Source organism: Anguilla anguilla, chromosome 13 (assembly GCF_013347855.1).
Source record: "Anguilla anguilla isolate fAngAng1 chromosome 13, fAngAng1.pri, whole genome shotgun sequence".
Taxonomy (NCBI): domain Eukaryota; kingdom Metazoa; phylum Chordata; class Actinopteri; order Anguilliformes; family Anguillidae; genus Anguilla; species Anguilla anguilla.
This window is the reverse complement of record NC_049213.1, coordinates 15,054,154-15,342,511: the sequence shown is the minus strand read 5'-3', so window position 1 is coordinate 15,342,511 and position 288,358 is coordinate 15,054,154. Positions and strand designations below refer to the sequence as shown.

Below are 288,358 nucleotides of genomic sequence, written 5' to 3'. Positions count from 1 at the left end.
CTCAAAATGCATCAGAATAGCCTTCCACCATTGCAAAAAAAATGACAACTCAATAATAGCAATATATTAGACCACTGTATATGTAATATATATTTTTGTTGCACATTGTGCCAGGGCTTGTTCTGGCAGAGGCAATCTGGTTAAGTGGCACACGTCCTGGGGTTGAGTTATGACTCAGCCCAAGGTTTAAAAGTATGCTTCTTTTCACAGTAGGAGACTGGGCCATGCACTTAGTCTGCACTGGCACGGTCTGGATTTGATCTGAGGCCGTGGGGCTCATCCAAGCACCACAACTTGTGCCTTAACTGAATGAGACACCCAGCAACACTGTGTTTAGGTTGATCTTGCTTTGGAACCTTGATGGTTAACGGTGAATGTTTTTCTTTTTGTTTGTTTACACAATGTGATCTCACTTAAAAATAAGTTGCTGGTGAAAACCAGATTTACCACATCCGTGTCCAGCTATTCTGCCTCTCACAGGTGTGACAGACATTAACAGTCTTGTGTGTTATTTAATTTTTTGGATAATATCAGTCGTATGAGATTGCAAATGGCCATAGGCACTTCGACCAAAGGTGACGTAGCCACAAGATGGCAGCCGTGTAAAAAAATCAAAGAAAAGAAAGACAAAAAAAAAATCACACAGAAAGGTCACAACGTCCAAAATAGTGGCTGAAAAACAACAACTTTTACCCATAAATGTCAGTGACCATCTACGACTTCCACCAATCTGTCTGTGGGGCAATCCCTTACCACTGTCTGGGAAAAGTTTCTGTTGCTTGCTGGGTCATACAGTTCACTAACAGTTGCACATTTTTGCTGTTGCCCGGTTTGCAGCATTCTTATTTAGCGACACTGGCCATGTGTATTTCACTATGGCAGATGGTGTAGTGTTTCTGCCTGTCTAGCTAGCAGAAGTACAACACAGGGACCTGGATTAGCTTGCTAGCTTCTCTTATTGCTCCCCTGGCTACGGCTGCCTTCTGACTGGCTTCCTTAAACAGCTATAGGAACAGGTATTTCAGGTCCAGGCAGCTTGTACAGGCGCAGCTTCGGAGTTGCTTTTGCACCTGCCGTCGCCAAACCTGATGCTTCAGCAGTGCACCTGCTGCCTTCCCCCTGTCAGGGCATCAGTCTGCACTACAGGACAGTCTGGCTCACGTGTCTAGGGTTCAACCTTCGCTTTCCTTCTGAGTAGTCACTGTAAGCACAGCTGCTGTGTTAACGTCGATGGAAGATTATATCTTGGCGCATGTAAACATCCTGTTATGCTTCTTTCTCCGCAGTGCCAAATATAGTAGAGCATTCAGCAATACAATGTTAATAATGTAATATAATTCAGTTCAAATCCAGTTAAAAGTAGTCTGCTCTTTTATTGGTCCCTTTGATTGGTTATTAGTCGCTTTTGTCCTGTTTAGGGATGACAAACTGCCGTCCTCCTGAAGTGAGGTAATACTTTCCTACAAATGAAGTCTATGAAAGTCAAACTCAGGACTATTTGTGCTCCAGGTGCCGTCTTGGAAAGCTGACCCAAGCAGGCATAATGAGGGAACAGGGAAGGTTTTCTGATTGGCCCATGTACGATCATGTGTTCACTTATTACCAGCCTGCTTGCACCTTCCTCCACATGCATTAGCATCGCTAACGGGCAAATTGACGTGAAACATTACAGGCATGTCCCGGTGAAATACAATGAAACAAAGGCATGCTTAGTTCTAACACATTATCTAGTGAAATACAATAGTTATAGTACTCTGCAGTGAAATGTTCTTGCATTTTTTATTCAGGAATGAAAATTTACAGAACAGGAACCACTATATGGTGCTACATCTGAAATGAAGCTAAATGCCTCAGCAGCACAATGGTGGAGTCCACTCGACTGAACCATTAAATGAATGAAATCTAGGCTGTTTTTAAGGTCTGAAATTATGTTTCTGGATTTCCGATATATTTTAACGTAAATTAACCGTTTCACTCGCATCATTATGCAATCTGGAAGCATTTGCAAAGCAATGTTGCTCTTTGTTGAATGTGTCCAGTGTTATAAGAATTAATCCACAGGTTTTGATGTGCTCAGACCAGCTGTCCCCATTTGAATCATTTATTTATTTAGGCTCCCTCATTTTGCGTTACTTCATTATTGCTCTGTGCTTTGAGTGTAGACTAGGGGATCCTCGGAGTTTCAGTGAGTTTATTTTGGTTCAAGGCAGTCATTTTATTCAGTATGTGATTCGTTACTAGTATTTAAATAGAGTTAGAAAAGGAACAATTCCATCCCTGGGATGTCCATCGCTACATCTGTGTTTTAGCAAAGATGGTGGGAGAATGTGCATGCACATGTACGAATCCAAGCACAGTGGAGAACGGGGGTAAATTCACAGTGTGACAAAACTGACTTATTATCGTGTCTGCATTTTCATCAAAATGTTTTTTTCACTGCCAGGGCATTCATAATCAATTATTTGAAAATTAATAAATAATAAATCACTTGTGAAATTTGTGAGCAAAATGGCTCACTTCTGATAAGGTTTGAAAAATGCAATTTATTCATATTCAAGCCACGAGAGTACCTCCTCTGCATAATCTTTTTTTACCAGAGAGAATACCTCACTGCCTGGCTCTTTCCACACACTGAACCTATGGTATTATCAAAAGTGTTTCCAATAAGACTATGGGGATGTACCCTCAATTAGGGGGGACAGCAGCCCATGCATACATACTAACAGCTGCCTTAGTGCTTTGATAAGCCCACCTCCCTTCTGCCTTCTCCAGTGCAGTGCGCGTGTGTGTGTGTGTATCTTCTCCACACTTCTGCTTTCTCCAGCTCAGTGCATGAATGTGCATGTGCGTGTGTGCACACAAGTGTGCGTGCGTGTGTGTGTTTATGTGTATGTGTGTGTGTGTATGTGTGTTTATGTGTGAGTGCACGCATGTGTGTGCGTGTGTATTTGTGTGTGTGTGCAAAACTATAAATTTTTTTTGCATTGAGAGCACAGAGGACAGATCTGGTTTAAGTAGTTAGTTGGCTAGTTTAGTAGTTAGTATGTTCATGCAGAACACAAATGTAGAACAAAAAATGAAAGAAGAAAATAATTTGACAACTATAAAACAATTCCTTTCATATGATCTCTGGCCAGTGTTGTGCTGGGTTCAGTTGAAACTACTATATGTAAAATAATAATGTACAAAATGTCTGGGCACCAGTCTGGTGTAACAATTTACAAATAAAAAAAAAACATTTGCATGAAATGTGCAGTGCCACGTTCCTGCTTAGTCAAAGGAAGTGCTTTCTGTTATTGTTAAAATGCCATTTCCGTTTACTTTACAAAAGGGCCCCCAGTGTGCAAGCCTTTTAAAATGTCAAGCTCAGCATCACATGACACGGCATCTTATATTAAAACGCCATAATTCATACAGTCTCATGAATCTCCTACACACTGTTTATGTACTTTAATGAATACGCAGTTGTTCCAGCGCATGAATATTCTACATTAAGAATGTTTACTCAATACCACGTCTTCACAGTTAGAGTGGTTCTGATGACCATGCACGATTTCTGAAAGTTCCTATCTAGCGCAATACCAGAATCTGGATAATACAAATAATATGGAGAGTTTAAATAATAACAGACTGCATTGACTTTTTACAATGTAGGGCAGCATAAGGTTTCAGTGAATAACAATGTTTTAGCAGTATTTTTATATACAATTTTTTTATCACCTCCAAACCACAACTTTCCAGCTACGTTGCAAATATACCCAGATCACACTTTGTACTTTATTCTGCAGGATATTCCGTTTGAACCCCGACAAGAACACAATGTTTTCACAACTTTGCACAATGTAGAAACGGCAATAAAAACAAACCTTTATTACCAGCAGGGCCTTGTGGGTACTCTAATAAAAGAATGTGGAAACAGCGCCGATTTAAAAATATTTCAGGCGCACGTGGGGTTAACATCTCGGGAAGGCTTTGGGGGGGTTGGGGGGGGGGGGGGGTGGGTTGGAGACTGACACAACACGAGACGTTCACCCTTCAAAATATTTGCAGAGCACCTGATTATCATCTGATAAACCCCAGCCTTATTTAGACTGGAATGTCACAGGGATTTGAATTCACGCATCCACAACATTCAAACCTGATTACAGTTACTTTATGCTCAGTAGACCCCTGGGGTTTCACCTGGCCCACCTCCGTTTGCCTCAAAGAACTTAGGCCCCAAAACGAAACAAAAAAAAGTATCGCGCACACAATTTCATTTACTGAGATGGATTGGGGGAAAAAGAAATGAAATGGGAATGGTTTAGGTGGATACCTGTACAGAACAATTACCTCTCTATTTCACCTATGGCCCAAATGGCAACTGAATTACTTGCCAAAATGGGTAACCAGCTATATTTAATATTTTGCTTCCTGTGGACACAAAATGGAATGTATAATGTACACAAACCCCCACAGCTACGGTGCAGAGTGCTTTCAATTCCCAGCTCAGGGTAGAGAGAAACATTAACAACTTACGGAGACTACTTTTGGGCGAATTTACATTCAGATGAATACATTGTAAAACACATGATGGTACTGATACGGGAACGCTACCGCTGAGAGGGATCAGACGTTTCTGGATGTTATTATATGCCTGCCTTTTTTCAGCTGAGGAAAATGTTAGGATTCATTTTTTCTGCATGCTGGGGCTTATATCCGTCAAGGTATTTGAGTAAGAGCAGTTCAGTGAGCCGCATCATTCGATGCTGAGCAACATCCAGCGGCAGCCGTTAACCCCTTTCTGGTGCACATCTGTCACATCCAACGCCACATTTTCGAATCTGAAAGCTATACTGTGCCGATAGTGGCATGCTATGAATGTTAATTAGCAAGGTATTTGACTGCTGAATTTGCTGTTTATCTCAAATAAATTTGACTGTTGTGTGAAATGTATGCAGTTTGACTGCTGAATATGGCACATTACTATGAGGCTCAAACAGAATGTTAAAAATATATATATATATTTATTGTCTTTGCTAGACTTTAATTTATGTGTTTTAATAAATGAATGTACTCTATTTCTGGTTCCTGTATATAATAAATGTAATGAAGTCCAAATACTAAGTTTCCCTGTAGTACAAGATGTCTACGTATCCTGACAGATGATATTGATGTGGAATGGACTGACTTTCCTTTAATAGATTTTAGAATGTTTTTAAATGCCGAGTCCTGGTTTTGTGACACTTGACAATTGGAAACGAAATAGTGCAAACAAATAAGAGTTTGATGACTTTGTGAAAGCCTTATTGACAGAATGCAGAACAGCTTGTCTGTGAAATAAAACAAATCCAATGTTTTCATTTCCAAAAAAGCCTTGGCTGCGTTAATGAATATCCACCATTCTCATGTCCAAATGACTAATGAAGTTATCACTGACCGCTAAAAGGAAACGTAGGTATTGTCTTTGTTACCATCTATTTTTTGTGAATGTATTTTGTGCAATCAATTAATACAAATTAAAAGCAGACTAAAGAAACATCCGCTATGTGTCTTTCAATGTAGGATATATGAATACAAAACAATATACGGTTCTTAGGGTCAGTTTTACATATGAACACATTGGGCCTGTAGACAAACATTCAAGTAAAACAGGGCAAGGATGCACCTCATACGCATTTTATGAATTAATCGCAATCTTTTTTAAATCAAATTTCATTGCTTGGTGTTAGTAATAGGTGCAAACTCCCATCCAAACTACATTAGTACACATAGCCATTCGCTTCCAAAATATCTTCTCTGAACTATTAGCCAAAGAGAAACTACAGTATATGTGTGCTAATGCATTTCTTAATTTTGGTGTACTTTTGAGAGCATCATCTATGCACAAAATTACCGTGGTCTTTTTTAGAAATGTATTCATATACTCCAAAATGGCACTGAAAAGTGTACTTTAAAATATTCATTGTGGGTGAATGGGATTCGAAACTCGGCTTCACAGAAGAGGCTCACTTTTTATTTATGCCGCGCACAGTCGGAATATGCAAACAGATGGATAGCCGGGGTCTAAATGATGACATGTTTATCCAGTGAAGACAGGGCTCTCCCTGTATTTATGGCGCTATTCGCACGGAAGCACATGCCGCGGAGAAAATTCCATCTCCCGGGTCAAAAACGAGATGGATCTTTTCTAAGGAGGGAGTTCAGAGATAAAGATGATTACGGCTTTAAACAAAGCGGACTGGGGGGGGGGGGCATTGGCCATTTTCAGATCACTTCCCCACTTAGTTTCCAGTTGGGTTTTTTTTGCTTTCCTCTGAGAGATTGCTTTCAAAAGCCCTTGGACTGAAACTGATGTTTCAGACTGAAACATGCTTTTGTACCACACTTCAGGTCCATATTCTTCAAAAGACAACCTGTATGAATTCAGGATTGGATGGCATATACTGTATATTTTTATTGTTTTAACTGAGTGCTTTACCTATTGGAGCCAGATTGCTTCATGTTTCCAAAGTTTGTTCTTTGTGTGTGTATGTGTATGTGTGTATTTACATTATGTGAAAAAGTCGCATGATACAAACAGGGAAATTTGGGTACTATTGGGGGAAATTCAACCCCTCCCCCAAAGATATGTAATGTATAACCCAATTGTTTGTGCATACATCAAGCTTTTGCAAATCCTGAATGTTTAAATAGTATGCTTATAAGAATAACATTTTTTTTCACTGCAAAATCAGCTTACAGTTCTCTTGCCCTGCTGCATAAACATAATTTTCTGTGATCATCTCCTTGTTCCTAAACTTGAAAGAAACTTGCCATCCTTACTATCATCATAATAATGAGCTGTGATATGACTCTGATGCACTGTGAAAAAGCTGAAAGCTATTCAGCAAAGATTAGTTTCACTGAATTGCACTGCTCCCATTTGTGAAATTCAGTGTCCTTTCAAACACAAAGAAAGACACAGAAGGTCAGGAAGACATTTTGTCGCTATCATGTGTGCAAAATGTATGAAGATCATCAAAATGGCTGTTGGATCATTGTAAACCAACTGCACTTCAGTTATACCAGGGGTACTGTGTGGCACAAATCACAGACCTCAATGTCACAATCCAAAGGTCTATGCAACTGTTTTGAAATGGCATTCAATTGTCTTATAAACAAAGATATATAATATATAATGACACTGAAATAGTACTAATAATAAGGTTAATGTATTTTTAATCCATATATATGTTTTCAGAAGAATAATGTATGGAATTTCTGAACTGCTAAAGGTCAACTAAATGAGGGGGATTTTAATGAATATTTTGGGGAAGTGAAACATTTAGCAGCCACTACTTGTTTTCTCTGGTTCCACTGGTTCACTTCAGTGAGTATTGGGTTCCATAAGCTTCATGAGCTTCTGTCCTCAGTGGGTTACAAACTACCCCCATATCGCAGGGTGTGGTCTCGATATTTAAACACGATGACAAACCAAAGTTGGGCAGTGTTACGACTTTAGTAATGTTTTAGCAATGTTTCAGTGTTCGTACAGGTTTCTGTTGAAGAATGGGTCTATAGTATTTTATAGCCCGTATAGATGAGACTAAAAGAACCTCTTCTGTCTGTTCTTCGGTCATGAACCAGGGCTTTGAGGTATTAATCCTTCACAGGAGTCCAAGGTGCTTTTATTAGACGTTCCATGGAGAGTTCCTGTTCCAGTTCAATTTTGAGCCCAACGGTTTCTTCTGTGTTTTGACACTTACTGTCATAGTTTTGTTGTATTTTCAGTTTGTTCCACTGTTATGTCAGTTACATAAAATGTCTTACAGGATGCCACAGGTGCAGCTTATAAAGATTCAGGTAATGACCTGCTTCCATTCAGCTTTACCATTCATTTTGATATTTCATATTGAAAGTTTATTGGAGAGAATGCAATAAACCATAATAACCGTAAGTTATTGAGCTTGGGGAGGGTTGGCTGATTTTTTGGTCAGTTCATAAACGAGAAAAACTTATGTCCCCTATTTGGTTTCAACTGACAGTTTTCCATCCACCCACACTGAAAGTTTCTTTTTCAGTTTCATGTGATTTCTCAACAACACAAATGTGTACGCTTTGAATAAAGAGACACTGCAAAAAATATCCCACTTCAAACTTAAAATGGTCGCGCTTTTGGTCCAGAAAAAAAGACATCTGATGAAATGGCGATCTTTTAAAAAACGATTGTTTCCACTGTCTTCGCTCGCAATTCTGCTGTTGTTAAATCACGGCCTTTGTCTGTAGTACCTCTCGGCTAACCACTCTGGCACGCACACCTAGCATAAGGAGCTCTGCAGTTGGAGCAGCTGCACACCCCTGTGATACAACCACCTGCATGCCAGAGGCTTTAAACGCACTGCATGCCGCACAGACACTACAGATGGAACAGCTCAGGGAAGAGGCATGTCTGTGGCCTGTGAGAAACTATTACAATGTTTACCTGAAAATTCCCCGGCTGACTTAAAATGGCCCTGGGTAGACAAAAAGCCTACAGTGTCCCACAACTGTTTTCCTGTCATAGTTAGCTTGGCATCGCTGGACATCATACCATGACCCAGATTATGCTGAGATTTTGAGATCGTTTCATGGTTAATGGTAAGTTCCATTCATGTGCCATTATTGGCAAGAGACAAATGTCTATTAATTCAACGGTACTAATTTCTTGCTCTTGCATTTTTTTTCTTGCGATTTTCAACATTGCTTTTAGTTTGAAATATCTTATAGGATCAGTCAGCAATGCTGTTGTCTCCTGGTTCAGTGATATGTTGCACTGTTCTCAACAAATATCTTGAATTGAATGTACTGCTAAATGTCACCCCTCGTGTCGGGAAGGTAAGATTTATCTTTGTCTATCACCGAGGAGATGGAACATATTAAAGGGAGGGGAAATTCAATCACAGAAAACGTTCCAAGCAACAAGCACCCAGAGACCTGTTGAATATGTTTTTCAAGAAATAGTTTGACCTTTGACTGAGCAGGGTATGTTATTATGTGTCAATGCAAAACACTGACAAATTAACTCAGCCATCTCAATGTCCCTTCATGATTGAAGTACATTATCTTTCAGCTGATACAGTATCTGTGTCCTGTCGACAATTCTAATATGAAGGGCTTCTAGACTATTCTTACCTGTGTGAGGTAGAAATCTTACAGTAAGAGCCCAGTTCCATCTTTTAAATGGTATGATCATTTTGATCTCTGTGTCTAAAACCAAGTTTCTAAGAATTTATCTTTAAGTTGGTATGGTTTGAGTACTTGGGAAAGGTACACTGAGGTGGGATATGCTCAATTAGTGGTACCTAAACACTAAACAGAAAAAAGAGCAGTTTTGCTCCTGAAATGTAAATTGGCATTCATATGTGCACGTGTCATGTGCACCTTGTATACACACTGTGTATATTAGAATATACAGGACTTGGAATGAATACTCCTTAAGTCGCCATTTGAAGGTAGAAGACACTTGTGGTAGGTAATTACATCAGCTTCACTAGCTACTTTGACAGGTATTCCCAAATTGTGTTAGATTTTCTCATTTGGTGTAACATGACCCCCAAGAAAAGAAACCAACCCATGAGCCCAAATATACCATGAGGCTTATTCTCTAACTTTAGCTAATGCTGCATATGGATTAACTGTAGTTGATAAACAGCATCCAATGAGTCATAGCTAGTGGGTACATACTCCGAGATCGCTTTCCCTGTTCTGAGCTGTGGTCGCAAGGTCTAACGTGTGATGGATACGTGGAAAGTTTGATGGTACAGGGATGACGGTAACGGCTAGTTTCAGGACACTGGGGTGGAAATGATTTGACGTTACGATTTAATGGAATGCCATACGTTTACGATCAGGAAATGAATTTCTGATAGCGATAAAGGACATTGTGATAACGATAACGAGCTGCCGTGTGCCTAATCCCGTTAAAGCACATTCCAGCGTGTGCCAATGGAAAGTAATAACTGCCAGCAGTACCACCCTGGCAGGGAGGGGACTCAATCTGCGGGATGTCTGCATACCATCATGCCCTGGGGTGCCCCCAGTCTGCCTGCATATGCCACGGGTAACCTCTTCCTGCTCACTGCCTGTGCGAGGCTAGCTGGTGGTCTGCGGAGTCATAAGAAGCAGCAGTATTTCACAGAGGGCCGCGTACTTGCCTGGGCTTTGCCAAAATGAGAGTCAGTCACGGTAATGAGCACAGACATGAACAAACTGGGTATGAGAAACCGACAGAAAAACAGGGTTAAAAAATCAGATCACAAACTGCCCGATATTTTCGCTTATTAATTGGTTTCTGTCTTTTCTGTCTATTTTCTTTTTTTGGTTTCATGTCATTGAGATTAAAACGTGAAATGGAAACCGCATGCAAAATGAAAACGGTCCAACTCAATGTGAAACTTGCTTATGTAAATCCGTCAAAACATGGGCTGAGAATAAAACCGTGTCTTTACAGCCTTTATAAAATCATTATTTTGCAGTGATGAATCCAGCAGAGGATGAGTCTCTACACAGCTGTTTCAAAATGTTCCGTTTGATTGGTTTTTTGATTGGTCCACCTTAAAATCTTAACATAGAAAATATGTTGTCTGAAAGCTTGTAACATGGGAAGAAAAAGCACATGAAATATAATAATAATAAGCATGCAGAGAATAACGACAGGATGGCCAAGCACCAGTAATGATTTGTCATCCTGAAATAAAAGAGGCTGAAACGCATACAATGAAAATTTTGATTACTCTCAATTTACCAACAGGTATGGTGTTGTAAGTATTGATCTATGATGGCATTTTTAGCTTTGTTCTTTACATTCCAAAGCTGAGCAGCATTTTCTTTTGTCTGCAGATTATCCAAACATCTGTATCCAAATACAAGGAATATGGACTGTTTAGTAGATTAATCTGACTTGACATGGCAGTTTCATGTTCATGGAAAAAGCATGACAAGCAAGGTTTTCACCAAACGGAGTTCTGAAAATTTTTGCGTGTGTCATGCCACAAGCTAGTACAATTAACAGAGGGATTTGAAAGCGTAGACTATTCTTTGAAATAATTCAGTTGAGTTTTATTCAGTGAAACCATGTATTGTCAGTTACATTCTTTACCGTGTGGAAAAACAACAGTACCACAATGTGAGACAGCATTGACATGAAATTTTGTGATTACTTGCCAATGGGAGTAGTACACACACGTGTTAATCAAGCTAAATAAATGATTGGGACCAATGACCAAATTAAAAGTGACATAAATTCCTCCTCTTTTTTGGGGCCACCAATCACTACTGCTATGTACATCTGTAGTGCTTGGCTCCTTAATTACAAAGAGGAACAGAAGAAACATATGTAACAATAATGGCAATGATGATATAATGAGCCAGGTCATATGATTACATCAGGTCAATGAAATTCAATTAATAGAGATTATGAGTTATTAGGTAAACTGGTAACTTAGAACTAGCCCGCATATGGGATCTTATGCTTTGAATGATTTTGTATTTCCTTTACAGCAAGGTCTATCTGGATTTTTTTTTTATGGCTTTTTCTTGCTCTTCATGGTTGGTTTTTCAGTTCTCTCAGTGGACTACAGTTAATTACACCAGCTACAGGTTATATTCCAACATAAATTTGTTATGAACCTTAAAAAACTCCAGTAATGCATTCACAAGTTATCAAGAATGCAGAACATTCAAACTCATCACATACTAAATAAGCTTCTTCTTTTAAAAAAGTAAAACCAGCCATTTTGAGAGCCAATTTTTCCATTTCAAAAAGAGAAAATTACCGACGCCTTTGATGTGTTTTTTCCTGGTCGTGCTTCCTATTTCCCCACTGCAGTGGTTCCAAATTTCATGCCATCTGTACAAATGCGATACCTCTTTTTAGTACAATGAACTGGAAATGGAAGTAGTGTTTCATATAATCCTCGAATCCCTCCAACTCTCACATTATATCATGCAAATTTGGTGCAGTTTTGAAGGGAATCCTTCTCCTACCACATGCATGAGCAGAGGGAAAGAACAACAATCTATTATGCATGCACTGCACCAAGCTTATGGTAATAAGGTATTAAATTAGTGCTGGACAATACTACAGCGCTACATCGTTTGTGTACAAGAGAATTTCTGAAAAGTCAGATGCAGTAAAGGGAACAGGTTCAATCCTGGAGATTGGGGTTGTGTGCGCAAGATTGGCTTTTTTAGATTACTCTCCTCATTTTTACGGAATACATTTGAGAGTCAACAACACGGTACTGGGCAATGCAAGCAATTACCGCAGTTAGGTCTGTTAAATTGATCTTCACTTTAAGTATTTGTACAAAATAGCATTGCTCCAATTAGGCCAAATAGAAAAATTTGTCCTTGTTTGTTTCAACGAATGAATCCAATTTAGCACTGTATATGGTAAATCATTTTGTCCTGTTCTTCATTTTGTGTTCCATATTGCATTTATTTTGTGGGCAGCCATAGTCATGGTGATTTTAAGAGCTACCTGTACCACTTAGAAATTTTATGTGCTGTGTCTAATAACTGATGTATGGTATCTGAGTGCTCTCATTGATTGAACATTCCGTGGCTCAAATAGTTGATTGAAATATTAATTTATTTCACAAGATTGAGATTAGTGTGAAAAATCAGGAAAATCTTTGTATTGTGTGAATCCACACATCTATTGATTGAGAGCTATGCACAGAATTTATGGAGAGGGAGACATGCGTCCAATTTTATTATTACCATAGACAGTCACAGACGTATGACCTTGAAGCAAACGTGCAAGTTAATATGAAATCACAAAATAATTATTGGAAACGGCGCATCCTTCATTTGTTTACTGCCAAAGAGCAAGACTGTTTATTTGTGATTTGAACTGATACGCCTTGGTTAATATACATTTTTATGTCAATACATTTGGATATTATGCAAAAAATTACATAAAATATGTAATTATGGTGTTAGGAGGAATATTTCATTGGAGTCAGGAGTATTTAATCAAAGGGAATTGCTGTCTGTAATGTTAACAAAAAACGAATGTGTTTTAGAATTTTTTTTTTTAAAGTGGTTTTATAAGTTAAAGGCATACATTACAAATGAGTAGATACAACGATAGGGCACACCCACTGCCTTTTGACAATATAAAAAGGAATCCTGATCCTGCCTGTGCCAACTGTTGCCAGCAAGACTGTTAGCGGCAACAGGTAGGCTGCACTCGGTAGGGCTTCCCCCCTACCTACCCAACAGTGACACCTCTGGTCGGTCAGGGACCTGCACCCTGCCTGCATGAGCTCTGCATGAACTGTTGTAGACCTACAGCTGTCTGCCTGGATCAGACAAGCAAATATTCACTCTTCTAAAGCAATGGAGAATGCTTAGGTCACAGGCTTACAAATAGAACTGGACGTTCAAAACATGAGGGGAAAAGAAATCATGACAGCAATCAGTAAGAATAACACAACAATGTACTTCTATTGTGAAATAAGCATTTTGTCATTTAATTTTTGGGAGACTTCCACAAAACAAACAGTGGACAAGTGGGCAAATTATGTTTCTTTATATTAATACATTAATTATCAAGGGTGCCAATATTTTTATATATTTAAGTTAACAGCGACTGATAAAAAAAGAATCCCTGTACATGGCCTGGGAATCAGGTCACACAGTGCTTTAAAACAAAAGGAAATTCTTTAATCCACCCAGAGAGAGATTACATACCTGCAACAACATTTGTTAGAAGATATGTTTCCTGTGGTGGATATGGAAACAATTTTTTTTTTTTAATGTGACTGTCCCCCCCCCATTTTGTTTCACATTCGAAATAAACCCTCTTCATCCAGGAGGTTTCAGTAAGTCCGCAAGGCCTCAAGGGGCACACACCGAAAGAGAGAGGCAATGAATCCTGTAGATTTACAGCAAACAGGGGAGAGAGAGAGAGAGAGAGAGAGAGAGAGAGAGGCCCAAAACAAAGTCCCTCCCTCCCTCTTGCTTTCTGAAGCTCGTTTCGTTCTGAAACCGCGAGAGGCTTCAGAGCGGCCTCTTAACTCCGCTCAGCTCCAAGGCCGGCGGAGACCAAACGGCTCCTTCCTTAGCGGCTCTCTGCCGGGGCCCGTCGCAGGACCGCTGATCAAATAATAACCTGCGCCTTTAAGAGAAGCGGCACTCTCACAGTGAGCGTGCACAGACACTCATATTAAGACCAGGGCCTTTTTTTGTTGTTTGTTCTCCACTGAAGCCTTTGATATTTTGAGAAAGCAATACAGCACATGTATTATTCAAAGTTGGATGGAAACCTATTAGAGCTGAGCTTTGTAATCTATTATTGAAGAATGAGGTAACAATCAATGAGCAGTTTATGAAATTAATTGGAGGATTACACGTCCGGGCCCTTGTAAATGTTTTTAAAACAGGACGGTCATACCGTATATCAACTGTCATCTATAGGATTCGTAAGATTCTTAGCATACTTCAGGCCCTTTGCCTGTTAATTGTGTGGAAGGGACTCACTTGGAGGTTTGTGGTGAAGGTAAATTCCAGAATGTTGTGGGATGATGGAAATTCTTTGTATTTTATCTTTTTTTACTTTATTTGTTTCCAACAATACTAATTATATATCATCTTATGTCATTGTGTAAAATCCCTCTCCTATTTAAAATTTACATACTGTACATTTTAATGTTAGAGTGAAGCTTCTATCCTCTTCTTGACCTCTTAACTCCCATCAGCTAAGATAAGATATGAGCTATGATCGGGTACATACTTGATCATCCAGTTCTAAGAAGAGAAACCAAAAAACGATTTTCTTGTCATAATAGAACTATGCTGTCCTTATCAGAAGGAGTGACATCTCATGAGTCATACTGGAAACAAACAATGCTTGCTTAGTGGCAAGCCTCAAATCATTCGAATGTGAGTAACAGACAACTGTGTGACATCGTCAGGCATGGGAAGCATGGGAAGAGAAAACGGTTTAGCTACATACGTAAATATCTCCGGTTTGTTCCAAAGAAGCCTGGTACCAGGCATACCATGCATAGCTATGTAGCCTGAGCAGAGCTATATTATTGACCTTCCATCTGGAGCGCTGGGCAGCTATGAAAATTTAATGTATAGTTTATAACAATGCTAATTAGTAAATTGTTTTGCTCAAGGGTATGTCATAATTTCTGACTATATATGCTTCTAATGATAGCATCAATATTGGTTACAGCCATGCTATATGTATAAATGAAATATTATCCATGTCTTTTGTATTAAAGTAAAAAGTCATGTGAATAATGCATGCCTATGAAAATATGCATCAAAATGACTTAAATATACTCTGAATTTTACATTACATTATAACTTCATGTAAATGGCGTACCAACTGCTATCTTTAGAAAAAATCATATTTAAGTACAATTCCAAGCCAAGGAGCATAATTCATAACATTTTATACATTTTCTGCATTAGTATGCTTTATAACACAAACTTACATTAAATTATATGAAACACATACATAGGTATGGACACACGCACACACACGCACACGCACACATGCACACACACACACAAATTACCATGAATTGAACACCGTGCTAAGCCTTACTCACCACTGCCCATCTCTGTGTTTGCTCCCATATTTTACCCGCTGAGCAGAGAGGGGCAGAGAAACTGCTGGTGCTACTAAATATTGTTAAGGAGGACAATAGCCTATGTAAGAAACAGTCACCCATATGGCATATTGCTTTACTTGAAGTGATGAGCTAAGCTGCCAAAATTCTGATTTTTACCTCTACAGTCGTAAGTTCATTTTGTGAGCATAAAGCACCGCAGACATATTTCCTGATCTTTCACTAAAAATCCTGATTTATGAAATCCCCCCCGAGCTAAATTCAGAACGGTGGTCGAATCGATCACAGCACATTTTCATCCTGGCAATTTTCCAGCGAGGAAATGTGGTATAATGTGAGCTAACAGCATGAAAAATCAATGCTGTGGCTTCATAAACTGAGTGAGAAGTTCCCCATCAGGATGCAGGTTGCAGAAGGCGAGTTGGAGAGATAAATATAGCATGAATTCAGATGGCATTCTGTTTCATTCTCTGGGAATACACTATCGCCGGTCCACAGGAATGTTTTCAGAGGCATGTGGTTTATAGAATACTCCCTCAAATAACTGAAAACACTGGAGGAGTATTTATGAGTATTAATGACCAGAGCAGCATTCGGTTTGCACATTTAACCACAAAGTACGCACTGAATTTTAGCGTGTACTTTGTTAGTGGTTAAATGTGCATATATTTAAATGCTCATTTTAAAACTTAAATATTATTTTTATTGGATATTCTTTTATGTAAAAGCTAAAACCTCATTGTAAAGCTAAAAATATTCTTTTTATTTGATTTTCCTTCATGTAAAATCTGAAACTCAAAACACTGTACCTGCTCTACTTTCGGCTGTTCTAATTTTGCATTTGATATGACTCATATGACTTGTGGGTAAAATGAGCCAAACTAAACCACTTAAATAGGGCTGCAATCTTTCACCTTAGCTTACTGGAGTGTAAAGTAACAGATTAGTGTCAAATATAAATGCATCAGAATAAAAAAATGATAATATGCACAAAGCTATTTTTCCATAGACATACGTACATGAACCAGTCTCACATTGATATATTTTTCATTCCTAAACGATCATTCGTTTATACTGTTCATGGAAAACAGGGCTTCATTATTGTTTCATTTTATAGAATGCCACCGTGTTGTTTATTTACATTGCGTATCGAAAGTGTAGAAATATCACACGTCCATGTAACAGTTGTCAGGCATTCAGAATTAAGAATTAACTGAAACCACGCTATGTGTGTATGCGTGTATGCGTGCACATGCATGTGTGTATGTGTGTGTGCATATGCATCAACCACATTTTCTTGCAATTTCACCTTCCTGTGCAAGGTTTTCTGTTAGGTGTTGCCAGCTAATAAACGCAAAAGAAAAACACAGGTTGGCCACATTACGTCTGCTGTGGGTGTGAATCTCCTTCCCACTTGATGCTAGCTGTTTATTTGATAAAGGTTTCAGCGCTACAGGAAGGTGGTGAGCAACTGCCGTTAGAGGTACGACAACCAACCTGATGCCTTGTCATCAAAATCTCTTTCTGTGCATCAAGTAGGACTTGCACACCACAGTTATGCTGCAATTTATATTATATAGGCACAACATTAAAAGATTATACTAAAAGGGATCCAGTTTATATTTGGTTTTGCTAACATTGTTATGAAAACACAAAATTATCACGCGGGGAATATACAATGTGTAACTGAAAAGTATGAAGCTTCTTTCTCAGGGTTCAGTGAAAGAAATTTCACCCATTTTCAAAGGTTGTTTCTGAACCCTCTGACATTTAAAACCTGACACCCACCTGGGCCGCAGATAGCATCTAACTCTTTATTTTCCTCTACCTCATGCATAGGACTTCCTCTGACCTTGCTCCTAATGCTCTGTACGAGGCATTGTGGTTGTGTGAGTTCCGTTAGAGAAACAGCAGCTAGTTCCTTCACCAAAGTGCATGCCTAGTGCATGCCTGACCCTAGTAACTCCTGGCGAACTTCGTCTGTTCACATCTCAGCAATCCGGTGGCCGTTAACCCCGATAAGAACATTGGCGCATACAGTACGTTACAGAACAGATTCTGAAAAATAAAGATAAAAATGAAAATAGACTTCAGCGTGAAGCCAATAAATTTAAAGCTCCTTTATATTTGACTTGCAAGATTTTTTTCCCTTCACAATTACAGTTTAGGAAGTTCGGTAATCACTGAGAGAAATCTTTTGAACTGCCATAACAAAAAGGTAATATTTGCAAAAGATTTGCATAACATTTGTGGGTAGAAGTTTTAAGGACAAATGACAATTTAACAGATCTTCATATCTATGGAATGCTGATCTACATGTGCTTTGACTCCATGGAAGCTCCTATTTCTGGTGAAATTGTTTTATTTATTTTTTCACCAACAACATTATATTCATAGCACAAACCACATGCATGAAATGCATAATAAATGGAGGAACCCATAAACTGTTGTTTGTGACACTACAGCTGACCAACAATATTGAAGGTGGGGTGAGCTTCTTGTTCCCAGTGAACCAATTAGCAACAATTGATCAGCAGTTTAGCATAATGACCAGAGCATTGGTCTAGTAACTACGAGGTCATTGGTTCCATTCCCTGGTGAGGTATTGCTGTTGAATCCTTGAGCAAGGCACTTAACTGGAACTCTTCCACTGAATTTATGTCTGAGAAATGTGAAAGAATCAAACAAAATGTAAACTGTTTGCTCAGCTGAAAAACCTATAATATAAATGTCCAAAATGTATTGCTGCACTTCAAGCTATACGTTTCCCCGTCTTATGAATTAAATCCCACTGTTTCTGACTAGAAAGGCAAATTAAGTCCTCCCTTCCGATACTCAGGATGGAAATCCAGAGTAAACCAGAGGTCGAGTTGTTTTCATTGAGAAATAAAGTATCAGAGAGATGTCTTCGGCTGACCTGCGAGTTCCCTCAACCTCGTACCACACCTGAAGAACATCATCCAGCTTGGTGCTCAGCCATTCCACCCCCACCTCAGCAGAGGACCAGTTACAGACTTTTGAGACTGTCTTCAACACACAGCCAGACAGACTGAGAATGACAACCTCAACCCATAAATCACCTGAAAGCAGAACTATTGTGTTTGAGCAAAACACATATTCTGTTTTCTAATGGTCCTCATATGTCTTTTGTGAAACTGTAAATGGTTTCTGTAAATGGTTTCTAAATAAAACTTTTGTGCAAAAAAATAAATTAAAAAATGTAATGTCGTCTTTTTATTCTAACAGATTTAGAATAAAAAGACAACAGATTTTCCCCTTTCACACCAAGTCAAATCATAAGTATAAGTAGGCTCCTAATGAATTACTATTGCTTGTTCATGTTAATTCATCATCTGGAGCCCTGTGATTGGAGGAATCCCTTGATCTTCCTCTGATCTTCCTTACTCCAGAGGGCGTAGTCATATTTAATAGCCAACACTGTTACAAATGTATGCCCTAACCACAAGCCCACTGCTTTCCATTTAACTCAGTGTTCAGTATTTTCCGGCCTTCTCTGCACCTAAACCCTTAATTATGTAACCGGATCAATAATTAAGCTCAAGGAATGCAGGTAATCGCACATTCAATATTTTGCTGTTTGCAGAAACCTTGAAAGTGCCGGATCGGAGCGCTCCGGGAAGAGAGCTACCTCTCCTGCCTCACCTGGCGATCACCTGGGGAGTCGGCCTTCTCCCTCAGAGGCGCCCGCGCAGGCGGGCTTTAAAGGGAGCCCGGGCGCCAGGCGCCGCCAGTTTAACACAGCCGTCAGTCCCGCGCAGACTTACTGCCACAAATGAATTGAATCATTAATATCATATACGATATTCCGCAGCATCAAGCAGCTACCAACCTTGACTAATTTTTATTTGCATCCAGAAGCAAAGCCGGTATCCCCGGGGGACGCGAGTGGCTTTACTTCACATCTGACTATGCTAATTACTTTTTGCATGATTAATTGCCCCAATTAGAATTAGCAGAGGAAGAAAATGATTCTTGGCAAGGTGTAAGCATTAATTAGTCGGTGAATACACGGAAACATCATTAACTTCAGGTTTTAATCTGCACAAATACAAAGAAATTAAAAAGTAATGGCAATTATTATTTTCCACGTAGGGTGTTTTTCTGTGCGCGACGGTGGAAATAATGAGGGTCGATCATTATATTAGGCTCCTCTTTCCCCCCCCCCCCTTCCCACCTCCCCCGACTCAGCACCCTTTCCAAAAAAACACGCTATTGTTTTATCCACTACGAAATGGAACAGCGATAACAAACATTTCCCCTCAGATTAATGATCTTGCCCGAACAGGATATTTAGTTTATTTATGCTGACGCATCCTGTTAGAGGCCTATGACAATGAAGTGACGATGCGCGATGCCAACTGCTGCACCAGTGCAGTGCGCTATAGCTTCTGCAACTATGACAAACCCCCCTTCCTTGAAAATGTTAGATTTACTGGCAGAGGTGTACTCCTCTAAATTCATTCTTCGGTACTTTGATTCTCCAATCAAACAGTTAAATTCCCTTCTCTCTATTTATACTCTATTTCTATTTTGCCTTCACTCTATTTATGCTCAAATACAATTAAACAAACTCAAGCATTCTAATCATGTTGTTTACTGTCACATGTCAATTTTAAGCTTCCCAAAAAATATTTTCTGGATTGCACACAGTCAGTTTTCCTTACTGCATTTTCTGCGTTTGCTACAAGAACTGCAACATGTCCTTTTAAGCACTTTCACTCCCCCTTAAACAAATGACAAACAAATTGAAAATATGAGTTTATTATGGTTTAGAATCAATTGCAATAATCATGTTTAAAATCAATTTCCGTTATTAGGCTTACCAGGGAATTCTTGTGGCTAAATGAACTGAACGCAACCTTTAAGACCCCGGCTGGTTTCGCCGAAGTCAGCACCTGGTTGTCTTGGCTGCAGTCATCGCCGATTGGAAACAGAAGAGAAAGCGCAGTCTTATGTGTGTGACATTTGGAAACTCTGCCCACCTGTCTGACCACCCGTAAACTATCGACTCATACACTGTTTCCCGCTCCCATGAGTGTGCGAGATGCGGTACGCCAACGTGCAGGAGCGCTTTCAAGCCTTTAATTAATCATCATTTCATAAAACACACCGCAAGTCAAGCAGCGCATGTTTTCCAAATAAAGTGGCATCAGTGTGCCTTTGTCCCTGCACACCGCATGTACACACAGTAGAGTCGTTATGTGTTATGCAATACAATCGCGCATTCTGCACTTACTTAGTTCCATGCGTGAGCATGCACACACACAAACACACACACACATTTTTATCTAGTTACACAACTTGAAGTGTGAAACATTACCTACATACATGGCTATCAGTCTAGTGTTAGATTACAGTCCTGGATGACATAGCTAGATAAGATGAATTGTTTGCTACCTTGTGGTGTGAAAAGATGCTGCTCCCATGCATGTTTCTTGCTTAGCAAGTTGACTTCTTGCCTTGCTATAGTGACCCAATATTAATAATATGATGAATAAACTGCTGTTTATTTGGAGTAGTGTTTTGACAACTGACACACAAGTAAGTGAGTGGTGGTCAGGAATCATACTATAGTGGTACAAAATAGTAGCATAACATGGAAGCAGGCATCAATAAAACAATCGTGTACTCACTGCTTAGCACACGTAATAACAAACAAATTTTAAAAATAAATGAACAGGTGGTTTAATAGAGATGGAAATGATGGAAGACATGAATCATGTACATATTTATCAGTCATGCTAGAGAACAAAGGAATGTCATGTTGACATGATCAGAGAGTGGGAAGAAAATTGTAAAACAAGTCAAAGTAGTTAGGTCTTACTTATTTTCCAGAGTGTATATGTTCTCAACAGTAATATAAAGGATAACATATAAAAAGTACATTTTTGGAAAATTTACCATTTAAGTGGTTCTTGTGGGTTTTTTAAGGTCCTCATTGCTTCCTAGGAGCATAACAAGGTAGTGAGTCAGGAGAACCTACAGTGTTGTATTGATCAGCCTTCTGTGGACAGAATGGCTCTTTAAACTCCTCTCACCCCAAACTGACAAGTGGGATTCATCTGGTTTCTTCTCATCTGTGGAAGTAAGTCTCCTTTTTTCCAACGGCTGAACATGATCAAAACGGAAGAATCTTTCCATTTTCCTTTTAGAACAAGTTTGAAAATAATTGCGTGAAAATGCGATGTTCTACACACCATGGACTGGAACAAGTGAATGGCTGAGTGTCTTCCAGCATTACAACTAACTCCTAAAAAGAGTATATACACAGCACAGGCCAAAAGGTATTAGGCCACCAATAGTTTTTTTCTTTCTTTTTTAAACTTTAGGTAAAGAAGAATTCAGTTAATGTATGCACATTTATCGAATAACAAACCAAAATACAAACTTTTTTCAATTTCTACCTACAATAACACACAAAGATGACTTTTACTTAAAAATGATCTTGGACAGGACTTTCCACAAAATAGCCTCTGTTGGCTTTAATTACAGTTTAATTATTGTAAGTCTATCTAATCACTCTGCAAAGTGGGAGGCAAAAGGGTGGGAGGGAGGTGAAGGGGTAATTAAATTGAGTGAAATCTAATCTACCGTACGTTTTTAAAAACCCCAGGTAGCCTAACAGCTTTAGCCTATAGTACATGTAAAGTAGGCACTAAAGTTACAAGAAATATGACAAAGCAGAAGGAGTTAGTCTTAGATGTGTAGGGCCAAGTAAACATTGTGACAAGAAGGTGATTCCAGCTGATGGGCAGTAATGTTAACAAGAGAAGACCAGGAAGATAAAGAGGCAGAAGACAAATATTTTGTGTTGTCTTGCAAGAGAAACCATTGTAAAATTGCACCACAACTACAGGAAGAACTCAATGCAACGAGAGAGAAACCAGTTCCCCAGACTACAGTGAAAGTGCAACGACGATTTGCTGGTTTAAAAGGATGTGTATCTGTAAGCCCTTGCTATACTCTGTTAAAAATAAGAAAAGACTCCAGTGGGCCAAGCACCATCAGCACTGGGCCTAAAAGACTGGGAAAAGGAAGATGCACATCCTTCAATATGAGTGATGTTTAGATTCAACAGGGCTGGCTGCAATCAAGGCTGGCTGTGTTCAATCAGCTGAATCGAATTATCAATTTGCAATAAGTGAGGAAATCAGGAGGGTGGCAAATACTTTTTCACGGCACGGTACATATAGTCAGAACATATAGGAATATGTTTCAATTAACCAAGATTCAGATGGCCATTTCAGAAAACTGCATTTTCAAGAACTGCATTGAATTCCATAGTTTAGTCTCATTTTCTCCTCAAATGTCATAATATGATGTGTTTTTTATGTGCTGCAGTGCTTCTGTATCTAGGAAGCAGAACATTTTTTAAAAAGCTATGTGAGACAAGTTTTTATTACTTGAGACCAACGGTGTTTCAACATGTAGTTCCAACTACAAATATTGGTCTTCCTCAGCCTAGGTAAGGATTACTGTTTGCCCAATCTATCTCACTATATTACACAGCAAAAGGGCAGAACCAAATATGTCCCCTTAGTCACACATGAGCTGAAGCAACAGGATTCTGGTCTCTGAAATACACAGCAGAGAAATATCAGACTATATTTAGAAGGTAAACATTGTCACTTTAATTGCAACAGCATAAATATTTGATATTCAGTAAATTAGATCTGTAGCTAAAAACATTTCTGTAAATGGAATTTTATCGGCGACTCAGTGCCATTAGCAGCTAAAGGCAGGGCTGCCTCAGGGGCTGTAATTAACTCCAGTCGAGCGGAACTAAACATTTTTGACATTTTTCCTAGTCCGGAATTAACTGTCACAGCGGAGAGAGAGAGTAACCATCTTGTCACATTGCGTTTGCGCAAAGAATCACAGGACGCCGCACGTTCTGCTTCTGAAAGTCAAGCTATCCACGCGGGAGAGGTTTCCGAATGAGCGACATGTTGGAAAGTATGACAAATACCTTTGTGTGTATGTCTGTGTTTTTTTTTTTTTTTTTTTTTTTTGGTTGCCTGTGCAGCAGGTGTGTGTGGGCAGAGAATGGGGGTGGGGGTGGCATAAAAATGGGCAGAATTAAAACCATCAATGAGAGTTTATTTTTTTGTTCAGACTCTGGGGAAAAATTCAAAAGGATGAAGATGATGTGCCACAGAAGGCATGAAGGAGCACCTTCCCAAAGAAAAAAATCCCTTTGGATCGGCGTGGATGTATCTTCAGTCTCTCAAGGCCGTTCTTCTGAAGATTGAGTAAAATAAAATAAAAAAAATAGTGAGGAAAACCTCCATAAGCAGATGTAAATCCAGATAGGTGATATATATAAATATGTACACCTGTATATAGTATAGGTATAGTTAGCTCTATAATGTTTGGGACAAATACATTTTTTCTTGATTTGGCTCTGAACTCCACAATTTCAGGTTTGCAATCAAACAATTCACATGTATTTAAAGGGTATTTTTATTTAAGAGTTTTTGTTATACATTTTAGTCTCACCATGTAGAGATTACAGGACTTTTTATACATTACATTACAGGGCACCATAATGTGGCCTCACAGATGTTTCTGATTAGTCAGGTGTGTTTAAACACTTCATTTGTACAGATATAACAGTCTTCAGCATCTAGCCTGGATTTAGGCTTTGGATTGCCTTTGGAGTCTGTAATTGGCATTTGTCAACATCAGGACAAGTGTTGTATTAATGAAAGTGAAGGAAGTCATTATGAGGCTGGGAAATAAGAAAGAAAAAAAACAGTCAGAGACATAGCCCAAACCTTAGGCTTACCAAAATCAATTGCTTGGAACATCATTAAGAAAAAAGAGAGCACTGATGAGCTCAGTACTCACAAAGGGCCTTGTAGGCTAAGGGAGACCTCTCAGTTGTTAACGAAAGAATTCTCACTAATGAAGAATAAAACCCAAAACACCTGTCCAACAGATCAGAAATAATCTTCAGGAGGCAGGTGTGGATGTGTCAGTGACTACTATGCGCATAAGACTTCATGAACAGAACTACAAAGGCTGCAGTACATGCAAACCACTAGTTAGGCATACATGGCTGCCATAGATATTTATCTCCATTGATGATGCAACTGCTGATAGTAACAGTAGAATAAATTCTAAAGTGTTGAACCAAATGCCTCTAAATTCATTGGATGGCGCTTCATCATACAGCAAGACAATGATCCCAAACATACTGCTAAAGCAAAAAGTTTTTCATTTCAAATTATTATAATTTACAAACAGAAGTGCAATCGAATGTTACAAAAGTACAACATTTCCGCACTGTGAATTCAGCCAAAATTATAGTGCCTTTTTCACTCGCAAATTAGCAGCTAGCTACAGCTATTTCAGCTACGTACAGGCTTAGTGAATGAATGTACCAGTAACTTGTATGTACGCATGCACAAAACAATTTACTGAAGTTTAAATCACGCGATAGCGTTTTATCCAATAAGAGGTCGACCAGACCTGACCAGAAGAGGATGGAAACCATTTTTGCAGAGGGCAACAGGTTTTGCAGAGGGGTCAGTGAATAGTTTGATGAGTATGAAAATGATGTGAATCTGTAGTCCATGTCCTAGCCTTACACATACCGGTTTAACAAGGCCAGATCAAAAAACAGTGCAATATCTCATGCACGGTACAGGAGACTGGCAGGTTATTGGGTGGTTGGGCATGCTGGACATGCATGCGATTTATGGCATTTTCAACAGGAAGCAGTGTCTGATTCAGACTTGGACGGAAGCATTATGTGTGGCATGTGAATTGTTATGAGTTGGAAGCTTCCAGAATTTTTCATTTACAATTTATCAGTGGGCATTGATGTAATGTAATAAAGTCTCCTTTTATCACTGCCTGTTTCATGAAGTAAGCTCCATTTTGTACAAATAAAATGTGTAACATTTTGTTCCAGAATTCTTTGGTCATGTCTGCAGAATGTAGTGCATTAACACTGCCACTGTATTACAAGATTTTACTGATGAATAGCTCATAACTACAGCAGTACTGCAGCAGTGGGAATTTGGGAAGATGCTGGAGAAAGTGGAGATGCTGGTCTGCCAGGAAATGTTTGAAGATCACAAAAATCTTAATCGGAAAAAGAAAAACATTACAAGACACTCCTAAGTGAGCTTGGTTTTAGTACCATGCAATTCCCCCAATAAAAGAAATTGGAAATCTCAATAAAGACCAATGCACTATTTTTCATTCAGGACCCTGAAGGCAAACAATGTTAATAATTTCTTGCATCATTTTGATTCCTCTTGATCTTTCCACTGAAAGATATCTCTGATTTGCATGGACTCTCTCTCTCCTGGTAAATACTAATAGAAAGCAAGAAAGCACAATGCCCTGCTTAAAGCTTCATGACATTTCTGCTTATTAAATATGCTCTGTCATTTTCCATTTAAATTCCACTTAATTCACTCTTTTCATCACATTTTACAAAGAGGTGAAACTGACATTTCCTTTGGACATAGCCCATTGCAGATAGCACTGGAGGTTACCAATAGTTCTAAAATGCATAATGCAAAATAGAAATGATGATTTACATATTAGTACAGATTGTGTTCCTCAGATTATCACCGCACTTGCAATCTTCTCAAATTTATGATAAAACATTTTTCCAATTAACCAGTCGAAATATGTTTTTTTTTTTTTGTTTTTTTTTAAATGAATGCATTAGCGTTACTTGATAGTGCATATATGTTTTCGATTAGATGAGAAAACAAATCTGGATACCCAAGCTTTTATATAATGAAACTGAAAAAAAATAAAATAATGTCAGTTAAACATTAAAATCTAGCTTTGAAACATATCTTTGAATTATTAATAGTGAAATCAAAGTGTCAAGTATCTAAAATGTGGGGAAAAAATCTAACTGCTAACTGCTAATAAATGTACAGGTAGTATATAAGTCCATGGGAACACCAGTGTGAAGTCATTAAGCATGGCACTCAATGTGTGGTCAATGAGATCTGTATGCCGTTCCATAGAACCAACCAGAGTCTTGAATTCTACAGGAGAAACAACTCTGTGAATGGGTACATTTCACTTCGAAAGATGCACTTCTGCATTAGGTAACGAGTGGCATATGTGTGAACCCAAACCATGCCAGAAATATTGTGTTCCACACCATTACGGAATTGCCTAAACCCTTCACTGCCGAAACACAGCTGCTTCGATATCTATTCAGTACCGGTATATACAATGGCTTCAATAATGTCTGTAACAGTGTGCATTTAGTAATTGAATTAAATATTATTGAAATATTTAAATAAACAAATAATGAAATAATTTATTATAAAATAAATTATATTATTTATTTTAACATTTTAAACACATTGTTTTAGTGATATGGGGAAGCCACTGATGACTTACCTAATTGCTATGTCATTCTTAAATGTGAGCTTGCAGAAGCATACAAAATCAAACTTGACTTGTGATTGGTTGACTGATGGCCATATTGAAAGTACATTATGCATTATCTGACAACAGTATTGCAAGATATCATTCCAACTTACATTTCTAATGCTCTTTTTAAATAAGTTTGATGTTACTGATACTGTTCATCGCTTTGGAAAAGACCAGATCTGTCAGACGATGTATTGTAATGTTAAATGTTCAATGTATATAAATGGTGTTTATGCTTTCATTTTTATAATATAAGACTAACATCGTCTAAAAATAAAGTGTAAAGGTCTTTAAAATCATAGACTGGACGAAAATGCATATTGCCATTGCAACACAAACACAAGTTGATCATTTGCTACTTTGTTCTCAGACGCAAGGGGATTGTTTAATAAGTACCGAAAATTACCCTGTAGAATGTGAATCTCTGGCTATAAAATAGATTTCCCTTGACATGATCAATAGCATAACACAGGTGGGTGTTAAATCACTTAAACCTTACAAGGTAAAACCTAAAGCTGAACCCCGCAAGCCAGATTTATATTTTACTCAGATATGATATGTTTGCATGTATTTCTAGGTGTTCCACCCCCCCCCCCCTTCCCAAAAAAAAAGTATTGTCTAACCCTTATATACAGATACAATCATGGCGGTTATGCAAGCAGAAAGATCCAGTAGCACAGCTGTGTGGATGTTGACGTAGATGGAATTCATTACACAGACAGACTCCTCTCAGCCATCTGGATCAAGCAGGAGGTTCACCTTTGATTAGTTTAGCCAAGATGGAGAAAAATGAGCAACGGCATAAGACTGGAAAGTTGCAAGTGCTGTAAATCGCACAGTATGGAACCGCGCGAGAAAGCATCTTGTCTGTTTTTATTTTTTCTTTGCGTCGTGCACGGCAAGGAAAGAGCGAAACACAAAGACCGCTGAAACGAAATGCGCTGCAGCCGTAACATCTCCCTCCGTGGTTCCTATTTTAAGGAAAATGCAAATGCAGTTGGCAAATGCCTGGACTAGCACAGATGCGGGAAAAGCATGTCTGCTTACTGTTTTTCACGTGTTTTAGCAGGGTAAATGCACATAGTTCAGTGTGCGAATGGACCGAGAACGCTTACGAGATATGATGTAACGAGTATAGAAAACGCAGTGAATGTACGGTATGGCTCTGGATGATCAGATCCACCACTCCCTTTTAATAACCGCTTGCAGGAGCCGTACTGCTAAAACCGTGGCGTTCGTCGCCATGACGTTCCCCACCATTTGGTGTCAAATCCTTCTCCAGGGCTGACTGCATAATTCATAGTTTCGCGCACAGCTGAGGAGGGGCTTTCATTCGGTAGGAATGCCCCGGCCTCGTTACAAAAGATCCCGTCCTTCTCGGTCGATCGGCCCCCTTGTGGTTTTTGCCTGGCGTTGCGTCGCCCGTTCCCTCCCCGGTCCTCCAGCCGTAAACCGCACCCACGCCCCTGGGAGGCCGCGAGGGCTCAATCGACCATGTGACTAAGTCCGGCGCAGCGAGACGATAATAACCCTGTGGACTGAAATCTTCCCTCCTTGGGGGTAATGCAGCCAATTACAGGCCATCCTGCGGAGGGGGCCTACACTGAGCATGCACCGGGGTCACGGACATGGGGGGGGGGGACCACTGTGACATTTTGTCCCGGACCCAGGCCCGAAGGGGGCCCAGGATATGGGGTGTAACTATTTTTAATTTGTTACAAAATATATTCCCAATATATTTTCCCAATATATTTTGTCCCGAGTTCATTGCCGCTGTTCTGAGCAACAGGAAACATTATTGGGCTGTGCACGAATATCTTTACCAGGCGCACCACTTGGGGACTATCTGCTCTTAAAATAGCTACATACTAGCCATGAAAGGTGTTCATCTATGTCTGTGAAAAGACTTTGAGAGATGCTTTTTATTTTCAAAAGGATATATATCAACTGAATAGCATCTATGACGGCAAGGTGTATTTAAAGTACGTTCTTTCAAATGGGAAAGCTATAGCACTGAGCATGTGCCAGTGGACTGGTCATAAGGACCGGTGTCATGCGTCATTTTGACATCATAAAAATAGCAGCAAGATGTGTTTCTCTCATCCTACCTGCAATTGCCTTTTAGCAAAAGAATCTTGTCCTCAATTTGTAGAATTGGATATGAGTTACAGATTAATATTCCCAAACCTCCAACTCTGGATAATTCAACAGTGAATCCACTGAAATGTGTGCTTTCTGGGGTTCATGAATATGTTAATCAAACACTGAATCAAAATGAGCGAGCACAGCAGCTGATATTAAGTAACTGCTAGCTTGACAACATAGAAACTAAGAATTTAGAAAGTAGCTACATGTATAAATTTTGACCCTTGGAGAACATGCAAGCCTGACATGGAACGCGCATGCCCAATCCAGTGGGATCTCAAAGGAGACCTACACACGTTCATAATCAGAGACAAATAAAGTCAAACTTTGAAGGTTTCCCGTACACGTCCGCAGCCCACGCATCGGAGGGAACCGCGATATTATCCATGCGGGAGTTGGCAAACCCTGCTCGGCTGTTGCGCCACATACTTTGCCTGCGATTGAAGGCGAACGAACGTCAATTATTTTCCTTTTGTGCTCCGGCTTTAAACCACGTGCGGTGCCGAGCAGATGCTTCCATATAAAGGCATGAGATTATATTAACAGCTGAATGGGCTCCCCCTTTATCAGATGAGTCCTGGCACGTAGCCTCACTTTGGCTCTCTCCTCCGAGAACTCCCATTATTTGAGTTAATCAATCACGGCGGGCACTTGAAATCGCTCAATAGGAGCGGCGCATTCGCGTTGCTTCCTCCCGTCTGTTGTCTCCTGCTTTTTTTGCACTTTGACACTTTCGGTTGTTAGAAAGCAAACTTGAGTCTTCTGAACTTGAGAGCTGGACTGTATTTCCAGGTAAAGAGTTTTTTTTTAATTTTTTAAACACTTTTTTATTTATTTTTTTTTTTTACAAATTCTCCCAACAGTATGCATTCTGGGATTCGGCATTACTGAGATTACAAATTTCATTGCAGGATTATTACTCTTTTTTTTTTCAAACATCCCCTGTTCAGGCTCTCTGGTGCCACATTTAAATGTGATTGAGCCAGAAGTATAAACCTAAAACAGCTAACATTTGAAGTAGATTATTTTCTTATTGTATACAGTACACCAGACAGCACAGTATGATCAGTCACGCGTAAATATATGAATATTCAATCACAATTGTTTTTGGTGCTGCTAGATGGGTGCAAAATGCCTTCTGCGATCACTGGATCACTTTTTCGAACACACAGAAAAACACGATGGTTCTCCACATCCTCATAAATGTACTTCTCCGTCCGTGCAGTGACCTCAGAGAAACTGAACAAGGTCAATTAGGCTTCTGCTACTTGCTTTTAACATTAAAAAAAAAAAAAAAAAAATAGGACAATAATCTTGTCTCATGCACAGAAGTTGCCGTGTGGCTGCAAAGATTGTGGGTTTCATCCAAGCGCCAACAACTCGCCTCTATTAGTGAAGCCTTTCTCCCCAGTGGCTAAAAAGTGAACTGCAACGCCTGGTTGCAAAAAGAACCTAAAACCCAGCCCACCCAATGTTAAGTCAACGGGGAAAGCCTGAAAAGGGACCAATTTTTTCTGAGGAAATATAAAGTCAATGCATTTTTTACACAAGAAATGATGGTTTAAGTAGTTAATCCCATCCCTTGTAATGTCTCCCTTGGGTTTGATTTTTTAAAAATAAATAAAAAATAAAAAAAATTCCGCCGAAATTCCCATATAAGGACATTCCCCATCCTCGCAGCCAGGCAGTGCTTCAGCAGCAGGTGCGATGCTGTGTTGTTTTATTCTGATTAGTTAGATTACATACGATCTCACCATTTTAAGTCCAAGGTCCAAAAATGTTGTGTGCTGCGTTCAACTCATGGACCGTATAAAAAATAGGGTTTAATTGTACTAACCGCTAAACCGCTATTCTAAGGATTCTTCTCTCCCATTCTTTCGGTTAGTACATTTATCTTCAGATAAACAAGACTCTATGTCAAAATGCGATTTTTGACCATTTTGGGGTTTCAGTTGATTCTCATAAAGTCTTGTCTTTTATAATTTGTATATGTTGTTGGTGAAATCAGATTTGTAAGCAGTTTTGAAGCTTCTTTAAGAAGACAAGCTAGGGGGATTTTAAAGCTTACTGTCTTGCTATCGATCTATCAGTCTAGCTAACTTGCTGTCTAGCTATCTAGAGATCTGTTATCTATCTGTCTATATAACTAGGTAGCTAGTAAGCTTGCTAGCTAGTGATCTATTTTATCTATTTTTCTGTGTAAATATCTTAACACTAAACGTATCTTGCACAATTAACTTTTTTGAAATGTTATGACAGTACGGTTCTGTGGTTACAAGGCCACACTTGTTGTCCAGACGTGGGCGTGTCTAATTACCATGTAAGGTAGTCGGGGTGGATTTTCCTGTTGTCGTGGACTCAACTCTTTCGCTCCATTGCGCTTGCGTTGGTTGCAACGGGCAATTGCTGTGCCCTAGTTTAGGCTTCATGCGCCAGTGAGCACTAACCACAGCAAATCAGTGGGTACGTCATAATCACTTCGTCCATATTTTTATATGGTCTATGGTTTCATCCACCATTTTTAACGCAACTTTTGACACTTCTCAGTCTCATATCTTGGGAGTTGTGGTATTTCACTGTTGTTGGTTACACTTGCCTGTTAATGCGTAGATCTCCGGAAACTTTGCAATGGTGCACCTAACAAGCTTGCTGCTATGGGACAGTGTCAAGATGCATGTTACTGTACAAGGACAAGCATGTATCACTAACTGTGCCCACTCGACATGGCATCAGAGGCACAGGGTCGTTTCAGCATTTGCCCATTTGCTATAACCTGATATGAGGACATGCCATTCCAAAAACAAAAACCTCAACCCAAATTAGTGAAGTCGTGTTTATGGGGTTCGCCCATTCGGTCAACAAAAATACACTTAACAGCTTCAACATTCGGAATTAGGCTGCGATGTCTGAGCTTTGAAGAAATCTATTTTCGAAGCCTGGTGTCATATTTCAATTGCCAATGGCATTCATTCTAGACAGACAGAAAGAAAAAACCGTGGCTTCACAAATCCCATTATCGCTTTCTTGAATTTTCTGTTTAATATTTTAAAAAAGCAAGTATAAGCTTGTGCATAGTCTTTATGTGTAGACCGTACCAAGCTGCATTCAACAGTCATGGAACATAAGCAGAGCCCATAGTAGTAAACACAATTACGGGTCAAAGAAAAGGCCAGAAGGCATAATATTTATTTTTTCATAATAAATAATACGAGCTAATATTAGATAGACAAACCGCTGACGCAGCTATACATTTGATTACAGCAAACTGTCTGAAGAACTTGTCTTAATCATGAAATAATCTGAGATATTGTTATAAGGTTGCTTGAAGTTTGTTTTCCAGAGCTTTAAAGAGGAGCCTGCATAAAAATGAATATCAAAAACCAATAAAAATGTTTTTAATATGCTGTGATACAGAGAACTGAATGTATGCAATTGCAAACAAAAGAATATAATAATAAGTCCAGTCCTCCATAGTCTATATTTTTTTGTTATTTGGCCTCCAAAATGACCCCTGAGACTGCTGATTACAATATCACAATTCTTCTGATGCTTATTCAGCAACGCTGTCACAGAGATGCTATTTATATAATATTTATATAATATTTCATGCAGACAGCAATGTTTCCTTCCAGCAAAAGTGCACTACTGTTGCAGTTACTTATGGGAGGTGATCAGTCCAGAGAGATAAAACTATAGTGATAAATCTCTGATGCTACATAACAAATGATAATAATAACATTAAAATGCCATTTAAATACAAACTATGATGAAGCCATTTTATCGTATAACGAGCCTATGTATCTGACCTTTTGAAACACAGCTGCCAAACACAAGTTAAAATAAGGCGGTGCTGACAGCCAGGCAGCCTTTCAATATCCACATGGTCACAAAACCACCCCTAGAGATTACCGTAGTTAAACCATGACGTGAGTGGTTTTCAGTTTGCGCTCTCCTCAACTAGATGTTTGCAAAATTACAGACCCTGCTTTGTCATGTGCCCAGCTGAGTCTGAAGGGATGAAGAAAAGATTTTGAGCGCAAAGCTTTCTCAATAAGATTCAGTCTGTCCTTGAACAAGTCCTGTTCTTTGCAATAACTGTTGCGCAATCCTTTATTTAGGTTTCATTTAAATCAGCCCACAGGAACACATCATAACAGCACAATTAGTCAGAACAAACAACAGTATTTTAAAAATACCATTCAGTAAGCGATGCTACATCCAGGAACCTTAAAAAAAAAGAATGTACGGCTAGGGTCTCTTGCTCAGCAAGCTAATTGTACCTCTTTGCTTGCCGTATGGATGGCAAGGACTCTCCTGAATAAAACCCAGAGCCATGGCACCACATTTGTATGACTGAGCCAGAAATACAAACTTAAAACAGCTAACATTTGAAGTAGATTATAATACTGTAACATACTGTAATGTTAGTGGTAGCCAGGAGGAAGGAAGGGTGGGATGGTGTGTCTGCTGTAATCTGCAACAGCCAACAGAGCAAGATATATACCAGCGACACAGTAGGTAAAGAAGAGCCTGAGACAGATTAAAAAACAGTATTAAAAAACATGTTCACCTTCTGTTGTAGAATAAAAATAAATAAATAATAAAAGCACATATGCTACACAGATGCTACTATCAGTAGTAGCTAAATAATTTGAACCAATTTCCAAGACCACAAAATTGAATCGGTTGCTCCCCCTTCTCAGAAAGCAGATGGACAGTAAGGTGCTTGTGACCTCTTCTGGAAATTTCCACGGCCATTCGGGGAAGAAAACAACGCAAGGAAATGGACAACGACAATAAGTCTGAAAATGATTGAAAATGTCCATCATTTTAACTGCATTCACCTTCAAATGGTACTGAGGTTTATCTGAATAAAGAGAGTAGTTACGCAGACCGAGCTCTCGTGGCTTGTGTAATTTAAAATTGGTTCATCCAATTTAATTGCTTAATGTTTGAGTCGCGTTCATAAAATGGAATTTAGATTAAATTAAACAAGGTCTATTTAATGTCTGTGGATAAAAACAAACCTAAAATAAAGAGAGAAAATCAAAATATAGAGCTCTTTTGAAAACAGCCTCAGTTTCAGTTCAAATAAGTCCTATCATCTCCATGACAACAGTTGTACTGGTAACATGGAAACATATTAATGTAAAACCATGGCAACGTTTTCCAATTGAATTAAGCAGCACCTGTGCACATTACAGAGGAAGATAAAAGACAAATAGCACTGGCTGTTGCTCAGTGAACAGCTGTGTCTTTCACATTTAAAATCCATGTTTATTTCCTTCAAGTGAGACATTTGAATCGGTTGATTTCTTTTTCCATCATTAAATTATGCTTTCAGGTTTTTTCAATGTAATTCAAATGCAGTATTAATTGTACCAAAAAAATAAAATCAGATCTTTTCTTATAGGCAAATAATTGTTTACTTCTTCCACCTTGAGTAAAATGTGGTTAATATTATCTATATTCCTATGCAGTAAATGGCTTTTGCACAGAGTGGGTTGTTTACCTGTTTCACCTCTTTAAAATCTGCTCCTTTTAGTCTATAATAAAAAAATATACACCCATCAGGGTCTGTAATACAGTCTTATGAACACAATAACAAACCCAGTTTGAATACAAATAATAGCATGTGCTTCTTTTGTATAGAGGCTGAACGTGTTAAATGTATGCAGGTTAGTAGATTTTCTATGAAAATATAGTTATATTCATAATAGAACACACATGAATAGCGCAATAATGGAATAACCAACGGCAAATGGGTACATAACAAATAAAATGAAAAACAGGAAGAACATGACTGCAAAACAATGCAACTGCTTTTGTCAACCAGGCAATGAAACCAAACTAAAAGGAACACAGGCAAGAGAAGTGGCTCATTTTAGCCACAGATTAGCTGTGCAGCGTGAGTGCTATTAGTACGATGATGCCATAACAGAGAGCCGCCATTTTGCCCTAGGCTGCAAACATAGGATCCCATGTTCTTGAACAGATAGTCAGCAGGCATGGATAGCAGTGGGTTCATATGATTTTTAAAATGTGTTTTCAACTGTGTGTATTAGACATCTTCTCGGACTGGTAAACCTGTACCAGCTATCTGCCCGAATAGAGCTTCTGTCATCGGACCCGATGCTGCTCTCAGCCTGATTAGTTGCATATATCACCAATTTGAGCAAAATACGATCCAGCTGAGCCTCTGAAAAGAAGCCTGCCACTGTCAAAGCACACAAAGAGGTAGGTCTTTGCTGTAATGTGCAGCATCTGTGTACATAAAAAGCGGTTACAAAAAGCAGTTATGATTTTAAGAAGGCACATTCAGAGCTATTTCCATTGTTTCTTATAGAAGCGCAGTTGGTTTCATTAGCAGAAGTGAAACCACTGAGATGGATTTAATTGCACCAGGATGTGAACCAAAACCCAATAAACTCCAAACCCTAACTAAAGATACGCAGTGTCAGACTGTTTGGAAGTTAAATAAAAAGCAATGGACTTGAGGTACATTTGTGATTTCGTGAATTTGTGCATCATGAAATCGAACACATTCAAAGTTAGGAATGAATAGGTTGAAGAGAACACCAAACTGCATATGTAATGTCTCCTATAATATCATATGTTCCTTTTCTTCAAACACGAGCTTCCAAGATGTACCTTGTAAATAGTCCCTTGAAAAAAGACTGTTTCATTCCTACTTCAGTGAAATAAAAACAAAAACACCAAAGGACACATAGGAAGAGCAAAAGGACTACACAAAGGTTGTCAGTATTCTCTGTCACAGCAGTACATTATCCTGAGAACTTAAGCTGCAGGTTAATTGCAAGCAGATCGAGTGCAACTGAAAACTTTCAATATGACAGCAGCGGGATGCCGGTTGACAGATAGCAGGAAGTGGACTAAATAAACATACTTCAATTAATTTTGTAATTAATTTGTCTGCCTGAATGTTTTCTGAAACAAAGGGAGGAATTAAACAAGAGGAAATGAAGGGATGAAAGTACACCACAATGCCAATACGCTTTCAGGTAAACTTGTCAAAGCGCCCCAAGGAGGAACGAATGCATTTGAACTTAGTGTGTCGTTTTTTTTTTTTTTTTTCAAAAGATTTATTCTATCAGACGTGTGTGCTCCTGCTGTCATGGGAACATGAAGTGCCAACCCTCGAGAGTGATCTTTTTTGATCCAAAGCCTACCCAGGCGTGGTTCAGTTTGTGGGTCTGTGGGCCTCTGGGAAGGAAAATAACTTTTGAGTACACATAGTTCTAAAAGATGCAACATTTCAATGAACCATCTTACATTTTTCTCCTGTAATAACAATTTTATGAAAATTAATAAGATGTTGATTGGATGCGTTATACTATTATGGCTTATATAACAGCAGAACGCACTACACTGGTATTTTCTATTAATTCATCTCTCATTACATTCCTCAGTTGGCAAGGAAAACGTGTGTGTGTGATTTCTGTTAAATATTCTATTTTGTGTTGTCTGCCCCTCCATAAATTTGAAACTAATTACATCAGAGCCATCTGTTAATTAAAATTGTACATTTCTATCCTCCATTCCCACAATGGATGCCTTAATATTTGTGCATACAGAAGGAAATTAGGAGGTTTGTTCTCATGATTGCTTATTGTAATGCAGACATCGATGGAATTCAAAACAGACATCTATGTATGGGCACATATACAGTATATATACATACAATGCCCTCTAAAATTATTCACACCCTTGATAAAGATGAGCAAAGATGTCTGTATAGAACAAACAATTCAGGTAATGAGCTATTGTATGCTCAAAAAATGTAATTATTTTATATTAATACTATTGCTTAAAGAACAATATATTTTTTTAATACGTAATACTTTTTCCAACAAATACATTTTACCACTGTTCACACCCCTAATAATTATTTTAAATAAAATTCAAAATTAATACATTTGCATTAACTAGCTACTCATTAACATTCATCTCAGTCTCAGGGAACTGTTATAGTGACCTCTTATAGCTTTCTATTTCCCTTCAGGAACTGCTCGCTAGCTACCAGTTCCATGTTGGCTAGGCAGCCAACACGAAAGCAAGCTAGCTACAACTACTAATCTCCCTAACATGAGTTCCCTCCCACAAATTATGTTTGTGCAGGATGTAGATGGTATAGATAAATAAAAGTTGACAGCAGACCTACCTCTGACTTGGCCCATTACCACAGTAGAATCTTAGAGATACAAACCCATTGCGAATGGGGCTCATTCAGAACTCAGAGTTCAGAATGTTCAGAACTTTGATAGTGAAGTCATATTACACAAATTTTTATTTGAATAATTTTGAATCTTCGTTGAAATGGTTACATGCATAACTCTAGCCTTATTTACTTTAAACAGACTATTAAATAATAACTACTAATCAAAAAACCATCATTGGGAACTCATAAGAAGATTTTCTTTCTATTATAACACTGCATCGTCTTCCAAACAATGCGGATATACTAGTAACTTCTCTATAGTTGTAGGCTAAGTTAATGTCATGAAGCCCATGTCTGTAAATTACAGAGGAACTAAAAGTCAGTAACCAAGGAAAGTGCTAGAAGGTTACATGGAGCGAACTGTGAATGCAAAGAAAGCTGGAGATGGTTCTTGCAATGCCATAAAAGCCACAGCATCGGCGAGGGGAAATTGTGTAGTGAGCAGCAGCCTGTGGACAGAAAGGCAGCTTCTGAAAACCCAGCTCAATTTAAATTTGCACTGTTAATTAAACTAATCTGTCAAAGTTCTTAGGAATGTATTAAAAGCATGTTGTACTGTATGCAAGATATTACAGTTATTGTCTTTTCATTATGCAATTCCTTCCGAACTGGCTGCTTTAATATAGACACAGTAAAAGAGCAAAATGTGTATTTGAATTAATTTTATTATTGGAAAGTGTGATTCGTTTCCGTTAAAAGCTCACCATTCCAAGAACGGTATTCAGGCTCTGTGTGTGTGTGTGTGTGTGTGTGTGTGTGTGTGTGTGTGTGTGTGTGTGTTATATAACATTGGCAGTTTGCATTCATTGGCCATTTAAAATGTATTACACAGGCAGAGGCTTAAGAAACATTATCTCCAAGATGTTGAAATAAAGAGTACGCCCACAAGCTACTGCTTGTCATCAGATATGCTCTTCTCATCCACTTGGTACTTGCTCGCTCCTGCAGAGGAGCATAGGGGCATATCAGAGGGGCTGCAGTGCCCTCCAAAAGTATGATAATGGTAGATTATAATTTATTTTTGCTATAGACTTAAGGAATTTGGATTTGAGATCAAAAGGTGAAGTACAATCAGCTTTCATTTCATGGTATTTGCATGTGTATGCGTTTTACCATTTTACAGAAACAGCTGTTTTTGTGTTGAGTCCCGCCATTTCCAGCTGTGCAAAATTAAGTAATTGGATTAATTTAAAAGTAAATCAAAGCAATAAACCGTAATATTTGGTTGCATGGCCCTTAAACGCAATAGCTGCATCAGGCCCATGACCCTCTGACATCACCAAATATTTGGCAACTTCTTCCCTGCAGTCACTATCAGTTGATCTTTGTTTTGGGGTTTCTGTCTCCTCTTCAGCAAGTGAAATGCATGCTTGACGGGATTTAAACCAGGTGCCTGACTTGGCTGGTCCAAAATGTTCCACTTTTCTCCCCACTGATGAATGCTATGGTTGTGCAGGCAGCGTGCTTGGAATCAATGTCTTGCTGCAGGATGAAATGTTAGCTAATGAGGTTGGAGGAAGTTCTTCGTACATAGCCAGATAAAATCTGTCTGTACACTTCCAAATTCACCCTACTGTTGCCATCCTCCATTACATCATGAATAAAGATGAATGAGCCTGTTCCACAAGCAGCCATACAGACCCAAGACATGCCACTACCTCCTCCATATTTCGCAGGTGAGGTGGCATGCTTTGGATCATGGGCTCTTCCTTCCTTTCTCCACACATTTGGCTTTCCATCACTTCGGTATTATTATCTATTTCTGTTTCATTGGTTCGTAAAACTTTGTTCCAGAACTCTTCCGGCTCTTCTCTGTATTCTTTGATTAATTCTAATCTGCCCTTTCAATTCTTGCTGCTGATGAGAGGTTTCATCTTGCAGTGTAGCCTCTGTAATTCTGCTCTCAAAGTGTTCTGCATATAGTAGCCTGTGACATTTTCACCCCTGTCCTCTGGAGATTGCTGGTGATATCACTGACTGTTGTTTTAGGGGTTTTCTTCACAGCTGTCAGTAATCAACTGCAGTTGTCTTCTTTGGATGACCTGTACCATGTCCACCAGTGGTTTCTTTTTGTTTTTTCAAGACTTTACAAACTGCTGTACTTAATATACCCAGTTCCTGTGTATCCTTCTTAATAAATTCTTCTGTTCTCTCAGCTTACAGATTTGTTGTTTTTCAGCCATAGTTAGTTATCTGTACTCCATGGTGGTGTATGACTCTGACTCCAAATACAATCTCCACAAATGAAAACAAAGGGTAAACCAAGACTAGAAACTCACTGCTCTTTTATTTGCGAACAATCCATGCAAAAGGAAACATGAGCAACAGTAAACACCTACCAGTCATCTGCTAATTTAATTTCACACAGCTGAAAATAGGGAATGTCAACACAAAAAACAGTGTCTGTGAAATGGTAAAATATATATGCATGTAAATACCATGAAATAAAAGCTGATTGTCTGTACTTTTGTCTCATATTCCCTTGATCTAAAATCAAAATTTCACTCTACCATTACCATAATTTTGGAGGACACTGTATATGCAGGTGCCGATGGAGCAAGTGGTTAGGGTACCACTGGTACAATTGTAAATTAGTACTGAAATAGGACTTTACAGGACCAGTTACATTTGAAATCACAAGGCCACATGATACAAAAATGGTTTACACTATTGCATTATTGGTGCTGGCAGCTGTTTTACTGGAACTGTGATGATTATGATGACAATCAGTATTGTTATTGCTGTCTTATTGTTGTATTGATGGCAAACATATTATTGCATACAGTTAACTGTAAAAAAAAAACTGCAAAAGTATTGGGACAGTTGTCAAATAAGTTGTCTTTCTTTTGTACTAATAACATTTTTTAAAGTATTTTCAAATCAAACATTGACTATGAGTCAAAATTCACAATGTCTGCATTTATTTCATGAGTTGTTTTAAACAGCCATTGATCTATATTACAACCAGTGACACAACTGTCCAATACATTTGCATTTAACTGTATATTTCATACTTTATAAATGTAGAGGAAGTGAGAAGCTTATAAAGCACTGGGAGGTATCCAAAAGCATCAGGCAAACAACTTCCTGTGTAACAACCTCTACACCTTGGTGCCTATAGCCACACAGGTGTATGCCAACTTTAGAATGCGCTGATTGGTAAATGTGGAAAAGAATATTGGGGAAAAAAAGAATGAAATGAGGGGACTACTGCAATATTCACGTACTAAAATGAGAAATGTGCTGAAAGGCGGGCGCCCAGGCGCCTCTTCCCTCGAAACAAGGACGACTACCCGCAGCGTGCGGCGCGTACAATATAGGTTTTCGTGTCCAAACATTTGATCGGGGGTTTGAAATCTCCGGTCTTTCTCTCGTTTATTGATTCTGTAATCCTGCACATATCTGCCTCCTGTGGTAATGTAAGAAGGCTATCAGATCAGCATTGTGGGTCTAATTAAAATCCTGCTGTGGCGGTGCATAAGCGACACAATGAATCCGGTCGACTGTCAGAGAAGGCACTATCTGTGCGAGAGGACTATTTAGGCACCCGAGCATCAGACAGGCCTATGATTAATCCGAGATGATTTCGGCGCGAATTACCTCTTAAAGAGAGACAGGTGGATTCCCGAGGAGGCTAAAATAGAGAAATGCTCAAATAAATTAATTACGGCCAGTCCCACGATGACGTTTTCAACGCAAGAGGTGGGCAAGACGAACCGCAAAAAATAAATTTGACTTCATTTTCTGTAGACCTCAAAAAAACAAAATGCATTGTTTGACATTTTAATTGGTTTTAAGTGATGCGTTTTGTCACTCGTCCTGCATCCTGCAATAATGCAACACTGGAATTGTCAACATGTTTCCACTGAAAAATAACATTCTGGGTCGTATAAATATTTATAGTAAATATAGATGTTTTCTATAAATATTTAATGTTATCTGTTACAGTAGTGCAGTCGGACAGATGACAGAATTCAGAGCCTGAACACTAGGAATGTTATGTTTGTCGTTATTGTTGCAGGAATTCCATTTTATTGCTTGATAGATGACCCTAGTATCAATCATGATTAATCATATTAAATATTTGCTTCAGAATTAAGTTGTGTTCAAAATGCTTTGCTTGCATACTCAATTACTATAATGAATTGGATCAGTATTCTTTTTTATACTTTTCCCATCTACTTCATCTACTGTATTGTATTTGAAATGGCCCCATACCTGTAAAGGATAGTATTGCAGAGCCAAAATATTTTTCCTGTAGCCATATTTTTAATTGCAGGGTTGGCGAGCGAAGGGCACATAACTATTGGCGAAGCGGATTCAAACTCATCTCCTCCCCTCCTTTCCTCCACACTCTTCTGGGTAGGAGACGAGTGGTAGTGGGGGAGCAGAGGAGAGGAGGTGATGAGTAAAAAAAGTAATGGCACGCACCCCTGGTGCCTCTCTACTGCGCCAAGGTCTCAATCCCCATAGAACAAAAACCAAGGTCAATGTGATAGCCAGGGCCACGTCTAAACTCAGATTTAATGGCAATAAATAGCTAAGCAGGTATCTGATATTATCCATATCCTAGGTATACTCATTCACTGATGCATCACTTCACCCCAGGCCCTCCCTGTAGACGACCTCACATGGGACAACACATGGGGCGATGCAGGTCCTTGATGTCTGAGGAGTTGCCTCTCCAGACCTACGGACAGTACCGACCTGCAAGGGTCTCTCCTGTAAAGCCTACCTGTGAATTAAATCGTCTTTCACGTAAGATGTTACACCAAGGTTCTGACCCGATGTGATGGTTCAAGATCCCACATGGCACTTATGGTTTGGGGAGGCTCCTTTGTGTTCTGGTTAAAATCCCAACCTGGCTTTCTCAATCAGACCGCCTACACTTCCGATCTATCAAAAGAATTGCTGTAGTGTGTTATCCAGGTGGGTGCTGTACACACTGGTGGTGATTTAGATCAATTTGACATTCTAAGCCTTAGAACAGTGTCCACGTTCCACCTTAACACAGTACTTCAAATCCTAATACTGCATGATCAATGAATACTTACACAGTATTGCTTGTGTGTTATGGCAAAATGGTCGAGGGGCACCTTAAGAACCTCAGTCTAGTCAGGAACTTATTTGCCAGTCACTGTCTATATTCACCCAATGCATTTCTCCGTTCCTGTTGGATACCCTACGAGATTAATGATTCATGGATATGACTGTTACCACCTGAGCTTCGATGGCCTCTGTGCTCCTCACAGGTCTCTCTGTGAAAATGTACAGCGCTCAGCGATGACAACGCAAGCTCTCAGGAGAAGGAGGATCTTCTCAACGGCTCCGCCACCGAGACAACGTTCGTCTGCGCAGTCGCACGCGCACGCCCGCGAGATTCCTCCGGAATGTCAAGGCTGTCCTTGCGACTTATCTGGTACACGCGCATCCCACCGCTGTAACGGTGAGGCTGTGGCAGCTATCCGAGTGTGACACACAACCAAAGGTTGCAGAAGTAACCGGAGCTTGCTCTTCCGTGGTTGTTCAGGTAGAGAGTTGCGCAGTCCCAGAATGACACCTCTGTTTCAGCTAATTTATCACCTTTAGTGTTACGACAAATTAGTTCTGCTGCCTTCTCCTCTCTGTCTCTACTGTCATAACCTAGCATTTTTTTCTTAAACCGTTCTTTTTGTAAAAACAAAGATGTTTTGTTATTTCACAATGAAATATATATCGGAAGTTGATCTTCAATTCATTTTTATCTCTGTTTGGTGCGCTAATAAAATGTCTCTGCTTACTGGAAATACACTGATGGCGGTGTGTTTTATAGCGGTGTGTCCTTAGCATTTTATTTAACAACGCTAAGGACGCGCTGGTATAAAATGGTATTGTCATCAGTGCAATTTATTGAACAGATTAGAATTTGCATAGATTGGCTACATGGAGGCATTTCTGATGGCGGACTGTTTTATTGAATGAATTACCATTTGCCATATGTGTGTAGACCCTAATATTATGTTATGGTCCATAATGTTCAAGAATTCTGTTTATGGCTGTATCATATAAACATGCTTTTCCTGTAATAACAATTTATATGTATATATATATATATATATATATATATAATTTAAACACGTGATGAAATTCACATAATAAAAGAAAATAAGATGACTGAAAAAACAGATATTTTGCTTGTATTTTAGTCCTCTGTCACCAAGGAGTCAAAAAGAGCTTCTATTTCAAGCCATGAGTCAAACAGTCATTCAATTAATTAAATTAACCGCTCAGTCATCTCAGTTAATCATTCAATTAGCGCTTAATCAGGCACATGAGTGGAATGACAGCATAATGTATATATTTACTGGCAGTTACCATGTGTCAAACTCAGTGTTGCATATCAGTCAATGTGGCAATAAATTAAAATGTTCACCAAGAACATGCAAAATAGTTTTCCATTCAGAAGGTAGGACACGTCGACTTAAAACAAGCAACCTGTTCTACAACAACAACAACAACAACAAAATATAAAAGGCTAAGAAATAAATAAACAGGCTGTTTGTAGCAGGGTCTTGAAAGAAAAACAAAGACAGCTGTAATATGTCATAACGTTAAGTAAATGTAAAAGTCCAATGCTCTATATTTTGTATTTCAATGCAACCATTGTCAATTGGTCCACATTCTCTTATTTAATAGATTGGAGCTGAAAAACCCATAAGAAGGTAAACTTCTCCAGGAAATGACAGAATTCCAAGCAACTGACAACTGCCATTTAACCTTCTGTGTTGAACTGGGAATTTTTTTCAGCTGTATCGCACAATGTTCTAGAATGTTGTAGTGCACCATTCTGTCTATGCTCTGAACTTGTTGCACCGGTATTTGAGATGACTTCGTCACCTGCTCAAGTTTAACGTGGGCTGTGTGAATTTTCTCTTCCTGACTCTCAGACCACTGGATGAGGTTAATCAGACTCTTGTCAGATTATACAATGACAGGGGGCTGTTGCATAAGGCCATTAATGTTTATGTCCCAGGCTTCTTGAATACACCAGTGTTGGGCCTAGTGTCTTCTGTCTTTTAGAGTCTTGAAGTGATGGTCCACTGTAATCTTTGTTCTGTGGTTTAAATAAAGGAGTAAGATGTGAAACATAATTCTGTGCAATACAATGAGCCTGTCAGAAATTGTTTTGCTTTGTAATCAGTCTTAACATATTTGACCTCATAATTAGTCCCTAGTTTTATGAATGGTGCATCATTTTCTGAACTCTGAATAACTGCCAAAATCCATGTCGACATGGTCTCAAGATCGATTGCTTATCTGGGTCATAATTATTATCAATAATTTCAAAAGACTTTGCCAGGCAAAAGTAAATAAAACATTTTTCCAATGTATTGCATTGTACGAGAAGAAAATGCAGGTCCCAGTTTGAGGTGAGGCTTACAGTGCGTATCCAGTAACATCGGCTCGGCACCTAAGAGCTACCTCTCTCGTTGTCTTGTTGTCTATCCCATGCAATTTCAAAAGCAGTATGCAGCCCAGACCAAATAAATCACCAAGGCTCCATTATAGAATTATTGATCTACAAACGGCGTTTTTCTTCAAATACAAAAAGGATTTAGAGATAGCCTTCAAGATGATGCACTGTTCACAACTGTATGTAGTTTCCCTTTTTTTCCTGTTCTGAGCTGGAAATTCTACATGTATAAATGAGAGGCTTGTGGGGAGGGGGAGGGGGAGGGGGTGGGTGGGGGGGGGGAGTTGCGGGGGAACTCAAGAATACGAATCAAGCAGAATAAAAGCAAAAGCCTGTAATGTGTACTGATACAGCTTACATCAAGAGCAGTGAAAGGAAGGGGGTGAAATGCAGTTCTGATAAAAAGCAATGTTTCGGTAAAATATTAATGCATATATGAAAGGCCCTTACACAAGGGCCATCAATTCTGAATTCCTACGTCAGTGCAGTCACAGTACAGCTGCTGTGGAAAATAAATAAATAAAAATCCGCTCCCTCTTATCCTCCTGTCAAATGAAGATACACATCCACCTTACTAGGGAAAATATCAATCATATCTCAGAAACGGCGCTGAAAATTGCAATTTTACATTGTGTGTTTTCTCTGAAATGTGCACAGCATACAAAAGTGTGGAGAGTGAGTGTGAGGGGAGGGGGAGAGGGGAAGAGAGAGAGTGAGAGAAAAACAGAGAGAGAGAGAGAGAGAGAGAGAAAGATAGAGCCAGAGAGAGAAAGAGAGATTTGCTGCAGGACATTTTATGCATTCCTTTGCCTACTTACAAAGGGTGTTCTGTGGAGCATTCTTCTGACTGACCACTCCGGTATTGCAGAGGCTTTTAAAGAAACTACAAATTAATGATTGGGGACAAATAATCGCACACTGTTCTGCGAGTCTCTGCCCAACCCGGGCAGAATTTCACACAATGAGTTCTTCTCTGACTGATCGGTAAAGGGAACTACTTAAAATTCATGCTATGCCTCTTTAAAACAAAGTGGCAAAGCAACATCATGTATCACAAGAATCCTTGAGAATAATCCTTGCATCGTATGCCACATATAACACTCCCGTGTAAACTGCTTTAAAGCAATCACAGTGAGTGAAATTCGTATGCATTTTACATACATACGGAGGCTTACAACAGGCTTCAAAGATGAAGTAACAAAGTGCTGTCAACGTTTTCCCAAATAATGCCTGCACACTGTCCACTGATTCAGTGACAACACAAAAGCATTGCTTTTACTTTAATAAATGAGAAATGAAACCCCATTAAGTCCCATGCAGTGCATAGCCTGTGATTGCAGCGAGTTCCTCCGCAAACTGAATCCCAAAATATGTTCCACTTCATTGTAAAATTTCCTCCATTTCCTGTGACTCACCTGCACTGTAGCAAATATTTTACAGCTGTACCTGCTCTTGTGTGAAAACATCTCTTATTGTAGAGAGAGAACAAAAGCAGGAATCTGGCACAATGTTTGGCCCCGCTGCTAAATTCCTGTTCACCTACTTCATTTACTGTGCCATTCAATGGTAGAGTGCAGTTAAAAGGGGTTACATAACCTTTGCTTATTAAAGTGTGCGGCGAGTCCTGAGTGCATTATATAACTTTACTAAAACAGGAATGATCTGTAGATCTTCATTTACTTCATTTTAGATGGTGAAATACCGCGAGTGTTCTTGCTAAAGGTCAGGGTTTTTGACTGCAAGTGTCTTTCAGAATTATTTCTGAAATCATAGGGCAAATGTAATAAGGCTTATGTGGCAGAAATAAGCTATATGCAATTTTGTATTAAGAACAAAATTGAATATTTTTGAAGTACAGAGTACCTCCCGTGGTAAATTATCAATGTGCGCCTACAGCTTTCTCTTTAGGTAACCCTAACTGGAAAGGTAGTCACCTGTCAGTTGTATGACAATAGAACAAATGTTTTTGTTCACACACAGATCCACACATAGCTTGCATTTTATCATTTTAATTGGTTATTAACAGTCTACATCTCTGAACTCCCAGCAAGTCTTGAAGTGGTCTGGGGCATGGAAATACATGGTTTGAGACACAGCTTCTAACTTGATCTCAGTAAAAATATGTCTGTACTCAGCAATATAGCTAGCTAGTTCACTTTATTTTAAGATATGCCAGCTTAAATGTTATGTAACTATAAAACAGATGTGTGCTACTGTAGCTAGCTAGGAGTTAAATGTTAAATCTGGTCAGATGGAAAATATCTACATTTGCACAAGAGGCTACATTGACAGCTATATAGCAAGCTAACTAGCTATATGAAAATATATATGAAAACATACAATGCTTGAATAAAGGCTTGCTAATTAGTATATGCTATATTCACAGTGGAATTGAACCACTTGCAGACTCATGGTCACACAGACTCCCATAGGCCTGGCTGGGGCCTTTAATTTAGTTTAGGAGCCAGCCTGCACTCCAAGCAAGCACCTTTACCAACCGAGCCACTCAGGAGCTTTAAAATGCAGCTTCAATTAGGACACAGCAAACCATCTGGCCGTTCGGTCATCTGAGAGAGGCAAAGATCAGACGGCCTTTGTTCGTGGCGGGTCTGACTGACCCGCAAGGTCATTCCTGTTCTCGTTCCCCCCCCCCCCATCGTCGTCCGCTGCTTCCGCGGAGCTTCTCCCCCTGCTGCTGGTGGAAGCCCCCGTTCTCAAGGTTAGACACGGCAAGAAGTTACCGTTCCTCTCCCCTCTCCTTTTCTGCAAGGGGCGCAATCATCCTGAGTGACTTCCCCCGATCTCGTGCTGAGCTTTACATCTGGGTTATTAGCTTTAGCAAGGTGTCTAGTGAAAGCAGGCTCGGCGTTGCTATCTGATAAGTGCCGCGCGGCTCGCGCTGGGCTCTAAGAAAATGGCAGAAGAGGGTGGGGTGGGGATGGGGTGGGGGTGGGGGTGGGGGTGGTTGGGTGGGGAGGGGGGGGAGGATTGAAGCTGGGCGCTGATCCTACCTGGATGCCACTCCCATAAAGACCATTTTCCACGGGCCTGCGCGTTATATAATGCAAATTGTTCGGATTTTGAAGTAACGCACTACAGATGATTGATACTGAAAAGGGGAAGATTTACAAGATTAGGCCGGGAGTTTTACAGATCATTTGAAGAGGTATTCGGCAGTCTCAACATAAATACACTCTGCCTCTCCAGGCCCTTTTCAGCTCTCATAGATGCCATCTCAACATTTATTTCGCTTCTCTTCAGACCTGGACATTTTAATATACTGATGGACTTGGATTACACTTCTGCTGTACATTATGATATCATAAAGATTCTATTTTATAATTTTTTTAAAATATATATATATTTTCAAGGAAGAATCCAATTAAATGGCTTGTTTTTGAAGTCCAAATTGAATCTGCCTTCAATCCAATCTGAAATATCTGTATTTAATTTAATTTAATCCGGGAGACCTCTATCTAATTTGTCTATAATACAATTCCAGATATCGCTAGCTATTTTTTATGGAATTCCAGTGAGGTTTTCAAAATTACTGCTATCATGTCAGTTCAAAGAAATTATAATGGAAAGACCTCTCACATCATCATTCTTAACAGCAACTTCAAAGGTTTTCACATCAAAAGGTTCTTAAACTCTGTGGAGCCCCTAAACAGAAAAACATACCACTATTTTAAGCATGAGGGTAACATCTGTCATACCTCTCTAAAGATACGCTTTTTATAATTCATATTTATTTTATTTTTGATTTTCATATTTTGAGCCTTGGCATAATAGTATGCTTGTGTAGTATTGTAATAGATTAAAAATGGCTTTTTAATCTATTACAATACTATACAATACTATAAAAGTTTAATGTATTACCACAGAATTCACACACACACACACACACAAGCACGGGGTATTGCTATCCTTGTGGGGACTTCCCATTGACTACATTCATTCCGTAAACCTCTAACCCTAACCCTAATCCAAACCACTACATGCCTAACCTTAACCTAATTGTAACCATAACCCTAATCCTAAATCCTAACCCTAAAACCGCCTCTTTGACCTTGTGGGGACCAGCAAAAGGTCCCCACAAAGCATAATGTTCCTCATCTTTCTATCCGTGTGGGGACATTTGGTCCCCACAAAGCTAGTATTACAAGTTCACACACACACACACACATAGTAATAACATGCAGCTTTTGGACTTAAGTCAGGTTTTTTTGCTTATAGCAGTACAGTATACTAGTCAGGAGCTGAGCTGAGCTTGCAACATAAAGGTTCTGGTTCTGATTCCCAGCCATTGTACCCTTGAGCAAGGTACTTAACCTGAATTACTTCAGTAAATGTTTTAGTGTACAAATGGACTATATGTTAAAACGTAATCCCTGAAAATCTTTCTGGTTGAGAATATCTACTAAACGGCTTAATAAAACGTAATATTTTAAAATGCATGTCTGTTTCCCAAGTTTATTTTGTGTCGTGAATACATACTGTCTGAGAGTGGTGAGAAAGTGGCTTCTAGGCCCAAACACAGCCCGTGTATTGCAGCATTTTGACATCCCAACCTGATTTGAACCTGACTCTAATAAGTACGTCAGTACAGAAAACATACCCTGGTCTGGGGCATCACCAATGTCCTGTGTAGAAAAGATGCAGTTGATGTCTGGGTCAGGTCAGTGGATGGTGCACGGTGGCAGGCTCATGCAGTGTAGCTAAAGTAGCCTACGTTGTAACATTGAAGTTTCTGCTTAACAGCTACCATAGCCATACTTATGCAGGGTATTACCCTCGGGTTCTGGTCGGGTTTTATTGGAAATTACAAGGTACTAGCTACGAAGACAACTGTCCAGAGCTTGGATGCATCCTTCAGTTTGGTACTGAATTTTGACCATGTCTACTGACTATGGCTGTCAGCCCCACAGGGCAGCATCTGATTGGCTGTGGCGTTGCTGTGGGAAGACTTCAGCAGGATCATCCACATCCCATCCAGCACCACTGATCTCCTCTGGCTAATTGCGCACCCACAATCTACCTGCATCAGCTGCGCGTGAAGCTGTACTCTTCTGTTGCGATGACCGCGCTGCTCAGCCGGTGGATTGAGGAACGAGAATTGAGGCAGCTGGCAGCCTGAAAATCAGAGGAAGGCGCATGCTTTTCTGCACTCTCCGCCATTTACACAGGATGCTACAGCAATGACAGGAGCCAGCAACTGTCAATTAAAATTGAGGTTCAAAAAACAGTGAGAAAAGGGCTGTTTAGGGACAAGCCGTAACTTCTTGAACAGAGGCCGAGTTAGCACACCAGACACCACTACCGCCTCCTGTTAAGATAGACAGCGAGCGAGAAAGAGCTTACTTGGACCAATCAGGGATATTATATTGCATGCAGCCTGAGGAGTTTACCAAAAGGCTTTAGGATCAAGATAAATGTGGAAACACACTCAGAGTGAACAGTAATGATGTGAAGTTCAAGAAAAGGCTGCACTACTGTTTTGTGGTGACTGCTCCTGAGCCCATACTCGCTGTAACTTGCATAGCTTACATTTTCACTGGAGTGTACATCTACTGAGTAATTTCAAGTAAACCCCTTGCTCATGTATACTTATCATAGCATTTCCACACATGCTCACACGTTCAAACTCTGTCTCTGCTCAATTAGACCTTTCTCCTGAACTTCCAGAGCCATGACATGGAGCAGACCCTATTGTTTTTACCCTCTCGTTGTTTCAAATGTAGATTAAATCCAGTTCTCCTTCACACATTGACCCCCTGTATATCTCCCCGTGCTCCTGAGGCCTAAAATCATTTGTTTCCTCAGTTCCAGTGTGACCGTGTAAAAGGAGGAGGGGAGAAAATCGTCCTTGGAGCGTAGTATCACAGGTTTGGTTTACATTGCGCATTGCAGATTATCTGTCATCTTTGCAGAATACGATGCTGCGTTTGTTCATAATGTGCCATTGCACATTAAATGAAGCATGGTTGATATTTATCTAGAGTGAAGGGCCATCTTTTTTGGCAGGTGTCCAGTTTACTGTGGGTAAAAAAAAAACCAAGAAAACAGACAGGAGGTTTTACACGGGTTGTGCGACCGAAGAGAACTGCCTGGGGCGGCTTTGAAACTTCTATCAAAACCAACCGTGGGCAGCTTTTGGTTTTAAGGTTGATCACTGTTCATAGGGGTAGAGGGATGGCTTGTAAATGAGAGACACCCATGCTTTTCCAAAGCTCAGTTTACAGTTGGAGTCAGGAAATGTTTGATCAGCTTGCATATTGACTGAGCAAGTCACCACAGCAGTGTGTTTCGCTTTTAATTTCACCAATAGGAGAAATTCAAAATGTAGCCAATGATTTTTGGCTCCAAAAAGGCCAAATAAATACTTGCTTTGGATGCAAATTCTTTCTTTGGTGATTCAAGTGTTAACTTTGATTTGCAATAATGTTTTTTTTTTCTTCCTTTTTTTTGTACAATCACTGTTTGTTGATCAGCACCAAGCCAACATAGACATGGATTCAAAAAACATTTGTCCTTCGAACTTTGCCTAACAGATAAATGCCTAACAAATAAATACAAACTTTGTCTTTTCTGACGGAAACAGGAAATGTAATAAAATTTTTAATGTTTATAACTCAACCTCGCCAAACAACATATGTTCATTAAAAATAAAGGGGATGCAGTCATTTATGAAGTTAAGGACGAGCGTTGATTGAATCCAGGTCATACTGTAGTACAACAGGCTCAAACCCTTTTCTCTTGGAGCTACTGGCTATCTGCATGGTGGTCTGTCTCGCTGCAGTGCCTCTCTAGCCGTTCGGTACGCACTGATGATATGGAACTGTCAATTGTGCACTGGGGTTGTGATGTGCGGTTGCCCTAAGCATGGCTGGTTGTGAGCTGGCTGTCTGATTGCATCATGACCGTAGACATAATACTGTTGACAAGAATCCACTAACATGTCTGGTGACCTTTGACTTTGACATTCATATCCTCCAGCATCACCACGGCCTCCTTGAGCCAAAATGGCCATGGCTGTTTGGCAATAAATGGGAATCATCTACTGCCGAACAGCCATGGCAATTTTGGCTCAAGAACAATTGCTGCAAAATTTCTTTAGATTTTTTTGTACTCACATGCTCAATTGCACAAACAGGAAATCATCACGATTGCATCAACCTTTTTATCTTTGTAAACAATCCTACCATATATAGTACAGTTATGGTAAAACACAAAAAAATGAGTGTGGCCACTTGGTCAGTTGATTGTTTATGAATGAAAACGACTGCAATTATTTTTTACTGATAACTGCTGTTTGAGTATATTTACATCAGGGGAAATACTGCAGTCTTACACAATTAACTAGTGAGGGAGATTTATGTTCCAGTTTTTTCATGGCAGCAGATGAAAAGAGCTAAAGTTAGCCGTTTGACTTCAGCAGCTTAGCAGAGGTGCCTCACGGAGCAACGCAGTCACTCTCCAACTTCCACTGAATTCGACAGCATTAACGTTATATTCCGTCCGTTCGTCTTTGCAGGATTCACACCAAGTTTTCGTATGCAAATAGCAAACTGTAACATCTCAAATTTTCATTAAAGAAGCACCATAACAACTTCACTGCCTTCAGTCTTTTTCCTTCGTTATAATGTATGTTGTTAATAGGCTCTAACATGGAACACAGGAAGAAAGGCAGGAAATCCTGACTCGTAACTATAAGGCTTTATGTTCTGCAAACTACTGCTATATTTACATAAAACATAAATGTCTGCATTTCACCGCAAATGCATTAGTATAAAACCCGTGGCTGTAAATATGTCCAGAGCATTAAAAAAAAATAATTTTGGACATTTAGCAGTTTTAAAAAAGAATTATTATTTACAATACTGGAATATTGTGATAAAGCTGGAGCCATAAATTAAGGATAGATGTAGGCCTGGATTCGATCAGAACATACCAAACTGTCTGTGTGAAGAAAGTAGTAAGTAACACTCAAAGTTATTTATAAGTCAATATGAATGAGTAATTGACTTAAATGATTATGTTTGCTGAGCAGTCTGTGAAGTCTTCCATACCTCCAAATGTGAGCTGTATTGGATGGAACACAGCCCAAAAAGTTTACAACCCATGAATGAAGCTAGTTATTACTTTCAAAGGAACATGGTCTGGACTCCATCAACATTTTTACAAAGCCTATGTCATAAGTCAAAGTTTGCTCCGAGTCCATATTTCAGTATTATAAGCCGAGCAATCTGTACATTTGCAATGTTTTAATACCCATTAGGATTTGTTGCACCTCAAAATAAAACACAAACTTCATGCCTACTCTGGGGAACGGAAGAGGTTATGACTCCACACATGAATGTGAAATATGTGTTCCTAAGTGAAGTCAATAAATTGTGTGGATTCACAAAGTCCACTTTCAGGGAAGAGTTCAGGGAACACTCCCAAAAACGGTAAAATAATTTTTATCCAATGTTTAGAATCTTATTTGCAAGGATCCCATTTGCTTCTTAAGAACACTACATGCTGTATCTCACTCCTGCACCTAGTTCATAATCTAACTTTATGTTGGGCGATTACACCTTGGCTACTGCTATCGGTTCTGACCCTGATGACTTCACATTGCCTAACCCAATATGTATGCGCTTATGCAAGTTGTTCTGGATAAGATCGACTGCTAAATGCCTAAGTGTAAATGTTTGCAGGTGATTTACTACCCAGTGAAGTAGGCTAAGGCAAACATTCGGCTAATCAAATTCTTATGGAGATGGCAGCACAAGGTATATGGCTCAGGAAGTTCATACAAAACCCAAAAATGGCTTTTTCATCTGAGCAGAACAAAAAAGTGAGCTAAATAATTTTCCTGAGTTGTGCAAGAGAATATTCACATCGTGAATGCAGACACACATGAGGACTCCATGTTTGCATGGTAACTGGCTAGATAGCTACCGAGACAAGTAGAAAACTGATCCAGCAGGAGGAGGGGTGTGTTTCATTTGGGTATCTTATCGAACCTTTCACCGGCATGCAATAAATACAGCCTATGACAGGTTGTTTTTCCCTTCCTGTACACCAGGTAGTAATGAAGTTAGCCAGTGCCTACTGAGCATCCGACAGGTAGACTGCTGTATCTACAACACGGTGAAGGGGATGACAGCTGGCTACTAGCGTTCTGGACGGAGTAAACACAAGAGACAATACCTATTCACCTACAATGAATATTTCCTCATTTCAAAATTATACTTCTATATTCACTTTCAGACTGTTCTGGGGGATATTCTGAGCTTTATGAGCTCTTGCTGTTGTAATTTGTTTTTATTTGTCAATTTCATTTGGCTTTTAATTATGCTGACATACGCATAAAGGAAAATGTGGAAGAGCACCACAGTGGCCAGTGGTGTTCATGCACAATTGTGAAAACAATCAGCTCGGAGGCACGCTGATGGCTTCCTCTGGTGAAATGTACTGTAAGTGCAGCTTCATATTGTTCAGCCCCTGGCAGGAAATGGGAAATGTGGTTCCCAAGCTATTACAGGAACAAAAGAAGAAACAAAAGACGAATGAACGTTAATGAGTCCGGAGCATACAGAGATTTCCTCCAGTTGAAGTGGTCCAAGGCCACTGTGAATTTCCCTGTGTGTCCGCATTTTCAGAATGTGATCAAGATTTTGAATCATACGTAACATAAAGAAAGCATATATAATAACAATAGTAGAGCCTGAAATCTAAGATCGAGACTTGCGACATGATCTAAAACTTTAGGATCTATTATTGTCTGTATTGTGTGTGTTGACTCACGAAAAGCAGGATGGCTGAATACCTCCATTTTTATTTGGCCCATATACAGTTGTGCCTCTTTTTACAGATTTTCTTTCTTTTTTTACGTTAGATTTTTTTGACCTGCTGTTCCAAATGCTTTTTTTAAAATATGCGCCCCACATCCGATTTGTTCATTTTCACTGTGGTTGCATTCTGACATGATATGCATGAACTCATTAGGTGAGATCCAATACACTTGTGCTATTTATCAATATGCAGCAATTAGAGAAGAAGCAAACCACAAGCATTTAAATCTTCCCACATTGAAATGAAGCATGGTATTTTGGCATGACAGACCTGGTTGTCGTTTCCTTGTTAAGAGTGCAGATTGTTATTTACCTGTGCCATGACAGAGGAGTGTCACTGAATGTGCATTTGAGGGTGCACAATCCAATCCAGGTGTACAGTCGAAAGACATAAGCAGACTGAATACATACCATATATAAATGTGGTAGGAACTGAAATTTAAATGAGTCAAATTCCATGCAGCTTTTTGCCATTTACACATTGAGCAGTAAAACTCTCTCACAGTCTTCCAGGCGCAAAACCGACCTCAGCTCCCTGCGACTGGTACCGCCAGCACCTGCTTTGGTAATGCCCGTTTGAAACTTGCGCTGCTCAACGTACGATCTCTGAACAATAAATCCCCCTTGATTTGTGATTTTATGAATGACAAACATATAGATTGTATTGTGTTTGTCTGAGACATGGCAACAACCTAAATAATTTTTTTCATCTGAATCAGGCAACTCCGACGGGCTACTCTCTCATTGATAAGCCCCACACTACTGGCCAAGGCGGCGGTGTTGCTGTTATTTATCATTATGATCTCAAAGCAAATGTTGTAACCATACCAACCGTCTCGTCTTTTGAATATCTTGCTTTTAAACTGTCTGGTTCTCAACCGCAACCTCTGATTGTTGTTATAATATATAAATCTTACAAGATCTCAATCGCATTCCTCTCTGTGCTCTCTTCCCGACTGACCTGTCTGTGCTATGTCTCCTAATGTACTTATTTTGGGTGATTTTAATATTTACGCCGACTTATCCGTCTGTAATTTCGCTGCTGATTTTATGTCTCTGCTCAAATATCTTGATACACAAGACAAGACACTGTGACTTTCCCACTCACAATAAAGGTCATATACTGGACCCGGTTTGTTCCCCCGGTTTGTATAACTCCATCCAATATTACCAGCTATGATCTTTTGATCTCTGACCACAAAGTTATCCTGTTTGATATTGCTGTCCCATTGCCTTTTGTATATTTTTAAATACACTTCATAAACTTCAGAAATGGGAAAAAACATAGATCCTGATGATTTTATGGTACAGATTACTGCCTATCCTATCTCTGACCCTCTCTCCACCACCACTGAAGAATTAGTCTGTCACTACAATGACCTCCTCTCTCAGTCTCTAGAGACACTGGCCCTCCTGAAAAATGTGCAGTCTCCTTCACCCACACCACACCCTGATATATATATATATATATATATATATATATATCAGCTTGATAGAAATTGCTTGAATCTCTGTTGTGCTTTTTCAGGTCTGCTCTGACCTTTCATATTTAATTTCTCATGTTTGGTAAAGGTCATTGTTGTTTTTGTTTCTTTGTATGATGCACTGGATTTGATGTGTGATTGGAAAGGCCTCAAGACTCTAATAAAGAAAAAAAATATATACTCTCGTCAAAACCATTTACTGCACAGATGATGGAGTTCGGTTTTAATGGGTTTAATGTTTTCCTCAGTATAATCCATTTATATCTCAACAACAATTTGTTGTGCTCTAAAGAAAATTACTTCAAAACATCAGTTTCATTAAACTGCCCCACTTTTAAACTTTGTTTTGAAGCTTAGGTAATGGGTGGATCTCATTTCAGTGTTTAGTTTTTTTCAGCACACAATCCTTTACCTTGATATATGGCATTTTTACCCCAATGATTTCCTACTGCAGTTCAATTGACATCCTGAGCAGATTCAAGTTTTCTTCATCTCTTGGAGAAACATACAGAAATCTGGGAGTAGTTTAGCTTTGCTGTATAGTGCATTAGTTGCGGCTCCTGTGCAATTTCTGTTTTATTTTCTGTCGGAATACTCTCCAAAATCATCTTTCACCAGATTTAACACTGTTGCTAAACAAGCAGGCAACAGCTTATTGGAGGAGAGTAAATTTCCCCAACATGCATCCATGCCAAAGCTTGTTTCCAACCGACAAGCTAAGTAGCCATGCTGACTGGTCAGAGCAACATTCTCATCATTGTATTTCATCTAGCTGAAGCTCTTGCCCAGAGCAACTTAAAATGTGTGTTTTACAATGTACACAAAGACAAGGCATATGCATTAAAATAATGAATTGTTAATATAAATGAGAGTCAGGCTGTTCCCAAGCTTGAAAGTACACTCTACCCTTCCATGGTACATTGCACATAAACAATCGCTTGGTATATACTTAAAGTTACTCTGCTGTGCATGGTGCAATGAACTTAAAATGACTTCACAATGCTAATTGTACTTCTCAACCTTCCAAGTTATGAAATATGGCATCTTCAGTCCCCAGTTCAGTTTGGTAACTGCAGTAAACTGCAGTGCTCTGTGTGTGTCTGTGTGTGTGTGTGTGTGTTGGGTTGGGAGGACATTTTATTAGAGTATTACTATATCCTTTCACTGAGGTCTATTATTTTTTAAAAAGTTTAATCAAAAAAAAAAATTAGTCAACAGCAACTATAATTGCATCCAACAGTGCACTTCTGTGTTTATGCTAAAACAAAACTCTTAATGGCAGATTGAGAACCCCACCACTTATAAAAACAACCTTGGCATAACTATTATTCCTTCGTTTTGAACCACTCCAAAATACCAACCATTATTGTACTAACCCGCTGTGTTTGTGCCTTGTGCTGTCTTTCAAATAGGGCCTGGTGAATTTTCTCATTGCCAAGTGTATCATCAAAATCAATAAACATAAATACAAAAGAGAGAGCATCGGCTAATTGAATTATTTATTTCCTTTTAAAACAAAGAAGACCTTCCAGGAGGCCTATTTAATTGAACATTCACTCAGCATAGGAACATATTCAGCTCAGTGCATACTCATTTGAGAATTTTATCCAGTGAATACGTCACTTTTATTTAACCAATATAATTTGATAGTCTGGTTTTGCACAACATAAATATTCCCTCTGTGGATAATATTTGTGTTACTGTGTTCTGTAAGCTAGCATATCTAGCATTCAATGCATTTGGTGATTCAAAAATGCCACTTGTTTTTGAAAACTGTATCAGTGCTTATGGATAATGTAAGGATGGTCCATAAAATGTGCACCCATATGTGACATAATAAAAATGCACAAAATATATTCCACATATACAACAATCAACAAATACAACAAATATTTTTATTTTTAACACAACGTCATTGTTTTGGATAAAATTCTCCAGGACTTTACAATCCGTTGAGGATAATTTTTTAAAAACTGACTATGAAATTGCATTGAACAAATTGAATTGTGGAGGGGCTGTGTTTATCTAAATTACCTCAGCCTTCTTCCTCCACGAGAGAACACAGTGGTGATTTCTGTGGTTCAAGATTTCTCTTAATTGCTCACATCAATGGGACATAATTAGCTTCGCTGGTTTTTTTCTGCAGTAAACACAGCAGTCATTATTCCGCTGCTCAGTGATACGCTCTATACCTACTTAGAAAAATAAGTCTTAAGTGCAATACCTAGGACTGTGATCTTCTATTTAAATTAAGTTATCCGGAGCCATTTAAGAGCTGTATTATTTATTTAGATTACTTGTAGATGTTTTTCATCAACTACTAATACAGTTCACCACTAAATTTTGCTAAACAATGCACGAAAATTGGTCACAGGACAGGCTAAAATGTTCTACAGCAGCCAACCATATTCTTTTTGCGTACTAGAGATGCAGCCCTGAAACTTTGCTTTTGTTCTGAACGTCCTCCTCAGTAAAAGTTGCATAAAATTGATAAAAATCTGCTGTCCTTGTCCTTCTCTTGAGTCTATTTTCAGGAAAGATAATTAACAGGCTTTATAAAATTAATTTCAATGTCAAGAGATAGAATAATCCAGATAAAGCCATTTTAAAAAGTGAAATGAATTATTTTTCTCCCCAATGAATTATCCACTGTCTGTGATGAAGCGTAATGTAATATTACTTTCCTTTTAATTTTACTGTAATTGCATTGTAAGTAAAAATCATATTGTTTCAAAGAATTTCTAGTCATCGAGATTGCTGAAGAGGGATTCATGAGTTAGCTATTAGCTTTAGTATAATAATGGAACAACTCAAACTTTTCAGAATTTTCCAGTTTTCTAAAACAAAGCCTGCTTCCGGTTGGGCCCATTACCAGGGCAACCCACCCGGGACCCATACAAATCTGCTTCTTAGGTGGCTAACTCAAAGTCTGCCTGGCTATGTGCCACCTACATCAATCCAGCCAATAAAATCAGATATATCCTACACAGAAAAAAACTGACATCACTTCAGATGAGAATGTGCTTGTCTGCACTCTGCAACTGAATTGGTGGTAGACGTTGCAGCTATCGAACGAGCCTACCTGTATGGTTTGCCGTTCCTTTTTTGAAAAAAAACGGTTTAAAGACATGCCGTTTAATGTTGCCATGGCAGCTGAACGCCAAACTAGCACAACCTCATTCTATTATATCCTTTATGGACCCAACAATACCAAGGCTCCGTTATTGCATACAGCATATTAACGGTATCTTGAGGCATAGCCACAAGTGGCTTGTGGCTTGCACGCGGTCATGAGACCGGTGTGTGCCAAGAGGTCAAGAGAGCCCTGACTAGCTACAGTACTCCATTTCCATAAATGCTGCCTGTGCTGCAGCCTCCCTTGGTCTCGTAGTCTGGTTAATGCCTGAAACATATTGTCAGTCAAGAGTGTTCTATTTCTTCATAATCATGTTCCTACTGGTGAAGAATAAGAGGCAGCAGTCGTGGAGATTCTCCACCTTAAAATTAGACCGGGCTCTGCTGATCATTGCTGCACTGCTTGATTTCTCTGTTTCAGTAAGTCTGAAATAATGGCACCTGACAATGGCATCATGCAGAGCAAGGATTGTAAAAATATAGAAGCAGCTCTCAAGAGGTAACACATTTACTACGAAATGGCATCTCGGATCTCATGTGATATAACGGCACGGATTCATTACATTACATTACGTTCATTTAGCAGAAGCTCTTATACAGAGTCAATCAACTCGGGTTGAAAAACCGGTGAAAAAATGTGGTTTGAATTGGAAAGACGCCTTTTTTTTCCACCAAACATAAGGGTGAATGTTTATTGGATCCAGCCCAATGTCATAGAAATGGCAATACATCCACTATGACAAACATTAGTTTTTTTTTTTTCCATTGGCTGTCTGACCCAGTAATCATATATCTACGGTTGGAGTTTCATTTTCACAGAGCCTCATTCCACATTGTTCAACAGACGTCAGCATAGTGGCTGGTAATGTATTATCACAAAATGGTGGCGTGTACAAAAAGAAAATGCATGAAAAAACACTGGTTCCTGAATTTGTACCTGATTTATGTACCCTACATGTAGAGAAGCTGCTTTTACAACATCAGTTTCTTGTCAGCACAATATGCAAACATGTTCCATTCATCCATCCATTATCTACACCTGCTTATTCCTGGTCAGGGTGGCAGGAAGTGCTGGAGCCTATCCCAGCATGCATTGGGCGAGAGGCAGGAATTCACCCTGGACAGTTCGTCAGTCCATCGCAGGGCACACACGTCATTATGTAAACCATTATGTTCATGCACCAAACTGTCCTCTGTGTGTTTTAATGCCTGTGCCAACGAACAATTAAATATAATACATAATATAAATATAAATAAATAAATATATAAATATAAATATAAAACGTTTTATTTCACTCTCAGTTCTAATGACATTGAAGCAAGATAAGTTGGAAACAATGTCAAAGGATAGCAATACAAAAAATCTATGTATATGATTTGATACGCTTTTGGAGTCACAGACATGGAATATAAGAAGATATGGATTTGCTTACGTCACAGCTTATCAATCAGATACAGCTGCCTGTGGTTGTGGGGGGGGGGGGGGGATTCTTTAATCTATGACAGGTGTAAGGGTTTCTGGAAGCTGGGGGTAAAATGATATGACACACAGCACAGCCATGTAGGCATTGTAATAAAAAATGCATATGCTTACTCGTGCAACACAAAGCCTCCTTCATGCCAGCCCCCTGTATAATGGATACAGAGCTGAGGGCAAACGAGCCATCCTGCAGGAGCTCAAGTGCTGGAAATCTTATGGTCTAGAAGAAAACAAAATACCATGTAATTGGATATTTTACAACATCAAACGATCCGGGGAAGTTTGTTAACATGCAGCTCAAGCTCGGAGCCTGTAGCTAACTAGAGAGCGCTCTCTCTATCTTTCTCTCTCTCTCTCTCTCTCTCTCTTTCTTAATATCTGTCTGTTTCTCTCTCACTCTCTCTCACACACACACTCTCTCTCAATTTGCTACATTTTGAAGCTTGATATGTAAAAATGTTCACTTTGGCTTCAAACAGATTACACACAGCCCCAACGAGAGCTGGAGTGCTAATCAATTAGGGAAGCTTCTTTCAGATCCGAACGAGATGAAGTCACCCAACTGCAAATGAAATGCAGCAGACTCCAGCGAAAGTGAATTCAGTGAAAGGCTGTTTTTTCTCCCTACTCATTCCTCCTTCTCTTTCTCTTTTGCATTCTTTCTTTCCACGTTCCCTGTTTTTTATTCATCTCAGCCCACCCCTCTTATTGCAGGAAAAAAAAGGATCTCTGGATGATGGGATTATGCAAGAGGGCTCTTCGCCTCTTTTGAAAAGACAAGGGCAGCGTTAGCACAATAATTTGTGAGGCGGAAGCGAAAATGCACATTTACTCGTGGAACTTGGATTTCGCACATAAACATCACCCATGTTGCTGCCTAGTTTGGCACACGTTTCACCCTCCATACACACAAACGAGTTTCCAGTGAATAAGGGCTTCCACAGACTAGAGGGAAGCTAATCCTCAAGCAAGAGCTGTGGTTCACTATGTATAAACTATACTAATTACAATAGGCATTTATTCCATGTACAGACATTTTTTTTAGCTTTTTGATAATGTTGCCTTTTTAATTTTAAGGTATTGCCAGTGAGATAATAAAAATAGACATTTCCAATTCCTGTATAAAATGAATACTAAATTTTTAATGAATATATTTGAGCATATGCTGAAGAGAAAATGCTCACTGTGCAAGTTTATTATTCTTGTGGAGGAAAATCCAATTTTGCAGAAAGTATATAACACAAACACCCACCCACACAGACATACGTGAACATGTTTTCTGTATTAGGAACCAGGACGGTCTCAAATTCATAGTTTATATTCTAAGCAGTAGGTGAATTGGGTTCAGGTTTTTGAGTAAATATGAACCATGCGGATAGGCTTTCCTTTTTTGACAATACCACAGATAAAGAAAGTGACCTATAAAATGCAATAGGTTTAAAGTGGATGTTTGCAGCAGTGGCTAATTACATATTTCAAAGGGTTCATCCAAAGGTGGTGGGAGGGTTTATGACTGACAGTTGCTTCAATGGGTGATTGTCTGAGGAGCACAAGACAACATGTTCTCATTACTGAAGGTCTGCAGCTAAGATAAGGTTAGCGCAGGTTCAAATGCAGCTGTGCAGTGCTTTCCGGCACCTTCCATGAGTCCAGAGGAGCTTTGTTACCAAAGCCATTTCTGACTGTTCATGGCAGCGATGGAATTTTTTTTTTTTTAAACACACGTTGGTCCAAAATCATGGAAAATGCTGCTTTTAAAAAAATGTTCAACAGAGGAATTTTGACCATGCCCAGACTGAATGCCGTGCATGCTCATCAAGCCATCCAGACAGTTCCATGTGTACATGTTCATGTGCATTCATTAAATTTCTCCATTTATTTTAGTAGTAATCCATAAAGATTAAGTATCCATTGTCTGTATTTGGAAGACATCCACTGCACATAATCTCCTTGGAAAGGGGTGGCTGTGACATCACTGTCTCTCAGGCATGCATTAGGATAACCCATGAAAACCGAGGGGTCAGACCCTGACCCCTGCGGAATGTCGGTCGTGACCTCAGTGTGAGTGTGGTCATGTCTGGGGCAGAATATTGCTGTTTGTCTGGAGAAAGGGCAGCCATGGAGGTACAGCCTGCCTGGTGGAGGTCCTTGTGTTGTCCTATCACTGGAGGGGGCAGTGTAACCATGGTTATTGTGTCAAATTCTGTTCTACTCTGGCCCAGGTATGACATCACGCTTATCTCATGGGAATAGCCACAGATGTTCTATGTGCGGGACATACGGAACAGAACAATGTTCATGTGTTCCCCTAATTTTATGTCTAGAACATTCCAGTTAGTAATAGGAGGTTTATCTGTGAATACATTAAATTTCATCAGTGTAAAAAATTAATGATCTGTTACATTGTTGTACTGTTTGATAAGGAACCAAACAAATACGTATTATTTTAGATATAATGTGTTTAAAAGCAGATGTTCACTACATAAACAAAAAGAATATACATAGTAAACAGAAAGAAACAGATTGTACACTGTTGGGAGTTCAAGTATAAAGAAGGCTACTGCTGCAATGCATTCAGTTGATTTAAAAAAATAATAAAAAATATTTTGTATTCTGCTGTATTTGCACTACAAGCTTACAGTTTTCCCTGAGGTCTTATGCCTTATTTCGATGTAAAAAAATATTTGTTTTCTCAATTCTTACCATAAAGGTGACTATATAGTGCCATTGTGACAATTTCACAGTTACGCAGTGGGCATTGGTAAATTGTAATCTTACTAGAAAACAGTAGGTTTTTCATTTTTAGAAAAGCCTGAAAATTATATTTACTCAAAGTACATGGGATTAAGCCTGCAACTGTGCATTAAGGGGGGAAAAAAACATGCTACAATGCATGCAGTTTATAGTGTGTGCTCTCCTCACCATCACATATAAATCATGTGGCATCTGATACAAAACATCTGTACACATATCTGCATAGAAGTTGAACATCAAACACTCTAATATAATGTTCCACTTCTGAAAGCACAGCACTTAGGAGTCAAATCTCTCCACTTTAGAGATTTATAATGTACGATTAATTTAAACCAGCCACAGTACATCACATGGAGCTTACATTTTTATGATTAAGAGCAATACTGCGAGAGAACTACAGAAGCAATAGATGGAAAATACTGATGTATGGCTAAGAGAATGCAGTTGATTGCATTTGCATGCTGACACAATTAAAAGCAACACAAATGGGTATGTTCATGATTCATCGCTTTTTCCTGTGAAAATACGCAACGCCTGACTCCCCAGGATGTGGATTTCTCTGTTGACTGTTCACGTCAATATCCGCTTCTTCAGTAGCAATTTAACTTTCAATAGGTTCAACAACACCAAGTAGAGGAAAAAATGTACAATGAAACGGGCTAAATGCTTCCATGGAAAATTAATTATTTCCGTTCATCCGAAGTTGATGAAGTTCCTACGTGTTCCTATGTGTTCTACATGCATTGATAAGCCCTATGTCAACAGAAAATCAATGTCCTCCTATTGATGAAAAGGAAGACATTACATATTACAAGACAGTAGTCGTGCTATGTAAACAGTTTGTGACCTGTATACAGTATGGAAGGGCTTCTATATTAAATGTAGGATTATTCACCACAGATAATATTCAGTAGTTCAAGTTCAAGTCTGAGTCTTGAAGTCTCAAGTCAGTTCAAATTAGCTTTAAATGTAGATTTTTTTACTGAGAGCCAGTTTCTTCCAAAATGCAATGCAAATACCACAATCACTGATCTCTCTGAGGACTTGGCTGGTAAGAGCACACAGAATTTACTAGGAGATGTCCATTGCTATCACTTGTGGGTTATGGCTATTTAAAATGCATCCACAGGAACGAAGAGGAACAATCACATACTTTCAAAACTTTTTTGTTTCAGCGTCGCTGTGCCAAAGAACTCCAAACTTTCCCCCAACAGGATTGCGGCTGATGATCTCCTAAGCAAAACAACGGTGTGGGGGTTATTCCACTCAGATGCACAGCCTTTGAAAGGAGGTGCTTAAGGAAGAATGGGAAAAATGATGGGAACAATGAGCAGAGGCCCTAGGTGCCCTGCCCAGTGGTGACCTATTCATTTGGCCTCCATTGATTACAGCTGCTGGCTCGCTGCAGCTGGGTGGATGGGGCAGGATTAGCTTGGCCCTGTTGTGTGGCTCCAGCATAATTCCCGTCACTGAAAGCTCATTGTCAGCACAGGGACTCGCAACAGGTCATGTCACAATGACTTTACTTTCTGCCCCCTCCCCCCCTTTTCTCTCTGAGAGTAGAACGACTGACGCATATACCTTCAGGTACTGCATAAAGCATATACCTTCAGGTACTGCATAAAGCATATACCTTCAGGTACTGCATAAAGAATATACCTTCAGGTACTGCATAAAGCATATACCTTCAGGTACTGCATAAAGAATATACCTTCAGGTACTGCACGAAGCATATACCTTCAGGTACTACCATGATATGACTGCTAAAAAGTGAATGGAATTATGTCATCATTTTATGCAAAGATTGATATTGCCGACTGGGGTCGGGGGGAAGGAGGGGTACCTCCAATTTTTGAGTTTACCAATCTAAAACAGCCTAGGACAGCCAGGAAACAGCGTGCCATAGCCAGTGAGCCAAAATGGGGAAAAAAGTCAACCACAAAATAATTTTTTCTTTTTATTTTAATTAATCTACCCGAAGCATGCACCCAATCCGCAGCACGCAGATAACCCTGAATCAAACTTGAACCCAATGTCATATCTGCCTTGAAAATAGCTTCCATATGTATTACTGTTATTATGATTATTATGTCTTTAAAAACAACCATTTCTCTGTGTATGCAATGTCCTTTATTGCAGAAGCAGATATGAGCTGTGAGTCTGTAGATCATTATTTGGCGTGAACTTGTCACAGGCCTCAGGCTGCCAGCAGTGGGCTGACTCACTATTTGGCAGCGGCCCCTTAAGTGCGGTGTCAGAAGGCAGATCGCGCTGCCAGTGACAGCACCACGGTCGCGGAGACGGCAAACCGCGGCGCGAGGAACCGCGTCTGAGCCGTCACTGAAAGCCGCTCTCTCTCCATCCGCACGCAGAGCTGCAAACTAGCCCGCCAGAGAGCCTCATTATACCTGCGCGGCAAAAAAATAAAATAAAATAAAATAATCATATTGCTGCGCTCAACAGATAAAGCTACTCAGCAACTCAAGGCTCCATGGCCATATTTGGCCAGTGGGACTGATAATGTTAATGGAGCAGGGACAACAAACTGAATAGGATTTGATGTTTTGTAATGTCCGGACCGGCCATTTATCACGGCAATGAGCTTAAAAAAATATGCAAACAAGCTGACTTATATTGTGCTTACTGGACTTTTAACAAAAAAACATTTTTAAAGCATGTTCTTGAGGAATTAAAACCAAAATCCTCGTCTACTGTTTAAAACGCATAGGAAGAGCCTCATCCGCAAATGTTCTCCAAGATCCCTTAAATAAACACGCGGTTAAGATTCTTAGATTAAAGCCGCTCATCTGGTTTCGGTTGAGAGTTTGGCTGGGGGATGAGGAGGAATCTAATTAAATTAAAATTGGATACAAAAGGGGGGCATGGTAACCATTCCCAGGACAACTGGTACACATAAAAGATAAACTGCAGAAGTGAACACAACTAATTCACCAGACATATTCAGCCATCACAGGATAATGACCCGAAATTAGCCTTATCCAACAGTAACAATGACTTATAAATAGTCATTTTTTTATTGGACTCTGCTGCTGTACTGCTAACACATGGATGGAGGGCTGTAGGGACTTAGAGCGAGGCTTTTCTGACCAGTTTTCACCCAGGCATGTCGATCATTTATAATAACAATATCAGTTTTAATCTATTTCTACAAATCGTGCAGTCCAGGCCAGCAAGATGGTGAATACTATCAAACCCTAGCAAATAACTGGCTGCATCATTTTAAGCTACCAGTTGGTAACAAACTGTAACTCAACAGCACAACGAACATTTCACATTTGGAGTTGAATGAACAGTCATCTGACAAGAAAAAATTATTCGGTAATTATAAAAAAGGTAAGTGTATTTTTTTCATTATAAGGCATTTTTTAAAATCAGTTTACTAATGGAGCTTGGTTTTATATATAAAAAAACTACACAAAGACTAAACAACCATTCTATTATTTTTTATTATCCTTTTTAATATTCTTTTTTTTAACCAACTGCAGTTTTTTGTAGCAGTAAAAACCAGAGTGTATTTGTTCTGCTAATTGCCAAAGAGGTTCTGTAATTAAAGGATAATAAAGCATTGGCAGTAATTAGTTTCTGTTGTTGGGCGGTAGTCCATCAATTGTTCCTCAATAATACTGATCATTAGCATGCAGCCAGTAGTTTTTTTTTTCTTCTTCTTCTTTTTTTCTTTTTTTTAGGGCAGGGAGAGAGGGATGCTGGGACAGGAGCACTACACAAGCACTACACATTCCATTCCCATGAAGCCATGGCATCCAGCCGACAGTTAACCCCGTGCTGTCCCCCACTCCCCCCGGCCACTGCGGTGGGCGATACCAGCCCGGCTCGGCGGGACCACAGAGAGACCCGCCTGTGACTTTTATTTAACAAGTTCACACTCCGGGACGACTGCGGCGTGCTGGGTAATAACCACCTCGATGGAAGCGCAGTCCTAGGGGCGACATGTCACACACACTGCGATGACAACGATAATTCGCTCCCTTCTAGAGGCCGATTTCCCCACTCCCCTCCTCCCCCTTCTAGGATGTGAGATAAACAGCGTGCTATTAGCAGAGAATAGAATAAATGCATGCTTTTCTCTCCTTCTCCACAGCCATTTTCTTTCAAGGACAACAGCTGGGGTGCGCACATCTCCTTTTTGCCCCTCCGTTTTTTTTGTGCTCACTTCACTAATGGATTAAGTTTGGGTTGCTGGAATAGCCAGGGAGACAATGTAGAAGAGCGAGAGCACGAAGGTCAGCTCGGTGGTGCGAATGTTACACGCTCCAAGGTCGCCCGGATAAAGATGATCTGGAATGTGTTTTTCTTGGTTTTGCATGAGCGACATTTTGCCATGCAGCACCCTTAATAACGTTCATGCGTGTTTCGGCAGAAGAATACATGCATAAGTATAACAGAGGAGGGAGGGAATGAAGAAAAGATACATTTTGTAAAGGAGTATAAATCACAATGACAGGTCACAGAGAGCCATGCTGTACAGAAGTATGCAATGACGTGAACAGGAAGCTTGCAGCAAAGAAAAGACAACAGCAAATACATAGCCAAATAAAATAAGACAATTAAACATTTTCATCAAACAACATTTATGGTGTAATAGCACTTTTGGATATTATATACGTAATGGAATTTTTATTAAGAGCTATTTATGCTCTTAAAAAAGGTGAGGTCAAAACATAATGGGATTTGAGCACATACGCGCAGGTGGGTTTCAATGTCACTCCCGAGTGATGGTGCCGCAGAATGACACCGGAGTGAAGGAAGATGTCTGTATTCTCAGGAAAACTTCCCTCTGTCCTTGTGTCCCATTCTCCTCTGCTCCTTCCCTTTCATGGTTCCTTGTGACGGGTTCAGAAGGAATCAAGGTAAGGAAACAAGGAAATGTTTTACATTTTTTAATGTGCTCCATGCCCCTCTGAGCTGATACGCATTTTTCCTCTGACAACTAATGTGGAAAAAAAGTAATTCTGAACATGGAGATCATAATGCTCGTCATTATGCAATAATGACCTTGATTTGTTTATTTTAACTTCAAGAAAGGAATGTTAATTTGCTTCATTGAGGGGTTTGATGAAACCTGGCTTGAGCTAAAACCTGGCTGACAAAAAAAATGGCTTCCCTTTATTTTAATAATGCTTTTGCCAGCAGTACAGTATCTGGCAAATATCTTTCACTCAGTTATCGCTGGATTGAATCAAACGCCTTCCAGGAAATTTGTTGAGGCCTTGCAGGCTTTTCATTGCGGCCTAATTTATAACCTCTTAAATTTCGTCTTTGCTATTGAGTCCCACGTCTCAAAGCCCAAGCAAGTTGAAAGGGTGCTTTGAGCATTGTTGAATGCTTTATGTGTTACTAATCCACTGGAGGCATCTTATTAAAGGGACACATGGACTATAAACTGCGGTAGGGCTTGTAAGACACCTTCTGGCACATGCCCACCATTTTGAACGAGACCTGTCAGTACAGGACTGATACACCCTGCCCTTCCACCTAAATCTGTTAACGTACCATTGGTCAATCACTCTGCCCTGTGCCTCTGAAGAAAATCTGGGGATCATCCTTACCTCTGTTTTCCTGGATTTAAGAAGAAGTTCCACTCAAGCTTGATTTAAGAGTACATGCAAACCTTACTTTTTCAATGCAAATATTTACATTATTACTAATTTTAGTTAAATTTGAACTCAGTAACCATGCTGTGAAGAAATCAACTACCTTTTACAATTAATTGGATGTCAAAGGATTAAATGAACACTTATCTGTAATCTTAATTCTGACTAAAAAAATTAATGTTAAAACTGTTTCTTTACGTTCAGTTTTACAAGTCAAAACAAAGGTCAAATGTTGATAGAATCCAGGCCAAAGTTATGGGCAAATGTTGATTGAATCCAGACCTTCTGTCTGAACACACTTGTTCTTTGGCGTCCTCTTGCTCGCTCCTCTTGGGGTAATATTTGTTAAATTCGCCTTCTTTCCGATGATATATTCCATGCAGCTGACCTCCCCTTCTCATGCTCTTCCTCTTCAGCTGATACAACGCTTTACTGCGCGGCCTTCCTGTGCTCTGTCTCTCCTCTCAGGCAGTTCCATTGCTCAGTTCCACTCCCAGGCTGATTGTTGTTGTTGCTGTTGTTGTTGTTGAGATTTGCTTCGAAACCCCTTGCTCTTGTTTACAGCTGTGCTAATCCTTCTGTTCCTCATTATCATCAATCACATCCTCCTACTCCCCCTTTACATCTGTTGACATCCGTGTCTACTTGCGAAAGCTCTTCCATTTCTCCACTCTGTTCATAGCTAGAGCTTCAGATCACAAAAAAAATGTTTGTGGTTTCGTTTGCAAAATGCGCATTTAATTTCATGGCATTGTAATACGTTGTGAAAAATAAAAACTAGTCTTTGTGTGTTAGAGACCAAAAGCGAGGTCAGGGTTCTTTGAGCCATTAACACTCCCACACAGGGGTGTCAAACTCAAGCCCTGGAGGGCTGCAGGGCCCACAGCTGTTTGCGGTTCCCTTACAGCAGCAGCAGCCAATCACAGCCTTGAGAACAGGGTGAGTGGACTCTTCGGCCAATCAACGACTTAAACGAAGCAAGGGTGCTGAAACAATGCCGGAAACCAGCAGACACCGTGGCCCTCCAGGACTGAAGTCCAGGTGTTTCTGACACCTGAGGGAAATATTTTAATCTTTATACAAAAATAATTTCTTTGAATTCCGCCATATAAGTAAACACTGGTATAGAAAGAATAGCATGTAATCATACTATTGTAATCAAAGGAAAACTGTACCTCAACATGAAAAAAGACATTTTTACAGATGATGATAAAAATACCCAGAGTGCAGCTTGATGAGTGCAATGCCCCTGCTTTATAAGATGGTGCTTCTAAAAGTTAGATAAGTTACTCCAAAGGATATAACTTGGGAAAACTCATATTTAACACAAGAACTGTAAGTTGGCTACTGTACATCCCCACTCAAGCCTGCGCTGACACTTCATTGATTTTAAATTAAATAATATACACAGTACACATGTGAATACTTGTCCGAATGTCAGCTGATTAAGCTGGGATGTCAATACGAACTTTCATTCTGGCAAATCTTGAAAAATGGCGTACACAGCCATTCCCATGTTTCCCTTGCCTCAAGCTCCCATAGTTCATTGCAAAGCCATAGTCAATGTTGTGTATAAAATGCCGGGTGAAAACCTTCATGGGAATTGTAGTACAATGCTAAATCAAAAGACAGGTTACACAGAACATGTTTACATCATTTTAAAAACTTTCAGTTTGAAGCTTATGAAAATACTGAAGCTGAACTTGGAATAGGCCTATGTCACTACCCCAGCATATACAGTTTATGTCACAACATATGCATTTAACAAAATTGGGGGAACTTATCTTTTAATATCAAATACATACATATATATATATATATATATATATGTGTGTGTGTGTGTGTGTGTGTGTGTGAACTAGGCTGCAACTGCCCAGAATATGACTACATAAATATTAAACTGCTCTACAGTACCTGACCCATGCACAATCATCTGTTATAATTGTTGCCAGGTCCCTACCCAGAACTGATGCTTAAACAAACAAGTAATAAACTGGCTGATGCAATGGTAACAATTGGTTCCTCTTTCAAAAATATTCCATTTCTCTTATCACTTTAATTCAGTGTAAGCTCGGAGAACAATCAACTAAAATGTACTATTATGATTAAAACATTGTCAGTTTAAACACAGGGGTTAATCATTAAGGTATTCCGTTTGAAATATTTGAATTCCTTTTTAAATACCTGTTTCTGAACAACAAAAATGTTCTCACACCGAACAGCTCCGTGGAGCACATTCAATTTTAAGATTCTAAGCATGCGCAATGTTTTTTCCTCGTGAAATCTAGATGATAACACATGTATGCACGGGCCACAGTGTTCCTTTACAATCATTCGCCAGATAAGGTAATGCAGGCAGTCCAATATAAGCCCAAGTGACAGGCCCACATTTCCATGTCATGTGTGCAGAGATATTACTCGTAAATGTACTAGTGTGAACCAACGAACCTTGCACGTGCAGTTCGACTTGTTGGAATGCAATCACAAATCCCTGGTTTTATTTATATCATAAAATAATCGTTCGGTTTTCACCTTAATCCCCACACTGAATCAGGTAGCCTAGTCCAAGCCCTTAAGGTGCTAGCACTTTCCATGTTTTATTTCACACAACTGCGTACACGACACAGTCGTGAATCGCACAATAACTGGAACAGTTACCAGTACGGCCAGATAGCTACCCTCCCCCTATCGTCTCCCTGTTCCTTTTATTATCGGCAGAGGTCGCATGGCATTTAGCATGGAGAGGAATAGTCGAACTATAACTCCAACTGAACGCATGGATAAACACTCCTACATGACAAAGCTGAGGACAGCAAACGCAGCGGGAAAATAGAAACAAAAACGACAAGCTTGAGAAGGCATCTAACACGAAGAAATTAAAACCTTTGTTCGATAAGAAAAACAAAGTTGATGTCTGGCTGTAGATAACTTACCAGTTTTAATGTAATACCCATCTATTGATATAAACATTCGTATGACCGAGTTTTATATTTTTTTCCATATAAAATAATCTTTCTCTTTTTTTGAAATCACAAAATTCTAACAAAATACCAGGTTAAATCAATCGAGCATCACTTCTCGAAAGCCTGTTGGCACTTAAGTTATACCACGAACGGATGTGAGGAAAGGGTGCATTGAAAAGACTCAACCCCTTTTTCTTTCTATCCCTCTGTTTCTTTTTTTGTTCGCTTAAACAATAGAGAGAGCGAGTCACAGACACTGAACCTGCTTTCATGCCGTCAGTCTCGCGGACTCTGAGATGGACGTGAGATTCTATCCGGCACCCCCTTCGAGCGTGGGTTCATGTTCATTACCAACCGATTCGAGTTGCCTGAGCTCTTTGGACTATTACCACTGCAACAAGGTAATTAGGAAAGTACTACGTTTGCTTTTGTGTTGTAGAGTTGTGTTCTCGTTGATTGCAATGTGTAATGCACCTCATCCCACAATCGCACATTTGCATGACATATTCTGCTTTTCGCATCTTAATGATGTGCTATTGGGAAAAAAAATCGTAGGCAACCAGCGGTACATTTTCTTTATTATTTTACTATTCCGAACGGGTACCTCACTTTACGTAGGAATTATCGAAACTGTATGTGTGCTCCAGTCAATACGGACGCTCGAGCAGTTTATTTATAAATTAGACTGTGTAAAATTCCAAAATAATGTAACATCTGGATGGGGCTTACACATTTAGAACATTTTCAATTACTTTGTTGCAACTTTCGCTAAGTTGTTACTACCTTTAAAACGAAAGATCCGTTTGCATGTTTAACATGACGATATGAAAAATAGCTAGCAGCGTTCATGCAGTGGGCTTTTCTGAAACATGTAGATAGACAGTGCAAGCTCTGTTACGTATCAAGTGTAGTGTCTGCGTTATTCCGAGAGAAATGGAAGTAATGTGCAAACCATGGACGTGTTTTAGTAACACGTGCATAGACTAGAGAACTTGGGGTGCAGTTTGTGTGTACATTTTTGTTTTAAGATAAAATTAAATAGAGTTTTGATGTACTATAGCTGTATAGCTGTACTCTTTGGCTGTACATGTATTAAAAAGTAGGCTACTCATTAAAATTTGTTTCTGAGTCGCTGGACGACACTGAAAGCGACCTGCCCAAAACCTGAATATAGCTTACTGTAGCCAGCATTTTGAGTGCCTTTTCATACAGCGTAATAGAAAGTAGAATGTATTACTGTAGTAGGGTTCCTGTCTTTCTTTAGCAAACCATTACCTTCGTCACTTCGATGTGCTGTCAGTTGCATTTTCTGTTTTCAGAATTAAACGGTGTGTGTTTCCAAAATGGTTTAGATTAATCTGTGTTAGGGGCATATGTTTGAATTTTCCTTCCTTGAAGTATTGCGATTTTCTTCCTCAGAGGTGAATGATTAATATTGTAGTCAAAAGTCAGACGCAATTCTGCATTTAAAAAAAACAAGTTGTCCGATTTGGACTGTCCTTCAGTGCTACTACCATTGGTCAGTCACTCATTATTGCATTAATTACGTATTATCCCTGCCAGTCTTCGTTGTTTCAAGGCTACCTAACCACATAAAAACTTACATATGGCAATGTAGCACAGCATAAGGTAAATTATTAATCAGAGCATCCGCAATACATTTACTTTAATACAAATAGGCTTTAGGGTTTAGGGTATGTCCCATACCTGCCAGCTGTAGTCCTGCTATGGTAATAGGCTACAGAGCCGAATAATAAATATGCGAATAGCTTACTGTAGGTGTAGGCTAGTGGGAATTTAAGCTTTGTGTAAATGCTCGTGCTCTGTACATTTGTTAATGTTAAAGGCCTATATATGTCTGTTCTACCATTTTAGCTCTGCATATGCACAATGACAATGTTGTGGCAACGTTTGAGAAACACTTTCTTTCTTCCATATATATATATATATATATATATATATATATATATATAATCCGTTACAGTTTGCAGGAAGGTACATTCATCCAGATTGATTTACAGTAGTCTATATTGCTTAGCTACGATGTGTTGAATGCTAATCGCGGAGCTCTGGATTTGCTCGATGGTCCCCTTAATTTTAACGGCTGTACAGTTCTGCACCTGTCGTCCGTGTTTATTTATTTATTTATTTTGCTCCAATTATGGACCGAATCCACCGATGAACCTGGAAACTCAAAGAAGCTTTGGCCAAACTTTCTATTACCTGCAGTAAAACCCTGCAAAAAAACTTTGAAGGCCGGCAATATTTGGTGAATCGCGCAATAAAATCTCAGTTTACTGTAGATGGCATCGTTTTGTTTGTTCCGTGCAGATTTCCCCTACTGGATTCGACTATTTTGCGACAGGATCACTGTAAACATAAATTACAGATCAAGTTCATTTTTATTTTCTCAGCAACATAAAAATACCTGTATTGAGAGTTCATTCTCAGAAATGAGATTAAATTCGACAGGGAGTACATTTAATTTCTTGCTTAACTAATTTGATTTATCTCGACTTAGCAAGTGCTGAAGATGATCAATGTGCGCATTTCAAATATAAATATATACAGCGCATATGGAAAAAGCTATTAACGTAGTGCAGTTCATTGCTGTTTGCACTGTACATCACTCAACAGTGCAGTCACATCAATAAACCATTTGAGTTTTATCTTCAGTGCTGATCAACAGTGACAAGTAAGATCTTTCAAGAGCCAGATGAAAGCAAAGAAAAATAATACTTATAATATTTTTGAAGTGGTCAAGAATGCATGCTACCAACATCATCAGACATGCTATGTCTGTTCATGTAACTGCACTGTGTTGCATGCAACCAGGAGCGCCTGTGGTATTTCTTAAACAATAGATTGAAATATTTTATATTTTTACTATCCTGCAGAAATGTATTTTTTGGTATTAATGTATGCCCATGTTGAAGTGAACATTACAGCTGTAAAGCCAAGCAGGCATAACCAGTGAGAATTTTAAATAATTTAAAAGAACAATAAATACAACATAACATAACGTAAGACGAGAACAGGCCGTTCGGCCCAACACTGCTCGTCTATTCCTGAACAACAAATGGAAACCTAAGAATGATAAGATAAGAATGATAAGTCTATTTGACATTTTCTTAAAGACAGTCATTAACATGGGAGTGGTCTTTGCCATATAATTTTGCTACACAATTGATTAAATGCCAAAAACTGTTTATAAATTTTACTGTCTAATTGATGCAATATAGAGCAATGCAATGCTTTGGAACTTAATTATGTATTCTAAAGCTTCATAACCCAGTAATTACAAGCTCTCAAAGTAGCTATTTTAAAAGGACTGAGCGGATGCAGTATTAATACACAGCAGAAATTGGTTTCAATGCATGGTAATACAGTAAGAATGTGCCAAAAGATTCAGATTCCTACATTTCTATACCTTTGCAATAAGCAATGTTTGCATGTCCTGCTTGGATTAGGAGCTGCTGTTTAGTTGACTCAAAATCTAAACCACTGTCCTGTAACAGGCCGTAATTTGAGTTCTGCATGTTGTAGAATAGCTCAAGCTCTTGCTGTATGTTAGGTGTCAACTCATTGGTTTAAAAACAAAGCACTTGCAACAAAACATGCACATTGAGATGTTGCTACAAATTTGGTCAAACTGAGGTTAGACCATATGCAGCCATTATTTATAAATTTGCTAAATATGGTAATAACATTTTTCATTAAGCCATGTGCTATACTTATTCAGTTATGGTACTCAATGCATTCTCTACCAGTGGAATATCTATTTGCATATGCAATGTTGAATAGCTTCAATTTAAATAGGTTACGAGGATTAAAATGTACTTTTATGTAAAGTGATGAAAAGTGCGCATTTATTGTGCTGTTTTGGGCCCAGCAGTACTGTAAAAGAAAACCTTCTGGTGACTGTTGTTTGTGATGTTGGTGAAATGTGACAACTCAGTGGTAACAGGGAGGTGGTGAAGTTATGAGTCTTTAAAATAAACAAACTGCAAGGCTGTTAGGCCACTGAATTGGAATCCATGAATTGAATATGTACCTGTATTTTTGCTTTGGGCTGACACATTCGTGTGGTTATAACAAGTAGATACAACTGCAAAGCAATAGCAAATGATAAACACCACATTCAGAGTAATTGTTAAATGTTTGGTATTAAAGCAGTACAGTTGCCTCAGACTATCTGCTATGTGCTATAAGGAGATATTTTGGGAGCTGATCTGCATAATCTTCTGAGCACAGCTCTGCAATAAAGTATCATTTTCTTCAAGATGTTCTTTTTCCTGAAACTAAACTTGAGGTTTAGCCTATATTCTACACTTGCAGTCACTAATCACATTTATATGCTTGCGCTGAAATTCTAAATGATGCGCTGAAGAGAAACATCTCTCTCCAGGAATATTTTAATATCCCAGAGAGTCGTAACATTTTAAAACAGAATGCGCTTAAGTGTAAGGCTGCTCACTGGATTTATTTAGATTTACAGCCAACGATCTCAGTAATGTTTTCAAATGCCACGGGGTAAGGACGAAGCCTTCTGAAAGCTTGTCTTATATTAGCCTAGCTCATTTATATTATCATTATCCATCGCAAGTAGATCATGTAGTGTATTAGGCACACTGACGCTTCGGACAGAGTTATCATCGTGGAGATGAAAGCCGAAGACCGACGGAGCTCTCTGCGTCTGCTCAGACAGGAAGTGGCGATGGACGCCGAGCCAAACAATGTAAACAGTGTCGACTTTGTATTTATGTTCTTAGTCCTGCCCAAATGAGATTACAGGTGTCGCCATTAAAACATGTCGGCATGTGTACAAGGAGATATCGTGGAGAGAAAAAAATAAATATTGTGCTGTTGCTTCTCAGATTGGCCGTGGAATCTGGAATATTCTTTACATGGCGGTGCTTTGCATAGTCAGGTCTATTCATGGGCAAAGAAGGGGCCGAGTTGGCTGTAGTGTATAGGTTAAATCTGGAAACAGAATTAAAAATGGCACTTTGTAAGGTACTGTAAGACAGAGGCAGCATTCGAATGGAATGACGTAATTCTGTGGATACCATTAAATAAGGAGTTTATGTGTATAGGATTAGGGAGGGAAGCCATTTAAAAGCATAAGAACACCTATTCCTAAATGTTTTACAATCTAATAAAGACGTGTTATACTGCATGTGTAAGAGGAAATATGGGTATCCTTTCAACAACACAGCAAGGAAAGCTGCAATGGACAGTAATTCAGGGCCATGTTCAATCACTCTGAAGTAGACTGATCTTAAATTTCAATATGGAATTTAAAGAAGCAGTGGAATCATTTGTTATTCATAGAATTTTGTTTTGCTTTTGCTGATTTCAGGTTTGTTGAAGGGTGTACAATAAGTAGCTATCACCCATCTGTGAAAACATTACTCATAGTCGCACACATTAGCATTAGTGTTCAGCCACTTATTGTGGGATTTTGTCTTATTGCACAAGTCTGTTATGTATCCTTCCTTCACCACCATAAGCTACTAGTTTATTCTTCTTTTCATGCCTTATTGTACCATTTATGTGACAGATTTATCTAGGCAATAAACCATATGCATCTCCTCCAACATGACAGTCCTGTCAGCCTTTTTTAAGCTGAAATGCATCAGATCAGTACATAACGTGGGTCAACCTCAATAAGAGCATCCGCGTTTTCACTTATGAGATAAAATGGCAGTGTGGATGGTTTTCTTCTAGAAAATTAAATTAACACATCTGGAAGGTTTGTTTGTGCATATAGCCCCAAAATCTTCTGTGGACCATGATGACATGCATGGTGGATGTTAGGAGGAAGAGAAAAAAAACTTGATTCTTTTCTTTAATTACTTCACTAGCTCTCTGATTTCATGTGTGCATGTTGTAAATGGCGCAAGTGAAACAACTCTCACAGGCAGGAATGATCAGCTGACCGAATCCCTCCCTCCCACGGGTCCAGTTCGCACCGCTGTTTGAGGAAACACTTTGCCATGTATGCTAGAACAAAAATGAAGGATAGCTAATTTTGCCAAGCCATTATGAACTGACGAAGTGTACTCTGGTCAACTTCCCCCCCCCCCCTCAGAAACCTGTGCCTGGTAAATTGAGCCATTTGTATTCAGTACAGAACTCAGGAAGTGGATGACGTTTCAGGCCAGTGTTAGGAATATTGCTTGTTCATGATTTCCAACACTTGTCAAAACACATTTATGCGGGTGTCTGCTTCTGATATTAATGGTAATAAATTACAGATAGTTGGCGTCCGATACGATAATGGCGATTATCCACGTTGTGACTGGGCCTGCCTTTCCACCGATTGACTGATTGATTGAAGGAGACTGCTGTTGGGGTAGACTATCTGCAACGTGGGTTGATTTTGTTCTGTTGAAAAGAAAAAAAAATGGGAAAAAATGTTCAAAATACATTTTTAAAATGCAATTACCATTAGGACCAGACAGAGTAATATTGATGTTATACAATGGTGCTGAAGATGAAAACAAAATATGTTTTTGGCAAAGTTAGATTACTTGACATATGGCTAGCTGGTGGATAGTAGATATATTAATCTGGGAACTGAATCTTTTTTTATTTGTATGTGTGAATGACTTCAATATTGAAGTGCTAAAAAAGCCCACAGCAACATCCCATGCACACATAGGTCTGGATAAACATTTGTCCTTCATTTTGGATCTCAATTATGTGCAGGTGCTACCCTCTTTTCACCGCACATGCAATTTTCAAAAATGAATTCTGGTGATCGCTGAACTCTTCGAACCGTGTTTGCGCAGAAAAAAAATGCCTGCTGCAATTTATTTTGACTCAAAGTTAAAAGGAAAATGCTAGCCAACTTCAGGTCATGGCCAACCATTATGTCTGGTGTTTGAGAATGGTTTAGAATATGACAGTATAAATATTTGAATGTCTCACAATTATTTATGTTTTAATTGACTATTTACTTTTATGTCGAAATGTTCTCAGCTTATACAGCATTTGAGCAGAAATTTGTATGCAGACATATTAACTATTAATTGTAAACAAGTAATTGTGTGTGCACCGTTTCTAGCAACATTACTGTGAAATGGAACTAAAATAATGATCTCACTACCTTCTCTATGTAGGTATGCATATACAACACATTCATAGGCAGGCATTGTGTTTTTTTCACTTCAGAACTTGCACATTTAATGAATGCTACATAGCCTTGACATCAGCAAGCTAACCTGCCTGCACGTGGTTTGCTTCTTGCACCTCGACTTACATTTCTGCACCATATTGAACATAAACGGATGCCATTCTCGCCCTGCATAAACTTTCACCCGATCTCTTTGAAGTCTCGTTTCACATCGCCGTGATGAGACAGAATTCTGTCAGTTCGACATATGCTCCCTGCATGTTTAAGCTAAAGGCCAGCTCCACTGAAAATGTGCGTTGCGGTGAAACGGAGTATTTTCTGAATGCATTTTGACTCCTGCATATCCCGGGGCTGACTTACATTGGTTTAATAAAGTAAGATGGATGAGCCGCTCCAATTTCCCATTTCCATACAAAAAGTAATTTACAGCCAAAGAACATCTTTCTCCCTCTTCAATTTATGATACTGAAAGAACCTCCAATCCTCCTGCCTCGTTTTAATTGGACATTTCATAAAATGTACATGCATAATTTTTTTATAAGGATACTTGAAAGCTTGGCTATGAATAAGCCTAAATCTCTTTCCATTTACTTTTTTTTTTGCATTTTTACTGGTATGTGTATTAACAGGGGTTGGCTCCTTAGGTGGAAGTTCTCAAATTTTCCTTTGCAAAGTTAGTATGGGCTTGCTAATATGCTGTCACGACAAAGTTAAAATATAGCCATGGTTATGTTTAAGTGGTGCAATTTGCATTTATACTTTATAGACTGGTGCAATTACCCACTGTCTATGCAATAAATGTAAAGTGAACTGCTGATAGCTACTATAGCTACTATGCACATACTTTGGTAGAGAAGACATGGCTGGCCATTTTATATGAAGAAATGTAACGGGACAGACTGGAAGAGCGTTCTTTTTTCGGATCATGTTTCCTCCTCATCAGCATCTTTGGCGGTGGCGCAGGGCCACCATGCAGTTTGACAAACCGGCTCTTGTTGTGCATCGGAAGGCTTTTGGGCTGCGGCTTCTCCGTTTTTGTCGCTCACCTTTGATTGAAATACGGTGGAAATGTGGGCGGGCACAGCTGTGGAACTGCACCCATCCCTCCCTCAAGAACAGAGAGTGCCATTTGAGCCTTTAGCGCTAACGGTTGCTACCAGAAGTCCAAACGGCACGAGTGACTGCTTTGGCGGTGCTTGAGAGAGATCCAGGACATTTTCCTGTCGTATTTTGACAGGTGATACTGATCTGTGTGCAGTACACGCCTTAGAGACGGCACCCCATGTCCATATCTACCCATTGTGTCTGGGCTCCCATTACGGTTAATTGGATTACGTCTGCTAAAGAAAATATATAGCAGTTCCATGCTTCCCCTTGCAGAGGAAAGGCCAGTCACGATGAACCTCGTCCTTTAACTTAATTAATAGATTCGCTCCCCTTATGAATTTGGTTTCGTTCTTTTCCAAAAACTAGTTCTTGATGGCATCTAATGATACTTCTGCGAAAGAATGAAGAAATCATTTGCTATTATGAAGCAGCACTTCAGTGTGCACAGTTCCTGTGAGCGGAATAAAGTTGCTCTTTCCTAAATGGAAAATAAGTTCACATTGGCAGGGATCAGGAATTAGGGTCATAAATTATGAAGCGTTACAAAAATTCAAGATGTTGGCTGGCACTGTGCTTGTAAATGTGCTGTTGCCTGTACACACACATGCTTAATTATGACAATTGTACATTCACATATTTTAATGGCTAGTGAGTTGGTGGAGTGGAACCTAATAATGCAGGGCCTGGGTAAAAACCAGAATAATCTTTGAATGTGTCGTAGTGAGCGGGGATGGAAATCGTGCTCCTAACGCATAGCAGTTTGGTCCCGTCCATGTTCCACTAGGCTAGTCTCCTGGAAATAGCATTTTGGTACGCTAACCTTTTTCAGATCTGGGACGGCTCAAATTGCAACCCGTTAGGAGAGTCATTTTCAACTCCGTTTGCGTATCGGATCATGAAGTTCGTTCTGACTGTCGATGGATCCATACTGAGCGTTGCTGGGTCTGAACTGAGGTGCACGTGGACAGGAGGCTCTCTGAGTTTAGTATGGTGTTACTTTAATATGTCATTTACATTTAAACAGGAGAGACACCGTTGAAAAGCAAAAAGTAAGTACTTAAAATATTTTATAGATAGAAAAAAATATAGATAGAAATATTGAAGTATTAGATTTTCCTTTGCAAATCATGAACTGTCGAGCTAACATGCGAGCATGAAAGAAAGGTACATGCACACTCAATATATTTCAAATCTTTCTTTAAATTGTTGTGATTCATACACACATACAGCATAACTAACCCCTGATTTCTCTGGTACGTGAGGAGTTTGGCTTCATGAAAACCGACAGTGTGCGTCAGAACGAAAGTTTATACTTTATTGTGGGCGCGTTCGCACAACGGTGAGCTGATAATGATTCAGAGTGTGGAGAGAGCAAGAAAGACAAGCTGTGGGTGCCATTTTGGAACAGCCCCGAGATAACCATAATGGGCACGGTGCATACTGATCTCAAACATGCCTTGTCCTCTTTTATGAGTCATGGTTTAATGAGCTAAGAATAATTCAGTGCATTGTGATTACTGTAAATAATGTGACCCTCATATATTATTTTGAGAACACATCTGAATGTTTTGATCTTTTAGTACTGTTGCTAACAGGTTATCCCCTCTATGAGCCTGTCAATATGAATGATGGCTCCAAACTCTACAGCTAGTGCTGTATAGCATAGATTAATATATATTTTTTTCATTCTCCATAATAATTTATGCATCAAACATGATTTATTATTATTTTTTCAACAATGACCGTTTTAAAGGGAAGTTGTCGATTGTGTTATGTTTAAGCTAAAAACAGCATTCAGTGTTTTGTAGGTTTAAACTTCAGATTAAGATCAGTGAGAAACGCCTTGGCTATCTGCCATTTCATGCATGTGCACAAACTGTTGGAACCACTTTACTGTCGTACTATTCAAGATTATTCATTTGCTTAGCCAAATAAAGTATAACACTCACCCTGAATAAATTTAAACACGTACAGTATATGCATGTTATAAATATTCACCAGGAATGAAAAAGTTAGCCAACACTTTTATCCATGTTTTTCTCTGATCTATCACTATGATGAACTTTTGAATGTGTAAATTTAATATTTACATTACTGTGGAAATGGAAAATTAGACATACAGTAAACAATTGTCAGTAAAGAGAAGATAAATGTAAAATGAAAATGCAAATCTGAAGTGCAGCTTGTTAAGGGGCGTCTACTTTTCACATTCTAGGCATATTACTGTAAATAGTGTGAATATGCTAATAATATTTTCTGACCAACTTGATGTAGATGGTGTCATAAACATTTAGGCTGACGATACTGTGTAACTCTTTACGGGAGTGTTCACTTATTTGTTAGAAATAGTTAAACCATAAAACACAGTAACAGTTAGGCAGCAGATTACTACTTTTAAATGCCTGGAGATTACACTGGGTTTTAATTTGTATATTTTTTCACTGTGTTTTTAGAAGAGTGCTTTACAAAAAAAAAATGGTACACAGTAATCAGTGCGAATGTGTGAACTGTGTGGAGTAATTAGCTCTATAGCTTGAGGCTAGCATTGCCAAGCGTGACTTAATGTGATCAACCCTCAGGTGTACAGTTGTTCCATAGATTTTACAGAGATGGAATCTGCACATCACAGCCACCGCATTTAGTCAGCTTCCTGCTTACAGAGCCATTCTTGGTCTGAAAAGCCCCTAATGGGGACGATTTGACAGAATCGGCTGTTCACATAAGGTGTACCTGAATAACACCCCCTCCCCCTTTTCCCCCAAGGGGGGTTTATCTATCATAAGCAGAAAATATACAGATAATGCATCTCAGCTACTTCCTGTTTCAACAGAACTAATGGTGTGAGGTTTGTCATGCGGTTGACGCGAACCTGTTTGATTAATTTCTTTGAACTCGTTTCCCCCAAATATCAAAAGGGATGTACCTTTTCACTGGCTCCCTCTCCTTTTGTTTGCTGCGTGACCCAGGCCTTTGGAAACAGATTGCAGTTTCAACACGGCCACGGCACGCACACAGAAAATGTTAATTAAGTGGAAATGATTGGTCCTGGGTCGACAGTGTGCGCTAGATTTTTTTTCTTTTTTTCTTTTTTTTTTACCGCGGTCATTCACAAGTGTTGCTGACAGTGGAATCTGCACAGCGTTTGTTTTTCTCCATGGAATGGACGGAGTGTGGGCACGTGATGCAGGAGGGGACATTTTTGGAAAGGGCAGAAAAGAGCCCAGGGAACATGCTAGGTGTGTTTTAACCTACACAAAATTAGTCAGGATTTCCCATTCTAATCAGATGTGTATTTCCCCATTACTTTTAAATTAAAGTTAAAGCATGAGTAATGATATGAGTAATATTCTCTTGAATAAGGGAATCTCCTGAAAACAGAAGCACACTTTTACTGTCCGCATAGACACAGACTTGCAGATATTCTTGGCTGAGAATACCAGTCACCAGTGACTGTTGGTAGTACAGTAGGCTTGATGTAAAAGCCAGCAGACTTGCGGATTGATCATATTAACCATAGCACATAGCCCTGACATTGCTGGATAAGATAGCAGATGGTACTGTTGTGCATTAGCAAGAAAGTGACAGATCCTGCTCACTGTAAGTGTAAATAAAGAAACAATCATATATTTTGTTTTAGATTTGCAGGTCTCCCTGGTTTTTCAAGGAAAGTGGGATATCTGACTACTTCTTTTCCATAGCTTTCTTTAAACAAAATATTGCCAATAAAGGGCTGTGGGAACATTGGAAAGCTTTGAACATTACTGTCAGGTTTGTATACAATATAAAGGTCATTTTATTGGAAGTGCTGTTTTAAAATCCAATGTACTAAAATTTGCGAGATCTGAGTGGCTTGCTAACCCTTTCCCCTCCTATTAATGAGACCTAACTACATGTGCCGCAAACATTTATTTATGTCTGAAGTAGCATCTCTGAAAGGTCAGATTGGTAAGTACTTGCATTTGCTCTAATGGCCTTGATTCAATCAAACGTGCCACCAAAGTCAACAAATTGTGTTTTTGCTGTACTGTATTAAGCAGTATTATTTTAAATTGTGAGTCAGAGCTAAAATCAAACGATGACTCAATCCAAGCCAAATAAAACTGAGGGGAAGTTGTGCTTGTCTGTAGACAATGTACTGCTTATCAGATGATGACCGTATATCTTCACAATAGTAAATCTCATGCTGTCTTCTCACATGCCAATAAGGAAACAACACAATCAAATAAAACAACAGATCCCAGAATCCCTGGCAATCTAGGAACGCAGGAAAAAAAGCTTTCCATTTTTAAATGAGTTGCACAAGAGAGCTCACATCTCTTTCAGACCTGATCGTAGTCATGAACGTTGTCTTCCTTTTCTGGTTCAGGAATGTAAATCATCACACATGTTTGAGCCAACAGTTTCAGGTCAATTTTTGTCACATCTAGCTTCCTTTGCTTTTACCACATCATCAGAGAATCTCTGGCTGTGCTGGTCTACCATTCTGTATCTCTAGACCTTCAAGACAAAATAGATGCTTTTTGGAGCTCCATTTTCATTGTGTATTTTCAAAAAATATCTGTCCCTGCTTTAAAACACATGCATGCACTGTACCCAGGTTATAAAACATAGCTACAGGGTTTTCTGTTTGTATGTCAGTTTTCTGAAGTAGTGATCACATTTTAATATTGGTTCTGAAATAATAACACAATAAAATTGTGCCTTTGAAAGTTTTTATTGCTTTTGCCTATTTACGTGAAAACCTGTGTGTATAGTGTTGCCAGCCCTCCCCACCTTGCAGTTGTTTATAGAAGCATTGTTTTCAAAGTTTTATACTGGAGCTTCTCTGTACCTTGTGGTTATGAATCCCAAGTAGAAAAAGTTTGCAAAGCCACGAATATGTAAAACCATTGTCGATCAGCTCACAGTGATATCTAATCTACATCTTCCCCTTAGTCTGGACTTGGAATACATTGTCCTCTGCTGGTGTTTGTGCCACTGCTAGGTCTGTCTTCATTCAGTCCCTCTAGCCTCACACTGTACGTCAGAGTCTGGTGGCGGCGTTCCTTATATACTGTAACACGTTGCTGCAGACAAGCGGGGAACAATGCTGGCGCAAAATGGCTTTATCCTCAGCGCCGAGGTGTGGGGATTGTTAGCGCGCAAAATTAATTAGCTCTATTCAGAGCCGCGCATTAATCAGTCTGGGAGAGAGAGAGAGAGAGAGAGGAGAGACCGAAATGGACAATCAAGCAATATGCGGATTGCATCTACTTTCTGATGCCACATCAGCGCTGGTGGGGATAGCCGCGTGCTAATTAGGGGCCTGGCAGAGAGAAAAATCAGAGGCTGGTGCCGGTGAGTGGGCTGTTACTTTGAATGACTGTTGGCATAATTAAGAGAAGAAGCCCGGCTCGCGGTAAATAAGAACGGGAGTCCTTGTGGGCCGCGGCTTGGACACGAACGTAGCCTGCAGCAAAATACCTCACAAACCATGCCAGGGCCCTACTGCGCCGCTTAGCCGCGGGCGCTACATTAAGTGCTCATTATATTTCGCTAATGGTTTTGCGTGCTGAGAAGTTACAAAACTACAGTTGCTGAAATTAGCATATTGTTAACGGCCTACAACATCAGGGGCTTTTTGCGTCCACGTGACCGCGCGCGAGGTACAGTAGAAGCGAGCGGCGTTTAAACACGTCTCTACTGATCACCGTTTCACTCGTGTACTGTACTGAGGCTCTGAAATTGAAATGACTGGTATAGACATAATTAGGGTCTGTTTGGCTGATGCAATAGATTAGGCCCTTTTTTCTCTGGCTGATCAAAGTGTAGTCCTGTGACATTTGTACGCTTGGCATTTTGTGATTTGCTTTGTTCGATAAGGGTAGCAGTTGGCCTAATTTCTTCTCGCAGGCATTCAACTGTACGTTTAGCCGGGCACCACACAATTTATACACATTAAGGGGAACTTGACTTGTTCCTTTGTTGTACTCGACGTTCACCCCTAATGCAGTTTCATAATTGCATGCCGTGCTCAGCTGGCACAGTTCAATTCGTTTTTTATTAACTCCTATTTTAGTTGTTTGGTTTGCAGCGTTCAGAACATTTCCTTCCCTGTTAAACCGCTTGCTTTCAAATCGCGTCAGTTGGAGCAAAAGCCACATGCCAAAATGATTGGCTGTTTCTTCCCCGCAGTTTTTCACCCAGTACAATGAATAAAAATTAGGTTCAAATGACAGGCTCTTAGAAAGAAGGGCCTTCAAATGGTTTCCAGCATCGTTTGACTATAGTTTCAGCAGCAATTCAACTGAACATTCATGTTTAACTTTAACTCAATTTAATGCATATAATTATGCTTTCGCTTCACAGGCACTGTTTGGCAAGTTTTGTGAACAGCACCGTTAATGGAAAAAATAAAAAGGTAACAATTGCCATTTAAATGAAAGTTTTGAGATAAAGTGTGAAATGAAGAGGTGAGGAGAAATATTTGAGTCATTCTTCTGGATTAAAAAATGTACTTCTCACTGTAAGGAATCGTGGTATTGATGCAGCATTTCATATAAGGTATATTTTATGGTTATACTATTAAACATTTATTTATTATTAGTATTAATTCTGCATACTACATTGCAACATTTATGGCCTGTCACTGCTTTTGACTGCCTGTCAGCCATTGGTTGTGCATAACCTCTTCCATCCGGAGAAGTTATGCATGTTCAATTAAATCCATCTCCGGTGGCCCTGTTTATAATATATGCGGGTTACCTGGACATTAACACTGCCTTCACGCAACTGAAAACAAAGGAGTGCGATGCCGTGGTGAAGTGCAGAGGTTCAAAGGTCGGTCTCAGGTTGGTGATGAAGCTTGCGAGGTCTCCACCCAGCAGAAAATGTGATGCCTCGTTCTTCTGTCTTCATTTCTGTTAGGTATGTTAGGTATAATTACCTTTCGCATTGAGCTTACATTGAATAGACCCCTTTGTGCAGATCTCAACCCCAGGGGGAGCCCCTTTTCTGACTGCCTCCTTTTGAGAACGCAGTGATGTGTCGCGACTGCTTTAAATGATACCCTTCAGGAAGAAGTGGGCTCTTCTTGGCTCTCTGAACTGCCACACGTTTGAGGTCTTGATTGGGGGATTTTGAGGGTACTTTACTCCTCCCCCCCATTTCATCTCTAATGTTCTTCAAGCGCCGTGGAAACCGGACAACGAGCCTTGCCACCAGATGTGTTCCAGCTCAGATAGTGACTTGAAAGGGGAGCATTTATTTTGTTTTGGTGCACTCGGTATGGTTCAAATCCAGACTGTGTGAAATGACGACCGATGGATCTCACCAAAGGAGGAGGGTGGGGGGGAATTAAAAACCAGCAATAATCTCTTCCTCATGTTTAGATTTAACTCTTTCATTGCTCTGGGGGGGGGTCTGGAAGCCAGGGAGATGTACACCGTTGACAGCGGGGACATTGTTTGATCGGTGGCTTATGAAACTGGATCTCTCACACTTTCAGAGAGGCACAGGAAGCAGAAGGCCAGTGCAATTCTGCATTGCCAAAGACAAGATGAAAAATCAATCCGTACTCTTATAAAATGGCAGATAGTGCCATTAATGGAACAGTGCGATTTTAAGCGCTTTTGAAGCGTAGAAATGGCTCTGTAGCGCCAAAGTAAGGGTCTGTCCTTAAATCTCTAAAGTTATGAGCTGTATAAAGACTAAGCTATTTGAAAACAAGATGACTGAGTTTTTTAAATATCACACCTATGCACATGACTTACCTTTAAATGTAAACTTGAAAATTCAAAACAAAATATCTTAAAAATAAAACAGTTTGTGGCCTGGCCTTGTAAATGTACACCGATTAGTGAACAGCGACCCATCACAGCTACAGATGAATGTCATTTTGATAAGATTTGTAGTATGAATGTTGAATATTTTTTCAAACAGTAATCTGTTAAAATGCATTCATGTTACTCTTTGCTATATTCAATATATAATGTTGGAAACACTGCAGTAGCAGTTCTAATGTATTAAATGTCATTTTTAACAATAATAATTAAGACTCCATAGCATGCATACACATTAAATCATATTCATAAGGATAATGCAAGTTAATATTTCTCTTACAAGCATCTGATCCCCATGTGAACACAGGTGAAAATGCATTGCATTGCTGCACTTTGCACATGTGATAAAGGTATATCGCTCATTTGTTTTTCAGAACAACGTGTATGCAAAACATGTATGTTGTTGAATTGTTGTGTTTGCTTTATTTTCATTTACTTTATCACTTGATATTTTGGCTGAGTCTCCTGTTGCTCACGCTCCTGTTATGTGATATTAATGTTCTGCTTCTACCCATGGGGCCTTGTACATTGTTCTGGCAATTTCCATCTAATAAATAAAATAATGACCAATAAAAGTGTAAATAATTCAATAAATAATTCAATTCAGTATATTTGATTCCATTCTCCTTCATAAACAGTCACTCATGCTGCATTTCTGAAGGACTGAAGAAGTGAAGTTAACTTCGCTAAAACAGTAATGTTGCAATGATCATGATTTTTTTTTTCTACCCTGCGAAGGACCTCAATTAAACTTTTTCAAAATAGATGTTTACTTCCGTGTTCCCTCTGAAACTCTCTGGCGGATGGTGAGGCGGGTTTGTGTCACTGAGTATAGGAAGTGGGTTTGCAGAATGCAGTTTTGAATGTTTAGTCATGCAAGTATGACCAGAGTTTGACCAGTTTTCTTATAATACATTCATAGCCACATACATGGTAACAAGAAATTTTCTGTTTAAATTCTTGGTCTGGACAGCATTTGAAACATGCGATAAAAAAGGAAAAAAAATTTTAAAAAGGAAATGAATTTCATGGAGGTTTGTTTGGCCATAATGTGGAAAGTTTGACTCGGTCTGTAAGCTGCTGATAGCGTATCTCAGCTGACTATCGGGATGATTGCAGGAACTGTATTACTGCTTTCAGCACTTTGAAGGGTGCTGCCCATATACAAGGATAAGCAATGGATTCAACATACGGTTAGTAGATTTTGTGGTTTTAGAGGACTAGGTGTAATTTTAATGATAGGGTGAAATGATACTATAAACTCTGACTGTCACTGGGGACAGACGTGTATATGTATTAGTATATGTTATTTTTTTAAACTTTAGGTAAAGAAGAATTCAATTAATTTAAGCACATTTATTGTATAGTGGGCAATATATAAACATTTTTATCCAGTTTCTACCCACAATAACACACAGTCATAGACACGACTTTCCTCAAAATAGCCTTCTTTGGCTTTAATTACCACTAAACAAACTGTTGGAAGTCTATCCAATCATTTTGCAAAGTGGGAGGTGCAGAGGTAGGTAAATCGAGTGAAATCTTATCTACTTTAAGCTTTCTTTAAAACCACAGGTAGCGTAAGTAAAATAGTTCAAAGAAATATGGCAAAGAAGGTAGCACTTTTGCCCTGTACTGCGTATGTATATATATATACATATACATACATATATTATGATGCATGACACATGATATATATATATATATATATATATATATGTATATATACATATATTACTTTATATGTATATGTTACTAATAAGATAATTTCTGACTGGAATGGCTGAACGTATCTTTGTAAATCAAGACTCAGATTCCACCAGATAACTTCAGATAGGTGATAAACAAACAGTGGCGAGAGAACGAGGGCGAGCGCCGTCGGGGGCGATGCAGCCGCCGGGTGTATTACGAGAGCCTCTGAGCCTGGACAAACACGGGCGGTTGTTTTAGCTTTCTCAGGCATGTCCTATGCAAACACGGCTAGAGATGGCGGGCTTCGGGCCTGGCTCACAGACGGCACTTCAAGCCTCCCTCGCAGTTTCTGTCCAGCAGTGTCCTCTCCGTGTTGGGGGGGGGGGGGGGTGGTTGGGCTTAAGCGAACGGTGCCCGTCTCCTCTATTAAAATGAATGAATTCTAGAAGTTTCCCCCAACAATTGCCTGTTTTGCATCAGTTCTGTGGGCCTTCGCCGGGTTTTTCGCCTAATGATACACAGAAGGAAATTAATAGCTCTTCGAATCAGACTGACAGGGGCCATTTGAGGCTGCCTACACTCCAGTTACAAGAACTGTGCCCGTAATGAACAGGAACTGAATTTACAGTAAAGAACGAATAGAAAAAAAATCCCCTCATCAGGCAAGAAAGATGTATTTTACAGTTACTTGTTTCTTGGCAATGTGTGACCGACATCACACCTATTTTGCCTTTTTCCTTTTTCTGTGTGGGTGTGTGCGCGTGGGTGTGTGCATGTGTGTGTTTGTGTGTGTGTGTGCGTGTGTGTATGCATGCATTGGGGACACTTTGCCAAATCACGATCAAGAAAATAAAAACACTTTTTGTTAATACTTTTGGACTTTTATTATTTGAATGTGGGCCATCCAAATGTTGCATTTCTGTGTTCATGATTTTTAAGGAGGTCAGCATACCTTTTTTTCAGGAGGTGAGTAAATTAGAAGTTTTATAAAATGATTTTTAAGTCGTCAGACAGGTCAAAGCAACAGTGCCTGCTTTTTGATCTTACATCTTTATTTCTTATCAGGTTCCTGTGCACGTTATCATACGTGACATAACTTCCTTGCTGATAATTGGCTTGTGGAGGTGAACACAACCCTCGTCTGATTCAGTTGTTGCAGACTCCAGGCTGTGGCTAGCGACCCTTTGCTTGTGTGGAACTTGTTAGACACAAACTTCAGTCTAAAATGTAAAGTTTGACAGGGCAGTTATGCACAAAACTCCATTAAGAGTGTGCATGGCAGTCAACATAGTAGTGGTGAAGGTGCCTACATTTAGCATATTTGCTATGACTTTTCTGTAATTCCATTACATTACGGGAATTTAGCAGACGCTCTTACCCAGAATTACTTGCACAACTTTTTAAATAGCATTTACACTGCATAAATTTATACAGCTGGACACATACTGAAGCAATGCCGGTTAAGTACTTTGCTCAAGGGTACAACGGCAGTGTCCTATAGGGAATCGAACCTGCGACCTTTAGGTTACAAGACCAACTCAGAAACCCCTCTTCCACTTAAAGATTTTAAACCAACCAGGGACTCTCTGGCTCTCTGTGTCTAAGTTAGCTTAGCCACCTCTGGTCAAGTGTCTGATCGGTGTGAGCATTTGGGCTGCATCAGCAAGCCTGGCCTACAGGAGCACGCGGGCTAATCTGAGACGGTCTGAGAAGATCGGAGTAAAACAGCAGCCATTTAAGTGCCACACTGGCGCTGCCTCTCAGTACAGGTGCCTGCCGAACGATATCACGTTTCAATTCCTCATTTCGCAATTATTGGGTGTCGTCTACCTACCGCTTCTGACCAGAGGATGATGAGCCCCGGCGAGTAATGAGTGTAGCGATAAATCTGTCTCAGCAGTGACAGCTACAAATAAGGAAAAATGATTTACGTCGAAAAAGAGTGCTTAAGTTTTATTTGTATTTTTGTTTTCAAAACCCCAACTGTGGAAAACAAACAAACAAAAAAACAAAAACAGTTCTATTGATAATTAATTCCTGAAGCAGTTGTAACCAAAGCTATCTAATGAAATAAACAGAATGGGTTATCAAAGCTGTGATTATCACTCAGTGGCTGTGTTAAAATAGAGCCTGTATATTTATTCTCTTCATTGTCTTTTCTGTGACCCTGTTTGGTATTCTTAGATTTAGCTGCACTGTACACAATATCAGATATATGCAGCTGTTTAAATGGTGTTTTAACCCCCAGGGGGATATGATGTAATTGTCTGGTAAAAGAATTACACAGGCATAAAGCATGTTTGTTCAAAAAAAACTACACTTATACACTTATACTCTCATTGTGTTGTATGGAAGATAGCTACCCTATAGCATTATACTATTACATATATAAAAAATATACAATAAGTATGGATTGTGGTTTTCGTTTCCAGTAAAGCCGCATTCATTTTAAAAAACTGCACTGCTAAAGTGCGTTTTGAAAAGAAAAGGACGCCCCAATGCATGCAGAAAATACAAGCACGCTCAGCCACGCCCGTGCACATACAGATACACAGAAGACACAAATGTGCACATACGCATACGCAAATGCTGCAGAGGGCGGGACCTGTCACCTGTAAGCACGAACCACAGGCCCTGTTTTTCACAGGACCAATGGTCACTTCTCACAGTTCCTGTGATCTAGGTACAACTGGAAAATTTACAAACACTTTTGGGCCTGCAACAGGCCAAGCTTTTCACCAAGCTTCTGAAATCAAATAGGAAAAACAGTACATTACCAATAAACAAATAAATATAATAATAATAATAATAATAATAATAATAATAAAAACACATACAGGTAATGCGTATTGCAGGTCTATGTGAAAATTAAATGCAGGAGCAGTGCAAAGACAGTTTCACATTTCTGGTATTTAATTTTTGTCTCAGGCATTGGCCTTTAACGCTCGAGGTTAATTGCTGTTTGAAAGGTCAAAGAGATACAGGTGCGTACAGTAGAGATGTGGGCGTGGGTTGAGACTAGCGATCTAGACTGAGGAATCCAGTAAATTGATGATGAAAAAACTTGGTATTAGAATGAATCTTCATAAATAGCAATAAAAAAATTCCCAAATAATTTTGTAATGACCATATTAAAGCATGAGCTCATGAGCTGCCTTTTTGTGTGGTGAGAAAAGACACCCCTCGGCCTCCAGCTTCTGAGTATCCTGCTATCGAGCAGCGAGGTGGGGAATACCCTGCTGACTGAAACCCTCAAGCAGCTTTTGCTAAATTTCGTGCCAGCACCGGCACGGTGCCGAATTCGCATCAGGTAGACTCAGGTAGAGATGGGCCGAAGAACCAATCAGAAGGGCCGCTGCGGGACGGCGACGAAGCGGAGCGTCCGACGTCGCCGCGAGGGCCACCGCAGCCTGGACAACGGTTGCCTGGCGAAATCCGAGAGGTCGAGGAGAAAGACGACACCGAGCAAATATCGGAGGGGAGCCAGAGAAATATTAAACATGCACAAAAAGGGTTAGGGGTGATTCGCGCCGCATTTGTGTGTCAAAGGTTGCTTGAGGTCTCTTGGTGTCCAGTTTCGAAGAATAACACTGAGTAATTGCACTCAATTTAAGCCGGTGACAGCGTAAAAACTGCTGGAGGGCGATGGATATTAAGCTTGTGTGTGCACAGTCCTGGAGTAGATAGGACTGCCTCTCAGTTGCCGGTCGGTACGATAGCTCGCCATACCCAGAATGCATATCGGCGGAGTGATGCATTCAACGCTTAAGGGATCTCCGTGTGATGACGAGGACGTGCTGTCATTTGGCCGAGTCCGGTTCTAACTCCCCGGTCACTCGTCCGTAGCGGAAAGCACTGGCCCCGCTGGCCTTGAGAAAGATCGGCTGTGAATGCGGCGAATGTTTTTCGCCGTTAAAGTGCGGCGCGCAGCGCTGAGTGAAATTTAACTGGACCATCAGATTGTGATGTTTTATGAACTGAGATAAAGTCGGCCTCGTCTCGGGTTACCCTGAGTTATGCGGGTATTAGAGTAATTAGAGATACTGTCGTACGGTTGGCCACATAAAGAATAACACGTTTCCCTCCACACAAGGCTGTTATTATGCCGCTGCTATTTTAGCTAGGACCTCTGACCCCTGTGAAAATAAAAGGAAATGTTTTCCTGGCCTTTAAAAAGATATCATCCTACATTTTTAATTAAATGGTCCAGTATCGAAAGATTGCAGCCGACTCGCTGATACCAGTCATACTTAATCAAAGCCCTTAGCCAGCAGTTGCTCGGCAACATGTAATGTTTAACAGCTGAATTAGATTTTGGGAAAACAAATATCTAATCAGTAAATTTTTAAATGAGTAATATTTCCCAAAATAACACAATTTTCTATGGAAAATCAGTTTGTTTATTTGCTGTTATTTCTAATCTGGTGGACAAATACAAACGGGGGGAGAAAAACATGTATTAGAAAAATACAAATAAAAAATACATTTGAGCCAAAATAATAATAATAGTTCTGAATTGACTAATGGTTTAAATGTCAATCAACTCCAATTCCTGGAAAAAGATTAGTTACAGAGCATAACATCACAATCACAAACTAAAGGTGAACAGACAGGAAAAATATTTTCAGATTTTTCATTCGGCCCAATGTTGAGCAGCTTACAAAACCACAGACAAACAGCCAAGCATACTGAAACACAGTTGCTATAGATCTGGAACAATAAGCAAATTATATCAATAAACGGAATATATTATTTGATACTGTATATTGTATGACTGTATTCATATATAGAACAGATGCAATTTCGATATAAAATGGTGACCTTTCTATCATTGTTAAGACTAATTCAGTGCAGGGGGACCATATTGTGCATCTCAGAACTAAACTGAATAATTAAGGCAATTTAAAACCCTTGAGCTTCAGAATCAACTGAGCTGGGACCTATCAAGCGCTAATTGTCTCGTATTTTTATTTGTAGTGGTACAGGGCCAAAGGGACTATCAGTTTAATGACATGGAGTTGCGGCTTGTCTTAAGCTTGCATCTGCTCTTGCATCCACTCCGCCGCGGATACAAGAGTGTTCCAGTTGTGGGTTGTAACAATATCCCCGAGCACCCGTTAATTAATGGAACGGCTCCAAGCAAGAAGACAGGATGGCACATAGTGACAGACTCTAATGTCTTATATGAAAGAGCATTCAGTAAAAACACACATATGCATATGCTGTGCGTGCATACGTCCATGCATGCCGTATGCTTCCACATAATAGGGATTGGATAAAGAACAGATTCCCATTGCTTGAAAAGAAGTACTTCATGGTGTTGTATAAACACGGAAAGTAGGTCTCGAAAATGCACCCCAGCACCTTAAATAAAGCTCAGCATCCACATGCAAATACGGGCAACCCAGTAAATTATAAACCAAGATTAAAATGACAAGCTCTCTAGAACGTCTTCTAATCCGTCAAAGGAGCATAAAACATTATTACCAGTGATGTCTCATCTCTTAAGTTACATTGGCTGCGACCCAAACCCACACTTGTCCTTTCGCTTACCTCATCTGTTCTCCCTTGCAAGCAAAGGTTCATGTCGAGCGAGTTCCTAAACCTGGCTTTAGGAAACCCCTTCTGCGTTACTGCACCCTGCTTTTCAGTCTCGAAATATTTCTAGATGAGTTATAATGGCAGTCAATATGACACCCCATAAAGGCCAAATTACATTGGGAGCATACTGTAAGCAGTGAGGTCTCAAGTTTGATAAACATGCCCGGTAATTCAGATTCGAGCCTGGGCTCAATAAACATGGCTCATTTTAGCAAATAGATGCTACGCTAGTTTCTGTCTTCATGAACGCAGTCTGACAAGTTTAAGCGAAATTCACTATAAAAATCAGTTTTTTGCCTTTCGATACTATGTGCCATGCAATTAAGCAGGTGTTCTCAGTGAAGTTGATGAAAGCAGCCATTGCTTCAAGGCGTGCTGTAAAGGTGCCTGTTTCAAGTCAACTCTGATTTATTTGGAAAATGGACATTGATAGCCAGCTTGACTGTCGATCTGATGATAATGTTGTGACACGGTCAGCCAGCATGCCTGCCAATTTTCCCTATATAGTCATTTGCATCAAATTATCATTTGCTTATCTCATTGGTCAGACTGGCAATCGCATCTGTTTGATAAAAGCATCCATTCAGCAGACAGTCCGGAGAAAAACAAGGTAGAAACCAGATTACAGAAAGAAAAAAATAAGGCAGAAATTATATATATATATATATATATATATATACATATAAATACATTTTATGAGTAAACTTTTAGATAAGGTACAGCCATCTCTTGATTGGTAGCTTCATTAATTCTTTATTACATTTCAATATTTAATTAGCTAGGTAGTTAAGTACTCTAGGCATTGACCGGTATGTCTCCTTAACCTGTACGGACTCCAGGGGCTATATAATAGGGTGAGTGCAACCATGCTGGAAAGGGCTCATTTTTGCAGCAGTGAGTAACAAAAATAAGTTCAAGCGTTTGATGTTTTGCTCACAGCTAGTTGCTCAGCAGACAGTAATTTTAGATGAGGCAAAGTGCTTACATTTAACCTCTCATGAAACTTAAATATGCACTACCGAAAGTACAAAGTACTATTGGTGCATTGTGTCATATCTTTGTTAACCGACATGTTGTTCATTTGGGTGGGTGGGTGTTTAAATGATTCTGTCAGACTGTGGGACAGCGTAACTGAAAAAATAAATAATGAATTTATTGCAATGTATCGTATGGTCAAACACTTAGGAGATGAGTTACCCTCTGTGATATTTTCTCTTTGACCTTTCAATGGAATGCGGGTCCCGGTCCATGGCTTTACTGTAATCCTGTTTTTCTATTATGGATGTGTGGTTCTGTTATAAACTGGAAGTAAGACCACAAGGTTTTGCTGTGCGGTGCTATATTGGAACCAGTGAGGTAATACAGGGGGAAAAAGAGACTTTATTCGAACGCGGTGTGTATATATAGCTGCCGTTAAACCATGCTGTAACACCAGACTAAAGCAGCTGCAACAGTTGTTTTCAGCCTTTTAAATTGATTTTTTTAAAATATATTTGACGCCTAAAAAGTGAGCCCTTTTCAGGTTTTGGGCAGAAGTCTGGGAGAATTATACAAAAAAAGTCTAGTGGCCTGGATTCATTCATTTGTCCTTAACTTTAGACTTAAAATAATTACAACCATCCGTTCTGCTTCTTCACAAACTGCCGTTAACTCGCCAAGCTGCGTTTATGTGCAGGTCGGAATTAGGGGCAAATGTTGATTGAATACAAGCCCGTGCCGTGGTCTCGACTGATCCGAAAGGGTAGGATTCCAGATGGATAGTCCTCTGTAGGAACAGAAGAGAAGTACGGTGCAGTGAAGAGATATAGGCGTGTTTGCTCAGGGCTTATTATCAAACAGGAAAACAAACTTGGCCGCTTTTAATGACGCTGTTTGCCTGCCAAAGGTAAAGACAGCTGCTCCATCTGCCGTGATGGAGGAAACTCGCCCATTTGAAGAGTAACCCTTTCCGCGCTCAATATGTCCCTCTCTTTTCGGAGGGGCGGGAACAAGGCACGGAAATTCACTCTCGTGGCAACAGGCCTCGTCATTATCTTCGAGAGATGCATTCCAGCAAGAGGTGCTCCATTTTTTCCAGTTGTCAAATGTTTCTGAAATAAATCATAATTGCATCGTAACGCAGAAATGCCTGTTGATGAGGACAGGCCTTTCGGCCCATCTCCTGCAGGGCCACCATTTTACCTTCCGTCTGTAGTGTATCCATCGCTGTGTCCGACCAAGTTTTGGACACACAAAGAGTCTCTGGTTTATAAGCTGACAAAAAACTTTCTTATAATTCAGAATTGAATTGAAAACAAAAACAGAAAGTTAAGTGCGAGACAGAATCAGTGCGCTCTACAGGGTCATAGCAGCCTAAGATCCAAGCCCAGTTCTACAGGGAAGATCAGCTCAGTAAAGGAAACTAAGACCTGGGTTTAATCAACAGTCTCTTCTTTGCAGGTAAAGACAATGCAACTGAATACATTTCTTTACAGTTAATGTTTTGCGATTCCCTAAATTCCCTAAAACTGTTTGTGAAGAAATAAAGACAGGCATTTCATGTTTGAATCCAGGCCTAAATCTTTGATGGATCTGCACTGCTGGAGAACACTAGTGTTTTGGCTGCATTGGCTGTCTCTCAAAGTTAGGCAGGTTCTGAGGGAACAAGGCCTTCAGGGAAAAAAACTAAAACATTTATACACAGTGTTTCTTAACAGAGAACCAGTGCTACTGTATAGCTGGATGGTGACATTAATTGAATGTGTTTTCCCTAGTGTGTATGGCCTATCTGCAACCTTTAATAGCATATATGATAATTTCCAAAATGATTATAGACAGAAGTGGAAATAACTGAAGAATGGAATTCATACAAGTGCTGAAAGTAGTATTTATAATATTTATACTGAAGCCAAAATGGTTTAAAAGCCTCTTAAATTTGGGGAGAAAAATATACGCAAGCGAAGCTGGACATATTCAAACATATTAGATATTGCCATTCTTTCCAATTGAGCTCTCCTGCTTTGTGCACTAATACACTTTCCTTGTACTTGTCCTGTCAAATCAGCTTTGACAGCTCCTCTCAGAAGCTATTTTTAGTGGTATTAGTCGCGAGCAGAGCAAATGGTGTTTTAATCTGAAAGGAGTGCATAAAAGCTTGTAGGAAAATGCAGAGGAAGAGTGCAGCACACAGGGACATGTCTTTTCCTCTCCCTTTGTTGCAGTTCTCTGTGCACAGTATTTTATTTTAAAATGTGCAATGGCGCAAGCTATATATATATATATATATATATATAAGGTGTGTATATACAGTATATATATATATATATATATATAAACATAAACTGACCTGGTGAAGTATACTTATTTCACAAAAATATTTCTTTATTTGCTTTAATGCTCTTGTCTGCTTTAATTCTTATTGTCTGGATTTGAAACAAACTGCAGTTTATTTGGAATTTGGCAAGCTCTGTAGTGGTTAACCCAGGGTCTAGCGGCTGTTTGTCATCATGGGCCTATTGCTATACATTTAACATAAAGCCTCTTTGTAGCAATGCACCCTCTGTTCCGATCAGATTCATCCTTATGCTTTAATCCAGCATCCCTCTGTTAAATCATGATATCAAAAGGCTTCAGTACAGCAAGCCATGCCGTACTCTATTTCTTGGTTAATCTTATAGCTCACATAGTCCACAGAAGGACTGCACACTAATACACAATACGTGTAATGTTCTAATAATTTACTGTATACACCGTTTTCATGTGTTTTACATAATGAAGTCCACATATCATCCTAATAAATGCTGGCTTACTTCAATCATTAAATGGGCCTTGTAAGAGCATAATGGTGGTATAGCCTCAGAGGGCTGTGCTATCAAATGGTTTTCTGGGGGAATGGGGAGATGGCATGCTAATGTTAACATTTAAAGTGCGTGTAAATTAGCCTGGATTCCATGTCAAGGAACGGCTAATTAGCGAGGCTTGAAAACATTACCCCGTAAGCCCGAAGGTTAGCTTATCGTCTCGGCCATTCTTTTTCTACAGTCAAATCTGGCAGCCCGCAATTCAGGTGATATCCACTGTTTGTCTGCTGTTTTACATTAGAATGTAACTGGTTATGATAAAGCTGTGATTAATTAAATTAATCATGATGCATTCTGTACATTCTCATAAACTAATCCTTTAACCAAGATGTTATACCATATAATTTTTATACAGAGCAATCAATCGCAGAACGAGCTCATATTCCAATATCCAACTGCAGCAATTATACTCAGTTGGTATTGACAGACTAATTGAATGAATTCGGGTAACTTGTAATACTGTGTTTTTAATAGTGGCTTAACAGGGGTCTCAATAAGGAGGCGATATCAGCATCTTGCAGCAAGAGGACCATGAAATGAATCTTGCTATCAAAGAGCTTGCCAGCATATGCTCAGTGTGATGGTGAAGATCATACAGATATTTTGTTTATTTTGCAAAATGTATGTACTTGTTCTGCACCTGCCTCCTGTGTACCTTTTAAAATATTTAAACCAGGGTACACCTCCACACATCGTTTATTTCCAGAAGTACTTTTCACAATGAAGTTCATGTTTACACATTCGGATTGTATACTCCTGAGGATTACACAGTTTGAAAAGCTGGAGAATTCCATCTGTATGCACTATTATCTTTCATTGTCCACGGTGGTGACATATGGTTTCCAGGGAGAATCCATCTCCTTTTTTAACTGTTGATTCAGAGGATGTGGTCTTTGTGTACCTTTTTATTGCTCTAGTCCGGACTATGTGAAAGAACTCGGTGAAGACGGGTTCTCAAATTCTTCTGAAATGAATCAAAACAAACCTTGGCCATATCATGACACACCCAAACAGCAGAGTGATATTGTAATACATGCGGTTTGCAGCCCGAGAAAGGGAAAAATATAAGTCAAGCAAAGGTTGTAACAGTAATGAGATGAATCACATGACTTTTTCTTTTTTTTTTTTTTTTAGCAGGCCTCAGTATATGCAGTCTAATGCTGTTGACTGTGTGGAGGGCTGTTTTATTTTCGTTCCTCCTGGGACTTTGTGGTACGTTTTGACTTTGGAACACATGCAAGCTACTCTTTCATATTTAGGTTTAGTTTCTTTGAAGTTTTCCCCATATCAGCCTAGTTCACACATGAGAGAAATCATCGTCGATTCATGTATTTACTTTTATATTGTGCATAACGAAAACTTGGATTCGTATTTTGGAGCGGAGAGATGAGGTGTCATTCTTTTTGTGGATCCACTAATGAGCTTTGAGGGAGAACTCTGCTAAGGCATTCCATGCAGAACTCTTACTGTAGCCCAGAAAATTGTTGCTGATTTTCTGCTTAGCTCTAAGGAACCATTATTGACTTGTCAGGTCAAGTCCATTATAATTATAGCTCGTTTGTTTTTTTGGTGGAATAAATTTTGTGCCTAATTATCTTGCTTCTTTCTCTCTTTTTTTGCTTTGCTTTTAAAACAAATATGTTGCTTGCACGCAAATCTCTTCTCTGCTGTTTGCATCGGTAGAATGCAGCTGACATAATGTCAGAACACCATGATCAATTCATGCTTTCCGGCCCTGAAACCTACTCTCCTGGGGACCAGGAAACCGTAGATTACGCGATACGGGGGTTTGTGTTCTTCAGTGAGCCTAGTTTGACAGGTTGAAGTGCTTTGCTTAGACCACCGTTAATGGTTTGGACCAGATTTCACGGAAGCACGATGAGAAACCATGTTGGATTTGTCTCTCGGAGCCCGTGCTGACTGCAGGAGAAGGACTGACCGGCGGGTCAAAGAATTTAATAAAAGTTTATCTGGGGAGAGCGGGCGGCAGCCATGTTTGCGATCGCGCTTGGCCATGACGCAGCAGGTCTCCTGGAGAAGACCTGACCCATTCTGTACAAATTACTCAGGCTTCCTCCTCAGTGTTGAATTTTACCGAACTTGTATAGTAATGAACCAGTATCATTAACACACTGGCAATTTGCATTTAAAAGATACAAACAGACATTTGTCACAAACTTGCTTATGGCACTTTTAGGTGAATGAATTGTGTGCTAATTGGGGATTATCAGTTAATAGGGCAGGGGGTTTACATGGGGAATAGAACTCCCGTAAATGGCCTTATGAGGCTGTTTTGCATAATAGGATACTGGTTGAAATTGCAGAACTAAACGGGTGTGACAATGTTTCCACAGCCACTCTAACTGTCAGAGATTTATTGAGTTATTAAAGTAATCTGCTGTGATTAAAAATGCAAATTTCCTCCAAATCATTTGTGAGTTTACATGCTTTTTATTCAAACCGATTTAATTACAGAGAAAATGAAACAAGGACCCGTGATTGAATGTTTTCCGCCCATTGCTGCACGTTAATGAATTTAAATTCACTCTAGCTAGTCAGGGAATGTAATTAGATTATTCTTTTCAAAGAAATCTAAAGCACAATTTATATATTTAAAAAAATCTAGATGAAAGCCGATTGGGAGAAAAAAAAAGACTGTTTTTTTGTTTTCAGACCGCTTCGGTCACAGAAATCCTTTTAAAATGAAAAGCATATTAATCTTTCCTGGCTTCGACGCCGGCGTCTCTTTCAGTACCGTGTCATTACCGCTCTCCCGCGCGTTCCTGCGCGATGAAAAGCTTTATTTATCTCGGTAATGTCAGGGCGGGAGGTGGAAGGGGCGTGCAGTCAGAATCCGCCGTATCGCCGTGATTGCTTCTGTTGCTCGACCAAATCGGAGTAGGCTTCTAGAAACAATTTTGCGCGACGGTATTAAAACGGATAATCGAGTGACTCTCCTCGGTGCCGGGCTCGCTCAATCATCCTCGGAGGAACCGCACTCGTCCGTTAAGTGACTGTTTAGGGTTTTCGAATACATCTTAAGAAAAGGTCCTGTAACTCATACATTAATCATAAGCATGTTACAGTTTCAGACCAACGTATAACATGCAATAAGGAGCAGCATCTTGAATCGCTGTTAATAGCTGAAAATAGCGGTTAATATAACTTACCTTAACCCTTGGCGAAGGGTTTTTAAAAAAAATTCTAATTCTTGTATTTAAATAATCCAAAGCTCTGTCCAATGGTTTTGGATTTGTGTATGTACCAATTCAAAGCGGTCTTTTTATCAATTTATACATTTATTTTGTGCGCCTCATTGTTTTATTATTTTTTACCTTGATGGTGTGTGTTTCTCTACTTTGACCTTTAATATTTAACCCCTTGCGTTCATCTCATGCTGGGTTGTAATGGCAGCATGTAGCTAAGTAGCGGCGCGTTTCGACCAGTTCGGTCTTCCTCGATTAGCCGCTCCTTGTTTCTGTATGGCTAGAGGGAAAACCTAGTGTCATAGGTGTGGTTTGCACATTGTACAGTCCCCCCCCCATGTGATATATCTGGATGGAAAAAGTGCACGGCGATGAGAAAAATGGTTGAGCAAAAACGCGGCCATTTTCTTTTCCCGGCAGCTGGCTCCCTAGCCTCGCAGAGACAATTTAACTTTGAATCTGGATTTGCTTTGCTCTCTTGCCATCGTTTCCCACTTTACTGGCGAGAAAACCCCCAGCATTTAAGCAATGACATTGATGTAAACACAGTTGCAAGGCGGTGCCCGACTTATCACTCGATCTTGTTTTTAACACATCATCCTGCAATCTACTTGAGATTCTGGTACCGCTGCCTCGGAAAATCTCTGCAGATTAAGAGGAGGCTTCTGTGATTTTGATCAAATCCAGCAGTTCCCATGTAGAGGTCAAATGAAATCTCCATTTTTATTTATTTATTTCTTTTATTTTTTATTTTTTCCACAGAGGATCGGTTATCTTGTGTGTAGTGCCTACTGCTCTAGTCTCAGTCAGCCAAACAGGTTTTTTTCTTTCTCGGTATCGAACATACGCAGCCATTTTTCAGAGCCTGGAGCGTTTCAAGCCGTCCTAGACATAACAGGCCCTTGTCAGATCTAGGCATGTGCCCTAAATGGGTCACTCAGGACCATATCTCCATGCCTGGACAATGACCCCACTGTTCACCACGATATTAAATCGCACCAGGTGGTTTCCCCGCAAAGTAATGTGCAAGTAAACAGAGGCCTCGCACAAACGCCAATTTTTCGAGCGGGGCCTTCTAATTGTTTTTCTTAGCATTACGTCGGAATTGCTTTTAAACGGGGGTTAGCGACGGCCAAATGCGCTGATGGAACATGCAAAAATAGTTGTCTGGGTGCAGTTAAGGCAGGTCAAATTTTGCACCCTCATCCGCGGCGGTAAATCGGCCCGAAACGGACATCCCGCTGGGTGAGGAAGTCGAGTCGCGCGGTTTATTTGCTCAACGCTGGGACACAATCGAGATGCTGCTTGCATTTTTATTGCTTTATTGACATATTGACAGGATTTATGGTCCTTATTATTTATGACTTTGGACTTTGTAATCCATTTCATCTTGGTGGGCGCACACTCTCTCTCTCTCTCTCACACTCTTTCTCTCTCTCTCTCTCTCTCTCTCTCTCTCTCTCTTTCTCTCTCTCACATGAGTGATGTCTGAGATAAGTTACCCCCTTTACTCAAAAAGCACTAAGAGATCACTTTAAACTTTGAACTAAGTCACTTTGAACGTCCACACTGTGATACTGTTAATCGCTCTCATTTTTCTGTTTTCATTCTTTTTTTTTTTCATAAATTGTTTTTAAAACCCAAGAAACCGCAGCTGATGCGAAATGTATTACAGTATCTGCACAGCATGTGCGAATTGACAGAAGAGAAGCCAATCAAAATTATGATTTATTTCTTGATCACAGGTTGGCTGTCCAAGCGGTGAAGCTCAGAGCCTCCGTAACCCAGATGACTCTATATGCCTTTATCACATGGTGCATAACTCTATATGCCTTTATCACATGGTGCCTTTTATCACATGGGTGGCTGCAATCCCCAGCCCATTAGCACAGAGCAACACCACAGACAGAAGTGGGAGATGGGAGGAGCTAGTTTGCAGCAGCAATTCAGGAGGAAAGAGGGGTGAATCCAAGCAAGAAAACAAAATGGCAGTAATTATTTGATGAGCGCTGTGCGACGAGTTAGCATTGGATTCACCAGCAACGCATTGAAGAAACTATGAAATCGGCGTTGCATGCATCACGTTTTCTAATTATTCTCAGCTGAACATCAGTCAGTGATACAGTGTGTCAATCAATGTCCTTGTCTTCTCGCGCTTAATCTGTGATTTTGCTTATTTTTTCGGCAAGATGAAGTCATTTTATATCGTGTAATATATGAAGATTGCTCGCAACGCACGTTCAACATAGGTTCACAGTTTGTTTACTGAGAATTTTCTTGAAAGTCATCATATCGAGCAAAATCCTTAAATCAGCCTCTAGATGAAAGAGTGGAAAAAGAAGATTGATTCACTGAGAGCAGCTACAATTAATGGTCAGCAACTTGCGAGCCTTACTTTGATCCAACACTCAGCTGGCTATTGTGTGCTCCATTTATGTACCATTATTGCCTTTAGTGTAAGGAATGCATTGATCGCAAATGCTTTTCCATCTGAGTATACTGTATGGATTTAGCATACATTATTTTTGAGAATGCTTTACAGAGTAATGCCGCAGCCATTTCTATAACTGTGATTTATTACTTCGGTTTGAACCCGCTGTTTTCTGTTTGTGGCTGGCTTACGTCTTCCCAGTTAATACAGCTCCTCACACGCTTTATCAGATGTATACCTTTATTTTTCTGCCTCAATTTCCCCGGAGAAAGAAAATAGCCGCAGTGTGCATCCGATTTGTGTACATTTCAGCCGGAAGGAGCGGGGAGGGTACTATCGATTGCGGCTTGTTTTTCAACCTTTTTCCAGTCATCGCGTTGATCTGAATGCAAGTGACAGGAAGGCTGAAATGAGTATTATTCCGCATACAGCATGTGGCCTCATTTTGAATCTCCCTGGGAAAAAAAAAACAAACAAAAAAAACCAAAACAACGGGCCCTGTTTTGCAGTCGCTGGTCACGGTACAGTGGAAATTGAGTCTGGCACACCTAACTTTGCCACCGCTGCAAGTCGCCGCTGGAGTTTGGCAATTGTGCCTTTACTGCCAAAATACAGCCCTGTGATACTGTGGCATTTACTGAATGCACCTTGCTATGAGGCCGCTGCTTAGTCCCGGTTCGGAGGTCAAGAAAATATTTTGAAGAGTGAGATTTTTCTCCTTTTCACGCCTCTCCGTTTCAAAACAGGGCTCGGTCAGACCCAGGGCACCAGGCAAAGACACCGCATTCGTCATTATCAACTCCTCAGCGCCGCACCCTGCTAGCATTTTGGACTGCATTTCCCAAGACCCCCCTCTACCGGCGGCGTTCTGCAGGTGACCGAGAGAGCGGGGAAGTATGAAAACCTCCGGGCTCTGAAGTGCTCCGCCCGCCAAAGATCGCACGGTCGCCGGGTCCGCTTTTATGTCCTGCGCTTGACCTCGTTTAAACTGCTTTGACCCGGAACCGAATCGCTACGAACCGGACCGTCCGCCTCTCTCGAACTGCGCCTCAGCAGTTAACAGGTTATACTGTACCCGTTTTGGTCTGTGAATTGCAAGACATTTTCTTTCCCCCTGAGCAAATTGTGTGTATGATTATCTACGGCGAGATTAACTAAACGTTACCGTGCCCGCAGACGCACGGCGCGTTTCACCAGCTGTGATTCTCGCAGACCGCAGGCGTGCTCGCGTGTCAGTCTGGCATTGCGCCGATTGCAGCCGACACTGCATTAGCAGCTAGGTTAGCGCGTCTCAGCGAAACTCGGTCTGAGGGAAAACGGCTTCATTAGCGTTGGATGTGTTGTTTGCCGCGTCGGTCAGGCGCGGGGACGCCAGGAGCGAAGCGTTAATGCTGACTTGCGCCCCAGATGCGGCCTTTTCGTTTCACCCCCAAGACTCCCAGCCAAGCGAACGATGAGTGAGGTCAGCAAATTGCCGAATGTAGAGCAGGGCGCTAACGAGCAGGTCTGTGTAAGGCCGTTGTCTGCAGGCGTGGAGTATTTGACCCGGAGAGATCTGTACTGTACTCAACATGATAAAGCGCCCTAAAAAGAATATGTAACATGATTTATTAAGGTTTACTAAGCTGCTGTTCCCAAATATATATTCCTCTTCACCTTTCTTCTGTGAAAGAGTTAACTATGTAAACGGAGGGCTTTTTCTTGACGCGGATTCTGTGTCCAGAGTGAGCGTTACACATACACAGTGGCTCCGTGACAGAAAACGCGAGAGCGCCTCCGCAGAATTTGGCCCTAAAACAGATTTGAATCCAAACGGCCCGCTAAAGGTTGTAATCGAGAAAGGGGGCTGTTGGAAATGTCGTTGAACTAACCCGGGAGAGAAATGTCATAACGAAAATGGCAGGAAATGTGTCAGTGACAAGGAAAAAGCTGTCAGTGGTATTCTAGAGCAGTGGGTAAAAATAGGGCATTGGGCAAGAGAGCAGGAAATCAGTGGACTGTGGCTTCTAGTAGGAATTTCTTCTGGAGAACAGAGATAAGAGACTTAACCCTTTCCTGTCTGAAATTTCGACTTTACGCTTCTTCTGTGTGACCACACACTTCAAAAGGAGGTTGGCAGTGTGGTGGGGAGGGGAGGAGGGGGTAGAAGGTGGTAAATTCCCTCGAAAAGACACAAGGGCACTATCTGGTACAATACAGGTGTGAGTTTCTAGGGGGGGTAAAAAAAAAAGTCTCCAACCCCCACGCAGCGGCCTAGATTTCGGGTTTAATTGGGAACCCGCAGACGCGGAGATCCTGGACGAGGGGTGTCGGTATGGCCCCTCAGACAGTTTGGACAGTGGGCTGGAAACGGGGTGAGAGCTGGACACTGAGAGCGCGGTGTCGGTGCGTGCGCTTACGTAACGGGCCTGCGGACAATAAGAGGGGCTTATCGCTCCGCTGGCTCGGAGTGGCGGGGGTGATAACGCCCCCCCAAACCCCCGCCCTGCCCCCCCCCGAGTACTGTGTTCACTGAGAGCTGTCGAGGGGAGAGGAATGGCTGGGGGTTTTATGGGAAGCATGGCGTAAATCTGTACCTGAAATTTATGCTGCGCCCCCCCCCCCCCCCGTTTGAGGTCAATTAGCAAGGAGGCTGTTGACGCTGAAATTTTAATCGGAGAATGGCGGCATTGGAGTGGAGGTGTTTGGAAGTGGCAGTCGACGTCGCGCAGGTATTTGACTCGCGGTTAAGGGCGGCTCGCCTTCACGGCGAAGCGCGTCGCCAAAAATAAGCGTGAGGCGTGGCCTGACCTCTGTACGCGGTGGAAACCGTAGAAAAATTTCTGCGGTTATTTGCTTTCCTGTTTTTTGAAAGAGGATCGTTTGGCAGTGACCAGAAACTACTTCTGAAGCAACGAGACAATTTAGAGTCAATCCCAGACTTTACCCAGGATGTGATGGCAGAAGTTTATGCAATAGATTCAAGTGCTCAAAATTGCATTGTGGGTAAATCTGCATTTGGTTCAGGAATTCCACATTTTTTGTGTGTTATATTTACGTTGAGAGTGCCATACCGCATCACTACATCTTTATTATGGACAAAAATTTTCTGGATTTTTTCTGGACTCATACTGTAAGACAACATACTGTAAGAGGCACCAACAGCAGAAATTGTGTCCTATTTTTCTCCGAACGGGCAGAGATCGCTTAGCAAGTAAAACCTCCTCCGGGCCTTCTGAGTGACAGATGTCCCCCTCCGAACCTTATCTAGGGAGGGGGGGTGGGTTGGGGGCGTGTTAATTTCATTTACCCCCCTCCCTCCCGCGATGCTATCGCCGTCACCAGCTCCGGGAGAAGTGGGCTTTATTGCATCAGAGGCAGATGAATGAAAAGATGATGGGAGGGCCTCGGCGGTGCCAGCCTAATCTGCCCCCGTGGCACGCCATTACCCGGCTAATAAGAGCTGTCTGCGGGGCCGCGGCCGCCGGGGGGGGCCCCGCCTCTAACGGACCCTGACAGGCTCATTAGGGAGCCGGCGCGGGGCCGACGCTCGCTCTCCCGCCGGAGCGCGGAACAAGGCGGCCGCTGACCCGCCGGCCCGGTTTCCCCCGCCGCCGCCGCCGCTGCTGCCTGCACGGGGGGTGTGGGGGGTGAGGGGGGGGTGGGAAATGTTAATTCAGGGGGCGGTTTCCCACATGGCGGCGCGAGACACGGCAGAAGCCGGCGTTGTGGGATCGGGAGCGCGTTGGGGGTCTCTGAGCGCACGTGTTTTTTTTTGTGCTCTGCTGCTGTTACAGCGCACCGGTGTATCCCCGCTCAGCGGGGACGCTCTTTATCGGCCGGGCGAGGCTCGGTCGGGGAAGCCGGCCGTTTTGTCACCTGGGTTTTCGAATGAAGCGGATTTTTCAGGTGCGTTCGCAGAGTTGCGACGCGCAGACCGAAGAACTCGGACAGGGGGCTGGAATTTGACATCGGAATGAAAGAGCTCGGAGCGCTTTTTCCATAAATGCCTGCAAAACGAGTAGAACGCCTTCAATAAAGACACAGTCCTCAGTAAAGTACAGTAGATGTGCCCAAAGCGTTTAGTATGATTTCACTCATCTGCTGTGTGACTCTTACCTTTACCATTACCACAGCATACTTCAGCTGGTAACCGTGCATACAAAAATACTCATTTAATGTGCTAATGTACAAAAAAGCACAGTTAAATCATTCATTTAAACTTGGGTTAAACTTGGGAAAACATAGCCAAGACACAATTTTATGTTATCCAAAAAAAATTGCCATTAACCATTATGTAAATTTTCTATTAGAAGTGAAGAATTTGTTCTTTTATCTACACAACATGAAAGTTCCAAAGTGTGTCAACTGTACTGTAGTTTCTTGAGACAACCACCAGATGACAGTAACTATGTAATCAGATTCGAAGAAGCTTGTAAGAGTGCAGCTTCATCGCTGTCACTGCGCTGCAGCTGTGCACACCTTCGGCTGTCTTTTCATGCTCACACCATAAATATGTGGCAAAAAGTTATCATGAACAGCTTTTGGCAAATATGTTCCGTAAGTATTGTTACAGTTGCGGTTTCAAAATGCCTGAGTGTGTGTGTGTATGTGTGAGAGGTTCTTACATTACTATGAGTCCTGCCTCCCCTGAGCTGTGCGGGGCGGATTTGGACAGGGTTCAGCGTACCTTTCACACAGCAAGCCGAGAGCTTGCAGCCGCAGGAAGCTCGCGCTGTGTGTTTGAGAAGATAATGTGTGCAAGCTAGTAACTTTTCTGTGGGGACTCCCCCCCCGCCCCCCCCCCCCCCCCCCCCCCCCCCCGTCCCCGACAGACACCAAAACAAACACACCATTACCGGTCAGTTTGGCTCTAAACTCGCACGGCGGGTCTATGGGCAGCGGGTGGCTGAACAAAAAAAAGAATGTATCGTCAAGGAGAGAGAAACACAGAGGAGAAACAAAGGAGGGGCGGGCACTGGGCTTGTAAAATGGCGGCTTTCAGTCTTACGGTTAGCTTGAACCGGGTTGATTATAGTAAGTAGATTTAAGGTCACGCACTGCAGCCCATTTGTCTTCTTAGCATTTCTTGCTTGTTTTTTCCAGAGAAAAAGGCTGCTGCTTCTGGTGCGCTGGTTTGGTAGCTGGTTTGCACTTTCCCATTACGGCTAATGCATGGAGCCCTGTCGCCCTGCCAACCGGGTATTGTGTTACCTGTAACGCAAGCTGTTGCATCAGCAGGGTTTGGAAAGAATTTGTCCAGGCCCGTATTATTTACACAGATCTGGGCTTAATGTAACACACGTGTGCGCCCCTGCCAAAAATGTTCCGACGGGCTCGCCGCGGAGACGGGGAGCGTGTAGCGGAGCCACGCCCGAGAGAGGAACGCGGGGCGGTACCCGTGCGCTCCGACTCGCTCAGAGACCCGGGCGGAGTCCGAGTTTTGCAGCCCCCTCGTTCCTTTTCTGAAGGCCCTGGCTTTACTGGCCTGGCTAGAACAGGGAGGAACGCGCAAACTACCCGCCATTCTCTCTCCCCCACGATAAACGTTCGCGGGAACAGGGCGCGTTTGACGGCCGCTTGCGCGCCTCGTTACGGGAGGCGGGCGGCGGGACTCTTCTAACGATCGCTTGCCTCCCGTTTTTCACCTCTCTTGGAAGTTAATGACGGACATTCCTTTAGGAAATAAAAAAAAAACGTTTACAGCGGCGCACGTTTTACCGCCGTTAGCACGTTGTCGTAAGCGCCCGTCATTTCTCTGCGCTCTCCCCGGCCGCCGCTGAGTGCAGCTGAAGTTGAGGATCTTTGCTGGGACTGAGCAGTCGTGGTCCTGACCGTGTAATGCTCTAACCCGCCGGGCCCGGGGGCTGGGGGGCAGCTGGCAGATTCTCTGGGCGACTGACTGAGGCTGTAAGGCCTATATTTAGAGATGACGAATGGCTCCAGCGAGGAGAGGCCTTCCAGGCTAAGCGCCCGCGATTCATGCTCAGATTACCCACCGCTAGTAGATTAAAATCCTGGCAAAGATCAGATTTGCCAAAGGAGTGCGTTTCTAGGTCCGATGTCCAGCGAGCATGGCGAGGAGCGGGGGGGGGGCGGGGGACTGTTTTTCTTCTCGCCATGGTTGAGCGCGAGGACGCAGACCGATACAATTGCTTGGAGCGCGCCTTTCGTTGTGGGTGCCAGGTACATTTTCCTGGACCGAACCGAATCGCAGAGCCGTTGTCTGTGCCGTGGTTTTGGACGCCCGGCAAAAGAAACACTAAAATAGAACAACAGACGGGCACACGTGAAGACACGTTGTGATCCATTTATTTGCCTGCTGTTTCCAACTCTAGTCCCACGCAGAATTTTATTTAGATGTACGCGATTAAGGTTAGAGAAGTTTGTATGAGAAACGGTCCCTTTGCACACCGGTAAAACGTTCGCTGCTGAATCGCCTCTGGGGTAGTGCGCCTGATCACTCTCGGACTCGTATGAACTCTGCTGGAGTTAAATCGATGCTGAGCAATTGCTGCTCTCCCCTTTACCATGACGTAAGCCGGTCATGTGTACTGTGTATTGTCTAAAAAGCAGCCATTTGTGCTGCTTTTTAGACGGTTATGAACTGACGGCCAATGGGCTGTCTTTCACTCATCTCCCATGGTGCACCGTGATGGCCTGACTGATAACATTCTAGAAATTGACACACCCACACATACGGACACACGCACAGTCATCCTCCCCTATCACATGACCTGTCCTTAGTCACATGACCAGGTTTTGAAAGGAAGCCGCTAATGTCGGCTGGCACTGTGACCGGCAGCTCCGGGCATTAGCAGCTGCCATCCTCTAGTCCCACCCAGTACCTCTTCCCACCTATGTTGTCCACATCATTCTTCCATGTTCCACTCAACCCCTGCGTTAGTACAGCTGTGATGCTAGGGGCTGCTGCCACGGTAACCCCACAGCAGCTACAGGGGGGGTCTGATAGGCAGAACCCTGGAAAAACTGCAGGGTCATCAGCCATGGCCGAAATCTACTCCAACGGGCACGAGGGCCGCTTCTCCAGCGGCGCCGCCGGCCTCGCCCGAGTCTTCCTCTCGGTTTCCGTCCCCTTTCCGCGGAGCTGAGGGCGAGCCGTCTCCGCGGCGCAGAGCGGGAAAGTGACCTGTGAGTAAACAGTTTAGCGCGCGCCGCTAGATTTCGTCTGCGGAGCCCCAAGCGTCTGGAGGGACTCGGATAGTTTTGCACATTTACACCTCTTTGATGCCTACTGCGATAAACAGCCGGGCGTTTCTGCCAGAACGAAAGCTATTTGTGTTCGTCACGGGGTGCGGGGAAAGAACGCGCGCGCCGGAGAAGAGGGGGTCTTTTTAAGAGGCGCGCCGACGGGGGCAGGAAAACGTTATCAAACAAAGGGGCCCGAAAGGTTGCGCGCCGGGGCGCGCGCCTTGATCGACAGTCGCCGCCAACTGTCAGTCTTTAAACGGCGCTGGATAAAGGAAGCCCGGCGGAGGCTTGCGGTTCTCTTAGCGTGCGCGCCGCTCACTCTACGATGCGATGAAAGTGCTATAACAGCTCCCAGGAGTGAAGTCTGCACATTAGATGAAATAATCTGATCGTGTTTAAAGAGGGCAAAAGGTCAAAACGCCTAGAAATGCTAAATGAGAACTGCTAAGTAGACGTTATGAGCACAACCACACACGTGCACGCGCGCACACACACGCGCACGCGTATAAACACAAACATGTGCGCACACACGCTTTACTTAGGGGCTCCCCTGAGTTATGAAACACAGACTGGCAGAAGCAGTTGCTCTGATGGTACTGAGAAGCCTGGCCTCTGTGGGTAGTGACCACACCCCGCTGTTTCCCCGCCCGTCCGCCTCCCCTCTCCTCCCTCCCCCCTCCCCCATCCCATTTATTCATATGCACTCAGATTCCAGAACATTCCGGCTCATCTGCCCCGTCACATAGAAACAGCTTCCAGCTCGCACGGCTGTGCCGAGGGGTAGCGCAACACAGGTACTATAGAGAAGTGTTCTACTGCAAGATTTAATAATAATACTTATAATAATAATACTAATAATAATAATAATAATAATAGGGCAGCACGGTGGTGCAGTGGGTAGCACTGTCGCCTCACGGCAAGAAGGTTGTGGGTTTGAATCTCGGCTTGGGGCCTTTCTGTGTGGCGCTTGCATGTTCTCCTCGTGTCCGCGTTGGTTTCCTCCGGGTACTCCGGTTTCCTCCCACAGTCCAAAGACATGCAGGTAGGCCGATTGGAGACCCTAAAATTGCCCACAGGTATGAGTGTGTGAGTGAATGGTGTGTGTGCCCTGCGATAGATTGGCGGTGCCCTTCGTTGCGGCTCCTAATAAAAAGCGGAATTCAGCTCCTGAGTTGTTTAGTCACAATGGCCGCTAGCTTGTGGGCGTGGCCGTGTGGTACCGTTTCTGTGACAGGGCTCTGACACGGGGAGTCTGGTGATTTCTGAATTGTGTATTCTGCTAGGATTCGCAGAAAGAACAGATGGCAGTAAGTAGATGAGGAGGGAGAGAGAGAGAGAGAGAGAGAGAGGGAGAAGGGGGGAAGGGGTTGTTCCTTTGTGAAGATGAAACATGCAAATGGCAGATTATTTTAATGCATTTTTTTTTGCAGTAGGGCCAGGGAAATAATCCCTAAATCACTCTGAAATGAAAGTAGTGTGTTTCAGCTTTAAAAGGAAACGCCATTAGATGGGAATGCATGGGAGCAGGCCGTCTAGGAACAGAACGTGCCGCAATTTGATTTTTTACTGCGTTCTGACTGCGCGCACAAAAGAAATGATCAGCAGTGATTCATCGTGATTCTCGCGGTGGGATGACGGCAGTAATGTTCCAAAATAAGTCTCTGATAGGCCTTCTGTGAGCCTCCAAACAATATACACCAAAGACAATATACACAGAAAACAATATACACAGAAAACAATGTACACCAAAAACAATATACACAGAAAGCAATGTACACCAAAAACAATATACACAGAAAACAATATACACAGAAAACAATGTACACAGAAAACAATGTACACCAAAAACAATATACACAGAAAGCAATGTACACAGAAAACAATGTACACCAAAAACAATATACACAGAAAGCAATGTACACCAAAAACAATATACACAGAAAACAATGCTGAGCGAAGGCCGCTCTTTACACGCTAATAAGCATTTCGCAGTTTTCACAAAGAACAAAGTATGTCGAAGCAAAGATAGGGCTTAGCCTATTATTTCTTGGATTAAACAAAAATATTTTGAAATGGACAAATGAAACACAGAGAGAGTGCATATTGTAATCCAAGGGCATCCATGATGTGCCTTTACAACTATCCTTATAGTGTTTATGCTGAAAAACATTCTGACAATCTAACATAATATGCTTATGGCAGTTTGAATAGGTGTGTGGTGTGCGTCCATTAGACAAGTGCACACAAAACACTACCAGAACACACGTATATGTACACGTAGCACTGTATATGTAGCAACAAGGAAGAATTTCATTTCTCACACGCACGTGCACACACACACATGCACACATTTATTCCCACGCAAAGATATGTATCTGAACGTGTGCATGTGGTTAGCATATGTTCACATACAAACAAGCACATGCACTCTTGGTCGCACAAATGTGTGCACATACCCACACACAAAATCGCACACGTTCACATTACGCAAGCGCTTGCAGTCATTCTCTCTCGCTCCCCCTCCCTCCCTCTCTCATACGCGCACACAGCTTATTCACAAAGGTTGCTGATCTATGCAGTTAAATTCAACCTGCCATTGTGAGGTTTTCCAAGAAACATAAATGACAGATGGATACACAGAAATCTTCCATTTCAAGCATTGGCTCGCCCGGCAGTGTGTTGTGCTAACAGACTATCAGCCGCCTGTACTTCTGCATGTTGTTTGTTTTTGCACCAAGCTTGCCCCACCCCTTCAAGCTCATTGGTCACTTTACAGTACATCGCTGGCTTCCTCTTCCCGTCTCCTTCAGTATGCCTGGGTCAAAAGGGCACTTGCTGCTGGTATCTGTAAACGAACAGCGCCGAGGCACAGAAGCTCTGATGTACGACTGCAGTGAAACTGAATAAAAACAGAGGCTGTTGGGAGACAGAGTTTCAAAGTTCGGGTACAAATTCTCTCGAATCAAACAGCCGGCCATAGGCACGTCATCCTTCAACTTTTGTGCAGATCGACGCGCGTTTCAAATGCTATATCACCCCCTCAATCAGATATCCGGGGGTTGGCGGCATTGGATGAAAAAGAGGTGTATGGGATGGGATCCGAGTATGGGATCAAAAAGAGGTGCAGCTGAAGGACACCTGGCCAGCTGTGGGAAGGGTGTCAATCAAAGCACCTCGCTGTCACTTACAGTGAAGGCTCCTGCATAAACATTACTCATTCCAATACGGGAGAGCAGGAAGCATAAATATCTACAGGACAGGTTCCTAAATCGCTCTCATGTTCCACGGGAGGAGTTTACGTGGCAGGTAGACTGCAGTACGCTGGGAATCGTCAAACTCCATTACCCGAGCCTCGGTACGCTGTAAACGCAGAATGTATCGGATTCCTGAACTCTTAAAGTCAATCCCCCGCCCGGTAAAGCTGCCCTCTGTATGAGTAACAGATGGTGAAATGCTCCCAGCAGGCTTGCTCGTGATTAATGATGACTGCATGTAAATACAGTACCGCTCTCCCCGGCCAATCGTATCTGGAACCGCGCATAGCCGCAACAGCAACCTGGTTTTTTTCTTCCCTTTCTCTCTCCTCTATTTGTGACCGCTTCCGTCTTTGATCTGTATTTAGAGCGCACGGAGGAGGTTTCCAGCATCTGGAGCGCATTGAATAATGACGGAAAATGACAATCGCGCGCGTTCCTTTTTTTTGCGCGTCCACCTTAAAGTCCGGCCCCCTCGCGTCCGTTGGCCCCGCGGAGGGCGGAGTCAGATCCCGCCGGAGAGCCAAGCGCTGCGGCCTCTGTCTGAGGCGAACTGTCGTGAGCCAGCGATCAGCGCCCTCGGACCGAGCCCCTCTCCCAGAACGGGATTCGCCGGATTACAGGTTTCCCCGAGTGCCGATCCCCCCCCCCCCCCCCCCGCAGGTGAACCTAATTATCAATCCACTGCGATCGCCGCAAATCGAATTACCATAATTTGCGTAACGATACCTCGGGGAGTCTCGGCGGGCTTACGGTGAACTGTGGCTGTACCGATCGCTTCGGAGCGCCGGTTCTCCTTAGAAGGAAAAGAACATTTTTGAGATTTTCCTTTTCAATCGCGGTTTCATGCTCATCATGTGTATTCAACAGGAGGTTCGGTCTCATAATTCAGTTACACCGTCACACGACCACGTTTACGTACTGAAATAAAGAAACGTGTGATATTACCCTTGTGAGACTGAATCACCTTAGGTTGCGTCTTGCGGTATCTCGAATGCATCTCAAAAACCTTTTACTTTTCATACTTAAAATAAGAAGCGTAATTGAAATGTGCGCGGCAAAGTGTTCCTCGTGGATAATTCATACGCTTCCAGTGATCGCCGAGCCTTAAAACTGTTGCTCGAGGCACTTCGTTAAAAGTAAATAATTCAGCGGTTATAAGCACGAGTGCATTAGCGCTAAGGTGAAAGAGCCGTTATTATTTCATAATGGCCGTGTCGCGCTGTGGGGCTTTCAGTGGCCGCGAGAGGGACAGGGGCGCAGTCTCACGTCAATAACGATTCGAATTTAGACTAAGTAGCAGCAACGCTGAGCCACCGCGCAGCGGGGCAGGTGCAAACTGCCCTGTGAGTAAACAGCTTTACTTCGAGCTCGCTAAAGAAGCCTCTGTCCCCTCGTAACATCGAAGCGGCGCGTCTTTCGTCTTCAGGAAGACTTCACGGCTTCGGCCCTGGAGCCCGGGCGCTAGCTTTCATCCCAACCAAAATGGCTGATCCCAGGAGCAAAGAGCTGCTAATTTATCGCTAGTCTGAATTACCCTTTAGCAATTATCTGCCCTCTGAGGCCGCATTACAGCAGAAATAGACGTGTGCGCTAAGGGGAATTAATACCCCCCGTTTATTCAAGGGCGTGCTAATCAATCGGATCGGTTCTCAGACACCCAATGCTTTTCTGTTCTGTAACACTCGGCATGGCAGTTTCTTTGTGGGGGGGGGGGGGGGGGGGGGGAGGTGGTAGGTTAAGTAGAATTTGATTGATTGTTTGATTGACTAGATTATAGATGGGATCACACTCAAGTCTACACCAAGTCACCCGCTCGAGGAGAAGGCCATTCTGTTAAATCAGCTTAAAGACGAAAGTAGTCATGGGAGCAGTGATAGGCACAGGTTCAGTTACCCTAACTGGCTAAGAGAGTGGTTTGAACAAAAAGCTAGAGCACAGTTTCGGGGACAGTACAAGGCCTGGGAAGCCTTTATCTACAATACAGGCATTTAGCATCATAGTTTTCTGCAGAGACACACAGTGCGTCATCTGGTTTAAGTATGTAATTTACACCTTGTTAATAAAAAAATTAAAAAAAAAACTAATTACCACATTTATGGCTTCAACACAACCCATAAAGACAATCAGCCCTGGATTCAATCAGTAGTTGTGTACGTTGATTGAATTTTGACTGTTGATTGAATTTTTACACAAACAGCGTGTTGAGTCCATTTTCATTATCCACAAACTCGCTAACATGCGTTTGTGAAGGAAAAGAAAGGCTAACACTGGCAAGTATTTGTACGTCAAAGTAAAGGCCAAATGCTGAGTCCAGGCCTCAGTACAAACAGGCAGAGCCCTACTACTGCATCTAAAGGGGGGTGATATATTACTGGCAACCCATCCAGGTTGCCACTGCACCACCCAGCCCCCCCCAACAGAGTAGAGTTTGGCAGGTAAATACTGTACGCCAGCTCGAAAGTGCGCAGGGCTATCTGATCAAGAGCCGAAGGGAACATGTTTGCGTTATCGACCCCAAGCTGATTCATCACGGCCCTCATTAGCTGCTTACGTTGTCAGGGGGCGGAGCCGATGTCAGATCGTGTGATTATTGGTGCCTGTACCTCCATACCCCCCCCCCCTCCCCCCATACCATCTTGTGTCAGCTCACCATTACATTACATTACATTACAGGCATTTGGCAGTGCGAGAGTCCGAGTTTAAAATGGAGTCTGCGGGACGTGGTGTAAGGGCTCCCCATGGGAGGACCTGCCAGTCCGTATCTGAACCAAGGAACAGGAGAGGGGAAATATCAGCAGGAGTTTTTGACTGAGGAGCATTAGGCATGATCCCCCGTATATATTACACTCGTTACTATAGAAGCTCTCCCCTGGCTTGCAGCCTGAAATTTTAAGTTCTGTAACAGAAATGGAATATGCCAAACCAAATTTATAAAAGATATAAGAACTGAGATTATGTACTTTTTTCAAACTACAAAAAAAGCACACCACAAAGATATGTGGGTTGCAGACTGGGCCTACGACACATTGAAAGAAGATATGTGGGTTGTAGACTGCTACAGTACGTCACATGGCAACACATAATGCCATGAGGCTTGCAGAAGTGCTCCCCTATGGTCTATGTGAACCAGAGTCATCTCAAAGGTGCTTTTGGGTGAGAGCCACGCTCTCGCCGGCACGGGGATCACCGCGAATCACCATAGCGATGACGCGGATGCAGCGGTGTGTTTTTCCCCCGAACGAGCGCAGCCAATTAGAGGTCTTGCGGCGCACCGGCGGAAACCGACGTGCGCGCTCTGACGCATCAATCTCTGCGGATCCCGCCCGCGTTCCCGGGGCCGGGCGGGCGGGCGGGGCCTCGCCGCGCGAGAGGCCGTGTGACGGGACGGGTGACGAGTTTCCGGGATGTGCTCCATGCAATTGAGACTGAAGCCCCCCCCTTCTCCCTCCCCCTCTTTTCTTGTCTCCCTCTCTCCACAGAACAGATACAGCGCAGGCGAGCGCGGAGTTAGCCTCTACAGCTCACTGCCAATGTGTCCCACCCCCAACAGGAAAAGACTGGCCTCTGCTGGGGTGAGAAATAGCCGAGTGGCCCAGCTACCGCCAGCGCCGGGGGCGGGGGGGAGGCCGCCCGGTGCTTAATTGGCCCCGCGACCCCTAAGACTAGCACTTTACAGACACGCGCTCGCGAGAGTGATAGAGCTTTGTACTGAGGTTCCTATTCTAGATTGCTCTACTAGAAACTAGGTCTAGAAACTCTGGAACTGATCCTGGCAGGTCCAACTGCTCAGAACAAGTATGTCCTGAAGCAGAACCGCAGCGAAAGATGTCTTGTTGCACTTACACGCAAACCGAAACCACCACCCCACTTAGCCTCCAGATACCACACTGCCTTTTAGCTGTGTACATTTTCTAGCAGTTAAAAAAAACAAAAAACAAAAAAACTTCAGGTCAGATACTCAAAGGTGTGCTGTGATTTTCAACATAATTAAATTATGTATAATTGATAGCTATATTTCACCATATTAAAATATATTGTGTAGTTTAGTATGTAATACAACACAGTGACAGCTTTTAATTTCAATTAGATAAATATTCATTATTTTCATTTAAAATGGCTACCCTCATTCCAATATGACACTTTGTATTTCACATGGCTTTTAAATTTTTTACTTCCATGTAAATAATCAAGTAAGTGCATTTACTGTACGTATTTTATATTACAAATCATTCAACCTACAATCTCCTGAACTAGAAATACAATTCTTCTTATATTTTTAGTTGTTTCTCTTGTTGTTAGAGCCCTAATCATAGCCATATTTTGTTTAATTTAGCATTACAGTGTGTATTGGCCTCACCATGAATATACAAGTACTGGCAGATTTGAATAATGAGGAAAAGCGTTTTCTGTTTAGTTAATCTTTTGACTCAGTGAGAAGTCTATACAGTACTGGAGATGTGAAAATGAAAAAAGAAAACCACAAGGCTCACAGTAGGGTGAAAATATTTGGAGTGTACAGTCTAGAACTTAGAGATTGATCAGCTATGTAACTTGCAGCATAAATCTTGCTTGCAGAAGTGGGAAATCCAGGTTCAGAAAGTAAACGTCCTCCCCATATTTGGTTCCAAGCACCTGTATTCGCTAATTAGCACAAATCTTCAGCCAGGAGGTAGAAGTCATTAGTGAAATTGGCTGGCTGAGTTCATGGATGGAAGAAACACATGGCCGGACTTTTACTTTCTGACCCCTGGACTTTTCACCTCACATCGATGCATTGGTGATGACTGTTGAACTTGCTATATCAAAGCTCCTTCATGAAAGTCTATTTATACTGGGAGTTTCATCTACATTTACTGTTACATCAGTACACCATTTTACATTTCAGGCATTTTGCAGACACTCACATATCTAGAGGAACATAAGACAGCCACTGTACTTAAGTGTGCAATGGCTCTGCCCCACCCAAAAATCGAACCCACGACCTGAGGGTTGAAACCCCGTACCCTGAAAATGATGCTATCCATCATAATCTAGGTATCCGTTTTACCGCAAATTTGTCTATTTGTTTTTTTTTTTTTGCACAGAGATAAATGTCAGGGGCAAGGAGACAGGGGAAGAAAACTGAATTTCATTTCCCGAGTCCCTCCATTTTGATTTGTAAATCCCCGTCGTATTCTTGGGGTTTCTGAATTGTCTCTCTCCATTCAGCTTCTGCTCGCAATCAGAACAGCGCAACAACTGTTGGCAGGCTCCTTCTTTTAATTACAATAGAGATTGTATTGATATTTCAGACCACATGTTCCAAACCATTTATCAAGTGCAGAGCTGCAAACAAAGCACTTCCACAAAACCCGACTGGTTGCAGAGCCAAGACTCATCCGTTATCTAAACTGAATATTGCAAATTCTTTTCTCCATTCAAATCAATAGAATAAGCTGCTCAGCAGGTGCTCACGGTAGTAAACACATTGCTCTACTGTGTTTTCTTGATCCTATATCTGGTATATAAACGATAATGTAGGTGGTAAATCTGTATATCGAGTTTGTTTCTGTGCTGTTATTTTCAATGATGGTGCAGGCGTCTGTTGGAATAGGCACGGGCAATATTCACATGGCTAACTCTATGCATAGATATAACAGGGACCAGCTATCGCTAAACTTGCTAAAAAGGCTTCAGTCCCTGAGCAATAAAACCCTTTTTCAGACATCATCTTCTCTCGCGTCCTATCAGCGTTGTACCTCCACGACTTTAATTCACATACTGCAAGAGCAAATAAAGCTTTACCCAAAGCTAACCGATCAAACAAAAATAAATAACAACACAAATAACACTCTCGTTTCCTTCACTGCAATGATTTACAGTAGACCGTCAAGAGTAACAGATTTCTGTTGTGCACACGGTGTGCAGGTTTCTTTTTACTCTTTGGAGAAGTGCGACAGAAGTAGAGACGCATTAAGATAAACAATTATATGTTAAAGGAAACCAGAACTTTTTCCATTGCCGTTATCAGATGCTGTGGCGAGCAGAGACGAGGCGCAGAGAGTCTCGTTACGTTCGCCCTGCTCTTTGTCCCTCCCTTTCCGTTTGCCGCGGTTCCGTTAAATGTGGGTTCCACATGACATCCGCTCCCCTGGCAACGTAACCTCACGCGCTTTGTGCGCCCTTGTTTTCGTTTTTTTTTTTCACGACTTTTCAAAAGGCGTTTGTCTTTTCTCGTCGTTTGTTTCATTCATTTTCGGAGACCTTAATGGTTTTCTTCTTAAACCATTAATGGGCGGTTTGTCTAGGGGAGGAGGGACGCGGAATCTCGCGCTGTTGATTGACAGCCGCCCCGAACGGGGCCCACGTGTTGCGGGGAGGCGTCGTCTGGTCGAGAGATTCGCTGTTTTTCGTTCGGTACGGTTTGCTTTTGCAGCAGGGCGGCTTCTCGTGGGCGACGGTGGTGAAATGCAGTGCATTTAGTGGGTTGCTAAGGAGGTAGCATTCTCCTACATACCATAATATCAACACTCCAACACTTTGTAACCATGCTGATATATGGAGTACTGTAAGTCATACTCAGGCTATGACTGTATCTTGAAGTCATGTTGACTGCGTTGACGATTTATTTATTTGCTGGCTTTACAGATATCGTTATCTAGAGCAACACAGTTTACTTTTTAACATATAATCCACTGATATAGATGGAAATTTCCTGAAACGTCTAGCATCAGATTAAGGGTACAACAGCACGCATGGAATTTCAACCTGCAGCTCCAAACCCAGCTCCTAACCCACTACACTATACTGCACTGCTGCAATTTATGCAAATGCATATGCAAATATACATGTTCAGTGACATTGAGCTGCTGTCCAACACTAAAATGGGCGTGGCTTTGGCTCTTATGGCCAGTAGGGGCTCTTCCAGGGTCAGTGCGAGGTGAAAGGTGGCCTGCTATTTTGATATCTCGTTTAGAATTTGCAGTTATCTCAACAAAACAATATAGTAAAGATCTCCTCAGCTAGCAAGATGTTATAAACTTTTGATGTGACAACCATGTGAAAGTAAATTAACATGATATGCTAGCATAGTAGTCAGATTATAAAGACCGCAGTGCCTACAGTGGCATCTGCTGTGTAAGGGTGACTCCCCCCCTACCCACTCCAATACACTGCTTGCATTTTTCACAAGTCTTTATGTTCACTCTTTTTCCCTGGGAAAATATTCATAAATTAATGCATTAAATATATATTGTGCTACTTTAAGTTTAAAACCTCTGAGAGTGTCAGACCTTGTTAGGAGTCACCAGGTGATAGAATCATCTCCCTGGAGTTTGTAAAACTTGTAAAGCTCCTCACAGAAGCCCGAGTCAATTAAATTTTCCCTGTTGGGGATGGTCTGATAAGTTCCACTGCTCCAATTCAGTGTTACTGATAGTTGGACTTTAACAGCTGTGTGTGAAGTACTTGTCATGGTCTATAGACGGCACCAAGAATCTGAAGTGTAGCACAAGAAAACTCATCCAGGCTTTTGGGGGGGGGGGGGTTTACATAAATAACAACATGATCAATAAAGCGCATTATTAGCTACAGTGCAAAACAATCATTTTTCGAGGTTTGATCACCATCGAGTTAAATTACCACCTTTCTACCGAGTAGAATTTATAGCCAGCTGATCACCTTGTAAACAGGAATGCCTGGCTCATTTACTGCATTGAGCTGCTTAGCTTTTCATTTTTTTAATAACAAAAAAAGAAAAAAATTTCTGTGGATGGCAAAGGTAGTTTGAAGAGCACTGTGTGCTTATTCTGCAAAAAAAAAAAGAAAAAAGAAAACTAGATGTAAAAGTAAAAAAAAAGAAAAAAATAGGCGCAGTGTTCTTTTGGGTTTGACAAAGAAACAACACCACAGAAACCTGGTAACGGCTAGGAACTGACCGCTCAGGTAGTGAGCCTGGCCAGCGTCCCTTATCTCTCGGCAACAGAGCCCTGTACAGTTGTGACCACAGGCTACTTTTTTTTGTTACAGGGCTGTGTGCTGTGTCCTTTGACACAGTAAAACATTGGAAGCAGTCAGCAACAAGGCTATTGTTTGCTCTAGGCGTGTTGACATCAGAATTGTCATTCGTCGGTCACACGTCTTTTTCCCCCCCTCCTATCTATGAAAAACAACTCAGAGAGGTTCAACACGTTTCTTTCTCTCTCTCTCTCTCTCTCTCTCTCTCTCACTCGCTGGGAGTGACAGGTTTTGCGTTTTCGAGATTCAGGGATTGTTTCAGGTATCGACTTAAAACCTTGCGCTGTTAATTACAGAGTGAACCTCGAGATATGGGGGTGTAACTGCCGTCTATTTGCGTGATATAAATATTTCATGAGCTTCATTCGGTACCGAATAACTAAAAGAGGGCCTATTAATTCCACTCTGTAAGAATATTATTTATAGAGGGTTACTGTACTGGTAGAAGCTTTCAAAAAGTAGAAAAGAATTCATCTTATCCAGATGTACTCTCTTACGTAAACTGACAGGAATCTCAGTTGCTCACATTTTCTTTTAGATGTTGAAAACATTACTTTTAATTGACACTTTGTTCTTACACTTGACACTACAAGCGGTGCACATTTTAGTGCACCTAATTCATATCTGGGAGTTGCTATGGCAGACATGAATCAGCTAGTTTAAAATTTCACTGTGATTTATAGGCGAATACTGTTTGTGCTGCAGGTTGGATCAGTCAATGATTTGTTTGACTGCATACTTTTTGTATGCCTTAATGCTAGTGCTAGTGCGGTGCTAGTGGGTTCAGATAAGATTTGGTATATATTCCACTTACAGCCATATGTGTATGGATACATCCTACTTGTTTTTTAACCAACAAAATGGCCAAGAAATCCAAACAGTTTATCAGAAGTTCAAACTTGACCAGCCTGTAGATAGCTATACAGTAACTTAGACACACAGTATAGGCCTTGGTTTACCCTAATGGTGCTACTATATATTTTTTCTTTAGGATTTTAAATGGAAAACTGTACTATAAGCTATAGAGGCATGGAAATCAATACACATATCTCTGTACATTTTTGCAGGTAACATTGGGGCCTCCATATTGGATTTCTGCCATTTCAGATACACAAAAACACAAATGAAATCTCCTCAGAGATCAGTTCATGTATTGACAGGCAACTTTCATTAACTAGTTCTTTGCATGTAATATCTGAATTTGGGCCAGAACGTAATAACCATTGGGTCAATATCAGCACACACGGTACGTGTGAAATCATTACTAGACCACAAAGCTCATATTGGTATTTTAAGAAAACAAAAATAAATGTATTTTAAATGATTACTTGCCCATATAATTCCTCAGCATCCTTTACTTATAATTGCTGCTACTACACAAAGTTGGGACGAAACCATTACGTTTTGTGTATGCATTCACAGTGTTATTTTCTTGGCACTTATCATCCATCCAGTATTTCCCATTAATTCTTGTAAATCTTATTGTCAACACTATTCTTAAGTGCACTTGTCCATGGTGAACGCTGTTGACCAGCTAAATCTTCAGTCCTGGGGTTCAGGCTTTGAATTTGAAGCATTTGCAACTGTGGAATGTATCAGTTAACCTCTTTATGCAAGTGTAGTTTGAATCTCTTGTAGATTCCCTAATTATTATTTCCCTAATGGTACTTTACACTTCCCCCAGCTTATTTATTGCTGGCTTGCAGCTATAATCCTTTTTTTTTCCAGACTGGCAATAGTATTAAAGTACCACACTGCACTGTGGGTAGTGAAGTATTGAGCTTAGACAACAAAACACACCTGGCCTTTGGGTATATGCGTTTGGATGTATGCATTTTATTTTGCATATTCACACATGCATATGGTGCACGCGTCAGAATGTCTGCGCTTTGAGCTTCCTCCGGAGCTGACGCTCCTAATTGGAATCATTACACAATTAATGGGAACATAAATTTTCCCAGCAGGGATCATTCCTTGGCACGGTCACATCAGCGCTCCCAGGCTTCCCAACAGCGGTGGCACGCACTCAAAAGCAGGGCGGGACTGCTGGCGTCTCGCACGTCCACGGCGACTCCGTCGGACCGGTGCGCCATTTAAAGAGCCGCGCGAGGTAAACTCGACGGCGGTGTCATTTTCGGGCTTCGAAGATACAGGGGTTTATTTAAAAAATTCAATTTTCCTTCTTTAAGCAAGGCTCTGTTCTTTTACCAAAGCGTAAAGAGATGTGTAAATACAGATGGAGGACAGAAAAAAATGGCGGTTAGAGAGATTGGGTGGCTCTTCGGATGCCCTTAATGCGGTTGGCTTTCTCTGAAAATCCGCTAATGAAAAAGCCAGCCGAGGGAGAAGCTCTCAGAGAAAAACCTGCCATCTATCTATTAGCGCACTGTAAATATTACATGAGCCCCACATTCGCTCCGATGTTAGCATTACTTCCACTGCGCGGTTATATTATTTTAGAGCGCTGTCTTGTTTGTCGCAAAGGCATGACCTAGTTCCACTCAGCTTCTCCCATTCAGGGCAAATCTGCAAAAAGAAAAAAAAAAATGAAAGGAAAAAAAAAAAAAATTCCCCAACTGCAATCCCCGCTGGTCAATTACAATGCAAAGCAATCCAAATGGAGATGTTTGTAGAAAACAACATGTGTGTAATTAAGGCTTAATGAGCGCTTGTCTGTGCGGAATGTGCAATTAGATTTGTAATAGAAAACTCTGCCTTGAATGCCAGGCATGGGCAGAGAGGGACGTGGCTGAAAGAATCTCTCTTTTTTTCCTTCTTCTTCTTCTTTTTTTTTTTCTTTTTTTTTTTAGCAGGGAACACAGAATAATGGCCATGTTGATAGCATGCAGCCAAGGATAAACTGCCATTTAAATGGAAGTCTGTTGCGAGGCCAGAGGCTTCCCGAACCACGCGCAGGTTTTTCAGATGCGGTGTGTGCGGTTTTCCCTGTAAGGTGGAGCTAAAATTGATGTGCAAATTGGCAAATCGGTGTTTTGGGCTGTGCAGCTGGGCTGTTGTGGAGAGCCAGTGGAGTGTAGTGGCTTAGTGAGAGACCATTAGAGGATTTTATTTTTTGAATGGAAATGTCCCCTCACACGGCTCACACTGCAGTCAGATCCGTTTCTTTAAAGGTGGACTCCCAACATTGACTGTCATGTTGGTTTTTGGTTTGCTAGATACAATTTTCATTGCACTTAAAGTACGCCAGTTTAAAAAAATAATAATAATATATAGACATGGCTAATATAATCATCTGGAGCTTAACTGAAGAGCTGGAATCAGTGCAAAAAGATTGACTTAATTTAAAATGTCATAAACTGTTACATTTATGCTGCAGCACGATACATTTATTCATAGATGCAATACATGTAAAGGTTTTCAGACATTTTTGTAATTTAAAAAAAGTATCACTGCTAAGGAGGGCATCAAGGACTGTTCTGAGAGCAGCCCTACTAGGCGTGTGCAGAAACAATAACTGGATCTGTTCGGTCAACAAAATGATCTGTACCTGTGTCTGTATCTGGATAGAAAAATGGAAGTGGCGTGGCCTATTGTGCTGCTAAATTAGAGACAATGGTTTCTAGCCTTATATATGCCATTGCAATTTTGCTTTCAAAGCACCAAACTCATGATTTTACACCGACACATCATTAACTGCAAACTATAACAAGGGATCACTTCTTCTAAAAGCTGTATTTTACATAGAAATCTATCCCAGATATTCTAAATGATTAGCAGCCATTCTATACAACTACATTTTATAATGGTCTCTGAGCAATGCTACTGTGTCGAACACTATAGATGCTGTCAATGCTGTTTGTCTACCTTAGGGGTCCCCAGTCTTATCAGAAAAAGGCCTGTGTGGGTTCAGGTTTTTGTTTTAGCCCAGCACTATGACACCTGATTCAACTAATCATGGTTTTCAATCAGGTGGAATCAGGTATCAAGTAGAATCAGGTGAATTTGGCCAAAAGACGAAGCACAATAAGACACAGCATAGTAATTACCTGTCTCTAGCTGACTGCAAATAAAAATTACCTTTCTTGAATTCACAAAAACTGGGAAAATTGCAAACTGTAGGCTTAATGGTGTAATGCACAAAGAGACGGAAAGCTTTTAAGAAAAGCACTAGAAGCATACATAAGGCAAACTGCAAGTTCAAAGCAAGCTAGATATGTTTCTTGCCATGTCATAAAAGTATAAAAGACACCGTGTCAGTAATGGAACATTTAAAGGTGAGCAACAGAAAAGAAGCAAAAGAAGTTTCCGACAGCCCAGCTGAACTTTAGCTGCTTCTAGCACTGCTAATTAGTAAGTGCATCCGTGAGTGTGTGGAGGAGCGTGTTAAGAAATGTTTTATCGAGAGCAAGAAATCACTAAAGTTTTCTTCCTCTCGTCCTTTGGAGCCAGCTCATTTCTGATGAACCCACATGCAGTTTTAGAAGGAGATGTGAATTTCATTGAAAAGAGTGAGCCATTTTTACTTGATGCTCACTTGTTTGTGGGAATCGCTAGTTATTTTTTGCAGTAATTTCAGACTTCCACGACTCTCAAATAAAACATGAGAAAAGGTTCTCAAGACCACTGGCCAACTTCAGGAAGAAAACATATTTGTATGCAGATCATAGTCTGGGCATTTCTGGAGTTGGGTATTCAGGTTCAGACCCAGCACTGCACTTTTAATACTTTTAGAGATTGCAATAATTAGAAAATGAATTTCACGGTGTTTGGATGGACATACCGATAAGATGGCCCTTACACTGGGGCGCGACTAATGAACATGCCATGTAAAGCTATGAAGAATGTATCCCTGCTGTGATCAGACCAGAATCCCGTACTTTGATATCTTCCTCTCACTTTTCACTTTTCTTTTTTTATGAATTTGACTGACATGTAGGCAAAAAAAAAGTACAGCTGCAACCTGTCAATCAAAAAAAACAAAGAGCAAAAGCCACAATAAAACGTGACTGTTATCTTGGTTGTCTCTTCCGGTTCCGCAGAACAGGGTCCTAACGCACCTTTCAAAAACCGCCAATGACAGAAGCCGTACCCGTCGAAGCAAGCGGCTTCCGGAGACTTCCGGCTAACCGAGACTCCCTTCCCCGTCAAAGGGAAACGGCTCCTTTCCCTTTAAGCGACGAAGGAGAGAAAGCTATTCGCTGACCAGGAGAAGGGGGGGGGGGGGGGGGGGGGGGGGGGGGGGGGGTGTTGGGGACCGCAAGAAACCATTTTGCTTTTCTGCAGATTTCAAGACCGCACTCTGGAAGAAGAAAAAAAAAAAAAAAGGGTCCTTTGTGAGCCTTCTCTGAGTCTGCCCTTGGAAGCCAACCATTGTGGGGGACATGATATAATGCAGACCATTTTAATAGATTTAATGGAATCCACAGACAAGGTTTAGTGGCCTTTATATCAAGAGACCACTTTATGACAGTCTGACTACGAGGGGCACGGCTTAAATAAATGAAACACTTGATATATTCTGAAAGCAGAGGTCACACTGAGCAATATAAAAGGCCGCCTTGTTTGGAGAAGAAATGTCCTGTCAGTCAGCGAACAGCAAGTGTCCATTCTTTCCGCTCAGCGTCTTCGCAATCTCTTAACTCCGGTGGAACGGCAGATTACTGTACTTTTAAAATGTGACCGTTTGCGCGTTAGCCCTCTCCTGTTAAATAAAATCAATCAGATCAATTTTCTCTGACGTTTTTTGCCGGGTCAGATGCAGTCAGTGTTATTATGTGTTTGTCGTTCGTTTATTTACTTATTTTTTTTGTTGTTCCCGCAGTGCGCGGGTGGGGTCTCGTGTACATTAAGCAATAACACGCTTCAATTTAATGCAAATTCCATTTACTCATAACATTATGCATTCATTTTCTGTAATCATCCAGATTTGAATGGCAATTTTTTTTTTTTAAATACTGATTTATTTCTTGGCAGTTTACAATTTCTCATTATCATCTTTGTTTGAGAAAGGGGCAATTGTGCCACTATATTATTCTTGAAAATGTATTATGTGATTGACAAAGACATTGAGTGTATATGAATATATTACAACATGCATAGATGGGCTCAATTAATATATGTATTACAATATGCATTGGTGGTTCTCATAGGATTTGTTCAACAATATATTAGTACAGCATCTGGTAAAGCTTATTTCTACCTATTCAGAAATGTGATAATCTCCCAGCATTTGTGAAGACTTCTTTTCCTCACACTTGAATATATTTGCATGTTAAGCACTAGGCCCACAGTGCTTCAGTTGTTCCAATCCATTTCTTACCCCTCCTGTCAACAGAGGCAGTTCTCTTTCTCCTCAGAAAGATAGCCATATGCTATAGTTTCTGGTTTTGTAGTTTTGCATGGGGAACGCAATATTGTTTCCGGGAAGGGACCGGGCACCGTAGGATGCAGTGGGTCTGGTTCTTTGAGGTACGCCGAAAGTCTCTTGGTTGTTTTGGCCAGGTGCTCTCATTTTACGTCTCCTAGTTTCCGTTGCATCAATGTAAACTTCTGATGTGCCAATTTAGACAGGCTATTTTGTGATATGGTCTACAGTACTGGCCAATCACCTGCCAGGCTTTTGACTGTGATCCTTAGGCTAAGACGTACTTCACTGCACACGGGACTTTTTCATTGGCCCCCGGTACGGTGCGAACGCCGCGTCACTTCACCGCGCAAACGTCCAGCGGCCTTAGCGCTCGTCCTGGCAGCGAGGGGCGATTACGAAAGTCCTGACGGAATACGGAATGGAAGCTGGCGCAGCATCGGGGAGGGGGGGGGGGAACGCGATCACGCGCCCCTATCTCTCTCTGCAATCTGAATGAAAGCAAGCTCCACCGACATCAAACTAGCAGCGGCTTCGGTTTACGCAAACAGGCGCTATTTATAGCCCGCGCCGAGTGCTTTTCAGCTCGCCGTGCTGGAGTAGACGTGTCAAACGTGCGTCAGTTGTTTGAACAAAACCTCTTGTTACCAATGGATTTTTTTTTTTTTGTTGGTGTTTTTTTTTTGCTTTTAGGTTGGTGCCTGTTATGTTCACTTTCATTTTTTAGGTGGGCCTTGCAGTTTACACCGTAATGAATCCCCGTTGTTTTCTCAAACACTACCGTGGCTGTTCCGTCACAGAGGTGCTCCTGCACGTTGGCTTATTCGTGGTTGAATAAATTATGAAAAGTAACATCTGTTCCAAATTATTTGTCACAAGGTTAGATTTATCTGCTGTCAGGACTTGGTGAGGTGTAGATGAGGGTCAGTCATATCCAATATGTAAATCAATAGAAATGAAAGAGGGTGCACTTTCTTTTTCACATCATTGTAGGACTGTAAGGCAGTCTAAGTACACTCCTGTACTTTCATGCTTTCATTGCCTTTAGTACCTTTACTGAATATCAAATGAACTAAGGTTGTGATGCATAAAGATTGTGTATCTGTGCAGAATATTGAGTTTGTCACCTCATTACTATAGTATGGTTCTAGAATTTGAGCCTAGTGCACTTGTTTTTTGGTTCAATTATATCGTAGGCCTCTGGCAGAGGCAAAAGATTACAGAAAATAGATTGTGCTTCACGATTACGTTTGAAGTTGGACTAATGGAAATTAATCCTAGTGATCAGAGAGAGACAAAAGTTGAGTATCTGAATCTTTGACTAAACAACGTTCACATTTTAGTTATGCTTTTTAAAGCAATGCAGATTATAGTAATTGCTGTGTAGCACATGCTCCGACAAACAAGGACTCCCGAACCAAGGGGAAAAAGCACTTACTGTGCTGTAATGCCGGATCACCATTTTGCATACTTGGCTCATTCATCTCCACGTGATGTTTTAGGATTCAAAGCGAGGTTTACCGTCGGACTTCACAAAATGGCTGAGGTAATGGATTTCATTTTCTTGGCCGTGTGCAACAAATGATTGTATGGACGCACTAATGGCTCCTTTGGAAAAAAAAACACACACACACACACACGCTGCAGAGATGAAATAATAAAGTCTATCTCAGAACGCATGAAAGGGAAAGATGAGAGAGAGATGAGGGAGACATCAAGCAGGCAAAAGAAATTAGACAATGCTGGTAATAGCCATCCTCTCCATTACAGAAATGACAAGTGACAAGTTTAAAAGAGGAGGGTTGGCACGTACGGGGGCTAGTAGGGGGGAATTTATCAGTCAGTGTCCCAGCAGGATCTGGGTCGTAATAAAATACTAAGCTTGACGTACTAATATTAAGTCGGGCGAAGCTAAAATCACTGTATAGACGTACTTATAAGGCGTGTTTTCCTGAAGTGGTAACGAAGTGTGGTCTGATTCAGAGGTGTTGCTGTGAGGCGAAAGCAAGCCTTTCCTTCCTGTCCTTTAATCGAAACACTATACAAAACGTGAAAAAGAAACAGGATTGTTCGGAAAAATCCGGAAAGCGGGCGACTTTGGTGGATGATGTAAGCGATGACACTTTCTCTTAGATATGAGTAGTAACAGTAGCTGGTGGCTGACAGCTGTTTGACAGTGATATGAAGTGTCTAGGCTTTTATGCGTCATTTCCACTGAATGGTGCCAAGGCTAACTGCGCCCACAGTGCCAACACTCCCTGACCCCCTAATTACACAGACACACACATATATACACACACACACAAATCCACACACACACACACACACATACATACACACACACACACACACTTATACACACACATACACATACTGGACACACACACACTCCTCACCCCCTCCCAGCTGTCGCCATAGCGCACAGTCCCCCCCCGACGGCAGGGTCCCTCGACCTAAGCGCACGCTAAAGAGCGCCATGCCCTCTTCACCACCGGCAGCCGCTCCAGTGCCTGCTAGCGGCGTGATTAATGCCACAGTTTAGCCGTCCTTATTCCCCCCCCCCCTCGCGGGAGAGACCTGGCACACAGGCCCCTACACGCTCTCACATCAACCCAACCGCTGTTCATTATCCAGCCTGACCGGCCTAATTATATCCCCTCTAATGAACTGTAATTACTGACATCTAGAAGAGCAACTTGGGTTGAGAGGATGTGACAAAGTAATTGGATTAACGTTTAAGGCCCTGTTCATTTTTTTCCCCCCCTGATACTTTTATTCACCGAATGCCATTTTCTTTTCTTTGTTTACAGTTTGATGGTGACAACATGTACATGAATGAAAATAACCAGGAGTTTCTTTCACCGAATCAGGTGAGTGGGTCAGTTCTCCGGCGCTTTGCCAACCTGCTGTTCCCGGCTCCAGCTCCCGATTAAAAAAACAAACACACAAACAAAAAAACTGAAACACACACAAAAACATAAGTGCATAACAGGCTCTGGTTCTACACACTGTGTAAAGCTTTTGAGTCAGAAAATGCCATCTGAAAATAGAGACAATCCAAAGCGATCGCACAGCCCTGTGGTTTGCGTAAGAGTTCTAATAATACCGGGTGTACGTGTGTGTGTGTGTGTAAGTGTGTTCTGAAGGGGAGAGGCCTCACGGCTGGGAACAAACACACAGACGGGCATATGGCTGCGTTTGAGCCCTGGGATTTGTTGATACTGGTGTAAGCCTTTAGGTTATACTAAGAGAGGGAAGGCCTCTCTCTTGTCAACTTCAGTTTGAGCACCGAGCACCACCGCTGAAGTATGGGAAGCAGATGCATTTTTTAAATTAGCAGCTGATTTGTGTTCTGTCCAGCGACTCGAACCGTATAGCTGACAATGAGAAGGCCGTGGAAAAAGCTGGGTCCGTCTGTGCCCATGTGCACAGGGAGACAGATAATTACAGCGAGCAGGCACTGCAGCAGGTAGCAATTAAAGGATAATTTACTTCTGGTCTCTGTTTTTTAAAGGGAGGGGAATTTTACCACAAAACCCCCATATAGAAACATGCTAATATTTATGCATGTACAAGGAACTGTGTAATGTAAAGAAAACAGAGCAAGAGCACATTTGGTACCTTTCAGTTCTGCTTCCAATCTCGCTCTCATCCAGAAAGTAGCTACTTTTAGCCCACAGCTAACAGTGATCAATACGAACAGCGACAAACGTATTACTGTCACACTTAACAAAAAATGGCACTAAGGATAGCTGGCCAGTCTACTCCGATTGTCGCAAGCATTAAAATATAAATTATCCCACTGTATTACAAGCATAATTTGTGCAAACACAAAGAATGAATGAGGAAGTCCCTCTCGTGCTATTTGTTGCAGAGGTGCAAGCAACAAAACCTATTAATGTCACATTTAATAGAAGTGAAAAACAAGTTTTTGAAAAGCATCAAAGCTCAAATAAGGCCACTTTAAATTGCTAGCTGAGCGTAATGGTGCACTACAAAAACTAGAAGCTTTGTTTTGGCCATCGCAAAGACGAAAAGGTGCAGGATCACAAGCACCTTAACGAGCAGCTTTCCTGCTGGAAACACTGCATTATTTTCCATTATGCTGTTTTGTGTCGTTGGCTTGTTATTTCAGCGATCAGGCTCTGTATGGTATGGGCCTCAAATCTGGCTAGGGCTTGTCAGTTTTTTTTTGCCAGCTAGTTTGGTTGGGCCATAAAGTCACACGGCATAGGCAGGCTTAGTCCTCATTTCTATACCAAAGCAGACCTCTGTTTCCCATATGCTAGTCCTGGGACACTTGGAATGATGTTCTCCACCAAGGAGCAAGACATGTTGGCCAAAAACTCAGCATCCCCCCAGGAAGCTCAGTCTTGGCCGCAAGTGTATGAGGGGTCCCAAGCGTACCTCAAAATCAACTACGAAATGGTTAACAGACCACAAAATGATTTTTAATGGCCATCATATTCTACAGACTTGAACCTGATTGAAAAATGTTGGTCTGATTTGAAGAGCGGCAGTGTAGCATAATGGTTAGAGGACTGTGTTTGCAAAGGAAAGGCTGCAGGTTCAATTTCAAGGTAGGACACTGCCGTTGTACCCTTGGGCAAAGTACTTAACCTGAATTGCTTCTGTGTGCTTTATATCCAGCTGTGTAGAAGAGGGCAGTCCACAAGTGCAGACCAAGGATCTTGAAAGATTTTTTTTTTTTTTAATGGAGGAATGGTCAATAGTCTCCAATCAGATGTTTACCAGTCTCATAAAACAATACAAAGATGACGTCGTAGTCTTCTGCTTGCGAAGGCAGCGCGAACAAAGGGCTGAAAACAGGAGTACACCTACCTCGTTGAGTTTTTTTTTTTCAATGAACAGAACATTACCAGTGTTATTTATTTTATACCGATTTTTTACATTTTCATACCATCGTTCATAATTGTCTTTTGTTTTAAGATTACTGAGTCTCAAGTAATTTAACTTAAAACTAATTTGCAATCACTTATTATTTGCATGTAAAGTAGTCAGTACAATATTCAATGACTTTGGGTTAAAGCTTCCATGTGTTGGATATGCCCTGTGAAAGAAACTGAATTATTAACATTTTAATCTCGTTCTCATAAAAAATAAGTAAACAATATGCTAAATAATGATAACAGCCCAAGTATTTACCCCAGACCATTTGTAAACGGCATTTCTGACATCTCTGCCTTAATAATAAGGCAAATTAATGATTCAGTGACAGTGTGCTTGGGATGCTGTCCAAGTTCCTCAGAGCCGTTGAAGAATAATGCATTGAGGCATCTCTTGGGCCTTGAACAACTTAAGCACTTAACAATGTATTTACTCTTTGTGCTGTGCTGATTTCATTACAGACACACTAATGTATTTCCAAGAGACAAGGCAATTATAGTACAATTACTGCTTAATTATTTATAGATACTGTGCTTTTGAATTATACTGTGCATTGCTTCTGACATGATTTGCACAGACTATTTTTAAATGCATTTTTCTACTACGCAGAATATTTCTGCATTTTACTGCTAATTCAAAAAAGCAAGAAGTTTCACATATTTCTCGCCTTTTACATCTCGTAAGTGGATGAATATGAGATGGTCTTTTATCATTCATTTGTCTGAAACACTCATTTAATTGGTAAGCAACACAGAATGATTCAATTTGTTCAAGGTGATGGCAGTTCTAAGACTGGGACAGCTGTAGGCTTCACTTTTCACCAGCAATCGCACATATTGTGGAATGTTTATTGAAGTCACCTCTGGGAACTTCAATTCCACACCATCATGGGAACTGTGGCATTTCTGCGGCTGTTAAGTTACTTGATGGGCATCATGGCTGCTCCTTTTGGACTACAACACCATCATTGTACATTTCAGCACTCTATTGCAGCAAATGTCCTGTACTAGCAGCAGAGACCAAGATGTTAATGGAAAATAATGTCCTTTTAACTGCCGGAAATATATGCATTACCTTACCCCAAAGAAAGAACTTTCTTGTGATGCCCGTTTATACCATGAATGGAATCAAATCTTGTGAAGCTTAAAAACATTGGTGGTGTGATTGCAAGTAGCCATTAACCCCTTTGCACAGATGCCAAATCTGGCCAATGCTCACCCATTTAGGGGGTGTTCTATTTAAGGCTTTATAACTCCAGATCTGAGCATCACATATACAGGGCAAATGGCTTAAATGAAGCAAGACACTTGTACCATTCACAGTAATAAGATTAGTTTATATTCATAATTTAGGTTAAAAAAAAAAAGAAAGTGCCACAAATGCAATCACCTTGGCACAAATGCAAAAAGTTGTTCTTAAAGATTTGAAGATTCCTGACATGTTCTGATTTGACATGTAGCACAAGCCTTTTGATTTTGCATCCTTTGGATTTTATTGAAACATTCATATCAGGCCAGCCAGCAATTATTGCAGGAGGTCAAGACTCTGTGACATTAAGAAAGAAGCAGAAGCATACTAAAGGCCATGGGCCAGCTCGGAGGACGACGTGGGTTATAAGCTTTATGACTTGTCTTTGTCAGTATTCTTATACTGTACGTACAAAATAAAAACTTAAAAGCAAAGGTCAGTACAGGGGTCGTACTCAGTGAGGGGCACCCTTGGGGGCGCAACTGGCAAAGGTAGTCCCAGGAGGCCTGAGGACCCTGTCCTCCAAAATCCCCAGAGCACGTTTCAGCAATGGAATGGGTCTGCAGTTCTGATTGGAGATTCCAATTTGTGGTGGAAAACAAAGGGGAAAGAAATCAAGGTACAGCCAAAAGCCTAATGGCAAGCTGAGCCCCCTCAGGCCAGGGATGACGGGTGGTAGCAACAGGGATTAGCGGTTAGGGAACCCGGGCTCGCAGCCAGAAGGTTTCAAATGCAAATCCCCCAGCGAGACGCTGCCGCTGCCTTGTCTTTCTTCGACGCTTACAACCAGAGTCGCTTCTGTGAAACGTCCAGCTGTAAAAATAATGCCAGAAGTACAACGTCAGTCACCCGAGTCACTCTGGGCATAAGGTGCCCGCGAAAGTAAATAAATAAATGAATAATTATGACAATTATTGTGGAATTCCAAGCTGTATTAGTAATGGTCATAGCCGTCTCCCAGCTATCCTGTAAGTGAGTAATCCTACGTATATCCTGACAGGAGCAGATGTGGCGGCCCTCAACGAAATTGCACTTGTGGACAGAATCTCCCCAGGGGAGGAGAGAAAAACTTTGCCGTTTACTTTTGGTCTCTCCCTCAGTTTGACAGCTGCCTCCCCTTTTCTCTACTCCCCGGCCAAGTTCAAACTCCACTACCGCAACCGCACCACGGCTCAAACATTTCAGGGTGCACCGCAAACGGTCCTGACGTGTACACTCAAGGGGAGTGTTCACACTGCATTTGTGAGATGGGGGGGTGGGGGGTGGACTGAAAACTAAAACGACTGGCCGGTTTACAAAAAGTTTTTTCTTGTTATAAATATGCTTACATTGCTTATAACTCGAATGGAAATCTGCACTGGATCTGATATTTTGACCAACTGCGATTGAATTTAGGATGTTTTTTCCACCCCCCCCCCCCCCCCAGAAACTTTGTTTCTGCAGTTCTCCCCCACACACAATGACAGTCCATTTCTCAGGACATGCTGTGAAATTTCAGTGCGGGCAGAGTCCACAAATCGATAGGGAATATCCGAGTCCAGAAATCTCTGATCACAGACAAGGCCCGGGACAGTGTAAATACACGTGTTGACATGGAGAAACTGCCATTCACGACTGACACACCCCAAATTTCACTGAGATTTAACAGGTCGGATATTTTCCAGAAACTCAGTTTTTCATACAGTGTACAATTATCTGCTTGTGCTGGCTATGGCTTTCAACATCTAAAGAGCTGCAGCTCATGTTGTGGATAGACACAGTCAGTTAGGGTCGTCTGATGATGATCTCATTAGCGCGCTGCCATTTAGACTGCAGGGCTTGCCTTGGCTTGACCTGAACGAGGCCTGCTTCCTGTAGTGGGGTGACTGGGGGTCGCCATAGCAACAGAGGCTGCCAGGGCTGCCACCGCAGGCCTCCTGGGAGATGTCCGCCATTGTACACCGCTGGCAAACAGGAGAAACTGCCGTTTAAACAGGCTCACCTCTGTCAACCTTAAAGCGCAAGGGTTCCTGCGACACCATCAGCCCCCCGAGACTGTGGTGACCCGTGAGCTATCCGCTTTTAATGTCCCAACCGCTCCGATGGCTACCACCATGCCCTGGAATCACACGTCCAGCCCAAGCTAGCTGAAAGTGACACGAGAAACCTGATGCTTATTTACTGGTAGATTTTTACTAAATAGGACTGAAGAGCCTTTTTATTCATTTGTTGATCTGTCCATTTTTCAAATGATTGATAATTCAGCTGAGTACAGTTTGGGAAAATGTATAGTGTCATATGAGTAACTAGAATAATTCTCCTAATTGACTAACTGTTAAGGGTTTTGGCAGTGGTATGGTCAGAGATTATGTTTTTTTGCAATTACAGTAACACGTTTCATTGATTGTTGCTGTTGTAGCCTCTCAGTGCTAAGTGAAGGCCCTGATTAAATATGCATGTACAGTGTGGCCAGCACTTGGCTGGAACCAAGAGTAGGGCAAAGCCTGTCCAGTTGGCAGCTGTCGGTCTGTTCAGAAGCCGAATGATAAATTGAGTCGTTTTCTCGGTTTCTACACACTGCTCCAGAAAGTGAGGCATTCAGCTCAGCACTTGGAGGCACACAAGCTAGCATCTTCCCTCCTTAACTTCCCTTCCTGGTTTCACAGTTTGCCTCACAAATCTGAAATCTGACTCTCTGTTTAACGTGGTTGCACTTTTTTTCATTTGTTTCATTGGCTTCTTTTCCATTTATTTGAGACGGAGGTTCCGTTTTTTCTCGTTGGTTCTTCATTTTGGTATATCATCAGTCAATCCAATAAGAGATTTAGGCCTTTATGATGTATTGCTGTGCTGCAGCCTTTGGATTCCCAGCGATACACACTTACATTGCTCCGTGGAATGGTTCATTTGGCAAATGTGCGTCCTATAGCCTTTCTATAACATTGCTAGCCTGAGCCTTGGATATGCTATAAGCTGACTATGACCAGTAGTCTACGGTGACAGAACATAACCAAGGACAGGGTGGATTTAAGCTAGGGCCAGAGTTCCTCAGGTCTCCTCTGTATTAGCTCCCCTAAGGAAGCAGAACTATCCCACCATCATTGATGGACATGCCCCTCCTCCAATGAATTACAACTCTTCTGTGGCACTACGTGACTGACAATGTGGAAAATAGTCACTGGTCCATGATCGAGCACATTCGAAGAGCGCACATGCTTCAGGGGCATAGCTGCCCGGGTGCACGTGGCACGGCGGTGGTTCGAGGACCACAACTGGAAATGCCACATTATGAGGTAAAGGTAAATTTGCACCCAAAAAAGGTCCATTTGCCTGAAGGAAATTATTGCTTTGATGTTCAGTGAGGTAAAACATCCAGGATTAGAATAGGCAAAAACCTGAAGGTAAGTTCCATACCCAATCCAGCAGTTTTAATTAAGGCCCTGGCAGAATTTTCTCCCTGACGTTCTCCCTAAGATTGATCCCCAACAGTCAAGCGGAGAAACATTTTCCAAAGCGACAGAAATATTTTCCACTTGTGACCATATTTCGAGCATTGCTTCACACGTTTTATTTCGGAAACTAAATTCCCCTGGCTAAATATGCTCATGGCACCCAGCTCCCTCTTTCTTGCGTTCCCCTCTTCTGTCTTCTCTCCTTAGGATGGCTAAAACGAGGATCCTTCTGGCCGTGTTAAGTCTAGTGTGACTGACAGGAAATGCGTTGATTGGGACTGAAATCATTGGATCATTTCGCTGATTAAAGACTGGAAGTGGCATTCATAAACTCCCGCCGTTCAGGGGCTCTTGTTTTACTCCCTTTCCTGCTGTTTTGAATTACAACCAAATTCGCAGACGTGATTTAGAACTTCCTCCCACTGTTTAGATTGTGCCTCATCTGAAAGAATGGCAGACAGATTCCATGTCATTTTCCTCTCTCGTTCTCCCTCTCGCTCCAGCTCTCCCTCTCCCTGACACACACACACACACACACACACACACACGCATGCTATCTCTCTCACTCGCTCTCTCTCTTGCTCTCTCTCGCTCTCTCTCTCTGTCTTTTGTGAAGCAAAAACAAAGACCAGGCTTCCAAAATATTTCCATAGCTAATTGCTGACAAAGCACTGGCAAAAAACCCAGGGGCATGCATGTTTGTGGCAATAGCAGAACTCAAACACAATGAGGCTGGCTCTGTTATTGTTGAATGTTTTTTTTCTTTCTTCAATTATTGAGCCTGCTGTTTTGAATACCTTCCTGACAAGTTTATAGCATTAATGCTAGGCTGTGTATATGCCTTGTCTTTTGACCATGTTTGTCCATTTCAGTTCCTCTTATCATGCAGTTATTGAAAGGAGAGATTCAGAGGGGCTGTGGGTTTATTTTTCACTCACTAGCCATTTGAAGAGTAGGTTTTTTGAAATGTTGTTTTTAAAAATTCTAGGTCAGTGTTCTAGAACTCCATCTCTTTCAATCACCAGTAGCGATTGTTACATCAGCATTAGAATGTTCTGTTAAGAACATTCTAATCATATATTTGTGATCTTGCACCTTAAATGGCTAGACTGACTGGTCACAGATGTGGCCGTTTATCAATATTTGAACTCGTACCTTATGTCTAGTCACAATCAACACGCTTCTGTCATAGTGGAGGTATGCCTTAATTAATTTTGCTATTTCACTGGACACGTTACCTTGGATAAACCTGCAATTAAGCGCATGATTCCTGCATTGGTCGTAAATACTAGAAGTTTTTGTCTTTTTTGCTGAGCGTGCCTCCGACAGTGGCTAAAGTGAAACGCGCCCGGCGTAGCACACAGTGATTTTGAAAGCTGGTGAGAGCTGAAGCTCATTATTGTCAGAACACAAGGAGAGTCACATGTAACAGCGATATCAGGGGAGGGGGGGCAGACCCCAGATGTTATTTGACCCGTCCCCGCCATCTGTGTAAGGGCACAACACACAGGCACATTGAGTGCAGTGCAAGAGCCGAGAGTGCTTAAGAACACAGTGATACCACGCAGTGACACACGCACAATTGTCCCCTCCTGCCCCAGCAGTGATTAGTGTAGTTATTTACTGGTGACAGTAGGTTCCTAAGAATCTCTGCATAATGCCCGTTTGTATAGAAAAGGCCTGCATTTTCACATTCGCATTGTTGTTTTAACAACTCCTGAAACTGGTATAGAACATCTTCGGTCCTTTGTCGTTTTAAAATACGTCTAGAAAACAGTACACTGTGTAGAATGGGTGCATGTCCACAAATGGCTGCTTTTTAGCCGTTTTAACCTTGGATTCAAAAAAACAATGATGTGCGAATCAAGAATGGGGAAGGTAAACAGTCACAGAGGATGACTATCTCTGTTTCATTTTATCGGCTCGCAATTACGCCGCCCGCGAAGCAGGAAGTGATGCATCCAGAAAGAGCTGTATATATCCCAGAGTAGCCGACAGCACACAAACGCATTAAGTTCTGAGATTCCTCCCTTGAAGAAAATAGGTGACCTCTGTATAAAAGCATCCGACTAGATTGTTGGAAATTGCATGACTGCACCGTGTTTGAAGGATCCTATAGAGTAGTCATATATAGGTCACTTAATGGCAGGCAATAGGTCCAATTATACTTTCCTCCTGAAATGTGGAAACAGCCCCTGCAATAGTACACAGTGTGTATCATGTTGTATGAATGATTATTTGTAACACAATTATGTCCTGTTCAAGACAGCCTGATGTAGGAATTGCTAGGCTACCATTGCAGATTTACAAGCAGATGGGCCTCAGTGTAATTAGATAAGAATGGACATATTCAAGTATTGCCAACACAGGCACACATGCACACAGACACACACTCTCTCTCTCTCTCTCTCTCTCTCTCTCTGTGCTCAGTTAGCGAATGGCGCAACATGAAGTATGGAAAGAATCCAGTCGTTGTGTACTGTGTTCACTACACAACAATAGTACCGGACATGCACAGGAAGCCAGCCAGTCTCAGAGAAGTAAATGAGATATTATTAACCATTATGCAACATCTCTGAGCGCTGTTTACCGAAACCGGCGATCGTTTAGTTTTTTTAATTGATTCGCACTCTGTTTACATCGTTCTCCCTTTTCGAGACGAACTTTCAGATTAATTAAAAAAACCACATTACCCAGAGGTCTGTTCATTAATTCTGTCCCCTTTCCCCATATGTTCGGTCCTTTCTCGACATTCCGAACGGAGTTTTGTTCCACTTCAGCGTGCAGCAATAATGACCTGTTAGCGCAGGCAGTTGTGCCGCGGCGAACATCCTCTTTAAGTCAAATCAAAGTGTCATTATACTGAGGAGAGAGACCGTAGGTCTTATTTATCATTTGATAAATCCCCATCTTAGCCTCCGTGATGTGCAATGGTAGGCTTCTGCGGTTCTGCAGTGTGCCATTTCAAATTAGTCACTCAGGGCAGCTCTCCCCCTCTCTTTCTCTCTCTCTCGCTCTCTCTCTCCCTCCCTCTCTGTCTTCCTCTCTCCTACTCCCTCTCTCTCTCTCTCTCTCTCCCTCTCTCTTTGCAAAATGCATTAGTACGCCACTCAGAACTCATACTGCCCAGGGTTAAACACAAATTATATCATTTCTGTCATCCAATCAAATCAGGGTGACCCCCCTGACCCTCGAAATGAGTCAAAAGCGTAATGAAATATGACGTCTCGCAGAAGGCCTGATTTTAATCTGAGCTGACATCTGATCAAATGAAGGTGACCCTGTGACCTTGCGGAAGAGTGCAATGTGCGGTGTAGGTTATACAGAGGTTGGGTGAGCGAGTGAGAGAGTATGTGTGAGACGGCACAAATGGAAGTTTCTGGAGGAAGCAATCTGCAGATTCTCTTTGGGCTTGTTACAGTTTCCAGAAAGGCTGCTGTTTTTTTCCCCCTAATTACTTTTATTAATATAATGTTCAAAACAGTGCTTCCCTTGTCCTCGGTCAACCGAGTCTTAAGGCCCCCCTGTGTTTGCTGGGTTCTGTGGTAATAACGGACTAAGGTTAATGATCTGTTTATGAAGTACTGCTATGGATCTCTGTACTGGTGCGTGGTAAGGAAAAAAAAACGTGCTAATAAAAAGATAATGCTAAATGTATTTTTTCTTGCATAAACAGGCATTAGGTCTGCACTGTGTTTCAGGGCTGAGCGGTTTAGCCACAGCGCAGCCTGCTGAGTCATTGCTTTAAATGAATGTTAGGCATTTTGGGCTGTGCAAACCGTAGGTACAAGCTCTGGAAGTTTCCTCTCCCGTGTTGCTTATTACCAGGGCTGCAGACTTCGCTTTGCTTCGTGCTGTGGGTACGCGGCGAGGTACGCTGGTTTTATATTTCCCAAACGTGAAAATAGTAGCGGAGTATTAAATAAATAATGGAGTCACCTTGTTTGGTCAGATGAAGCTGATGAACGAGGTATAGAGTGTCAGCAAAACGATATCGCTGTCAGTGCTCTTCCAGAGAGGGCCTTTCTTCTGACACGATGGTGCCCTAAAAAGAACGGTTTCAGAGGCACTCTGTAATGTTAATTAAACTGAGCTTTGGGGCCAGGGCTACTATTCCTGAAAGAAAGTATGCACACGGCCCACGTGATGAAATGTATGTTGCCATTGGTCATAAATAGAAGTACATGTTGCCGTTCTGCTTGCATGAAAGTATCTGTTGCTGTTTGTCTTAGCACATATTGCTGAAATGGAACCCGGAATAATGTGTAAAGCAAAACCCAGAAAAGTGCCTGTCTGAATTTTGCAGACATTTGTTTACTACCTTCATAATGTCCAACCACACACTTTCCTTGCATTAGATTTTTTTTTTTAAATCCTTTGTCAGAGAGGCCAAGTTAAAATAATTTTTTTTTAATTTACAGCAATAAGAGTACCCTCTAACAAGAAGTCAGCCACAATTGAACTAAATTGGAACACAAGAGCTGTTTTGTTTTACGTTGGCCTTTTTTTAAAAAATTTTAATAATGTTCCGTAACTCTGTTCCTGGTTTGTGCTTTTGCTGTTATAACACATTTAAGGGCAGTTTCCTAAATCCTACTTTAGCTATAAGAAAATAAAAAGTGACACCTTTGGTGAAAGTGTTTAAGTTGTTTGAGTAGTTCTGTGAATGTGCCTGGATGGCTCCACGCCCTGTCACAAGGCATGAGACGGCTCCGCCTCCAGAGAGGGTGTCGTCCAACACCCTGCTTACCACCTGACGTGGGGAAGTAAAGATTGTGTCCGAGGAGCCAGTAGTAGCCCCCAGGCACAACCTCAACCCCCCCAAACCCCGCACCTCCATGCCATCCCCCCACACCCTTCAAAGTCAACATGGGGTAGGCAGTGTAGGGTCCGCGGGATAATTTATGAAGGGTAATGTCCTCGGTGGGAAACGGCAGGCAAATGGAAACGGATGAAGCGCCCCAAAGTCTTGTTAGATAAACTGGCTCTTGAGCGCACGTTGTGTGGAGATGGCAGATAAGCGGGTCGGACGCTGTTCTCAGGCCGAGGCGTGCCAGCATAAATCATAAAATCTGTCGGGGCACCTCAGATCCTCAGATAAGTGTGTATTAGCGGGAAACAAATTTGTCATCATCTGGGGAAGCCAAATTCTCTCCCCCCGCCCCACCTCAGCTCTCTCGCCGAATGGCGGGATTTTGAATCCCTGTGGGTTCCTTCCGGTTCTGAAAGGGTTTTGCTTCAAACAGAGCCGAGACACGGCCAGAACCCTCAGTGAGCTGTGAGCGGTGCTGAGGAACCGTCTCGGTGTTAGTTGCGCGGCTGTGCATTTCATTACTGGCAGGTACAGGAAGTGTGATGTCAAACTGCCAATTCTGAAAAAGGGAGCTGGAACATTTCATGCGGCCTTTTAAGGTGACTTACGTGGACCAATCGGTGCTTTCCTTCGGACCCCTCCGGTGGCAAGGGTTTGAGTCTCCCAAGTTTACGCGAGTTATCTAATTGCTTCTGTTCCAGTGAGGCATTGCATTTTTGCTGCGCTGAATCTGAGGTTATTGCTGATTGTAATATAATGGAAGTGCAGACATCTGGTCCGATACGTAGGGAGATTCAATCTATTTTAATGCAACCATGCATTATTTTCTCCAGCGAACCCTGCTGATGCACTATCGTGGTTCAATTACTGCGCATCACAATGCACTCCCTTCCCATTGCTTTAATGGGGAGACAGAGGAGGGGGTACAATGCGATCTAGATCATTTGTTTTCCAATTTACCGCTTATAAAGTTAAATCCCAAAGAAAACAGAAATGTACAAATAAAATGGATTATCGGATTGCCGTCGTGCAATTTGGGCTCCCTGAGGAATTCCTTAAAGGAAAAAAATATTCATGCTTTTTTTTTGTTGTTTAAATGTGAGCCTCCTTTTTTAGGTCAGATTGCATGTCAGATATCAGGAAGATGTCAAGTAAGATTTTGCGCTCCGGGATTCAATTACCATTTGTTCTTAAATTGATTCAAACAGATTCAGTCATTAACTTTTGTGTTAATAACTGACCAAATTTGAAATGTGTTTGCACTGAAATAACCTTACCAATATTATTTGTAAGGGAAAAGATGTTGATTCAGTTCAGTGGTATAGCAGTAATGAACATCTGAGTGGAGCGATTTAAATAATTTACAATAACATAGAGCCGTTTTTCTGCATATCATGCGTATCCAAACCTGTGAAACAAAGTTGGGAAAATGCTATTTCACATTATGGCTTCTACAAAAAGAAACAGTCAGCCAAACATTTTATGCCAAGCTCTTATGTCCATTACATAGCATGTGCATTTTGAGCAAAACATCAACGGGAACGAGTGCTTTGCTCATGTTCAGACATACAGAGATTTGTGTAGAGTCTCCTCCTTCAGGTCTGGAGAGCATCAGGGCTGGACCAAAGTGGGGTTTGTGTCTTAAGGCACCAAATGGGATCCACTGGAATGTGACATTTCAGAGAAAGGCCAGTGAGTGGGTGAATTTGAAACTTGTTTTCATTCAGGGGCTTGAGTAATGTGAAACGTGCCCATCTACGCTGAGAAACGCTATTTCGGAAGCGCTGGAAGTGACTTTTTTCCCCTAGTTCATGGGCGTGAGAGGAGTCTTTTATGTTTATGTTTTGAGGCTGCCTTCTGGTTTTTTTTTTTTTCCTCTTTTTCCTTATTCGGCTTGTTTGTTCAGGAGAGTTAATTACATGTTAATTCATTAGCATCTGTCAGTTGACATTTCTAGATGTTCCAGTGAGGTTTTGTCTTACAGAATGCATAATGTTGTAGTTATTTAATGGTAGACGCGAGATGTGCTGGTTTGAATTTTAAGCCCTTTTTCTGAGTCATTCACAAAAGGCCACCCATACTACTATCTGTTAATCTCTAAGGGTTTTTTCTCTGGAGGAAACACTACTAAATTAAAAGGACCTGCTCACTGGTTAACAGATGATCATCATCACAGGAACAGCTGGGATATTGCACACGCACACACGCTCACACACACACACATAGACACACACACACACACGCACACACGCTCACACACACACACACACACACGCCCGCACGCACACACAGACACACACATAGACACACACACACACACGCCCGCACGCACACACACACACACACATATATACGCGCGCACACACACGTGCACATGCACATGCACACACAACTAGCCTCTAAGATATTACACCAGGATTAAATATGTCAGTACGACAGTAGGGTTTTTTAACAGAAAACTGACGTCACATGAAATGAAAGAGATTGTGCTTTCACACAAAACCATTAATATGAGTCATTAAAATGACTGATCTCAAAATGAGATACAGTATGAAGCCAAGCAAGGCTGTTAAGATTTCAGACTGAAAAACACCTTTTTGCAAGTAAAGACTGAAAATGAATAAGCATCTTGTTTACATATTATATTAAACTGTATAAAACAGAACAGTTGCATAGCAAAGTGATCCAGGAATAATCTGTACACAGACAGATATATAGATATTGAATAAGATTTTTTCAACTGTTTTTAAACTGCCAGCAACGGAGTTTAGGTGGGAAGCTTAGTGTAAAATACATGTTGATAGTTAGTATTAACTAAAGGTGCCTTTGAAGATGTGTATACTGCCCTAGCATACGTGAGGTTTATTAATAAACAGAGAGGTGTACAGGTAGTGGTTTTTTCCCCCTGTTAGCCAGGTAAATTTGTAGCCAAATATTAATTTCTAAAAGCTGATATTACTGTAAATATTCATTCAACTAGCATTCACAGGATTATTTTGCTTTTCACCAAAACATTATGAACGTATTTAGTAGTTTTCAACATTCTTTGAATGCCATTTTTTGAGAGCTATTTTTGGTCGTTTAAGGTACACTAGAGCCATAACAAAGTAAGATACGTAACCTGCAGGGAGTGATCTGAGAGAGAGCAGACACAAAAGCTAATGTTAATCGGTAACGGTAGCGAGTGATCAAATTAACTATGCTACAACGTTTCTTTCCTGCAGAGAAGGACATCTTTGAAGATGACAATTCTCCAGGCCACCGGGCATGTGCAGTAACAGTGCATTGCAGAGCACTGATGTTATTCACTGATGTTATTCGCATGCTGTGGCCTTCCCAGTCTCTGTATTAGAAACAGTATCTGAAACCATGAAAAATGTATTCTACACAACAAAAAAAAAACTGTATAGTTGTACAAGCAGTAGAAATACTATATCAGTAAACATAGTATTATAAGTCATGATAGCATCAGCAGCAATTGTAATTGTAACAGTAATAACAGTTCACAAACGATGGACCTCAAACTTAAATAGAGACTATTTAAATATTAATTTTAAAAACTAAAAGCGCTGTTTATCCTTGCCACGCTCTTGCAAAAGCAAGCAAGAGAGAGATTCATTGCAAAGCCAGTGCTTTTACAGGCCGGTCAGATGATTGATTAGAAACAGTCGGAATTGTTAGGTTTTTGTTTTAAAACGGGGGGTGAGGAAACATTCAGTTTTGATCCTTTGTATGCATGCAATCACACTCTGAATAGAAGCATATGAATTATTTATTTATTTTGAAAAGATGCAACTTGCCGGGTCCTTGAGATTTACATTTTATCATCAAGGGCATCCGGCCTGGCACGAATGCAATGTGCTGTAACTTCTGAGAAATTGTCAAGTTGCTCCTTGCTTATTGAAAATCAAGGACAGACTATTTCAATATAAATTCTATTAAATGAGCTATTTTTTTTTGTTGTTGCTGTTCTTTTTCATTGTCTATCGTAATCACATGTTGCAAAAGAATTATTGCAGAATGCATCCATTCAAGTTAATTAAATATAATATTACATGAAAATATTAGGCAGCTGTACTGAATTGGCATTGTGTAATAACAAAGAATCCTGTCATAAGGTTTTTTTTAGAATTTAAGGGCACAGTACAACCAAATAATTATTGTGCTGTCTACTGTTGTGTGTGCATCCATTCACTGTGAGAAGCATTTTCCATTGTATGAAGAGGTAACAAATCATGAGTACAATGTGATTGTGAAATGGCTATTATGTTGAGTATGAGGGCCGAGAACAGTGGAAAGAGTCCTGTGTTCTCCAAACATATAAATGTCAAAATGACCCACAGACACAAGTCCTGACGAAGCACCAGCCCCAGCACAGGACTGGAAAAAAACTGTACCTAATAACACAATTGAATTGTAAAACATTACGGAAAAGTGGAATTCCCAGAGGACACCGACAAGCAGTCATTTCACACAATGCTTTCAGTGTTCACAACAGACAATTTGGCTTCCTTCCAACAATTATGAGGGAAATTGAATCTCAGGAAATGTTCGTTTTCTCGTCCACTACCCAAAACAATAACAGTATCCTTGAAGGTTCACAAAAACATCTGTCTTCAAAGGACAATCGAGAAAATTAATCTGTTCGGTTTCGAACAATGTAGGGACAAAATAAATCATGGAGTCCATCAAGTTTCACATTAGGGACAGCGAGGGGGGGCAGAATTGCTGGTTAAAACGGTGTTCGTCTTGAAACTAAAATTTTATGTCTACTAGTCTTTAGAATGCACGTGTTGTGTTTAAAACTTCCAATGCTTAACTGTATTATCCGATGCTATCATCATTCCTTAATGTAATCCACTATATGAAAGGGATAGATTTCAAAAACTTAAAAATAAATGTTCTGAGAGATAAATTTTAAATGAGCAAAAGTTAGCGTTCACTACACACACAATATAGAAGTGCTTAAATGAACGGTGTGGGGAAAAATGTGCTGCATTTTGATCATGCAGAAATTGAGGTATTTTACAGTCCGTGAAGGAGGAAGAAAATGGCCGACCCTATGAGACATTTGTTTTCTTTTTTTCTTGCCGTTTATTTGCTAAAAGTATTTGTTTGCAAGATAAATGGCTGTTCTGCTGGAGAAGATGACAGCCTACACGAAGATGATTTTGAATTGATTTCTGAAATGTTGCAGAACTGACTGTTTGATATATACCGCGAGACATGAATCATGAAAATTCTATTAAAAACCTCTTGAATGGCTGACACCGGAATATTATTTGTGATGATTAATTCGACTCAGTCATTATGAACGGAGTGAAGTCAGATTGCCTCTGACAAAATTGCTTTTCATTCCCCATTGAATGCTCCTGGTGTGCATTTTTGGAGTGCAAGAACATATTTCTTTACCCACCTCTGCATGTGGGTAGTGGCAGATTATAAGAAAAAAACCTTTTATTGTTAAACATTTTAAAAATGCAAAAACATATATGCAATATTCTTGCATTTTCAGTGCCATGATGGGTTGGGGGTTCTGCATGGATAATTTTATTTTTGGGGAGCACGTTTCATTTGCCTTTTGTGTTCCTTTCCCATGATGCCCCTCTTTGGACTGGGCGGAGCCACATTTTCATGTACGTGAATGAGTGACTTTGCCTAAGGTATAATAAATCATAAATCATTTATGCGGGGAGGTGGAGCGCAGATTTTTATCCTAGCCGCAAACAGGATTTGGGTTGGGGGCGAGTTAATTGCCTGCTTTCTTTATGGCAGCTCTCTCGTCACCGCCGAGACTCCCCCGGGAGGGCGCGGCACGTGCCGACCGGCAACTAGCCGAGGTCTCCCGGCGACGGAGTGTTCGAAAGGCGGGACCCCCAGAGCAGGCATGGGCGGGGAGCTGCCCTAGTCATTGGCAGGTCGCTACTATCATGCTATGGATGCCAAGAGACTCCAAACAGCAGTGGGAGTGCATTCATACTGAAGATATTACTAATTTAGCCTTAGCCGTAAGCGCAAGCGTGTATTTCCTCCGCTAGTACATATTTTTATGAATGTAATTGCACAGAGTATTTATTTTTCTTCATTCATTCATTCATTCATTTATTTATTTATTTATTTGGTAGCGTAAGGTTCAGGCCTACTCACACCAGCCTAAGGAGGTTCTCTTGAATGTTAGCACGTAATAGTTAGCCACCCTTTGTAATCGCCGATCTTCCTCTTCGGTATTGTGGGGTGACCAGCGCTCGTTCTGTTCTTCTCAGAGCTACTCCGGTCAGGGCGGGGGTAACAGCGGCGGCGGCGGCGGCGGTGCAGGCGACGAGGACTACGAGATCCCCCCCATCACGCCCCCAAACCACCCGGACCCCTCCCTGCTGCACCTGATGGACCCCGAGACGGGCTACCTCTGCCACTCCCTGCCCCACAACGGCCTGATCAACCCCTACTCGTACCCGGAGCTGCCCGCCATCATGATGTCCAACATGCTGGTGCAGGACGGACACCTGCTGGCCGGCCAAATGCCCTCCGTAAGTAACCGAGGGGCATTTCTCTTTCTCCCATAATGCACTGCTCGGGGTCATCAGACGGAGGTCAGGGACACGCTTGCTTTTTGGGTATTTTGTTTTTTGGTCAATTACACATTTCTCGGGGGCAGTGGGTTGGGGGGGTGGGGGCGGGCGTAATATCAGAACGGAAATGAGGCTCACCGGTCAGGTCAGATTTTTAAGAGATGTTCTTGAGAGCATCGGAAGCTCAGGAGGGCGGAGCCAGCCAGGCCCTGATTGGCAGGCCAGGAGACCTATCAGGCGAAGGAAGCTCAGTGTGCCGTAGCATCCTGTGATTCTGTGTGTCACGGATCCCATTTGGTTAAAGCTATCTTTCGTATATATACACACACACACACAAAGTATTGAGTTGTGTGAATCGTGAGATTAAAAACGGGGGTTTTTATGAGGTTCATTTTTGGTCAACTTTCACTGAGAAATCTGCACACACAGTTCAATGATTTTTGAGAGCAAGTGCATCAAAGCCAGAAATAAAGTCTTTAGTAAAAGTTTTTTAATATGATGTAGCTGTTTTTTTTATATTTTATATTGTTTTTATTTCAATTGTATCCTCACAGTGCATGGCTGTGGTTTAGTTCCTTGGGGATACCAAAATGCTACCTGAGTATCCAATACCTGACCTATATTGGTTTGTGCAACACAAACAGTAGGGCATGGTACTACATGCAGTACAGCTTCAGAAATAGCTTACATATATTCAGTTTAACAGTTGATGTTGCTTGATTCAATTTCTTCATACAAATACATTGTTTAAGCATTAATCTGGCTTGCTTTAGCAATAGTCATGCTTAAAATGGATGTCAAGATTACTTTATTAAACAATATGTTTTGCCTTCATACATAATATTTACATTGAATGCATACAATGCTTATAGTTAACTACAATGTTAGCACTTTGCAAATATACAGTATAGATGTGTTCCAGTGAGCTACAGATACAGGCTAATAATGTAGCATGACATAAACAGGAATATTCGGTTGTAGCTACGTGTTCAAAAAATCAGCGTATATTTATTTAGCCTTTTTGAAGACATTTTGTCTGCACCTTGTTTAGATATTTCTAGATAGCTTTTATGTGCTGCTTATTTCTCAGCCCCTGTCTGCACATGGAATCACTTATACACCGAAATGCAACGGCGTACTGACAGAAGAATGCAGAGATGCATTCAGATGAAAAAGTCCCTGCTGTCTTTGTTGGGAGAAATCATCTTCAAAAAAAAAATACAATAAACCAAAGCTCTAAATAATGAATTCAGCATCTGTGAAGCAAATATTTTGATACTGTGGAGACACAAAAAAAAAATCAAACTATGGCAACAGAAAGTCGTTTTAATTGGCAGTCGGATTTGTTCCTGAAGATGGCGGCACACGACGCTCGTTATTGGAATTTGTTTGTTTTTGTAAAGCGAGCGAGACATGCGGCTAAAAATATATTCCACAAATGCTGTGTGCCTACTATAGCATATGCAGGTCAGGGCATATATTCAGATTTGAGAGCACATGTTTGTGAGAGGAGAAGAGATAGAGGGGGGGAGAGGGAGGGGGGAGGGGAGAGGGAGAAAGAGAGAGAGGTGGGGGGTTGTGGTGGAAAAAAAAGAGAGTACATGAAATTTTCAAATGGAAAAAATCCATTAGACTTCATCTGTCCTCCAGCAGGCATTCTCCCCCTGACAGGCGGGGGAATGAGGTATTATGCCAGTCTAGGGTTGCAATAAGATCTGGTTTGATCGGGGAGATTTGTTTCATGAGCTGGCAACCGAACAGAGCTGGCTGGATCCTGAGTCAGAAAAAAAGGAAAAACCTTAATTAGACGAAAAACTCCCCGCATAGGTCAGGGGTTAACGGTCCGTTTTGCGGGGAAACTTTTACGTACGTGCGCTGGCGCTACCGCGGTGAGCTCCGTGAATGCAAACCGGGACATTTTTATTCAGGCGACGGTGCGACGGCCATGTGACCCACGAGTTCAAATCCAGGCCCTTTTGAAAATGCTGTCAGGACTAAAGCGGAGACATGGGACCTGTTTCTGTGGTGTGATTGGATTCTGTCTTTTGAAAAAGAAAGAGAGTAAGAGGACACGAAACGTCTTAATTCAAGCGTTCCATGAAGAAATAACAGCAAACATATTATTTAGGTGATATTTTAATGCCATTTCGAATATTCTGGCTGCAGTCATATTTCAAAGCAATCAATATGCAGTTTGAGTCCGTATTAAAAACACATAATACTGTGCTTACAATCTAATGGAAATTTCAAGCACATTAATTAATAATGAAAGAACTGCAGTTGTCTTTATCATTTTAAAAATTATTATTATTATTATTATTATTATATAGAATTTTCCTCATCACAAACAGGAGGCAGCAGTTAAATCACAGGCCGTGGCTCCGGGCCTAACGAGAGGCGTGGGCCGCGGGGAGAGGAAGACCAGAGGGGGGCGCTGTTGCGAAAAGCGTTTCAACCAGAGACGGGGCGCGCAACGATCAGCGCAGCCGTTTGGGTCCGTGCGACTGCGGGTTTCCGTGGTGCTCCGTTTCCACGACGCTTCTGCGTCCCGAACACAGGCCCACTGCAAGCTTTCATGCTCCGTTTTCTAACCCCCTCCCGGGACCAGCACATTATTTGTGTGCCATGATGTGGCAGTATTTTCCCCTCTATTTTCCTGTGCTTCAAGGAGCATATATACTGTAAACAAAATAACAAGGCGAATAAAAGGCAGGAAATTAGAGCAGAGAAAACAACAACAATATACTAAAAAAATAAATAAATAAATCCAAACAATCTAAGCCTTTCTTTGGTCACAGGATAGCAAATTGGATTTTATTTTTTGTTCCCTGACATCAAACTAATTTAGATAGAAACACATAATTGCCTGCATTTTCCTAATTGTGTAGAAGGCCGTTTGTAGTCCATTAGAGGCCTGTCACGCTCACTGTTTTCGTGCCTTGCGTCTCTTTCGGGGAGGGGCGCGGCGTAGCGCGGAAAGCCATTTCAGACGAACGGGGCTCCCGCTAATGCTATTTGCCTCCGTGCGTCCTGTTAAAATCATAAATGTCACGACAGAGAAGGCATTAGGGCCTCCGGTTTCCATCTTCAGGTAGAACGGATCGGACGAGCGGGTCTTAGGCGCGTATAAATCTTTGTTAAGGTTTCGACGTTAGGTCGCTCGCCGCCATCGTGGATGTTTCTCAAGCCTTTTGTGAGTCGTTGTGTATCCCCCTCCCTCCCTCCCCTGCCCCACCCAAGGAATTAATATGTTACGAGTAGCGTGAATACAGGAATTGGGTGATGCGATAAATTTGGCGGCCATGGTCAGTGCCTGCTTTGTCTGGCAGAAAAAGGCCCTAAAATCATTGTTTATTTTTATTGGACGGTGTGATGAAGGAACATGTGCTTTATGGTCAGTTGTTTCAAATTAATCCCGAAGAGCACTCCCCCAAGCGCAGGGTCGGATTCGGGCAGCAGCGTTGAGTTCTTGACCTATAGTAACACACATTATCAAGCTTGACCTTTTTTTTTCACCCTCTCCTTCTTTAACTGTATTTTTATTCCACCATTATGTTCATTTGTCAGCCATACGTAGCGATTTATAGGCACTGTGCAGAATCGAAGCGTTTAGTCGAGAGCCGAATCTGGCATTCACATACGTACAATTTTCCCTGGCTGTAGATTTGACCATTCAGCATTATTGCAATTCACTTTACTCGATTAAATTGGAACTTCCAATCCAGAACAGTACCACTATTTTCGCCTGCATTGTTACCCATAAATAGCAATGCACTTTGAAAACCAGGCCAATATTGTCCTCATTTAAGAACGCTCAATGTGATTTCTCGTTCATATCCAAATTAGTGTTTTAACCCTTACCTAAATAGTAACCGAATAACTGCTTCCTAAAACAGGCGCTAATGAGCAGTTTCAGCTTGGGGACTCCACTGACGATGAGCGTCTGCGTCTGTGCGCGTGTTAGTAGCATGTTAGCACACACGCGTGCGCGATTTCACTGCGGCGAGCCGGGATATCGGTTCCCCTGGAACACGACGCCACCGCTGCGCAAACGCAGCTGACGCGTCCCTGCTACCCCTCACGCGTCGCATGCGCAGCTCCGAACGCGGGAGAGACGTGCGGCACCGCGAGGGCCTCGTCTGAACGCGTCGACCTTGCACTTCCCTTAAGGGCCACACCTCTCCGCCGTTTAACCCTCGAACGGCTTCGATCTTATCGCCGAGTCTCAGCTATCGCGCTTAAAATCATATCTAACAAGTGCCTTAAGGTCGTCTGACTGCACAGATACGATTGCGAGCGTGCTTAAGGATGAATTAGATGAAGCCTAAATGGCTTTTTTCTCATTATACACATTCCGCTTGTAACGTAATGTAATTAACATTTTTAATTCCCACAGCGTCGTGGTGTTAGCCGCCTGTGGGGGTATCCCTGCAGGTTCTCTACATGCGGCCGTAAAGAACCCCTCCAGATGTATTTTAAAACCTTAAAAAATATTTTATGTTGAATAATGATTTGTTTAATATGTTTTTTTTCACCAAAAATGTTCAATGAACTACTGACAATGGCTTAGTAGCAAGGGCGTAGGTTTGGTCCCCCCCCACCCCCCCCCTCCCCCAGGGGCTGTACACATCACATACTGTCTAATACAAAATCAATGACTAGGGAGGGTGTGTGACCACTGCAAAAAAAAATAAAAAGAGGACTGTTTAATGCTAACAACCAAATGGTTTATTAACATATAAGCTCTGTATTTACATTAAGATCTGTATTTACATTTAAATACAAACTATACACAATAACAGATCAAAGACATCAACATTTTTATATTAGGTAGGCCTGCCAGTTTCAGTATATTACCTCATTTCCTTTTCTATTCTGTTTCTACTTTCTGTGTTTTTCTCACGATGGTGTCTTGGTGTCTATTTAAACAATCCAAACAGATGCCTACGTCAGTCATTAACAGATACAAACTGTTAGCAAATATCTTTGATGCATTTATGAATAAGACTGATACAAACATATGGTTAAACTTGGGGTCCCATTTATTTTTGTGGGCAACTTTAAATATTGAGTGAATAGGATCTTATGAAACCAACTTGCTAAAAATCCTAAAACTAAATTTAATGCTAATGCCTCCCTATAATTCCAAACTATAGTTCATAATTATGACGTCACCTGAAACTCTGAAGATGCACCTGTTTCCTCATCAGCCTGCTCTACCTCTCTAGCCTGCTGCTGTGTTTCCTGTATACAAAAATATTCATTAATGGTGACAATTTTATAAGATTTCTAGACTCATAATTTGAGATATCCACCCATTTTATGTTTACTCCTGCTAGCAACCTGACTGCTAGCCTATAGATGATAGAAGCCAGGGTTAGCTTGCTACTTATTTTCCACAATGGAAAGGCTGGTGACGTTAGGTAGCTAGCAGGTTTCAATTTTAAATCAACGTGGCTACTGGCTAGTTAGTTTGCTACCTATTATTTACGCTTTTTTGGTGTATGAGTAGGTATGATATTTGCACATGACGGGAGCCTTCAGATAGCCCCCTCCCTTTCAGCCAATCAAATGCTAGCATGCCTAAATTGGTCGTCTTGGAGACAGCCTCTGAGAGGGAAGACCGGAATTATCCAATGTGATTTCACTCCAAAGGTAATGCGAACGAGTCGCTCAAATATTGGTAGGGACATTTCTGTCCTCCCAAAATATTGGTAGGGACATGTCCCTACCGTCCATATACAAACCTACGCCCTTGCTTAGTAGCATCTCTGCAGCTTTACCCTCATTGAGAATGCTACAATCTATGAATGTGCAATTTGATCCGGCCTGCCGCTGTGGTTCCCGGGGTTACCGTAGACACGGCGTCCAGATTCAAAATCAGTTTTTCTCCACGAGGTTCTGGAAGCGGTAGTCTGTAAAATGTACACTACAAACACAGATTTTCTCAATGCTTTCAGGTAAATCCACGTGATTTTTATAAACAAATTCAACCCATTTTTGTTCTAGACAGGGATCCTCTGGTAACGAGTGGAACAAAGTTCCTACCTCAGGACTGCATCCTAAAACTGCGCAGTCTGCAATGTTCAACACACCAACTGTCACAACAATGTAACTAATGAGCTTTCTATGCACTAAAGTTTCCGTTCACCACATTGCTCTCCCGTAATTTGCATATTTTTGCATAATGGACCATAATAGGTTTGACGCATTTGTGACGTCACATATTTTGCACGTATGTGCACATTTCTAACTGTGATTTCAGGGACGCAGAAGCTCTCCATCTACAATGTAAGAATGTGAAGTTATGTACACAGTATAGTGAAAGTCATGCTGGCCTCAAGCCTGCTGGCTTCAGGTGGGCCTTGTGTCCTCACTGTGATTAAAGTAACAACCAAACTGGAAAACTGGAGTTGCTTAGCTCGGCTCAAAAGATCACGCCCTCCTTCTTCACTTGTCCAAGATAGTGGAAGCTCAAGTTCTAAGGTTAGTTCTACTGAACTTCTTAGCCACTCACCCTTTAATAGGCTCTGCGCTGTCGAGGATTTCTCTGTTTTTATTTTGCGGTTTTGTAGGCCTGCCAGTTTAGACATTTTAATCAAACGAATAGGGGAAGAGGTTAAAATGAAGAAACATCAAGAGATCTATCATTCATACATGAAACCTGGCATCCCTTAAGGTAAAGAAAATGCTTCTCACAGCTGCACTGTGGCCAATACTGCACACATCATTTTTTTTCATCCCATTATCATGTAACATGGAATCGCCTCAACATGGTAAGAGTGCTGTCGCTACCTCTGCTTTCTAAATCACAGTTAGCTGTTCTCTAAGATGTAGAAACTGTGCAGCATGGTTAATTGCCCTGCTCAACACCAATCGCAAGACAAGTGTTATGCAGAAACTGAACATTTATAACCAGTGGCTGAAGTACACAGTCCTATGGCTGCGGCGATACAAAAGCTAGTTAGCCGAAATAGCAGAGTTATTGCAGTAACACTGAAATTTTGCTATGAATTCAAAATTACTCATGAAAATAAAAACGGGCTTGATGAAAGCAAAACAGATTTCTGTAATATCAGGCCTCTGAATGGTCCTTTTTAGTGAAAATCCAGTTAGGGACTATGGCCGTCGGGCAGAAGGGGTATTTGTTTGTATTGCTTCTCCGTCGCTGATGGGAGAGCACGACGCAAAGCATTTTATAGGGAATGCTTCATAAGAAATGAATCTATTCATATTGCTTTTCCCAGAGCAGGGAGAAAATGTGAAAAGCTTTTTTTTTTCCCTGTGTGTAATAGGCCAATAAAATTTCTGTGAAAGAGAACTCTGGTTTTTAAACAGCTTTCTTTTCACCTTTGCAATTATTTATTTTCAAATAGTCCTTCAGGGTAATGTTCCTTTTTCTTATTTCACACCCCCTTCTCTCATAAATGAACCATCATCGCAATAAATCATCGCACAAACAGAGACTTGTGCACACCCTGAAAGGTCTAAAGATTTATGTAACACATTCATGTTTTCCACTTCCTCATTTTAGTACTCCTCTGGTAAAGCCAGGCTAATAAAAGCTGCTATTAATATTTCCTGTTGCCTAGCAACCGCAGGCAGCAAGTAATAGCTTTCTCTGGGAAAAAAAAATAGATGACCGATAAGAAAAAATTCAATTCTTTTATTATCTCTAGGGAAAAGGGGGCCTTTTTCCAGCAACAATGTGATATAAAAACTGTGTAGCTGTATATTAAGAAATATTTTAAAGAAATGGCTATTTTCAATTTCATTATGTCAAAAGGACTTTGCGTTTCTGTCGCAGAATTCAGCTTCATTTTTTAATAAAGTCAATTAGCTTTAAGATTAAGTTAATAAATGGGCAAGGTACGAATTTAATTTCCTTTTTTAATCATATACGCTCTGAGGTGGTGCAGAATTACAAATAAAAGCAGACAGTGTTATTGTCATGTTTCAAAATAGAGAATTTTATGGCCAGATATTAAAATCTTTTTAAACGCATTTGTCATAAGGTTTTTCTTTTTTTTTTTTCAACGGCATCCTCTGACGCCCCTTCACATGTCAAACACTTGCCCGTCGTTTTGCTAACTAAAAAACTAAATGTATCTGGTGAACGCATGGGGCTCTGGGTTTAAAAAAAAAACAAAAAAAAACAACTTATGGAATAAATGAATGAATGAATGAGCATTTGTCTGTGGGTCTTGCAGACGCTTAAGACAGAGTCTTTGCGTGTAGCGCTTATCGTTCGAGAGCCCTTTATCGTTGCGTGCGGCCGCTCCGCTTGGCTTTAACGAGTGCCAACGAGCAGCCGAAGGCAAACAAAACACGGCTTATGTGTCAGCTGTGCACCTCCAGGAAGCCCGGTCACCAGCCAGGGCCGCCTTTATTTCACTCTCTCTAACGCGTAAGCTCCCAACTATTAAAAAAATAAGGATAAATAAAGAGACGCAGCTGCGGGAGATAAGATGTGCCGTTCCCCGGGACACTGTTACAAGGATATAGGGTTTTATGCTACATTTAGCCGCGGGCTTCCGCGGCTTATCACTCAATGAAACCCCGTCTGTGTCGGACCGCTCCTTGTCGCGTCATCCGCCAAGCCGCGCGCCCGGGCGCGCGTGGACCGTTTTTTGGGGGGTGTCCCCCCGCCCTCCGGCACGTCACCGTTCCGAGAAATGGGCGTGGCCTAGCGACGGCCACTTCCCAGCGATGTACAGCATCTCCTCCATTTCAGTGCGCACGTGCCCCGCCCGGGAATGTCCTGCTGTCCTGCTTTTTACTGTCCTGTTGTCCCAAATAAAGGAAGATGTAGACCGGCGGGCCCCCAATTTGGCATGGGGGGAGGCCTTGTTCCCCTCAGCAAAAATAGATTTTCCCTTGTCACATTCAGATGCAATAAACCTGGTGTACTAATAAAGAAAAAAAGCATCAGCATGTCATTTGATTACATCAATATTATGATCATTCTAATGTGTTACATACCCTACATGGCCAAAAGTATGTGGGAAGGCTTTATACAAGATGTTGGAGCATTGCGGCAGGGATTTGCTTCCATTCAGCCAGAAGAGCATTAGTGAGGTCGGGCGCTGATTGGGCGATTAGGACTGACACGCAGTAGGCTTTCCTATTGATTCCAAAGACATTGGATGAGGTAGAGGTGAGGGCTCTGGGCAGGCCAGTCAAGTTCTTCCACATCATTCTCTACAAAACCATTTCTATATGGACCATGAGCAGCCAATTGTAACTAAGTCAGCTTTTGCCTAGACTCCTCCCACTCCCCCCATTACAGAGCGATGCCCCCATCAGATGCCGCAGTCTAACTGCCTGTGCCACACACCACACCTGTACATGGTTACATTGTCTTTTTGAGGCACTTTGAAACGCATGCCATGAGACAGCTCTCAGATCACGTCTTTGGCAAAAGGTGAGGTGGCGTGTGATGTAGGTCTTTGAAAGAACAGCTTCCCTGACAATGCCACTAATGAGGAACATGGAGGGGGTGGCGGGGTGAGGGGGGGGGATACTGGTGGAGGGGGAGGTGTGTTTAAATATTGAAATGAGGCTGCAGTCTACATTTCATAACGAGGGCAGGTTTTTTTTTTTGGGGTGGGCGGGGGGGGGATTCCAAAAGCAACGCGGTCAAATATTGTAGTTCAGGGAGTGAACCCATTATCCTATCCCATCTTTGGAGCTGAAACTTTCGTTAAGCCAGTTTCACTGCAGTATGTTTTCAGAATCGTTAAATGTCTACAACCAAGTGTACATTAGTTCTACTTACGGTTTATGGTCATTCTGAACATAACTGAAGCCAAAACATGGATGTTTGCATTCACAAGCGGTTCTGTACGCAAAACAGGATCTTAATGTACCTGCATTTGGTTCAGTTGTGTATTGTTTCCAAACTTCTGGGTTACTCCCTGATAGGGCACGACCGGCGTCGGCAAAGTCGACATCTCTGCCCTTTGAGTTCTTTGGCATTACAGAAGTCTCCTCCGCTTTGCTAGAACTCGGGTTCGATCCGTCGGCGTCAGGCTCCGCCCTCAGCAACTCTAGAAAAAGAAGCTCCAAATGTCCAGACTGTCCAACAGCCACCGATGATATACAAAAGACAGTTGATGAGAAATGTAATTTCCCACAACAGATAGACAAAATTTGGCAAGCTTTCTGATCGTGCCGCGCAGCCAAACCGGGCTCGGTCGCCAGTGTTGCCTCCGCAAGAATGTTCTTGCGTTGGCAGAGTTGTCGGTTGAGGGGGAAACTGCTATCAACATCCGTATGTGCATGAGCTGTACACAACAACAAAACTGCGGCGAAACTACGCTCGACAGTTTTCCCAGCAAGCTGCTCCGTTTAATTGAAAATTCCTGCTATGCAAATATGGCCATACAGCTCCACGTCAATTTCCCTACTCTGGAAAACTCATTCGGAAAGGCAACGGTATGGAGCACTTCCCTCCCTTCCCTTCTGGAAAAGAAGTGAAATGTAATTTGACCATAAAAAACTCTTCTCAAAAGACCATATACAGGTTGAAAGCTAAACACCGTAAGGGTGAAATCACAATGGCTCATGCAAGAAGTGCATGTAGCCAAATTAGTACTATTGTATTTTAAGCATTTTGGTGCTTGAAAAACAAAAGGTGTTAAATAAACGATTACTGTTAGTCAGCACACAGGTAGTTTGTCGAACTGGAGTTTGTTTTTGCTTCACTGCAAAAATATGTGACATTGTAGACGCCTGGTGTTATCAACAAGGAAAAATATGAGGGGAATTTCTCGCCCCAGCCTATAAAGATAAAAATATAAATAGCTGAACTCAGCGATATGCGTTACTGTGTGGGGTTAAACAGGACATCAAGTCTAAACTAAGACGTGGCAGTGAAGGTTAAACATTTACGGATTGAACGATAAACACGAGTCGGTGTTCATTGCGGTTAATGAATATTCATGACGGGTAATTTAAATTACGTTGGCCAACAGTTGTTAAGGCCGCTGCATAATTTAGAGTGGCGCGGTCAAAGGGATTTCAACGTTACGCAAAGCGAGCTTGCTACCTGGGATTAGCAGAAACAACGAGGAACCGAATCTGGGAGGCCGACTTTTACCTCGAAGGGAAACGACGGGGGCGCAGCGAGATGCGAATGAGACGTGTTTGCTGCACTAACACTCATTAGGCAGAGTGCGAATTGCCAGAGCCCGATAATTAATAACTACATATCTTAATACAGAGGTTGTCTCCCATGGCACATCATTTATAGATAATGATTTTTATTTACAGCCTCCTGCTTTTAATTACTACCATCTAATATTAGCCTTTTGTCAAAAGAGTTCAGGAGAAAATAACCTCAGTTCCATCAGGTCTCCTGAACGTATGATGACGTAAAATGACTTTTGCCAAAGTGGGTGAGCTTGGCGTGCTTCGAGACCTTAAATAGCATCTAATTTATAAAGCCCCTCTCACATTTATGCTCCTTAGCGCTTTATAAATGAGTCTTGTGGGGTGAAGTCGATCTTGGCGGGGTCGGAAGATGGATGGAGCACACCAGAAGAGGAGGAGGAGGAGGAGGATGAGGAGGACCGTTTGAGAAGACGGGGCCCTTTTTTTTGGCGGGAGCGAAGGGTTTGGCGCGATCGAGGGGCGGCCCGCTCTCCCCGGCCGCCTAAAACGTGTTTGGCCCTTTCCGTGGCGGGATCGGGCATCGCGGGTCTTCAGCGCGGCGATAATTAAGGCTGTCACGGCTCGGAGCCCGCAGGGATAATGTTCTATTATTATAGTCATTTGTTTCAATTAAACGCTCCGTGATTTTACAATAGCAACTGTGAACCTGCGCGAGGCGGCTATTACTCTCGACAAGATGTCTCCAATCCGGGGGACGTGGGGGCTACTTGGCATCCCCCCCCCCCCCCCCCCCTCACTCCCCCCCCCACTCCCACACCGCCTCCCGCTTTCTCCGGGATTCTCTCTGCACCGCTGGTACCGTTTAGCGGATCTGCATGCCTCTCCACATGTAAACCGAAGTGGAATACAAAAAAAAAAAAAACACAGGGTTTCCCCACCCATTTCAGAAGGGCTGGAACCTTGTGCCGTTTTTAATGGGAGCTTTAGTCAGCATTTTGCTGTGACGGTTTCTTAATCGAACCAGGCCAAGTAAGTTTCTGAGGATACATTAAACTAAAACTTGCCCCGGGAAATAAAATAGCCTCAGATTTTGCCCAGGTGTTTACCGCAAAAACGTGATTCCCTCCTCTAATGACGCTGACACTGTGCCGGGCACTTTCCAGGCGTCCTTCCTCTTCCTTGGACCTGGTCTCCACAGAATGGATGATTGGTGTTGCGAAGCAGTGCTGAGAACAGGTGTGCGTCCACCGCGGGCCTCTCCTCGCTGTGAAGGCGTGTCCTAACCCGGCCTCCCGCTCCGCGTTAGCCGCCGCCGCCGCCGCCGCTCTTTCACAGAGACATGGCGGAGCGCAGGGAAGGCACGTACTGTGGCGGCTTTGCCGCGGTCATCCCCCATGTAATCCGCCGGAGTGCCGCGCGGGACTAATCGCCGGTGCCGTAGCCGTGCGTGGGAACGCGGTGCTACTTCGCAAACGGGGGGCGGGTGGGGGGGGGGGGGTGTGCATAGACTTCATTCTCCGATTCCCATCCCTTCTCTCCGGGCGTCCTGAGCCGAAATGGTCGTTGGGGGGTGGGGGTGGGGGGTGGTTTGTTGGGGGCACATCGAAAGAGCGTAAACGCCGCCGTCGCCGGACCGACGTTTGAGCGCCGCCGTAACCCGGAGCTCGGTAAATACGAGCGAGGGAAAGTGGAACCCTGCGAACCCAAAACAAAGCTGACCTGCACCTCTTTTCTTCATCGCTCCAAAGAATCGTGCTCGTCGCGTGAGCCGTGACACGCGTGAGGGGTGCGTTTCCCTTTCTGCTTCGCGGGGACGATGCCGTGCGCCCATTAAGGCCTTTCATCTGGTAATGGACTAATTACGATAGCGGCGGCATCAAGGAGCGCACCGTAATTTTAATGCACTCTATCCATCCCAAACCCCCCCACCCCCACAGCTTCGGCTGAATTTGAGTCTGAAAGACCTTGAGCTCATGACCATACTCTCTAGTCCAGTGGTAACCCTGTTCCTGGAGATCTACCATCCTGTAGGTTTTCATTTCAACCCTAAATTGGCACACCCGATTGTACTAATTAGCAGCTCGGTGAGCTCTCCAGCCGTTGAATGATGTCTGCTTTGTTAGGGTCGGTGTGAAAACCTACAGGACGGTGGATCTCCAGGAACAGGGTTGGGTACGCCTGGTTTAGTCATACACTCCGCTCATGCATGAAACCGTGTCGATGAGCGGTTGATTATCGCAGATCATGAGATTCGCGGGAGTGCTGTCGTGTCCGCGATGACGCACGCCTGCGATTCTGAAGCGGGTGGTATACGCTTTCAGCCGCATAATTGTGAGAAAGAGCACGGGTGAAATATGTGCGATCTTGTGGCCATCTCATTCTGTTGTTGTCCAGGCTGTAATAGCATCGCCCTCCGAGCTTTCTGAATCTCTTCTGGTGAATCAAACGCTGCAGGCAATCTTAGCCGAGATTGAAACCATTTCAGTCTTAAGGTCAGGAGGACCACAGAACAAGAACTCTCTGATACCTCATCTTGCACACACAGAAGCAGTATGTAATTGGAAAGCCTTTGTTATTCGACTTTCATTTGAATAACATCTCCAAGATTGCATTGAGACATGGTAAATGTAACAAGGAGCAAAATTTGCAGGTGTGTCTGTGTGTGTTCGTGTGTGTTTGTGTGTGTGTGTGTGTATTTGTCAGTACTCTTATTTCATTCTTTTTTATTGCTTTTAGAAGATTGAGATAAATGCAATTCTGTTCTGGGTAGTTGTAAAGAAATGGAGATCAATATAGTGTGTATCTCACAAACACAAGGCATATTTTTCTATTAAAAATAAATGTCACAAAATCATTGACAGAGCCTTGTATGTTTCATTCAGATTTCATTTAAGCCAACCGTGTGCTGTCCCTACCCATTTAAAATCTGAAATTTGCACTTGTATTTGGCAATCACATACATGTGTGATCCAAAGACATATTTATTGTGAATGTTTTCGGATATTCGAAACATGCTAAAGGAATTTAGGAAGGCCGTTGCTGTGTTTTCGCCAAGTTAGGATTTTTTTTGTGTGGGTTTTATTGCATTTAGGTGATAATACTGCATTTCCAATAAAGCATAACCACTATCTGCTGTATGTTTATATTTCTCTCTTGTGGAAGGGGAAGTAATTGACTGTATGTACAGTCTGTACACTTCAGTACTCATTCCTTAGCAATAAACCAAACAGAACAGATGTCCTGATAAAAGATAAAACTACACTTTGTATTCCGTGCGTGTGTGTGTGTGCATGTTTATGTGTATGTGTGTGTGTTTGTGTATCTACAGTGTGTGTGTGTTCATGTTTGTGTATATGTGTGTGTGTTTGTGACACAGAGACAGAGAGAAAGAGACAGAGAGAGAGAGATTGTATGCTTGCGTGGGTGTGTTAAAACTGTGAGTGCATGTGTGACTGTGTGTATGAGACCGGTGTGTACACACTGTTGTGACAGTGTGCGTTTCTGCATGTGCACACGCATGCCAGCTTGTAAGCGCGTGCCCCCTACATCACGCTGAAAGTATATCACCTGCAGCTCAAAATGAAGGCCGACTTTCTCGGTAGGCAAGAAGAGAGAAACGTAAAGTGAGCAAAAAGACAAAAGAAAAGTGGAAGCCTTTTTGCGGGCCATATAAATTTGTCCTCCGTTACCTCTTGGCCTCTGAAAGAGAAGCGCTAGGAGCTAAATAAAGCTAATACAGCATGTTAGCTTCCCCCACCCCAACCTCAGGAGGTGACACCATTAAACAATAGAATACAGTACCTATGGCAACCACCAACCTTTTTTTTACTATCTTTTCATAATGTTTATACAGCAGTCACATCATGTGATTAACTGCTAAAATACGGTACTGTTAATGGCCTCTCTCTCTCTCTCTCTCTCTCTCTCTCTCGCTTTTTCTGTCTCTGCTGTAAGAAAACAATTAGCCCATTTCAACGTGATTTCTGACTAACACGACACGATCTTTAGTCAAAGTGAGACACTAAACGCGAATGTTGTTTTTCCTGTCATTAGGGATATCACATTTATGTTCGCGAACCGGGTTCGCAAAGAGAGAACGGCGAGGGCTTGCAGCGTACGCGCATCGCGCATCGCACATCACCACGCAAACGCGGCACGGTCCGCCGACATTTAAGCCCTGTTTATAAAGCTGGCCTTTTATTGCGTTTCGCGAGGACAGACGGGAACTGAATTGAAAGCGGAGGCGGGGGATCGGCTGCTCGTCAGAGCGAACCGTGTTTTTGTGTAGGTGTGCGCCTTTACCGTACAGCGGCAGGACCGCCGGCCTTCTTCGATGTTCCCGAGTTCCGGTCTACAGCCGTTAAACGTGACTGACGTACGCAAGTCGCTAATGTTCAGTTCCGGTGAAGGTCACCGCGCATCGTCTTGGTTGGCTAAGGCGGTTTTGCTTAAACTGATGATGATGATGATGTTGTTGTTGATGATGATGATTATGATGTTCAATGTTATTTGTTATGTATTATTATTATTAATAGCAGTGATGTGATTTTATTCCCAACTAATACTCTAGACTAATGAGAAAACTATAGAATATTACTAGAGGTAGAGACAGATGCCAATGCATAACAGTGTGTGTTCTCTGATGGAAGTGACAGAGGGGGAAAAAATAGCTACTGTAATCATGATTGAACAATAAGCATATTCGCGCATTCATAATTCATTTCTCCAAAAAATGTGCTTTACCCAAGGAGCCTAGAGAAGAAAAAAAATAAGAAAATAAGCAGAGCCTCGGTTTGTGAAAAATGTCCCCTCGGCATTTTTTTGGGCTCCTTACGCAGAGTCTTGCTCCGCAACCCCGGCCTTCTGTGCTGTTTGTGAAGAAACGTTGTGTGTTCAGACTTAAGGGTGAGGCTTTTACCCCGAGGCTGTTGCTATGGAAATAGCCCAGCTCTTGCTATGATAGCCCATTCATGTTTGATTAATTGGTTTTTCGCTGCTTTGAGGTTTGAGTGGTCCCTTAAAGGGCAAGTCCACCCAAAAAATGCAAAGTGTGCTGGGGAATTAGAGTGACAGTGTTTTGAGTTATTTAGTTATTTGGGCCTTTTAAATATTTTTTTTAATCGAGGGGGTGTGTGTGTGGGGGGGGGGGGCGATGTAAATGCTGCAGGGTCATTTGGTGTTCTAACACCTTTTGTTGAGCCAGCGTTTTGTTGCCAAACGGTGATGGGAGCACCAACGTAATGCACTGTGCATGTATTCGGGCTAATAACAGTTCAGTCCCCGCCCCCCCCACATCATTACACTGCATTTTATTCCAGAAACCCACCGGGGCCAATTATCATGACTGTACAGCCAGGTCTGCTGCACACATGCTTCACTGCCGTTTATTAAGATCGGATCTACTGGGGCCCTGCAACCTGATCTTGTTAGCAAAACGTTAATCTGATTCGATTTTTTATTTTTTATTTTTCTTTAACTTACGAACGTTTGCGCTCGATTAACAAATGGCGGCGTGCAGCTCTGTGATCCCCGCTCGTTCGCCCGGCCACGCCGCGTCGGCGGATACCGCGGCGGCCGCTGAAAGGGCCGGTCTCGTTTGCGCTAGCGCGAATGCGAACGTCGTCTCCTCAGTCCGAACGGCAAACGAATTATAGAGCCGTGTTTTGACGCAGCCGTCTAAACATAACGTCAGATGTGATAAGAGCAACAGAAACAAGACGGCATCTGGAGACTCAATCAACGGCCCTCAGCTGACTGACGATTAAAGCCATAATTATGTTGTTTTTTTTTGTTTTCTCTTCACAAACGGGGTCAGCAATCAGTAAAAAGCAGCTCATTTAGCTTGCAAAGAAAAGGTTTAATGCTTGTGTTTGCTTCTAAGTCACAGTTAAACACAAAGGAGTAAAGGATAGTGTCCATAAATAGTTAACCATTATTACTTCTTTAGTTCAGGAAAACCTTTCGAACAGTGCCCCTTTGAACCTTTTAAAAGAGGCAGCGGTCAAAAGATATGATTAAGAATTTTTTCCTTGACAGAACACAACCTGGTCATTTATAATTAATTTACCTCTAGGCAAGATAAGCTTAATCACTGCTTCAGGTAGGTCCAGAGAAAGATCCTATCTAACAGAATACTTCTGGACAACGAACAGCTATATAGCCAGCACTAGCCAATCAGCGTTCGCAGTAACACGACTGTGCACCTTTAAATTAGACAGACAAGGAATGCACTCACCGAAAATTGACAGCATTGCGTTTTTTAAGCTTGTCATCAGCAGATGGGAGTGTTACACCCCTTTTCAAAGTGGTTGTTTTATTTTTGGGCACTTTCTGGTGAATGCATCCTTAGAAATGAGTAGGAACAGGAGGTGTGGGAGGAAAAGGAGTGTTCAGGAATTCAACATGTGTAATGCGTTACTTGCCGGAAATGGCAAAAATTCATTGCCATTTTTCCAAACTGCCGTTCTGAAAACACTTTGGCGTTGGCGATTTGGCTGTGTATGACCACTGAAATACCTGCACTAAGCAGTGATGCTGCCATGTAGCTAGCCAGTTGTTTTGGAGTTGCTTAGTTTGGGCGTTATTAAAAAGTTGAGGGGGCACGACCATGACCGTGACCGTGACCGCGGGAGGAGCCGGGAGGAGGAGGCCTCGGCACGATTTCCATCCCTGAGGAGAGCGCGAGAACCGGGGCAAGTCTGACCAGCCGAGGGGTGCACAGTGGGACCAGTGGGCCGTCTGGGGGCGCAGATCTCATTTCTCCCCCCCATCCCGGGAATCTCCTTGGTCTCCCCCCTCTAACGAGACGGAGGAGAGAGGAGAGGAGAGGAGAGGAGGGGGGTGTGTCTCTCCACGATAGGCAATTGGGAAACAGAAAAATTTTTTTTTAGTAAAGCTGGTCTTCTTTTCTCACCCAGATCCAGGAGATGGCTCTCCCGGACGGCTCGCGTTATGACGGCGCCCGTCGCGGCCCGCTGATAAACAGATCGCCTAGGATACTGTCCCGTCACATGACCGCACTGTCCCAGCTCAGCTCCCTTGCCCACGGTTCTCCCTCACCTCCGGGAAGTAAATCGGCCACGCCCTCCCCCTCCGGCTCCGCCCAGGAAGAGGAAACTGATTCCCACTCAAAGGTATTTGTGTGGAAACTTCTTTTTTTTTTTTTGTTTTGTTTTGTTTGCTGGCCGGGTGTTCGGTGAGGGGGCTGTTGGGGGACGGGCGCGCTTGGGAGAGGAGCTGGTTTGTGTCACCTCAGCCGTGATTGCATTCCTGACCCTTAAAAGGTCAAATAAACAAGAAATCACAGGTTTCTTGGGAACACCTGAATTAATTCATAAGTAACGTATGTGAAATGGTCAGTCTGAGTATTTAATTATGATTTTTTTAAGTTTGAGACGGCAGTACATGAGAATTCCTGGACAACCCATGAGGATACAACCTCTCGTAAATTCCAGAGGATTAATGAGTGTGGACGCGTGTGTAGGGATTTCCACCATAAGACCAGCCAGGGGCAAATATGCAGATATTCATATGACTGCACCGTGCAATGAATACTGCATGTTGACTAGTCACTTAACCAAAGCAGAACTCATCGCTGCATCGAATCACACTTTAAACTCCATGTTTCTTTGCAGTTTGACATTCTTGGCACTTCATTCTCGCCTTTCATTAGTCATGAATACATTACACCACACTTAGTTCTGATAGGCATTCAGGAGTTAGTTTTTTTTTAAAAGGTGTCTCGAGAGATTTAATTATGTTTTGGCTATTAGGAACATTTTTTTTCAGGTTAAAATTCCTGTCAATGGCGTCATTTTTTTTTGCTTTTTTTTTGTTCTACTTGCCCTGTTATACTTGTTACACGAACGAAATTAACTTGGGTATGGGTATTTACAATTATACCCCTGTTCTTTTGTGAAAACAATTACAAATTATAGCACTGATTGTTGGACTAGTAGACCATAGTGGTCAAAAACATTTGTCCACATTCTCAGTGGACAAAGTTATCATGTGAGTAGGCTGATTTGTATATTTATGTATCATACCTGTCATTTTGGTATTAGGCAACTATTACAATATAAGCACAAGTGGCAAATGTGCAGATGTGTGCCGATGGCCATTTTATAAACCTCTACTTTAAAATGCCCACCACAGTTACACAAGTTAATTAGAGGACCTGTCAGTCAGAGCCTCCATTTAGGTAAGGCTGTTAAAGAGTTCTTAGCTCTCAGTAAATCTAAAAAGGATTTGGAAGGAACATTGGTTATTTGCCTCTCGTGAACTTTTACACCTGTGGTGACATTTTTGACTCGAGTGTTACTGTTTACAGTCATCATCAGCTTACAACACCACTTCACTGATTAAGGCAGCGTGCTGAAACGCTTGAGTCTTGAGCAGCAGCCGCGCTGAAAAATATCCGCGGCAGGTCTTTTATGAATGGGGGCTCCCAGTGTTCCGGCTGCCCGCTCTCGGCTTCCGATTGGCTGCTGAGGCCCGGATAGAATCAAATCACACAAGTGTAATCAAGAGCGCGACGTCCATATTAGGTTTGCCTCAGTCAGTTTGCGTGTAGCAGAAAACAAAAAGTCAGTCCTGCGTCCCTGGCAGAGCCCCATGGAAACAAGCCCTTATTTTGGTTTATTTTCCCCACGCGTGTGCATAGTGTGTAGCATGTAGCATGTGATGAAAAACACGTTTTCAACATACAAAAATGCCAAGTTGCACATACAGAGCACTGTCTATTCCACCCCCAAACTCTGGCCTTTGCAGATGTTTCGAGGATCTTGTCTGGGTACCTGCAATGCAGTGAGATGAATCCTTGTATTTTTCCAAGCGGAGAAGGGCCTGTGTACACACTGACCTCTAGTGTATGTCTCCTGAGAGTGAAATCGGAGGGCGCAAAAAGAAAATGAAATGCCGGTTTCTTTCGTCGCTGCCCCTGTCCGAAGCCGTACGCGTTTAGTCGGCGCAACGCGATGCGGTTCAAGTCAATAGCAGCGCGACGCGTGTTCGCTACACGCGCCGCCGAGAGCGCGTCGGACTGACGCGTCACCGCAGTCCCGTTTGGTTTTTTTCCTTCCTTTCCTCCCTCCTCCCCACAGTCGGCTCACCGCGCGATACGAGAGAGTCGCTCGAGAGCCTCTTCAAAATCAGCGCCGTTCCCTCAATTTTATTTTGATTTCCTCCAATCTCGCTCGAAAATCCAATTACTGGGAACCGCCCCGACTCGGAGGAACAGGTCTCCCTTCTGTTTGGAGAGCGGCGCGGCGGGGCGGCTGTCAAAAAGAATGTGAGGCCGGCGGTGAGGACCGACCCGTCGCTCCCTCTTCATTATCACAGCGCCTCGCCCCTAACTACGCTCTCCCCCCCCCCCCCCCCCCCTAAAAAAAAAAAAGACGACCGTGGCCTTTGAGGAGAGAGAACGCGTTCGAGCGAGTGCCGTTCCTCTTATGCAAGCCACGGGAACGACGCGTCCAATTCATGGCGTCGCCGGGTAGGACTGTCTGGGTGTGCGCACGCCGATGCCTGGGGAGGATGCTAAATGCAATGCTAAGCTAATTATGCTCCTGTTCTACACGCGCGCTACCATCTGCTTACTGAAGGCCGCATGCAGTAGTTGGCTTGTTGGAACAGCTTTGTGGAACAGGGATGGTTATGGGAAAAAAGGGGCCTTAATGTATGCAAATAAGTGCTGAAAGAAAAAATATATATATTATTATTATTATTATTGTTAATATTAATAATAGTAATATAAAGATAAACGCCGCTTTGTGTAGAACCATACATTCAGTACACAAATGCAGTCCAGAAGGGCTTTACAGAAATGCGATTAAAGATGCAGTGGAGTTAAGGCAAGCGAAGGGTAAATGATGTACGGTTCCTTATTTAAACAGAGTCACTGTTTCACAGCCAGGTCTGGTTTTCCACAGAGCGGCCTGTCCGCCAGGCAGAGTCTCTGCTTATCTGATGTCCGGCTGATGGTAGTATCAGCATTTCGCCTGAATCCAGGCAGCTGTGTAGGTCCGCCTGGATGCAGAAACAGATATTTCTGCTTTCCTAGGGCGAAGTACAGCAGCAAGCGCACGGCAAGTCCAAGGCCGCTAGTTTCGCACGTTCAGAACGTCCAGACGAACAGCCTTCTCTGCATTTTTTTTTGTATTTTCTTTCTCTCTGAACCAACTCTAAGTGGTCGTGTCAGTGTTGTTTAAGTACTACTACCACAATACATCCAGTCCAGAGGAACAGCATGTAGCAAAGGGATGCTGAAAATGCAACTTGTTTTGTGGTCTCTACGTGCACCGCACAGCACATTTGCTTGTACTGTACCGATCATTTTTCGCTTTGAATTAAATTTGTTTAATTTGTGCATATCCACTCAACAAAGAACACTGAAATTCACCACCAGCAAAATGTCTCACCGATTAGTTTTACTGTGTCCGAGGGAATGAAATAATCAAAACAATCTGCATAATTGAATCCTGCATAATTCCTGCCTAAGTATATAGTTTTGTTATAAAAAATTTTGTTTTACATTCAGCAACGTGTGTATGCGAGCGTTGGGCTGAGAATGGCACGTTTTCAGAAAACAGTGTTTTCCTTTCCTGGCGGGCACCGCGTCGCAATGTGCCCGGCGATACAGAAACACGAGCGATTATTATTTCCCCTTTCGGTGTGTCTTTCCATTAGCCCCCCGTCCAATTTATTCAGCGTTCACATCAAAGCGGGGAGAGAACAGATGTCATTTCAAACACTTTTTGCCTCATTGCATAAAAGTAGAAGCTGATTATTTTTTAATGAAACTGCGCACTCCAAAAATGCAATAAAAGTCGTTACTGGAGAGTGAGAAATGGGCGGGAGAGGAAAGGGTTTCGCCGTCGCTGGAAATGGCTGTTTCTGTGGCTTCCGAGAAAACGGTGTACGAAGCGGTCTGTGGCTGGTGAATTTTGACCTTTATTTTCCCGTGTTGCAACGAGTCAGCTACTGATTTAAAAGGAATCATTTCTGTATTTTCTGATATGATATATGCCATACTCAGCAATATATCTTTATTGGGTGTATTACAAACATAAACGTTATATTCATATTAGCAAGTTATATCATTAAGTCATGTAACTCCGTGGAACTTTTCCTTTACTCCATGACCTGGCAAGATGTTCCCTGGATTGACCACTATGTGTGATTGACAACACTGAGATATCAATGCGATAATTTACCTGTTACTAATGTTCCCTATGTCCCATGTTCTGGTGACAGAACTTGACCTTACACATCTCCTGTATTCAACTTTTTTTGGTTATAAAAAATTGACCCTCTCCCTCCATGTAGTATCTAGTATAAAATATAATGCACACGCGACACGTGCGAAGCCATGCCTGGTTTAATGAGGGCGGAAGCAATACGGTAATGGATTGCCAATCGGAAAGAGCCCCTTAGAGAGAGCGGTAATGGAGTTTTTCCATCGCTGCCCTCTCGAAGACGAGTCCCCGGCCTTCAGCCACAGTGAATTAGGAGGTATGCGGGGGGGGGGACAATAGTGCCGTTGGTTCGAGCTCAGCATGTTTTTTTACTTTGTCATTTGAAAAGGATGCCTGCTACATTACATTACAAACTTAATTCCCTGTTCTTAAAATTGGTCGGTTTAAGTCCACGACAGAGTACATGATCTAATGGGGAAAGATATTTGATTAATCTAGTCACAGATTTGTATAGACGGCCCAATTGGTTCTGAATTTATGTTGGGCACAGGTTGGGTTATTTGCCAATTGGCCTTATCCCAAACCTTATCCGCTCAAAGTCCGCTCAAAGTCATTGCAATGAGATAATCTGTATTTATATGTCTTATCTTATGCATGCAAATCCCTCATGATATAGCACCTAATTATTTATCAGATATTCAGCCATAACGTGCATCTAATGATATTTTAGCAAGTGCTAGAAGATTATTTGGATCAAAAATAGATTTCTCACCTTCCTACTATGGAGGTCGATGTCTCTGCTGTTTTTAATATCACTTAATTTTTTTTTCTGAAAATGTGCCATTGAATAAATGTAGGTCCATTTCCACCCTCTTAAATAATGAAATTGGTTCTTTTTTTTTTTTTAATGTATCAGTGCTTTAGAAAAGGAACACATTTCCCCAAGTTCACCAAAGACGAGATCAACTCGTGTAGAACTGATTCTAATGGGATGTTATTGAAGCCAGTACAGGCCAGCTTGCATTAAGCAATCAATTTTAAACTGAATATTTTAGTGCTTTTTCTAGGAATGTTTTATGTGCTCTTTTACATCTTCCAGGCAACAGAGGAGCAATTTCCATAAAAGGCTTATGTTGTGTGTGGTTTGATACTGTGCAAGCTTTACTGTACACAGAATTGTGGCCAGGTTTATTTGGTCATATTGCTCATATTAATATGACCAAAAGTATCTGGACACCCCTTGGTCTGGGGCTGTTTTTCATGGCTTGGACTAGACCCCTTGGTTCCAGTATAGACAAATCTTAATGTGACAGCGTACAATCACATTCTAGATGATTCTGTTCTTCCCCAACAGTTCGGGGAAGGCCCTTTCTTGTTTCAGCATAACGGTGCCCCCGGGCACACAGCGATACCCATACAGAAATGGTTTTGTTGAGAGAATGGTGTGGAAGAACTTGACTGGCCTGCAGAACACTGAACTCTACCCCATCCAACACCTTTGGGATCAACTGGAAAGCGGACTGCGAGCCAGGCCTAATCGCCCAATCAGTGCCCGACCTCACTAATGCTCTTCTGGCTGAATGGAAGCGAATCCCTACATCTAGTATAAAGCCTTCCCAGCAGAGAGGAGGTTGTTATAGGAGCAAAGGGTAGATCAGCTCCATATTAATGCTCATAATTTTGGATGAGATGCTGGAAATCAGGTGTCCACGTACTTTTGGCCATGTAGTGTAGTTTCACAGCTGTGTGTCTACTATTAACATGCATTCACGTTTCAAATATGTATGATTTAGTACACTTTTAAACCCCTAAAGGATGCATTGTAACCTGAATGATATAATGCCTTTCTGTTCTTGGACTGACCTCTTGAATGTGAGGAGGGACGCAGAGGTGAAGCATGTGTTCACATCACTGTACCCTCGAGAACACTAAAACGATAGTCGGAAAACAGATCCAACTGTCTATTGAAGGACACCGTGGATAGGCCCTGAATAGCAAGCAGATGTGTTTCAGCCCAGAAAATGACTCTTTATTGGTGATGTTACCATTACCCTTTTCCGCACCTTAGCTTTTCAAAAAATGCCATTGCGGCCAATTAGCTGTTGCTGAAAAGAAAGGAATGGCCTCTGCTTGGTATGTCTGATTCTTGCTGCACTGCATCGTGTGTAGGTTTTGATTTTTGTGTGTGTGTGTGTGTGTGTGTGTGTTGTGGGTCATCCTACCTCCTCAAGGCCAGCATTGGCGCTGAGATATCTTTTAGCTTTTACTGTGTCCTACTGTTTCTAGGAATACACCGTATTATGTTTCTTAAGATATTTCTTTGTCCCCGAGGCAACTGTCTGTCACTTTGATTCACTTACGTTTCCACAGCTCTTAACTTTTCAAAATTTTATTTTGAGCTGAGTGTTTATTGAAGAGTATCTCTCCCCTCTGTCTGTCTCTCTCTCCCTCTCCTTCTCCCTCTCTTTCTCTCTCCCTCTCCCTCTGCCTCTTCCTCTCTCCCTCTCTTTCTCTCTCCCTCTGCTTCTCTCCCTCTCTCACACTCTCTCCCTCCCTGACTCCAGCACATTGCTTGCAGGTGCAGATGAGTTCTGAATTCCCCAAATCTATAATTTGAAGTATTGTCTATAGAAAGCTGTGGATTTTATAGCTGAAAGCCAAGAAGCAGTCATCATTAAGGCAATGAAAAGGATGCCTCTTTTGGCAGCTCTGTAGCTTTTCACCAAAATATGTACATATGTTTAAAAAAAAATAAAAAACTGAGACAAAATATGCATGTGCAGTATACTCATAATAGACAGACCTCTATGCAGTGTTTGCATTTTCAAACCCGGTCTGTTGGTGATGTACAATTATGTTTTTAGCTGCCATTCTTCAATTTAGTTCACCTGCATTTCTGGGCACCTACTGTAAATGACAGAATTAAGGGTTCTGATGGTTTGGCTTTTGCCTTCAATTTACACAGCTGAAACAAACAGTAAAAAAACTTGGGGAGTATGTGTTATGAACAGTACTGTGGGCTAATATTAGCTTGATACGACAGCTCAAATTTATTGACAGCTTAAATGTAAATATTTTTGGTATCTTCCTGTTTTAAGTTTATAACAGTCAGCCACCCTGCTATTCTGTAAATAATGGACTTATCTTTATTTGTACATTTGTCTACAAGCAAAATATATGAAATCCAAATTTTACTTTGTTCAAATGGCCTTTACACATTGTCTGTGTGCTGACTATCATAGTTTTCAGTGGTAGCTTGAACACATTGGTTTTAACCAATGGGTAGCAAGGCCCCAAAGAAAGGCCTATTGCTCTGCAAAATTCTGCTCTTTGATCTTTGAGAAATCCTATGTGCAATTCTGCTTTTATTGAGACAAAATTGTGACCTTCCATACGCGTAGATGTGAGCAGATATGATTCACATCTGGGTGACATCAGAGGAGGTCATTATACTTTGAATATCTCTGAGGTCGCATGTGGCCAGTTCATTTTTCAAGTACGAGAATCATAAATCCTCAGACAAATCACTTGTAGCAGATTTATTTAACTCACCACATTCAGGCATCTGTTAAATGCAACCAAAATGCCATTGGTCCTTAAATTAGAGTAATGGATCTCAGAAAGGATTTCTTTGTTTCATATTAGTGACCAGTGCAAACAATTGTGGAAAAAGAAAAGGCAATGTGCAAAAAAAGGATAAACCTTAATAAAGTTGCATAAATTAGTCGCTCATAATGAGGGTAAAGCAATATAGGCGGCTGTTTATCATCCTTACCCTGCTTTGTCTAATTGAACAGATGGCTTCCATTTGCAGCTTACCACAGCCTGGATTCAATCAACATTTGTCCAATACTTTGGACTGAATTCAATCAACATGTTTTTTTAACCTGACTAAAAAAAGAAATACAAGTGTTGGCTGTTCTTCACAATCAATATTTAGCGAGTTAATTTTGGTGAATTCTGAAATCACCAAACAATGTTGATCAAGACGCCTGCATTTAGTTAACCTCATCAAAGTTCATGGCAGATAGTGATGGAACCCAGCTCCAACACGCTGTTTTAGCGAGGACAAACTTTAGACTAGCGGTGGCTTAGTTTCTCTCATTCCTCTCTGACTCACCAGATCGCCGGGGAGAAACGGCCTTCATCGGAGATGATCAAGAAGCCCAAGCCCCAGAAGAAGAAGAAGAAGAAGGACCCCAACGAGCCGCAGAAGCCCGTCTCGGCCTACGCGCTCTTCTTCAGGGACACGCAGGCCGCCATCAAGGGCCAGAACCCCAACGCCACCTTCGGGGACGTCTCCAAGATCGTGGCCTCCATGTGGGACAGCCTGGGGGAGGAGCAGAAACAGGTGAGAAACGCCCTCTTCCTCCCCCCTGCTTTGACTTTCGTAAGACCAGGGGTGTCAAACTGAATCCCGAGGGGGGTGTCTGTGGGTTTTTGTGGTTTCCATTCAATCGGCCGCCAATTAAGGCCTTGAGAACAAGGCGTGTGGATTCCTTAGCCAATCAGTGACTTAAATGAAACACAAAAACCGACAGACACTGGACTGGAGTTTGACACCTGTGCATTGGACCCTAGCAACTATTGCTATATGATGAGCTAGATCCTTAGCTGAAAGAGCACGAGTATAATAGTATAGTATAGCCATTCTACCTGGTTTCTGTTATTACATTTCCCTTATTTCCTTTGGGGATGCTTTCACCCAAAGCAACTCCCATTCTTATTATGGCAAACAACACCCAAGTGCAAATATCTATTTGTACCAGAACTGAGCAGGCAGTGGTTTAATAGCAATTATGTGTCATTATAACTATTTATCATCACACCAGAAGCAAGTGAAATATTACGTGTTTATATGATGATAGATAATAATCAACCCAACACAAAATAACTATTCATTAATCAAATGGATTAATTATTGGGCTTTAATTACCTTTAATTAAGTAAACAAAACAAAGCCTATCTTAAATTGTGAGACTCGAGTTCTATAGCTGTTATGCATCGGGAGCGTTTGAGAGCTAGTGTTTGGGAACAGTCTGCAGAGGTGGGTAGGTGAATTTTTAGCCAATGTTTCCGTGAATAATAGTGCATTCACTATGAATGCACCGATTAATTTGTGACTAAACGTGCAAGCTACAAGGATGCGCTAATGTAGCGCAATGTGGCGACTGCATTTCTGCGCTCAAACTGGCTTCGCTTCAGGGAATGGCGGTAATGAAGGCGGGACAAGCTGATCACATCCGATTGACAGGCATACGGGAAAAAAAGGTGTTAAGTGTAAAAACTCAGCTTGGTGGCAAACAAAATGTTACATTCCTGCGAGACCATATTTATTTTGGATGAATGCTCTCATTGTTGGGTAGTTCCCTTATTTGGGAAAGACCAGTTGATTCGCTTTTGTTTGAAGTGAAACTATGTCTCCTGGCTCTCATTAAGGCACGAGGGTCATATTTTCTTAATGAAAGCCAAAGGGAAAAGTCGCAGTTCCTAATGACGGCAGAGACAATTAGCCAGGTTCAATGAGTGGAATAGCAAGCAGACACGTGCAGCTGAAGTCTTATGGAAATGCATGCTTGGAAGGTATCTGCTCTAATAAGCCATCTGCGTGTCAAATAAAATAACCTGACTCTTTGACAAAGTGCAGCCTGGCCATATTAATGTACTCAGATGTTTTATTTATTTTATTTATTTATCTATTTTTATTATTTCCAAACCTATTCCACTGCAGAGGTTTGGAGGCTGTGTGTTCTCCTCTGCAGTTAATTTTTCCCTCTCACAGTCGGCCGTTCACAATGAATCTTCATTTTGCTCCTGACACCAGTGAATGTGAATTCCTCATTTCCTGTCTTTTTATTTATATCTGTTGCCTGGTGATTTGATCATGCTGAGAATACAAGATTAGCAATTGCCTCGCCCTTGAATTTGCCTCAAGGACATCTGTTCAGGAAATGCTGTTATTGTTTTTTTTCCCCATCTCTTAACCCCTTCTCTGCCGAGGACCCCTGCAACAGAATAACAATGCAGAAATGCGGTGTGTCCTTTTGAGGGTGCAATTTTTGCGTCCCAAATATGCAGGCCACTAATTGCAGGTGGCTTTCCCTCAGAGGGAATACTCCTCAGTTGAGGTGTAGCAAACTACACTGAGAAAAACAGGTACACAAAAGGTACAATGCTTGTCACTGGGATGTACCATAATTATAGCCATGGGTTTAATAATTAATTTGTAGCTTTTTTTACATTTTACATATCAAAAAAACAAAAATGTATCTGCACTGTACCTTTATTTCTGAAAGTGTACTGATTTAAGGTTGGGCAATTTGATAAGTCTAGCTAAAAAAACAGTTAAAAGAGTTAGGTCCAAAAAAATGTAAAAGTATTAGTAATAGGATAATAATAATAATAATAATAATAATAATAATAAAAAGAAGAAGAATTAAAGGTTTTGTAAAAGAAAAGTAGTGTGTGCCTTCGCAACTCTTAATTTTGTTTCCTGAGGAGGTGTCATTAGATGTGACACAACAAACACTTGTCATGTAAAGTGGTCCTGGCTGAAGAATGGATGTGACTTTAGACACAGCCACACATTGCAGATCCCTACACCAGACACCTCAGATTCAGAGCAGAAGGAGCTGGTCCAGGAGGTTCCCACCTCTTTCTGTTGGCTGGCAACACCTCAGACATTTTAATGAACACCTGGTCTAACAGCCAGACCTTACCAATATGAACCTGATGAAGCTCATAAGTGCTTCTCCCCAATTAGCCTTTGGTCTGTGCAATATTTTGTTAACATGGATTCATGAATACAACACATAGTGCATATTGTAATTAGTGCCATCCCCGTATGATTTGAATACATTTCCATGCTTTACGCACATTCCCTAAATGTAGTAGAATCAACTGTTTTTAAAATGTTTTCATATGAGCAGGATATGGCTTGGATTATCCTTTAGTAGACACAAGGGCCATGTATAACAATGGGTCCTAAAGCATATATAGTACCCTTTTTTTGAGATAAGCTTTAGTTGGAAGGTGTCACTCTGAAATATAAAATACATACGCCTACAGGGGAATCACTTCAGTTATGCTTGAAATTTATTTCCTTATGCAAACTTTCAGCATTAAAGTTTATGCAACACTCACCTGAAAAATATCATTAGAAAAGGCTATTCATTAATTTCATATATGACATAGAGGTAAAAAATAATTAAAATAGATTTTTTTTGTCTTTGCTAGCCTTCCTTGGAATGTGATGAAACCATACACGAAAATATATCCCGCAGTATATGGAACTTGTTCTATTTCAATTTAATTAAGAACAGAAATGCAGTTTATAAAAATCATCATTGACACCAAATGCCCATCTGGGTGTGCCGTCAATTAGGAGAGAGAGGTGCACGGCAAAATGCGTTTTTGAGTGTGTACCAGACCTCCATTATCCAAGAATTGGTTACAGGACCATAAATCATTTTGAAATTAGCCTGGTTTTATTTGCCTAATGGCCAAATAAGGGCCATTTGGTGAGGAGTCCTTCTATTGCAGAGGTGGGGAACAGCACGCGCATTTATAAAATTGCAGTGGAAATTATAATTCAAGGCCAACATCGAGCATCTACCTTGGAATTCATCCACTATTGAGATCCATCAGAGGCAACCCTGTGTGCACTGCACCCTTTTTTTATAATTAGCAATTTAATGCAATTAGGAGCAAAGAGCCATTCTGTTATGTATACAGAGACAAACACCGTGTCCGAAAAGAAAAATATGATCTCCTATACTGACATTCCAGTGTGCGTATGTTGAGCATTTTTAGCATTATAGCGTGTTTACTGTGTGATAGCTAAGAGAACGGAAATACGTAACGCTAAACGTTGACTTCTGTGCGTGCTATTACATGCGCACACGTACACCTCGGTGAGAATCTGAATAACGTACGGAGCTGGAGCAGGTGCTATCGGACTTGTGTTGCACTCGACAAACGTCACCCGCGGTGATCCTTTTATTTGGCAGGAAGTCCTTATCCCGAGTTGCCAGTTCGCGACTCCCTGCCACCATGCTTTTCCCCGTGCTGCCACGCCCGTCGCACCGTGCTGGAAATACGATCGCGCTCCTGCAATCCACACAAACGACTCCATTCCCCATCACCATGCCGACCATCAGCAGGACCCTCCCGTCTTCAGCGGGGCTTCTCAAACCATGTTCAGTTCGGCTGCCCGTGAAGCTGCCTGCCTCTCGTTTTCCTGTGATGCAAGAAAGAAGACACCGTAACACTATTTTACATAATAAAAGCCCTTTGATTTAGGAATTTAATTTCGCTTGACTAGTCAGGGCTGGGTATATGTTTTGAATGTGTTGTTAGTAACATCATGGTTATAGTTGCTCCCTGTATGGGCCTTGCGTGATGCATCTCTGCCATTGTTGATGTTAGCGTATTTGTAGCTACAGAAACTAATGGAGATGCAGTCCAGTGGTTTGCGTGGTCATGGATTCAGGATTCTTAGTTCAGGAAGTGAAGCATTACACTTTTTTTGGGGGAAAAAAGCACTTCTGAGGTTGTCTTCTACTTTTTTTTTTACTGATGTCATAAATTCCCTGGGGACCTGGACTTTCCGCTCTGACATCACCCCTGCTCAGCCTCCGCTCTCACTCTCTGACCCCGGCACTGTTTCACAGAAACCCAGAGGGGAACTGAGCGAAGTTCCCCCACGAAGGAAGGTGGCGAAGCCCGCGTGTTCTAAAACGGGCCGGGTGGTCCAAACGGAGCGTGGGTGCGGGTGCGGGTCCGACCGTCGCTGCTCGGTCGGGAACTCTTACACGGCGCGCCTCCACAGTCCCTGCTGCGTTTAAGCGAGAAGAATGACCTCACCTGAAAAACGGAACCCCCCCCCCCCTTTCCTAAACCTCGACAGTTTTTGGCGAAGTCAGCCGCTTCGGCGGAGAATACCTGCCGCAGTCGCGCGCTTCTGTGACATCCCTCGCAGGCCGCAGTAATTGCTCAGCATGTGTCAGCGAGCTTCGGAGTTATTGTCTTCCATAATTAACCGGTTATCAAACAAGAACATTTCATTAAGGTACAATTACCGGCTAATTCTGCGGGGACACCCCGATGTCAGGATTAGGACCACGGCATATGCTCACTGCGGCTTGGTTATTTTTAATGCATCCCCAACCTGCAGCCTCCGACGTCTTCAATTGCTAATGAATCCACTCACTTTGGAATAATTAGAAATCCTTAGGCATGGTAATTTATTTTAAAAAATGTCCGCCATTCGGTGAATCATTAGCTGTGTTAAATTAATTTGAAATTAAAACCGCTGGGAGTACTTTTGAGTTCATTAAAAAGGCAGCGCAGCCTCTATCAATATTTAAATGGAGAGAGTTTAAGGTCACGGGTTTTATTTGAAAATATTAATACCTGTTTTTTTTTTGTGCCCGAGTATATGACAAAAAAAAAAGATCAACATCACCCTTTGCACGCTCCTCCTTCATCTCTCTCTCTCTCACTCTGTCCCTCTCCCTCTCTCCCGCCCTCTCTCGCTCGCTTTCTCTTTCCCTGATAAAAGACTCATGCTCACATAGAATCAGAATTACTCGATAAAAGGATTCACAATTTACTTTAGGCAAGGATATTTCTCAGTAGGGGTATGTTTAAAAAGCAGGGTGCTTTATGTATTCCCTGTCCATTCTTTTTATAAAGGCCTAAATGGGCAGATATGTCCCGTCTTTAGCAGAAGCGCAGTATAAAATAACAAAAAGCTTCCATTATTTTCTTGTTTTTTGTTTTTTTCCCCAGTGCTTAATAAGTCCCTAGAGAGGTACAAAGCTCATTTTTCTTGTCTTTTTATGGAGCCATTTACTGGTTGTTTTCCTTCTAAAATTAAAAGAACTTAGAGACAACTTGATTAATGACAAATTATAAAAACTGTGGTCGACAACGTTAAGTTGAACTTGGATTTCTGTGTGCTGCTGTAGAGGGCCACTTGGTAATGCTGTTTTGAGTACACTAGAAATGCAATACTGGAAATGGTTTTCAGAGACAAATGTGATGTCATAAGACTATTTACAGATGGGGGGGGGGGGGGTAGGAATGGGTGAAGGAGAGGTCATATTCCCTTGGGGGAGGAGAGGCAGGACACAAGTGGCATGTACCATGGTGTCCAGGTAAAGAAAAAAAGAGAGCTCTCTCTCTCTCTCTCTCTCTCTCTCTCTCACCGCAGTTTTGTTTTCTTTTTCTCGCAGGGTTACAAGAGGAAAACAGAGGCTGCCAAGAAGGAGTACCTGAAAGCCCTGGCCGCGTACAGAGCCAGCCTGGTTTCCAAGGTAACGGGGGTTACAGCTTTGATGTGCAGAGGTCAGCGCTGATATAGCCGTGATAAATTAGATGGAGAATTCCTGCTAATCTCCAGGGAGGGACACGAGTGAGAACTGTGTTACAACTTAAACCATGCCCCTGCATTCTCCAGGTTTGGAGAAGTAAAACGAAAAGTGTGTGTGCTGTGGCGAAAGCAGAAATTAACCTGCGGGGGGACAAGGGGGGGGGGGTCACATTTGTAGCACTTTCAAATGAGGAATGTGTGGGTGGATCTTTCTACATGCACAGCTTGGCGCCTTTGATAACAGAGTGTGTTAAAGTGAGATCGGTCGGTCGTCTCTGCACTGCTAACCCCAGACCAGACTTTTCTGGGAAAAAATAAATAAATAAACACAATCAAGGTCTGCAGGGTCAAGAAAGAAGCTCTATAGTACCCTCGCTCAACAGCTTTGCCAAAAGACTGGATCCTTTTCCCATAGTGATAAACTGTGCATTTAAATCACATCTGAAAACGTGCATTTTATTTATTTATTTATTTATTTGAAGGTGTCAAATTGGACAGGGGGTTGAAGAAAATAGGGTTCCTGGCTTTGAAATAGGAGCACTTCTTGCTGTGTCTCCATACATTTAAATGCAACAAGCCTATATTTTTAATACTATATTGTCCTTTGGTCCATGTGCTAAAGCAGAGTCACTAAATTCTGAGACAACATCAAAAATGAAAATCGTACCATTTTTCATGTAGGAGAATGAGATGGGTTTTCCATTAAACTGGTTGATTGATGACATTTGTGTGCATAAATTGACAAATTACTACTGCAGCTACTTTTAATGTGTTTCCACTTTCCAGAAGGAGCAAAAAAAAAAAAATGTATCCCAAATGTACTAGATTTTTGAATAACATGCAAATCATTGGGAAAAATTTAAATATTTAGGATTAAAACACACAGAATTAATTTGCTGGGGCTAATTAAATTAAATGTAAACCTATCTGTGTGTTGCAGCTTCGATTTTGAGCACAACATATCCTTAATCTCCTTTTGCTTGCCAATGTTTTTTCCTCTATCTAACAAACCCAAATTGCATTACCATGCAAAACCTCTCTCTCTTCCCCCGTTCCCTCGCTCTCTATCTCGCACTCCCTCATATTTACAGCACCCCAAAAAACAAGAGCTGTGATTGCAGTCTGAATAGTTTATACATCAGCCTCTTCCCCTGCCAGTGTTTATTAAGAACCAATTTCGGCTGTCATTTTGTGTAATTAAATATTCTGTCAAAATCTGTAAAGCAGATGCATGATTGATGTTTCCGTAAATTGGCAGGCATTCAAAGTATTGAGGATACAAACAAAAATAACGGTAACACCTTCGGAGAACTGGAAGGGTGCATACATATTTGCAGTACTCAAACCTGGTCTGTTTAGTGCTGTTTTAATATAATGCGGAAGAAAGGCCAACCTGCAGCCTGAGCAAATATATTCTTTTGTGCAAAATGGAGTCTGGAGTGACTGGAGCTAAAATGAATGTTTCCCACTTATGAAATCTTCAGCCTGCATCTGCTGGTGTTTTATTTGTGTGGCTTAATAATCTGCAGCCACAGCTCGACAAAAACACTCGAATGCAGCTTGACTACCACACGTGATCGACGCGTCGCTTTGGAAATAGGCTGCGTGGTTGAGTCGTGCTGGTTCGGTTTGAATGTGCCGCCGAACACACAGCTAACTAGCACCAAGTTGTGCGTTTGGGAATTTGTGTGCATTCATTTAGATACGTAACGGCGGACGTATTCACTTCAGTTTCTTCACGATTACAAGAAAGCTGAGAAAAAGAGGCTACATCGTTAGCGTCTCCCAGGTTCCAGAAATCAGTGAAATTTGGAGCAGAGGTTGTTCGTTATTTTGTACGATTTCTCATTGAACCAAAAAAAAACTTCCATCATTTCGTACCATGGACCTAGAAATAGGTTTCACCCCATGATTTCAGCCATCTATCCAGGTTAATATCGATCACCCTTGTAGCCTCTCCACAATTCATACAAATGTGCCTCATTATCCAATGACCAACACCGATATATCACATCAAAATGTCTGTCAGCTGAAAAGGAAGAAAGGACATACCTTACAGTATGACATTTACAATGTGAAAAACAGAATAATGAAGTCATTTGCTTCGCCATATGGTCCCAGTTAAGCTCAGGGAGAGGGGGAGGGGGCAGGGAAATGTATGATTTAAGCCTGAGTTTTCTTTGCCAGGTAAAATCTGAGCACGCCATTTGAGTGAAAGGCTGGGGAATCAGATCCATGAATAGGCTGCATTCTAAGAGCATTGATAACCATCATTTTTGTAAACGATACGCAGAGCAGGGCATCACAGCACCCGGTCGCCCGTAAAAGTGATGCCTTTTTTTCCCCCATTTGCTCGTGTTCAGTCTCTGAATGCCCTTCTGTGCACCCCGCCCTTTTTCAGTTCAGCGGCTTTTTTTAAGGGGTTTTTACTTTTTTCCCCTCTCTGGCTCCACTGTTGTCTCTGGTTAGTGTCTGTGTGACAACCTGATTCTAGATCAGGAGTGGGCAGTTCCAGTCCTGGAGGGCTGGTGTGTCTGCAGGTTTTTGTTTCCATCAGTTGCCCTGGCTAAATGAGCTGACTGGTTGTGAACACCGACAGCGGTTCACTCGTAGATTAGATCATTTCATATGGGGATACAAGAACAGTCTATGGCTGTCATTCATGCACTTATCATGGAATGCAGCTAAAATACCTGATGGCATAAATGTTAGGGCTAATTAAGTCATTAAGGCTAGAAGTTGGCCTGAAAACCATAAACAGGTTCAGGCCTCGTCATGACCTGACCTATGTTCTACACCTGTCAATTGGCTGATTAAAAACTAAAAGAGCGAATGAGGGAAAGAGAGCAGAGCTGCAGATTAGGATTAAGCGCAGGTGGAGATGTGGGTGTAGGTAACGAGCGGCCCCTGACCCAAACATCTTCGTGTCTTTTCCCCGCAGACCTACAGTGACCCAGTGGAGACGAAAAGTGCCCAAACGACCCAGCCTTCTCACATGATGCCACCCAAACAGCCCCTGTACAGCGTGCCCCCCCAGCCCTCCTCCCCATACCTGGGCCCGGGGTCCTTCCCCCTGTCCGACCTGCAGAGCTACGCCGGGCCCCCCCGCCACGCCCTCTCCCGGACCCTCAGCCAATCGCAGATGCTGCCCAGCATTAGTGCCTCTCCCCCCTCCTCTTTCCAGATCAGCCCCCCGCTGCACCAGCAGCTGTCCCTTCACCAGAGCACCTTCCTCAACCAGCCAATCCGCATGCAGCAGGTCCAGACGCAGCCAATCGTCTCCCACCAGATGGGCCTTCAGGCCTCTCTCCATTCACCTCCTCCTGGCCAGCAGGTTAGTGGCATCCCTCCTTAGCCAATAGCACGTGTGTTTTAAAATCTAAGGATCCTAATTTGTGGGCTGCACACACATGTATTGATCCCAGTACTCCATACTTTGATCGATACTCTCGAAACCCACCATGGTTAAACTAAGACTTAAGTGAACAATTCTTGAAAGGAACGAGCTATTTTTGGTAACACTGGCCTATTAAGGTACAAATAACCAAGAGCAGATGTTGTGGAAATCTTGCTGCCCACTATTTTATGGATTTTGAAGATCGGCACAGATGAGAGCAGAAAAATGAATACTCTTCCTCTAATGAATATGCACAATGTCATGCTTTGCCATTTTCCCCTCCAGCATTTGTGTCACAATTCCAGAATTTGCCTATACTTGGCTAAAGTATGCTAAGGCCTCAAGTTGCTAATCAGCCCATAAAGGTCGAGGCATCAAATATGTATCGGTCATTTACAACTGATACATCATGTTGGCACAGATTCCAATGTTTAATCAGTTTACTTATCGCTCACCTTCCCTGCACAGCGCAGATAAGAATGCTGATATTAGAAGAATTTCTGGCTTCATGTTTTATTGCGCCAATCAGAAGCAATCAGACTTCATGTTTGACACTTCTGGGAAAGGTCCTTAGCAGAAATACACATTACTGCTTAGCTCTTTTAGAAGCCTGTGAGTTTGCTACAGATTCGTTATCCGAGATAGTGAAATATTTCAGATGCTTATGGGAGAAAGACATTTGCTCTTGTCAGTGCCTAAGGGGCAATGTATCGTACAAAAAATTCAAATCTGGATTCAGTCAACATCTGTTGATTTCTGTGACCCTGTGCTTGTGAAGACATTACTTAGTCAGGCTCAAGTACAAATGTTGTAGACTGTTGTGAAAATGTATTTTCATGCTTTTGCCAATTCAAGTGGTTTTCCTGGGACTTCTGTGTGGTTTCCCCATTGACCAACTGTGCTAGTGTGTGGATGGGCCTCACGGTTTGGTACTAAATCAAGACTAGGACAGTGCTGACTGGTTGGTGGAACCGCATAGAGTTGTATAGTGTCAGTTGGGTAGGGAGGGGAGTTCAGCTAGCAGTACTCCAGTGTCACATGATCACCAGTGACCCTCGGGCCAGACAGGCACCCTCAGTCATCCTTGCACAAGCAGCACATGTGCAGTACTCCTCAAACTCAATGGACTTTAGCCTACAAGCCAACACAAGCCTTACACTTTTCCCTCACAAGCTCAGCTCAGCAAGTGAGGTTTAGGGACTGCTGTGCGCACCAAACTGTGTTTAACTGTGTAATTATGTTACTTTGGTGCTATTTTGTTCTGATGCTGAGGCTTCTGCTCCCCCCCTCAGGGATTCCCTCACCTGCAGTCAGAGTACCAGAACAGCGTGGGGCCCCAGTCTCCGGGGGGGGCGCCCAACCCGGTGAGTGGGCAGAACCAAGAGTGGGACAGCGAGTACTGCAATCGCGAGTGCGGAGGCAACCACTGCAGGTAAGCATTTCAGCAAAGAACCAGCGGATTCTCCTTCACTTCCTGAATTCAACCAACATTCGTCCAAGTGCTACTGGTTTTCTTCACAAACACATTTTGGCGAGTACGTTTCAGCGATTTTTGAACTTGCCAACCTATGTTTGTGGATAATAACGTGTCAGTTGAACTCATCGCTTAAAATAAGTACAAGCATTGTTTACAAACCTCACCATGCTTGAATAGTGTTGACGCTGTTGGGTATTTATCTAAATTTATCTTCCTGACATCCCCTACGAAGGCAACACCCTGTCTTTTCACTCTAGAAATGTGACTTGCTGACTGGATGTATGTATGTATATGGATGTATCCTTGAGATGAGGAAATCTTCGATTACAATTGATTCTGCTTGAATGCATTTATGTAAGCAGCAGGAAAGGGCTCAGCCACTTGTTGGTCGTTCACCTGCCTATGGAACCTGGAATGGCTCAGAATTCCATGTATTTGGGGGACACCATTTTATGCCGCAGAAATGTTCTGTTTCACGGTTTCACTTTCGCCATACTCGCTCTGTGTTTCAGCAGTACCATGATAGCCAGGGACAAGCCACTCTACCTCACTTGAAGCTGGATGACCTTGACAAGAATATACACCAGGGAGTCCCCCCACCCCTCTCCCTCCCCCTCCCCAAACCAATGCCACCACCAACAACACCAACACCTACCACCACCACCACCACCATCACCCATAACTTCTATTTTTGTCAATGTATTTTTAATTTTATTTTTTTCCAGTTGTTTCTAGAAGGAAAGACTACTAGTGAGCCTTTAATTTTTTGCCAAGCACTTAGAATTTCCAGGCCTTACTCAGAGCCAGGAACAGCACTCAGCTATCCTTTTAGAAAAATAAATAAATAAAATATATATATAAATAAAAAAATCTATATATATATATAAACATGGGCCTGTATTTTAGGGGTCATTCAGCTTTAATATATGAAGACAGAAAAAAAAATCTCTTCTTGATTGCTTTTTATTTCTTTTATTATTTTATTTATTTCTCGCTTGCTACATGCTTTGCCATGGACGTTTCCTGTAGGGAATTACTTTTTGCTGGTAGATTCAGCACAGGCCTTGATGTTAGATTGACTACTGGGGTCTGTGAAATTTAAGGATGGAAAAGTGGAGGAAAAGAAATAGATTCAACATTTTTGTAATATTAAAAGACCTGTTAAGGTTTACCAATCTGTCACAGTGTGATTGTAAATATCACTTTTATGGGAACAAATTGGGAATCTCGAGTCCAGATATTTTTTTTCCTCTTTTACTACAAGCTGTAATTCCTTGATTTGTATTCAAAATGTTATTCTTTGGATTTTTTTAATTTTTATTTTAGTGTTTTGTGAATTTTTAGCAACTTGTGCAGGTGGATTTCAGAGGAGGGTTTCACACACTAAATCTCGCATTAAAACCGCGCTGGCCGAGCGTGTTTCTCCTGTAAAGAGAAATCTAAAGACTATTAAAGATTTAGTGTCCCAAGCCATCGTTAAAGGACCCCTGAGGGGGGAACCTTGATGGTCAGATTGCACCGCTGGACAAACAAAAAGCAAAAAAAAAAAAAAAACAACAAAAAACAAAACAAACAAAAAAAAAGGTGAAAAATGAAGGCCTGCTCCTTGTTTTGTTTCTTTTCCGGTGAACTTTCAGTCCCCATTACAACTTGTACAGGTGAATTAAAAAAAAAAAAAGAAATTGCTAAATGTGAAATGTTACTACAAATAAACATAACAGTGGGTTTATAGTTTTCCAGTAGTTTTTGCTAGATGTTTTAGAAATTGTGTTGAACTCATCCTTATAATTTTTGTGGGAAAAAAATAATAATGCATTTCATTTCTAAGACATAATTTTATATTCACGGTAGCATTCTTTTAAGTTTTTAAGAAACAAATAAGGAGGAAGAGTATAAGTTGTGTACAAACCTGCCAAATGACATGTAGTTTTTATTTGTAAAGCCAGTGGTAAAAAGCCGTTTAACTGTTGTATTGCATTATCATTTTTTTCTGCAGTTTGCCCATATTTTATTTAATTTTATTGACTAGTTTCCTATCTATTTATGAGTGATATGGAATAACGTTTTGGCTTATTTTTACGAAGGTGCATTATTATTTTTTTTTTATTATTATTTTTGTTTGATGATGATAATGATTATTATAATTTTTACATTTCTTGGAGCTGGTTCTTTCTGCTCCTACCAGCGAATTCATTTTGTGTCACAACGCTTCTTTTATTTCATTTGTCTGTAATAAAAATGTTAAAAGTGGAACCATATGTGTCAGTGTGCGCTTATTTTCTTTGAATTTTAAACAAAACCGTAAATGTGTTGCTAAGTTTCACATTGTCCAAAGGACATACTGGTATCAGAATAGTAATGTCATTTCTGAAAGCACTGAAGTGCATTACATTGAAAGTACATCCGGGGTAGCACAGCATTTGATTGCAGGATTGTAAATTCAAAATGTTTTTTTCTTTCTCACCTCTAACCGTATATGTGTTTTTAAAAGGTCTGTTCAACAGACAGGAATCGACCTACTTTAGCTTTGGATGAAAGTAAACCTGCAATGCTATATACATTGCAACAGAATAACCTATAATGCTATTTCTATTCCACAAGTCAGACACGACAGTAAAAACCGTAGGATTAAAAGTGAAATAACACAGTGTAGAAAACTGTCCCATCTTTATTTAGCTACAAAACTTTCTGTTTTAGTACAGCAGTGCGTGGTACCATTATGAAGCTATAAATGAATCAGTCTGTCTGGAGTTGTTAACTTTTTGTTCAAATGGTCCCTTTGGTCTACTGAGGTGATGCTGGCCATCATTCACTGGTCAATATAACCAATGTAAAGACTATAATGTGCAGTATTGTGAGGTATTTGGTTATACATTTGCCTTGTGATTATTTTTTTTTTTTTAGTATGCACCAAATTGCTTGCCTTGTTTTTCTATTTATTTAATTTGTGATGTCACAAACTTTTAGTCACATCTCCTATATTTTTCAATTTCTTGACTACGTTAGACAATTCTTCACGCAAGTTCCAACTTTTTAAAAGTCACTGAAACAATACAGTAGCTTAATGTAATTCTGCTATTTTGGACGACGTGTACCATGAAGATGACAGTTTTACACCAAGAGATTCGGAGATCAGGTGGGCTAGGAAACATTTTATCTTCTCAGCCAGTTTCCACCCAGGATTGTTACCCAACATTCAGGAAACATAATGGAAAGAGCCAGGTCTCCTTATGTGAAACCATACATGAATTCTAAAACGTAAAAAAAAACACTGCCGATGAAAAATGTGCCATAATGGCTTATTTTTCCTCCAAGAAAATGGGACCCATTTGTGTGGGGTAGACAAAACAACAGGTAAATAAATGAAACGTTCTAATTTACATCACATATCGACAGTGACATCTGCATGGTGTTTCCCTCGCCGGTTCCCGTCCCTGTTCAGATATACAGTGAAGCTTGAATTGTTACGACTGCTTCACTGTATGCATTATTCATTTGTGGCTAGCATTTCCTTCGGTGTTAAATTGGAAAACAGATCATTATTGAACAACTGGATACCTGGAGTGCCACTTTGTGGTATGACACGTTATGGGGAAATAGCAGTCTTGCAGCCTCGTAGGTCGCACAGGAAAACAGTGGGAAATGGAAGGTCTGAAAAGCCGTCGAATGTAAAGGTTGACAGGCTTATGTTTATGGTGGTGCTAGATCTTTTTTTGAGTTGGTTCCCTGCATTGCCAATTGCACGAGTAACAAGGCATGTCGGAATGTTTTCCAGTATTCCGATATCGCATCGATGGGACTGAAGAAATCCTTTGCCTGAAAAAAAATCTGTTCTCACCGAGTCATTTTGAACAACCAATAAGACTAAAACAAAGATATCGACATCAATCTGCAGAAAGTTTTTTTTTTTTAAAAACCTCTTGGATGCAATTTTCTCAAGCAATAATGGTCTGAATTCAAGATGTAAAATAATAGACTTTAAGGTCTGCTTAAGGGGGTATTACATTTGTCTGGTTTCCTGAATCTCCCTTATCACAAAGAAATTGTAGGATTTGTTGCAGATAGTAACTCGCTTTTGTCATTTCAGTTAAAAAAAGAGTATTATTTTGCAAGTTGCGTAATTCTGAAAACATTATTGATTCATCCCATTATCAGTTTCTCTGGGACTAAATGATAACCCAGAAGGGAAGACGCCATTGTGTGGTGCACTTGCGGCACATGTGCTTGAGAGGGTATTGTAGGAACATTAAATGAACACATCCTGAAATGGCCTCGCCGTCACGTTACCAGACAACCGAATGTGAATCGAGCCTAAACGCTCCACAGTATTCTCAACACATTTAGGCCTGAGTTTTTGACTCCCTGACGAAAGCTTGATGCTGAAACGCATCGGAGTTTGTTTTTAAAGGTTTCATATGACCATGGCACAACAATAAAGGCATTTCAATTGTTAGAAAAGAGAGTGCCTTGGAGTTTTCTTTGATTTTGACATTTATGCCTGTGCTTGAGCTCACGGGAGGTGCAGGGAGTGACGCCGAACGCGTGTGCCGTTTGAGGCCGCCATTTTCAAACGACGGCTGACAGCCATGCGCGTGACGCAGGCGCCGTTTCCACGGCCGAGAGCCGCGGCCCAACGCACGCAAATTTGCACTATTTACACTAAAAAATCTCTTTTTTTTCTCTCTCTCGGCTTTTCTGCTCTGCTGTGGTTGCGTAACCTCCGTTCCGTTGTTTCCATGCCAACGTCCTCAGCGAATGGCGGTGGAGGAGGCGCAACAGGTGGGTGACGCCACCCGGCTTCAGATGTAAGGTCAGTTGCGGGCTGGGCCCCATGTCCCTGCTACACCTTTTCTCAAGGCTACTGAACAAAGAGGCCTGTCAGTTGCAAGTTTGCGGCAGAAAGAGAACAGGAAACGTAGGCGGTTTTGACAAGAAAAAGGTTTCACCTTCTGGTTATCAAAGTATCACTCTTTCTCATCGGTGTCTAAGTTTAGACGCCGCAATATGAAAATGCTTCAAACGTGTCAAATGCTACCCTCAGAAATGTGAAGCTTGTTCTCCGAATGTTCTCCTTTTTTTAAACACCGTGCGAAAACATGAGGGAAACGCACGGCGTTGGCTCTTGTTTGCAAACTCATACACAGCCACCGAACGCTGAACACTGAATGGGATGTGTGGCGTACAGTCACATTTACTGCATAATTTCTTTCCCTTTCATCCTTGGGAAACTGATAGAGAATTCACTCATGCAGGAAAGTCAAGGGTTGAATGTCTCGAACGGTCACAGTTCAACAGAAGAAGGATGGTGCCATGTACTGTACAGATGGACCTTTCCTGGAAGATATGTGCCGCTAGTATTTAAAATTATTTTTTTAAAGACTATTTATATATTATCAGTTCGCTTTTTGAACAGGCCATACCAGAGTAAGACTCAGTTTCCGAGAGCACAAGATAAAACAATACATTTAATATCATTATGTAAGAGCTAGGTACTGTACCAAGATTGATTGTACTTGCATTGCATATATTGACCTATGTACAAATTCAGAATGCAAAGGGGGTGGGGGGCTACAATCCATAAAACTCTCTTGTATCAGAATACAATGGAATGAATGTGTCACAGGCAAGGACTTTGAAACGGGACATACAAGGGCATGTATGAGTCTCCATTAAGCATATTAACCTGAAAGAAAGTGTATTAGCATGGTTAATGCATTAATTATGTTTATTACTGATGACTGCTGTTGTAATTTTTGTACTCCCTAAAGAGCATTTGTGCCGACATTTCGTGGCATGCAATATTTCTGGTACATCATTCTATGTTGATTTACAGGAATCTAGAGAAAGGAAGGCAGGCATTTTGAAGACGGAGGCCCAGGTTCTTGGTAACCATAGTGCCCTTTCTCCTTCAATTTGAATGGCGAATTTAATCAAGCATTGCATTGTCGCTTGTGATGACATGAGCCAAGATTAGATTGGATTGCAGCTTGTATTGCAGAGGCTGATGAAAAAAAAAAAAAACAGAAATGTCCAAACTTGCAGAAGGCAAGAAGTGTTCAGTTCACACAAATGGCTTGAGGAAAATAATTGTCTTTAGCCATTTGAGTAGGTCTACTTAATCTGTTCCAATCTTCAGTTTTTTTACTCTTTTTAACTGAATTAAAATGACTTCCATTTTCCATTTTTTTTTAAGTTGAAAATTTCATAAGATTGACGCTTAGGTTTGCAGAATAATATTTGCTGGTTTGATCCTTAAAATCAGACAATATTTCTGTGTTAGGAACAGCATTTCTAAAGCTGATTAGAAATATTGTATACCCGGCTGATCACGGTCTCAACCTGATCACTCATCTCTAAAGGATGACTAAAAGAGAGAACCACAGACAGGCAATGCTTTTCTGTCTTGTCGTAATCTCTATGTGCCAAACAATTGACCACAAAATGTAAATGCATGTTCAGCTTGTGATGTTTAGCTGAAAATTGGGGGCTGAAAACTTTTCTTTAAACTGATCACTGGTCTCAACCTGTATTCATTTGTTTTCCTTCATTAAAAAGTCTGCCAACGATCTGACTAATCAATTGGCAAGTAAACACACAACGTCTTCGCATCATGTTCGGGTGATTAAATGATAAATTCAATTTAGAAAAATCTGTTTGAATCACTAAATACACTTAACGAAAAACCACTCTGTTAACTACGCATTCGCTTTCAGAATAACCAGCAATAACAAAACCTGTACTTCAAGATCGTTTAAAATCTTCGCATTGCAGATCTTTACTATGAATATTATCTGAGTATAGCAAGTAATAAAAAATTATTTTATCACTCGCTAAATGGCTTAATCGAGGACAGCTTGCTATATCTGATGGTATTGCATATCTGGTGAATTAATCACTGTATTGATAATCCAGGAAAATGACTGAAAGCAGGTTGAGACCAATAATCAGTTCAAGGCCCCACCAACTTTCAGCTCACCAACCGCTGCTGGACTGCATAATATATTCACTTTGTACAACCTTTTATCCAGGATTTATTTACTACCTGCCACCAAAGTTTAAGTACCACACTTTAGGCCGATTCACGTAGAAATCAAAACCACAACCATGTGGCTACAATTCCAATTCAATGCTATATTACCACCATATTAACTGAAAAGGAAATCACTTTCCTACACCATTAGTATTCTAAGGTATCATTTGTACCACTTCTTCATAAGTATTTAATTTGAGCACATGTTCATAGCCCAGTCATGTTCTGGACTTTGATTGCAAAGCAATAATCAGCATCCAGAACCAGTGGAGAAATTTCAAATCGTCTCCACCACATTGGCGTCTTGCCATTTGAAGCATTTTAGATTCATAGCTCATTTATCTGTGGAAAGCCACAGTGTTCCAAAAAAAGAGCATTTGAACTTGCAGCGTTACCTTTCAGTTAATCTCCACACCCCCATCCCACCACCACTACCACCACCATTTCATAAAACTCTCAGTCTTGCGCATTTTTAACCAATGAGGCAGAGTGAGAGAGAAAGAAAGAGACACACACACACACACACACACGAAAATAGAGATAGTGGAGAGAGAGAGAGAGAGACAGCAAGAGCTACAATACACAGAAAATGAGTGCAAATGAGTGAGAGAGAAAGCGACAGAGAGAGAGAGAGAGCTTCTGTAGAGAGAAAATGAGTGGGGGAGAGGGGGGGGGGATGTTGGGGGGCTGAAAGGCTGGGGGAGGGGGACTGCATGGTGTAATGGGTTAGTTTTAGAATAACTGCAAAGGTGAGGTTTTGAGCTTACATCCTGATGCACACAACACAGGCACCACTGTTATGACACCTTCGTACCTTAGCCGTCTTCAGAATAAGGATTCAAAGAAACCATTGTGCTTTCAGAATAGGGCTAGCAGCCAGAATATATGTTACTATAGCTTTTTCTTTATATAATATGTCGATATGACAAAATTTCTTGTTGCCTAATTTGCCAATACTACATTATAGTTTAGACGCAAAAGACAAAAGAGGGACATGATACAAAAGGGTTCATGATACCAATGATCCAAATGCCAAATACAACTCTTATGCCTCGGTAGTAGATTGCAGGCTTACTAGGTAACTTAAAACCAAGGGGGACCAGATTTCCTTGGGTTTTAGTTATATGTAGTGCTCTTTTCTATTTCACTTGGTCTCACACAGAGACCGCTGACCTCTTCGTTACCTGTACATTCTGTTCCCATTGCAGAGTTTGCTTTGTTACCCACAATGCATCACGGTCCATGATGATATTGTAAATAAAATACATAACGCCTCATTGAGCTGGCTGGGCTGGGGCTCGTGTTAAATGAGTTGACATAAAAAACACTGCATCGGGCGTGTGTGCGCCAGGGAAAAATGTGTGAAAGCAATTTCTACTGTTAACCACGCGCCCAAAAGTAATTACATAATCACGTTTTCTCTCACCTCCCACATGACCTGCGACTTCATTCGCTGCATCAAAAAATGTTTTTAAAAAATAATAATGTAAATGCGCATGACAGGCGAAGCCATTTTTTTTTATTGCGTTATAAAATTCATCTCAACAACTTGATAAGACGAGCGTGCATCAAAAACAAATTCTTTAGCCTAATTTAATTAGGTTCGTCGTTTGTTCTCCCCGTCTCGGATTTGGCACCAGCCATCTGTCTGCGAGGGTTGTGCAAGATTAATAACATAATGGGGTGCATCACCGCTGCTGATGAGTCTTAATGTGTGTAAACCGCGCTGCCTACTTTTGGGGTTGCTCAAGAGATGCCTCACACAGAGAAAACTTGGGAATCATACACTAAGTGCACTGTATGTCAAAGTGAATACGTAATTTAAGTCATTTTAACGATTCGCTGCATTGCTGACTTGAAACTGATTGTGGAAAAACAAAGTTGTGCGTGTGTGTGTGTGTGTGTGTTTTTTTGTATGTGCGTGCGTGCGTGCGTGTGTGTGTGCGTGTGTGTGTGTGTTTTTGTATGTGCGTGCGTGTGTGTGTACAAATAGATATGATGCATTACGCATGTGCAATACTGACGCGGGCACGTTGGAAATTTAGCGAACGCATGTTTAATAGCGGCACGATCAAACTGATTGGTTGTTGGGCCTCGAAGACGAGGCTTCCCTTAGCAGTGGGCTACCAGCTCGCGAGCCAGTCCTCTGCGCCGCTACCGCGTAAAGATTTTCACACGAGAAACCGCGCCCCCGATACCGCTCGGAATTCACATCACAGACATCTCCTTCGGTAACACGCGTCCGCTTTAAAATTCATAACTACATTTTGAAGAATGAAAGGGGCCTGATGGAATGTTCCCAGTAAGCTTACTTGAGCAAAAATACAATTCGCTTCGGCATATTTAATAACCATAACCTGGGTCTATAATACATACAGTTTTTTTTTTTTTTTTTTTTACCAACTGAAAGGCATGCCTTAGCATGAAATGATAGGTCATAATTCTACCCTTGGGGGAGGCTGGGGGGGCAAACTGGTAGATTGGGCTTGCCATATGATTTCTTTAGGCTTCCCATTAATCTGAGCCACTTTCAATGGGAACAAACAACCTTGATGGATTACGGTGCGATGAGTCGCAGCACGATGACACAAGCGCCGGTTCTTTTTTTTCCAGTCTCGTCAGCAGTTAGTCAAATATTTGATTTTACCTCTGAAACCTGGGCTGGAACCGGCCCCGTAATGATTTCACTGCGTCTCCTTTTCCATTGGTTTACACAATGCTGAGGCCGGTGTCACATGTCCTAAATAATAAATAAGGTTTTAATGCTCACTGTTCAACCTCGACTGGGAGAAAAATGTTAGGCCTGCCTCAACTGACAGTGGCTCTCAGTGAGGTTTGGCATGGAGAGAAAAGGGGGGAGAGAGAAAGGGGGGAGAGAGAAAGAGAGAAGGAGAGAGAGGGAGAGAGAGAGAGAGAGAGAGAGAGAATTAGAAATGGGACAGAGGATGGTGATGCTTTCCAATATGAATCTCTCAGCTTTAATCAATAGTGCTACAGTAATAGAAATCTCACTCTCTCCAACTCGCTTTCATTCTGCTTTCCATAGCATGCTCATTACGGCTGCACTCAGCTATTCTGAGGTGTGTGTGTGCATTCAAGAAGTGCACGCATACATTGTGTTTACTGCTGTGTATGTGTGCATATATATGTTTTTGTGTTTCTGTGTGTCTGTGTGTTTGTGTGCATGCATAATTGTGGGTTTGTACTGTATATGTCCACCATGCACATGGGAGTGCATTTGTTTGTGCTCCCATGTTCTTATAAGCATACATGCTTGTTTGTGTGTGCCTGCTAACGGCTTTGTGTGTTAGCACCTACACGCATGTGTGTGTGCGTGCATGTGTTTGTGTGTGTGCATGCACGTGTGCAGGCTTGTGTATTTTGTGTTGGTGGGATGTCCAAGGCTAAATTAGGTCATCTGTGCTTTCAACCCAGGCTGTGTTCATTCTCATCTCACTGAGCACCAAAGTCTCCTTTGTGCAGAGAAATGCACAGATGAAGAGTGCCCCCTGGTGTTCACAAAGAGACACACTCAATGCTGGGAGTAATAAAACCAGCCTTTTTCCATCAACATACTTTTTATCACACACTTCCTGCTATCAGAATGGGAAGCCCATTTATATTCATAAAATATGAGTTTTGCTACTGCTTTGGAAAGTTTCAGAGGAATCTATTGAAATAAAATTGTTCTATATTAGACTCAATCCTTAATATTTCACAGCAGGCATGGGATTCATGCTCCCATGAAGGACAAAACTGCAGAAAAGTTTTTTTCATACAGAAGTCCCCAAATAAGATAAACAGAGATACGTACACAATAAACAGGCTTCTCATTTGGCATGTGCTTGAGCAAAGCAGTAGCTATTGTCCAAAATACGAAGTAATACAACTTTTGACTACACAAAACTTCCATTCAAAGTGCTATAGCACCACCTGGGTGGTGATGGGAGCATTGCAGGTCACAAAAATACAGTATTATATGGACTGCATTTAAATGGACTGCATTTATATAGCGCTTTTATCCAAAGCGCTTTACAATTGATGCCTCTCAATCATATTATACATTTTAATAAGGGATTTTAGTTTTGAACTTACTCAGTTTATTTCTTTGCATATACTGTAAAGGCTAGCATAGTTCCATTAATATAAACGATTCAAAGCACACATGTTTAGAATACTGTGAAATGATGAGGGAAATTTAAAGTTAAAAATAATAACGGTGTTAAACTGTTATAGGTGTCACTGTATCTGGTGCATTGCTAACTTTCTTCATTGTTCAGAAATTAGATGTGTAATGTATATTTAAGGGCATCTGATAACACCAAATCTATTTTGAACATGAATATCACATATAGCAAAGCCTATACACTGTAAGTTGGTTTACTATTTAAATTATTTAACTGGTAAAGTCAAGGTCTCTTTCATTCAATTAGACACCTTTATTGCACTATTTTTGCCCGCAACATCAATCAAGATGTGTCATATTATACAATATTATTCTTTTCGCTGTCCCTGGCAGTATTCAACCATGCCTTCCATGTTAAATGTTCATTTTGTTGATTTTTATGGGAATTTATCACATTTCATGTAAATTGTTAATTTAAGCAATTTCCATAATAGAAAAGGTCGGCCTTTTATCAAGGTTCAGAATACAGCAGTAATCCAGCATTCTGTGACAGGAAGTATACTTTTAAAATATTCTCGATTTCTAAGCCGGGTTTTTTTTTTCTTTTCTTCATTTTTGTACGATTAACCTAAGAATACCAGCAGTAAATTAGAAAGCATTCTACTGTAAGGGGCAAAGTGAAAATAATAACCACGTGGCCTAATCACTTGTTCATAGATGTAGCGTAGATTTTTGTGCATTTCCCTTTGGGAAAATGCGTCTTCAGCGAGTATGGAGGAGAATATAACTGATTCGGCTCGACTGAATCGCGCTTAAACGTTTGAGCGAGCGCTGCGAGCTGCCGTCGCGAGAATGCCGACGCCAGTGGAGTCTTTTTTGGTAAAAACATTAGAGAGCCCGAGGACTTTTTGAAGATCAGGGACGGGAGGCTGCTTCTCTCCGAACGGATCTGCCGTCGCTCCCGTTCCCAGCCGCGCGCCGCGCCGAGCCGCTCTTTCAGATCCCCGCCGGAGCGAAGCCGAAAGGCTGTCGGCGGGGCTGTCACGGGCGGAAAGGGTGACATCACAGGTTAGCATCCTCTCGCGGCTACGCCGGCGCCGCGGTGCAAAAAGCGCCGCCCCGGGGCACGGTGCCACACGCCGGGATCAGAGGCCGCCCGCGGGGCCTGGGAGCGAGAGGCAAACCCAGCTGCACTCAGCCGAAACCCGCGGGATTCGCGGAGGAAACCCTCGCTTCGGCCTGGCTTTGAGTCTCCGCCACCGCACGCAGAACGAGAGTGTTGTCATTGGCCGGTCCCCGCGGTCTAGCATCGATTCCGGCTCCCTGCGGGGTGGTGTGTAATTGGCCGCGCTGTCGCTCCCCGCGCCCCCGTCGAGAGGATGATCGCGTCTCGTTGCGCAACAGCGACACCGTCTGGTCGGTCGGGTGCCTGCGGGCTGCCAGCAGGAAGAGTGCATCCTCCAGGCAGTGACTGCGTGAGCTCAGCTGGCAGACTGCGGGCTGACAAGAAGCAGTCTGTTTAGCATAAAATAAAAAAATCTCTTTAGAAAACGAGTAATTATCTTAATTGGGGTATTAACATGTATTTGATGAACTACATGGTTTGCTACCGGCTCTTCCACTGTAAGGAATGAGAAAAAGGAAACATGCATTATGGTGGCGAAGTTCAGTTGGAGGTTATGAGCTTGTGGGCTTTTCATTCACTGAAATATGATTGCTTGGCCTATTTTGTGGTCTGCAGTGATAAATCAGGTTTGGCGGTAGGATATTTAAAAAATACTTTTGTTATTATATTTGTAATTAGTAAGAGAAAACATGAAACCATCAAATTTGTGAGATTAGCCAGGATTATGCGAGGACTATGCACAAAATTTATATTAGCGCAGCCAGGTACTCGTGGCGGCCACTGTGCATTTGAGACGGTTCCCGCCTCCGCCTCAATCTTCTTACGCTCGTCCGTGTGTCTTCAGTACTTGGTCCAGTGCAGTTCCTTCAGCCGCCATCTTGTTTGTGTGGTCAGCATTTCGGTGTCATGTTTTTCAAAAATATATTAATAAATAATTCTGCATATTCAAAAATAGTTCTTTTCAGGTGTCCACGGTAAAGTTAACAATTCTCTGGATGAAGCCGCAAATGGATAATTAATAGCACAATTAGGCAGTGCTACACCTCCAAAAATTTGAGAGGGGGTGGAAATGGCTGGTGTTGATGTAACGTTCTCACTTCTGAGGGTGGAAACATGGAGGCGGAAGCCAAGGACCACTCAGAATGAGAGAACACTCAGTTTCTTACATAATGTGTTTTATAGTTAATAATGCCAAAGTCAACAGTGGTTATTAAAACGCAGCTACGTAAACTAGTGGGGTTATCAATTATAAATATTCTTCCTGGGATGTGGAGCTACTGTTGCCTTTAAAAGCAACAGAAGGTAGGGCATGAATAGCGTGTGCTGAAATTAATTAATGTGTTTTGGACTTATCGCTTAAGTTATTTCATTGCTGTTCTAAAGGCACATTAGGAAGACCTGAGAAGCTTTAATTATTTTCAGTGCTGGGATTGGCGTTGTAACTACCTTAACTTTATCTGATGTACAATTCAGCCAATTCAACCACAACAGTCAGGGTCTTCTCCCTCTGACTGAGAATGTACCAGTTGCTGCATCTTGGCTCAACCAACAAGCTCACTCTTGCCTATCCTAAGATCTGAGCACTTACTCTGGGTTGAATACCCTTGAATATACTCATGTCGCATTTAACACTATACTCTCCAATCCATTACGCTACTTATAACTTGATAATTTCAAACTCCCCTCTTGCATAATGGCACTTAACATTATGTTGTAAGATTGGGTAATGGCACCTACTACCAGTTGCGACACTAATAGCTATGTATCGTTCCTACTCTTGTATGCACTTTCTCTGTTGCTCTGGATACGAGCGTCAGCTAACTGACAAAATGTAAATGTACATATTTGAGAATCAGCTTATTAATACTCATTAGAGCTTTGACTCTCATTCCATGTTAATTTAACAGAAAATCAATCTATAAAAAGTAAACATTCTTGACTTTCACATACCACGCGCTAGACTGACTACTAGGATAGTCTAGTTGTATAAAAAAAGATTCAAAACCAAAACAGCTGTGAGTACTGTATTTGTTCAGCAGCAGTAGTAGTGTTCCAATATCTAAATTACATAACATACTATTGGAACAGCAACTACAGAAAAGAAATACACTACATGGCCAAAATTATGTGGACACCTGACATCCAACATCTCATCCAAAATTATGGGCATTAATATGGAATTGGTCCACTCTTTGCTGCTAACAACCTCCACTCTTCTGGGAAGGTTTCACAGGGATTTACTTCCATTCAGTCAGAAGATCATTAGTGAGGTCGGGCACTGATTGGGCGATTAGGTCTGGTTCACAGTTGGCTTTCAAATTAAACCCAAAGGTGTTGAATGGGGGTGAGGTCAGGGATCTGGGCAGGCCAGTCAAGTTCTTCCACACCGATCTCGATAAAACCATTTCTATATGGACCTCGCTGTGTGCCCGGGGGCATTGTCATGCTGAAACAGTATAGGGCCTTCCCCGAACTGTTGCCACAAAGTTGGAAGCACAGAATCATCTAGAATGTCATTGCATTAAGACTTGCCTTCAGTGGAACTAAGGGGCCTAGCCCAAACCATAAAAAACAGCCCCAGATCAAGGGGTATCCAGATAAAAGATACTTTTTTAAAATATAATGTATATTATACACTAACAGTAAATGAAAATGCATCACCGACATCTTTACTGAAACCACAACGAAGAAAAACTAGGGTTATTTTCCAAAAAAATTATCAGAAGCAAGGCTATGAGGACTTCAGCGAGTAGCACCAGAAGCTGTCTTTTACACACTGCCTGGCCTTCAGTGGTGGCGTGGCCTCCACGGGCAGCGATGCATGCAGCGTGGCGCCGTGTTATCAACAGAGCCTGTGTCCTGGTGGTGCTGGACCAGCCTGGAAATTGTGCTTTGCTGGCTGTTCATTCTGTGTGTAACTTCTCTTTAACTCACGCCAGCCTCTAACACTCCTACAGCACGGTGATGTTCTTCACAGGCGTGGTCTCACGGCACGGTGTTGCGCATGTCAAACTGTTTTAGACTTGAGTTTACATATGTTTCACTATGACCCCCTTGGACAAAATGGCACCCGGATTTTCACATCTTTCCATTTTTCTCTGACATAGGTGATGCATTTTCATTCACTGTCAGTGTGTTTGTCGTGGTCTGATATTAAGACATAGCAACCCCTCTCTCTGATGCGCAAAACTGCGTGCTTTACCGGCAGGCTGTATACTCGGGGGGGCTCCGTATACATTTACACAAATAGACCAGAGCTCGAATTATGAAAATGGCCGACACAATCTTCTTGTTATTATTCCTCAACCTGCTCCCTGTCTGCAACTTGTCTAAGTGTAAAATGTCTGTCTGTTTTCAGATCAAAATCGATTGGACACAATGGCGATGGATCTTAAAAGCCTGATTGGTCTTTTCTTTTTTTTTTGGTGAACTAAGCACCAGAGCTGCTGAGGAGATTGTGGCCTGGTTTCCATGACAACCCCATGTGCACACAGAGGAGGGCTGATATGGTTTTGTACTGAGTAGGGGAGGGGGGGGGGGGGGTTGAGTATTCTCTGTCATGGAAAAACAGCTACTAGACTATAAAGAACTGAAATGTCTCTGGGTGACACAAGATGAGATTTTTTTTCTATAAGCCATGGTAATATGCACGCATGCACATATGTGATGCTAGTCACGCACTTCATAAAGTACAGAGCCCGCACAAACACACACACACATCCACACACCCTCCTATGCTTCTCATAGTGCCCAATCCGGCAGTTTTCCAGGTGAGGTCCTTACATTTGTACCACTCAGGACTCCATTTTTCTTTTCTCTCTCAATAAATGAAATTAAATTAGATAACGATAAGAAAATGGCGACGAGTTGGCTCTCTTAATTCCTACTGGATGTGTGAATTAAGAATATCTCATTCACAGGAAACAATGTGTGTATTAAAATCCTAAAAATAACCCTGCATGGTTTTAGTCTAAAGTACAAAGTGAAAATAAATATCAGTTGTGACTGAGCTAGCACATAGCTGTGAATCAACACGGCGTAGCCACGTTAATTCACAGTATAGCCAACAAAATCAAGTAAAATTTTATATTAATTAGCCTCAGCCCTTGGGAATGTAAATAGAAGGAAGGCTAAGCCACATCAGACAGATGGGTTGTTAAAATCACCAGTCTTGTGTCCCTCTCAGTAGCTCTCCTTTGTGCCCTCAGCTGATTGTTTTTAGCCTGTGTCAAAAAGCGCCAAAGGCGAGTACTTTGCCTCTCGTTACCTTGGGCCGGAGATTGATATGAAGACATGTCACAGAGCTTAAGAGCCCTGGCTGTGGGTTCAGAGTCTGAGGGGTTTCCTTGGATACAGACTCTCGAAGAAGGCCTCGTGTAGTTCCTTCAAACCCTCTCCCATCTCATTCAATTTTCCTGGAAGATTTCTTTTTGCAAAAAAAAAAAGTTCCTCACTGAGCAGACCTGTGTCAGGTCACCATCTTTAAAAAATACACATCCATTTTTAATCCATTTTTATTTTTCTCACACTACCATGCTTATCTGTACCAGTCTCCTCACTGCAGCCTCCTTTGCCAATTTTAGGTAAAAAGGTTCTGTTCAGTCAGGACCCACTGTCGTCAAATTTAGAATCTTTATTAGCAATCATAAGCCAATACAGTCATGTTTTGTGCAGACCTGGGTCAAATACGTATTTGCTTTGGATTCAAATACTTTTCTGTGTTCTGTTGATCTTGCCTGGTGTGATTGAGCCTGCCAATATGACCAGAATGCAGGGTTTGCACTTTTTGAGAATATTTCATTGGTTCTCAATACACCAGACAAGATCAATAAAGCGTAGAAAATACGTATTTGACCCAGGTTTGGTTTGGTGGCATGGCTCTGTTCTCAAGCATGCATGGATAAGGCAGGGAGGGCAGCAGCAAATCGCCTTAAAGGGGGACACATAGCAAAGACCCAGCACCAACAAGGACCATTATTAACTGTTGTTAACTACAGGATAGGTTTTTTTGGCAAGAGTGCCCTCCACTGCACCACCGTGTCACCCATACAGGGTAAATGATAAACACATGAGGGAGGAGCTGGGGTGGTGGTGGGTATTTAGACTGGCAGAGGTGGTAAAAGTACTCAAACATCATACTTGAGTTAAATTAAAGATACAACCATAAAATAATTACTCAAGTAGAAGTGCAAGATACCTATTTTAAAAAGAACTTGAGTCAAAGTCTCCAAGTGTCTGGGTTTTTAATGTACTCAAGTTTTCAAGAGTACAGTTTGAAAAAAAACTATTTGCAACAAAACAAAACCGACCATTTTATACAATGTCTAACATTCCTGTAGATTGTAAAGATATAAGGTGCCACATTGCCAGTTGAAAAAATGTGCAGGCCTGTTTGAATTCTCTAGTGCCTCTTGTTTTTCCCAAGATGGGAAATACAAATACACCAATACAACTGTATTGTAAACCTAAGTATACCTAAAAAAGTGAACTTAATTTTCTTTTTGAAATAAGACTCCCCCTACAAAAAAATAAAAATAAATAAAAATTTTAAAAAATTAAAAACTAGGAAACTATCTAAACTCAATGATAAATAATTTAACAACATAAACTCGTCATAGCTAAATTAATTGGTATGACTGTCATATGCATGTCTGACCCAAGCCACTGACTGCACATTTACTCTTCATGTGCCCTCCAACAAGGTAAGGCAGGCTGTAGCAACATTGTTTCATTCCTTTGAGTCCACGCAAACACAATGTTAGCCTAATGTTAGCCTAATGTCACAACCTTTATCTTTAATTCTAATTAGCTTAACGTATTGTAGCAAACCCCATTGGAAACTCCATTCATAAATATTTTCATGGTTATGTCATATATTTTGCGGTCTCCCGTAGGGAAAGGAAGGCCATAGGAGGACGGTTAATTGGTTGATTGGATGATGAGATGACTGATTAGGTACTTGATTGGAGGATTGGCTAATGATTATGGGCTGCATGAGGAATGCGTTAGGGCTGGGCTCCCGAGGAGTATAAATGAGCGCACCTGGGGTGAAACGGGAGGTTTTTCTTTTAGTTTTGGACGAGAGGCGAGCTGAGAGGGGCCGCCTCCAGGCTCATGAGAGTTTGGACGGTGTGATTTTTTGTTATTTTCAGCTGGTTTGGTTATTTTCATTTGTTGTGTGAGTGCGATGTACACAATGGCACACAATCTCAATTAAGTCCTACCGGCACTACTTCTCCTCTAATAATACCATGTCCTGTAGATGGCGGTGTCACCCAGCTTTATCAGCCGGGTAATTAATAAATTAAATAAATTAAAAGAGGGGGCATGTTTTCACAATGTTATACCAGCCAATCCAGAGAAAATTTGGCTGACAACCAACCATACGGAATGTACCTAGTAAGGACAGTTGTGAATATAAATGTATTTGAGTAAAAAGTACATTATTTATAGATGTAGTGGTGTAGAAAGTTATAGTTGCTAATATTGTTTATACTCAACAAAACTACAGAGTCACCAATATCCTACTTAAGTGGCCTAGAGTAACGACTGGCAGTGTGCAGCACTTATGTGTCCAGGAGAAAACAACGAAATGAGTATGGGAGGTAGGCTAGTTCATAAAGGCTGTCAGTTCAATATCCTTGAGACGACTACTCCAGCTTCAGTTTCATTTGTCAGTAATGTTCTCATAGGGGTAACATCTCTTATTCCTCATGTGTCTTTCCTCTAAAGTTATGTGAGCAGGCCTGTTTCTTCAGCAAACATACAAAATCAAGCGGCTTATCCGTTTGCCTGCACAAGTGTCCAAGAGGGAGTCTTTCAGCAACCGACCGTTCGTGATGAACACGGTGCAATTCCGTGGTTGGTGTGCCAAAGACGCCGTTCGGTCGCCGTTCGGAGGCCTCTGGGTTCCTCTCGCCTCACATAACGGCAAGACCAGCCGAAAGCTCGCTGCTAATATATTAGAGATACAGATCAAAGCGTGCTCTGAATCAGGCTCCCTCTCTGTACAGGCTTTGGCGTTTTGTATGGGGAAGGTTATTTGCTGTGTGCTCACACGGGGGGTAGATCTGAGGATTACAGCTGCCACGGCTGAAGCTCGCCGTTGAGCGGCTGCAGTTGAGATGGCTCAGATTCGCGACTCATTTGACACAAGTCCTTCATATCAAAGGCTCATTCAGTTGGCCCCTGGAAACAGCAAGGCGGTGATTTGACAGAAGGAAAACAGCTTTGGAATACTGTAGTAGTTCTTACTGTCTTTTACTTTCTATTGCATCGTGTGCTCCTCAATACTAATTATGCCTGTATTTGTGATTAATTACTTAATATGAATAACTTGTCATGTTTCCAAAAGCTTTTTCATCAGCTCTCAGTACAGTCGAACTAATGAACCATACTCAAAATTTTCATATTTCCCAGCCCTCACAAACTATATTGAATAAAATAAATATTAAACTGATTTCTCATGGCTTCCTATAAATTCATTTTTTGAACATTATCTCACCTCAATCAAGAGCATGCACAATGCATGGTAGAAGCAATTGCGCTGAATGTTTGCTGTGCGGTTATGACTGAAGCATACGTCAAAACTTTGGGGTGAATTGGATGACAGTGCCATATTTGCAACTGTAATAAAAGCAGAATAAGTCAATGCAGTTGCTGTGCAACCCTGTGCAAGGTTGACTGAGGCATATCCAGGATATTCACATACTTGTTAACTGTGAAAGAGGCCCAAGCATTGTCACAATCATCAGTTGAATGCCGGATGTCACATGCAGAGTGGATGAATGGGGTACCATGATGCATTCTGGGTAAAATGACACAAGGATTTTGGTTGCAACCTTGTTCAGGAAGCCATCTGACTTTGAATTATCATAATACGAATAATACATTTTATTAATGTTGAACCCTCCAATCTGAAATTGCTGTAGAGTGGAGGGGGAAGCTCACTTTGTCATCCATTAATATGTAGCACCCAGCAGGACAACGTTTAAGACTAGGGAATTAAGACAGAAAAGGTGGGAAACAAAGTGGCCAGGATGGAATATTCCAGAATGGAATTTTGCCAACCTGACACCAGGGAACCCTTTACTTTTTGTGACAGTAGCTGCATGTGAGCACTCTTTCCTGTAATGCCCCCCGTCCCCTCAAACCCCCCAGCCCAAAAAGAAGTTTTGTCCTTTGAAAAATATACCAAAAGGAATTTAGCACAATGATTTAAAACCTTTTCTATTCCACTCTTACCTGTCAGACAGAAGCTTTTTTTTTTTTTTTTAAGTCACAGCTTAAAAAGCACGACTCAAAATTTAATCACAAACCGAAAAGCAGACAGACATTCGTTTACACACATCCATAGCAAGGTCAGTCTCGCTTTTCAACAAAATGCTAAACTATATTCAGTCAGCCCCAAAACTGTGTGGAGCAGCTGTTCTGTTTATTTTTTCCAGCCTGCAGTCAAGAAAAGCTAGTGGTTTATGGAATTACAGTTCAGGGAAGCTGGCAAGTTTGAACAGCACACCCACAGACACACTCTGCATAACCAAACGTCAAACTGATATGCTCAGTACTGATGGTACGGAGTTAAGTGATTTAAATTGACAGCAACGCTGCCATTTGTTCCCCCACTGTTTCTCTTTCCTGCATTAGCTGGGTAACCGTTTCCAGCACACACATTAGAAGGCACCGCTGAATTTCCCTGCGATTATTGTTGGGAATCTGTCTTTTTCTTTGTCAATTCTTGAAGACCTGAACACAATAGACCAGGGTCTTTTGTACACTGTATTTCTAACTGTAGTAAGAAGCATTAGAATACAACAGTTTTTTTTTCTTTGAATTTTAAAATGTGAGTGTAGCAAAATGAGTACACATACACACACACACACACACACACACACACACACACACAAAACACTTTAAATAAATATTATGCTATTATGCTCATTATTTTTTAAACAACATTATATATATATATATATATATATATATATATATATAATTTGGACAGAAGCACTCCTCTACTGCTTTCAGCCTGGAAATATGTTTCCTGTTGCGATGGGTTTTCATCCATAATGAGCGGAAAGTTGACTATGACGATTAAGCTGAATATAACGATCATAAGGTTGCTCGTACTGAACGTTATTAAGTTGTGTATGATTGACAGGCATATGTCCTTAAAGTGAGTAAGTGCTTCCTGGTAAATCTAGGGGATAGCAATTCAGTGCAAAATGAGATTCAGGATTCTAATCACAACACAATAAAAGGTTAACAAATCAAAAGTTTATTACACTTTTATTTACAATCAACCTTGCAAGGCACACTGTGTTTTAAATTAGAATATACAACACTTGTCTTTTCTTTGAAAAGCAAAAACAGTTTTAGTTTTAAATATATATTCATATAATTTTGTTGGGCACTGTATAGCACTGTATAACACTGTATAGAAAAAGCTTCTTAATGCACATTTCAGAGTCTCTGCCAGGCCAAAATCTTGCAGTGATTGAATTTAAGCATACAAAAATGGGGTTTCAAAAGCTGTGTGATGGTTGTGGCTGGCTTAGTTTTTTTTTTTTTTAACTGAGCTTTAATTTCAGTTTTATCCAGAGGTTTTAGCTCATTTTCAAGGGAGCTATATTCCGTGACCGCTAGAGGGCAGTCTCGTGGTTTCACAGATAAGTCCCCCAATACAAAAACGGCAACAAAAAAAAAAATGGCAGAAACATCGGAAACATTTTTTTCTCCTGTTAATGTCGCACACTATGCTACATGCCTACTTGTAATTAATATTAAATGTATGCTTAATGGTTTTATCCGTGTATGATAAATGTGATACATTTGTCTCAGTCTCAGACAAAAATTAGTAAAACTATTCTAATGTAGCTTTCAAAAGGGTGCTGAGCAAATTATGCTCTTGAAAATGCGTCCATTCATTTTCACGTTGAGATGACAGTAAGCAAATGGTGTACAAAATATGAATTCACACATTTTATTAAAAGGCGCAAAGAGTAAGGCAAATGACCAGAGTGAAAAGATTGCTGCCATTTCAAACCTGCATGGAGACCAGATTAAATTGATATGCATTTGGCTTGCTTAAAAAAAGACTGAAAGTTTGAGAGAGGTCACAAAAGATGGAACGATGCGGTTTATTTGTTTGCGCACGTGTCCGCATTGAAAACATGGAGCGATGCAAGAATCGACCCAACCTTGGAGACTGATTGGGAGTCACATGTTCCACAACAGGAAGAGTGGAGGCATATAAAATTTCTCTCAATCGGGTATATATGTATAATGTCAGGGATGGATTAGGCACAATAGGGTATTAAATGTATTTATAAAGATATGCTGATGCAGAGATGTTTAATATACACACTTGGGGGGGGGGGCAGATCTGGGAAAGTTACAATGAAATGATATGGTTTGATACATCTGTAAATTCAACTTGGCAATGCAAATGACAGTTTGTAGTTCCTTTTTTCCAGTGATTCTTGAACGAGCATTTTCAGGCTGGTCCTTCAGACGAAGGAGGAGCCTTGCACAGTACTTTTCAGTGTTTCCCTTGAAACGGGGAGGAGTCTCCTGGGTCTTCAGAGCCCCGCCCCCAACAACCACCAGTCCATGTTCCGACCACCCCACTTCTCCTGGCTGATGATACTTTTTAACATTATCTCACCCCTGTCCCCCTGTCCCCCATCCCCATACCCACATCCCTCCCACCAACCCCAGGGGCTATACGGCTGGTACCTACTGTTGTCATGCCAACAGACCTAGCCGCTTCACCTTTGCAGACAGGAAGGAGTGGATGATGAACACAATGGTTTTTGGGCAGGAGTGAAGATCCAGTTGCTGTTGCAAGAGAACAAAAAGAACAACAAAGCCATATCATTAAACGCACAAAAGAACGTCGCCACTATGAGCCAAAATATGAGCCATTATCCTCGCAATTAAATATAAGTATCAGTTATTTGCAAATAATACAGCTTGGATAGTTCAGCGATCACCACATTTAAATGGCCAAACTATGCTTATATGCATAGACAAAAAGCTATTTCTTTTTAAGGAAATGTTGATTTATTCCAGACCAATGCTTTGCCCATTTAAAGACCAATTTAGAAAGGCGGCAGTAGCACGTAACTAATGAGTAAAATTACTTGAGTGGCGCTACCCATTAAAAACCCCAGGGTACATTAAGTTTTCTTATCAAGCCAGTATTAGTATGATGACACAGAGAAACTGGCCAAGAAATAGCCTACTGGCCAAAAAGTAAAATTTTATTCTAAATATTAGCATGTTGTTGCTATATACATAAAGAATGGCTCATGAGGATGGTTGTAAAGGATAGCATTAATATTTGCTTATTGAATCCGAGTGCACATATGGAAGTTTGTATAGCAGTCGCTTTAGCGCAAACGGTTTCAATAACAGAAGAGGAAGATGGCACCCGGCCATTCTGGCTGCGCTGCATGTTTCAGACGTAACCAAGATAAGGCAGTTTCTCGCTAACTGAGGGACCGAGAGAGATTCGTATACCATACGCACTCTGAATGCTCGCTGCCCGCTAACCGCCATCTTTCTACCCCCCGGTTAACTCAGTCCGCCTCCCGCACGCCCGAACGGGAGCCGGCCACACCCGGGAGCGCTCACAATCTCAGCCTCCGGGCCGCCGAAGTCCAGGTACATCATGCGGACGCCGTCGTCGGACGACATGCGCAGCTTCTCGAAAGGCCGCTGGAGCAGGACCGTCTTTTTCGCGCCCGCTTCCTCGGCGAAGATGGTGAAACCCTCGTCGATGTGGACTCCCAGGGTGCACTCCTTCCCGTTCCAGACGCAGGCTGTGGGAAGGCGAGGCATGCAGCGTGAACCGTCTTTCTTACTGCTCACCTTCCTATCAAATGGTTTTTGAATGCCTTATTTCTCTCCTTTTTTTTTTGCTTTTGGAAAGTCCGATTGTGTTTCCTGACTGTTTCCCACAACTGTGTAAAAAACAACCTTTTCAGACTGTACCTCAGTGTTTCTTTTTCTTAAATGAACCCTCCTCTCCCTTTATTTTTCAGGTACTGAGGTGTGAACCTTTATGGTGTCACTTATTTGATGGTAACTTGCTTTTCTCTAGCTCTAGTGGTTCGTGCTTATCATGTGGAACCTGTTTATGTAAGTTTCTTTGGCTAATACATCTGTCTGTCAAATGACTGAATTGTAAGGTGCATCTCATGGCTGCAAATCCCTGCAGAGGTTTGGGTGAATTCAGGCCAACAATACCGAAGTTCTGGTTGGATCATGAGCTATGAAAACGGGCAATGAGAATTAGGAGGCACATCCACTCATCTACATGGCCTTATGAATAATATTCTAATAAGACTCCTGCGTGTTTCACACCATCTCCTCACATGGAAACAGTCTAGCGTCAATCACAAGGTTAATTTACATATCTGACTCACTTTCCTGCCTTCAAACAGGAATAAAACATAAGTAACTCCCACACTGCCATAACAACCATTTCTGCAAAATGCTTTCATTCATGAAATATGTGACATTTCCATCGCCAACTTATGCAAGTCATATCATTTGTCACATTGGATGAAATAAAAATATGCACTGACATCTTTATTGAGGCCTTTGAGTTAATCGTGTAGTGCTCGTGTGACAAATCAAAGATTTGAAAGGACAACCGATGTCACTCATTGGAGAAACACGGCAGTAAACAAATATGAACAGCAGAGGGCGCCAGAAGCATGAATGTAGTTTCCCTGTCTGTTAAATGCCGTAAACCCGTACGTTGTTTTCCTATGTGTGTAAGCAGCATTAAGGAGCGAGTCCGTACCTGTGGTGACCTCTTGTATAAGCTCTGCAGCGTTGTGACAGCCTTCTATCAACACGTGGGTCCAAGTAGAGAGGTCTTTGGCTGAATCTACCCGGAACACGTGGGTCTCCACCCCTTGCCTGGTCCCGGTACGGAGGGCAAAGGACAGCTCTGCGTCTTGGATGGGAGAGCTCTTCCCTGGGCCCGAATGAACCAACCTGAGAGAGAGAGAGAACAAAGTGATGAGGGGACAGAGTAGAAAGAAACAAAGGAAAGTGAGGGGGGGGGGGGTTAGGGGGGATGAAAAAATGGGAACGGGAAGGAGAGAGAGAAGGACGGAGACGGAGGAATCCTTCATTAATTTACGAGGGAATAAACCTTGCATTAGTCAATCACCCGCCTAACTTTCCATTGCCTTACAGCCCAGTTACATGAAATCCCTCTTTTTGCCAACAGTAATATGGGTTCTCTGAGTGGAGCCATATGTTCAGTATCTATGGGCTTAAAACGTCACAGTTACACACAAAAAAAACAGAGAAACAGTAGAGTGGAGGTGGACCACCAGTGACTGGACTGCTGGGCTTGCTGAGCTACATGTGTATCAGGGTGTGACCGCTGACGTGGGGGCTGACCGGGGAACAAGCGTGCAGGTACAAGGGCTCACCTGGTGGCGATGAGGGGGTGGCTCTGGTCAGGATTGCCGAGGGCCTCCTTGCTGTCCGGAAGCGCGTGGTACAGGACCAGGTCCTTTTCGGTCAGAATGGCCAGCACCGGCTTCTCTGGCCCCTGGGTTGGCTGGAACCAGGGGAGACCGCATGGAGTCAAACCCAGGGGGTTACGAGTGTACAACTGGAAGGAAAATCTTCCTCAACCCCAACCCTCATCCTCGATCATGTGTTTTCGCCAACACAAAGGCACATCACATCATTTGAAGCACATCTAATGTTTTATTTCTACACAAACGCACATGCACACACCACACACACGGACATGTACGCACATACACGCACAGCAGGCACACACAACACACACATTACATTACATTACATTGATTTAGCAGACGCTTTTATCTAAAGCGACGTACAAAAGTGCATTTCACGATCATGAACAACTACAAAACACAGGTTCAATAAGATACGATACTCATTTTGTACATCTATTTCTAGCCAAGAACACAGTTTAGTTCACACAGTGAACACTATTCTGACCTAACTTATGGCAAGCCAAACTAGGGAGATACACGCACATGCACACACAGACACACACACACACACACACACACACACACAAAAACACATTCTAATAAACTTCCACTGTTTTAAGCCTCTGGTGGTCTGTTCCATGTTTGAAAGTAAGCGTGTGTTGTGGTTCTGGGAATCTGGAGTTGATTCTCATTTTTAAAAACGAGGAGTGTTCCAGCCTCTATTTGAGCTCATGGGCATTTACAGGAATTTGGCTAACGGATCTCAGCTTTCAAAAGTCTGATGTTGAAAGCTGGGAAGTTTAATGTTCTGGCAGCTTCCGAGCAGGCCAAACTGGTTTCATCCCAAATCCTTAAAACGTGGGTCCTGCCATGGCACTTTTTCATCAATCTCATTGCGTTTCGCCCCTGTTAGCTGTACGAGGGAGTCAGGATTATGCACGTATTTCAAAAGCAGTATTTTAATAAAGCTGGAATAAACCTGGAATGCTTGAATGCGGTCTGCCATTTGGTTCGGTTCCCTTAATTGTTTATCTAAAGTCATTCTTTGGACGGGGGGAGTCTATCCAAACAGCAGTGCTAAATCAGTTTCTGATTGCGTGTTAATTCGAAACAGGCGATTGTGCCTCTAACCACCCACAGCCATCTATTTTAGCACATCAAAGTGTAAGACATTTGTAGAGACTTTAATACGAACTGCATGTGATTCTGCTTTGTAGTTCCAGGCCCCTAGCTCTCACTGAATACTATGCAAAAACAGGCCCATTCAGATACATGGCTTAGCATTTCCGGTAAATATCTATTTGTATTTCTAACTACTATAATGCAGCGTATATGGCATACACAGTGAATAAAGTCATTGCGTGTTATTGTTCTTGGTGTTACTGTTGTTGGGGTTTTTATTGTTGCCGGTGTTGTGAGCATTCTGCACAACAAGGTTTGCCAGGTAAGCTGAGGTAAGCTTCACTGTAAAGTGCTTTCAGATTGCTAAAGGCACAATATAGAAATGAAGCCTGTTATTATTATTACTATTATTGTTATTACCTGTTCGGCTAGCCAGCCCACATGTTTCACCTCCTTTCCGTCCTGTAAACTCTTCATCTCCTCTTTGACTTTGGGGAGGAGAGCAGCTGCCCCCGACTGGATTTCATTGTACCAGGACAGCGCCACGGCCGGGTCCTTGGCCCGCAGGAACACGCAGGACTTCCTGTCCGCCGAAATCACCTCAAAGTACCTGCAGAGAGGCGGAGAGGAAGGACCCCACACCGTATCACGGCACTCACTTAGCATAGCATCCGTGACATCTGTCAAAAATATCTATTTCGGCTTATGAATAAGAAGGGACAGGGACAGGCTCGTGTGTATATACATACATGCAATTAAATGCAAAATTACTGGGACACTTGCACAATTTGTGTTGTTTTGGCTCTGTATTGAGTGTAAAAATGGCTGCAACTCCTACACAGATCACCCAATAAGGATGTAAATACGCTCAAGTTAAACCCAAAGTCTGCATTTTAATCACATATGCATTGTTTTAAATCCAATGTCTATTCAAAAATGACTCACTGCAACAGGCTAGAACCTTGTTTTCATTTCATAACGTAATGTTATGGTTTAGCCACATGGGGTTTTCAACCAAATGTTTTCATTTCAGAATAACGGGACATTTACATTTACAGAGCTGGATGAGTTTTCAATCTGTGTATAAAAAAGAGGTGGTTTTATGTGGAGGGGGAAAGACATTTGAAATAAATCTCATGGAGGCTGTTTTGTTGGACATGTGAAGGAGTAGCCTTCACTGCAGAGACAGGACATGACATTTTTGTTTTCTCTAGATATTCTCATTTAAAACTGTCTGTATAATAAGCTTTAATCACCATTTTCATGAACTGACTGCTGGATTAAATGTGCATCGTGTCTTGCAGGTAATTGATTGATTGGACTGTTTCCAGGTGTGTCTCATTGTGGGTCTATTTGTGTGGATTAATAGGGGGTGATCTTTTTTCAACTAAGTTTGGGAAATATGCTAGTAAATCGTTTGCAAATTTCTTTCTAAAGGGTCCAAATAATTTAGATGTAAATGTCCTACAACTTTGTTAAGTGTCAGTGCCTGCATGTCTGGCTAGTGTGTAAATAAACACACTATTCATATTTGTTTGAGCCCTGGAAATAAAATATAAAAAACCTTTGGTTGTCCAAAGAATCGGCCAGCTGTGTGACAGGATACATTAAGAATTTATGAGTTTGTGTGGGACCAGACCAGACACAATCCAAAACAATTGCCTCTGGGTTTGCTGTAAATCACATAAGTAAAAAAGTTGGAAACTAGACCTAGAGTTAGACTTAAAAGTAAATATGCGCTATCATAAACAAAGGGACAATTATCTGCCTCCCCCGTTTGTAACTCCTTGGCAACCACTGATGTATATTTACCTACTTGAACATGGGACTTATTTTCAGAACAATATTGTTAGTGTGAACTGGAGAACGGTTCATAATTGATACTTGTTACACTGGCGTTTGTGACACTTTGTGTGGGACTAAGCGAAATGTCAGCCATTCCGGAGCGCGCGCGGCGTTCTGACTGGGGGCCGGCCTCGCATTGTGTTCCTGTGCGTCTCCGCAGAGCGAGTCCGTCCTCCCCCGCGCTCCCCGGAGGACTTCGGCTCGAGCCGCACGAGCTCGGAAAATGGGAAATGCGTGGAAATAACAAGGCCGGTTCGATCCTTCCCAAAATGCACCGCACCTTTTCCCTGGAAGAGGGAGACTCTCTGGGAGCTCCTATAGAACTGCTGACTTCCTTTAATACCTTTTTGCATGGCTAGCCATTGGCTGGCTATCATCCAAGCGTATGATCCTTGCACACCTATATTGTAGTCCTGGACTGTCCTTACATACAGTTCTTCTAGGGGTGTGGTCAAATTAGCACAGGCCCTTACAGTCTTAAGGAGTCCTATGAAGGATTGGCCTGATGTTACCAGTTTAGGGGACCTACCTGTTCTCAGTGTCCGGGGGGCACTGCTTCCTGGTGACCTGACACATCTTCAGAGGGATGGCCCGGTTCTCCTTCAGCTCCGTGGGCGAATTGGCCGAGCCCTGTTTCTGGGGCGACGCGGCCGGGGAGTCCCAGGGCATAGCGCCCCCGGGCGAGGCATTCTTAAAGTAGGCCGACATCTCCTTAATGTATTTCACTGGCGGGAGAGAGGAAGAAGAGGGAAAGAGAGTCAGTGTGCGGTGGCCTCTGTTTAGTCTAAAATGTGTTTACCAGGCCCAGGCCTTCCTGAAGCCCAGGAGTCTGAGACCGAAGGAGTTTCACACAGCTGCACACATCTGTTTATACAGCCGCACACAGCTGCGTGACAGACTAGAGCCGAGCTGCTGGCGGCGTATCCTGCTAACGCGCTCTTCCAGCGCGTGGAAGAGTCCCACGGCCCGGCATGAAATCCGGGCCGCGCCGGCGTTGACTGACATCAGCAGCCAGGCGGCGAAGCATAATTTGCCATCGCGTCGGCCAGGGAGGGAGAGTTAAACTTGGCGGGGCTGTCATCATCTCATCGCGCAAGAGCCTGACGCTCGTCTGCTGAGTGAAGACCACCCCTCACTGCTCGGCTCATGTGGAAAAGAAGCAGCGGCTATCCCCACACGCTTCAGAGGAGAACATTCATTCCCATTCGTTTCCCTTGAACGGATGCCCTCATCCAGAGATACATTTTTCCATGCTATCTATTTACACAGCTGGATATTTCACTGAGGCAATGCAGGCTAAAGAGTAAGTGAACACAGGGCAGAAAACTGCTGTTGCAGCACTTCCTATTGGTTAAAAATTTCAACTAGGTGGTACTACTGGTCACACCTTAATCAGCGATGTCCAAGTAGGAATTTTCCATTGATCGCTGAGGAAAAAACTTGCAATGACATCACTAATTGGGTGTGGCTCACAGTGCAATCAGGTCGAAAATTTTTAGCCAACAGACAGCGCTACATGAGCGGTTTTCTGCCCTGTGTCGACTTACTCTCGAAGTACCTCACTGACAGGGCAATGCCTCTGAACCCCCGCTGGGAATGAAACCCGCAACCTTGAGTAATAAGTTCAGTTCTCTAACTGCCATACTACACTGCAATTGCTGAAGGTTGTACAAGAGGAACTCAACCCCACGCTTGTCCCGGGTGTTAGCGCAAATGCTTACCCTTTGAGCTCTTCCAGAACAAACACTCGTCTGGGCTTATCTGAACAAGATGAGACTGCACGCAAAACCGGGCAATCCATTTATAGAGAACAATTTAATTGGGGTTAGAAATGGGTTTAGTACATTAGACGTGAGTAATCAGATGAATCTGGTGGCCCCTATAGCAGAGATGAAAGGCGGCAGGGTTAAAATAAGCCACAGGACGCCGCGGGACGCCACAGTATAAATAGCTGTAGGGGACATGTCTCGGGTGTCGACCGCAAGGCGCGAAGTGTCCCTTCTGCCGCAGGACGGGGAGCTTCCTCCGCGACACAAATAGACTTCACGCTCATGATCTGAACCAGAGAGCCGCTACTTTCTGTGCACACCCCCCCCCCCGAACCCTTCCCCCCGGCAGCGATAAGCTCCCAGATGCTCTCTTACACCCCCCCCACCCCTGCATATCGGACATACCTGGGCACAGCATTGGCTTATCTTCAGCAATATGTACATACAGACTATAACTCACTCTCCATACATCAACTGTAGTGCACCCTTAGCATATCTCCCCCGCCAACGAACCGCCGCCTTTGCCGATGTTCGGATGTTTACGGAAAAATATGGCTGGCTTGCACATTGTTTGAGTGCATTTAAAACCCAGCGTGTTCTGAAACACGGTCCGAACAATGCAATTCATTTTTCTGAACACTCAAATATCCATTGGTATTCATAGGGATATATGACTTTGGGGTCTTATCTATTGAGAGTGAATAAAATCCAGTTAAATAAAACTGTCCTAGCGGGAGAGGATGTGTCTTCAACGATTGTCTGACCAACAAGACTGGTCTCAAACGAACCTGAGGGGGGAACAGGAAAAATGCAACCATGCTCGGAGTCAACCCGAACGGGCGTGACTTTTAATAAAATCCAAATGCTGCCGTGAATACCACTCTCTTCCAGCATTAATTTGACGCTAAAAATAGCTGAAAAGCCGTTATTACCTCAGCTTATCTGGCAAACCGGGATGATGGCTTTGTGCAGCCTTTCTATTCTTCCACTGAATCCACCCTCGCTCAGTTCAGAAAGAGGCAGGCAGGCAGGCTTCGCGTCGGCCCTGCAGAAAAGCCGCCAGATTGTGCGTTCCCGACAAATTCCGCCAAATGAAATTAATCAGCGGCCGGTAATGAGCAGCGAGCACACCCGTGAGTCAACACGTACGATAGACGCATAAGCGCGGTGTGCTCGGGAAAACAAGGCCAACGCGGGTTTTTTCTTTTACCATTTATGGAGAACCGTTCCGTGAGATCTGACGTTTGCCATGGAAGCATGTGCGGCAAGCGCTGAGCTTTCAGACTGAAGGCTCGTGTTAGTTCAGACCTTCTCGCCACTCGGTCGGTCGGCCTTTTGTGGAACGGGCAACAGGCATTCAACGGTGTGGTGGTCATTATCCCTCCGGCCTCGGCTGGCAAACACAACGGTCGGACGCCGAGTCAAAGACAACAGCGAGCCATAGCTGAGCCCCCTGCTTCCTCGTTGCCGTGGGAGCAGCCGGAATCTGTTTCATTTGCTACACTGTGACTTTTGAAGCATGCTGTTCAGCTCATAAGCCCTATTAGTTGTGGAATGTCCTTTTACCTCTCTGGCACAAAGTCGCCAGCACACACACACATGCACACACACACACACACGCACACACATACATGAAAAAAACACTAGCATGCACAGACATACAGGCACATCACCAATTCACTCTCTCAAATATGGACAAACACCAGGCACAAACAGACACACACAAAATACACAAACACCTCATATCACATGAATACGAGCATATTTCACAAACAAAAGCATGTGCCCACGGAGAGAGACAGCGAGACAGCGAGAAATAGGGGGGGATTGGGGGTGGGAGGAGTGAGAGAGAGAGATGCACAAAAATTCAATTTGTCTGCTTTGTTTGGCAACACCATGTGTTTGTCATTCAAAGGTCACTTTAATTGAATTAACAGACAGATATTTGAGGTGTGTGTGTGAGTGTGTGTGTGTGTGTGTGCGTGTGTGTGCACTCATGTGCGTGTGCATATGTGTATGTGTGTGTGTGTGTGTGTGCGCACTCTTCAATCAGTTGCCTGGCTCTGACCTTATGATAGAAAACCAGTATCCAATGTGGTTGATCCTGTTGTCGAGATTCACTCCACTGAAAGCTGTTTTTTTAATTTTTTTTTTATAAAAGCTGTTTCTATTAAAACCGTGGAAAACAGCCATCAAAGGGAAACATCAAAAAATGAATAACACCCCAGACAAGCAGGCACACCCAGACACAGCACCTCATTCTGCACTAGACGGCTATGCATAATGTGTCACAAGTGTTAATTAAAAGCTTAACCGAGTATGAAATGCAAGTAAATTCTTCTGAAGGAAAAAATAAGGTTGTTAGACGAATAAATTTTACTTTCTGATCTCAACTTTTTAATTATTTCAGCTCTGGATACACCAGCTGAATTACTGCAGGGTGAGGAACGTCTCCATTTTTCAAGATAGTTTACTTTTAACAACGGAAAGTTTTTACACGCTCTTCATGCAATCTGAAGGAAGTTTTGAACATAATTTTGGAAAGACGTCAAACCACTAATGCCTTGATTGTAAAAATAAATAAATCTTACTGCAGTCTCATTTAATAAAACTTGGCAGTATGAAATCAAATGCCTCTATTCAATCCAAAAATAATGGCCTCTGTGCTACACTTTGAGTGTTGAATTTTAGAAAGTTAGAGCCTGGCAGCCGCTGACGTGAGCAAACGCCCATGAAACAACGGGAAAATAAAGACCTGCTGAAGTCTGCCGCTCCGAGGCAGGGACAAAGGGCACTGCAGCTGAGCCGAAGTGGGGAACACAGAGCACAGATGGAGCCTGGAGGTTAGCAGACGGCCGTTTTCACGCAAGGACCGTCGGATCGACGCTCGAGAAGCCGGGCGGCCAGCTGCAAACCCGCGGTTTGAGGGCGTTTGCATCCGCCTGCTCCAAAACCAAACTGACACGCTCGTGGAGGAGAGGTTGGGGGGGGGGGGGGGGAGTCGTGATTTAATTGAGCCGTTTTCTTTTGTCAGCTAATCCTCCGGGAGCCTGACAGGAATGCACAAACTGGACTGTCTTTGAGCACGGAGTATATCTAATCCCGGAGGCCACGGTTCTCCTGCGTAAAACGTCAAAGCCTCAAAACAGGGTGGATCGCTGAATTTACACACAGTGTGCAGCGAGGCGTCACACCGAGATGCGGGAGCGAACCCGTTCCTTCTCTTTCTGTGAGCGAAGGACGGCTGTTGAAGACAATCCGGCTGTATCTCCAGTCTGTCATTCAAAGGCACACATAATTCGACCAAGCTTAACGAACAGGGACTACTGCCCATTAAAATGAAACCAAACAGCATTTAAAAAAAGGAAAAAGACTGCATCCTATTACCACTCTTAAAAAAAGTCTAAAAAAGAGCCAATTTCATTAGAAAGGTTCTCTGGCAGAAATATTTTCTGCTTCTGATTAGGGTGCGCCCTTGCCATGCTAACTCATGCCGTGTATGTGTTTCTGGCTAGCAATAAGGTGCACATTGTAAGCGTCAAATACATATGTACAATAGGGCTTCCATCTATTAATGATTGGTCAGAAGACCCATGGGCTCCTTGAGTGTAATGAATTCAATCTAGGAGATTTTTTGCTGTTATTGAAGAATACATTTTGTGATTTAAAAAAAAAAAAAAAAAAAAAACATCTGCGGTTTGGGTCTCTTGTTTTAATTAAGCTACTGCAGTCATGTGCTTTGACAAATATAAAATCCTACACATATTTACGAGTATCTGATTGGTTGATGGACGGGCCGTGTTAGGATTTGAGCAAAGCAGAAGAATCGCAAAACATACTATTGCTGCCTTCAGTTATCTCAGTTGTGCATGTGAATCTGTGCGTTGTGTATCTGTGGACATTAACACAGCATAAGCATTTTACCAGTGCTGCCCCAAAGTCTGGCATATTGAAACACTAGATGATGGATACTGTTACAAAATGTCAACTTCATTATGAATGAAAAGTCACTCTAAGTGTAAAAATAAATCTATTTGAATGAAGCAACACAACAATGGTGTGAGATGTGGAAAAAAATGGTTAAAAAATAAATTAAATTAAAAATTAAAAAATAAACATGACCCTGGGATTCAAGCAAATGCAACCACAGGCGGAAAACCCAAGTTCAGAAAGTAAAAGTCCTACAGTATTTTGCACCAATCACTTAGATTTGCAAATTTGCACAATACTTCAGCCAGGAGGTAGGACTAATTAGTGAAATCAGCTAGCTGAGTTCATGGGTGGAAGAAACGCATGGCAGGACTTTTACTTTCAGACCCCTAGATGTTCCAGCTCCGAACGCAACCATTGACTGTCATATAACACTGGCTAGAAATTGGTAGTACCAAACAGATTGCATGAAATATAAGAAAAATCCAGTCTCACAGAAACTTCTCTCTTTTCAGACACTCTAGAGATTCTGGGTTTGAGATTACCTAAAACATAACAACAGAAGGCTATGAAGTACCCCCTCCAGAAGAGAAAAAGAATACAAGGTGACAAATCTTGTTTTCAGACCAGGAGCTCAGGGGGATATTTCATAAAACAGGATTATTGCATTACCTGGATAACTGTGCACAGTAAAACCTGGAACGGCTCTTTTTACTCCAGGCCATGTTCCAGATTTGGGAGCGTTCCGGGTCTTACTCAGTGCAGTTATCCAGCTAACTCTGTGATAAAGGGCCCAGCAATGACATTTATCACCTTTCACTTGATTAGATTGTATTGTATGCCTGTCATTTACAGTGGCTGGCAAAGCAGACACACAGAATATTGTCTATGATATACTTTTGTGTGTTTTCTAAAAAAAAATGGTCTGTTAAAAATGGAAAGCAATCAATTCATCGGAGTTGAATCGCTTGATGTGAGTCACTCAGAGCTTAACACATACAAGTAAGGGGGCTTCATGCCAGTGACTGAAAGAAAAACGTCTTCCAAAGCCAAACACATTTTCCAAACACAAGAATAGCGACAACAGCAAATTTAATTTCTGACTCCCTAATTATATTGCCATGCAACAGAGTGTCTGCCAGTTTTAATCTGACAATACAACTCTTTGGCTGCTACTTTTCCTTTTACAGGCTTGTCACTTCAATGAAGGCAGAATTCTGAGTAACCCAATCTTGGGGTTATGCACTATAAAAATCCATAGGACAATCTATAAATGGAGAACAGAGTTCAAGAGGAGGCAGGTTTCTCCAAAAGACCAAATGGCTTTATGAATGTTTTCTGTATGAACATGCTTAGGCATTAAGAATTGCTAGATGAGCAAAATAAAATAGCAATGTGGAGAAAGAAGTATTAGAATCACATCTGCCTTCAGGCAGAAAACTATAAATGGATACTGGACTCAAGGATATCACACAGAGAGATACTGTATCAGTTCCCAGGTTAACTGACCTTCGCTGACCAGCTGAGTCAACAATAACATTATGTAACCCTCCAAAACAGACAGGTGGGCATTTTAGTTTAAAAATGTCCCAGACTATTTATAAAGGAACGCTGCAATGCCTGTCTTGAGACCAAATCTCTATCCCAGTCAAGTAAGAGCTCAGGTTAGTCAGTGGTGGTCACTGTATAGCACAGGTGTGGACTCATGTTGTAGGATCAAATCCCAGACTGTTGCAGGTTCAAATCCCAGCACCCTTGAATTTCCTCATTAAACATTGCTGATTAGAGCTGTATAAAAAGACAGCATGAAAAAGATGCGCAAGTCACTACGGATAAGGGAACCAGCTGAACAAATAAACAATGCAATGCAACAATCCCGTTGCATAGTGAATACATCAAAACAAAATGGTGCAGAAGACGAGCAGGTTTGATGACAAGAGGGGGCAGCCCCACTCTGGCGGTAAAGCACTGCGAGGGATGCAGCCTACCGCAAATTAATCAGGCGGTAACTTCGCTGGGAGTGGCTTGCAGAGAATGAATCTGAATGAATGGGTTTGCCAGACCTCAGAGAATCCTTTTTTTTTTTTTACAAGACAGGCCCTGCAGTAAATCTTGGCAGTGTCGCAGTTGTGAATTTGGCCTCCGGGGAGACCCCGATTGCCCCCACCCTCCCGTGGGCCTGGGAAAAGGAGAGCTGGGGTAAGCGGCATTGCAGTAGGGCCCAAACACCCATGATTCCCAGCCTTCCTTTGTCTGCGAGGGGCCTCCCGGTCTGGCAGGGGTGGGTGAGTGGGGGGGGGTGGGTTCTCAAATACTTGCCTGCCGTCACCTGTTGCTTCAGTGACGGAAGTTTGGCAGGAGCCTAAGTGGATTTTTTTTTTTGCGGGGGGGGGGCAGGGGAACTGGGAAGGCAGAGAGGGGCAAAGGGAGGGTATGAGGGGGAGGGGGAGGGGGCACTGTGGAGGGCAGGGTCAGCAGGGAGTTGTGGCTCAAGGTTGTTCCCGCTTTAGCAAATTATCTGCTGGCTTGCAGCTCCTTTGGTTGGGTAAACAGACAGTTTTTGTGCAGACAATGTAATGCGTATGGAAGCATGTATACACACAGACACACACATACGCATGCACAAACACATACACACACATGCATGTACACATGTGTATGTATACATATGTGTGCGCTCACACGCACACACCAATATGCTCACAATCATTTAAGTCTCAAAAAAAATTTCAACCTGTTTTTTGTTGTTTTTTTTACACTAATACACTTAAGTAAATGACCAATAATCGAACAAATTGTAATCGGGGGCCACTTATTCATTTTTTTCAGAACAATCCTGTTCAGTGATCCACTTCAGAGATCTTTAGCATCTTTTATGAAATATTATTCATTATCATCCTCCTTTATGTCAATCACTGTTGACTTTTCCACACTGCATTCTTCAGCATTAGTGCTAAGGTATCATGTGTACTGACAAAATTTCCTTAATGATGCAAATAATTTTGATTAATGCTCATCTTTGTACACAGTAAAATGTCCAGTGTTAATTCAACACTTAACATTTCGTTCCACATTCCAGAGACCAAATGTTATCTGTTAAGAGTTGCATAAACACTGTTAGAGCTGAATTAACATTGGACATTTTACTGTGTATCAGTGATGACATGGAGCGTATTACAACTGGTTTGATGTTCAATCAGTTTGCAGTCAGACTGCAACTAAAACTTTACGAAAAACTGAGCCACTGATTGGTAATTTCACTCTAATGGGTTTGTATATGTGTTGCAACATTTCACATTTGGGAATATAAAGGTTACAAATTGAATAACAACATTTCACTTTTTAAAGTCAGTATATAATAAAAATAATTTTGCCCTTACATAATAAAAAGTCAAGTGTAGATCTTTTACAAAAGAGAAGAAATGTAAATAACCAAAAGAAAAATGCATATGAACTACTGTATCACTTTAGACAGACAGACAGACATTTTTAGTGCTTTCCTTGTGATGCCTTCAGAAGTTAAACTTGAGGTAATAAGTTAGCTTGAGGTCAAAATGCTGACAATGCACCATACAGTTCGCTCGAAATCGGGAACAGAGAAGCAGGCTAATCGATCAACCTTTCAGATATTACATTTTGGACAAGATTGAACTGCTTTATTTCGAACAAATTCACAACAAAACAAGTTGAAAGTAATTTTTGTCAGTCCGAAATAAATGAAAACCTTTTTTCCCCTCAGTTGAAAGTGACACGATACAAAGTTTGCGGTGTTTTCTATAAGATGAAGAACTGTGAAATATTTCTATGGCTCTCAGTAATATATCTCTCAGGACCTTGGTTTGTGAAACAGAAGATCATAAACCACTTTCTTCACTTCCATTCACATGATATATTGAAAGGAAGTAACCTCACATAGAGTATGAGCTAAAAATACTTTTTTAAGTACCTCCAGGTTCCACATAGTTCATGTAAGTTCTTGGGCCCTTGCAGGAGTGGGCACTGGCATCCACTGTTAAATAGAATTAGAATTAGAATAACTAAAAAAAAAATGTACAATCAGAAAACAGTGTTCAGTTGACCCTGCCACACAAAACTCTGAACCAGACTTAAAATCACGGCCACATTAGCATCCTAGGGAACAAGCAAAGCGTAACACTGATGGCAGACTAAGAGTGGCAGTAAACTACATTTCCCATTACACTAAGCTAAAATATCAGAGCAAACCCCTCTGACATATGCTTCCTTGATCTTTAATGCCACAGTGCACACTGTCATGTCAGTCTATCCACTGTAGCAATGCAGCGAACACTACCGCCCTCCCTCGCTCTACGCTACTTAATTCTATCCTCTCCAGTTCCGTAGTACACACTACCATCGTACCAAGCGCTATCCTACTCGCTCCTTTCTGAAAGTACACTAGCGCCTAATCTCATAGTGCCATCCACTGACACCATTAACTGCACAGAACTGTGCTCGCCCACTCTAAAGTACACACTTCCGCCTCCCTTACACTAAAAATTAACACCTATAATCCTATTTCTCTGAACTAAATATTTCCATCCCCTTACTTATCCTGAAGTACATTCTTCTGGCCCCTTACCCTGAAGTACACACTTCCATCCTCCCTCAATCTGAAGTACAAGCTCCCATACTTTCTTACTCTTAAGTACATGCTCCCACACATTCTCACTCATGTACACACTTCTATCCCCTTTCACTGTAACTGACACTATTATCCTTCCTTATTGTTAAATACACACTACAGCCCTCTGTCACCCTTTGCCACACAATACTGTCCTCTCTAAGCCTGCAGTACACACTAACATCTTCCCTCAGCCAATAAATACATGCTGTAATCCCCTATTCCTCCTCACACCCACCCAGTGTCTAGAGAATGTTTCCTGGCTTGTCTCATCCAAGGGAGTGTAACGTTTAGGACATATATGACTCTAGTTCCAAATATATCTGGGTGGAGTTTCCCCCTGCTTGTTTTCTAATCTCCTCCTGACATAAACTAAAGTCATGAATACCGTGAGCACAATGAACAAGACTTAGTCACGTATTTGTAAGCCTGACAGTGAAACAAAATGCACTCATTAAAAATGAATAAATCTGTTATAGTAGCAAATAAACCATAAAGAGATGGTGATCATCCGGTTATCCACAGATTTCAGCATTGCAACCAGAAGGTTGCACTGTGAAATCCCATATTAAGAAATACCCATCTAAACAAACTACTAAATTCAACATATTTCTGTAAAAATTGCCAGCCGTAGAAATGAATCCCATTACATGTGAGCTATGCAACTTGTCTTGGGGGATTAATACTGTACGTCCCTCTGTTTGTCCTGCTTGCTTTCATTTTATTTTATTTTTCTATGCGGTTAAACCTTTGAGTATGCGCGTTAAACAGCAGTCACTAGCGATGTCTGCTCCTGAAAAGTTGCCCTAAGCGAATCCAAAGCCATCGTGCAATTATGGAGCTCTCCTCCCTTGTTCCGACTAATTTAACAGCACGAGCTGAGCCAAGCCACGCAGTGTTCGATAGCAAGCAGCAACCGGGAGCTCCAGTGAATCGAGCGTGGCCGTGCCGCTCTGGAACAGCCACGCTGTATTCGAACGGCTGGGGAGGAAGCCATAGGAGTGCCCTGGAGCTGCCACGCTCGCTCACATTATCCTCATCATTATCATTACCGGAGGGATGTGTGGGCCTGTCTATTTAGCCGCCCGCTTGCTCTCTACTCTCTATTCTTTTAGGATTTTCCGCACTAGCTGCCATAAAGCTTCAGCAGATCTGAAAATTGCCCACATTAGCCCAATCAATTTTCAAAATTGTCCTCAAATCTGATTTTGCGTTTTCAATCTTTCCAGCCCACCTCTGACCACCGTGGTTACCAGCCACAGTGGACAAGGCAGTCTGCTCGGAAAATGTTTTTTTTTTTTTCTCAGTAAACGAATGCAGAAATCGCATTTATTCACCACTCAGTACATTTAACTCTGGAAATACTGACATTTGGTTTAATGCTAATTTGAACTTAAGTCTAGGAATACTTCTTCGTTGGTGATTCTATACCGCAAAGCTGCTGTGAATGTAATCTCTTCTTCCCTGCATTTTGCAAAGCTCAGCAGTACCCATAACTACACAAACTTTTCCATTTTGTCATTTGTTAAAACATACTGCGTTTAGCAAAAGAACAACTTCTCCCTTCAGCTAAGAGCAAAAACCAATTATTATTCCACAAATGTGTGTTTTGGGGAGTGAGTGACCTAGCTTTCAAAAGAATAACACGGCATTAAAATAATTTATTCTTGTTCACACATACTTTGCAGAGAATTATCATTTTGTTTGAGGACGTGTGGCACCAAGAATCTGATTCAACAATCAAAACCCCTGTGAGTGACACAGGCTTGTTTGTCAAGCATCACAAAAACTAAAAATGTGAAACCAAAAAATGAACAAACTTGGTTGCCTCAAGTCTTCGTTGTTTACAGCAAGAACACATTACATTTAGATGGAATTAATTCACTCACAAGATTTGACTTGAGCAAATGGAGAAATTTTCCGGGAATGGACAATAGAAGGTTTCAAAGTGCTGTCTGTCTCACTGTGTTGTTCCAGGTGGAATTAGAGGTTGCACTTCCCACAAAAGCTGAACACCCTGATGATTTCAACACAGGATGTTAGGCCTGGTACTCAGCTGGTAAGCGAGAATGAAATACTGTCTGGGGGCTTTTTAAACGTGCTAAAAAATCAGCGTGAATGCATTTTGACGGATCCATACATGTTGGAGCTGGTACTTGGCCACATTAAACGCAAATAGACAGCTCATAAAAATGCACACAGAAACATACAAACGCGTATACACTTCACCTGCTTGCATACACACATGCGATATGTGAAAACCATGCGCACACAAGCACGCACGCATACATACACAAATGTACATACAAACACCTGCACACACAGTCATACTCGCATACACGTGCGCACACATGCATACACACCGCACTAATTCCCAGGAAAGCAGGTTTTGCCGCTGGATCCAGTGTGGATTTATCGGTGAGGCTTATGGGTTTATCAGACTTCCTCGCATTGTTCCCTGGTCCCACCGCGATTCCACTTTGCCACACAGTGAGCTCCTTTCGAGGGAGACGCCCACAGCGAAGCAGCTGCCCCATCATCGCATTCCCTTCCCCACCACACTCTACGTTAGAGCGCAGGCAGAGTCTCCGCTGGCAGTATTCCCACCTGCCGGATTAACCACTAGTGCCATCTTCAGTCCTTCACCATCTATGAAAATCGCTGCACATCATAAGGCCCAAGTACTGGGGGCGACATAGCTCAGGAGGTAAGACCGATTGTCTGGCAGTCGGAGGGTTGCCGGTTCAAACCCCGCCCTGGGCGTGTCGAAGTGTCCTTGAGCAAGACACCTAACCCCTAACCCCTAACTGCTCTGGCGAATGAGAGGCATCAATTGTAAAGCGCTTTGGATAAAAGCGCTATATAAATGCAGTCCATTTACCATTTACTGAATCATCAGGCTTAATGTCCGTCAGTGCCCTGAGGATGTAGTTACCCACAACTGTCCACACAGGCCTTGGTTTCTGGGGAAGGTTGAAGACCTTAAATTCTGGCACTTCGAATAAAAGGACAAGGATTCACAGAATGTCAGTGTGGGGGCGGCCCATTTTCTGCCCGGTCATCTTTTCTCCCTCACAGACGTCCAGGGCAGATTTTCCCACAGAAGTTCCCATGTTCCTGCTTTTGTTTGCGTATTTCTCAACCCAGAGGGGTGACGATGAGGGGGAAATATGTTCTTTCATATATTGTCAATCCTATCCCCTTTCACACGGTACTAATTCCTTCCTACTTGCGGAGATGAACAATGATGCTACTGTTCAAGACGTGGGACAGCAACTCTGGATCACCCCGAAAAATGCAAAGCTTCAACGACTCTGCCAAACAAGATAATTCATGGATATGGCCACTTTTCATCGGATTTGCAACCCTGACCCACCCACCACTTTCCCAAACTGGAAAAGCCCAATGATATTTCTAGGCCTGTATTAGCGCTGGAATGTCCATTTAGGAGACGAGCGTGCCCTCCCCTCCGGAGCACACTCTGCCAGCTGCCTCGTCTTCTCAGTCCGCGGGCCGACAGCTGAGCCGCGCAGCCGCTGTGGGGGAGTGATGACTGCCACTCGCACCTGGCGGCCGCAGAACGCACGCGATCGGGTGAGCAGACGAACCGCTCGAGAACTTAGGCGAGGAAAATCCTGCTGAACGGAACCGTCCCTCTCTGAGTGCCCCTCCCCGATGCAGTCGAGGTGATGGCGGGGCAGTGTAACGGTTAGGGAGCAGGCCTTGTAACTCCTGGGTCATAGGTTTGGATTTCCAGACAGGGTCCTACCGTTGTACGCCTGAGCGAGGTACTTAACCTGAATTAGTTTGGCAAATATCCAGGTGCCTAAATGGATTGTATGTGAAAAATGTAAGCCGTGTTAGTCACTCAGGATAATGGTGGACACTCAAAATCAGAGGCCCCACGTTAGCTGACTTCTGATCCTCAAGATGCCAAAGAAACACCAATGAGTTTTTGTGAAGGTTTACTAAAAAAAAGGTATATTTGCCTCTGAGGGAGCGCTGTCAAGACAGGAGCCAGCGGGGTCAGAGTGTTTGTCCTAAAACACATTCACAACCTCATCAATAAATGTGGCTTCTCCTCGATTCCATTTGTGCGCGCCAAAAGCAACCAAAGACAAAGGCAATGTAGCAGCAAGCCAATTCATTCATCTTTCTTTCTGGCATTCTCTCAGCTGGCTGACTATGAGAGTCCAAGGCTCATCGGAAAACTGCATGGGTCTGGGTCCCATTAATCTGGGAGCTGATATTGGGGTCCAGGTGGATTGACATCAAGCACACACTCCAAACTGGCCACTTTAGATAATTTGGGTACAGAAACATATTGGGTCCACCTGGAGCAGGTCACAATGTCATTATGTGATTTATAGCACATGCAACCTCACTTTTAATCAGTCACATTTTTAATCGCTCTTTTAATCAATGACATTTAAAACTGGCTTTAGCTAATGGCACCGAAATCAGACTAAGAGGAGGCGTGGAACACTTGTTCCTCTCACAACACCTTGCGCATTCCTGCGTCGCCCTCTGTCACGTGACACGTCCTGGTGACACGTTCTGCATTCCACGGAAACCGTTCGACCGTAACAAAACAACATTTGCAAAAACGAAAAAAAAAAAAAAAACTTAGCCACGATACAGACTGGCATGGAAGTCCAAAAAAATTTCTCATCAAAAGACAGAATCCACACCTTCGGCTTGTGTTCCAATTCACTCCCTAAAAAAGTGATGGAATGTTTCCTACACTCCTAGACTGACCATGAAAGCCTCATCAAACATTAGCGCTGACAGGAGCTATCACTCCTCTCGGATTACAGCGTGACGGATGGCCTGTCCAGGCTGGAGGCCGCAGGTGGATGATGGGCACTACAACCACCTTCTTCATCCACTTTTCCATTTGTATAGCTGGAACCAGGCTGGCTCACCGATGCCAGCTTCCATTATGTAGTCTGTCGTACAGGCTGTCGTACTAGCTGCCTGCTAGTATGACTGGTTCTGTTGAGCTGATGCGTTTTATTCTCAGCCTACTAGCATTACTGGTTCTGTTATGCTGTCTTGTTTAAACTGAGCCTGCTAGCATTACTGGTTCTGTTATGCTGTCTTGTTTCAGCTGAGCCTGCTAGCATGACCGGTTCTGTTATCCTGACATGTTACAACCCAGCCCGTAGCATTACTGTTCTTGTTGCATTGACTTCTCTGACTTCAGCTTTGGAGTTGGCCTGCTGAAGAAGCTCAGAGCACAGTCTCGATCTTGGTGGAAAGCCATCCTCAGTGTGACATCACATGTGAGGGCTGGTCACGCGTGATCTCACCAAAAAGCTGTGAATTGCAAAGTTCTCAGTCTGCAAGCTCTTGTTCCACCTCGTGATTTCCTGGTTCTGGCTTTATGGAACGGGTGTTTTAAGGATCCCTTCATCCCTTGTAACCATCTGACCTTCTTTGAACAGACTCTGTATACTCCAGTCACAGCTCATCATTTTGACAGGATGTGTCCCATACGGCCTCATCAGACACCGTAAGCAACACAGTTGAATGAAAATGTTTGAGTGCCTGCCCAGTAACGGAACAAGAAACTTCAAAAAACAAACTGTGAATTTGCACTGGTGACAGTTGGTATCATTACTGCTGCTAGAAAGATTCTTAATGGTTGGAAGAGCCATATCAGACCAGACTTTAGAAAGAGGATACTCCAACCGTCAGAAAGTGCATCATACAAACAGATGTTAGCCAGATAAGGGGGATGGGGCGGTTCTGACTATTTACAACAATTTTTGTCATGCTAAGTCTGAGTTACATGACAAGGATAAAGAACCACAACAAAGGGACATACTATCCTATTAACACCTCAACTTAATTCACTCTTTAAGATTGACATTTTATTTTTGTAATTGTTCAGCAACAATATGTTTGTTAAATGCTGAATTTCACTGAAGGTCAAATGAAAATGATGGAAACATATATAAAAGTTTTTTTTTATTTTATTGTGGACAATCAAAAAAGAGTGGTGTCATGTCTCGCATCTCTCCTTACCTTCTAGAATGACCTCCTTGCCGGTTTTCTTCAGGGCCTGTACGGCCTCGTCGTGTGTCGCCTCCCGCAGGTCGTAGCTGTTCACGGAGAGGATGGCGTCGCCCACATAGAGCGCCTCCGTCTGATCTGCCGCCAGCCCCTTGAAAATCTTGGAGATGAGAATGGGCATTTTGTTCTCCTTGCCCCCTGTGAAGAGACACAAAAGTCATTCTCATCTCAAAAGCAAATTGTCGTTCTCTACTGAAACAATCTGCACTGTTCTCAAACAAATTCTTAAAGAACTACGGAAAAGAGCATTCTTAGGCAGAGTAGTTGGGAGGGTTGACACTATGGCTTTACAGTCCTAGCTTAATGAGAAATCGGGGGATGTTTGTGTAGGAAGGACTGCTTGTGTTGAATAAGGGAGAGCCGTCGTTTGAAGAATGTCTCCCTTCTGTTTTGCTTCAAAGTAGAGTACTCACGCTAATGAGGCCACAAGGATGGGAGGTTTGAAAAAATTAAGTAAAGCCAGGAGAACAGAGTATGAAGAGCACAGAGGAGCGATGTTATCCATCTTGCATGGCCTGTTCTGAAGGGTGCAACAAGGCTGGGCTTTTGCTGAAGTTGAACAGCGTGAGTGCTCGTGCCAAATGTCAATTTTGGCTCATGACATTTCGTTTATTGCATAACAGTAAACAAAGGTCAGGCTGATCCACTCAAAAATGCTGCTGATAGGGCCAGTAAGTTAATGGCCTTCTGAAGCATTCGTAAAGAATGACAAAATTAATTTAGACCTGATTAAATTGGTCAGTGTTCGTCTGCAACTGAGATACTGAGGTTTTGATACGCTCGTGAAAGAAACGTATGTCTTGTTTCAGAAATACCTCATACTCTGGGGTCTCCCTTTACCTTAGCCAAATGCATTTATGTGCTATTTTTGACTACCTGCTAATGTGACATTTACTGATGTTTTGCCTGTTGAGCATGGATCATGACAGCAATGAGATTTTCTCATGACCACAAGAAACCCAAAAAGCTCATGAAGGTTATGAAGACTTTTGTAAAAAAAAACAAAAAAACATTTGTCTTTGAAAGCAAGGCCTGCCTTACACTTGACTTTTTATGCTATGTAATTCTGATTTCTTGACAAATCTGATACATTTCTTTGTCATCACTGTACTAGGCTTTTATGCCAAACCCCTCTTGAAAAACACATGTAAATCTCAACAGGACTTCCTGGTTAAATAAAAATAATATACACCAGAAATCAGATATGAATCTGATTTTTCCAAATCCAATGGAGTTGCTTCTGAGGGTCATCTGGGTGAGATTCCACACACATATAGCACACATTCTCCTCTCACCAACATTCTACTGATAACATCCCATAATAAGCATGCAAGGTTGCCAGGCAGGGCCTAAATGAGAGTAAGTTAGAACTCTGAGAGACTGGGGTTCTCAACGTGACCCTAAAACCACACATCCTCTGACGAGTTTGCCTGGCATTGCTCTCTCCTCCCACAATCAGCTGCTTGTGGGCATGTTTTCTATTTTTAAAACAGCATTCGTTAAATGTCAATGGATCGTATATTCGGGAAATCCCCACAAAGCAATAATTACATAGCCCTCCTAAGAGAACTATGTGGAATAGAGGAATGCATTTTTACATGTAGGATCTTAAATCTGTTCGGTTTACACACAAACACATTTCAGTGCTATGGGAGCTATTTTCAAGAGGTAAAAATCTGCTGGGTAGCAAGAGTGTCAGTGCCAAAAGATCAGTGGGCATTTCCAAACAGTTAATGGAGTGTCTGAATATATTTAAGTGTATTTTTTTTTTTAATTCAATACAACTTACAGGAGAAGCATCTGCCTGATCATAAAGGCAGTTTGATAGAGTAGTGAGCATAAAGAAGCATAAAGAAATCTTTATCTTCCATCAGCCATTAGCCCTCAGGCTCCAATGTGTGGACATCATTCTCTCTTTTACAACAGTTGCTATGTATCCCTTAATCTCCTTTCTCTGTGTTATCCTAAAAACAGCTGGCATCTCAGCTCTGAGACTGTGTCGGTCTAGACTTAGCCGCTAATCGGCTCAGACCCTGGCCGGCCAGCTTCAGCCTGTCTGATCAATAGCCGTGAAAGTAGTCACCAGGCGGTCCATCCACTTCCCCAAAAAGCACGCTTGCTTGCACAAGTGATGGAGAGCAGAGGAGAGAGTTGAGACCAGATGAGACACCTGCATACAGTTTTCAGAAGATACCTGGCAATGAAGACACCAGCCCCCAGTCCTTCTTTGAGCGTAGTCTGATTTTAAGGACAATAACTTCTGAACAACAACATGGGACAGTCACCTTTCTGTAGTTCCAGGTTTTACAAGAAACACGTGAACATAGCCAGTGAAACCCACCGTTGGCTTCCAGTCTGCACAATGGAATGGATTTACAGTCATTTTCTCAAAAGATTTTAGAGTGAAGCTCACTTCAGCCACCACCAACTTTTCGCACACACCTGGGTGATGCAAGGCAGCCATTTTGTGCCAAAACAATCAGCAAGGCTGAGGTGGAAAGCCAGGCATTATTAAGCCACATAAGCTGGAGGATGATGAAGCGGCCAGATCCAATTTGGGAACTTGGCCAGGACACCTGGGAACCCTGTACTCAAGTGCCATGGGATATTTAATGACCCTGGTAAGTCTGGACGTTGATTTAACATCCTATCCAAAAGAAACTATTGTGCTTCCAGCAACACCTAGAGTGGCCAAAACTGCTATGCATTTGAAGTGTTATTTCAATACCTGTTGCAAGCCTCTATCAAGAGAAAAAGACTGGGTAAGTATTATTAAGGTTCTGCATATACAATCTCCCGATTCTACATCTAAGTCCATTAGCCATAACTATGCACGGTCATCCAGGACCACGTTACTTCAACATTGCGATTTCTAATGTAAAATAGCATGCTATGAGGCTCCGGCCTCTACAATAAACACAAGCCCCGTTTTCATTTCAATCTGCATTCTAATGGTTTCCGTCCCTCTCCACCTCTCCGCCATTGCCCACCAATGGCTGATGTGAGGGGAAGAAGCCCCCCTCCTTCCTGAGTACGCTCCCTAAAATAAACAGCAGCAGGCTGCTTTGCCCCCATTAGGGAGCTTTTATTGTTTCATCGTGGGCCAGTTGCTGACAGCGTCCTGGCAGCCACATGTCAGCTGTTCCCATAGAGGTGTCGGCTGGACAAGCTGGTGGAACTCACCTGAGAGCCTGGTGACCACCACTGCACAGCCCAGGCACACTCATACACACAAACACACACTCACACACACACACACACTCACACACTCCCTCACTCACACACACTCACTCACTCACACACACGTACACACACTCACTCACTCATACACACACACACACACACTTAAACACACACACACACACACTCACTCACTCACTCACTCACTCACTCACTCACACTCACACACACACACACACACACACACACACTCACTCACTCACTCACTCTCTCTCACACACACACACACACACACACACTCGCACACACTCACTCACCTCCCCCCCCACACACACACACACACACATGCATACTCACCCACACACACACACAAATGCACGCTACAGTGCTGCAAAACTCACATGTACATATCAGTCTAACAATGGTGGTTTATTAAGAATTTTGTCACTTTTCCCCCAAGTTTCACCATACGGTGCATATCAATGACCAATGCACTGCATAAGTCAGAATTGGTGTCTGGGAATACTCCTGCCTCCTGCTCCCAGGGACGAGCAGAGCAATCTCAAACAGCGCAGGTGCAAAAGGCCTCCAGTGTTAGGAGTCTGCAGTGAAGCCCTGCAAGATCCAAGCAATCCCTGTAGAGCTCCTGGAGGGGAACGGAAGCCAAGGAGACAAAGCAAGCGTTTATCAAAGAGGGATCCACGGAGCTCGCGGGTGAAGAAGTATGCAGATGTGGAGATTTGAGGGACGGCAAATCCTCACAAGTTCTGTGCAATGCAGGAAGTGAACCAATTCCCTTGCCGTGTTATAATTTGTTCTATCAACATTTGGAAAACGCAAACTTGTCCTGCCTCAGGCAGGGAATAGTTATGTGATTACTGATTGCACTGAGTGTGAATCTGACTTTGAGCCAAAGCTGTGTGATTTTGTTTTGTTTTTTGTTTTGCCTCTGTTTGTGTCTGCATGCATTAATTCTCATACCGAGATTGCAACCAGCTCTGAGGTGATCTACATTGCATTTTGCACCTCTCAGGCAGATGTGGACGGGAAAATTTGACTGTAGAACTCCAACAGAGCCTTTCCACGCATAAATAGCAAGCTGGTCCCACACACTAAAGCAGCCAGCAGGATTTGCAGTATTTCTTTTTGTTTGTTTTCACCGTACAGAGCCAACACACCAGCTGGGGGGGAGTTAGCAGCATGTTCAACTGCTTTGATTCTGCTTTTTGATCAATTAAGTGCTGAGTAACAACAAAAAAACAGTGCACACTTCCCTGTCCAGGGTAACGTTAGCCAGCCCTGTATTATGTCAATTTCTATCCACAATCAAAATCAATTGAACAGTGGTCTAGACACAGGACCATTCATCTCCTTGCTTCAAGGGGTGCATTCTCGTAGTACAGTGCAATACTGCACTGCATTATTAATATATACGGCCTTCAATCCTGTGATCTGAAAGTGCTTTACAGTGGAGGGTGATTTCACCTCAGGCAACGCCAGTGTGCGGCCCCCACCTGGGCATCACCCGCATGGCAACAGCAAGAGCACCGTAAGCTGTATTTAAAATAGACCCCTTCCCATTTGATAATACACTACCATGCATGGGACACTTGTTCTCTGTTTAATTAATTAATTTATTTCTTTAAATACACAAAGGCTTCATGGCGCTTCATCGATTTGGTCTCGCTGTACCATGGCAACAATTTGTGCTTCACATTGAAACAGTTCACTTCAGCTTGTTCAATGACATTAAGAAAAAGTAATATATTACAGTGAACAAGTGCGGCGTTGAACAAACTGCTGAATCACAGAAAGCACACTTCACTTTCAAAGTTTATGTTGAGAGGGCTGAACCCTATATAAACTGTTTACATGTGTAATCCAGGGGTCCAATATATGATATATACTATTACCTGACCTGCCGTTTGTTTACCAAATTTACAAAGTAAGCGCAGACATTCAATCAAACAACTAATAAAATGTATCTGTTAAAGCACATTTTCAATTATGTTGTCTGAAACTGCTCAAAAGTGTTTTCCTTACGGGTTTTCTAAAAACTTGGAAACCCTGAGAAATTCGACTCCATTAGCATGAAAATAACCTGCATGAATAACAAATACCAGAAGATTTGTCGCTAGATAAAATGGCACGAATTAATGTGATTAGACCTTCCTGTTTGGTTCTGTGACATTTTGTTGTTTCAATTGTGCCAACACGAACAGACATTGACAACCCAGTGTAATGAATTGCAGTTGAACCGACGTATTAAAACGCGCCGTGAATAATACAGTGACCTTTGGAGAAAATTAATATCTGCAGGCGCATGCACTTTATAAGCATTGTTACGTTGCCGTTGTTTGCGTGTTATTGTAGAGCTGCAAAGCGATTCTAATTTTATCTTGAGAAACTAGCTACTGAACACCTGTGAGCGACGGGGACACACGTTTACTATAATCTATGAAGAACTTGAAAGTGTAACCATCAGGGAAAACACGCTTTGTTAACGCTTTGACAATGATTCATTTAGATGACTAAGATGAGTTAAGTAATGCAAGCAGTATAGTAGTCTGCCGAACCTCAGCTCTTCTAAAACTTACGATTCTGTTGGTAATGTAATTTAACACCCACCTTTGTGAATAAATAACCTATCGAACAGTTATCAGGTGTTGTAATAAAACCGAGATGCGAGGTCGTTTTTTCTTACCTTTAATACTGATACCAAGTCCTCCAACATCTTGCTTAGTAACTCGTACCGTGCGCTTGACGTTGGTGATCGTTTCGGGAATTGGAGAACTGGAACTCAGGTTCGCTGGGTCCCCGTTGATTGCTCCGGCTTGGTTCGGGTTGGGGTTTGCGGATTCAGCAGTGGTTTCTCCCGGGCTAAGGGTCAGTGTGTCCTCGGTGAGAGAGGCGAGCACACGGATCCAGCGATCCACAGTGAGCCGAAGTTCCAACAGTCCCGTTTTCTGCGCTTTCATCCCGGCAGCCATGTTCAACACATTCCTGGAATAACTCTAGATGGGTTGGCAGTCCTGTGAAGAGATGGGGGTGGAGGGAGGTCTGAGATGCCAGAAGAGACTCAGACCTCTCTCTCTCTCTCTCTCTCTCTCTCTCTCTCTCTCTCTCTCTCTCTCGCTCGCTCGCTCGCTCTCTCTCTCTCTCTCCCTTGAGCTATTGCTTTACTCTTTGTTACCACCTGTAAATCGATTTGTCCTGACGGCCTCCAAACTTTGCACATCATTTTGATTTATTGATTTTAATGTAATTCATTTTAATGTATTAATTAGAATTAAGTTTACAACAGCCATTGATCCTCATCAATAATTTCTAATAATAATAATAATAATAATAATAATAATAATAATCTACATGTTAATTCTTTCTGCAATATAGGGGAGATCATGTGTAGTAGCCGACGTGCCTTAATCAGTTATTCGACTTGTGTGAGCGAAGGGAAGCGTAAGCACCTGGTTTAAGCATTCAAAAAGACGTCGCACTATACTGTAAATGGGCGGGGGTTGTAGACTGCATGACTTGTGAGGAGGGTGATTCGAAATGACAGACGTGAAGGAACTGCAGATTCCCTGGAGGTGAGGACAGAATGCCTAAGGAGATGGGACACTTGTGGGACTGGCAGGCTCTAAACGTTCTGTTTAGGAGCGCATATGGTGCGAGGCACTGGGTTAAATAGCACGCGCTGTGAGGGCCATTTTTAGAATATGCGCTATGAGGCCCTCGGGATTCATCAACACTTACTACCACCAAGGTTCTGTGTCAACGTCAGACAAACACACTTACACACAGCTCTAAAGGAAAGTCACTGGTGTATTTTACAGTGTGTCCTGCCAAACAGCCCATCGTTTATAGTTTAATTTAGACACTGTGGCATGTAGAACTTTTTAAGTTGTATTTGTCATCATATTGTCTATAATTAATTGTACATAATTGTATCTATGCTGTAGTTTTCAGCCATGCTACTTGCGTCTGTATAACGTCTAAAGTTCAGAAGAGCTGCTCTTGGTAAGTGTAGTATTAGTGTACTGGCGCATTCAAATTGTGTGAAACAATGGTTGAGATTAGGACTGAGGGCCAGTATGCTGATATTAGATTGTTTATCAGTAGTAGAAAGTACCTGGACTTTATGGTCATTTATGTTATATCAGCTCTAAAGCACTTGTGCAAGTTAACTATGCTCTCCAGGAACCGAAGTACAAATTACATAGACTACACCCACAACAAACCTTGGGAAACATAAAACCGAAAGAAAAAAACCCAAGAAAACACAAAATCCCGTAACTTGAAATAGCACAAATGCTAGGAGTGCTACAGGGTGCTGATGAAATGGGAGCCAAGATGCATTATGAATAAGCGGGTCTTCAGTCTGTGTAGGAAGATGGCCGATGATCCTGCTGTCCTGACCACACTGGGAAGTTCGCTCCACTGCAGACAGGCTACTTGACTGGGGAAAGTGACCATAGGGGGAGGGGATAGCTAGTCATTTCCAGGTTGCAGAACGGAGATTTGGCCGGGTATAGGGCTTGAAGATTGATTGAAGGTATTGCATCACGGACCACATTGATAATAAAAGAATTGCTTTATTTATATAGCACCTTCATACATTAAAATGCAGCTCAAATTGCTTTCCAAGCACAATAAAATAAAACATGATAAAACATAGTAAACATAGTAAACATAGAATGATAAAGTAAACCATATAAAGTTAAAAACATAAAAAATGTTCAAATAAAACCATGCAGTAAAAGCATATATCATTAAAACAATAAAATAAAATAAAAAATCAAAAATAATAAAATAAAATAAATAGTAAAAAATGCTAGATGAATGCAAGATTACAAATGAGTATTGAACTGGTGCTTAAAACTGTGTACAGTAGTTGCCAGACAGATAGATAGCATTTGGTAGTATATTCCAAGCCTTTGGGGCATGAAACAAAATGTTGCTTCAATTATGATATTAAATTTTAACATTAATATGAAATTATTAAAGTGTAACTTTTTGACATGTTATATTACGTGTCATATTACGCTTCATAGAATAGTTGTCAGTGATTGAGAATTAGTAAGCAACTGCAATTAGAACTTCATGAAGGCAACATGTAAGAGATTTTTAATTTTCAGCATATTGAATGAGAACTATAATTCTATGCAGTTTTTTTATTTTTATCTGAATACTGTAAGGAAACTATCAATCAAGCTTGAAGAGAAATGCCATTTACTTTGATATCTGAAGAAATAGATTGGCAGTTTTAAAATAAACATGACATTATATGAGTCAATATGGGCAGTATGACACACTAGATTCATTAGCATTTTTAAAAATGCAGCGTGCATGTATTAAAAAGGCTGTACAATTGACAAATACTAAGGGCATGGTTTTTAATCTTTGGCACCTGTCCATTAGCCAGTGCTGTACTGGCAGTACTAGTTACATTACCCTACAATCACTTACAATCACTCTGCTAGTAGAATCTATTGCTATTACTTTTCTGTATTAGCATGCTGACATGAGTAAACTGTATTGCAATCATAGGGGAAAATGTTTCCTGCATACATACTGGAATTAGAGTTCTAAATAAGTATGTTTCAATGTTTAAAATATGTTTTACAGCACCGGAAAATCCTCAAAATGCATCTGAATAAGTAATGTTATTAAAGCTAAGCTTAGTAACAAGTATGCGTTCATCCCAGTTCCATCTTGAATATCTGTTTATGTGACCCAAAGTTTTGGAAATGCAACATATGGGTCTTCTGTCTTGAACTGTGGGACTGTACCAATGCAACCGCTCTGTGTGAGCCTTTATAATGGTGCTCAAATCTCTTACTGCCCCCTAGTGGTGCATGTAATACATGATTCTCCATCTCTGCAGCAGCAGGCAAAAACATATTAAGAGATTTGTAATGTTACACAGTATATACAAACACATCATATCCTAACTCAGTGCATTGTTGAGTATTCAGTTATTCTTTTTTCTTTTTGTTTTGAATTTCATAAATTTTTTATCTAGTGTTGTTATAAGCAACTTGTTTACCTAAACAAAGTCCATACAAGTAAATCATTTAAGTTCTGTTTATAATAGAACAATGGAACTTCCATAAAATAGCACTATATATGTTTATTATGCAATGAATATTAATGCCTTAATACTTAGCTCATTCTGCAGACATTGTCTGCCACATATCAACTTGGTTTGCCGAAAAGTCTACCTTTCAGGAAACCTCAGTGATTAATTTTGTTTTGAAACATAATGTTTAAATGATGGGCGGCACAGTGGGTAGCACTGTCACCTCACAGCAAGAAGGTTCTGGGTTTGAATCCTGGCGTGGGCCTTTCTGTGTGGAGTTTGCATTTCCTCCTTGTGTTCGTGTGGGTTTCCTCCCACAGTCCAAAGACATGCAGGTAGGCTAATTGGAGAGTCTAAAGTGCCCATAGGTATGAGTGTATGAGTGAATGGTGTGTGTGTCCTGTGATAGACTGCGACAGATAGACTGACCAGGTCAGATGTTTAAATGATGCTGTACAATGAAGCCAAATGGGAATCTCTTCATCTTTTAATTTTGATCTTTAGAAATGTAACCCTCAACCTCTTTGCTGAAATTTTTAACCTTTTATTTGACTACTATGGCAGAACAGTAGATAAGACACACCACAACATGATCATTTGAAATGTGCAATATTAGATGCTCTTAATGAAACTTGAATAGGTGGCATCAGCAAAGAAAATTAATTAAAATCAATTGATTAAGATTGTATCCCGAGTGTCACTGTTATCTGTTTTTCTTAAATGGTAAAAACTTACAAGCAGAAGCTGTTTAATTTTGATGTAATTTGTATATTTTGAAGTAGTAATCTACACAAAGTAACTCCATGATGGAGTGTAATGCACTGCTGTGTCACAGTGTCAGGCAATCTAACAAGTTCTCCTTAAAGGCTAAGATGGCATTATATAAACAGCACTGTTAAATCTGTCCTGTTATACGGCTCAGAGTGCTGGTGTGTCATTAAGACTGACATGGCGATGACATAAGCTTTCCACAACGGATGCCTCGGGTTTATTTTCCATGTCTTCCGGCCCAACGGAGTAGCAAACAACAACCTTTACATGAAATCTGGCTGCCAAAGTGTAATTAGTGAGATCAAGTGTCCATGGATTTGCTGGCAGGGACATGTTCTATGGATGACGCGACACCAAATCCCCAAGGCTGCCCTCTGGTGGACACCACTGGGATGGAGGAAGTCAGGAAGACCAAAGACGGTATGGAGAGGAACAGTTGAAACCAAACTGGCTGTAAGATGGTCCTCACACGGGACAAGTCACAACATGTTGCCAAAGACAAACACAAGAGGAAAACTCTTGTTGCTGCCTTGTGTTCCACTTGAGATGAAGAGGATTGATTTAAAAAAAATAAATAAAATCAGACTATCGGAGGTAAGATACAATCTAAAGGCTAAATCCTGGCCTTGTGTACTGAGCTTTCCTTCTCACAGTAAGTCCTTAATTCAGAGTAGCAGCTTTGATGCACCTGGACAAATGGATACCTTCTGACCTCAGTCAGTTTGTTTCCATGTTCACCTGGAGAGCACTTCCAAGTCAACCCAGTTTAGACAGCAGAAAATTAGTGTGGCTGGCTAAATTAATTAAGGCTGAAACAGACTATCAGTGCTCCTACAGGAAGTCCAATTCACAGTTCTGGGTGTGTAAAACAGGCTGCCGTCTATGGGATGAACAAGAGATGTCACTGTTGTCACACCAGTTTACGTGGTGTGTGTGCGTGTTTGTGTGTGTAAGAGGTGCAGTTTATTAGTAGAATAGAAAATCAGGAATCATAGAAGAGCAGGAAAAAAATTAGCATACAGTTATCGGCATGTTTGTTATAAAACACATTAATTATACAAGTGACATGCCATTTACTGACCTTGTCCTCTTTACAAATTAAAATTGAAATTGTAGAATTCAGGTTTGCTAAAAACACTGTCATAGAGGCAAAATGCTAATAGTGTACTGAACAAACCGAATGACTTGATCGCTAGGTACTGACAACCATGCAGAATATTTAAAGCTCACCAATGTTCCCAGTTTTCCATTTAAAACACCTTAAATGAATAAACTATTTTAAAAAAGCAACCCTGCAGGATTAATTAAATAAAACCAAATAATAAATAAATAAATATAACAAAACAATGATTCATCTGTCCCCTGTGTAGCTGTCGCTTTACCCTATCTACAAGTCAGCCTGTCTTTCTCAATGCATTTTTAATAATGGCAGGTGGCCCTCGGTAACAATTCCATCTGGACACAATATAACGTTATGAAAAAGCTTAAAGAAATCATTAGGGAGAGTGGCAGGATCCGTCCCTTGTATTGCAGACATCCATATACATATAAATATACATCTATCCCCTCCCTGAAGACAGTGGACAGTTGGGACGGTCTGGTGATTAATTTCAGCCTCCCCCCAATCCCCAGAGCAGCCATATGGGCCCCCATGTGTGAGCGACTGTGACTGCCCCCCCCCACCCCCACCCCCCCCAGCGAAGGCTGCGCAGACCGGGCCTGGTTCTGAGGAGGCAGCCTGCTCGAGTCCTGACCGTTAGCCAGCCCCACCTGCTCCGCCATTGGACGGAGAGCGATCCGCTCCCCCGCGAGGGGTCCAGGGCAGCGCTTCCGTAGCTGTCGGTTGGAAATCCAGTGGCAGCGATGGGAAAGCGAGATTTTGCGAGCCCCGTGACGGGTGGAGCTACGACATAGCCGTCCGTTTTTGACCCGTTTGAACCAATTGAAAGGGTCAGCTCTTCCACAGCAAGTGCCACGATTGGTTCAACTTGAAATTAAAGAGCTGTCGATAGGATGTCTTCAAAAGACCTTTGGAGGAGTTGAAAACATTGAATGTGTGCAAAAGCTAAATAAAAGACAAAAATTGAGAAAGTATTTTTTTTACACAATACCAAAGATATGACAGATTTGCCGTTTTCAGTTGAAAGGCTTCACTACCTTGTTACTGATGTGTTGTGTGAGCCGTTAAGTGTGGGAGAATGGGACATGACCTGACATACATTATACACTTTCCATTGGTGCACACTCAGGTTAAATGAAACACAGAATGTGTAGCATGTACTGCGGTACTTAAAGTGTACATGCAGTTGTTTAGATGTGTAAAACTGCTAATGTCACACTTGTCGTGTCATACAGTCATCTATTTTTATCAGGACAAGGCAACAGGAAAATGTCTTATTGATGGGAAAAGGGGGTCATGGGTTTGAAAATCAGGGAAACCGCTTGTATGAGGGGGAAGAGTGTAGAACGATAACAGACCGGTGGCAAGACCCTGCTATCACACCCCCCCACACCCCCCTCACACACACACAAGCGGCAACACCTGCTTTGAGGTCACTGTCATCTGTGAACTGGGTAAAGGTGTACCCAGGGGGGAGGGGGCGGGGTTTGGGTTAAGCCACCAAACAAAGAGCCGGCGACCTCCATCTGTCCGCTCGTCATCTCCCTGATGATCTTGACCCCCAGCCCGCCCAACCCCCGATAATGGCAACAATGCCCTTTCCACTGTATCGCATTCAAATGATGGGGTGATGGGCTTTTATACGAGGGATTTTTTACTCTTGAGAATTAACTAGGCGTCTACCATGTGACTTTAAGCAAAAACCCCCTCTGCCCTATGAGGACTGCCACATCCCTTAACCCCCCCCCCCCCCCCCACTTTTTCCGCCGTTATTTGGACACGAGGGGGGCGACTTAAAACGGCGAGGACAGAAGGCGTGCTCCGGAACATACCGGGGCCTGACGGATACACTTAAGGCCTGGAAGAGTCAGCTGTCAGCAAGCAGGGCTTTGTTATTGCAGAGCAGAAGCTGTGCCACTCGCAGGCTGTCGCCCGGCAACAGACCTGCTGTTGGAAGTACAGGACTCTCCCACTGACCCAGAAAACAAAGACAGATCCAAACACGACTTCAAACTCTTCAGATATCATACATAATTATGGTTAAAAAATAATAATAATTGGCCAAAATTGCATAATTATGATTTCTCTATCTTGAATGATGCTTTTTTGACAAAATTCATTTTAGATTTTTTCATTAACCGATTATGAAAATGGTCTCTTTAAAGGTAACTTTATGCATGCCCACAGCCAGACAGGATGCTATGACTACAACAGGAATTTTTCTGTAAAGATACCAAAAACCAATCTTCAGCCATCTTATGTCTAATGTCACATTTTGTTTCCCCTGTTTTGGGGTCTAACAATACTGAAAATTGCACTAAACCTTCAAACTGCGATGTTTCTTGGGCCGTATGAACACACCTAGCAGAAGACAACGGTCAAGAAAAATACTCTGTTGAACTAATTTCAAGAAATAGATATATGGGTGGATGGGTAAATAAATTATTTTATGACAATTCTACACATGGGTGTGGATGAAAACCCTCATCATTGTAATGTTTGATTGGACACAATGGAAGCATTGTTAAACCCCTCCATTTGATCAGACCACACAAAAACAAAATGCTCCAAATCAAACTCTCCCACTTTGTGTATTTATTAAGCTGAATTTCACATCGCCCCTGACATGTACATTTAGGAACTGTTTGAGAACCCCCCCCCCAGTCCACCACCCTCCCAGGAAAGAACAGGGAGAGTTGAGACGACCTGCTTCGTCATATAAACTGGGTAATGGCTGGGGATGGCGGGTGTTAATTTGTTATTGTAGCCGAGCAGCTGTGCAGCATGCAGCAGCGAGCAGGTGGCAGCTTCGCAGGGGAAGACCGGAAAGGAGTCGGGGGGGGGGGGGGGTTGTGCATGTACATGAGCACTGTGCATTAGGGGGGCTATGTGTGCTTGGTGATGGTAGGGTGTGTGTGTGTGTATGTGCACTGTACATGAGTGTGTGTGTGCATGTGTCTGTGTGCGTGTGTGCGTGTGTGCGGGGGTCGTGTGATTGTGTGCTGTAACTATGCGTAGTATGTGCATGCATAGTGGGTGAGCGATGATGTGTGTGTGGCACCTGCGTTTCAGGTGGTGGGATGCGAGGGGGTGGGTTTAGGGGGTCTCGTGTGTGGGTGGGTGGATAGGAGGTTCATCTGCATATCCAAATGTCCTCTTTGCACAGAACACATGACAACCTGGATAACAGTGTCCTTTAACTTCTCCTCAACGTGTCAGTTTTTTTGGAATTTAGAGTCTGCAATGAGATTTAATGTAATGAAAGTGATAGCAGGATTAAAATGTATTCCATAACATCCATAACTCTCACGATGAGATATGGCTATGTCTTTTAAGGACATAAAGCATTTATGTTTAAAATAAGAGCCAGTTCACACAAACTAATTGACATTATGAAGACAGTTACAGTATACATATAAAATGACTAGCATCCAACAAGTACTTTCATTGATACATGTCTCGTCTTACTTTACTGCTTGATAAGGTTGGGTTAAAAATCTGCCTAATGGCAAGGTAACTACGTCTTCAAGGTCAGAAAATTTAGCAACTGTTTTATTTGGTTTATCAGGCTGATACTGCGAATACTTTAGCCGATCTCTCGCGACAAAGTTGTGCTGCGATGAATTTAATACAATACACTGTTTCACTTGAGATCAATGTGTTAGAACCCCTCGTTGCCTTATCTAAAATACATTTAAAGTATCATTGGCTAATATTGGGATGGCAGGTAGTTTTGTAGTGTTTCCCTAAAGTTCGCAATATACTACCATTTTAATGCCCTTTTCCTTGTCGGTCCTTCATAGAGTGTTACAGCATTTCGTTATTCCGCATTTCTACACAAACAGTATTTAATAAATTTGTTTTATATGTTTTGCGACAAATATTGCATTTACTCTTCCAACGACCGAATTAAATGTGATAGACCGACGTGTTTATTATTTTGCCGTATACAAATACGCGGCACTTGCCAGTAGCCTATTTGCATATGTCGCTAATCTCCTGTAACAATGAAACAATGTCCCCATCTTTTAGTTGGCAGCTGATGGATCCCAAGGTCCCTCCCCCTGGAGATCTTCTGTTGAAACCATCAGGGACGGACGAGCTGAATGTGGCAGCTTTACATTCGCTTCCACGGATTGTAGGCTGGTAAGCATCGGTGTGTACGGTTGTGAATGAATAGCCATTTAGCCTACTGGACAACGAAGTGCGCTTTAATTTCAATTTAAAGCGTGTAGACTCCGACCTGCGTAAACACGATTCCCAAGCTTTCAGAGGAGTCGCCGACATGGTTGGAATCCCGGGCGTTTTTCAATGTGAGTAGACATTGTTTTGGTTTTTTTGCCTATCGTGCAGGACTCTCGAAGTTGACGTTTTGTTTGGCAACTAACCGTAGCACATGGCCAACGGGCTTGATTATTTCTAGCAGCCTGCAGTCATAAACGTGTAACCCAACGCGTTCTACCAGAAGCGTTTTACGGCTCATGCTAACTCAATCTGGATTGGAATGGGAAATTAAAATGACCACATCTCGTTATTTTTACAACGACTGTCATACAAATATGAATGCAGTGGTGTTAGGAAAATACGTTGATTAGCGCTTCTGGTTGTAGTGATCATGAAATTGGGCCGCTTTTCTCTGTTTTTATACATTGAGATTATTTTCTACACTTGTGGTCTATCCAAGGCACGTCTCCAGCCAAATTACATCTTTGGCTGGAGAACTAGAGACATGCTGATAGACAGCTGGCGCCACTGAGAGCAAGTGCCACTTTCAGTTACCCATATAGCTGCTTGGGAACACGCTATGCCACTGACATAGCCGTTTTGAAATGTGTGCGACCCCGCTGTCTTAAAATCAGTGTTCCGTGTAGTAATCCGTTAGCCAGAGATCGTGGAATGGGTTACATACCTCAGTGACGCTAGAACCATGCATTTATGGATACTTTCTCGTTCTTGACATGCAAATTAAGTTTTGTAAAGACTGACGGTCATTCACAAGAACAATACTCCAAGTAAAGCGTGGATTCCACGAAATGAATGGTTGTGGAATCCACGCCCAATGCCCTTGGTTTGCAAAAACTGAACGTTTAGAACACAATTGGCCTTCAGACTCAGGTAGCCTACCGCCCCATGTGTATGGACCATTTGCATAACTGACAGGTTAGCATAATTTAAAATATGCATTACATTTTGTGACATACTATAACAGCTTTAATAATCATCAAATAGAAGTAGCCTACCCTGACATCTCAGCAAGACTCCCGCAGGGATCACTTGCACGAGTTCCGCATTTTACTTCGAACAGTCCCCTTTCTACTGGGGATTAGTCCATCAGGCTAAGTTTTGCACCATATGGAGTTTAGAAGGCTTTCCAGACAATAACACCAGGCAGTCTAAATCTAGCAGGAGAAATCCCACCGCTCTCCTTGCCCCATGGGGCGGGCAAAGTCCTATTAAAGTGCATGTGAGGTAGCTACCATGCGCTTGGGGGCATTATTGTAGTGTTGTTTCTCCCGAGGCATGTATTTGTCCCCAGCGACCTTTCTCCAGACGAACGCTACATTTTGAACGACTTTGACATCGTTAATTATTTTTAATTATTATCAGCCGCTAGAGAGCAGCAGTGCTTCTGCACCACCTGGATTTTAATAATGACCAGATTTGTTTCTTAAATTTTGTTTGAATTATTCAAATGTTGCAGCACTGCCGCTGATACTGAATGTAATGTTCCCGGTGTCATTAATTCGATGCCGATTGATGGAAAACAAAAGCCTTTCGTTGTTAATATTTTTATTTCGTATTAACATACATAGTATAAATACTATGTAACGTACTCTTCTTGTGCTGTGCTCAAATAGGCTATTCGCAGCCCTGTTGTCACGCGATGTTTACCGAATAGATCGAGGTTATTGAAATAAGTGCAAACCGGGATCTAATATCAAAGGGGGAAATAGATTGTCTCTGGATTCAATCAAAACCAGGGAAAACATGTGCAGTTGGATCATGTATGGTTAGAATTTTCCTCCTCTTTTGGGACTGAGGGCAGCCAAACCACTGGCTTTAGGAAGAGAGAAATTAGGAGAGGCCTGCAGGTTTTCATTAGCTAGCTAATTGGCTTTTCGCCCAAGAGCAGTCTGCAATCCAACCAAGAAGGCCCTTAGTCATTTGCGAGAATTTTTCATATTGGAGAGGGGCGTCTTGGACTAAATTCACCCTCAGTAGACTGCCTAGTAAGCTATATGCACAGTGTAAGTCTACTGGTCATCTGGTGGCGTCACGGGTAACTGGAGCGACATCAAGTATCAGTAAGACACCGTGCATATGCTACCATAAGTAGTCGCCTTCATCCATTTTGCGTGGTAGCACGCGAAAATACTAGAATTCGCCCACGCAGTGTACTTACATTTGGGCTGAAGTGTTATTTATATAATTAAAACCTCAAAACTTATTCTCTTAATGCCGTTTGCACTCCCAATATACAAACCGGCTCGTGGTCCTATTTGGAATGCCTGGGTTTTCCCTGTCCATAGCTACAGAGCAGAATGTAGCCTACTACATTTTGCACTTTTGTACGTCGCTTTGGATAAAAGCGTCTGCTAAATAAATATAATGTAGTGACCCATTGTCTTTGCGGAAACGTGGATAATAAACATGAAAATCACATGGAAATAATGATTTAATGAACGCACAAAATAAATGCTCTTGTGGTGTATGCTCCATCGTCGTGGTGGCAGGAAATCAAACTCAACTGCCTCCTGCCATCCCATCCGTTTAGCCGGGCTACCCATGGTGCTATCAGACCTTCAGGTCTGATAAACATGAGTCAATCCGCTGGGCGTCTTTGGACGCGCGGGCTGTCAGGTGGCGTCTGTTTCGTAAAGATTTGCAGTCGGTTTTGAGGTTATATCCCCTCGTAGCGCTAGGTGGTTGTTGCTGAAGCAACTCAAAGCAGGAGCTGATTGACTGTCCTGAGAACGGCAAATTAATTGACAACAGGCCCGCACAGCTGTTTCTTGTTGCGACGCGCAGCGTGTCGGGGAGGGGTTGATTGTATCCAGATGTGTACTTCTTTGCCTTGCCCGCCCACAGCCATTCGCTGGAATGTCAATCTGGAGGAGATTGCAGCCCGAACACTGTCCACAGTTTGTAAGTCGTTTTTTTTTTTCTTTTAATATGCATACATAATCTGTATGTTTGCCTAACGTTGAATCAGTTCAAAGGGTCTTCTAGTACCTGGCAAAGGAATGTAGGGTCTTTTAAGTAGTAAATATTTTAACATCTAGTTAATTTCCTCTCTAACTCTGAACTGATTGTTTTGATATTTTTTAGACTGCCTCAATAGTTTGTGAAGCCAATTTTAAGGGTTGGATAGGTGTATTGTGTTTTTTTTTTTCTTCATGTCTCTTTGTCCAAATAGGAATAAAAATGAAAATGATTTTGTTGCGTAGACATTCATAATCTATATTCATTAAGAGTGCGGGCTCCAGTCTTTCCTTCCTATGATTATCTATGAGAAGCCAACGCACCATTTATTTGTTATATAGCCTAGTTTGTTAAACTTCTTTGAGCGCATGGGTTGGTAATTCTTTTTTATTTTTTTTCATACAAAAGCTTATAAAATAATTTGCCCTGTGTTTTCTAACACAATTCGCCTCGATCCTTTATACACATGAGTGGGAATTTCAGAGGCCTGTTTTCTGGAGGGTTTTGTATTTTTTTGCCCTTTTGTATGAGGACATTGATGTAGAACAATGGTAGTAGTCACCCAGAGGTAAATTAGAACGGTCACAGTTGAACAGGGGGCTGAATGGGACGCAACATGTGCTCAGAAAGGCACTCTTATCTCCACATTACGCTCTTAAGAGAAAGAAAAAAGCTCTCACCATTTTGAAACAAAGGCGGGCCTGGATGCGTCTATCCTTATTTCTCTTGCTGTTTTTCCCTGACATTTGCCACAGTCGCTTTCTCCGTGGGCGGCTAGAAGAGCAGCTGAGCTGCGCGCTCGCAGTCCGCGCCTTCCGTGGCCGAAACCCCCGCTCGCGCTCGCCCTCTGAGAGCCACTGAAGGCTAATGACAGCGGCGGCATTCGGTGGGGGAGCTCTTTGACGCGCCCGGCTCCCTCGCTGGCAGGCGGGCTTCTCTCACCCACGCTGCCCTTCGCGTGCCGCCGCGGCCGGCTGAGCGCGCCGCTTTGTGTTTGCAGTTTCTGTTCTCCTCAGCGCTTAATTCCTCTCAAGTGTGAACTTGGCTCTGGTTACAGCAGTAGGCTTATTCTAGACTTTGCCGTTGTGCCACGGCTGCGTTTCGAAGGCCGCTCTATGAGAAAATAATATTTATTAAAACCCTGGTTTAAAATACCCTATCAAGGATCACTTTTATGTTGGTTAGGGTATACTTGGCATGTCCAGCTAAAAAAAATTCTATTAATACATTGTTCAAAATGTCTGATACATATTTTCAGGGAACAGGCTAATGTGCTCCTTAAGCTGAAAACAGGTTATTGTTATTATATTCATACAAAAACAAGATGTATTCTTATGTAATGCTGCTACGAAATGAGTGCATGCTTTTAGAGGTAACTGTTCGGTTTATGTCAGCATGAGCAAGCGAGACCAAAGAGGTAATTTCAGGAAAAACTGGTCAGTCTGCGTGACAGCAAAACGATGTATTTGTGAAAGAGTCAGGTGTCTGTGCGGCGCCAGGTGTTTTGGGAAGTGCACGTGTGCACTCTGTCTGCCTTGGGCTCTATCACTGAACAGACTCTCAGGGGCTGTGTCTGCATGTGCGGTTTAAAAATCGCAGGTGCTGGGTTGAACTGAAATGACCGTGAGAAACGTCCTTCGCCGAAACTTTCTCTGGCCTATAAGATCAAACCTAATGAGCTTTCTTTAGTGTTTAAGAAGGAATGGTGCAGGATTAATTGTATTTGAGAGATGAGGGCCCAAACCACAAATATACCCGTGTTCTGATTCACTTTTACTATGTTGAAGGCGGTCTGTCTTAACAATATAACCCAGCAGTCCTGCTTCTGCTGAAGTTAGGTCACACTCAAAATCAATTAACACCACTTATTCTCTGAGCAGTAATACGTGACATCTCCTAGCTTCTGCGCTTGCACCCATGCTGGTATTCTCGCTTGAAAATTTCCCATTTCCCCCCAGCTAGCTACTCACACTATCAAATAAATCAGTTCTGCCATAGATAGCTTTGAACCTCTTCCAGGAACTGGGCCAGCAGCAGCAGCAGCAGTTGCTGCTTGGTTGTCAGGGAGAGAAAGGATTCGCACACCATTGTGGGTTCGCACCAGGGTTGCCAGATCGGGGGAAAATCCCACCCACATGTAGCCTCTTCAGAAATATTCACGAGGGACATTTCAGAGTAAAAATATGTGGGAGTGAATGATAGGCCAGGTATTTTAAAACGTGGTCTGGGTGAAAGTTTTTGGGACACTTATATAAGAGCTGATCAAAGATGGGGGATTTTGCAGAGTGCATTGGGGGAATGAAAATCCCAGGCATCTGGCACACTGGAAAGCGCATCCCCTGACAAGCCTAAACAGAGCTGCCCCTGAGACACGGGAAAGGCATTCAGAGCTGAGCCAAGAGCAAGACCTTATCTGCAGGCCTGTAATTGAGTCCTTGAAAAGCCCCACAGGCCGGCCAGGTGTTCACAATGCACGCTCCAGATGAGACACCTGCAAAACACAGGTGTGGCCGTCGCCCGGCAGAAGCACAACACAGCTGCTGTGGCCCCGAGGGGTGGGGGGGTGGAGGTGGGGGTTGGTGTGAGGGGGGTTAGAATGGGATCAGCTGCAGGTGGAGGAAGGAAAAAACAAACTGTAATCCCTTCACCCAGAAGAGGAGCTTCTCGCCGGGGGTGTCGTGGCAGAGCTTTGAGGGAGCACTGGGATGGACCTCCCTCCCCTCACCTCTGATGTGCGTTTAATTTAATGCTTCTGCTGGTAGAATTCTGTCCATTTCTCTCAGAACATGAAGACCCATCTCTTCAGGAAATACCCCCCCCCCCCCTTCTCCACTCGGATTCCCATTCTCTTCCGGGTCTTCACCTTATCTACCCTACATTCTCTTTCACATGTTAATTATAGTGAGGGATTACCTATCGCTGGGGTGTTTTGGCGTGACCATTGTACTTCTCATTAATCATTACTTGAGATGTTGGCAATTTAGGAATATAGGCCTTTTCCTTGGTAACACTCCTTGTAAGCCGTTCTGGATAAGAGCGTCAGCTAAATTTTAATGTCATTCTGATACAAGAGACCAAATACCTTTTAGCTTTTTGAAGTTCAAAAGTGGGGTTGTTTTCAACCCCTATTCTAAGGAGCTCTAATTTACCATTGGTGATTATTTCTAATTGATTATCAGAATCACTTACAGGATTTCCAATGCATTGCAGAAATGCTTTTCTAAATCCTGTATTCTTATTACTAATGCGCACGTTAGCAGTGGATGACAAAGGGTGTCTTCAACCTGGTAACCTGCTTCCATGACAACACAAGCATCTCATGAAAGGGGCTACATTCCCTCAGACTGTGGCACCTGGCAGTGGCTAGGCAACTGCACAGTGATTCAATCACGTCTGCCTCAATTTGGTTACCTGCTGATATGATGGACGAGGAAGTGACCAGATACCCATCATGCATCAGATATCCTCCCCTTCCCAGCCTATCCAGTGGCCAGGGTAACGGGTAAAGGCCCTGGTGAGAGCAGTGTGCTCTCTGGGGGTCTCTTGTGGGCGTTCAGCTCGGTTATGCCATGTCTGTGAACATATTTCTCCCGGCGAAGCATATGGAGTATACATTGATTTAAAAAAAAATCTCCTGTAGAGTTCAGCAGCCCGTCTGTTTTTCCTGGTTGCTTTTCTCATTTTGAGTTTGCATTCCAGTCCTGAGACGACGTCCCAGTTCTAAACACCGCCAATGCTTTATCAGCCCATTTCTAAAATTGCTCTGAAAGGGATCCTAAGAAAATCGCAGTCTGAGTTTCATTTTGAGTCGGTCCCTGAGATAAAGTATCGGTGGTGTTTAGAACTGGGACGTTATCAGCCCGTTTCTGAAACCGCTCTGAAGGAATCCTTAGAAATTTGCAGTGGAAAACCATCCGGATCTTTCTGATCGTTCAACATCATTTTGTCATGGGTTTTTCAAGCAAGGATGCATACGGGAGGGTGTTGAAGTGGCTTTTATGTGTAGGGTAAAGATCTGAAACCTTATTGCTCCAGTTGTCTTGAAGACAATTATGTTTGTGTGTGTTCATATGCGTGCGTGTGTGTGTAGAAACAAGCTCTCTTTCCTCAAGTCCTTTTTTTTACCGCAAGTACTTGCTTACGAGGAGGAGTCCACTTTACGTGCTGAGAGTGTGGATTGACTGGCACACGGCACAAAACCCGACCTGCGCTTTTCAAAATGATATACTTTTAATAATGAGTATATTTGGGGTTTTGGAGAGATGGTCTGTTAGCTCTATCTGGTATATAGTTTACGGGGGTAGAGAAGGGGGCTATTGAGTGCTGTTTACTGGATTATTTAACCATTGAGCGGGGGGTGGGGTGGTGGGGGGCGGGGCTGGCGTTGGGGAGCTTGGCGCTCTTCAGTGGAAACTTGTGGAAGAAGCAGCCAAGCGAGCGTGTGACCCACCTCGCATAAATTTTGGAGAAGCATGGAGATGGGGCTGCATGTACGCGTGCAGACACGAACGCAAAAAATCACGCGTGCAAACAAAAAAACACGCGTGCAAGCTCGTGCTTGCGCAAACGTGCACGTAGAAACCCGTGCAAATGCGTACGTGCACAGCTACATGTGTGACCGGACGCACAAACACGTGCACGCACAAATATGCATGCACAGACATGTACGAACGCAGAGGCACATGTATGCGCAGATGCATACGTACTCTCACACACACACACACGCACACACACACACTGAGTCCTCCCCTCTCCCGGAGTGTAAGGAGAGATCTGACGGTTTTCCATGGGTGAGTAGGCGGGTCAGGCCTTACTTAAACTAATCGCTCCCAGCAGTGTTGAATAGCCAGACACTGTGGAGCCGTGGGCTGAGGTTTTGGAATGCCACTGCCGGCTCAATGCCTGCCTTTCATCCAGAAGGGAGGAGAAGGGGGGAACAAGAGGGGGAAGAAAGGCAGAAAGAAAAAAACCTGGAGCCATTTGTTATGGGTAATATGGGGAGGTGGGGGGGAGGCGGGGGGGGCGGCACAATGGCGTTGTATGCCTGAGCCCAAGAAGGGGGCAAGATAGTAGCCAATGACATTTAGTTTTAGCCTGCGGCAATCTCAGTATGTGTTTAACGTCTTGAAGATGAGATGTGAATGAGAGTTTAGTGTGCGGACAACAATGTTTTGGGGGAGCGGGGGAGGGAGGGCATTGGGATATTTGGGGGGGGGGGGGGGGTGGTGGAGGGTTGGTTGTTGTAGCAACACAATGAGCTGTTCTGAAAGCGAAGGGGGGTCCCCTATTCAGGGTGCACCGCAGTGCTCAGTTTGGCGCCCCCCTCCCCCCCATTGGTGGCGTTGGTGCTACAGGTGGGCGGCGAGCTCCCATGACCAAACGGCCGCTTTTCCACAAAATACGATTTTCTCCGTAAGAATTCCGCTGCCCTTCTCACGCGGGAGAAAATAAAGAAAAAGGGGCCGTTCTGGGTTTTCTGGGGGTGGGGACTCTGCACATGCTCAGTAGAGAATACCCCACCCGTCGCTGGGTTTTTAAGCAGTGAAAGGGTTTTTTTTGTGTGTTTTTTTTGTTTAATTTTCTTACGTCTCAGGCCGGTACCTGGGAAAAGCCGGGGCCAGGACCGCGAGGGGGGGAAGCCCACAATCGCTTCCCTTGCAGCATCGGGGAAAACCCGGCCCCGAGACGCGGCGAGCGGGAACGGGGCCAGCGAGCGGGGTGCTTTGGCTGCGCCTCGGCCGCGTGAATAATGAAAGACGCGTTGGGCCCGGGAGGGAAAACGCGAGCGATCGTCTTTTAGGGCGCCGATGGGAAAACTGCGGAGATGAGAGGCTCCAGCGGTACAATCCGGGCGGGACAGCTTTTCTTCATTAACATGACCACTTGGGGGAATTAGTCCTCCATATTGAAATATTGCGTGGCTTATGCGCACATTTTTTAAACCACTCATAACTCATTAACATGCAATTTATGTATGATACAAGATTAGTATAAAAATCAAAGTTGACGTGTGACGGGTGTTCATTCTATGCTTTTTTTTGGTGTTTCTTGCTTTACTTCAATGAACAGATTCAAGCAAATGTTTTGATTATTTTGTGGAAAACTGAAAAATAATCGAGCACTTGCTTAAATCTGTTCATTGAAGTAAAGCAGTGAAAACAGGTTAAATGTCCAACTCCCCTCGCACTTCATCATTTGACACCTTCGATGAAATGAACATTTATACAATGAATACAGGATGCAATATTTACTTCCCTTTCTGCCTGTACGGTCAGTGGCCCATTTAGGCCACGCATTAAATCTGGGTGTTGCACTCAGAAGTTAAGGCACGAACACACGCTGACGCAGCGCTGAGCAGCAATTCACAGTGGGAACACGAGGACCCCATTGTGGGGGCCCTGGGCCCCTCTGTGCCATGGTCCCAGCCACTCCCGGGGAGGGCGGGGGGGGGGGGGACTCTCACCCCTCTGGTCCCTCTGAGAGACCATGAATGAACTGGCCCATTTAGCCACTAAAACCAGGCCGTCTTTTGAGGGAAACCTTCACACCACCGGCGTGGCCGCGCACACAGCCTCTTGATAGGATTGCTGGGCTACCTTTGTGATGGTAATGGCCCCTTTTTTTTGATTTGGGAAAATTGCTGTTTAGGCTACCGCGAGATGGTCCCCGGGCCCTGCTCCACATGCCAAACACGCAGGAGCCTGTCTGCCTCGCCGCCGCCGCCCTACAGGCTCCGTGTGTCCCCCCCCCCCCCCACCCCCCAGTGCTTGTGTGTTTCTGCATCAGAGCAGATGATGACGCCGCTGCCGTGGCCTGAATCTGGCCCAGATTACAGCGCCAGGGCACCATGACTTCACTTACAGCTGATAGCACGGAGTGATAATTAGCTGGTGATTTAAAACATTGGCATCCCCCATTGTCGTCTGGCAGAAATGAATTAGGCGGTTTACACTGAGTAAATATTGAGTTATTTATTTGGGAAATATACCTGTATCCTTGTTAGAAATAGTAGTAGTAGTTTTAATGGTGTACTTTCTGGCAAATTTCCTTATAGCCTAATAGCCAGTTGTTTTTTTAGCATGAGTTGAATGTCTGTGGGCAGATAGGTGAGTTGAAAGCATTGCATTTTCTGTCTTGCTTGCGAAGCTAACGTTCCCTTTCAAGAGCGGTACCTGTCAAATCCCATGCGACCTTGCGGTTCTAGGAGGCTGAAAAGATGCGTGTCCACAACTGCGAAAGAGCCTATCAGCGATTCCATGAATTGCTTTTGAATCGGATACTTCATTAGTGTAAGTCTACAGTAGTCGGACCATCAGTCCGACAATCTACCCAACGTAAACATTCACTTACAAATGAAGTATGTTGATCACTTAATTCCTAATGCTAACCATTCTAGTCTTTCGCAATGCAGCAGACGTCCAGGTGACGAATGCTATTAATTGCTGAGTGGTGACTGGGAAACAGCAATCAGGCTGCTATTGTTCCACTTACTGTAGAGGTGAAGCGAGCCATCAATTACAGACTGACGTTCGGGAATGGAAGATCAATCATTCTTATGATTAACCTAAACTACGAACGTGTTGTAGCAGACAAAGACCAATAAAAGGCATAAAAAGGTATCCTTGTTAACAGACGTGATTTAGACTGACTGCATTAATTTTCATTAAGCTCGAGGGGCGAGTCTTTTTTTCCATACCCTACCGTGATCTAGCCCCCAGGTATTTTTTTTTTTCTCCTATCCCCTTCCACGCAACCTTCCCAAGGAGGACAGAGAAGCGAAATAATGATTTTTCCGCCCCTTGCCCTCCTCAGCCTAATCTGCCTTTGAGCTCCAGTCTCGGTGCGCGAAGCGGTTGCTGTAATATCGTGTTTATTTTTCTAAAAGTAAATGTTCCCGGGCCTGCGTTTGAACAAAACCAGATGGCGAGGGTTCTCTGGGACGTCTCATTCTGTGGGTAGAGAGAGGGCTTTTCTCCTGCAGTAAGTTCCAATGGTTTGCAGCTGCAGGACGGAGTTAAAGTGAAGTGATTCCATACGTCCGCTTTCTAGTATCGATTTCTTTGACAAAATAAACACAGCGCTGTTTCGTGCGTTTTTAAAACGTTACCCCTGCGCAAAGCCAGGAAGCCGGCTGTACTGCGGTTCGCGGCGCCTCTGAGAGTAGCCTACGTTACCCGCTGCGTAGATGCCCCCGCTTGTCTTCAGTGGCATGGCCACCCAGCTGCTGCACCAATGTCCCAAGATGCTGGCTCTGGTTCAACTGTAGGCCACTTTAGTAGCTTCGACTGGCCTCTTCCTAAGGACTTCCGATTATGCTCGCCCTCTCTCTTGCTCTCTTTGCAGGGGCATAGGCTTAATGTTTTATGGAATTTGAATATGACTCTAAAGCCACGCTCGCGGTTGGTGTCTGGACGTAAGGCTCGTGACTGGAAATGTGGATGCTGTGGCTCGTTGTTGTATTGAGTTAGGTGCTACTTTACTAGCGTCGCAGGTAATAAAATCCTGCTGTTTATATAAAAGCGTAAAACAAGGCCAGAACGCTTGACGACGGGCCCTGCTGAGCAAAACTATAACAATCAACTGGTGTCATTTAAAAGCAGCAGGACTGCAGCTGACTGTAATTTTATGACTTGAACTCTAACAGGCTTTAGGTTTGTGCATTCCAGAAAACAGACCTCAGCATTTAACCTTTCACAGTGTGTAACAATTGCACGTGAAAACAAGTGAGAGTAGCATTCCCTTACCTACCGTCATAGTCCTCCCATTTACCCTCACTGAGTAGGCTTCATGTGGTACGTGCATGCATGTGGTCACTCACATTTATTTATTGTCAAAGTACAGTGTGTTTTACTTGTATAAGCTGGCGTGAGTGGGCATGCACGTGCGCACACACACACATACACACACGCACACCAGTGCAGCCGAGTGTTTACTGGAATGTTCTGTTCTCTGCTTTCTGCGAAGTATGGCGGTAAACAACCAGTGGCAACCTGCTGTAGAGGTCTGACCGGAAAACCGTGACCACAAGTGCAGACGATTGCAGAAGCCAAATGGACCCGCACCGTCGCTGTGTCTGCGCACCTACGGTGTCACTGGCACAAGCAGGGCCTGGGCTAAATACCCCATTACGCTTTATACCGCAGGCGATGGATAATAAACAAAAAGAAAAACTGGCTGCACTTTTATTTTTCCTCAAAGGGGCTGCTCCTTTTCAGGGAGTGCATAGTCAATAAAACAGAAAAGACTTTTCACTGCTGATTTATTGTTACGAGTGAATCTGAAATCCCTTGCCCATAGTTTTACATGCTAGGAGAGAGGTCACCAGGTCAGCAGAACTAATATTTGGAGTGTAGTTACGTCTGCGCTGCGGCCAGATTAATCAATCAGACTCTTCCCCACGTACTCCACAATCAGTAGGGGGAGGCTATTTCATGGATCACTCTCTCTCTCTCTCTGCAGACACATCCAGCAGCTGTACACTTTGGATTAGAACCAGGCAATCCAAGTGCTATTCAGGGGCCGAAACAAAATGTAAAAATGAATAAGAATAAAAAGCAAGGCCGTGAAATCACAAAAAGTCACTATTTTTGTGACTGAGAACGGCAGTTAACCCCCACCTCCCCCCCCCCAACCCCCACGTTTGGAATTGGCACGGCTTTTGTTTTGCCCGTGCGTGCCAGAGCAATTAGTTATGTTAATTACGAGGCCCGTCGGTAAATACATTAAATAGATTAGCAGCAGATTGGCTGAGTTCCACGGAGGGGGGGCGTGGCCTCGCTCGTGTCGTCAGCCTGGCAGCCAGCCCTTGGAAACAGAGGAAAGTGTCTGTGAGAGAAAAGGTGGGGGGGAGCGGGGGGGGAGGTGCTGGCGAGAGAGAGAGAGAGAGAGAGAGAGAGAGAGAGGTGGGGGGAGGACTGGTCTGCTTGGATATCCTTTTTCCATCTGGGACCCATCTGTGTTTCCTTGGCTTTGGCCGAGCCGCTCGGGCTGCGCTGGAGCTCACATATGTGGGAACGCAAACACATGCCTGACATATGAAGGCGTGGAGAGAGGGGAGCGAGAGAGAGAGAGAGAGAGAGAGAAAGCAGGAAGGAGACAAACGTGCTGCAGTCAAAAAGAGAGAGGCGAGCGACTGAGCCACAACAGGGAGGAGGTGAGGAGCAACATGTTCTGCTTCTTTCTTTCTTTCTGTGTGTGTGTGTGTGTGTGTGTGTGCCTGTATCTGTGCGTGCGTGTGTGTGTGTGTGTGTGCGTTTTCTATAATGCCATTTACTGTGTCCTAGCGGGCTGACATTTTGTCGCCCCAGGCTCGTTATTTCATCTCTTTATGACCGTTAAGGAGAGGCTTGCGGAGAGAGTGTTTTTTAACTGAAAGAAATGTCGAGAATTTGCTGTTTTGGCTGCTCTGTCCATTTGAAACTAGTGCTATTTGTAACCTTGGTTTCTCTTTTCTGAAGCGATGGTCCATATTTCATAAATTTTTTTTAAAGAGCTGAATATTGTTGGATTTAAAAAATACCAACGGTTGTCTTTGCAAATGATACTGTTTTTTATGGAGAAAGTACGTGCCCTTTGATAGTCGGTGTCATTTTTGCATCCAGAATCTGCGCATAAAGTTCCTTCCATGTGCAGTGTTCGGATGCCAAGACGGCAGATTTATCAGTTTGTTTACCGATAATTCATTCCCCTTGTATGTGTGGAGCGATGCAGTTGGTAAGTTGGTTGCCAGGGTTGCTACTGATCATTATTTTGTCAAAAATGAGAATTAAAAAAAGAGAGGAGGGGAGACGGGGGCATGCTGCTCATCTCTTTCTTGAATGGCCCCTTGCGTGTGCCAGTTTTTATTCATCGCTCTTCCATGGGTCTCGGAGTGCACTGAGCTCCGCGGTATTAACTCTGCCAGGACGCCCCTGCTTAAAGTCACTGAAAAGCACCTCGGGCTGCTTCGCTAAGTGGCATCAGCAGTTGTCTTCACATTCAAAGTGAAATTTACAATCGGGGCTTGAAAATGATATTAGTTTCGATGGGGAATAGAAACTCGGGGGGGGGAGGAGAAGAGTTGTACATGCCGGGCAAACAGCAAATCAGCAGCTCTTTAATGAGTGAAACCTGTTGATGGGCTGGCTCAGACTGCGCACCCCAGGTTTCTGCTCTGTAGGTGTGTTTTGGAGCTGAAGAAATAAGTGGAGGGTTTGCAGGTTTTGAGCAGGTCTCCTTGGCTACTGAAGAAGAAGTCCTGCTTGGGTTCACATCCTCCTGAACCCTTGAGATGGAAAAAGTTTGGGGAAGGGGGGGGGGGGGGGGGGCGGGAGGGGTTGGTGCAGGTAGAGAAGCAGAGCAGAGGCCTGTTTTTGATTCACCCCCTGAGATGGGGGTGGGAGTTGGGGGGGGAGGTGACGGCGGTGTCCTGGACAGGCTCAGCTCGGCGGGTCCGGCGCTGGGGTGGCTTGGCGGGAGATGGCGCGGCGGAGCCTCGGGGGGTGGGGGTGGGCGGGGCGGGGAGCCTGGAGATCGTCACTCTGACAGCGGCGGTCTGTCCTCTCTCTGAGCGTGCTCGCGTTTGGCACGGAGACGGCCTTACAGCCTCTCCGCTTCTGTCTCCGCTCCGCTCCCGGCAGGCCGCCCGCGCTCCTGCACGTCAGCGCTTTCCACGCCTCTCACCCGGCGCCCAACTCACGTTTTCTAAAACAAATACGCGCAGTGCCTCGCTCAAGGGGTGCGACGACATTGCCGCGCCTCGGAATCAAACCTGAAGCCTTTTTGCAAGGGTTACAAGCCCAGCGTCTTAACCACGAAACGTCATTTCCATCGTTGTGTTAAAATGGAAGAATTTGAGGATATGTTAGAAAGTGCTGCATTACGCTTCCTTTATGCTTTTTGCACTTAGCTGCCCACACAACGCGCTACATGTGCTCCTGAACAGTCCCTCCACTGATTTACTCATTTAGATCACCACATCCGTGCCTCAGAGCTCACTGAGTGGGTGTCTAATGGACTTCAAAGTGCTCCCGCAAGAAATTTATTGGAACCTTGATAAAGTTGTCGACGTCACGCGCAATTGCCTGGCGAACTCTGACCTCTGCGAAAAGAGCGCTCGCGCTCCCCGGCTCTCTCTCTTGGCGGGCGGGCGTTTAGGGTTTTTGTGATGTTGGCGACGGTCGGTCGGTCGGACGCGGGAGCTTTAAGCGTCTGCCGAAAGCGCGGGGCAGGATGCGGCAGATCAGCTCCGGCGGCTGGCCCGGGCGCATCGGTGGCTCCGTGGCCTGCCGGATTGGGGACCCGGTCCCAGTCAGAAACCGTCTCCGGCGGAAAGGACCGTCTTATTGCGCGTGGGCGTGCGAGGCTGAATGGGCCTTTTGTCCCGGGGTGCTCGGTTTTTGAAGGACCTCCTTCGGGACGGTGCGGAGAAGGAGGCGAAGGACTGGCTGGATGTCCTGAGCGGGGGCTCGGGGAAGAAGGCAGGGATTAGGCTAATGGCTCGCGCCCTGCTAAGTGACCCGTGAGCTCTCTCTCGTTGGAGGGACTGGTCGGCACAGAGGCTCGTTCCTGGAGGAAACGAGGCTGGCTGTCGTAATGCGTTTGCCCCCTGGATGGCCTGGAGCAGGTCCTGATCACAGAGGCCTGGTAGTCCAGTGGACTGTACCTAAGCCTGTGTGTGTGTGTGTGTGTGTTTTCATACTGTGCTGGATTGCTCTGCACATCCCTTGTCTTTTCAGGGTGTTTGTGTATTTATGCATGCTGTGTGTGTGAGTCTGTGTGTGTTTGTATATTTGCGTTGTGTGCACGTGTGTATATATGCGTGTGTGTATGGCGTGTATGTGTGTGTATGCGTGTGTGTGTGTGTGTGTGTGTATGGCATGTATATATGTGTGTCTGTGTGCATACGCGTGTGTGTATGTGTGTGTGTATGGCATGTGTGCATGCGCATGTGTGTTTTGAATTGGCTAGGTGAACAAGGTGCCCTTTGTGCAAGTACACACTGTGCCTCATAGGCCCCCCTGTCGTTAGGGTGAAATTTGTCAGGCAGGGTCGCGCAGGTAGACATGGAGACTGTGCCCCCCCGCCCCCATAATCTATCATCTCCTGACCTCCAGGGAGGGTGTTTGTCTTGGCCCCAGTCCCCAGTCCCCAGTCCCCCCCCCCCCGCCACGTGACCGGGAGGCGCTGGTCTCCTAGACTCCTCCGCTCGGCTCCGCGTTCTCTTTAACCCGTTCTGCTTTACGTTAGGCCTTCGCCCCCAGTCATGGGGTGGGATGGATGGATGTGGGGGGGGGGGGGGGTGTTCCATGAGGAATGAATTACATTAAACGAAACAGGTCCCCAGACCACCAAACCTCACTGCCCGCTTCCCAGCTTTCTCCAGCACAACTGAAGAGTTATGGCACAAACGCTGTGTAATGAGTTATAGCATAAGTTTCCATTTTTGAAGAAAAAGAGAAAACAAATTATATAAGTAAATCCTCCTACATGACACACACACACACCTACCTATACACATAGGCACGCGTACACACACACACACACACACACACACACACACACACACACACACACACAGGCTCTTTTATACTTAAGCACAGCTGTCTTCCGTCACTGTCTCTGTGTCTTTCTGAAAGAGTGCAGAGCAGTGAGTTCAGGTTGGCCTCCTTGTGCCTCGACTCGCCGTCGGCTCAGCCAAACAGCTTGATGACACCAGCAGCCTGCTTCCTTAACTGTGTCTCAGCCAATGAGGGACTCGCTTCTGAGACGTCCTCAGGACGTCTTCAGATACGCTGTGGAGCCGTCCTCACTTGTCCTCACTTGCTGACAGCTGAACAGTAATGGATGTTTTGAGAGAGTGTGACCTGTTGGATCTTTGCAAATATTTGATAATCAGATATATATGCATACGCACACGCTCTGAGTCTGCTAAGCGCTCTACGACCTTCCCTCCTCTGAGTCCACTAAGCCTTCTATGACATTCCCTCCTTTGAGACCGCTAAGCGTTCTATGACCTTCCCTCTTCTCAGTCCACTAAGCCTTCTATGACCTTCCCTGCTCTGAGTCCGCTAAGCATTCTAGCACCTGGACGCGTCACGTCCTGGTTTCACTGGTTTCTGGTGACCAGCTCGCGTCGCGTTTCATAAGCGTAGCGTTTCAGACTCCCAGCTGTCCGGGCGGAGGATTTCACTGGGCCATTCGGGGAAACAAAAGGGGGTCTGCGGGCAGGTTAAGTGGATCGTCAGATCTTTGTAACGTTTGTCGGGTGAGCTCTCTTGACCTTTTCCCCGCGCGGCCGCGCCTGGCCTGTGATTCATGGCCGTTCGCGGCGCTGCGCGCGTCGACTGGTTCATGCGAGGTGGTCTCGTCTGTCGCTCGGATGAAAGGGCCGCGGGCGTGAGCTCCACCCGCGCCGTCTGACCTCGAACGCTTCGTGTAATCGCGCGGGATCGTCTTTCCTGGGGAAGCCTCGGGGTTGAAAGAGAGACGTGTGGCGCGAGGGACGCGGGTGACTGATTGGAGGGAGAATCGATTAGCCGCGGAGAGCTGAGGGGGGACCGTAACACGGTGAGCCGATAAGCTGCTGGCTGGGCTGGCTTATCGGGGGTGGATTTGGCCAGCGTTCTGGTCCCCCGGTGCCGTTCTGTGTTTGAATGATCCTTACGCCACGTAAGGATCCTTACCCCCACCTCTGATAGGTGTCTGTTTGACTCACCTGGCCAGTGAACCACTTCACCTCCCATAACCCTCTCAGGTTTTGCAAGGTGTTCCTGAAGTCCAGTAGAATAGAACTAACTTGTTTATGAAAATAACAAAATTTGGACAGATTATTTTGAAATATAAATGGCTCAATGAAATTTAACTATTTTAAATGGTTGGGGAGTGGATTGAAACTGAAGGAAGTGATCCTTGGATAACCTTCATTTTTAGGGATACTAAAGACCTTTTATCGAAGTCTTTTTCGATAGTCTGACCATAGTGCTTGTGTTATTGTTTACTTTGTCTTTTTTATTAATGCTTGCATTGAGGTAGTGGGAACTGGAAGAGGGTTTTAACTGGTGGCACTGACAGTTTTGGGAAGCGTGTCCACTTCGGCAAAAAGCCGCTCAACATTTGGTGAACCCAACCATGAGCTCCGCCAAGCGTGCCGATTTGAGTACAGGTGGTGTTTACAGCGGTCAGGTAGAAAACGCCTGAGATTGAATCTACCAAAGGGGAACAGAGAGACCCCCCCCCCCCCTGCCCACCACACCGCTCCAGCATTTCTGGCACGTAGGGGTGCGCGGGTGACCCAGGACACGGAGTTTGACGTGACCCCTTTGCACCCTCTCCAGGGAAACCTCTAGTCTCTGAAGGGTTCGGTTGTCTCTGCGTGCCGCTCTCTCCGGTTCTGATGGGAAATATTTCAGCCATCTGGCTTCTGGCCCCGCTCGGGAAGACGCCAGTAATTGTTTTTCCATCCGCGATTATTTCACTGGCGATTGCAGCTCCGTGACGTCGCCGTTTATATTTTTATAATTGTTAGCAGAAGGAATTAGCTCGCTCTAAGAAAACTCAGCTCGCAGGGGTCCCGAGCTTGCAGTATGCCCGTGGCGAAGGCGCACATTTAACATACAGGAACGGATTTAACGGCGAGCCGCGCTCCTTTCTCAAAGGTACCGTGTTTATCTTGGCTCCCGGCCAGATGGAGCGTCACTGCGAACACTGAAGCGTCTGTCCGAGCCAAGAAAAACACGCGCGGTAATTTTCAGCCTCGCGCGTGCGACGAAAACCAAGTAAATACAAGGGAATTTTCATTTTTATTATTTTGGACCCGTCTGTTTTTAGCCACCCTTAACGCGCGAACTAATTTCTCCTCCACCTCTCGCCCCCCGCCCCCGCCCGCGCCCCCTTCCATCTGAAACGGAGCGCTGTTGCTTTTCTGGCCTGGTCTGAACGCGGTGAGTCGGACGGGCTGTGCCTAGCAGAACGCAGCGGAGGAGTCACTAAACAAGCAGCCCCATGTGGGCCCCCACGCCTTCGCCCGCAGAAACCCAACAGATGACCGGGCTCCGTCTTCACCTGCTCCCACCTGTGCTCACAGTTATTATCTACAGTAGTGCTTATAGTAATGATAATGCTGCTACTAATGAAAATGATGACAAATATTATGTTTATTGTTAGTATTGTTGTTGTATTTAATTTAATTATAAAAAAGTGAGATTCATACTGACCGCTGGGGTTGGGGACAAGACAGGGGAATGGCGAAAACTGGAGAATTGGACTTTTAGAGGAATCATCCGGAACATATCACAGAATTAGAACTTGGCATTTATATGCAATTGGAGCTTGGCTCGAAGCTGTGCTCAGTTTAGCGTGGCTAATGTATATGAATTCAGTGGGCAACGGCAATGGCGATTTTACAAATAGTACTTCAAGCCAGAGTTTTCCTCGTGGTGTCATTTGAGGTGACTACCTGCTCTTCTCCCATACCGTCACGAAACGCCAGCCGCAGCTGCGTGTCCTCAGCCACAGGGATGCTAATGACGTTTGATGTCACTTCAGTAATCAACCAGCTGATTCGCGTTGATGGAGATGGTATTGTTTGAATCTGCGAATTGAATTAGGCTATTTCTTGAAAGACGGATACAGTCCCTGGGGGCGTTGATTTATGGGGGTGGAGTAGCTCATGGTGCATAAAGTATCCGGCTTTATTTGTTTTCGGGAGGGGGAAAAAAGGAATCCTTCTGCCACATTTTGACCCCGTTCACTCAAGTTTTTCATCAAAATAAAACACTTCAGCCTGACATTCAGCAGACAAGGACCACCTAATGAACAATGGTGTGCTTTCGACAGTAACTCATCAGTGTTACAGTGTTTTCAGTGAGTTCAGCCGATCTGCAAATTATTAACTCCCCGCAATCTTTTGTCTGTTATCTTTTTGTCTTGGTCAAGAATTCCTTCTCGACTGCAGTCCATCTTTATTTGAGGTTCATCTGGAGGGCAGTCGATGGTCTCGAAGGATTATCCTGTTGTCAAAATGTAGTCAGAAAGAGAGTGGTAGCAATGGGCATGATGTAGGTTTGAGCTCATCGCAGAGCTGACACCATGGACTCATTCTGTGAACGAGCCACTGGAGTGGGGTGGGTGGTGGGGGGGGAACAAACCACTGGGGTCGGAGGGTGGGTTGCAGAACAAACCACTAGGTTGGGTTGGTGGGGGGATAAACCTGTGTTTGTTGTCTCCTTTTCCGGGGGGAAACAGAAACCTGTTGCTTTATTTTGGGAGAGGGGAGAGAGAGAGAGGGGGGTGGAGAGAGGGGGAGTGTGTGTGTGTGTGGGGGGGGGGGGGCAGGAACAGATGTGCCGCGCATTGTCGCTGCGTGCGGACGGGCTGGGGCCAGGTGCAGGCTTTGTTTGCACCCAAGTCCTCTCTCTCTCTCTCTCTCTCTCTCTCTCTCTCTCTCTCTCTCTCCCTGCCGTGCTCCGAGTCTCATACCCCCCCCCCCCCCCCCTTTTCCTTTCCCTTGAAAACACATTGTCTCTCGCTTGGAAGAGAACCCTAAGCCTTCTGTCCCCTTCTCCTGTCACAGGTGACTGTTGGAGGCCCCAGCTGGTGAGTTCTTGCCCGATTAGATCCATATGGTGTTGGGGGGGGGCGGAAGGGGTGGGGGGTTTCTTCGGCAGCACACAGGCTAAGGAGCTGAGGGCTTAACCCTGTTGAGTCTCCGGCCTTGGAGGCCTCTTTTCTGAACAGATTTTTTTGTGGGGGAAATCCCCGAGGCAGCGCAGACCCTGGCTGCCTTTTGTTCTCGCTCTTCAGCCACCGCAGGCTTTTCACAACACAGCGCCTCGGGTCCTTTAAACGAAGGAAGGGTGGGTGTTTCGCAGAAAAAGGTCCGTGAGCTGTTTCTCCGCAGCCAGTCAGAGCTGTGGGAACGCCGAACCCAGCACGAGACTGTCGTATCGTTTAACGTAAACAAAAAAGGAAAAAAGAATCGAAAGCCGATCTTTAGCGTTAACGGATGTGTCCGTGGGTTGGCGGCTCCGTGGCGCGGTAAGGGTTACTCTCTCCTCCGCCGCGGTTGAACTGAGGTCTGGAGGACCGGGGCTGGCCCCGTGCCAAGGCGGTCTCCCGCGGCGATGACACCCGCTGAGCGTCCTGGGAAAGCTGTCAGACTCAGAGAGGTGACGGGCTCAGTGTCACCTTCGTCCAGAGAGCTCTCCCCCCGCCCCCCTCCCACCCCAAAACCCTGACAGACGTCCCACAGAGGCTCCGCCCTTCCCTGACCGCCAACCTGACCGTGACAAAGACACAGGAGAGAGAGGCAACAGAGAGAGTCTGCTCTGTAATGTCTTTCCACGCTACCCCTACCATGTGAAGCCAAGCTGAAAGCCAACAAGAGAAAAGAAAAACAACAGAAAAGTCCTTGAGGAACGCAAAGAACAGCTAATAGTATCTCGTCAAAATGTACCGTACAAAAAGATGGAACTCTGTGCACAATACAATCGCCAATTGTCTTTGTTTCTTTGTTTATTATTTTCTGTCCTCGTTTTTTGTTATTTCGTTAGAAATAGCCGTTCACTCGTATTCCATCCATGAATTTCCCTCATGCACAGAACAGGCCTAATGGCAGACCTGCTCCTTTGTGTCACCAGCTGAAGGGGAAGGTTTTTCACCCTGAAAACACCTGGTTCTGCCTTCCGCTTTCCGAGGGAAATTACTGTTGACATTTTATGGGCTGAGCAGCGAAGGCTTTGACTTTAAACAATGGCTCCTTTCCTCTTTTATGCTCGAAGATTAAATTTACACAAACCGGTTGGAAATTTTGGAGGTATTTATACTAGTGTTAGCATTCTGTTGACTGAAACGTTCACATGAATAGCAGTGTGTGGGAGATTTCTTCGCCTGCTCACCTGTTCTCAACACACTTTTAGGTGTGAGGAAGTTATTTTTTTCCTTTTCATGTTTTCCCCGCCAGAAACGGCTCTGCATATTCTCTCTATCGTGCAAACATAGCATCCTCAATCCCCACAGGCCTACCAGCTCACTTAAGGATAAATAGTTGGAGACTGCAGTAAACATTTCATTCCATCCCATAGCTTTCTAATCCCATATTCTCTGAAATTTCTTTTCGTGGAGGACGATTTCCTCAAGAAACAAAGTTTTGGTGTTTAGGGATGCACGTTTGTGTCAAATGCAACCGTTTCTGTGAGTTGCGTTTCAACCTTCTTCTACATTCTGCTCGGCTAAACGAAACAAACGAAACAGCCCTGGAACACAAATCTTTTTGCCCGGCACGCTGATACGACACGCTGAGAGAAGCAGAGCAGGTGGCCGTAGGAGCCAGGTTTCCCAAAGGCTGAGACCAGAATCGTGTGTTCTGTAACACAACGTGGCCAAAACAAACTTGGTTGTCGTGGTGAACGGGTAATGGGATCCCTGTGGGCTAAGCTACCTCTTTAGCGTTTCTTACATATTCAGAAATAGTGTGGCAAATGTCAGTTTTCATTTACCTCTGAGGAACATGGCGGAGTTCGGGGAGGTACACTTTAGTGTAGACGTCAGCATCCCTGTTTGAGAAATTTCCCAGAAGGCCTTGGGGTGCTGCTGTACACACTTTGTCCCTCCTTAAGAGGGGGGTAGGTGTTTTTAAAGCCGTCTGAATTGACAACAGGTGGCACACACACCTGCTTGGCAAATAGGCTACATTGTGCTAGATCAAATATTTATCTTGGGTGGCCGCTGGGGAAACAGAGTCCTCTGGTTTAGCTGATGGTGGTTTGTAGAGTGTATTCAGTGTATTCAGATTTTAATCCCAGAAGTACATACCCATCACGTCAGCTTTCTTATTGGCTCTCACATAATGCACTCCCTACACTCCGTACAGGAACTGGTGTGAGGTTGTGTGCATGTGTGTGTATGTGTGTGTGAGAGAGAGAGGAGAACACACTTGACTACAGAATTGAGACCCTTGTCCAACCCTGCATCCAAAGATGGCCTTCATCCCTTCTTTGCTGGCCGATGAATGGCAAATTGACCCTGCACTTTTCTCTGTTTTCCCTCTTAATGGGTGACCTTTGACATCCCTGACCCCGTTACAGAGAGTGCACAGAGCCATGGTTGGGCGCGGTGGCCGGGGCTTCAATGCGTAGCGTGCTGAGTCCAGGGAAACGGTCCGTACGGGCATGATACGGTTTCCTGTCTACAAGGGGGCCAAATTGAAGTAGTGAAAAAACAACAAAAAAAAACCCATTGGAATCACTTCAGGAACTGCCCGGAGGACTGAAGCCAGGCTTAGATCAGGACTCCTGCAGGATGGAGGGACCACACAGCGTGTTGATGGGGACTTTCTAGAGTATAGGTTCCATCTTGCCCCGTCTTAGTCCCGTGTGATAGAAACCCAAACAGCTTCTGTACATCCGGCCCCGGGAGACAACAGGCAGGTGGGGGGGTGGGAGGGGTGGGTAAACGGGGGCTCAGGTGGAGAAGAGGGAGCTGTTGAGTTGCAGGTTGGTGGGGGGGGGGGAGGGGTGTTTGTGTGCCTGTGTGAATGTGCAGTAGATGTGTCCTATAGCCTGACAGCGTGTCCTCTGAGCTTCCACTAATGCTGAATCATGCTGAACGTAATCGCTTTTGGTTTGCAGCGATGATCTCGTTAACGGCCCCTTAATTCCTCTTAATTTTTTATAGTGGTGTTCTTGCTTAAAAAGTAAGCATGACTTTGGGGGGGGGGGGGGTGATGAAAATAAGTACTATGATTTGTCAGTGGAGTAAGAAAAATTTCTTTGTAGTGAAACGCTTGATAATAAAATTAACCTTAAAAATATAAAGCAAGACTTACTGTCTGAATATGGTAATAGTATATTTTTGAAGTGTGGAGATACATCAATGAAGGCTCATTCTTTAGTGTGTTGTGTGTCTTATGTCAGTAGATATTCATCACTGGTATATTACGAAATATAGGAAACATAAATTAGGGGAACTAATGGGATGAATGTAAGGCTTCTATTTAGAAGAACTTTCTGGCTTTTATAAATAGTTGAGTTCAGGACATTTTCTCACTTAAATTGCACAACCTTTTAACCTTTTTCCGTTTCATTTTTTGCTTTGTTCTGAATGTCTTCAGGCTGTTACATGGCCTGCTCATATTTGTTCACTTTGATTTCTTGATGAAAGGCATTTAAAAAGTGCATGCCAGAACTCTCATAAAATATCGACGATGTAGACCACCAGAGCAGTTTTAAGTTATGGGTTTCATTTTTTCCCCCGCATACAATACAAAACACAGAGGCAGAAATGACCAGTGGGGCAGTAAAAAAAAAAAAAAAAAAAAAAAAAGGGGGGGGGGAGGGGGTTGAACATGAAGTGTAATAACCTTTTATTTTTATTGGATTACAGCCATGCTAGAATTGTATTTATTTATTTATTTGCAGTGTTGTTCGATATTCAGTTTATTCTTATGCTTTTATCTTCGGATAAAGCCAGACTGCGGTCGCTCGCTAGGCTATACGCAAGGCTATGTGCGAGTATTGGATTAAACGTACACGGCGCTACGGCCAATCATTACTTTGTCAAACCAAATTACTCAAGAGAGCTTTGTATTAGCATCTGCTCCGGCAAGACAATGACACAGGACTCAAATTAGCCGGCCAGGGATATCTTTAAAGATGCATTACAAAGAGTTGTTCTGGTGTTTAGCAAAAGACGGGATATTGTGAGATATTTAAACTGTGAAATTCTTATCCCCTGTGAGGACCCGATCTGCAGCCCATTCAGTTTGATTGCCCGGCTTTTCCCCAATGCAGACAAATGGAGTCTTCATGGTCTTGGTTTCTCAAGAGCAATAGAATACCAGTTTGTTTTATCTCCCAGGATCTGGTGGCCTGCCCCGAGTCAGGGGCCACAATGAGAGTGCGCATTTAACTCTCAATAGCTCTCGGGGCTCTCGTTAGTAAGCATGAAATAGCAGATCTCCCGGCCCGGAGTGCTCAGTGACAGGGCATTCTTCTCTTCACAATGGCCCCCTTCTTCAGCGCCTCCGCTATAGATCTCAGTGCGCTTCGAGGCGTGACATCTGGCTAATTCGGGGAACAAGGTTGGCCTTCTCCCGGCGTTTTTTTTTTTTTTTTTTTTTTGTGTGTGCGCGGCGGAGATCGCGCGGGGTCCTCCTTCCCGAATGACCGGCGGGGTCCGGGGGGAAAACCCCGTCCGGCTCGGGCTCGGAACACACGGGCGGCTCGCGGTCGGGCCCGATCGCCCCCACGACTCCCCCCCCAGCCCCCCCTCTGGATGAATGCGTTTCAGTGGTGTAGATAAAGTGTAGCTGTTTGAGTCATTCTTCTGGGTCTTACTAGAAGCAAGTCTATAGTAATTGAGTGTTTTTCTTCCCACCGAGAAGTTTTATTTGTGTATATTTTTCCCTCGCTCGCTTATTGGGGGCTCAGGTCTGGTTCTGCCCAATTTTCCTTGCTGTTTCCTCTGTTGAAGTGTCTTTGTGACAGTGTTTTGTAAAAAGTACTATGCAGGTACTATACTGAAATCAGTAGGATTGACCAAAAGCCACCAATGGGTGGATTCCGCTCAGCACCCTAGCACACTTCTGATAATACCCTGAATGGCATTCAGTGCCACGCATGCACCTCAGGAGTGGTGTGTACGTCTGGCTGGGCGCGGCTGTGGCGAATCGGTGACTGACCCCCCCCCCCCCCCCCCCCCCCCCCCCCCCCCCCGCCTCTCTTTCAGACAGCGGAGCGAAGACGACCCCTGCCATGCCCGGTTCTCCTGTGGATGTGAAAGCTCACGCCAGGTCCGTTCCCTCCGCCATGCCGCCCCTGCCGTCCGTCAACCCCAGCGGCCCACGCCCGGCCTCCTTCTCCTCCACCTCGCGTGAGTACCCCTGCCCCGCCGTCGCCGCCGCCGCCTGGTCCAGTCGAGGCCTGCCCTGCTCCCCAAGGACGCAGGCTTGTCCAATCAAGCCTAACGACTCCCCCGAGACAGCAGAGCTGAATGAATGAATGTACTATTGCATTTATACAGCACTTTTACGAACACTCAAAGTGCTTTACGGTGATGAGTGGGAACTCACCTCACCCACCACCAATGTGTAGCACCCGCCTGGGTGATTCATGGCAGCCATTTTGCGCCAGAATGCACACCACACATTAGCTAAGGGGGAGAAGGAAAGAGCATTTTTTAGCCAATGAAATCAGGGGATGATTAGGTGGCAAGTTTGAGAGAGCCAGGTTGGGAATTTTGCCAGCTCACCTCTTTATTGCTAGTTTGCATCAACATCAAGGCAGCTTATAAAGAAACTTTGGTAGCTCAGAAGTGTACATACTGTACATAAAGCTAGATATTTGCATAAGGTATTGGGATAGAATATATATAAGGTATTCAGGGATGTAATATGAGGGCTGTATTTAGTGTATTAATAGTATTTATAGGATGGTCATATGTATTTTGTTCCCTGAGGGAGGATTGGATATTTTCATCCCCCCGTCTTTCTGGCTTTTCTCCTTAGTGACCAACGGGATCAATCATTCCCCTCCTACCCTGAACGCGGTCCCCTCGCCCCCGCAGCGCTACAGCAACGGGCCTTCCTCCTCCTCCTCCTCCTCGCTGGCCAACCAGCAGCTCCCGGCGACCTGCGGGGCGCGCCAGCTCAGCAAGCTGAAGCGCTTCCTGACCACGCTGCAGCAGTTCGGCAACGACATCTCCCCCGAGATCGGCGAGAGCGTGCGCAGCCTGGTCCTGGCCCTGGTGGTGAGTGTCAGCAAGCCCTCCCCCACCCTCCGATTTGCCCTTTTGGCGGGAGAACCGTCCGCCACCTCTCCTTGACTTAGGCCCGGGCGGTTAACGGACTGGTTCGGTATGCCTGAACCGCAACCTGAGCGTCTCTGTGTGGTTGTCCCCCGCAGAACTCTACGGTCACCATTGAGGAGTTCCATGCCCGGCTTCAGGAGGCCACCAACTTCCCCCTGAGACCCTTCGTCATCCCTTTCCTAAAGGTGAGGTGCCCTCTGACTTTGGGAAACTCTCCCGCCACCTATCTGTCTATGAGCGAATAATTAGGGGCCGTCTGAGCGTACGTTTCAGTGTAGAACCCTGGCTGCGTGTGTGGCGACTGGCTGGTAGCCCTGCAGGTCAGCCTGTGATTGGCAGTGTCATCCCAGGGAATGAGGGAGGAGTGTCTCTCAGTGTGGTTGCCCTCACCATATCCTGCTGTAGCGCCCTCTTCTGGTCAGTCGGGTTCCTGCTGTTGGCCTGTGCGCAGTGTGCCCTGGATTGACTACATAGCTGTGCTGAGGGACTGCTTCAAAAAAAAGCGCCTCGCACCTATTTCTGAATTCGCTTAAGCCTTGTTCAGTCCAAATTATGGTGTTTAGTACTTAATCTGCAGCAAGCTGGTTTAACTTTATTCCTCTCAGAACAGGGGAAAGGAAACTATTGTGTTTAGTGAAGATTTAGTCATTACACACAACTGCTAAAGCAGTGGTAACTAACCCTGTTCCTGGAGATCTATCTTCCTGAGGGTTTTCACTCCAACCCTAACAAAGCACACCTCACTCAACAGCTTAGAGATCTTGTTGAGCTGCTTATTGGTAGAGTCAGGTGTGCCAAACTGAGGTTGAAATTAAAACCTACAGGACAGTAGATCTCCAGGAACAGAGTTGGTTACCACTGTGCTAAAGGAACAGACTGGAAAACTTGTCTGCAGACGCTGTATCCTACAAGGACCACGAGGAAGGTCCAGACATTCGTTTTCAGTGTTATGCATCATGGTGAAAACATTTACTACCTTTGCATAAGCACGTAGACGTTTTCCTTATTGCTTTTGTAAAAGGCAGTGCATGGTAATTATCTTCAGGTCGCACATTCAAGGGAATTATTATCTGCAGGAGAAAGGCGAAGAAAACCCTTTTGTTTCAGTGTGTTGCACCTAATTGCTTTTTTCCTCTGTTGTCTTTGTTGATGATAATGCTCATGTGAACGGTTAATAAAGGCGTGCATTTAACATTTCCTGAACAAATTGAAACATTACTGAGATTTTCATGCCTGCTGTCAAGTCTTAAATAACCTAGCCGTCTGTGGTGTCCAGTAGGAACTACATATCCCTGCCCCCCTTGCAAATTCCCCTTCACTTGGCTGTGACTATTGACATTTCAAACGGACTAATATTTAGGCAACCCCTATCGCTTTCTACGGTGCACTGTGCTTGGCCGTACCTTCGTTCTGTCTCTGTTATTTATGACAACACTCCACTACAACCGGTGAAATCAGAGTACCGACCAACCGCCCCCCTTCCCACAAATTAGCCTGAGAACTCAGGAGTGTGAAACATAACTGGAACACTTCCTGCCCACCCCCCAACCCTCTCCCCCCCCCATTTTTATGAGGCGAACGCGACATATGGGCTCCGCGCCGAATTAATGCCGGCATTCAGCTCCGAGGGCGCCTTAAATCTTGTTTCCGCCCGTGGAAGAGGGCCGAGATGACAGGCAACATATGCGCCGGGGCCCAAACCGGAGAACAAGGAAGTGGGGGTAATTACGCTCGCTGGTGCCTGGTGCCTGCTTCTCATTACGCCAGAGAGGGGGGGTGGAGGGGGTCTGCGTTCGCTCACCCTCCCTCCGGTGCGCGTGGCGGAACATCGCTGGGGCGTCCGTAACGCTCCTGAGACCGAGACTGAGGGGGTGGGGGGGGGGGGGGGGGGGGGCGAAAGGCTGATTCGAGGAGTTGGGCTCACGCTGTGAGGTCCATGCAGAAAAACCTCAGAAGAGAAGAAACCCGATTTATTCGTGCCACAGTTTCTGAAAGGCACGATGCATGCAGGAGAAGCCTTTGCAATGTCAACCAGTTGCAGTTTGTGTAGTTTAGCTCAATGCAGAATGTCTGCAAAGTACAGCAGCCCTCTATGCAAACAATTATATTTATTAGAGCAAGTTTGCTCTTGGTCTTGTGTTCAAAACAAGCGATGAAATTGACTCACCTACTACTGTTCTGCAGCTCCTGAAGAAGACTAGTCAAAATGCCTGTAGTTATTTTCCTACAGCTGCTTGGCTCTGGCAGTCCTTTTGAGTAGATTTGCATTGTCTGTTCTAAACTCAGCGAGTATGTGTAAGGCAATTTAATACACTATGAATTTATTATGCATATAACGTGGCTTACATCTTTTATTGCATTTATCCTGTCGGCAACAGCTCCTGTTCTGCTGCTCTTTTTTTCCCTGTCAGGCATTCACCGAATAAATTAAGTAAATAATTGATGTTTCACGAGAGAGACTCAAGTAAATAGACTGGGAAATGTAGTTTTGAGCGTGTCATTTGAACTGACCTCATCGAAAATTGATGGGAGACTGCTACAGCAGGAAAAAATATCCTGAGCTAATAATAATGCACTTACTGTGTGATAACTCCTGTCTGGCTGCTGCATTAAGTGGCGTTTGTTTGCTTGCTTGTGTGTGTGTTTGTGTGTGAGTGAGGTACTGTCATGGTCCCTCTAACGACTTCCTGTTCCGCCCCCCTCCTGCAGGCCAACCTGCCCCTCCTGCAGAGGGAGCTCCTGCACTGCGCCCGTGCCGCCAAGCAGACGCCGGCCCAGTACCTCTCCCAGCACGAGCACCTGCTGCTCAGCACCACGCTGGCGTCCCCGCCCGACTCCTCCGAGCTCCTCCTGGAGCCCAGCGACAGCGCCGGCGCCAAGAGGCACAGCCCCAACAGGTGAGCCCCGCCCCCTGCTGCCCCAGCCCCGCCCCCCTACAGTCACAGCCCGGCCCCTCACTGCCACAGGGCTCATTATTCTCAGAGATCAGTAGCCAACCCTGTTCCTGGAAATCTACCACCCTGTAGGTTTTCATTTCAACCCTAATTTGGCACACCTGACTCTACTAATTAGCAGCTCAATGAGCTCTCTAGCTGTTGAATGAGGTGTGCTTTGTTAGGGTTGGAGTGAACCTCCAGGATGGTAGATCACAAAGATGGCCCACGTGCATGTATCACACAACACTGGCAATTGATGCTGCTTGTATTCGCTTTAAAATAAATTATTTAAAAAAAAAAAAAAGTCTTATAATTTTATTTATTTCAAGGACACTGATAAAGGGAAAGCCCTCCAGTAAAATTGAGTACGTTGCCTAATGTATTTTTGTAGTGGGATTAATATGCCATTTTGTTTTTTGCCTTGCTTCAAAAGGGGCAAAGAGAACGGCTTTCATGAGCGCCTTCCTGGTCCTCTGGAGCCCCCCGCCAAGCGCATATGCACCATCAGCCCCGCCCCCCGCCACAGCCCGGCCCACCCGCTCCCCCTGAGCAGCCAGCTGCACCCCACGCCCCCGCCCCTGCAGCACTACGCCCTGGAAGACATCGCCGTGCCCCACCTGTACCGCGACCCCCAGCGAATCCTGGAGCTCCGGGACCTCAAAGACAGGCCCCGTCTCCCAGGTAACCCTCAGCCAATCAGGAGACTGATTAAAAGCACAATATTTAAATGTGGTCTTTTTGTCATCAGCAATCACTACGACAAAGCATGCATCAGCTTAGCGTGGGGGTGTGTCGGAACCTGGACTGTAATCTATATTTTCACATTCTTGCATCTGATAATAGCTGGCTTCTTGAATTGAGTAGGTCAACTGAAACCAATTTTTCCTTGATGAATAAGGAATAAGAAAAGAAACTGAGTAGCGGGTTTCTTTTTCTGATTTTCCATTTTGTTCATCTCACAAATGTCTTCTACTTATTACAAACCCCCCAAAAAAATCTGCTCATGGCCACAATTTTACAGAAACAGTCATGGTTGAAAATAATGTGCAGTTCACGTCTTCAAAAGCAGTGCGAGAAAAACTCTATGGTTTTGCTGTACTGTGGGCCGGATAGCCTCCCAGGGTTGCTTTGTGAGCTTTGCGAGAAGCTTTGAGGAAAAGCAGTGTAGCCGCGGTGACCGAGCGGGCCGGCGGGGGAGGGGCGGTTCCAAGCGCGGTTCGTCCAGCGTGGTCTGGGCTGCTCGGAGGCGACCGGCGAGGCGCAGCCAGAGCGGCTCCCCTCCGGAATGCCGCCGAAGCGGCGAGTTCCAGACGGGGCCCGAGCGCCGCGTAACTGGCGGCAGCGGGGCGGGAGCAGAGGAGTGTGGGGGAGGAGGGGGGGCGCGCGCTGACAGCTGATTCCCAGATGTTGGCCCTTGAGCTCGTCGAGCAGCGCGGAGGACGTCTGGTTTTCATCAGGAGGCTCTCCCTCCGGAGCGGGGCCTGGCGGATACGCGCCGCGGCGGCGTCGGCACGGGGAGGCCGATCGGCTCCCCCCCCCCCAACAACATTAAACCGGTTTAAACCCCACTTCTCCGCGGCACGAGGCCACCGCGCCGGGGGAAAACAAAAAAGCGCCAAGTATCCGCCGTAGGGGAGAAGCGCCAGGGCGCACATTCTCTGGGAAGGCGCCTACGAAAACGTCTCTCCGCTACACTTCAGGGTTTAACTGCTAACGCTACCATGCGCTTCAAATATGAATGTCGGTTTTTGACCAGATTTCTTGCGTTATTAAACTGGCTGCCTCTCAGGGGCTGACTCTGCGGTCGTAAAGAACGGTCGTCTTCGCAGCGCCGCTCTCAAAGCGCTCAGGAGGAAGTTGAACAGCGGTCGCTATTTCAGCGCGACTCAACGGGGACGGTCGCCGCTCGCTCGGCCCTTAACGCACGACGTCTTTCTGATCAGGCACCAACGGGGGCTACGGCGAGGACCCGGTGGACCACCGACTGACCGAAAGGGAGTGGGCTGACGAATGGCGTCATCTGGACCACGTAAGAACTGCTCTGATGTCCAGCAGGCTGGACATGGGAGGGGGACGCGCAGCCAAGCTTACTCCTTTCAAGACCTTCTCATGTTATTTTATGACGTCACTCACATCCATAAATAGAAAAAGGGAAAAAATATACAATGCAATAATTTCCTATATTAATGGTCATTTTGCAGCACAGTGCTATTTATAATGGTCTCAGCAATCCAATAGGATAACTTTTGTAATAATACCAGGGTGCTTGATAGGTGGTGATGAGAAAATATAGCTTATAAATCATGTTGAGAACGCAATAGTACACTCCTAAATGAATAATATCCTGCATATGATTGTCACGCCAAAACATAAAAAATGGCAGCATATTTGTTTCCACTTCTGTTTCATTTTGTGTTTACTGCTGCGTAGTAGTACAAGTATTTTCTTTTTAAATTTTGTAAACCTACTACATATTTCAGACATAGAGTACATGGGTAACACAGGAAATGAATTCCCATAGTTTGAATTATATTGGTCTGAATCACAGACCTCCACTGCTTGAACAGTACTGTCGTACGCACACCCCTGTAACATCACACAGACAGTGAGTCAGTGAGCGTTACCTTGAGGCAGGATGAGTCGAGATGTCACGGACATCCTTGTCCGCGCGCATCTTGACGGCTCTCTCTTCGCCGCGCTCGCCAGGTGCTGAACTGCATCGTGGACATGGTGGAGAAGACCCGGCGCTCCATCAACGTGCTCCGCCGCTGCCAGGAGTCCGACAGGGAGGAGCTCAACTACTGGAGGAGGCGCTCCAGCGAGGAGGAGACCAGGAAGAGCGGCCCGCCCTTCTCCAAGAGCCACAGCCCCCGCACGGGGGAGAACGGGAATCCCGGTGAGTCCTTTCAGCCACACTCAGATCCCCATGAGCTAGCTATTGCGTAGCTCGTACTTTAGCTTATCAAAGACACTGAGGCTAATGCAGGACTCTGTGCTGTTAACTGGCGGTTAGCAAGTTAAATGGTGGACTTCTATTCATATCCCAATTGTAACTATAGTAACAAAATGAATGTGAAGTGTCACAAATAATTATGTTGTGGAAAATGGTCATTCCACTAGGAACACACGAAAAGGGCTTCATTAGTGCTTTTGAAGCATTAAGAAATGTCAAACTGGCATCTGCAGCAGACTCCAAATCTCAGTCACCAAAAAGTAAATGGAAATCATTTTCCTGGGCCATCGCTGCCCTCTAGTGGCCTGGCTGGTAAATGAGACCAGCGCGCCGGTGCGGACGTACCCTGGCGCGCGTGAGCCCGGTCCAGATCGGGACAGAAGGCGAGAGCGCTGTTCTCTTAAGGACCAGCCCCGGCTCCCACAGATCGGAGCCATCTGCGAGTGGGGGCCGTCCAAAACGGGCGGGCGGGTGGGGTGAGAGTTGGTCTTGGCTAACGCGGGGCCCTCCGCTAGCCGGCCAATCGCGCGGCCCCTCGGAGAGTCCGAAGCGCGCTCCCTGACGCCGGCTCCCTCCTCTCTGCCCACAGACGCCCAGAGAGACCTCGCCCCGCGGCCCGGCTCCGGCTACGTTCCGGATGAGATCTGGAGAAAAGCCGGTAAGGACCAGGGCGGCCCGGCGCGCCTGTCCAGGCTCATCCCTCCCTCCACGGCTCTGAGCCATCTGCCTCCTCCTCCTCCTCCTCCTCCTCTTCCTCCTCTTCTCTCCCTGGTCCCAGTGCTGTGGGAGGAATTTGGAGAAAGAGAGCAGTAATGAGATGCCTCTTTTCTTTGGCCTCCCCAACATGTGTTGTCCTTTTTCTGAACTCCAGTCCTCTCAAGTTTAGGGTCTCCAAGCTGTCACCTTCAATAAGTGTGTGTCAGGTCTGGACTCAATAAACATTTGTTCTTGACTTCAGCTTACAAACAAAAACAATGCTTTGTTTAGTCTTGCCCCACAAAAAAGTCTCATGTATTTGCAAGTTAAAGACAATGTCGAGTGAATCAAGGCCTTGGTATTGATTTGTTAATTGTTGATATTACTGAGCATTACATGGACTGTACATGAACCGTAGCTACACAGCTTTTCTGAGGCTAAGTTGCTGTGTGAGCCGAGCTTCTACGAGGGGGAAGGGTGGTTGGCGGGCGCGTTACAGGGACGCGGGGTCAGGGGGGTCGGACCCAGGCTCTAACCACCATTTTCGTCTCCTCCAGAGGAGGCGGTGAACGAGGTGAAGCGGCAGGCCATGGACGAGGTTCAGAAGGCGGTGGCCGAGGCGGAGCAGAAGGCCTTCGAGATGATCGCGGCCGAGAGGGCCAAGATGGAGAAGACCCTTGCCGAGGCCAAGAGGAAGGCCACCGAGGATGCCATCCAGGTCATCAACGAGCAGGAGGACTCCAGCGAGGTGAGCGCCGCGTAGAAACGCGCGTTTATTCCTTTGAATTTTATATCTGACGTTACCAAAGTTGGTAAACAGGGACGTTGTTTAAAATGAAAAATAAAAAAATTAACTGTAGCCTAAAGCCATCACTCACACTTCAGGACAAAGTGCACTGCTGGTAGACTGAATATGTAGCTTAGTGTGCCAAAGACCTGGGGAGATTGTTTTTGGAAAAGAGCACCAGTGAATGACTGAGTTGGTTCTCAGTCAAATCTGTCGGGACGTGTCCAACTGGAAACCAGCAGTTGGGCTGCGAGTTTGGATCAGGAGCGTCCAGGCTAATCAGAGGAGGGTGCTGTTGTGGGTGCAGAGTTTTGTTCTGACATGCCCGATTCTACTAATCAACCAATCATGGTCTTGGATCGAGAGCTTAATTAGCTGAATCAGGTGTTTTTTTTCTCTCGCAGTAGCCAGCACCCACATCTTCTCACTCTTCTCAGATGTCCTCCTAAAACCTGGCAGTTTATTTTTGTCCCCTGTAGGAAACGAGAGTCTCTGTGTCTTAGTATCAAGCACCATATTTTCTACATTGTGGAAACAACTACACTACAACGGATACTCAATAAAAATAAAATGAATAATATTTTAGAAAATATTTTCACTGCAACATGTTTCTGTCATCCAGAACACTTGTATTGTGTCAAAGAAATGTAAATACTTTTTTTCTGCCGGGTCTCAGGAGGATAAGTGTAGACGTTGTGTCTGCTGCAGTGAGTTGTTATGACTGTGTCCCTGATGCAGTAAGTTTAAGTGTTTACTCGGTAAGTCGTGGAGAGAACCTTAACGCAAATGGCTTCCGTTTGACCCCCCCAGTGCTGCTGGAACTGCGGACGCAAGGCCAGCGAGACGTGCAGCGGCTGCAACGCGGCGCGCTACTGCGGCTCCTTCTGCCAGCACAAGGACTGGGAGCGCCACCACCTCATCTGCAGCCCGGGCCTCCAGGCCCAGCCCAAGCCCCTCTCTGCCATTGCCGCCCGAGGCCTGGGCAAGACCCTGGAGGGTACCCCGGCGACCGCCCCCGGCGTCGACAAGGCGGCCCGCGCCTCCAGGTCGCCCACGCCCGCCCCCGCCCCATCCACAGAGGCCAACGGGCACTGAGGTTTCCTGCGGGAGCCGCGAGGGGCGCGACTGGCTGGAGCGAGCGGAGCGGAGGACGTTTGAGCGGTGTGGCCACGTCCGTTGGCGGTGGACGTGCACGGTGCTTGGGGTGGGGGCTTTAGGTAGGAGGGACTTGGAGGTGGTTCATTTCATGTAAACGAGCAAAGCGGCCCGTTCCTTTTCGAGACCGAGAGACTCAAAGACTTACCGTACCCACCGGTGGACAAACAGGACTTTTCCCTAAAGGGGCCACCATTTTGTCTCCCCTCCCGGTACCATAGAAAACCAGCTGAGACTGCTGGTAGAGCAAATGGCAGGCCAATAATCAAATCAAGGTTTGTTCGATTAGCATTTCTGAAACTTCTGTATGAACGTTTATCCCTGGTGCTGACAGTTACAGTTCAAGACGGATTTGGCTCAGAATGTAGGTCCCAGTACTAATTGCATATACCCTCCAGTTTTTAATCATCATCTTGTGTATATAGTGCTGAGAGAAGAGTAAATTTGATGCTGGCCTTGTATTCGTAACCATTCTTTGACCACGCATCAAGCAACTGAATTCTGTAGTCGTTTCTTAAGATAATGTGTGTTTGGCTGTTGTTCATATTATACGCTCACAATTTTCTTCGGTTACACCCCTTTCCTTGGTTCAGTGTTCAGGTTCTGTCCGTAGGGAAGGCCTAAAGTTTGTGCTGTTTCACTGGGTGCAGACATTTTAACGCTTCTCTGTTTGGGAGAGCGATACTGAAAGCGTTCAGGAATGCTGAGACGTTGTGTATAACACCAAAGCTTTCTGTCGGTAAGTGTCTATTTCTACACATTGCCATACAGCAAAGAACTGTCTATCAGTTTCACATGATGTCCTCCTGTGTTTTCTACCCTGTGAGATCTTACATTGAGTACTTGCCACCTAACCTATTTGCTTGGACTTGTTTGACATCTGGGTTAGCCGTACTAGTGGGACACCGGATGTGGAAATTCACATGGATGAAACCCAGGAATGTACGATATGTTTCCCACACGCACACAATATTTAATTAACGCAAAGCACAAAGGACAGCATACACAAAGCTACAGGACTGAAGCTACAGTTTCAACGTACAGCATCTTCACTTTCTCTTTTTGTACATCACACAATGCTTAAAATCTCAGGAGTATATTGTACATTGGTTTATTTGTTTATGTCATCATTAAATACAAATTGAAAAATGCACGGATCGTCTCCTTGCTTCACGTTCATAATTTTTTTTTAAATTGTCTGAACATTTAAACATAGGAAGGTGTCATACAAAGATTTTCATAAATAAAATTTTAATTAATAAATAATTTTATCCATAGTACAGCGTGTTTTTAGCAATGCCATAAACTGGTCTGTGGTCCAGCGAGAGCATCAGACCATGACATCCCCAACTGCCACGGGGACAAGCTCTCAGGTGAGATTGTGAAACAAAGCAAACTACGCAAATGATGATACACTGGACAGGATAACTTACCCTGATGGAAATTCCAGTTTGGTTCCGGTCTGGTTTTAGGCTTGTTTGGAGATAAAACTGGCAAGACGATGGTTGAGATAGCAACCACGTTGGCAAGACTATGTCCAGCTGGTGGGCCAGCTTGGTACCAGCAACAGACCATCGCCGGAATTCCAGATGGTATCCAGCTGGAGCAGAAGCTGGCTCCAGTTAGATTCCAACTTAGGCTAGTAGCTGGAGTTTTCACCAGGGTGGGCTCTCCCTTGTGCCAAGGTCCAGGTATCACCCACCTGTGAAGGCCAGGACAGTGGCATCATTACTGCTTGTACTTTAACAAACTACTCTTAACAAATTAGTCTAATCTGCCAACAAGACACTCGTGAATCATTTCAAATGTTTTCGGAATATGGTTTCATTTATATTAGATTTCCGCAACAGCCAGTCTCTTTCTCAAGAGATTGGCTGTTTGTTTATTTTTTATTTTTTTGTTTAATTTATTTTCTAATTGATTCCTTAAACATATTAAAACTATTCCAGTTTGGCTCTTCATCATTTGCATTGTCTTAATGATCTACCAAATTGGTAGTTTTAGTAGCCAATGAGGAGCCTGTTGATTCACCACAGCCTTTAATTTTATCAGTTTGTTTTTAACCTCTTGTCATTTAATTGCAGTATAGCACAGTAAGCACAATGTGAATATGGGACTTTTATCGTTCGTGGCATGCATCGCTATTTCTGTCAGTGTGGCTGAAGAGAATGCATACTCCTTCAAAACATGAAGTGCACTTAAGCAATTGAAACTGTGGTCAGATCAAAGCCAGCTTACACAGGGTTACCTAGGGCTGAGTCAGAGAATCTCTGAAATAAGCAACATTGTTTTCACTAGGATACATTTTGCTTTTTTCAGTTGAAGATTTTAAAGCATAATTCATATACTTTTAATGCAAAATTTTAGAATTGGAACAAAAAGAAATGGATACACCATAAGCCTAATCTGTTTTTCCGCTGTTTAAATTGACAAGCAAAAATGTATAATACATTTTCATTTTTAGGCCCCTTGGCAACCTGTAGATTCTTTGTGGAATATGCCATAATCACATTTTTCTAGATGATTTGAAGGCAGCTGTTGGCAATAGGGATGCAGTAAGCAATTTATTTTCCTCAGTGTCTCTCAGAGTGTCTCTACTTACATTTCTGATCATCTCTGCAACTCCTCTGTGCCATGCATTGATTCCTCTATCCACACATGAGCCAAGTTTGTTTTTATTTTCTAGTTTCATGCATATTTCATGCTATTGCACTCTTTCATATGGATTCCTATAGATAATGTATGAATCCACAAGAGAAGCTTTCATAAGTAAACAGTCTTATAACTAAATAATTAATTCCTAATTATTGTAAGGAACGTGTGTTTCTGAGATTTATAAATATTTACGGTGCCTTACTGAATATAAAATAGACCCTTTCTATCAAATGTCGAGGTAGTACTAAGGCTTTGAGCTGGGGTTGTATTGGTTTGTAATAACGTGAATGTCCCATAGATGGCAGCCTTGTTCCTTCAGCCTGTATGAGAGCTGTGATCGTAACTGAGTTAGGATTTTTAAACATGTTGCCATTCCAATTGAGCTCTGAAACTTCAAGCAGAGGTCAGTTCCACCCAACACAAATGGAATGAAATAAGAAAGCTAATTTGGTTTTACAGTCATATGCGGTCAGCCTCAATAGCCATTTGCATATGTGCCAGCTGCAGCCTGGGTAAAAAAATATCACCAATATTTTTATGAGATTCCAGTAGGACTTCTTCGTGTGTTAGCACAGTTTCTTATCTGTCATTATACTTTATAGTGTCCTCCTCATATTCTCAAAGTAAGCTGCATTTATTTATGTATTTATTTTTGGCAATAATAATAATCACAATAATAATAATAATAATAATAATAATAATTGTTATTATTCTTATTATGCAGTTGAATAACACAATTATTCTTAAGTCAATCAGGTTAGAGATCATATACTGAAATAACAATAGCTTTGCCCGAACAAGTTCTGTTCCCTCAGATACTACTGTAAATTAACTTTAGCACCATCTCAATTAGTTTGTTTTTCTCACACTCATAAATTTAGTGCTCAGTTAAATTAAAAGTGAAAGGCTAAATTTATTTATTCAAGCAGCATTTGCTGGAGTTCAGCACAAAGCACATTGCAATTAGACTGGACAAAAATGATGTATTTTTTATATAAATCTTGAGGTAGGCTATGTGTCACGTGCCACAGTGAAGAACACCCAGCAGGATTCTAGAGTTGTCTGGACTACCTTTGGCACAATTTGGTTCCAAGCACTCTCACTTGGATTTTCAGTGAGATTCAGGTCTGAACACTGATGTCTGAATGAACATCAGTTCCCTGCTTCTTTTCACAAGGAAAAGATTCTAATTATATTACATTTCAGACGCATTGAAAACAACCCTTTTTCTTACAATGATTATTAGTCCAGGCATGAAACATATACGGCATACGTCATTTAATTTCACAAACTGTACGAAAGGAATATTATATGGCACAATTTCCTAATTATGTATAGACATCCAGAAATGTATGACTCACACTGAAATTACGTCTCAGTCTTCACAGGAAAGATAATTCAAAATAATTTAATTTAAAATAATTATTTTGCATACAGATAGAATGTATCGTCTGTCTGAAAAAGACTCCAGTAAATGATATTGTTCCAAGCTTTATGTTTTGTTAGATTCCACAAACCGTTGTTTCATCTCCATAAATTCATGTGTATGACTGAATTAGACGGCTCATGTTCCCAGAAA

General features: G+C 42.7%; 3 protein-coding genes and 1 long non-coding RNA gene across 11 annotated transcripts; 3 read left to right on the top strand and 1 right to left on the bottom strand.

Moving 5' to 3' along the window:
• Positions 1–66,524: 66,524 nt before the first annotated feature.
• Positions 66,525–70,001, top strand: LOC118210897. Its single transcript, XR_004761926.1, has 2 exons — positions 66,525–66,918; positions 67,272–70,001. It is a non-coding gene; the product is annotated as an uncharacterized LOC118210897 (long non-coding RNA).
• Positions 70,002–71,906: 1,905 nt separating this feature from the next.
• On the top strand, positions 71,907–190,546 carry tox2 (TOX high mobility group box family member 2). 5 transcript variants are annotated; one of them, XM_035388502.1, is made up of 10 exons: positions 71,907–72,561; positions 118,925–119,017; positions 132,576–132,635; positions 150,429–150,692; positions 168,767–168,982; positions 177,168–177,395; positions 183,283–183,363; positions 186,361–186,753; positions 188,109–188,248; positions 188,809–190,546. In XM_035388502.1, exons 1-10 carry the CDS (start codon positions 72,457–72,459, stop codon positions 188,846–188,848), a joined length of 1,620 nt encoding a protein of 539 aa, XP_035244393.1. In that variant the 5' UTR covers positions 71,907–72,456; the 3' UTR covers positions 188,849–190,546. The 5 variants fall into 5 exon arrangements, with proteins under 5 accessions (XP_035244393.1, XP_035244394.1, XP_035244392.1 ...); XM_035388501.1 differs by having other exon boundaries at positions 71,908–72,561; positions 188,806–190,546; XM_035388503.1 differs by lacking the exon at positions 118,925–119,017 and having other exon boundaries at positions 188,806–190,546.
• Positions 190,547–210,132: 19,586 nt separating this feature from the next.
• Positions 210,133–239,715, bottom strand: snta1 (syntrophin, alpha 1). The gene is made up of 8 exons (XM_035387144.1): positions 239,342–239,715; positions 233,410–233,595; positions 217,568–217,763; positions 215,614–215,803; positions 214,033–214,163; positions 213,390–213,586; positions 212,213–212,400; positions 210,133–211,414 (listed from the first exon to the last, which is right to left on the bottom strand). The coding sequence occupies exons 1-8, from the start codon at positions 239,625–239,627 to the stop codon at positions 211,322–211,324; spliced, it is 1,467 nt and encodes a 488-aa protein (XP_035243035.1). The 5' UTR covers positions 239,628–239,715; the 3' UTR covers positions 210,133–211,321.
• Positions 239,716–248,635: 8,920 nt separating this feature from the next.
• On the top strand, positions 248,636–285,277 carry LOC118211916 (protein CBFA2T2-like). 4 transcript variants are annotated; one of them, XM_035389498.1, is made up of 11 exons: positions 248,636–248,756; positions 274,518–274,661; positions 275,296–275,537; positions 275,693–275,782; positions 278,307–278,494; positions 278,967–279,214; positions 280,477–280,562; positions 281,240–281,429; positions 282,076–282,144; positions 282,740–282,930; positions 283,780–285,277. In XM_035389498.1, the coding sequence occupies exons 2-11, from the start codon at positions 274,544–274,546 to the stop codon at positions 284,062–284,064; spliced, it is 1,707 nt and encodes a 568-aa protein (XP_035245389.1). In that variant the 5' UTR covers positions 248,636–248,756; positions 274,518–274,543; the 3' UTR covers positions 284,065–285,277. The 4 variants fall into 4 exon arrangements, with proteins under 4 accessions (XP_035245389.1, XP_035245387.1, XP_035245386.1 ...); XM_035389496.1 differs by lacking the exon at positions 248,636–248,756 and adding an exon at positions 248,764–248,923; XM_035389495.1 differs by lacking the exon at positions 248,636–248,756 and adding an exon at positions 251,673–251,756.
• The last annotated feature ends 3,081 nt before the right edge of the window (positions 285,278–288,358 follow it).

Coding starts and splice junctions, on each gene's coding strand:
- tox2 (XM_035388501.1), top strand. CDS start 72,457: ATGGACGTGAGATTCTATCCGGCACCCCCTTCGAGCGTGGGTTCATGT. Junction 72,562..118,924: donor ACTATTACCACTGCAACAAG/GTAATTAGGAAA, acceptor CTCTCTCCACAG/AACAGATACAGCGCAGGCGA. Junction 183,364..186,360: donor GAGCCAGCCTGGTTTCCAAG/GTAACGGGGGTT, acceptor TTTTCCCCGCAG/ACCTACAGTGACCCAGTGGA.
- snta1 (XM_035387144.1), bottom strand. CDS start 239,627: ATGGCTGCCGGGATGAAAGCGCAGAAAACGGGACTGTTGGAACTTCGG. Junction 214,164..215,613: donor TGGGCTGGCTAGCCGAACAG/GTAATAACAATA, acceptor CCCTGGTTCCAG/CCAACCCAGGGGCCAGAGAA. Junction 213,587..214,032: donor CACCCCCTCATCGCCACCAG/GTGAGCCCTTGT, acceptor TCTCTCTCTCAG/GTTGGTTCATTCGGGCCCAG.
- LOC118211916 (XM_035389496.1), top strand. CDS start 248,896: ATGGTTGGAATCCCGGGCGTTTTTCAAT. Junction 275,538..275,692: donor GCCTGGTCCTGGCCCTGGTG/GTGAGTGTCAGC, acceptor TGTCCCCCGCAG/AACTCTACGGTCACCATTGA. Junction 282,145..282,739: donor TGAGATCTGGAGAAAAGCCG/GTAAGGACCAGG, acceptor CGTCTCCTCCAG/AGGAGGCGGTGAACGAGGTG.